Source organism: Xyrauchen texanus, chromosome 20, assembly GCF_025860055.1.
Source record: "Xyrauchen texanus isolate HMW12.3.18 chromosome 20, RBS_HiC_50CHRs, whole genome shotgun sequence".
Classification (NCBI taxonomy): Eukaryota; Metazoa; Chordata; class Actinopteri; order Cypriniformes; family Catostomidae; genus Xyrauchen; species Xyrauchen texanus.
This window is the reverse complement of record NC_068295.1, coordinates 15,919,423-16,207,780: the sequence shown is the minus strand read 5'-3', so window position 1 is coordinate 16,207,780 and position 288,358 is coordinate 15,919,423. Positions and strand designations below refer to the sequence as shown.

The window sequence follows — 288,358 nt, the reverse complement described above, 5'->3', positions numbered from 1 at the left end:
AATATCAGGGGCATTTTTGTCACTTTCTGTTGCATTTTTGCCCCGAGCGCTTGTTAATTTCGGACCATGGTCTGGAGGGTCACAGCCCCACTGTCTTTTTTATAACAGTAGTACTTGAAACGAACCATAATGTTATTTCAACTTTAATGTTGTGATATATTAAGAAATGCAAGCGTTAAAGCAAATGATGCCTGCGCAATCTGATTCCATTGTTTTGTATCCATGTTAGTGGTTTTCCTTAAAGGAATATTCTAGGTTCAATACAAGTTAAGCTCAATCGACAGCATGTGTGGCATAATGTTGATTGCCACAAAAATAATTTCAGCTCGTCCCTCCTTTTATTTGAAAAAAGAAAAAATACAGTGAAGTTACAGTCAGGCACTTACAATTTAATTAAATGAGGCCAATTTTGGATGGTTTAAATGCAGAAATGTGAAATTTTTATTTTTATAAAAGCATTTACATTAATACTTTTGTTTAAACTTGTGTATTATTTGAGCTGTAACGTTTTTTTAAACAGTAATTTTTATGGTAGTTTATGGGTTTAGCGTTTAATATTGAACAACACTTTAATTTCTGATTGGTGAGAAAAGGCGATTTTAGGGGAAAAGACTGCACTCTCTTCTTCTGCATCCACGTCTCATCAGACGACCTGTCAGCACTGTCACCTAAACGCGTGGTGACTGAGAGGCCCTCTAAAGACATGCTCAAAAAGAGCCTGCCGCTTCCTGATTGATGGAAAATTAGATGGATCTGTCATTGGACCCCCCCTCCACCCAAACCCCCATATCCTGTTTTGCACCCTTATAACCCATCCCCCACCCTGCCAATATAGTGGCATTGGAAGGGTCTGTAGGACAGAAATGAGAGAGGAGATGGGCAATACCGCTTTAGTCACTTATTTTCATGGAAAGAGGGGTTGCCTAAATCTAGAAAGCTGAGACTTCTACCAGCAGACCAGTGCTTTGAGTGCCTATGGTAGAACCAAACATGGAAACGTCTGATCATCTGATGTTAGGTTATTTTTGAGAAAGTTTTCAGGGAGGAAATGATTGTGGTACTGTCAGTTTTTATATCTTTAAGCAATTCTTCATGAGCTGTCATCCATCACATGGCAGATGCTTCAGTTCCTTCTCTCTCAGTCAAAACTTTAAAACGTGATGTTAAATATCTATGGTTCTAAAATTCTCATATTACATTTGGATGTCTCCAGTGAGGAGAGAATACATTTAAAGGGATAGTTGAAAATTTTGTAATTTTCTCTTCATTTACTCACTTTCATGCCATCCCAGATGTGTATGACTTTTTTCTTCTGCTGAAAACAAAAGAAGATTTTTAGAAGAGTATTTCTGTTCTGTAGGTCCTATCAATGCGAATAGTGACCAGACCTTTTAATCTGCAAAAATCACATAAAGGCAGCATAAAAGTAATCCATATGACTCCAGTGGTTTAATATATGTCTTCTGAAGTGATGCAATCACTGTGGGTGAGAAACAGATCAATGTTTATCAAATCAAATCACTTTATTGTCACACGACCACATACACAAGAGCAACAGTAGGTGAAATTCTTGTGTGCAGTTCCGAGCAACATAGCAGTCATGACAGTGACGAGACATATACCAATTACAATAAACAACATATTTACACAACACAATAGAATTTACACACAGTATAGAATACACATACAATAAAAATAAAAAATAAAGAGTATATAAAAAATATATATGTAATATTTGTATTGTGGAGAATATAACTTTGACAGTCCAGTGTGAGATATAAGATTAATAAAATGCAGTGCTGATGTATATTGATCGTGAGAGATCAAGTGTTCAAAAGTCTGATTGCTTGGGGGAAGAAGCTAATAAGTTCTTATTTTACTGTAAATCTCCACTTTCACTTTCAGAATGTAAAAGTGGAGAATTACAGTAAAACAAATACTGAAATTTGGTCTATTTCTCTCCCACACCTATTATATTCCTTCTGAATATATAGACTTTAACCACTGTAGTCATATGGATTACTTTTATGCTGCCTTTATGTAATTTTTGGAGCTTGAAAGGTCTGGTTACCATTCACTTGCATTGAAGTCATACACATCTGGGATGACATGAGGATGAGTAAACGATGAAATCATTTTTGTTTTTGGGTGAACTATCCCTTTAAGATCCCTGAGTGGAGGTTGCATTGCGACTTACTGGAAATCTAAGTTTAATAAATTTTTATTTTTTCCAAAGGAATTGTAGGACAAGCAAACAATTGTTGACACACTAAGACTATGTGATTAAAGTAGATGTTTCAGCTCATTGAAATCTCTGACTTTTGATTGCAGGTATATTGGCAAATATTGAGATCTCTTCTGAAACTCTATAGGAGACACATGTTGGTCTACTTTTACAGTTTTTTTGGCCTGTTGTCAGCATTCTAGAATGTAAAAAAATTAATTTAGATATGCATAGTTGTGCTTTGCTTATTTAAATAGGACTTATCAGTCACGTTATTGTGCCTACATTCTTAAAGTCTGCTGGTCTTTGAGGGTCAGAGTTATTTTCCATCCACATTTTACCAAGAAGATGCTGAATTTAGCAAAATTGCTTTTAATAATAATCCCATTACAAGCTTACACATGTCTCTCAAAGGAATGTAATGAATATGCCTTTTTAGTGTTTGTGCTGTTTAGCAGAGTGATATACCTGCTGGTTAGCAAGAATGATGGTTTGACCTACATCACCACCACTGAGTGTGTAAGTACTTCTGTCTTCTTGCCTTTTGGTGTAATACAAGTCAGTAAAACCTTGACGGTGATTCGCCCTCTTTAAATATTTTTCTCAAAGGCTATTCAACTTTGTAATTTGCTATCTACCACTTATTGTTTGCTTTCCCTTCTCTCTTCCCATTTTCTTTGTCTTTTCTGAGGTTTCCTCTAATTTCTTACATCAGAGGAGTCTGGAAATCGTAGAAATTTGTCATTATTTCTTACCCTATGATCCACCAATCAAGGCTGTGTACTTACCGTCTTTTACCTAATGCTATTTTCTTTCATCTGTCAAACACAAAATTAAATGTTAGTCAGAATGTCTCTTTTCCATACAAAGAGAGTTATTGGTGAATTGAGTGCAACAATGTCCGCCCACTTTTTCAGCCTTCTGGGTTCCGGAAGTATTTTCCCCATTAATTTCTTCCATAGAATTTGTATAAAAACCTTCATAAATGAGGTGTAAGCCATGAACCAAACCAACCAGCTCCGAGGAGAATCAGAACATCACAAACTTTGTTTTGAAGCAAAAAATTATTTGAAAATCGGATATAAAGACAAAGGAACAAGGCTGTGTACTTACCGTCTTTCATGAGGGCACGAACTACAATCCCATGAAGCACTGTGAATGTTATTGAATAAAAAACAATGGGAATATATAAAACTATTGATTTAAATTTGTTGATTTTAAGTATAGAAACAGTATATTTTATGTTAATTGCAAAATATTCCGATATGTACAAATATAAAAGTAGTTTAAGGGTGAAGGGACACCGACTCGTTTCCGTCATTCACAGTGCATCATGGGAGCGTGTTGGCTCCGAGGCACGTTTCACAGGATTCGTTGGCCGTGGTTCTCTGATTGGTGGATCTTTCTCTGCTGTACCATGGGTAATGTAGTTGTTTACCTTGATTTCCACTATCAAACACGATTTTTAAACAATGAAGTTGAAATAACACAGATGGATGTCTTCAATGGAAGCATACCGTATACCATCAATGAACAACCTCGTAGCTCAGAGTAGGTCTGTCTGTAAAGGTTTATAAGTTATCGTTGAAAATCAATTAGACTATGGGATAAATTAATGGCTTTTTACTTCCGGAACACTGTTACTTTCTATTATACTATGCAGCTCCAAAAAAATAAAAATGGCACCTGTATTAATGTGTTATATTTTTTATTGCTATACTTTTTCTAATACTGTATTTATACATTTGTGTGAGCTTTCAAATCTAATTCGCACTTGTGTCAAATTAAAAAATGCCACCTTTAGATGCCTCGTGCCAGGGTTGTTGTCACTGATGGCCATTGGTTCTTGTGTGTCACATGACCAATCCCCATGGGGCATATTGGAATATTCTCGACTGCAAATTATGTTTGAGAGCTATGGTGGAGAGTAAGATTACAGTAAACAACAACTACAATTTTTGTCTGAGCCTCATACAAAGCAATTTTATGGTGAACTATACCTTTAATCTTCTGCTCCCAATATGTTCAGTTGTGTTATGAAAATAATACTCGTGAATGTCTATGTGTGTTTCTCTCTGAGTGCTGTTTGATGGAACCATCTTGCTCACCTCATTACTTGTTGTTTTCCTGTTGCTGGGTCTGGTGCTGATGTGGTGGTTCTGGCCTCTGTGATGTACAGTGGTACGTCAGTATCTTTGGTTGAAGCAGTACACCATTATCATTTTGCAGAATGTCTTGTTTATCACAGCTATTGCAGACATAGCAATAATTCTTATTAGATATTGATGTCATATGATCCTTTTATATTGCTATTACTATGGGGGTCTTTGCTTAGATTTGATTCTTTTTCTCATTCAATTATTTCTCTTTCAGGTCATCATGGAACCACTGATATACAGTATGGCCATACATCAACATACACACACTGAGCACTTTATTAGGAACACCAGTACACCTTCTTATTCATGCGATTATTTAATCAGTGAATCATGTGGCAGTAGTGCAATGCATAAAATCAGGCAGATACAGACCAGGAGCTTCAGTTAATGTCCACATCAACCATCAGAAATGGGGGAAAAATCTCAGTGATTTCGACCAGTGCAAGACAGGCTTGTTTGAGTATTTGAGCCTCTAGAGTTTACTCAGAATGAGGCCAAAAGCAAAAAAACATAAAGTTTGCGACAGTTCTGCAGACAGAAATGCCTTGTTGATGAGAAAGGTCAATGGAGAATGGCCAGACTTGTTCGAGCTTACAGAAAGGCTACGGTAACTCAGATAATTACTCTGTACAATTGTAGTGAGCAGAATAGCATCTCAGAATGTACAGCAAGTAGAACCTTGAGGCAGATGGCCTACAACAGCAGAAGACCACATAGGGTTCAACTTCTGTCAGCTTAGAACAGAAAACTGAGGCTGCAGTGGGCACCGGCTCACCAAAACTGGACAGTTGAAGACTGGAAAAATGTAGCCTGGTCTGATGAATCTCAATTTCTGCTGAGGCACAGATGGTAGGATTGGAATTTGGCACCAGCAGCATGTATCCATGGACCCAACATGCCTTGTGTTAACAGTCCATGACAGAGGCGGTTGTGTTATATCAATCATCACTTGAATGAAAAAGCCTATTTAAGGACTGTTGCTGACTATGTGCATCCCTTCATGGCTACAAATATGGGAAGATATGGGGTAACTTCATGGCTAATTCCAGCATGCTAATGCACCATGTCAAAAAGCAAAAGTCATATCAAACTGGATTCATAAATGTGACAATATGTTCACTGTTCTTCAGTGGCTTTCCCAGTCACCGGATCTGAATCCAATAGAAAACCTTTGGGATGTGATAGAACGGGAGATTCACAGCATGAATGTGCAGCTGACAAATCTGCAGAAATTGCATGATGCAATCATGTCAACACGGACCAGAATCTCGAAGGAATGTTTCCAATATCTTGTGGAATCCATGCCCCAAAGAATTGAGGCTTATTTGAGTATATTTGGGCATTTATTGATGGGACAGATATAAATTCAACTATTATTTGGAAAAATTTTACATTTATGAAAACAGACATTTTGGCAGTAGTTTGAAATAAATGTTGCATATAAGTATGTGGCTTTATTTATATCAGAGACAATCACACATGAACAGACATATTACACCTAAATGTGTTTTACATATGTTCCCACATTTCTACATGAACTCATTGTGTATGTATGAGTGTGTGCGTTTAGCCACAACCATACACTCTCATTAGCCTCTCATGAATCAGGCAATTAAAAAACACATTACATGTGATAAAAGCAAATATGCCAGGAATGACATAATTCCTTGCAAACTACATTCCTTAACTCTGCCAATATCAGCTGCTTACTATTAGTGTAACTGCCTTGAAAAACTGTCTGTCACCATTAAAGGGCATTTTTTAACCCAGCTGCACACTGTACTTGTCATGTTCACTCTGAGCAAACTGGCAGACTGTAATTGTGAGGAAAGCCACAGCCGTGTAAATAAAGACAAGTGAGCAGTGTAAGTGGACACAGTGAAGACCACAGGCTAAACTCCAAGACTGAAAAGCAAAATGCATAAAAAGGCTCATAATGATCCTCCTGTGTTTGCTTTGTTCTCTGAGGTTAAAGGCAAGCAGTCAGTGAGGCTGATAGGAAACAAAAGGGCTTTGTGGAAATTACTTTAGAGTGTGCATCTGTGCTTCTTAACACTGAGAGTGCAAACAAGGCACTCTGTCTCTGAGGCTTCAATAGATGGAAGTCGCTCTTTGATTTGGATACACAATGCGGTTGCTACTTTTGCGGTTCACATTATTTGACTGTGTCTTTGTGTTTATTCTATCTGTGTAGACTAATGAGTATGCTAACAGTGAATTTAAAAGATAATCTCACTGAAATTAAAGCACAATGACAACAATGTGAGCGTTGTTTTCAACATGACTTGGAACTTCGATCAAGAAATGGTTCTCAACTGGTCTTGCTTCAGGAACCACATTTTACATTGAACACCAAGTAGCAACCCAAAACAGTAACAAAAGTTTTTATTGTACAAAAGTAAATGTCCTCAAAATCAAACATTGGAATTGGACACACATTTGAATTGGATGCATGGCCTTTGACGTCATCTAAAAAGATAGCCTATGGAAAACGTTGTGTCCCTTTTAAAAGTTATATTGTAAGTCTATTTATTTTGACGCCTTATGCATGAGTAATTGTTTAGGTGAATTTTAAGACCTGCAATCCGTTTTTGGGTTGCAACCCATCAGTTGAGAACCACTCCATATTAAAGTATGGAGTAAATTTGTTGATAATTATTGCTAGTGTAATTTGTTGAAGTATCTAAGTGTGGATGTGTGTGTTTGCTCAACAGGTGCCTGATGATGAAGATGGCATGCCCAAGAAGACGTGACCCACAGTTGATGTATCCTTCTATGGAGGAAGAGAGATTCTAGTGTACACATGGTGCAATTCCGCTTTATATAGGGTGTTGTATGATCATAGGTTAACACAGGCTACGGAGGATTAAAGACTACACATGACGGGTGATGTTATGAACCCTCAAGCTATTACAACACGTCACTGTGACCATAAATGCTCCCTGTCTGTCTAATGCCAAAACTAGATGGTATGACATCAGTAGACACGTTGATGCCTGTAGTTTTAGGCCTGTAATTTTTTGCACTTACAGTGCTCTATTACATGTTAAGTGCACTCAAAGACACTAATGTTTATGTACAGTAACCTTGTGTCAAATAGCTTGTAAGGCAGGGTGTCAATGTGTTTGCATTCAAAGGCAAAAAGCAAATGTATGATCACCAAACTAACTTTCTCGCAATTAGCAACTCTTCCTGAGGCACCACACCCCACTGAGCGGAGACTGCAAATTCACACCTCATTGTCAAAGTATATATCTGATGTATACAAATAATGTAACTAGTGTAACATGTTTGGAATCATTTAAAATGTCTCAGTGCGTCTGGTATAGTGCTCTTATTCCCAGGTTTGTAAACTTATAGCAAAGTTATAAGGTCTTTGCCAAATGCTTTATAATTCTGGAGGTCTGCCTCCATCCCTGCTTGTATGTTAATGAAGTATGTCCCCAGGACTTCCAAACCTAACCACTCCCAAAATCCCCTTTGTCCATGGTTGGGTATTTAAGGAGAGGCGACACATTGCTCAGGGCTCTCTGTAATCAGACGATCCCAAACAGTTTACTGTTTGTAGTTTATTTCAGGTGATTGCAATTCGTATTTCTTATGTTTTGATAAAATGTCTAACTTTGACTTATCAATGTCTAATTGGAATTGATGAATTGATTATGTTACCTGATCAATAAATTGTCAACATTTGATTTTATTCTGACTGACTCTGACATTGTGTTTCCCAAACAGATTAAACGATTCAGTATGTTACCGCAAGTCTAGCGTCAGATTAGTGACGACTAATATTTGGCATCGATTCAAGTGTACTTGGTTTGCAAAGACAAAAAGGGAATTTCCGTTTAGAACAGCGAACGCTGCTTGACCAATCTAAATCTGGGTGTCTTACCTCTGTTTTAATTTGATGTTTCTCCAGATAAGTGTACGTGGGAAACCACGCATGGCCAATCCAAAGCTATTATAAGAGAAGTTATGTTGGTCAACTTACATCTGTAATAGTGGCCGTGACCTCTACTGAAGAAAACGTTAAGTTACATTCAAGTGTATGCAATTCCATGGGGCTATACTGAAGTATCTTTGATTGTGTATACGTGAACGTGACCGATCTCAGGTATATAGCAATTACCTCTGTTTGATGATCCAATACCGGCCGCTTGTGATCGTGAGGCCCGCGGTGTAGAGAAAAACACGAGAGGACCTCAAAGCGACATAGTTTCTTAATCGAAACGGGTAAAGTACAATTAAAGAGTTAAAGGAATAATCAAACATTCGCTCACTTTTAATGATACTCAGATATCATTAAAAACCTTTTTCATGTATGGAGTCAGATGAAATAACGAGATAATACATAAGAGAAAATGTATTTCATTTAATATTGTTGTGTTGCGTACAAGAAAGACTGTAACGCGCAGAGACCTTCACCCGTATTATTGGAGACCGTCATTGGACCGATAAACGGGCTTACAAGCTATAAATTAATGTACACACACAAGACAGACTCTTGATATTGTTTTTTGTGTGGAAACAGGCATTTCCAGTAGTCTGTGTAGGTTAAAGTGTTCCTGTGGTCTGTATATGTGCTGGGGTAATATGGGTTCCACAGATGGAGCCAAACTAGAGAAGTCAAAGAATGCTGTAGTGAAAATGCTTGATCAGGAATATAAGCCCTATGAACACAAACCCAGAAAGCCTGGTGGGCGCAGACCTGTCCACTACAGAAAGTGGTACAGTCCTATTCAGGTACAGGATTTTTTTTCTCCATGTAAAAAATTCACTATTGAATGTCAGTTTGATAAGACACTGGAAGAACTACACCGATGAGCCAAAACATTATGACCACCTAAAGCGATACTTGTCCTCTGTGTGCCGCCAAAACAGCACCGACCCGCCAAAGCATGGACTCTATAAGACCCGTGAGGGTATCCTGTGGTTTTAGTGGTTTTCGCTTTCGATGTTGCGAGTGGTAAGTTGTGCATGGATCGCGGAGGGTAGCATGAACCTCCACATGCTGGGAGTCTCTGCGGTGTCATGCACAACAAGCCACGTGATAAGATGCTTGGATTGACGATCTCAGAAGCGGAGGCAACTGAGACTTGTCCTCCGCCACCCGGATTGAGGGAACCATGCCACCATGAGTACCTACTAAGTAGTGGGAATAGGACATTCCAAATTGGGAGAAAAGGGGATACAAATAAAAAAAATATATATATTAAAAAAAGAATACAGATACGATCACGATCTCTTCTGTTTCTCTCTTGTGACTCCCCCCGGCCAGTATTCCGGTACACCGGATGCCTATTTTCAAAACCATAGTGTGACTTCTCATTGCAGTTGAAATTCAAAAATTGTTCTCTGAAATGCATTTATGTTGAAATGACAACAGAAATTGGGACAGCATTTCTTTTTTCTTAGTTGAAATTTGAATTTAAAATGTTATTATGTTCTTAGTTACGTTTAAATGTGTTTTTGTTCATGTTTTGTGTTCATGTCTTTTATTTTGGAAGTTTAGTTCCTGTTTTCTTGTCATGTAATTTCCTGTTCCCTCATGTGATCTTGTCATGTGTTTCCCCTGTTCGTGCGTCTTGTTTTCATTGGTTCATTGTATGAGTATCTTGTTTATTAGCTGGTTTAAGTTTATTAGTCTTGTTATCTTGTTTACAGTTCTGTCTGTTGATTAGTTGTCATGTTACCAATGTCCATATATTTAGCCCTTATGTTTGCCATTGTCTCTTTTCAAGTATTGTGATAATATAGCATTGATTGGTGGTCAAGTTCATATTTAGGTTTTGTTTTGTTTTTGTTCACGTTTAGATATATCACTCATCTTGTAAATAAACTGCACTTGGTTTCTTCACATCACCATCGTCTTCTGCCTGTCATTGCCAGTGGACGTTACACTTAGGGGAAAAGTGCAGTGGATAATTCATCTTTTGATACTTGTTATAAATGTATAAGTCCAAAAGTATGGGTGAGGAAGAAATACTAGCAAATGTAAAATTTAAAAACTCGTAGAAAGTAGGAATAAGTAAATCAAGACATTAAAAAGGGTTAAATCTATTTCAATCTATTCTTTAAAACAATATTTATTTATTTATTTTTGTATGTTTTTGTCAATAAAATCCTCCTTAAACATAAACATAGAATCACCCACAAATGTTAGTTGGTGATGTTTGACTGTGGATCGTGAGCAAGTAGGACAGACATTGGAGGCACTGCATTAATAATGACGATGAAGATAGCCTGTGATCTACCTATTGCAGTCAGAAGTTAATGAATGATCAGTGCTAATTAGCCTACATGCTAACTACAATACATGGCAGAATTAAACTTGGTTGTGTTTTTGAATCTGAGGTATATCTTGTCAGATTTTGTATAATGTTAACAAAGACATAATTCTGTGTATCGGTTCTAACTGTATTTGCTTGATGTGAAAATAAAACATCACCTGATTTGGTTAAAAATGCAGAGTTTTTCCTACCTTTTAACATATTCTGTTTTCCTATTAAGGAGGCAGTGTCCCTGTTTTTCATGTTTTTTTTCTTATACTGTATATAATAATAGCTTCATCACTCATAACATTATTCAAACACGTTTTGTTTGCATTTAGAATGTATGATTACAAATCTTTGAAAAAATATTGCTTTTCTCTTGACTTCACATATGCGACCTTAAGGTAATCAAAATATATGGTCATTTGTAATCTTGAGGTAATCTAATTACTTTCTAACATTACTTTCTTATTGAGGTAACTGGATTGTTAATAAGTAATCTGTATCTGTAATGGAATACATTTAAAAAGTAACATCCCAACCCTGTTTATTACTCATTGCCTTTCTTTGCCATTTTCAACATGCCATTTAACCATTTATTAAACATAGAAATGCCACAATATGGCAATAAAACATGAGGGGCCTGAGACAGTGTTATGATTAAAAAATTGTATTGACTCATATATTAAACAAAGAAAAGAAAACATACAAACAGAATCAGTACTTAACCCCCTCTATTAATTCTACTCTATTAATTATATTCTACTCTAAACTATATAGAGCAAGATAGAATTCTTTAAAAGCATTATTAATATCAATGGCTGAGGCAAATATTTCACCACCAGCAGCTTTCACTGAGGGAATGTTAGAAAAAGCTTTATATTGGCAGATGACATGACACATGTTTTTTCTGTAATTAAGTCTAAATGTTTACTGAACTGCATTTCTCAACTAAAACACCACATGCCAGTGGGGCATAGAACATCATTTTATTTCAATATTATGATTTTGGGACGTAAAATGTATTTGGTGTTGTTCATATTTCAAGGTGAATAGCAAAATGTCCTGCGGTGTGACTGTAACATTGATTACTCATCAAATGTAAATATTAGTAAAATAAAGCAGATATGTTTGGAGCAGCTAATAAATGCCTTGGCATTATTTTGTATGTATTTACTTAATTAACTTAAGTTTTCAAACTGCTAAAAAGTACTAAAATAATATTTACAGTACATTTAGTTTTGAAACACAAATGCTGTCCTGTAGTGTGACATTGGATATTAGATTTTTGTACTGGCAGTTACATGGACAGCCATAGTGGTCCTTTAGTCAAGCTCCCTACCAGGAATTCCCCCAGATGTTTGTATGTCCTAAGCAGGTTAAAAGGTGAGTGTTAATCTCTTATTAATTTGATAAATTTCATCATTTCTGTCAGACCATGAACGTGTCCATTTTTGATAGTCCTGTGGTGTGACTGATCTAGTTCGAGAAAAAAGAAAAATATTTAAAAAAAAGAATCATATTCAGGTCTAAAACAATGAACTTATTCAGTTACTGTAATGCCCAAGGTCAGTCTTAATTAGCAAAGACTCAAAATGGCGGCAAAGGTGAAAGAGTCCTGTGGTGTGACAGCCCGTCCTGTAGTGTGACGTAATTAAGTCAGATGTCTAGCTAGATTCTCGTCTGTTATGTTTGCAATATTAAACATAAATATAAATATTTATCTGTCTCTCTCTCTCTCTCTCTCTCTCTCTCTCTCTATATATATATATATATATATATATATATATATATATATATATATATTAAACAAATATTGTAAATATTATATATAATACACAATCCTGATGAATAGGTGGGAGCAGTGGGAGCGGGTGAAGGTGACTGTAGGGGAAAAGGTGTTCACGAACTGGGTTAAAAAAGGGGTTGAGGGAACGCTGGGAAAGCTGGCAGAGACCTTCCAGCGTGACCTGGAGTCAATTGCATCCCATCAATTCCCATCAATTCAATTGGATGCACCAATCAGCCAAAATGAGGGAGTTAATGGAGAAATTGCAAGAAAATGATTTGGTGTTGCACGTTGATTTCTCTGAAAATTATGGATGCAAACTGAACACAGAAACACTGAACACAGAAATTCAATCTTTCCACTTTGGTGGAAATAGAAACCAAGTAACCATACATACAGTGGTTGCCTACACCAAAACGGACATTCAGAGCTTTGCAACCATCTCAAAATCTCTGAGGCATGATGAGCGTGCTGTATGGGCTCACTTACAGCCAGTCATTGAAGACCTCCAAATGCAGCATGACACACAGTTTGAGTCACTCCACCTCATCAGTGATGGTCCTGTGACACAGTATCGCAACAAGGCAAATTGTTTCCTAATGAGTACGCTACCATTTACCTGGGGGTTCCAGTGTCTCACATGGAATTACAGTGAACGGGGCCACGGAAAAGGAGCTCCTGATGGGGTTGGAGCTTGTGTGAAGCGTATGGCAGATAAGGCTGTCCAAAGGGGGGCAGATCTGCAAACTGCAGAGGCCCTCTTTGACTTCTTGTCCAGCAAAGAGGAGATGAAAATCCAAATGAAATGGATAGAGGAAAAGGAAATAGAAGAATTTGACAAACTGCTCCCTCCTGTGCTCCCTGCTGTGAAAGGCGTACTAGGTACACACCAGATTTTCTCCACAACACCAGGGGAGGTGTTTCATAGGGCAGTAAGTTGCTTCTGCAGCTACCCAAAAGTGTGTGGCTGCTTCAAGGTTACAAAAGTCACAAAGGCTGGTGACAGTCCAGCTCAAGAGATTAACCCTATCCCTACCCAGTCCTTCTTGGATGAAGATGCTGAAAGTGACCACGACCAAGTGTTTGAAGTGGGAAAGTTCATCATAGTAAAACATGGTGAGAAGCAATATGTGGGCCAAGTGTTGAATATTCAGGGAGAGGAAATACAGGTGAACTGTATGGTTCAACATGGAAACAAGAATGCCTTCCAGTGGCCTGACAAAGAAGATACCATTTACTATTCGCGGAGTGACATAATTGGTAAGATTTCAGAGCCTGAGCCCCATGGTTGAGTTGCGAAGTTAACGAACATGGACTGGCTCATGTTCAACACATAAGTTTGCCATTTCTCCTATGAAATAATTTCTACATCCTTTTTTTTTATATATATTGGCTCTAACAGCTTGTCATGTTTATGATCTGATCTTTTGTTAGTGACAACTCCAGAATGTCAAAATTCTCTTGTTCATTGGAATCTTTGTTCAATGTTATGATTTTAACATGCTTTTAATTATTTTAGCATGATTTTAATGACTTTCTCCTGAGAAACAAGATATTTGTTGAGTCTTTTAAGTTAAAAATAGAAATGAATGGACTTTATGACTGGGTCTGATTTGACACCTTCAAAATGTTAATTATTCTGTATGTCTGTTTTTAGTTCAAATTCATACACTAAGTAATAAGATTGTACTGATGTGTTGCATTTTCATTAATGTTCAAATAGAGATGCAAATGAATTTGTTTGTTACAAAAGTATTTACCACAAATGTTCATACAGTGTCTCATTTCGTCCTGTGGTGTGACGGGATGTCCTGTGGTGTGACATCACTTCAAACACAATTAAACGACTTTTACTATGTTAACTAGCTTAAATAATTATATGCATTTGAAAACATTGCATAATATAACTATATAAAAAAATAATAAACATTTTCAAATATTTTTTCTCATTTTACACAATATTTCCACTGGAGTGAGTGGTAAAAGATGGCACAAGCAACGAATCTAATCGAAAAACAGCTGTGAAAAAAAATATGCGCAGAATTTTAATGATCATTCTTTAAGAATACTTGTTAAACTTAAAACATACCTGATTTGTATTTGAAATTAATAATATTTCAATATTTGAATTTTATAGTAATTTCATGTCACACCGCAGGACATATTTTGCCTGGAGCTGTGAGAAAAGCTTAATAAATTGCATAATGAGTAAAAAAATCTGCTAACCTCTAACAGTTTCAAAAACAACAGTATTTGAACTTTACAAATTCATACAATTCTCAAGCAATTTAGAACTTTGTTTTATAAAATGCTGTTTCACCCTTATTTGTCATCTACCCATATATCAAGCAAAAAGCTTCCCTGCTTTGTCCCCCGACTCAAAGTATGATGGTCTTGCCCTGAATAGCCAAAACTCCACCTTCCGTGACAAAATATTATTATATCTGTATTTCAATCAGGCCAATTCTCTGAGACCATCAGACAACATTCGATGCTTCAGCTCTGCCTCTGCACTTTTAATATTCCCTTCCAACTCCACAAGTTCTTGTGCTTTGGATTTTTTGATGAATGAGGCATATTGTATGATCCGACCCCTAAGAATCACCTAAGTGCCTCCAAAGCTACGGCCACAGAGGATACTGAGGACCAGTTGATCTCCATATAAACATTGATTTCAGTCTTTAACATTTGTTGGAAATCAGGATTTTGCAAAGGGCCAACTATATGATTTATTTTTCTCTGTATGTGGCAACACTTCTAAACTCACCAGGGCGTGATCTGAGACTAAGATGTTTCCAATTGAGCAATAAACAACAGATGAAATGAGGGACTTAGATATAAAATATATATATATATTCTAAAGTCAATTTTATGGACTGATGAAAAAAATGTATAGTCCCTACCATATGGGTTCAAAAGTCTCCAAATATCTGTAAGACCAATATTTTTATACATCCTGTGAAGTATCAATGTTGCTCTAGGGGGCTTGCACACTTTTGCTGCACCATGATTCAATGACTGAGTCCATAAAAAGATTAAAGTCTCCTCCCAATATTATATTATGAGGAGCAGGGTCTTGCAGCATGGTAAATGGTCTGCACTTAGATAGCGCCTTTTTAATCTTAACGGTATTCAAAGCCCTGAACATCCCCTCGAAAAAACAGAAAAAAGACTAACTTTAAAAAAGCATTAACCCTGCACACGACAGTGGCAACTGGTGTCCATCCATCTAAACAGTCAATTTATGCTTACGAGCCCCATGGCCCCATGGCAACTTCGCCGTCGGACTGCTCAAGTCTGGTGCTTCTATACAAATTTTGTGAGACAGAATTACAAAACAGAAAATAATCTATAAAACACACTCCAGCCAATAGGCGGTATAAACACAAAAAACATGTAGATTCCTCCGCATAACTGTCCCGAAGGTGTTTTCCTCCACAAAACAAGCTCCAGCCGCTAGCAGAACCGGCACAACAACAAAAAGGCGTTTAGTGTCCACGGGCAGTCAAACAAATGTTCAGTGAGCCGGCACATTCGACTGCTACATGAGTGCATTAAGTGACCCAATCACTCCAATGTCTTGCAAGAAATATTCCTCAAAACAAACTCCAGCCAATGGGAGGCATAAGCACATAGAATGTGCAGATTCATCCACAAAATATCCCAAAGGAGACACAAAGCAACTCCAGCCACTATGCAGAATCAGCACTAAAAGAAACAAAAAAGGCACAGAGTTTCAGTGTGTCAGGCTCACTTGGCTGCAAAATAAGTACCACAAAATAACTTACTCAGTCCATTGAAATGAACAAATTTTTGTGGCCATCCTTAGCATCTATTCTTAATTTGGCAGGGGAAACAAACGCAAAAGCGACCTTCCGTTGATGTAAGAGTTTCTTGCATTCCTTGAATCGATTTCTCTCTTGTCGAATTCGCAAAGCCTGGGAAAAAGACAATGCTGTGGTTCTTCCAAGAAAGCCTTCCTTTACTACTCGCCTCACGTAACATGAGATCTTTTTTAATGATCTCAGAAATTTGGCCAGAATTGATTGGGGCCTGTCTCCCTCCGTGGATCTCCGAGCCAGAACCCTGTGAGCTCACTCGATTACCATCTTATGGCCTGTTTTGTCGAGCAGACTTAGGAAGAGCTCGTCCAGGAATTTCACCATATCTCGACCTTCTTCGTCCTCAGGAATTCCAACCATTCAGACGTTATTCTGCCGGTTACGGTTCTCCAGATCTTCCAGCTTCTCCCAGACATGCTCCAAATCCACCCTGGTCACTAGCGAATTAGCAGCTAATTCCCTCTCTGATGACTCCAGATAATCTGTCTGTTCCTTGACATCCCCTACTGTTATAGCCATCTCAGGGAATTTCATCTCCATAGCCATGATCGATTGACGTATTACAGCAAGATCTTCCAAGTCAGCAATGACCTTCGTCAGCATCTCCGAGACGTTCATCAATTGTCACCGAATTTCCTTTACTTCACCGGACAAATCGGCTCCCGGGCTTGCGGCCTGCTGCTCGGGGGCTTCAGCTTGAGCGCGTAAGTGTCTTTTAATGTCTCTAGAGTGCGAGGATTTTGAATTTTTAGAACAGTAAATATTCAGGATGTATCAAATCTGGTTTATGACACAAAATGTATTCAAACTTGCGTTCACACGGCCGAACCTTGCATGGCGCCTTAAAAGTGTTAAACATATTTAAATGACGAGTAAAAATTAATCTACAAACTCAAATTAAATTTCATTTTGTAGATAATATCAGTCTTAGGTGTGCTACTGTATATATTTTGGGGTTTTGTTACCTTCCTTTGATGAAATTTAAGACTAAAGTTTGAAAATCTTCCTTAGACTTCGTTCAGCATTCAAAATATAACTGAGGGCAATGTCTTATTTTTGCACACTTTTTGCACAGGCCAACACTTTTGTATTATTAATGTGCAGTTATACATTCTCATTGTTATGAATTACAGCTTATCAAAACTTTTCATCTTTTAGCTATTTTATATTTTGATTGAATGCTTAAAGTAATAGTTCACCTAAAAATGTAAATTCTCCCATCATTTACTCACACTCATGCCATCCCAGATGGGTAAGACTTTCTTTCTTCTAAACACAAAGACATGGATTTAACCACTGAAGTTTTTTTATAAGCAATAGTTTTATGCTGCCTTTATAAGCTTTTTGGACCTTCAGAGTTCTGGTAACCATTCACATGCCCTACAGAGCTGAGGTATTCTTCTAAAAAAAAATGTGCTGTGTTTAAAGAAAGTCATACACATCTGGGATGACATGAGGGTGAGTAAATGATGAGAATTTTCTTTTTGGACTGAACTATCCCTTTAACATTAGGCATGACCTGAGCTAATGTGTAACATAAATGCTTCTGAGGGCTCAGTGCACACATTGTGATGCAGCGGTGACAGGCTTGCTTTATTGCACTTTTAGTTGTTGTGTAAAGAAAGAAGCTCTTGTTGTTGGTCTTTTTGTTTGCCCAGTTTACAAGCTTCACAACACATGGTCAGTATCTGCCCCCTCACGTTGGAGAGCCATCAACATTTGAGACAAAGAAAATCTCTAGAACTCTGTTTTTTTTTTCTTTTCATAATGACCTACAGAAATGTAAAGGTTGTGACAAGAATAACTCTGGTTAACAGAAGGAAGTGGCTTTTTAACATAATTTATGAGTCAGGGTGTATGACATGCTCCTTCTAGTGTTCTCAGGGATTCCCCTCTCATGTGCCTGTCTGCTCTAGTGTTGCCAGGTCATGCTCTGTCAAAACAATCCAAAAACAAGCAACTTGTCTCAATAAAATAAACCTCACCAGAATTACCCTAAATAATTTATGGATCTGTAATGAGGCTCCCATAAGCAAGAATCGAGCCCGGGTCTGCAGTGCTCAAGTGTTATGTGTTTTACCACTGAGCTAACCCCAACATGTTTCTTCCCAAAACGTTTAAAAAAAAAAAAAGGGGGGGAATGAGGGTTATCGAGCAGAGAGTTGAACAGGGTTAGGGGCGTTGGTGCTATCTGCAGGAGTGGAGAGAACAGAGCTCAAGGTATAAGTGCCATCTGCAGGCCTGGAAGGAGCATGGCATGGAAGGTTCAAGGAAAGCACCCACTTGCTGGTCTGGAGGGGAACAGCAACCCAAAGAGGAGATCCTTTACAGGATCAATGAGAATTGCTTGATTACGTTGATGTGATTTATTGAAACCTAACCCTTTAAATCACTCAATGGGCTAGGACCTCAATATATTGCAGATATGCTCATGTAACGAGCATATAATTGAATATTATGATTTAGTGATTCCACTTGTCATGACCATATATAGACTTCCTCTTATTCTGTGGACTCTACGTAAACTAAGGTGAGTCTGCGCACTCTGCTGCTTCCCAGTTTGCGTGAACTCTCATAGAGGTAGGTCGCATGTGAAGGGTGGTCAATTAGTTAATTATATTTTTAATTTAATGAATAACTCTCTGGGTAACTCTTTGTTTAAGACAATGAGTTTATGGTAATGTATTTTGTTATGTTATTATTTTTTGCTTTCAATCAGTTTTTATTTATTTTTTTATGCACATTCTTTTTGTTTCTCACAGAGAGTGATGTAAGTGCTGCAGAGGCGCTCAAAGTTTGTTCATGTGTTTGAACAGGTATTTTATTTTTGTGTTTATTTTGTATGTGCTAAAGCCCAGTTTGCGTGAACTCTCATAGAGGAGTGATGTAAGTGCTGCAGAGGTGCTCAAAGGTTGTTCATGTGTTTGAACAGGCATTAAAAGAAGACAAAAGACAACAATTTGTGCTCCAACAGTAGTCACATTCAAATCCAGACTCAAAACACATCTGTTTAGCTGTGCATTTACTGAATGAGCACTGTGCCACTGTGTGTCCGACTGTTTGTACTGTATTTTATTTTATTTTATATTCTAAACTGTTTCAATTATTCTTATTTTTATTTATTTTTTTATATATATTTATTTCATTCTTATTTTAATATATTCTATGTAAAGCACTTTGAATTACCATTGTGTATGAAATGTGCTATATAAATAAACTTGCCTTGCCTTACCCTTAATATAATTATTTTAATAAGATTAAATACAATTTTAATGTCCATACATTCAAATGTCTTTTCAATAATTAAACAATATCATTTTACAAAAATAATACAAATGTCATATTAAACTGGCCATCTAAATCTTGTACACACACCTCTTGGGAAAGGAAAAATTCCAAATATGCCACTGTATTGTGGAAATATTTCACGCTCACAAAAAAATGCAATGCACAATGACCCATATCTATTAGCCACTTAATGAAAAACAATCCCAAAATTGCTTATAATAAGCAGACATTGCAACACTGATGTCTTCTGCAAGGGTCTGCATTAGAGTCTATCCCTTGTATAAACAATACTTGGTGGTCTGAGTTTTATTGTCTGGTTGATGGGGGATTTGGTGATTGATTCAGGATTGCCTGGCTGGTGGGCAAAGCTATCACTTTGCCAGTCATGTGCAGCGAAAAAGACAATTTGGCAAGCAGCACAGCAACAGGCCTGCACAAGCGTGAGCATATGGCCCGAATGAGAATGGAGACTCATGAATACTATGCATATGTGGGTGGAGGGAGTAAACGGATTACAGCAGAGAAGAAGAGAAATCTGTCCATATGGGGTTTTAACTACTTTGGATGGCCCCCAGCAGGCTACAAGCTTCTACAGGCTTTAGATGGTGGTGACAGAGGCAAAGGATGTCTGTTCACTCTATCCAACCACAGACCTACTGTATACTGTGTCTGATTGAAACATGACGATGCCATTTGTCTCGTAATTTGGATATTCTGACAACAGTTTATTTTGTATTAAATTACATTCATGTTGCTACATGTTTGCAAAATTATATTTTTAAAGGTGCACTCAGTAACTTTTGTCCTTGTGTCATCTTGGATTTACACTGACACCTAGCTGTTTGGATGCAGCATAATTTAAAATCAATAGTTTTCACATTCAGAAATGCAGTATTTACAGTAAGCCATGATTACTTTAATCAATGAGTGAAAGTGGTCGGGTCACTTGTCTCCATGCGAGGTTCGGACATGTGAGCGGCTAGCTCTTCGCACTTTGCTAGTTTTAATACTTTTTACGTCACAATCCGGTGAGATTCGATACACCCTGATGCTTAAATGTTCTAGGAAGACAATATGTCAAAGAATTCAAAGTCCACATGCTCTGGAGACATTACAAGACACTTACGTGCTCAAGCTGATGTCTCCAAGCAGGCCACAAACCCAGGAGCCGATTTGGCCAGAGAAGTGAGGGAAATTCGGCGAGAATTGTTGAACATGTCAGCAATGATGACGAACGTCATTGCTGACTTGTAGGATCTTGCTGTTATATGTCGATCAATCACTGCCATGGAGCAAAAATTCACTGTGGTGGTTACAAGAGTGGCGGATGTCAAGAAACAGATCGATTATCTGGGGAGAGAATTAGTTGCTACTCTGCTAGCGACCAAGGTGGATTTGTACCGCGTGGGAGAAGTTGGAGGATATGGAAACTGTAGTCAGCGGAATAACGTCCATAATGTTGGAATTCCTGAGGCCGAAGAATGTCGAGATATGGTAAATTACTGGACGGGCTCTTACCGAGTCTGCTCTACATAACAGACCATTAGCTGGAAATCGAGTGAGCTCACAGGGTTCTGGCTCGGCGATCGGCTGAGGGAGACAGGCCCCGATCAATTCTGGCCAAATTTCTGAGATCATCCGATAAAGTTACGTGTTACGTGAGGCGAGGAGTAAAGGAAGGCTTTCTTGAAAGAAACACAGCATTTCCTTGTTCCCAGATTTTGCGAATTCGACAAGAGCGAAACAAGAATTGTCTTGACCGTCCGTGGAAACTAAGCACCATTTTCTTTTTCATTTTGTGCTGGTTCTACCTAGCAGCTGAGAGCATGAAAGGAAGCACATCCACACTGTCTCTACACGCTATGCCACTACAGTGACACAGGGGTACACAGTTTGTTTTGTATTTTCTGTGTTTCCACTGGACAATTTAAGTGCAAATATGCACGCTGTGTGGCAGAGCAAACCTAGTGCAAATTGTCAGTCCATTTTTATTTTATTTTACCATAAATCATTATCATCATACGTAATGTACCATATGTACCATATATAGGAACATATTGTAAACACATTTTGAATCTTTTTAACTTTTTGGTCTATGTATAGAAATGATAGGGGGTATGAAAGTCCTCTTGTATGAAAGTTGAAGCATGTTTTTTGAACAACTAGAATTAGAATTTAGAATTGGCATACTATGTGAAGACATTGTGTCCTGTTTTTAAAGGAAAAAGATTTAGAGCTTTGCCTCAATGCAAGCACTTGCATATGAATACGTCACATTTCTTTAGCCCACTGACAAAGGTCGGTGTTGTGGTGGATCCTGTGTCATCCAGATTTTCATTTTTTGCACTTAATGATGCATAAAGTGAGTTTTAAATTGCTTTGGTCAGTCCGTCCCAAAGTTTGAACCCCAGAAACACTCTCTGACAATTCCTCTTAAAGGATCAGTCTTGCTTGCAAAAATATATCACTTCATTTTTAAGAATGTAAGTTTTCTCAGAAACAGGCCTCTGTGATCCAATGCCATTTTCACAAATAGCTATTTTTCCTAAAGACCACTGCTGCAACTCTTCAAATCCACCCCCATGATTTTAGGGACAGAATTGCAGTTGACAGCTGACTTTCTGGCTGTCTGAATTGCTGTGGGTTCATCTTCTAGGCATTTCAACCCAAAGCTAGCAAAGAATCCAGCCTATGATCAGCTGCACCAGTGCTTTAGCCTTTGTTTGTGAATCCCACACATTTCATTGTGAAGCTCTGTAACTTGTCATCTCTGGTATTTATCCCTCATGGAGTCAAAAATACAACATATCAATACTGAGTATGAAATGAGTTTGAGCATGTTTTGTCCCTGGAAGTCATTTTCCAGCTTGACCGAGAGAGGATAGTTATTGATAGCGACATAGTTTCAGGTTAAAGGAATATTTTAATCAAAAATGTGAACTTTGTCATTATTTTTTACTCACGTTTGTGTTATTCCAAACCAGTATAATTTTCTTTTTTCTGCGAAACACAAAAGATGAGTATTTCTGATATATCCTGGACACTCTTTTCTATACATTGAAAATAAATGAGGACTGGGTCTGTCAAGTTGCAAAATGACAAAAAGCACATAAAAATGTCATAGAAGTTGTCCATTATATTACAAGTCTTCTGAAAAAACATGACATCTGCCCTAGCACTTGACATGTTCATGAGAGTTCATGATAAAAGTAGTCATGTCCAATTTGTGAAATAATCAAGCGAGTCATTGCTTGATCTAATTTAACAAAACCAGTTTGAATGATCCATTCATACATTTCTCAAATTCAACTCAATATATCAATGATCTGTTCCAGCAGTTAAAGGTGCTATATGTAATATTTGTACTGTACTAAATCATAAAATGACCATAATGTGTCATTAGAGAATGAGGAACATGCTAAGTTAAAATACTGGCTTCTCCTATAACAATGCTACAGCCAGTATATTCTGCTTTGAAGTTTCCATTCTGGGGTGGAATTTCTGTTTATGTTTTCCTCCCTACTGCCCATTCACCAATAGCATTTCGACACCACCAGGTTGCCAGATTTTAACAAGTTTGCAAGCAAACAACACTGCGTGCTGCAGCCATGGAAGTCAGCAAACAAACTGGATCAGAGATAACAGATTCCACCCGACCTAAAAAGCCTTACCATCTGTCTAACCACTATGACCAGAGGCGTAGTAAAACAAGGATAAATATTGGAGATGCCTTTGGAGGGTGGAGACAGCGTAAAACCCAGAAATACTTTAAAACAGATGCTGAGTTGGCTAATTTGCATGTCAACATTCTGGCAACCCGCATGAGCTTCGAGTGTGGGGCGGGGCAGACAACTCTCCAATATTTTGAATTTGGGCTGCAGTACGCTTGTTGTCAATCTTACATATAGCACCTTTAACAGTGCACTAGAAGATTATCAGTGAATATCAACAACATTTCAGTCTATTCCTCACACAAAGTTATCGTATAACTTCAGAAAACTTAATATATTGTGCACGAGCCATATGGACCAAATCAGATCACTTTCATTATATGGAAAATAGTGGTAATGATATTCTGCAAAAATTCATCTTTTGTTTTTTATGGAAGAAAGTAAGGATTTGAACAGTATAAGGCTGAGTAAATAATTTTGGGGGGTTAAGTATTCCCTTAAACTGACAGTGATCCAGACATCTGTCCTGTTCTTGCTGGGACGATGCATCAATTTTACCCAGGTGAAAGCATAGGAGCTAAGATCACCGCCACGCAACCAGCTTCCAACTCCACCACCCCCTCCAGACCATCAGGCACGAATACGGACGACCTTATCTCCTCCACCCAAAAGATCACTATCCAGGGGACCCTCAAACAGCCACTCACCACCAGGACTTCCTTCACAACCCCCACCCTGCCCTGGAAACAGACATTGAGAACAATGGAGGGCCTTCCAACAACACTAAAATCTCTGCCTTTAATACCAATTTCTGATATTTGGTAAAGCCATTGGTTTCCCAGTTTCAGATTTGTTTAACAGATTTGTTGCTATTTGGACAAATAAGAAAAAGAATCCTGGATGGTATAAATATTCTGCATATGCAAGATATAATTAGGGTGTAATATTTACTCTCTATTGGTTTGTTCAGTTGAAGTGAATGAAATGTTCTGTGATATTTGTGGTATGTATGTATAAACAGAGGTACAGTGATCAAAGAGGGACTGCATTAATGATTGATATAATTGAAATGAATAAATTTGATGTTAAGGCACTAACCCATAGTGAATGTTGACTATGGGTATTTGTACATCAAATTTAGCATGATGTTAACATGTATGTTTCTGAATAGATGAATTGCAATGTTAGTTTAATAATGCTATACATGTCGCAGGGTGGATGGTTTTAGTATGGAATACTTTAAGTATGATATACATTATGGCATTTTTTATTATGGTCACATCTTTAACAGAAAGAAAGGAAGTCTGACATGTTGTGACTGCAGGGCAGCACAAACAACTAATTTATTTAGCCTCTGGTTTCCTGGTAGGCACTTGAATACAAAATGACAGGGTGTCCACCAGTGGTACAGGACACTCAGCATGATATTTTGTATATGTTCTGTTTTTTGCTTTGTGGATCACATGGTAATGAATAGTCCCTGGTATTATACATCAAGAAAATACTTATGTTCATGGGCTTTGAATTTGACATTAACCTTTATATTTGAAATCTTGTTGCCTTCATTCATAAATATGTAAATCATTTTCCCCTTTTGTCTCTATCAACAATTAATTTTTATTTTTTTTGCAATGGTACGAGGAAAAGACAATATGTTATATGTAAATGTAGAAATGCAAAGAACAATAAAGCATATCAAGTCCTAATATTGTTTGAACTTGAGTTGAACAAGCTGTTAAATTAAAGTCAGTCACAGTTGTTGATTGACACCAAAACGTTCAATGCTCCATTTCATGAAGACAATCTATTTTGTATTGATTATATTTATTTATTTTTTTTTCAGAAACAATCCCAATATATGCAACACATTTAACTAGTCCAGTGTGATAACAATGAAAATGCAATGTAAATGTAACAATTTTCAAGCAGATACGAATAATATCCATACTACTATTTTGCTAAGGACTTAAAGGGATAATTTATCCCAAAAATTTTAATTCTGTCATCGTTTACCCTCATTGTCGTACCAAACCGGTATGCCTGTCTTTCTTCTGAGGAGCACAGAAGCAGATTCTGTCACAATATTTTATTTCTTTTTTTATTGTATTGAGAAAAACAAATGAAGATGCAATGAAATCGAATGACTGAGGTTGTCAGTCTCTTACATTCAGCCTAATGTGTTCCACAGACAAAAAGTCATTTGAGTTTGTAACAACATGAGGGTGATTAAATGACTATTTTAAATATTGGGTGAACTATTCCTTTAAAAACCAAATTAGAAGCTGCAAGCCTCCATCATGTCACACAGTTAACCTCATTTTGCACAGTAGATGCTCTATGATGAATTAATACTCAGAGGGAGCCTGAATCACATCATGTAACATGACATGATTCATATGTCTGATGACTGCAGCTCCTTTGGCTGGGTGGACTTAACACTCAGTGAGAAACATTAGTGTGTTGACAGTAGCCACAAAACCTTTGGGGATGTTCCCATTACAGGCATTGACAGCCACACATTATGACTAATGTCCCTCCCTCTGCCTGCAGTTTTAGGTCAGTTTGATTGCTCTTCTATCAAATGAGAATCATTCTATGACCACACCATAACCCACACTTCTGTAATATAGTCTGCATTGCCCACACCAGATCCAAACTGAAAGAGATAGTTCAACTAAAAATGAAAATGCTGTCATAATTTACTCACCCTCATGTTGTTCCACACCTATATGACTTTACAAAAGGATATGCCTCAATCACCATTCACTTTCATGTATGGAAAATTATGCAATAAAAGTGAATGACGAACATCTAATTCCTTTGATTAAATATCCCTTTAAGAAATAATTTTATTAGGTACATGAATGCATTTACAAAGGCATGTGGTTCTGGTTCACTGTAGTGCTCCTGGAATAAATGTCCCATCCTTTTAGATGCCTCACTTCTAAACTTTTTTTGTGAAGTGAAACACTGCTCTCTGCTGGCCAAAATCCACTGCAGTAAATCACACAGGATTGAACGTGTCGGTTAATTAAAATAAATGGAATATATATCAAATGCAACTGAGCTTTGTTTGGTACGGAAATAGGTAGGCCTTCCGTAACTGCCCTCAAGCAATCCCTAATGCTCGAGATTTATGACTTGTTGACGGGAAAGATAAACAGGCTGTGAATAGACGTAATCCTTCATTCTGTTGAAAGTCTTCGTGTTCATAGTTGTAATTACAGACATTCCAAATCACGCCATGCTAAAAAGAAATCAAATTGACAATAAAAAATCAAAACTTATAAATTGGGTAGTCAAGTGAAGAAAAAAACATCAAACAAAGGCAATTATCAAAGTTATATATATTAATACGCTGTTGTCAGCGCTCTTAGAGCGGTTCAAGTTAGAATCTGCTGGGGTCGGGACAGGTGGGGTTCGGATTTGTAATTTATGAACAAAATATAGGCCATCTGAACTTGTTTCGCGCACGCGCTCTCACTCAAAGATACGCGATACGCGCGAATGGATGAGTTAGGGGCTGTTCACACCGAACGTATTTTTGCCTGCGTCTGCCCTGTTTTGCCATTGTTTTCCTGTGTAAACACGCGATGGACGAACGTCCATGCCTTCTGCACCGCGTCTCACGGAGGACTGGACATTTTTAGACAAGTTAATAAGAGCTTCAGGTTTAAAAAATGCACGCCGAGACATCTGCGTTCTGTGTCAGTCGTTGAAATGTGTTTAGATTGTTTTTTAGCGTATGTGTCACAAAGCTTTAATGTTCAGAACAAGTTCAGGTTGGAGGGGACTGTTACAATATTTAACATTATTCCAGATGTTTTTTTCCCTTCTGCTCTAGAGTGCTGAGGGGCTGCCGTTCTTTGTATGTTTATTGTTAGTTACGAATGTTGCCTTCGATGCTCACATAAAATACAGCCTCAGCATTAGAATATAAATTCCAGGTGAAAGTAAATAAGGCAGGAATATATTACTATTGTATACAACAAATCCTCAAATTGTTGGGTTATAAAATTAATAAATAACAACTGAATTCCAAAATGATACTGGGTGAAGTAGTAGGTTTTGCATACCCTGTTTAAAAAAACAATTTTGTATAAATGTAGGTAAATATGGCTTTTTTAAATTACTGTATTGTGGAAAAACTGGAAAACATGAATTATCTTTAACTAGATTTTTATTTCATTACAATTTTGAACGTACTTGGCTACAATGGTTGATAAGATACATTTAAAATTATGATTTAAAATAAATGTACTTTAAGTAAACATTTTCAAAATGGAGCCCCAGCTTGGACAGTTGCTTGGAGCATCAAAAATGGTAAACCTGACTTAAATATCAAAGTCCTTTTTTACCATAAACTCTCTTCCCTGCCCAGTAGGTGGTGATATGCAAATCACAAAAAAAAAACAAGAATGTTAAAGTGGAGACTTATACTAAAATATTTAAAGACTTAAATATTGTTCTTTTTCTCACTCACACTGATCATATCACTTCTGAAGATATGGATTTTACAACTGGTATCGTACAGAAAACTTTTATGATGCCTTTATATGCTTTTTGGTCCTTGAAAAGTTCTGGCCAACATTCATTTTTCAAAGTATAAGAAAAAGATGCAATAAGTGAAGTGATGGTGGCTGTAAGTCCCCTTACATTCTGCCTCACATCCCCTTTTGTGTTCTACAGATGCAAGGTCATGCAGATTTGGAACAACATGAGGATGAGTAAATGCAGACAGAATTTTCATTTTTCCATGACTATTGCTTTAATAATGCAGCATTGTTAAATATTGTAATTGAAAGATGGCTCTCAAAGTCAGCTGTGGTGTCCAAGCTAGTAGACGTCAGCATAAGCGGTGACAGTATAAATGTTCTCTCACTGGGACCATCGGAAAAATCCAGTCGAGCTTAATGGAGTAAGAGGACACATCTGACCTCCAGCAGACCCCAGCCCTCCCTCTCATTCACACACACACACACACACAAACACACACACACACACACAGCTGGGGGATCCACATTAACACCAACAACATCCTCTGCTCAAAATCTGGTGCACAATCAATCAACAATATTTATGAGATTTAAATTACATTTTGTTGAGCACAAGGGGAATTTCATTTATAAAGATATGCGTTAAAGGGAAAGAACACTAGAAAATTTAAATAATCACCATTTACTCGCCTTCATGTTGTCAAAACCATTTCTTTCGTGAAACACAAAAGGAGACCATTCACTTTAACTATATGGGAAAGTATTCAATGAAAACAAATGGCGATTGAGAACAACATACTGCCTAGCTCTTTTTGTGTTACAAAAACCAACAAAAAAATGAAATAAAAAACAGGAAAATGAAACTTCACTCGAAATACATCACACATCGGTTTATTTTCTGTCCATCAATGCAAGTACATAAATACATTTTGCACAAAGCTATTGTCATACTGCCATTTTCTTACTATCCAACCACAGCAAACATTGAAAAGGAACACTTGGAAAAAATCTTTTTGTAGAGACTCTTCCATAGGAAGTTCTTATCAAGCATTAGTACAGGATAATAAAAATATTGTGTTTAGATTTAATTCCATCATGCTATAAGAAATGAGAGCAGATATAAGAAGAATGTAACAAGAACATAATTTCCTGTAGCTGATAAGGTCAATTTTCTTCCAGCGTACAAACATGTCTTAAGCTTTCCTCTTCTTCTGCAGCATTCTCTTGCCTGATAGCGCTCCTTTCTTGGCTCCTCTGACCATGCCTTTGAACTGACCCTGCAGTTTAGCCTTTTTCCTGTTATAGGGAAAGGTTACATTTAATCAGCTGCACCACAGGTTTTTATAGAGGAAGTGCAGAAATACAAACTCTGTCCTATACCTGCGGTTGAGCTGGGCTTTCTTCAGAGGAATGTAAGCATATGGGTCACACTTGCCTTTCTTCTTCACGTCACCTTTTCCTTTCTGCAATAGACACAGATGTTTCACAGAAGTCTTTCAAATGATCATTATGTAATTTCTGTTAAAATAACAGAACCTTCATTTCTTACCTTGGCTTTATACTCCGAACCAAATTCTCCCCTTCCACCCAGAGGCCTGTGGATGCCAATGCCACCAGCTGAGGAGTTCAACAATACAAATGTCACAATATTCAGAAACATATTGTTTTATGTAGTTCTCAGAAAGAAAAAAAAATATTTCTTTAAATATTTGTGACATTACACTGAAAATGTTTTCTAGTAGTGCTCAGAGCAATACAGTAAGAAACATAGTGTTTGAACAAATACTTTAAGTGCTTAAAAACAAATAGTAGCTTAAGTTTTTAAAGGGATAATTCACCCAAAAATTTAAAATTCTCATTTACACACTTTCATGCCATCCCAGATGTGTGACTTACTTTCTTCTGCTGAACACAAATTAAGATTTTAAGATTATCTCAGCTCTGTAGGTCCATACAATGCAAGTGAATGGTGACCAGACATTTCAAGCTCCAAAAATCACAAAGGCAGCATAAAAGTATGTTATGAGCCTTTAATAATAAACAAATCGATTTCTATTCCAATTTTGTGAAAATTAATTAGATGACTGGAATGGAAAAGGAAAGACTAAAATTACTAGTTGGTAGACTAGTCTCTTTAATGAAAATATTTAAAAAAATATATATATCTTTTTTTTAAGAATGTTTTCAAAATTTTCTCTCGGGACACCCCTGAACCCACATTCAGCATCATTCCAAAGTCACAAGGGCTTCTATGTCCCATACTTGGGTATCTGAATCTAAAGAAATATAAAAAATATTTCATTTTAAATGTAAAAATATTCCAACAAATACTGGACTGCTGTCACTATGCTTAAGAACAAACAGATGATCTTTTAACATTCATTTTCAATTGATAAACTACAAAATATTTTTAGATTTTGGTAAAAGATCCCACAGACCCCACTGCTTTGGTCATCCCTGTGCAGTTTTGTAGAGACTATTTTGACTGTTTAGAATTTATTTTTTCTTCTTTTCTTCCGTAACCTTTTAAATAAAAAAAATGCAATATGAAAAAGATTATCGTGATAACAATTTTGGCCATATCGCCCAGCCCTAAATACGCTAAGGTTAAAAAGGTGCTATATAAGTGCAGACCATTTACACAATCACACAAACCACTAATGTACTCGTAGTCTGGCTGCTTTAATAAATATCACACCATGTATACATAGGTTAGGGTTTGCATTGTATGTTTTGTTTAATGTTTGTTACATGCGGTTTATCGCCTTATTTTTGTAAAATGCATTATCACAGCTTTCTGAAGTTCATCATTCTCTCTCTGCTGTTAGAGCTCATCAGGATTACCATAAACACTCATATAAATGGGCCCCATACAATTTACGCAAGTGTATTTTCATTTATTTCTTATTCAAATCTGTATTCATCTGTAATATAGGCACATTTCTGGTTCATGTTACTGCCAAATTTAAAAAGCAGCAAGTCCAAATTCCAGGCTTTTAAATTACACAAATTTTTCAAAGGAGAAGCTTAATGAATTCGCAAGCAGTTCCAGGTTACAAGATTTAAAAAATGTTAACTTTTTTTAAATATCGGTTATCGTTATTGGCCACAATGAGCTGTGAATTTTCAGTTATTGGTATAAGCCCAGAATGTTCGTATCAGTGCATCCCTAGTAATCGGATACCACCACAGTACTTAGTTTTTTACCTTTATATTTCATTACGGGCTCAACGTCCATGTCATCATCCAGATCGTCATGCATTTTCCTTTTTGGATTCTTCTTCTGTTCCAAAATGGAAAATATTTTAATGTCACTTCTTTTCATGTATACGTACGATATATATATATATATATATATATATATATATATTTTATACACACACACACACACACATACAAAAATGTGTAATCATGTAAAGATTTAGCTGTTTCTGAAGTAAATTGGTACTTTAATTCACCAAAGTCGCATTCAACTGATCACAAAGTATAGTCAGGACATTACTGATGTAAAAAAACAACAACATTATTTGAAAAGTTCATTTTTGATCAAATCTAGACAGACCCCATTTCCAGCAATAGACTGAAAGGTCAATTATGGCCAAAAAGGATCATCTTTTCTCATCAGTCAATCATTGTTTTGAGGAATGAAGGCTATACAATGCTTGAAATTGCACAAAAAAAAAAAAACAGAAGATTTCATCCAAAGGTGTACACTACAGAATTTAAAGTCAAAGGATAATTGTCTCTAACAAGGACAAAAAGAGATGTGGAAGGCCAGATGTACACCTAAACAAGAGGATAAGAACATAAGTCTCTAGTTTGAGAAATAGACGCCTCACATGTCCTCAGCTGACAGCTCACTGAATTCTACGTGCTCAACACCAGTTTAATTTACAACAGTAAAGAGAAGACTCGGGGGTGCAGGCGTTATGCGAAGAATTGCAAAGAAATTCACTTTTGAAACAGAAAACAAAAAGAAAAATTTTTTTGGGCAAAGAAACACAGACATTGGACAACAGATAATTGGAAAAGAGTGTTAAGGATCTTAATTAACCCCATTAAGTTTTTGTTGGATCAGCTAGACTGTAAGGTGTGTGAGAAGTGCCCGACAGGAAGCGTGGGTTGAAATGTCACCTTAGTATCTGGACAAAATGACAGCTAGAATGCCAAGGATCTGCAAAGCTGTCATTGCTGCACGTGGAGGATTTTTTGATGAGAACTCTTTGAAGTAGTTTAAAGGAGCAATATGTAATATATTTACTGTACTTAAGCATACAATTATCATATGTTATCAGAGATTTAGGAAACAAGTTGAAATACTGACTTCTCTGAAAACAATGCTACAGACAGTATATTCTACTTTGTATATTCTAAATGTCTGTTACAGCCAGAATTTCTGTTTGTGTTTTGGCCTGTGTGATCCTGTCCACTGCCCATTTCCCAATAGTTTTTCCCCGACACCCCGGTTTGCCAGATTTGAAACAAGTTAGCGGGCAAACAGCGCGCTGTAACCATGGAAGCCAGCAATACATATGACAGAGTTATAAAAAATCCACATGAGCTGGTTTATAATTCGCAAAAAATAAAAGCATTGCAAACGTTTACATTAGCTGATCAACTAACCGTGTAAGACTTGTTGCTTGCCATTGTCGGTTTCTGTCAACCCATGTGAGCGAGTCTGGGGAGGAGGGGGTGGGGGAGGCAACTCTCTCCAATATTTTGAATTTGGACTGCAGTACCCATTTTAAACGCTTGATGTCAATGTTACATATCACTCTTTTAAGAAGTTCTTACATTTTTTTTTTTGATTATACATGAAGTAAATGTGTATACTCACTGTTTTGATTCCAGCCTCTTCGAGTATATCATCCATTTCTGTGTCTAAGAGATATTAAACAAATTTGCATGATCATATGCATAATATATGTAAGCCACTAAGATTTAGCACAGATGATGATGTCCCACCTTTAGTTTTTTCAACCTGCTCATCATCATCATCATCTTCTTTGATGATCAATCGTCCATCTGACGTCACCTTGAACCCATGCTCAACTTTGGGTGCCTTCTTCAAGTCAGGATTGGTGGCTAGATAAATAGATTTGATTTAAAATGAACTAACATACACAAGCAATACAGATGTACATGATCCATCGTAATCAACTAATTAATGAATGAATCAAATTGAAAGAAAAACGACTAAGAAGGTTTCTTACCTAGAACTCGTTGTGCTGCTTTTGGATCAAGGAAGTTGAGAGGATCGTCAGACACACCATCCTTCAACCAGGCCAGACCCTTCTTTTTTACTGGCTTTTTCTGACCCTTCTTGGATTTCTCATCTTCATCAGTGTCATCAGAGTCAGAATCAGCCAGAATGTCCTCAATACTACAAAAAGAACAGTGATAACAGCCAATCAAAGTGAGGCACATCATTCAAAAGCCTCCAGTGTACCAGTCACAGTGTTGATAGTACCATGGGTTAAAGTGAAAAAAAATCCTGAGCCTGAACTTTTTTTTTGGGGGGTACTGCACAGACAGACTTATCTTCAAATATTGACGATAATAACAAAAATACAGTAACATGAGCTTAAAGTGCTTAAAAAAAAACTGTTAAACTGAGACTGAGATGGACAGATTCACTTCTCTTCAATGATTATGCTTTGCACCATTTATTTAAAAGTAATATGTCAAATAAAGTGTTTTCTTCTGAACAATAACAAGTGCTTAAAGTGCTTAAATAACAAGTGCTCAAAGTGTTAAAGAACTGAACAGCTAAACTGAAGATTAGAAGTGAAAATCAAGGCCATTATTACTTATTTTTTCTTTTTTTCCGGGTTGTAAGCAAAGTCCTGCAAACTCGTTCTTTTTAAGACATTTGGACCAGAAGATGGAGTGTTCATGTAACTCGCATGTTGATTTGAAACCGACAGGCTAGTTAACGCTTTTTTGTCTTCTGCTAGTTTTCTACACAGGGTGACCAGTGGCTGCGAAATTCTGAATGACAAATCATGTTCTGCACGTATTTTTAAATCGCAGATACGGTCAGTCATAGACAACGGTGTGTCAGCTGTAACAGTTGCTCCGGCAACGTCGTGGTAAGTTTGAGTGCACAGGCAGCGGCTCTATGACCGGAGTCTAAATCATGACGAGCAAGCACTTTCTTACCGCTGCTGGCATACAGTAGCTTCCTCGAGCAAATCGGGCTCTCTCAGTTTCTGGCACCAACTGCCAAAAGGCTCGCCTTTTAGTTAGACACGTTAGTTAGAGCTGCGTTCCTCTCATATGATTGGTAGGTGAAATAAATTGACTAGAAAATATTAAACCGCATTCGCAGGTTCCCAAATATTATTTTATTTTTTTCCCTCAAGGCTGCACGCCGGAGATCCGGCACGGTGCCTGAATGCTTTAAGCCCTGCAGTACCTCTCTCCTTTCACATTAGACGTCTCGTCCTCAGTGTCTGATCCTCTGTCCTCATCTGTTTTACTCAGGAGCTTGCGTCTCTTACTTCTGGCCTCCACTTTACGGATGTTCACCAGTACCTTGTGGTGCTCAGCAGGCAGCATGCTTTTCACCAGCTCAAACCTGAATACATTTTGCATTCACACATTTTAATCACAGTACAAAAAAAAATAGAAGCCACATTAGAATCAATTGGATATGTCTCTCCCAAACTCACCCAAATTTCCTAATTAATTTGGTGTATATACTCTTAAGTTTCATCCTAAAATGTCTCCGCATGTCATCTTTCATATTACTGATGCCTTCCATCTACAAAAAGAGGGCAGAAATGCACACGCAGTCACTTCTCTTCTGCTGATTACCAAATATAAACTTTTATTGACAGAAAAAATATGACTCTTTTCTTCACTTACAATGACTGTCACATGGCTGGCCAAAACCTTCATATCCAGTGCAAAGAGAAGGACTTTCAGGAACCCCAGAGAGGCTTTGACGATATCTCGTGTTCTGCTGGTGAGCAGCAGGCAGACGTTATGCAAGAGCTGCTCTAGTGAGGAGACATCTATGGAATCTGCGCATAAAACCACAGTAATTCTATAATTATCTATGCTTTTCAATAAAACATACTAGTCACACACATTTAATGACACCTGCTATGATCACAATCACATATAAGGTTGAATTTCTTCTACTCAACAAGCATGTTTTAGCTACCACCACCAACTGCTTTATCATCACATTTATAATATAATCTGTTAAATCACAAATTAATTCTGAACCAACCTATATTATCACACTTTGATTATGCAGTGAAAACATACCTAGATAAAGTTAAATTGTGTATAAGTAGCAGTCATTCTCACCTTTGTAATGATACACCAGTCTTGTTAAGGCCAGCACTGTGCAAGTAATCATGGTCACAGATCCAGTGAGTCCAATGTACACGTGGCTCAAATACTCATATATAGCATCTAAAACATATGATTGACACTTTGTTATTTCAGCTCTTATTTTAGACATATAAATAAACTTGTTGAAGATGAATCTGGTTCTATCTTTATACCTTTCTGGTTCCCACAAAACCTTACAAAAGCATTGCCGATCTCAACCAGGAGCAAGTAGGCATTTTTGCGGGCCCCAATGGACATTTCCTTTGTGCAAACGATGACCTAAACAAAAACATATAATATCAAAATCACTCTGCAAAAACACTCTTTTTAAAGACTCTGTGCGAGACATACCTCAGGAAGCAGAGCCGAAATAAAATCCAGGTGTTCTTCATTTAACTGCTTCACTATGTGCATCAGACACTTCAGTCTGGGCTGAAAATAAATAAAAACAAATAAAGAAATAAATATATATATATATATATATATATATATATATATATATATATATATATATATATACACATACATATATACACACACAGTCAGAGGTTTACATACACCTTAGCAAATATATTTCAACTCAGTTTTTCACAATTATTGACATTTAATTGTAGAAAACATTCCCTGTCTTAGGTCAGTTAGGATCCCGGTTTTGCAGCAGTGGCTTCTTCCTTGCTGAGCAGCCTTTCAGGTTATGTCGATATACGACTCATTTTACTGTGGATATAGATACTTTTCTACCCGTTTCCTCCAGCATCAAGTCCTTTGCTGTTGTTCTGGGATTGATTTGCACTTATCGCACCAAACGAAGTTCATCTCTAGGAGACCGAATGCATCTCCTTCCCGAGTATGACAGCTGCGTGGTCACATGGTGTTTTTACTTCATTACTATTGTTTGTACAGATGAATGTGGTACCTTCAGCCATTTGGAAATTGCTCCAAAGGATGAACCAGACTTGTGGAGGTCCAAATGTTCTTTTTTTTCTGAGGTCTTGGCTGATTTCTATTGATTTTTCCATGATGTCAAGGAAAGAGGCACTGATTTGGAAGGTAGGCCTTAAACAGGTACATCCACAGGTACACCTCCAATTCAGTACACCTCCTATCAGAAGCTAATTGGCTAATTGTCTTAAGCCAATATAGCCAATTAAAAAAGTGAACCAATCTGTCAGTAAAAAAATTACTTGTGTCAAGCACAAAGCAGATGTCCTAAACGACTTGCCAAAACTATAGTTTGCTAATATGAAATCTGTGGAGTGGTTAAATTGTTTTAATGATTTCAAGTGTATGTAAACTTCTGACTTGAACTGTGTGTGTATATATTATACACACACACACACACACAATAATATTGCAGTGTATTTTTATTTATATTGTTATTAAGGCGTTTATTGAGGCCGATTACCCGTTTGGCAGGTGAAGCCGCAGTCTTCAGACTGTCCAGCAGAGTTCCCTTCAGCTGCTTAAAATTACCCAGAACAAAAGTCTTACATGGTTCGCTCTCTCCTCCACACATCTCCTCCAACACTCTGTAGGCCTTCTTCTGGACGCCAGAGTACTTGCTCTACAAACACACACAAACATTAGATAAAGCACATTAATAACAGAAAAACAAGTCAAAATACAGTTGGAGATGGTAAAAACTAATTTCCAACACATTTTGACCACTGAATTTTAATTATATTTAAAGTTGTAAGATTACTGATGGATACAAATCTTTAAAAATCATTTTGGTTTAAACAAATCTACTGATGAATCAGTCAGATTGACTTGACTGATTCATTGACTAGAACTGACTTTAAATATTATACAAAATGTCTATTCACTGCAAAACTTTTCACAACTTTTAAAAGGCCAAGACATTTTTTTTTTTTTTCAATTTGCTGATACGTCTATGTTTTCCATTACTGTGGAAACCCTGTAAAAGGAAGATTCCCACCTCCAGAAAAGGTTTAATCAGTTCAAAGGTTTGGGTCATAGATGCTTCATCCACAAATGGAGCCATTGCAACTATCAGATCCATAACTGCAAGCCTACAAAACAAACAAAACAAAAGCAAGCTTTTTCTTAACACACCAAAATCTATCTATCTATCTAGTGCCATATTGCAATTAGAAATTTTGCAAATTGAGCTTGTTATTTTAAAGATGAAACTCAATTTTCATCTCAAAATCAATTATATAATGAAACCATAAGTGATTACACCTGCCATTCTACTGAAACAACAACCCACTTCTTTAGGCTGATTCTTGGCACGGTGTCCAATAACAAAATACAGTCACAAAATATAAATTTTTTAAGTTTCTATTTGGGTGATTTTTTTTTCTTCTGTTAAACATATATACTGCCCTTTAAGAGAAACAATAAAGGTTTGACATCATATTTACCTTGTAAACTCAGAGCTGTCTGCACTGCTGAGCCTTTCAGATGCTTTCTGCAGGAATGTGCACACCATCTGAAGTGCAGACATTGATGTGTATTATTACCAGAACAAATTATTTCACAAACATCAGTCTTCAATTTCATAAGGGTGCAATTTATTTTTTCAAATAGTAGATTCTGACAGGGAGAACTTGAAAATGACCTTCTGATCTGTGACAGTCAAGTAAACTCTGATTGTGTCCAGGACAGCCATCCTAGCACAGGTCACCTCTCCAGGTGTTGGCTGCTGGCTGTAAATGTTAAACAGGATGGGAAGGAAGTTTTTGGAAAATCGATTCATTTCAGCCTTCTCTTCCTCTGCGAATGACCAAAAAACATCAAATTACCATCACAAATATCTATGAGCTATCATAAACCATAGCAACGAAAATAAAATGACCAAAAAGGAAATCAGATGTGTTTTAATAACCAATTTGTCCATATATTCTTCATAAACAGAGGTAGGCTGACCTGTTTCACAGCTCTTGATGAGAGTGCGTAGGGCCTGACAGATGCAGAGGCGGAGATCAGGACGTTCGCTGAGAGCCATACCCAAAGACCGGGCAATGCCCTTAAAAGATGCCACCAGATCTGTTGGTTTAGTGCAGAAACCAGGTAACATGGTCCAAATCTAAAACAAAACAAAGAGCATGGCCTATGTTGAATAACACTTTTTAAGACCAGAGGAAAAATAAATAAATCAAATGGATGAATCAATGACTTTTCACCAAAGCAAAACAAAATTGCTGTTCAGAATTAAATACTTTGCCACTTATTGTACCTGGAGCTGCAGTGTCTGATACACTTTCACCATAAGTTTTTGCCCTGATTGCTCCAGTTCTTCAGCTGAAATATCATGCCAAAGGATTGAGAAATTAAGCATCATTTGACAGTTAGTTGCAATGTAAACCAATGTGTGTGTGTGTGTTTGATGAGCACCGAAACAAACCTTTCTGTTTAAGTTTGGTTGCCAAGGGGAAAAAGTATGAGGTGAAATAAGCCAGCTGAGTATTTTTTACATGATCTCTAATGACTGGGATCAGCCAGCTGCGCGGGAACTCAAGGTCATCGCTGCAAACAAACAATTAACAATTATTGTTTGTATTTAAAGTAATGACTATGACAGAGTAGTTTCTAGGTTGCAAAGCATCAGATTAGCAGTGAGAGTTTTCACCAAAAATGAAAATTCTCTCATCATTAACTCATGCCATCCCAGATGTGTATGACTTTCTGCTTTTGAACACAAAAACATATTTAAGCACTGTAGACCCATAAAATGCAAGTGAATTGTTGCCAGAAATTTGAATGTAGCATATAAGTAATGCATATGACTACAATGGTTAAATCCATATCTTCTGAAGAGATATGATAGGTGTGGGTGAGAAAAAGATCAATATTTAAGTCCTTTTTTTACTATAAAGCTACATTTTAACTTTTACTTCATCATTCTTCTTTTGTTTTTGGCAATTTGCTTTCTTCATGCATATCAACACCTACTGGGCAGGGAGGAGAATTAGTAGTAAAAAAGGATTTTTAAATGTATCCGTTTCTCACCCACCCCTATCACTTCAGAAGACATGGATTTAACCACTGGAGTCATAGGGATTACTTTTATGCTGCATTTATATGCTTTTTGTACATTCAAAAATCTGGCTACCATTCACTTGCATTATATGGACCTACAGAGCCGAGAAATTTTTCCAAAATCTTGGCACTGAGCAGAAGTCCTACAGTTTTTTTTTTAAGTTGGATGGCATGAGGGTGAGTAAATGATGAGAGAATTTTAATTTTTGTGTGAACTATCCCTTTAACTCACTCTGTTCCAGTAATGAGGAGCGGGATAGCATTCAGGACCACCTCTGGGCCCATGCTCTCCACTGCACCGCCCACAGCCAGATCCAGCTCCCCTGAGAAGGGGAAACGAGGGGTGGTCCGCATGTCACAGAGAGACTGCAGACTCTGAGGATCAAACACACACACACACACACACACACACACACACACAAGTTGGAATAAACCAACAAAATACAGACACATATTTTTAAACTAAACCAAAAATGAATTATGTAAGGTCAGTTGAGAAATATTAAATGTAATTTAAATAGCTATGAAGGAAATTGGTTGCCAGGGACAAGGCTTAAAGTTTAGTGATCATTAAACAAAAATATTTGACCACAGAATGCCGTGACTCAGAATCAGAATGGAGTTTTACAGAGCGCAATGAGCGAAGTAGTTATAACAATTGTGATCTCTCTTTATAAAACGAATATACCTTTGTCATAATAGTATGAGCCTGTTTTCCTGCAGCTCGGTAGAAGCAGCCCAGGATTTGTAGCACAAACGGCCAAGAGGCATGAAACCGATAGGATAATCCTTCCTCCACAGTACTAAAAAGACAATGAAAGGTTTGACTTAAACAAGACCCTAGATCAGGCTTTAGACAACATGACGTAGGGTAGATAGGGTCAAAGGTAGCTCACTGAAACATCTTAAGGATGTAGGCCCCATTTCCAGTGGATGTGTTTGGTAGAACTGTCCTGATCTCAGCCATATGAGCAGCCACACATTCATTTATCAGACTCTGGAGAGAGAAAATCAGCAGCGATCATCAGAATACTTGAAGAAAAGTTTATTTCTGACAAATGTTATGTGACATACCTTCAGCGTCAGCATTGCAGCAGAGACGACTTGTGTGTGCGGGGACAGGAGACACGACATGGTGATGGAGAAGAAGCGAGGAAGATGACCAAGACACAGAGAGCTCTGTAAACTACAGGCCAGCGATGGGATGAGAAATTTTTCTCAAAGATAAAACATAATTAATGACTCGGTGCTGAAAAAAGCCTACCTGGACAAATGAATGTGGGCTTTTTCCATGACAGCTAGCCATGCTAATAAAGGCTGTAGATCATTTTCACTAGGAACATAGTCGTACAAAGCCTGGAATAGAGGTGTTAAAAGATTGATGCATCAATACATTGGAAGGCACAATAAGTGTTTTATTTCAATGCCATTAGTCAGATGGAAAAAAAAAAAGGTTGCAATTTCTTTTTTTAAACAGCCTAATTAGACCAGACATAACATTGTTTAACGTTGAACTGTTTGCCAATCGATGGCATAGTTAGTGCTCGAAACACCCATTTAAAAACAGTAATTTTATTATGTTTTGGTGTAACTAGTGGTGCAGAAATGACACACTTCATCTTATAGTATAATACAAAACTGTGCTGAATTTAAACAATTGTTTTTAAAAAGGCAGGCTATGATCATAAAGGCCAGAACAAGATTAAAACACTTACTGTGATGATCTGGGCATTGAGTTCTGCGGACATACTGGAAGGACTGTGTTTGCCACTGAAGAGTTGGTGGAAAGCCTGCATTGCACCTGCAGTCACCAGCTTCAGAAAACACAGATAGGTGTTAAGCATATCTCTACATCCTAGTGGAGATGACAATATAGTTAAAAGTAATCTCTTACCACATGGCTCAGGGTCATCACACGCAGGAGGGTCTCACAGCAAGACTTGACAGAGCTGAGGGGAAACGCAGATAGAAGGTCCTTCAGTAGACCAAGCATGTGGAGAGTGGTAGTGTCTTCCTTGTTGCCTAGACGCAAAGAGAAATAAAATGTATCTTATATATAGTACTGTGCAAATGTTTCACAAAACATTTGTCTTAAGATGGTTATTTATATCTTCAGCTGTGTCAATAAGAAAAATACATTTTAGACTTCCAAACATTACTTTTGCAAATAGAAAAGATTAGACAGAAAAACAGGGAGCCCTGCAACAGATGGCATTGCCCCAACAGAGCCCCCACTGAACATCGAGTCAGTCTGGGATTATATAAAGAGATAGAAGCAATTGAGACAGCTGAATCTTGGTACATCCTATCTGCCAACAACCAAGAAAAACTGTGTTCAGGTGTATCAAGGAGAATTGGGGCTGTTTTACAGGCAAAGGTGGCCACACCAAAAATGTATTTAGCTTTTTTGTTTACTGGACTTTGTATGATATTAATTGATAAATGAAAACTATTTATTGCATTATTTTTGAAGAAACCCTCACTTAAGCAAATTTTTTCACCAAATTTTGCCTAAAACTTTTGCACAGTACTGTGTGTGTGTGCACATTATATATATAGTCAGATATCATACAAAGGCAAGCAAATTAGCAAAACAAATTGTGACCATTTTTGAAACTGTTACAAGGTATAAAATGTACAAATTGTTCAACTGACCTCCTGATTGCTCCATTTCTTTGCAGCAGAATTTGGCTGTGGTGACTGCTGCTGGGTGGTGGCTCGGGGCGTTATCTGAGAACATGAAGTCACTGCCACGAAGGATGGAGCAAACACCCTGCTGTGCTGCTTTTCGTATCTGCAACACAAACATAATCATCAATTGGACATTTTGCAAATCAGTCACTTACCTGTAATGTGGCAATACAAAAGTATTAGTTTTCCCATCATTTATTAAGGTAGTTGTTCCATCATTTATTATTATAATAAATATGGGAATATTATAAATTGTTAGAACAGTTTTAAAACATGGTAACGGTTTATATCATGTTAGAGTTATTTGTGCTTTAAATTCATCAAAGTAATTGTTTAAAGAAGAAATAAACCTGTTAATACCTATTTGAAAATCCAGCAAAATAAATATTTACAAATGAAAGGTAGTCTCATTTGATTATTTGGTAACATTACAATAAGGTTCCATTGGTTTACAATAGTTCATGCATTAGATATCATGGATTAATAAATGAACAATATAATTTGTACATAATTTATTAATCTTTGCTAATGTTAGTTAATAAAAATACAATTATTCATTGTTAGTTCATAGTGCATTAACTAATGTTAACATACACAACTTTTGATAAATAAAATGTATACACATGAAATCAACATTAACCAAGATTAATAAATACTGTTAAAGTATGGTAACACTTTATTTTACGGTGTTCTTTTTACACATATTACATGTATTGACTATAGTAATAAGTCAATTATGCATAATTAAAAGTAACTAACCCTAAACCAAACCCTTACCCTAAAACTATAGTAAGTATATGCTGTTAATTAGTAATAATCAGTAATTACGTGTAATACTGTAACAAGGACACAGTAAAATAAAAGTTTAACCAAAATAATTGTTCATTGTGAGTTCATGTTAACTAATGTTAATAAATGGAACTTAGTTGTAGTGTTACAGATTATTTCCCTTTATTTGGAACATGATAAATCCAAACCAAAAGAAAAATATTAACAGATAAATGGCATCAGTACAAAAACATTATGCAGCTTTGCAATATGTAACACTTAAGTTAAAAACAAGAAACTCAAAACACTTGATTGAGAAAACTGTTGTTTTTCAGTTTAGAATATCTTTACATTATTGTGTGGAACTAATTGGGTGTGCTCTATAATATGTAAAGAAAAACAAACCTCTAACTACATATTATTTCAATACAAATGTATAGTTTATTAAGAAACACTTTATTATTAACTACTGGATAATGTAGCAGCAATGGTAATTCCAGTATAAGTCATCAGTAGAAAATAAGTTTTTTTTTGGACAAAATGTTTTCAACTTATAACATGTTTTTGACTTTTATCTGGACTTTAAAAGGATTAATCTCTCTTTTTTTGTCAAATTTAGTTTTAAGTAATCAGCTCACTTTTCATTCACACGGTTATTTTGTGGAATCCCTTCAACTTAAATATTATTATCATTTGAAAACAAATAATAATATATTATAATAGTAATATATCTCAATCATGCACCTTTAACTTTTAAACCCTAATGCTTTTATTTTGACATTTTTTGAGCTTGACCGTAATAAACATGACTAACACACAGTATCAGATTTGGATCTGGCTTGTCGGACCGATACCAGATCCGTATAAAAGCTTCAGTATCGGAGCAGATAGCGATCCAGGTATTCTGGATAAATTATATCATATTACTGAATTACAAATGGTGCATTGAAATTTCATTCCGTTTGACATTTTATTTTAAAACACTAGAACTCAAAATGAAAATGCCCTCACGAGGGCACAATTACATTAACCTGTGAATCATTAAAGTTGCAATCACATTTTCTGAAAAAAAAAATAAAATATTAAAAAACATTGTTGAAGGATCATTGGTCAGGCTGTGAATTTGAAGTTAAATGGAAAACTTAAATCAAATACATTTCTAAATTCAAATTCCACTCCAAACGAAACGAAAAAGCAATTAAAATATATTATTTTTGGATCACTTTATACACACGTATATATATATATATATACACACACACACACGTAACCACTTTTTCATTTACTATCGGGCAAGTATCAGTCTAAACATGCAGGCAGAATTTTTTTTTTAAGACATAAAAACCATTATAAATGTAAAAATAATAATTATAATGATGATAATAATCACTGAAATATAAACCGTGGTCTGAGGTCTTTGTATTTTATGTTTTAATCACAGATGTATAGGCTGCAGATTTGTGGTCACAATGAACTGCTCAAAGCACCTCCTAAGCTGAGGTAACTATGGTAATTTGCAGAAGACAGAAACAAAGAAAGAGTGAAAAAGTTTTCAAGCACGTGTTCCTGCATGCCTCCGTTCAAACAGTGTGCCATTCATGCGCATATATTACTTTTATGTCATGTTATTAATAACATAATAAAGTGTGTTTCTTCTAGCACGTGTCTGTGTGCCACAGGGCAAATTATTGTACTATTAATTTGATGATAATAATAATAGCCTTAATGGGCTATTAATGGGAAAATAGGCCAAATATCGTCTTGACATCGTCAAAGGCATCAGCTATTGGCAATCACTCTGATCATCGTCGATCCCCAAGAACATCGTCTATAGGCACAACCCTATAGTGCATTTCTCTATAAAAATTTACAAAATGTTACATTATTTGTGCAATTCCATTTGGTGGTGCTAGTCCTGCAGAAATTACATAAATCAGGTTTAAAAAGGCTCGGGGAATCAACCAGATTTACCTTTGGTTTGGAGTGCACAGTGAAACTAAGGAGGCCGTGGTAGACCTGTAGTGTGGACGGGTAACTCCACACTGAGATATCCTGTTTCCGCAGCAAGGTAGCCAGACAGGATAATATCTGCATGGGAATATAAAAGCTACAAACTCAGAATATGTAAATACAAAGACTATCAGATTCTCTTTTCACTCATTTATGAGAAGACAAGCAGAGTTTACAAACCCATCTCAGATAGGACACAGAGTCAGAACTGGATTGGTTTGACATCACATCCATGAAGGCCTTGGCTGTATCTGAGAACTTGTTCTTAAGCACTGCAGCAGGAACCCTTGAAACAATAAGCAGGCAAACATCATATTTAGATCAAAACCTAGGCTAATCAGAATTGCTAATGCAGAAATCAACATATTCCAATGCTGCATCATCTGGCAGATTCTGATTTGATTTATGACACCACTCACCGCTTCATGACTAGATTGAGGAGATAAGCAACAGCTGCTAGTGATTCGCTGCTGTCTACAGCCTCAAGAGTCGTCATCTGTTGATTTAAAAATGCAAAAGGGATAAAAAGTAATGCTTTTAATTTTTCAATTTGAAAATACTTTCTCTTATCTTAATATGCATGTACAACTTTAAATTATTTGGGGGTTGATTCCCCCACAAGCATGAATCCTTTGACACTAAAATAGTGTTTAAGCATCTCCGTAACAAAATTCTCTTAACCAATGGCATGAGTATGGGGCAGGATTATTTATTTGGGAAACCTCTCTTGTATGAAAACAGTCATCATGGAAAATTACACACTCCAATAATTATGATACTCTTCCTGTTGGCCCTATTCAGAGAATAACATGCTATTCATCAAGTTAAGTGTTCATCTGAGAGGACATGATGCTGATACGGTCAAATGTGCTCCACTCACCAAGGCCGCAAAGTATTCTGTCTCCGTTTCCTTTCCTCCCTGAGAGCGAATCACTTCTGTGACGGCTGCCAATACAGCACAGATCTGCAGAACAAGTACCCACCAATCAAACACCTACCTGCTGCATTCAATACCAAGATACTGTAATAAACCAACATGCACCTATCTGTTCATCACACTGAATACAGACCTCCTTATGTGCCGCAGAGTTTGACTCCCAGTAGCGCTGTACTTTCCTGAAAGTAAGGTTGGAGCAGTCCGACAGTCCACTGAGAAAAGTTCCTGATGTTCTCTCTGTGAACGCCTGCTCCTCCATGGCATCTCCTGCAACATTACTGCTCCTCTCCAGAGACCCAGTCTGAAGCTCATTATGAAGTTTCAGGGCATCTACTGTCAGATCACTCTTCTCTGCAAAAACAAATAAGTTAGTTTAATGAATCCTACACTCAGAGCAGTCAAAGTGCAATGACATTTTATCCAGAAAGCCAATCAAAACAAAGACAGTCCTAATAAAATGTCAGTGTCTAAAAAAGTATTTTTACTGCACATGGACATCGGAGCAGCTGATGTTCATGTCTGCCATCACCCGACACTGCTACAGTATAGAAATCATGCAACAACTAAGCTGCACAATGATCTGCAGACTACGCGGCGTGAGTTTAGAGACTGCTGCATCTTTGTTTTAAGACGTGGCTCAGCAACAGAGTTCTGAACGCCGGCATTCAGCTACACAGGTTCGCCTCGTTTCATGCCGACAGAAATGCAGCTCTGTGCGGTAAGGCTCGCGGTGGTGGCTTGTGTTTACATCAACACGGAAAGGTGCAAGATCTCTGTGCTAGTTTCTAGTTACTGCTCATCGCAGGTGGAGTTTGTGACTGTTAGATGCAGACCATTTTATTTACCACAGGAATTCACAACCGTCCTCATAATCGCTGTACATTCCCCCAGTGCTAATGCTAAGGAGGTGCTCTGTGAACTGTATGGTGCTATTAGTGAACTGCAAAACATTGTTGCGAATGCGGTTCATAGACTTCAGTTCAGCATTCAGCACAATCGTTCCTCAGCACCTGATTGGAAAGCTGCACCTGCTGGGCCTGAACACCTGAGAGACCTCAGTCAGTCTGGATCAGGAGCAGCATCTCCAGCACACTGAGCACTTGGGCCATCCAGGGCTGTGTGCTCAGTCCACTGCCGTTCACTTTGCTGACTCACGACTGTGCAGAAATGCACCACTCGAATCACATCAAGTTCGCCGATGACACGACCGTGGTGGGTCTCATCAGCAAGAATGACGAGTCAGCATACAGAGAGAGAGAGGTGCAGCAGCTAACGGACTGGTCCATAGCAAACAACCTGTCTCTGAACGAGGACAACACAAAAGAGATGGTTGTTGACTTCAGGAGAACACAGAGTGACCACTCTTCACTGAACATCAACGGCTCCTCTGTGGAGATCGTCAAGAGCACCAAATTCCTTGGTGTTCACCTGGAAGAGAACCTCACCTGGTCCCTCAACACCAGCTCCATAACAAGAAAAGCCCAGCAGTGTCTCTACTTCCTGCAAAGGCTGAGAAAAGCCCATCTCCCACTGCCCATCCTCACCACATTCTGCAGAGGGCCTATCGAGAGCATCCTGAGCAGCTGCATCACTGCCTGGTTTGGAAATCGCACCGTTTCGGATAGTGAGAACAGCTGAGAAGATCATTGGGGCTCTCTTCCCTCCATCATGGACATTTACATTTACATTTACGCTGCATCCGCAAAGCCACCAGCATTGTGGATGACCCCACGCACCCCTCACACAAACGCTTCACCCTCCTGCCATCTGACAAAAGGTACCGAAGCAATCGGGCCCTCACGGCCAGACTGTGTAACAGTTTCTTCCCCCAAGCCATCAGAATCCTCAATACTCAAAGACTGGACTGACACACACACACACACCCGAACACCATCTGACCCCATTTGCAATTTTTGCACATTTCTGTATTATCGACCCCAATTGTTTTGCTGCTACTGTATTCATAAAAATACTGTTTTTAATTCTTGTCACTTTCTACCTGGCTGCTACCCCAATAAATGCTATGTCCATATATGGTATAAGCTTAACTGCAGAATACTATGCCATAGTATGTTATGTTTACATTCAAGGTATTTTCAAATATCTGTTTTATATGACACCTTCACACTAGAACAGTGTACTGGTCGGCGCTGCACTGTCTTTTACTGTGCCTGTTGTCTTGTTTTTAGCAATTATTGTATCATCTTGTACTGTTATCTCATCCTGTACACACGTGCTCTTTATGTTGTAATGTGTAGGTCTTATTTAGATCTGTGTAGTCTCACGTTGTTCGGTGTTTGTTTTATGTAGCACCGTGATGCTTGAGGTACGTTATTTCGTTTCACTGATTACTGTACTAGCTGCATATGGTTGAAATGACAATAAAAGCCACTTGACTTAATATGAAATATTAACATTGTGAAAATGAAATCAAAGTCATCCCCCTTTCAAATGTCAAAACATGGATTTTATTTGGTTTACAGAGAGGAAACCATTGAACTATCAACAGACAAATATTTGATCAGCTTCCCACGTGTTGTCACGCAGGGCCATACTAAAGCATACTGCATCGTCTTACCTGTAGGACGGCTAAAAAACCGGCTCCTCGCAGCCTTTCGATAACGGCTCGTCTCTGGATTTGATTCACTACTGTGTCCTTTCTTCCAGCGCTTTAATTTCTGAGCAGCTCCGGATCGAAGTTTTCCGGATTTGACCATTTTGGCACCTGGAATTGCTCAGAGTGCTTCAGTCACGTTGGTCTTCAGTTCCCAGTCTGCGTGGCGCATTGGCCACTACGTCATCATCCTGAGCCAACAACATTTTCTATAGAATCAATTCCATGCCACATATATTTGCAAAAATATAAAGTATTGCAAAATAAAATAAAGTTTTGCAAAACAAAAAAAGTATTGAGCAAACAAAAAAAAAAAATTTTAAACAAAAATTAAGTATCACAAACGTAAAATAAAGTATCGAGAGAAAAAAAGAAAGTTTTGCAAACAAAAATAAAGAATTGCAAAATATAAATAAAATATAGCAAAAATCAAGATGTAATTAATTGCAAAAATCAATGACTGTTGTAAAATAATCTAAAGATCTTTTATCCTTTTTTATCTCTGCAACAGATTTTTAGGCAGCAATGATTTTGCCACACATCTTTTTCTTTGCAACGCTCGTTTTAATCTGCATTTCCATCACGTGTGAGCTCGTGATACCGTTTTGCCTTTGCGCTTCACTTTTCTCTGCGTTTCACTTTATGGCACTGTTTTGACGTGGGGGTGGAGTCAGGGGATTGGGGCGTGTACAACGGGCTCAGAGATGCCTCTCTGGAAGTTACGTCATTAGCTTGAGACACGGATCAAACATCATGGCTGAGCACAGGCATGCAGGTGGATCTCAGGTATATAAAGTTGATTGTTTAAGGAAACTCATTTTAAAATATTCAATGGGGTATACCCGTCAAGTGAATTTTTAAGACAACGGTTTAATTTGGAAGAAAATGCCTGTACTTTTTGTCAAATTGACAGAGACGTTCTGATCATCTTTTTTTCTCGTTTTTCTTCAAATACTTTTTGGGAAAATATGTCTTATTGGTTGGAATCAAAGATTCACTCACTGCCCACTTTTGCTAGGAAACATGTTATGTTTGGAGTGCTGTTGGACGAGAAAAGAAATGAATTTCTTATTAATGTAATGGGCACATTTTTCATTCATAAGTCCAAATGTATGAAGACGAAACCTTATTTTTCTGTATTTAAAAGAGAATTGTAATTTCTTTCCAGCGTTGGAATGTACGTGAAGTAAAAAGGCCCAGAAATTGGCTGGAATAATAAGAGACCTTGAGCTCTTAAAAGAGGAATAAAGAGACCCCTCTGTATTTGTATTTTTTATTTTATACATTTAATTTATTTATTTTAACTGATATGTGCCTTGCTTAATACTCATTTACCTGTACTTACCAATGCCATTGTAGATGTACATTCTGTTTTTGTTCTGTTCTTGGTGTTCAATAAAAAAAAAAAAAAAAAAAGTTTCCTTTTATTTAATTAGCATTAAATGTGCTTTAACAGCGTTTGCTTCAGATAAAGAAGTTAGAGATCAGTTAAAGCGGTGGATTTATTAGCCATACGCGCTAACATAGCCAGCATCTGCAGTTTATTCTCTCTCAATTGATTGGACTGTTGATTGATTCTTATGTTTATTTTATAATTGTCTATACCATAGTATGTTGTCTTCTAAAAAAATGTAAACTCCATATTTAAAAATATATAAATAGATGTTACATTATCACTGTTAAAGGAGACAATAAATAGATTACAAATAAAAAGTTAAACGATCGTAACAAATAAGCATCCCAGGAAACGATCTACAAACAATAAAAGAACATCACGTATAATGTTAATTGTGCAAAAGCAAAACTAATTTAACAGATTGATTCTTAAGAGTAGGTGCTGATAACCTGGTTATATCCTGCTGAGTATACTCAAGGCAGAGAAACAGCAGGAGAAAGCTGTTGTTGTTGCTGCTGACCCGCCTGAATATGACCGAAGCTTTGAGTCAGAACACTAATAAGATTCGTCACGACATCTGGATATTCTCTCTGCTAAATGTGACATGGCAAATCATTACATGAGATGACCTAGATACACGTACATTTACTGTGAGCATTGTAAGAACTTAAGTAGCTTGTGAACAGGTTCGTTGAGCAATGGAGGAGTCAGGAGACAGCGAAGCAGGTTTGAAATCAGCACTTTAATTTCTTTCACGAACATACGACGGTCACCGCCGTAGAAATGTAAACATAAAACAATATCACACTCAGTCTGTGGAGCTTTCTGGATCCTCTCCCTCTCGACACTTGGCGTCCCTTTAAATGTCTCTCTCCGTATCACTACAACAAGACACAGGTGTTAGAGATAATTACAAACCAGGTGACAAGCCTTACCGCTCTCTCTCTCCCGCAGACTGACACACGACCACGCCCCATGCCACATAGCTGTATAACGCAGGGTTAAGAATATAGGGGATGTGAACATTTTATATTTCAAAACTTTATTTTTAAAGACAGAACACATGCACGTTTGTTACGATCGTTTAACTTTTTATTTGTAATCTATTTATTGTCTCCTTTAACAGTGATAATGTTACATCTAAATATGGAGTTTACATTTTTTAGAAGACAACATACTATGGTATAGACAATTATAATCTATAAAATAAACATAAGAATCAATCAATAGTCCAATCAATTGAGAGAGAATAAACTGCAGATGCTGGCTATGTTAGCAGTATGGCTAATAAATCCACCGCTTTAACTGATCTCTAACTTCTTTATCTGAAGCAAACGCTGTTAAAACACATTTAATGCTAATTAAATAAAAGGAAACAATCAACTTTATATACCTGAGATCCACCTGCATGCCTGTGCTCAGCCATGATGTTTGATCCGTGTCTCAAGCTAATGACGTAACTTCCAGAGAGGCATCTCTGAGCCCGTTGTACACGCCCCAATCCCTGACTCCACCCCACGTCAAAACAGTGCCATAAAGTGAAACGCAGAGAAAAGTGAAGCGCAAAGGCAAAACGGTATCACGAGCTCACACGTGATGGAAATGCAGATTAAAACGAGCGTTGCAAAGAAAAAGATGTGTGGCAAAATCATTGCTGCCTAAAAATCTGTTGCAGAGATAAAAAGGATAAAAGATCTTTAGATTATTTTACAACAGTCATTGATTTTTGCAATTAATTACATCTTGATTTTTGCTATATTTTATTTATATTTTGCAATTCTTTATTTTTGTTTGCAAAACTTTCTTTTTTCTCTCGATACTTTATTTTACGTTTGTGATACTTAATTTTTGTTTAAAATTTTTTTTTTTTGTTTGCTCAATACTTTTTTTGTTTTGCAAAACTTTATTTTATTTTGCAATACTTTATATTTTTGCAAATATATGTGGCATGGAATTGATCCCATAATTTTCGGTATCTGTAAACATGTTAAAACCAGTCTGTTTTTACTGTCCAAAGTACATATCATTGATATAAATACACAAGTTTTATGTTTTCCTGCTTGTTTCAAATAACTAAACATGACTTATTTTAAATAATCGCAGGCTAGATAATCTTCACATTAAAGTCGAGATAAAACTCAGATTAATTAAATGAACACCATGAATAGAAAAAAGTTTTTAAAATACGACACACATTTCATACATTTAATATGTAAATCTATTAGCAGAACAGAAAGTTAATTTTCTATTTAATATGTAGGCAGGGGTGGTTGGACTTTTTTCAAGGTCATTAAATCCAAAGGTTTTTGAAAAACTGTCCAATAAGTAAAAGGATTGTATTTGGGGTATATATATATTTAGAGAGAGAGAGAGAGAATAGATTGTTCTGAAAAATGTTCAAAGTGGCCTCACATTGACTCACATTGGAGATTAAATAGTTTGACTTCCATTATTTCTTTTCACACAAATGATGTTGCTCCATCAATATTTAGAAAAAAGAAATAAAGTCTTTATGAACTTCATACATTTTGTGACCAGAAAAAAAGCAAATTTTCCTTAAGGTGTCCCTTTAGTCCTGTTGTACCCTATTCAAATACCCATTATGTTGTTCAATTTTGCATACCTACACTGTAAAAAAAAATCCTGTTGTTTTTCCAAAACAATTTGGCAGCTGTGGTTGCCAGAACAATTCTGTAAAAAATACAGTTAGATGTAAACCACTTTACATAACAACCTGTACATTTTACAGTTTAAAATGGTTGTAATTTACACGCTGGCACTGTAAAAAAAAAATAATAATAATTCTGTTAAATTTACAGTAAAAAATTAATTAAATGAACATGCCTTCTTAATCTGTAAAAATGTGTTGTTTACTATATGAGTTATTTGTTAATCACCATAGTATCTACAGAAGGGCACATGATGACATGAAGTTTATCAGTAAAGCCTCTTCCAGGAGCTGCAACATCACTTCCACAAACACTAAACACCATCATGGTAACACATGTGACATTTAAATAATGCAGTAAACATTAACTAAATTAAATCAAATATAATACAGAACACCCCAGTGTACATAACTGATATTAAATTTTAACAATAATTTACTGTAAAAAAAAGTACATGTACTGTCTTGTTCTTTTTATTAATACAGGAAAATCGTTCTTTTGACATTTAAATTATTTAATTTATACATAATTTTATTGTAAAAACTACTGTATTGACTTTTAAAATATATTAAAACATTTTACTGTATATTTTAGTTAATATTTGTTAGTCAATTAACATTTTATTTCTGTAGCATTTTTACACTATTTTACATTTAAAATTATTGACATTTTTTACAGTGTAGGCCATCAAGACCACGAGAGTAAGAAAAAAACACCCCACCTTACAAAGTTTACCATATGGGATCCACCTACTCACACATCAGGATCAAATCAATGTCAGGAAAATAACCCTGATTCCTTCATTATTCAGAACTGTATCTTTATTGGTTGCTCATTAATAGATGTGTTACAACACTGATATTTGCACTGATACTCAAACTGCTGTGTTTTGCATTATGCTAGTCCATTGCATTTCATCATATCAGATATTTAAAACAAAAAAACAAAGCAATAAAAGTCTCTTTTGATAGATGCTGTTGATAGAGCTTATCTTGTATTGAACCCGGAACATTCCTGTAAGCCAATTAGTGAAGCTATCCAACACTTTGCGTTACAAAAGTAAAAAATTATTTGTTAAACTGACAGAATTTCCCACGGTATAAAATTTAATTTTAAAATTTCCAATATTATTACAATTTAGATCTAGTTGTCTACTTACAACTTTAATAGCAACAATGTTTTGTTTCTGGCGTTTTACTGTATTTCCACACCTTTTGGGCTTCAATTAATTACTGTACAAACCTCTGTACAACCACATAGCTACAAACAATTGGCTGTATGTATACAAATAGTTCTATACAAAGTAGATGAATATGTATAATTATGACAAATGGCAACATCTTGACCCAGTACCAGTTCGTTCAGCACATCAAAGGTTTTTTTGATGTTAAAATCAGATACCAATAACAGAACTATTCAGAGGTCTCAGAGCAGTCAATAACCTTGTGACCTAAATCAATAACCTTTTAAATAGTGTTTTTAAAAATAAAAAAATCCATGCATTTTGTAAATCTGCCCTCTTGAAAAATAATCTATTGCTATTTAAAAATTAAATCAGACTGAATCAAGGATCAAGGCAAATTCTACCATAGAGGGCCATATAAATTACTTTCTACATAACATATGTAGGAATATTTAAACCAAGTAGGCAGGGTTACTTATGTTTTTTAGTATGCTACAATTTGGTATTGTTTAGCATGAAGTAAACAGAAAACAAACCGAAATCCTATGAGTGTACATTTTTTTATTTATTTTATTTTTTTTTATTTCGAATTTATGCAAAAGAACATCTGACAAGAAAATAAAATCAAGCAAACAAATCAAAATGATTCCAATAACACAATAAAACAAATTAATTACAATGGTTACAGTCAAAGACTTTTTTTTTTTTTTTTCTTTTCTTACTCTTGTCAATGTCCATTACATATTCGAAAAGGAGTGGGAAGAAGAAAAAAAACGTATTTAATCCCACCCCCTATCCATAATTCAAAAGCTTACCATGAGTCGACCCACGTTCCATGTATTCATAAATCTACTTTATTATACCCCAAAGCAAAGAAAAATAATTCAAGAAAAAAAAAGAGAGAGAAAAAAATAATAATATTAATTAAATTATCAATTACTTAAACAAGGAAAATAATAATTAAATAAATAATATAGAAGAATAACTTAGAAATATCAGTAGCTCAGAAAATGAAATGACATAATAATAATAACACAAAGAAATGAAAAATAATTACTAGCCCCAAAACACTCATTGATTATTCACCCCATTCTTCATCCCTGTATCTCTTGAAGACAATATCTTTATACCTATTTTTAAACTGATTTATGTTTGGACATTGCTTTAGTTCATCATTGAGACTATTCCATATCTTTACTCCAGAGCTTGAGATACAAAAACCTTTTCTAGTTGTCCGAATTCTGTTAACTTTGAAGTTATGTGTCCCCCTTAAATTATAACCTCCCTCTCTTACCCTGAATAATATTTGAATATTTCTTGGCAATATATTATTTTTAGCTTTAAACATTATTTGGGCTGATTGATACTTCACAAGATCTGTGAATTTTAATAATTTTGACTGTATGAATAATGCATGAGTGTGTTCCCTATACTCAGCATTGTGAATAATTCTTATTGCTCTTTTTGGAGAACAGAAAGTGAATGTAATGAACTTTTGTAGTTGTGTCCCCAAATCTCAACACAGTAAATCAAATATGGTAAAACCAGTGAACAATACAACATGTGGAGTGATCTCCGATCCAGGACCTGCTTTGCCTTATTTATTACTGCAATTGATCTTGATAGTTTAGATTGTACATGATTAATGTGTGATTTCCAACTGATTATGTCATCTATAATTACCCCAAGAAACTTATTTTCATGAACTCTATCAATTATAACCCCGTCTATTTGTATGTTCACCTGAATATTCATATTACAATTCCCAAATAACATTCTTTTAGTTTTATTTAAATTTAATGATAATTTATTACTATCAAACCATATTTTTAATTTATTCATTTCTTTAGTGACATCCTTCACCAGTTGCTGTAAGTTTTCACCTGAACAAAATATATTGGTATCGTCTGCAAATAAAACCATCTTCAACAACTTAGATACAGAACATATGTCATTAATATACAAAATAAATAATTTTGGTCCCAACACTGACCCCTGGGGGATACCACAAGCAATGTCCAAACATACTGACCTGGAGCTTCCCAACTTCACAAACTGCTGTCTCTTACTTAGATAACTCCTCACCCAGTCTAATACTATCCCCCCTGATACCATACCTTTCCAGTTTTTTTATTAGTATGTCATGGTCGATTGTATCAAAAGCTTTTTTTAAGGTCAACAAATACCCCCATTACATAATTTTTATGATCCAGGGCACTTGTGATTTCCTCTATTGATTCTATTATTGCCATTGATGTAGATCTATTTAGTCTGAATCCATACTGACCGTCAGTGAGTAATTGATGTTTATCCAAGAATGTATCTAATCTATTGTTAAAGACTTTTTCAAGAATTTTGGAAAATTGTGGAAGTAAGGAGACAGGTCTGTAGTTTGTGAAGTGGTATTTGCTCCCATTTTTATACAGAGGTATGACTTTGGCTGTTTTCATTTTGATTGGAAATGAACCTGTTTGAAATGATAAGTTACAAATATATGTCAATGGTTTTGAGATCTCCTCAATGACATTTCTCACTATAGTCATGTCAATGTCATTGTAATCAGTAGACTTTTTGTTCTTACAATTGCTCACAATTTCCAATATTTCATTCTCATCCACTGGCCTGAGAAACATTGAGCTTTGATTTCTCTCTATTAATTTATTACAATGACCTTCCGATGACCCAGGATCAGGGATTTTTGTGGCTAGATCAGGTCCCACATTTACAAAGAACTGATTGAAACTGTTGGCCACATTCTCCATATCATAATTTTCCTTATCCTTGTCAATAAAGTACTTAGGATAACCTATCTGTCTAGGACTATTTCTTATAATACTATTCAATGTATCCCATATTCCTTTAATATTGTTTATATTATTATTTATTTTGTTCTTATAATACTCCTTCTTGCAAGCCCTTATAATTTGAGTTAACTTATTTTTATATTTTTTATACTTGTTTTCTGTCTCTATGGTTCCCCGTCTTATGAATTCTCTATACAGTGTATTTTTCTTTTTACATGCGTTCTGTATTCCCTTAGTGATCCATGGGCAATTAGTATACCTTAATTTTCTGCTATATTCTTTTACTGGACAATTGTTGTCATATGCATTCTTAAAAGTTCTAAGAACATGTCATATGCATTGTTAATATCTTTTTCCTGATATATTATATCCCAGTTCTGTGCCAGCAGATCTTTTTTCAGATTGTTAATAGATTCCTCTGACCTCACCCTTCTAAATTCTGTTTGCTTATCGGGCTTTTTAATCCTATATTCGCAATCATATACAGTAAAAACTGGTAGATGGTCACTAATATCAATAATTAATAAACCTACATTCACTTTATACCACTTATTTCTGCATGTATATGTTTTGCCTTTTCAGCTACTCTTGGGTTTTAAAAACAGATGCTTCTAGGAAGAACATTTGTGCTTCATGTTTGGAAAAAGTTTTTAAACTCAGACCTGATAAGTGGGTTTCCAATGAGGAGTTACTTAAGCTGTGAAAAAGGAGGGATTTAAGAAGGTTTAAAAAATGGAAACATATAAATAGCTCAAGTGTCTCCTGGTTTTCATTGTGTACTGGTTCACATTTTTGAGAGCTTATTTGGGAATAATATGCTGACTGACAATGACCTGTATTACAAAGTCCTTTTGGATCTTGGTGTCCTGTAAACGTGTTTTATCTGTGAGTAGTTTGCCGGAGAAAAACCAGCGCTGGCTGGCGGTATCAATGTCTTCCTGAATTTGAAGCTGCTTCTTCAGCTTACGGATGGAGTCAGCCATGCTGGCACTGAGGCGAAGGTCTTTGCCGGTGGAAAGACGCACCTTCAGCTGGAACTCCTTCTCCTTTTCCTGTGGCTCAGGGTGTTCAGACACATTATGATCATTGCATTCAGAGATCAGGTTCACTGGAGGACCCAGGCAGTAAGCAGGGAGCTTATAGTGGTTCCCCAGTTCATCATAGCACTCCATAAGAGACCCTAAAAGAGCAAAAGAGCTGTGGTAACCTCTAATTCAGTAAGTGGAACATCATCTCCAAAAAGTATTATTATGTGTCTTAATAAACAGTGTTTGTAATGTTTTTTTAAATGATTAAATCAGAAAAACATTCACTTTTGGTTTCAGACTTTTGGACCCCCCACTGTATATTAAAATGCTGTTTAATTCTCAATCTTTACCATGAGGCATTGTGATGCTAGCTCCATCTACAATAGCTTGTGCAAGCTTGTGATCATTACACTCAATTGCTACGGCTGCAGCTTTCAACGCATCCCAGATCTCTTTACGGCCGTCAAAGGACGGGGCGGTGTCCCAGAATTCATCTCTTTTACTGCGCAGCTGTCCTTCGGTCATAGGATAGTCACTTTTCCATTTAGGTTTGTCTTTCTTCAGGGGCTCATTGCGTCCTAAAGAAGACAAAGGCACAAAGGTAGAATTGTGACCTACAAAATAAATGGATCGTTCACAAATGCATTATGTGAACAATCTATATCTGGTTGACCCATGTGAAAATCCTGTTTGACAAAAGGGTTTTACATCCAGAAAGCTCAAATGAGATTTAAACTTGTTAAGGAACTAGGACAACAAATAAAGAACGACCAGTTACACAGGTATTAGCTAATTGTATAGGCCCATCAGCCTAAAAAACAATATTACAATCTATTTTTAAGATTTACATATTTCAAATGATACATTTCCATTAAATTGAATTGGGTAATTTATAGTGTACAAATTACAAATTTAAAATAAATTTCTAGTATTTATTAAAATGAAGAGTTTATGCACTTGTTTGTAAACTAAATGCATATGTTTTAGACAATGCAGTTTGGTAAATGGGAAAGCATACATTTGTTTTGGCATCAATTGAACAAAATTAGCTGAACTAGATTTTTCAAAGCAATCGGTTTGCATGCTTTTTCTTAGTAAACGTACTTATTTGGCATATAAGTAAACTGAACATAATTTTTTTAATAACATTAACTAGTTACAAGTAAACTTAACTCATCTGTGATTGAAGTATCATTGTTATTATTTAATTATTGAAATTGTGTTATAACACGTCTTATACGGTATAAGGGAAATTATGACTGGAATCTCAGTTAGCCATTGGGCACATTGGACTATCCATAATTCTTAGACATAAATCAGCACTTTTGTAAAGTACAACCGATTAAAGAAGAATGGCTTAAATTTAACAAGCTCGAAGTTCACCAGAGATAACACTAATCACCCTAATGCAAACTATCAGCCAGCTACAACAAAACATCTACAATACTCATAAGAATTAAAACAACGTCTAAACATTTTTAACTACCAATTATAATTTTTCTACACAGTTTTCCTTTTTGAGCAAACATACATAATTTATTCAAGCTCAAGGGTATATTCCACACAGCCACAATTTTGTATTTGATCATTTTGAGTTGTACTCACAGCCAAGTTTAATGTGACATTTCAAGAACTGTTTAATCAGGACCACTTAAATGTTTTTATTAATGGCAACTTTAGGGTTTAGAGAGTAACGGTAACTTAATTAAAACTAGTAAGAATCGTCAAAACTTAAACTTAAGTTGAGAACCATTTTCTTTTTTTACAAGAACTTAGTATTTACAGTGTGAATAATTAGTATTCAGATGTGTAAACTTTAAGACTATAATGGTTCGTACAGCTTTTTAAGAGTGGAATTCAAGCAATTTTCAAGGTACCTTAATCATCTTTTTCAAGCACCACGAGCTTTAAACATTATCCTTTTTTAAATGACCCTCACAAATATGCAATGATAAAAAGCATCCTCTGTGATTTCAAATATTGCCCAATCTATAAAAATGAAAGTTTCATGAATTCCTTTAAACCCACAGACATCTAAAATTGGAATCCTTAATATGATTACTACCAATGTCTTGCATTAACACACAGATACAGTCGGCAACACCAGTTATCTATAGGATGTGTTACCATGGGAGAAAACAAATGCTGGTTGCTGTAGCTACTTATTCATTGTCATCTGATGTATCAAATACATTTGGCTATTTTTAAAGAAAGTTTGTGTACCGAAGGTGTTTTTTCTTCTTCTCCCACTTCAAATAAAAGCAAAAATTCTACATATGAAATTTGGTCCCATCTATTTGAATAAAAGCTAAACGAAAACTGCTTTGAAAAAAAAAAAAAAAAAGATTTTCAGTGACAAGATATGAGAAGCATGTGGAACCTCACTTCTAAATATGCATATCTGCAGCAGAAATACATTTAGTGTGATGGGATTGATTTCCCACACCAGTATTATCAGACTGGGTTTCATATTTTTTTAGTATTTTATTATGGGTTATCATGCAGTTATTATGCAGACTGATTTGAAGAATAATATTTTATTATTAATATGTTGAGTGATTTCAGCTGTTCTGACAGCTAAATAATGTAAGGGATAAATGTATATATCCAGGCTGGGGCACACATTCAACAAGGCCTTGAACATGTAGCTGCTTATCAAACTGGGTTTCTGCAAGTTTAAAATAATCAAGTTATGTACTCATATATTTGTGTTTATCATATTAAAATGGGTAAAAACCAACATATCAATACATAGCAGATGAATAAACAACAATATTTACCAACAAATTAAACTAAATTATTTATTAATTTTGAAGAGATTTAATAAGCAAACTGTAATAATATCTTGCTGTAATGGAATATTAAAGGATAATTAATATGTTAATTTCTTTGTAGTACAACAGTAATATTTCTGTTGTAATTTCATTACATTCACACAGCATTTGTCTTATTAAACCCTCAAGCCATTTTTAACTGTAAACTGAAGACATTTGTATTTCTTATATATATATATATATATACACACACACACACATATATATATATATACACACATATATATATATATATATATATATATATATATATATATATATATATATATATATATATTTTTAGCATGCTCCTCATTTACAATGTGGTGAAATGCCACATCCTCTTCTGCTCACCAGTGTCACATTATTACAAGAATATTTTGAATTACATGAAAATGAAGTGATTTTACAGCACCTTGCATTCTCAATGCACCACATAAGAAAAACACACTGTGCACTAATAGCAAACCAAACTCAAGTGTCAGAACACTCCCGAGATGGATGTAGTTATTGTGGGTCGTTCACTGTTTGCTTGAGCTGGGAGGGGTTAATAAATCGCACTGGGCCATATTGCGATTTAGATTTTATTTGGATTAATTCAGCCCTCGATTTAACATATTTAATTTATCACATACATTGACTTTCATGCTAAATAACTTATTGTATTGTAGATTGCAAATTATTCTAGAGTAAATTCAAATGTTTGAAAAATAATTGTCTCATCTTATACCTTCAGAATGGATTAGTGCTGATAAGTGGAAACATCCATTGATATCTTTATTTTCTTTGCACATCATTTGCAAAAGGATTCCCTTTTGTTGATAGCTCCTCCACATAGTGATATTTTATGTCTACTCTTCCAGCCAGCTGTCATTCATTGAAACGGCACTTAGGCATGTTGAAGAAAGCAAGAGATGAAAAGTATAATTTTTTTGGTGCCAATTTAGATCTTCCGTGTATACATGAAATCAAAACAATATAATACACTTATTATACAATAGTGTGATATCTATTTCAAATTCGAAATCATTTGAGATCTTTTATAACAGTTAACAACTTAAGGAAAAATCAAGCATTTCAAAAACATATTCAAGGGGTCTGGGTATCTCAGTGAGTACTGACGCTGACTACCACCCCTGGAGTCATGAGTTCGAATCCAGGGTGTACTGATTAACTCCAGCCAGGTCTCATAAGCAACCAATTTGGCCCGGTTGCTAGGGAGGGTAGAGTTGCATGGGGGTAACCTCCTCGTGGTCGAGATTAGTGGTTCTCATTCTCAATCGGACACGTGGTAAGTTGTGTGTGGATTGCGGAGAGTAGCATGAGTCTCCACATGCTGAGTCTCTGCAGTGTCATGCACAATGAGCCAAGTGATCAGATGCATGGACTGACGGTCTCAGAAGCAAAGGCAATTGAGACTTGTCCTCCGCACCCCGATTGAGGTGAGTAGCCGGGCCACCACGAGGACCTACTATGTAGAGGGAATTGGGCATTCCATATTGGGAGAAAAAGGGGATAATAATTAAAAAAAAAAAAAAAAAGAAACATATCCAAAATTCAAGCATATTTCAAACATTGAAGACCTAACTGTGAAAATCAAGCATTTTTACAACTTTCAAAACTCTGTACGAACCCTGCTATAATAATGCATTAGTAGCCTGCATCTAAGTTACAGCCTTCAACCCGTAAACCTAAACAATAAATCATCAATTAATCATTCATGGTTATTTTGAAAGCATAGTAGCCCAGCCCATCTAAGGAGGCTCATGTGGGCCTATTAGTCCCCCCTGATGGAAGAGATACTGTTTGTCCAGACCATAAATGGCTGAATCACAAAATATAATTTTTTATATTTTCAAAAGAGATGTAGAAGTACTTTGAATCTTCATAAAACCATGATAAAAACCTGCTCTTGAGTCAAAGCAGAGCTGGAGAAAAATCAAACAAATTATTTATAGTCACTGAGTTTAAAGCCTTAATCCGGATTTAGTGGGGTCTTTCCCATCATGCATCACTGTTGGCCAGATGACAGTTTGCAAGAGGAAAATGTCACAAAACAAACATTGCAATTCAATTTAACCCTTCTCAAACACACACATTTTTTCCAGTGTACCCCAAAATAAGAAAGCTTTATACTTTTGTTGCATGATGTATTCTGAGAAACCATAAAGTTTGTTGGCTTATACTGGTCAATTTACAAAATCAGCATGAATACCAAACATAGAGGATGCCAGCCACAATCCTACAAATCAATGTGACTCTGTAAGCCAGCAAGCAAAATACTCTACGGCCAGTCCATCTGACATCTTGCCTACTTAAAAATCCATCTAATTACTAAGGAGTTTAAAATGCTCATTCAATTTAGACAACTCCGTCCAGGAGGGAATTCTAGTTGTAACAGAACAGGTATGACATTTTTCAATCTGTTTTAAACAAAAAAATATATATTTGAAAGCATTAAAACTGCCTTTAGTTGCTTTTTTGGCTCTTGAACTACATTATACATAAATATACGCAAATTATATAGAACAGAAGCAGGCTATGTACTGTATGTTAACACATTATGCAGAATTTACAGACGTAAAGTCTAAACAATCAAGAAGGCTATTTCAACACAAAATTGTCCACTTAAAGGTCTTGTCCACACAAAGACAACATTGTGTGCTGTACTTACTTTTTAGCACAACAGTAACTGTCGGATGATAGTCTCTCGAGTTTGGAACTCCCATGGTCTGAACAATCACTTAGTCATTCAATGTGAGAAAAGTTGCTGGACAGCTCTTCCTATGACCTCATGCAGATGTTTGAGAGCCACATCAACGCTTCTTGCCACACTCCTTCCGGTTGCTACAAGATGTCTAGCAAAGCACTGATTTGACACTTGGCTAGTAGCTTATTCAAGTTTTCTAATCCAGCGTAGACACCCATTATCTGTTTCGTAAAAACAGTTTTGTAAAACTAATAATAACAAGCGCAAAAATATAAATCAGAACAGCTCACCAAGTTTGCTTTAAGCAGCAAAAAATAGCCCATGCTTTTAAAAGCTCTCGCTTGGGTTTAGGTGCATGGTTGACTTTTCAAAACAAACTTAATCCCATCAGCTCTGTTTAAGAAAAGGACAGAGAGACAGAAATAAACTGTGACGGTAGGCTAAATCCCAGGATTATCCAGAGCAGGAGTCAAGAAATCCTTCAGCCCTGCACCTAAGGATTTCAAGAAATACGTCTAATCTAAGATGTCCCAATCTTAATTGATTTCTAGGTAAAGGAAGTATGTATGTAATGTGATGTAAATATTAATTTGACCATTTAAACAGACAAGAAATGTAAAATTTTAACAGACGATGTCGTCCAATAGTCAATTTTCTAAGCACTGTGTAATCAAAATAATATTTCCCACATTTTTTCCTTAAAACTAATTTTAAGGCTTATATCAGGTAGAAATAACTCCTTAAGGTAACAGTTGCAGTTTACCATTTGTGTATTTACAGTAATAGCTTAGATGTCTTACCTTTTGTATGTGTTTGCATTTAGGAATTGTCATGTCTATATATATGGTATACTGTGTTGCATTAATTACATTTTTAAAATCAGGTACAGTGACAATCTGACACTTTTATAAACAGGATCAGTAAAAGCAACCAATTTAAAATACCCTGGCATAACAGCATGCACCTTCTCTGAATATTAAAAGATGATTATACAACACAAGCACAGTGATGATGTATCTGGAAAAGTGCTCAAAGTTCTTATATTCACATCAAATGCATTCACGGTTCACATTATAATTTATTTTAGACACGATTCCCCAGATCAAGTCTTACCTCCACGTTTTGTGCTGTATCTGGACGCATGCCTGGAGGACATTTGTGACCTTTGGCCCATCACTCAAACTCGCGCTGTTTACCTGTTAGCCTACACCAGCACCACAACACAGATGCGTCTTTCTAGATTCAGACTTAAATACATTTCTACGCGATCCAAATTATTGTGTTTAGTTTACTGTTATAAATGTTTTCCTGCACACTGTCCGAGGAGAGACACAAACACGTTTTATTCCGCCATGTGAGTCGTCATGTGATATAAGCAGATCAGCAAACCTCCGAAGTAGACAAAGATGTTAAACTAATGCAATGAACTGTTAACAATAACCTAAATGTGTTATCTATTCACGCGCTGGTTTAACATAAACATCCTTGCCGGTGTTTTCCGCACTAAAATCCTTAATGAAGAATAGATGATCAAAGAGCGCCACAGTGTCATACTTAAACAAGTGACCTGTCGAAACAAATGCAGACAATAGAGGGCACTGTTCATTGCATTTTGCAAACGCGCCTGTACATATATTTGTACAATATTGTGTTGCGTCATGTTTCTATTTTTTTTTTTTTTTTTTTTTAACTGTTTCAATTATTGTTTAATAGCCATTAAATACAAGACATTTTAAGTTCAGATTTAAATTGCCATTAAACAGTAGGGTCACTATGGAGTAGTTAAAACAAATAATTAAACTTAAATAATTAAACAATTATTAAATAATAAATAACAACAGATAATTTGCAGAATATGACATTTAGACCAAACGCGCCCACACTGTATGTTGTATGCAGAAGAGGGATATTTAGGCTATTAATGCATTTTAGATGGCCAGATGCTTATTTTCAATATTTTTAGGGATATGAATAAAATTAAGCATACGTTTATTGAAAAAAACATTATTTTATATTGGCAACTGTAGACTATGCTTGCTAAGACTTCTATGCTTATAACAAAAATAACTGCATAAAAAAACATTAATTGCATTACTATCCGTTCTTTTATTTAGATCTAACTGGTTACCAATTGGAAAGAAAGCTGTGGAACCAGAATGAAAAAATACAGTTTCTTCTCAGAAATAAGTGAAATGAAAAACAAGGTAATTTAGTTAGTTAGGAAACTAACTTACAATTTATTCTGGTTTTAAAATAGACACAATAACATTTGTTATTAAGGGTATATATGTGCAAGCCATAAAATTATTTAGATAAATATGCTGTTGACATTAAGTGTGCTGTCAAATACATTTATATCATCTAATCCAGGCTTTGACCAATTGTATTTGGGTGAATGGAAATTCCTAATGTGACAACTGATGAAACATTTCCATTCAAAATGCTAACACAGTAAAGACTACTATATAGCCTGCCATTTTATATATCTCCAATAATTGATATGCACAGTTCTGTGAATAGTGACAAAAACTTGCACATATATGTTCACTGGTGGCCAACATTTTGGAATAATGTACAGATTTTGCTCTTGTGGAAAGAAATTGGTACTTTTATTCACCAAAGAGGCATTCAACTGATCACAATGTAGTCAGGACATTAATAATGTGAAAAATTATTATTACAATTTGAAAAACATATTCAGAACTTGTTAAAATACTTCAGAGTTCTCATAAAAAAAAATCCTCCACATGTAGCAATGATAACTTTGCAGATCCTTGGCATTCTTGCTGTCAGTTTGTCCAGATACTCAGGTGACATTTCACCCCACACTTTCTGTAGCACTTGCCATTGATGTGGCAGTCTTCACTTCTCATGCACAATACAGTCTAGCTGATCTCACAAAAGCTCAATGGGGTTAAGATCCATAACAAGGTTATATAAGGTGTTGGAGTGATGGCTTCTGGAAATGGGGCCTGTCTAGATTTGATCAAAAATGATTTTTTTTTTTTCAAATAGTGATGGGGCTGTTTTTTACATCAGTAATGTCCTGACAATACTTTGTGAACAGTTGAATGCCACTTTGGTGAATTAAAGTATGAATTTCCTTCCGAAACAGCAAAATCTATACATTATTCCAAACTTGTGACCGCCAGTGTATTTAAAGTGTTATGCGGCTCACACGTTGATGTGTTATCAGAGATGAGGCCTTGACATACACTGAAGTGAAAAGAGAAAACAATGTCCTGTATATTGATTGCCTGAAGGTTATTTAGAATGTTGCCAGTTTTTTATTTATTTATTTTATTTAAGATAGATACAATCAGGGGTGAAAATTTCATCACAAAGTTGGGGGGGGGGACAAGAAACATAACAATTCTCAAGAGCAATTTTTGAAGGGGACACCAATAATACAGGCAAAATTGTACTTGCAAGGATACGTGTACATCGAGGAAAGCCTTACTACTATTATTAGCGTAGCATGGAGCTAAAACAGGCAATATGGTGTCTAAAATGTACATCACTTAATATCAACTTCTTGTTTATTAAACTTGTATAAAATCAAAATCACATTTGTTATCATGCTGATATCTGGAGAAAACCTGCACTCTTTGTGTGATATTATATTAGATTAACTATATTAAATGATATAAACCGACTAAATCACAGTGAAAGCGTTAAAATCTAAATGCGCACCCGGACTAGTCTAATCTACAAGACTAACGTTACATCACGTAGTGTATGCGTACACTCTATCGGTGTGTGTGTGAGTGGGGATATACTACTGTATTAAACAAGCTAGGTAAACGCATAGACTGTATTAAACAAGGGTAGCATTAAACGTTATAATCGCTAACACAGCAGACTGCATCAGTGACAAAAGTACATTGGTACACAAGTACACAATCATATATTTGTTTTTTGACATGATTTATTTATGACTCAGCATCATCTATATTAAAGAGAAAATAATCACTTCATCCGATGTTTAAAGTGAATAAAATAACATTGACTTGCTGGAGTTCCACAACTACTCAAAAAACTTTGTTCTTCTCTCCCGCCACCGGAATGTGTGTGTGTCGGTGGTGAGGTAAAAGTGGCTGGGCAGTGGACCAAAGCACTGTGAGGCAAGGGAGGGGTGACAATTTCCACCTATGGAATCTGTACTTTAAATGCAAACTGTAACAGACTTGTGTTTAGACCCTTCTGTCAGAAGGGATTAACTGGAATATCCTCTGGATCTGGGGAGCTGTAATATTAGTAGAAGGAATAAATAAGTGATTATGTTGCCAGTTTTTGGTTCAAGTGCTCTTTACTGCTGTTCAGAATAATGGTTTGAAAACTGTTGATAAGCAAAGTGACAGTTATAAGACATTACAATGTAATCTCAGTCCCACCAGCTTTTCTCAAATTTTGCTATGTAATTTGTGGCATTGTTTGGGTTGTTTTGGAGTGAAAACAAACAAATAATTATTATACACCTCTGAAATGGTGTTAATTACATAGTAAATGCAATTGCATGTAAATATTTTAGTGCACAATACCTGAATATGCAGTTAGAAAGCAAATACAAAAATAAATAAAAAAAATACTATACATTTAGGTGAAACCTGTGTGTATTGGAAGACCCTTAATTATTTTTGTATTAAAATGTTCTGCCCCAGACAATGCAAGAAAACTTGTTTAAGGATAAAATAGATCTGTAAACTAAAAACACAAATTAGGATTCAGTAATTATGGCTGTTGCAATTATTACATTGTTTGATATTGAAATCTGATATAGGGCCGTATATGCACAAATATAATTAGTTCATATATTTGAGCATTTATGTACAAATTTAAATTCCAATAGTGTTTTAAAAAATATATGTTACATATATGAAAATGGCAATTTTTGTCATATTTTGAACTGCAGGCTTATGTTACGCATGCATGTGACCTTTTTATATCTGTAAAAACATTTATAAAAACGTATTCGCAGCATATAAATGCATATTTGACCATTTTTTAGATTCTTAGCTAACTGTATTAAGCACTGTAATTAAACTCCACTGGTGTTCCACAAGGATCTATTTTGGGTCCTTTACTTTTTATGTTGTACATCAATGATCTTCTATCTGTCTGTCCTAATACTAACATTCAAATGTATGCAGATGACACTGTTATTTATATACACGGAAGTAGTGTGTCACAAGTTGCAAATTAACTTACAAAATCTCTGGTTCATGTTGCGGCTTGGCTAGAACAATGCTGCTTACAGTTAAACATCTCTAAAACATTGTGTATGTTTATCACAAAAACTAAGAATTTAAGTATAGTGCCAGATGTATTTGTATCAGGGGAAAGATTACAAGTTGTATCAGAATATAAGTACCTTGGTATTCTGATTGATTCCAAACTTTCATTTAAGGCACAGGTTAAAAAGGTCTGTAACCGGGTCAGATTTAGTTTATCAAATTTTAGATTTATTCGTGATTATATGTCGTCTGAAGCCGCTTTGATGTATATGCATTCCATGATCATTTCTCATATTACCTACTGTTTAACTACTTGGTCGCAAGCTAGAATTAGGCCTACTACTCTGAAACCACTAGAGTCTTTGTATAAACAAGCACTAAAAACTCTTGATAAGAAATCAGTTCGGTTTCATCACTGCTCAATATTAAAAAAAATACAACTTGCTAAGCTGGGATAACTTGATCAAATATGTACATATCTGTTTGCTGTTTAAGCCTATACATAGCCTGTCTTCACCACTAAAACAGTTTGTGAACATTAGAACAACTGCTCACCGATCTACAAGGGGTGGGGAAAGAGGGGACTGTATTATCCCTCTCAAAAGAAGTAACTTTAGCCAGTCTGTATTTTCAGTCAAAGCTGCAAGGGAATGGAACTCCGTCCCATCAACAATTAGACGATTACATGCTTTTGGTTCAGCTGCATCTTAAAAAATGGTTACTGACAATTCAGCACTGTCAACATCAGTATTGTATTCTTGACAATAGACTTCTTTGAACTAATTGTTCTTGGCTATGTTGCTCTCTTCTGTTGCCATCTTTCTCTCTCTCTTTCCTTTCTCTCATGTTTACTTTGTTTTAGATAATTCACGTTTATTTTTTTTAAATGTCATATGATGTGTATATGTGTGATGCTCTGTCTCTGTTTTAAGGGTGACCGTTTAACATTCTGTCAAGGGTCTACAGATGAAAAATAGCCTTTTGGGCTAATTCTGGCACGTTTACATTTATGTTTATTAATGTGCATTGCCCCTGTAAATAAATAAATTAAATTAAATTAAACTTAAAATTCTAATCACATTTTACTACAAAACTAATGGAGATTGTAAGTGAATGTTAGAGATTCTTCGTATCTTTTGGGTCTCATTTGCAGCACTCGGGGTGAAGATTAAACGATAGCTGTGATGTATTGTGTGCTTTCTGTGGTCCCGCAAAAGTTTAGACAAGGATTTTGATAGTGAACGCACAACGTGTACGAGACGAGATGGAGACGCTTACACTGTTATGAAGATAGGCATTTGGATATCTTGCGACAGCTTCAAGCTTTTCAAGTATTTGTTTTGTCCCTGTCAAACATGAAGGAAAGTGATTGGATTCCCTCTGATTTACGTTTTTTTTTTTTTTTTCTTCGGAAATTATTACAAAATTCCAAGCTATCAAAAATAATGCAGGGATTGGTTTATTTCCAAAAATTCTTGAGAACGCAAAATCCTGGAGGGACTGTAATCTACAGCAATGCATTGAAAGTGTTAAGAAATGCTACAAAGCAATTCAATTTTAAAATTATACTGTATTTTTACTGTTTAAAATCTTTCAACAAGAAATCTTGTGGCAAATTATGTAATAAAATCACAGGCAAGGTTTTTGATATGTAGTTGACTTGTAAATAAAGTGTTGGATTTCAGTGCATATGAATCTTAAAGGCGTCATGACATGAGGAATAAACTTATCCTTGATCTTTTGACATATAAGAGGTAATTTTACTATAAAAACATACTGAAAGTTTCAGAACTCAAAACTTTTGTTTCACTTCATAACTGAACATTTGTTGAAACAAAGCTGCCAAAACGACTCACTCTATTTCCTCTGTATTGTGATGTCACACTCTAGATATTTGTATCTGACCACCTCCACAACACCACACCAATGCCTACTTTACTGTATTACTTCCGTAGCCTGCCCAGTATCTGTGAGGAGTGACATGGAAAGGAGAGAGCAGGTCAGTCAGAGCAGAGAGCCAATCATAACAGTGGGCATGTACTGTCATGTCTTAATGGAGAGGCAGCACCAGAGTGTTTCTGACAGAGGATCAGAATGAGGGTGGAAAATGATCATGTATTACAAATATTATTCTTTTCTTTTTAGTTAACTAATATTATAAGTGAACCTCACGGAACATACAAAACTTATATATAAAAAAGGCATGTCATGACCCCTTTAAACAATGACTGTGTGACATAAATCCAGTTAAAAACAAAATTACACAAACAAACATGTGTAAACCAGAGAATAGCCCCAAATGGCAACCAGCATTTTTAACACAGTATATTCCGTAAATAGCAAATGTCATTATGAATTCCTTTACAAAATATCCAAAATTTAAATGTTCTTCCTGGAGGACAGTCTTTACATTTTGCCATAATAAGCAATCGTCATCCCATAAGATCATGGTCTAAATCTGGGCTCTGCAGACTCCCATTATCCCAGGGCTCTGGTTCTGCATTCAGCCATGGCACAGCTGGTGAGATTCACCCTGGTAAGAATGTTGGGCAGGACAGCCAGGTCTTTAACATCTCAGACAGGGAACATGTCTTTTTTAAGAGGGTAGATATCCCATGTCAGTCCATCCCCATATGGGGTGTGTCCCGAGGGTAGGACAACACGTGTCAGCCAATGACTGTGGAGATAACATTTTACTTTAAACCATGGCTAACAGACTATAGAATTCAACAAAGAACATGTCAAATGTAAACGCTACATTTAAGTCAAGAACAGTCTGTCAGTATTTTATGGTTTATAATCTAGTACACTCAGTATAATCTGTTTTTCCTGTCTGCTAATGCACCCTCTGTAGACCTGACTGAATTTAACGATTGTTCGCCCATGAGCTAAAAGGAATATTTCGGGTTCTATACAAGTTAAGCTCAATTGACAGCATTTGAAGAATAATATTGATTACAAAAAAAAAAAAGCAAAAGTCTGGTTTACAGTGAGACATTTGCAATGGAAGTCAATGGGTCAATCCATAAACATTAAAATATGATTTAGAAAGTATAGCCACAAGACAAACAATATGCATGTAAACATGAATATAGTGTGATAAAATCACTTACTAACCTTTTCTGTGTAAAGCTATAGCCATTTTCACAACTTTATTGTCATGACGATGTAATATCAACAAACCCTAAAACTACTGTAAAAATGACAATTTATATTGTTAAACTTTTCAGCTCAAATAATACATGAGTTTTAACAGAAGAATTAATGTAAGTGCTTTATAAAATTATAAGCTTCCAATGTCTGCCTTTACACCCTCCACAAATTGGCCCCATTCACTTCCATTGTAAGTGCCTCACTGTAACCTCGATTTTTGCTTTATTTAAAGAAACGGAGGGATGAGTCAAAATTATTTTTCTGTGGTAATCAACATTATGCCAAAAATGCTGTCGATTAAGCTTAATTAGTTTTGAACCCAGAATATTCCTTTAATCTTTGTATCAAACTTTATCAATAGACAGCTGCTGGTGGGATAGTTTACATTTAAATAATTGTCAAACATTTGTTTAATAATTAAAATTACTAACAAAAACTAGTTCTCACCTTCTCTTCTCCACACCAAAGAACACTTTCCAGTTATTCAGTTTACCATAATTGAAAGGATTCCGATAAACCTTAAAAATATTAAGAAAAATGTTTAAGCTAAACAGAGGTTTAAAACTACAGATCTTAAGCAACAAATTTTTTTTTTAAATGATTTAATAGTTAATTTAATTTAGTTCATATTTATTTGTAATCACTTTTCACTATACATATTGTTCCAAAGTACAGCGTTCACACAGATTTGACCAATGAATTTACATTACTTTTCCAGTTCTAATTAATAAATTAACAGTTTTAAAATACCCGGTTATGTCTACGTTTCCATGATCGTGAGAGAAATGGAACAATAAAAATAAAAGTTAGCAGGGATCTTAAGTAAAAGAAACAACATAAATCCCAATGGACCTGGCCTGTTTATAAAGGAATAATTGTCAAGGTCTTACAATCATTCTCAATGGGCTGAGTAAACACTTACCTTTCCAAGTTTCGCCAAACGTTTGGCCTCTTTATCATTTATATGCCGTTCAATGCTGGTCTCTCCACGGGTGATAAGTACAGCATGCCACAATGTCAGAGCTCCAAGCGCAACTGTGACTGTGCTGATGGAAAAACCAGCAAACATAACAAAAGATGTGCATCTATAGAAATAATAGAACAAGTTTTGGAGCTGCTGTGAAAGAATAGCCTTTTGAAATGATGTACCTTGTGAGGACCCACATGTAGATAACACTCTTGTGAAACATCCTGTCCTTATAGTTATATGAAGGTTGTGAAATTACCTATGTATCCAATGAAGCATAAGAAGAGGAAAATTACATATTATATAAAAGCATAAACTATAATAACATTATAATATTATAATAATAAAAAAATGTCTAATTTGTTATAATTTATTTTATCTAAATACATAATTATATCCCTATATGGTAAATATTAAACAACAGTAAAAAGTGCACTCAGTTAATTTTTTATTATTAAAAAGATTACTACTAGATAATGTATAGTATTTTTCAAATATATGCACAAAATCATTAGCACTCACATGAGATGAAAACTCAGTCATATCAGTAACCTAATAAAAGTTGTCTTATTCTACATGGAGGGCCCCCTCATAGGGGCTCCCATCATATGATCAAATGACCAACTTAATACTACTCCCTTAGTCACAATAAATGCCATGTTACTGGACACTTTCACTCATGGATTAAATGAATCATTGCTAACTGTGAATAAGTTCAACACTGTCATCGGTAACTGAAATGTATTGTGTTTTAATGTTGCTTCATCCATCCCCCTAGGTGTCAGTAAGTCCAAGAAGACACATTTAAAAAAACAAAAAGGAAAAAAGAAATACTCTGTGCACCTTAAAGCTTTAGTAAACCAGAGTTAACGTAAACACAAATGGTTCATGAAGATCACAAAAAACTATACATGAAAGCTGAAATGTGGAGCAAATACCAAATTCACTGCTCCAATTCTAGGACATGTCTATTGCTTCAAATCTAACCAACCAGAGCTTAAACAGTCTAAAGTTCAGCAGTAAATCCTCCCTCATCCAATTGTGAGAAAAGCAGGGTAAGTAGGTAGTACTAATTTTAATGTGAACTGTTAGCATTGAGATAAGGGTATAATTTGTTGTGATTTCATAGCATGTCGTTTGTGTTAAGAGTGTTAATTAGCAAGCAGAAAAAGATCAAATTCCAGCTCCAATTCAAGCTGACATCATGAGCCGTCTATTATACCTTCCCAGCCAAGGCTTCTGACGGTACGATGCCGATAAGCAACCCAATCCCTGTCACCGGGACCCCCTGTTTCTCCGCTTCCATGTGCCTGAATTGCTAGGGATTGGCAGAGAGACAGCTGGCAGTTAAGACATGCCTACTAGCCCAGACTTTGAGAACAGAAACAGAAAAGGAGAGACAGATAACCATTGAGAAAGAAGAGATAAAATGCCACCTTAGAAGGGACACAAAACACCTTCTTCATTTTGCAGAATAAATGCATAAAAAATGATGCCCAATTATTAAAGGGATATTTCACCCAAAAATGAACATTCTCTCATCATTTACTCTTGCTCATGCCATCCCAGTATGACTTTCTTTCTTCTGCTGAACACAAACAAAGATTTTTAGAAAATATATCAGCTCTGTGTGTCCATACAATGCAAGTAAATGGTGGTCAGAACTATGAGGGTCCAAAAAGCACATAAAGGCTGCATAAAAGTAATCAATATGACTCCAGTAATTAGTTTCATCAAACATCAATATTCAAGTCCTTTTTACTATAAATTCGCCTCCCTGCCCAGCAGGTGGTGATATGCACAAAGAATGTGAATTGCCAAAACAAAAGTATAAGAATGTGAAAGTGGACACTGATAGTAAAAATTACTTAAATGTTGATCTGTTTCTCACCCACACTTATCCTATTGCTTCTGAAGACATGGATTAAACCACTGCAGTCATATGAATTACATTTATTCTGCCTTTATGTGCTTCAATATGTTGGTACTGATTCACATGCTATATACATGATATATTCTTCTAAAAATATTTTTTTGTTTTCAGCTGAAGAAAGAAGTCATATACATCTGGGATGGCATGAGGGTGAGTAAATGATGAGAGAATGTTAATTTTTGTCTGAACTATTCCCTTAAATAGGGAATTTTACAGGCTTTGAATAAGTGCGTAAAAGGTCCATACCTGTATGATACAGAGATTATGAATTAAAAAATAAAGAAAACAATGGCATTAAAGGAAATTCAGATTGATTCACTAATGAATCATTCCGACCAATAACAAAAAAGAATTCATTTTGTATCATTTCAAAATAAGGGTCTCTCTGATGTATTTTTGGCATTGTTTATACTTCAAATCTTGTGTTATGCACCACATTTTTTTCTGGCTATTATTGGGATTTTGGTTGAACAAAAAACTGCATCTGGGATTTTATCCATTTTTGACACTTTTTCCCACCATAGTAAAATGATTTTTTAAATATTATTTTTCATTCTATAAATCGAATTAATCGGTTATCTCATTTCCCACCACTTTAGTTATCAGTATCGACAAAATCCACAATCGGTCGACCTCTTAATGACTCATTAATCTTAATGACTTTAAGATTGTAGACGTTTGGAAAATTCTGTAATATTTCCATGTATTTATTGACTGTGGGAACCCTGAAACTAATATTTTAGACTGAGAAGCATAATGCAAAATAATAAATATATAAAAAAAACAAAGCCTTACATCTATGGCATTGTATGCATCAATAAAGAGATTACGACCACTGATGCTACAGTACATGCAGCCCAAAGTCAAATAGACACAAAACGAGAAGAAGTAACGATGATTGTAATGACCAACACAGTTGTTCAGCCAAGCTGAAAATACACAATTAAGGAACAAAGTACACAATTGGAAACAAAAAACATAGTGTGTATTTGAGGTGCTAACCTGAATGTATAAGTGTGTAAAAACCTAGCAAGTGAAAAGGAAGCTAATGTATATATGGTCATACATTCTTTCACAAGGATACGGCAATGATGGTCCATTTTTAGAATACATCTGGAGAGAAAGATAGAGGGATGTCTGAATGCATGTTTCTCACAATAATAATATAACATGTAGCCGTACTTCAGTCACCAATCATCCTGTTTGGAAAATGTCAAGTAGTGTCTTTCTCTTACGTTTTACAGATGCCACAGTGATGACTCCTTGCTGGTTTAGGAATGACACACTTTTTACAGACTGACACAAACGGGATGTCCTTTTTCATCTGAGGGAGAATGAGAAAAAAGAAGAGCTATTAGGTCATGCATGACTCTGATTATATAATGCAGCTCTACTGGAATGTGGTGTGTCTTGAGGTGCTGAACCTGAGGAGGATTTCCAGGGGGGGTCTTTGTGGCCTTGTAGTAATGGAAGGCTATCATGACAATGATCCAATTTCCATAACAAATGTGCCACATTATCCAGCCAGGAGTGTATGTTTGCAGGACCAACGGCAGAAGGCAGTAGTATGCAATGAAGACCACAGAGCTGGTAAGAGCTACTACTAAAAATACAAAGACCTTAAAAGAAAGAGCACCGGATGTAAGAGAAAAGCATGGCCATAATAATTAAAAATATAACAGGAGAATAATGATAAGAAATTATTTACCTTTCCGAACCAGCGTGTGACAACCTCGACCATCCAAAACACTGGCTCAAGGAGGGAGTCCATCACCACTTCCGAATTAGTGAGAGAATTAAAATAAAGGGATTTGAATAGAAGTTTGATGTAGCTCACAGGTTGCCTCAGGTGCCTGGGCAGGCGACAGCGACTGTGCCTGCCACACCCGCGCAGGCATCTCAGCAGCAGGTGCATGATAGTGGAGCAGGGACGCATATTCTGCCCCTGTAATGACAAGATATTCTATTTTACTAACTTATCGGAACTTCCTGAATATCCTCACATGCAAGTTTCTCTATGGCAGCCAGCAATTCACTCATTGACAAAGCCCCCTCTGTTGAACTTTTAAGCCAATTAGATTAACGAAGTATCCACCTAAGCAGTTGGTGTGGACTGATCCAAACCAATAATTCAAGCATGGTTTAGTTTTCTGATACCCCCAGATTATCTGACAGAATACAAAGATACAACAGACCTATTTAGAGTCTCTAAAAGGAGGCATTCTTTACTTCTTGGTGCATACTTCAAATGACTGATAACAGTGATCACAGCACTTAAACAGCCCTGCCCATTTTAGGTTCCCATTCACTTTTCAAAAAAATGCAGACATGGTTAGGCAAGTGACTAATGCTTCTTTCATGGATTTGTTGTTCTAATCTGATTTGTAATCTTACTAGAGGGGTTTCAAAAAGCAACTCCACTGGCTTTGAGATTAAAACCTCACGGTCACACAAAAACATTTACATACACAATCACACATTGCGAATGATAGCACTGCATACCCAGACATTGTAAAATGTACAAATGCCGGATACAGATCTTGACATTCTACATTCCAGGCAAATCATAATGTGGATAGAACAGCGCCACCCATATATTGTAACAATGGCAAGAGCTAAACATCATAAGTCACATCAAGTCAGAAATGCGAGCAGTTTGCTCTCTTACCTGCCTGAAAACTTCTACCAGTGCGATGGACTCAACTCATGATACCGCTGAAAGAGCATTTAATCATGACAGATGGAGGCAAATAAATGGAAAGAGTTTCAACACCGATGATTTCATCTGCTTCGTTGTCTGTCTGTTGCGCAGGACTGTGAGCTGTCACGATGGGACTTCTGGGAATTGCAGTTGTTCTTCATACGAATAAGCAGGACGGTTTGTGTTCGTCTGCGCTCTTTTTCCATTGTTTTTCTATGTAAACGTGCAAAGAGGGACGTCTTTGGCCGTTGCGCCGCGTCCAGTTCGGGTTTTAGAGTAAGAAAAAAAAGAACGTCAGCTTTTAATAGCGGGTCTCGGCTCTCGAGAATTTTAACGCAAGAACGTGTTCGGTTTGAACGGACACTTACTCTGGAACTTTGGGAATTGGAGTTTAGGAAGTGGAGAGTATAATATTCGGTAAAAATATATATGTTCTGAATTTTTATCGTAACATTAGGCGAGATCAAAGGCAGATATTGCGTGATTAACGTCCATGTGCTTTGTTGTTAATAAAGTGGATTCTATTTAAATTGTTGCTTTTAAATGAAAGAAAATATGATGAACAAGACACTCAATATACCTGTTATTTAATTCCCCCTATAAGACGTGTCTTTCCATAAATGTTTAGTTTAATAAAGACACATATTTTGGATATTTTAGAAACATGATACCATTCACATACACTGGCGGCCAAAAGTTTGGATGTAGAGATTTTGCTCTTATTTCTCAAACTAAAGACTCTTGTTTAGTTGTACATCTGGCCTTCCACATCTCTTTCTGTCCTTGTTAGAGCCAGTTGTCCTTTTGCAGTTTGTGTTGCACTGATTTTAATATCGGACAAGGAAAAATAACGTTAAGCACATTAAATCACAATGGCAAATTTGTTATGTATTTAGCCTACCTAAACATCTAAATCTGTACATAATTCCAAACTTGTGGCCGCCAGTGTATGCCATACATGAAATTAGAGATAATAATAATAATTAAAAAAAAACATTTTAAATGAGCACAAAAAAAAAAAAATCACGGTTGTTTAAACCAATGAACATTAAGTTGTGTCGTCAGCCAGTCATTTCCCATCGTGTTTCGGAAAAAGCAACTGCGGCCGCTTCGCTCTCGCGGGATTATGTTGCCCTACATCATCATGACATCACAGTAAGTCAGACAGATATCTTACCGACAAACGGTTTAGCAAAACCTGCTCATCTCAAACCAGCCTGTTTACTTCACATCGTGTCATATCTTATATCGTAATTACAGTTTAGTTCAATTGTTTTTCAACGCGATTACAAACCAACTGCAGCAAAGATTTGTGGGAATTGTAGTTCCACTATTGTAGCTATTCACACGTGTTAACGCTGTGGTTGAATTTGTCCTCGACATGGCGTTCAGTTTCAACTTCGATATTCCTTTGCAAACAGAAGGAACCAATGGTGATGAACATAAAGACGATAAAGCACAATATGCGGATCCTATATGCACGGTAAGGGACGTTAGCATTAGCTTGCTAAGCTATATCCGTGCTATTTAAGTTGCTTTGGAAGGTTTACTTGAGATATAAAACTATACTGATTGGGATTATAAAAGTAATAACGGAAGCAATAGGAACTGACCATGCTTTGTTTATTCATGTAGAAGAATAAAACGGCAATATGGTAGTGTGAGTGAATTTACTCATTATCTCGTGTCAAAATGTTAAAAGATTGAGGGGGACCAAAGGTAAAATTGTATCCATCATTGAAAATCGAAAATTAATCGACCAGTAATCCAATTATTGGGGAAGCTGATACATCCTTCTCAATGGCTATGGTTGGTACAGACCTGTTTATTTTTTTTATATCACAACAGACCATTAAGAGTATACACATGGTTTGTATTTTCACAGGAAACTGTCCCAAAGATGAAGGATGCAATTGAGCATGGACATTCGGCAGATCCTCTCTCACAACTTGACAACTGGGTGCCTGAAACCATCACTATTGGTACTCTGCCTCCTCTCCTCTGTCTCAATGAATCAGTGTTTGAGAAGACCGCCCCTGAACGAGAGGACAGTGAGGAGATACTGGCTAAAACACTCACTCAAAACTCAGACCTAATCTCTGGAATTTACGAGGGTGGACTTAAGATATGGGAATGCACTTATGATCTTCTTGAGTACATTGACGATAAACAAGAAACCTTCTTTGGGAAAAGTGTGTTAGATTTGGGTTGTGGAGCAGGTCTACTTGGTATCCTTGCATTGAAAAGAGGAGCCACCAAAGTTGATTTCCAGGATTATAATAGCACAGTGATAGAGCAACTAACATATCCAAATGCATTTCTCAACTGCGAAGAAGAGAGTGATGATGATGAGACAGGAGGGGAAAATGGCAGCCCACCATCCAAGAGGAAAGCCCTGAATTCACAGAAATTACTATTAGATCATTGTGGCTTCTTCTCAGGGGACTGGAACTCTTTTCTCACACTTGTGCAAAAGAAAAATCCTAAACCAAAATATGATATCATCTTCACATCTGAAACCATATACAACACAGACTACTACCCTTCTCTTCATAATGTGTTTTGCAGCCTGCTTGCTGAAAATGGGATTGTTTATTTGGCAACCAAGTCTCACTATTTTGGAGTAGGGGGTGGGCTTTATCGGTTTCAGAAGTTTGTTGAGCAGAATAATGTGTTCCAAGTCAAATGTTTGAAGGATGTGGATCAAGGCCTGAAGAGACATGTTGTATCATTGTCATTTAAAAAGTGAACCATATGATCTTCTAAAACTGATCTGCACAAAAATCATCAAATAAAAGGACTGAACACATGTTTACATCACACAGACCAACATATGAAATACTCAAGTTTGTTTTCAAACTCAACACTTGTTTAATATTAAAGTAAACATAATACTTACCGTACAACAAAATAGGCTTTAAAGAAATGCAAATTTCCATAAATAATTGTGTCCCTTCTTGATGAATTTGAGAAAGCGTGAGTAAACATTCTTGCCAAAGTGTAGACTAAGTAAATTAACCAAGGGAATGACTTGGATAAGATAAATCCAAACAAAAATTAAGTGCCCTAATAACTGTTTAACCAATAAATACTAGTAACGATTCCAAAAGTATGTATGTTAATATACTGGTTTCATATATATTTTTATATTACACAATGTTATAGAACTATGTCTAATTGATGTTAAATATGGAAGTCTCGTTTAATCAGCAAATCAATGCTGATTTACAATTTATAACGCTTATAAGTTAAATACTCTATTTCTTGGCTTTGCCCTGGGCTGCCACAGCCTCCATAGCCTTGCGAACGGTTTCCTCGTCTCCAAGGAACTGCATTGGCTTGATGGGCTTCAGATTCTTGTCTAGCTCATAAAGTACAGGGATGCCAGTGGGCAGATTCAGCTCCATTATGGCCTCCTCAGACATTCCTGTAAATGTAAATAAACTATGAGACTAAGGGGAAAAAAATGTCAAATGTGTGGTGACCTAATAGCATTTAACCATTTACAACAAATGTCCTTAAGAAATCGATTTCAATTTATTACAAATAAACTGAAATGATACACAAGAAGTGTTGAAACATTAAAATAATCCAGCTGAATATACAAAAGGAATTATATAACATACTGTACTTGCCTTCTAAGTGCTTCACAATGCCTCTCAAACTGTTTCCATGTGCAGCAATCAACACTCTCTTTCCCTCCTTGATTTGATGCACAATCTCCTCATTCCAGAATGGTAAGGCCCGCGCAATTGTGTCCTTCAGACTCTCACAAGAAGGCAGCTGGTCCTCGGTTAAGTCACTATACCGTCTGTCCTATAGAAAGAACAGGCATGCCACAAGACATGAATTTGGTGCATTATAGGGATAGTTCACCCAAAAATAATTAATCATTTACTCACACTCATGCCATCGAAGATGTATATGACTTTCTTCTGCTGAACAAAAACAAAGGTTTTTAGAAGAATATATCAGCACTGTAGGTCCATACAATGCTAACTGAATGGTGATCAGGCATTTGAAGCTCAAAATTGGAGATAAAGTCAGCATAAAAGTAATCCATAAAACTCTAGTGGTTAAATCAATGTCTTCTGAATCGATTCAGTTGGTTTTAGGTGAGAACAGACCAAAATATAATTCCATTTTCACTGTACATCTTGCCATTTCAGTCTCTAGGCAAGATCATCATTTCAAGCTTGATTACAAAATTCTAGAGTGCTTGAAATCATGATCCCCAAGGAGACTGCAGTCAAAATGTACAGTGAAAAAGGAATTATATTTTGGTCTGTTCTCACCATTGATTTAACCACTGGAGTCTTTATGGTTACTTTTATGCAAAAAAAAAAAGCCTGATCACCGTTCACTTGTATTGTATGGACCTATAGAGCTGAGATATTCCTCTTAAAATCTTTGTGTTCAGCAGAAGAAAATCATACACATCTTAGATGGCATGAGAGTGAGTAAATGAGAGAATTGCACACTTATACATTCATTTTTGGGTGAACTAATCCTTTAATTAAACATATATAAGCAACACAGTATGTAATAGTCCTGCTTCTTTAATTTAATAGTAATTCCTGACTTGTTTGGATGTTCTCGGTCCGATAAGAGCCAGTCTTCTCAACAGTTGTGCTTTGTTTTTTTGACCCTTTACATTGATTAACCACATACACAAATGTGTCAACATGTAACAGTGTCAATTTTAGTCTAGTAAGATCAGTTAGCATAATGTCATCATGCTTTTTATGAAGTCTGCACTGTGCTGGGGATAAGAGATTTTTATTAGGCAATATAATCTATTATATTAAACAAGCCCACCCTTTAAGAGTGGCATCTGTCTGACCTGATTTAAACTATTTAAATATACATGCATTTTTGCATAATTTGAGTGAGGAGCTCATGTCATGATACTATTCTGGATTGATTGAATAATAATGAAGACAACTATGTATGATCTAAAAAATAATGTAGATGAAGAAATCAGATTAAGTACTACAATAAATAAAACAGGCCTCACTTTGCTAATGATGCTGTAAAAGTCATGATCTGCATCCATAGGTGGAGGGGGGATGTCATAGGAGCGCCTCCAAATCTTAACCTGGGCTTCACCATGCTTAGCCGCAGTCTCAGACTTGTTCAGCCCAGTGAGACCGCCATAGTGGCGTTCATTCAGCCGCCAGGTCCTGTGCACAGGCAGCCACATCTGATCTATACCGTCCAAAACGATCCATAACGTCCGGATGGCTCTCTTCAGCACCGATGTGTAACAAATATCAAACTCGAACCCCGCATCTGAGGAGACACAAAAAGAATAAACTGCTAGTTACAAAGCATAACTTTAAATGTATGCATTTGTATGTTACAACAGCCTTTACTGAAACATTCAGCACGTGAGTACAATCACGTTCCTAGCTGCACGATCACATCACTGAGAGCTAAGAGAGTACCTACGTCATAATGGAGGCGGGAACTAAACCGTCTGAAAGTCATTTATTTTTTTTTAGGATTTTTCTTCTAAAAATGTGAAATGTCAGTCTATATATATATATATATATATATATATATATATAAATAAAGACAAGCGGCCAAAGCGAAAGTAACCAATTTAGAAATACGAGTATGTTTCTAAAAACGCTGATGTAAAAAAGACGCAGATATACGGCCCTCGTTCACGATGCTTTCAAATAATATACTTTTAACAAACCTTTTAAAGCCTGACCGCCTCTTTTTGCCTCCTGAACCCCTGTCTCGCTCAGGTCTGCGTCGAACCAGCCGCAGAAGCGATTCTCCTGATTCCAGCAGCTCTCGCCATGGCGAATGAGAACCAGCTTGTAAGCAGCCATTTTTATTGTTAGAGCGATAAATATGAAAGGTAACAGTTGAACTAAACAGGATGGCTGAGCCTGGTCGAACAGGTTGTTAAGAGTCCTATTAAAATGACCCTTCTCTCATCCGTGTCTGTAATGAATGACGCTTCCGGCCTTTCCATCTCAAAACTCCACCAATCAAAGCCTCGGAAACAATGCGCAACGACCGCTAACACAAAATGGAAAAATCATTGACATTCCTGTAAATTCCTTTGCTTATTACATATTAAACCTATTCCAGATTGTTTCTGGTATATGCTAACTATAATAAGAAGGTTAATAATAACATTTAATATTTCACAGTTTATCTACCTTACACGATATTCGAAGTCTCAGTGTAAAAGTCCAAGAGAGGAGTGTAACTTCCCGTTCATTGGATGTATGCAAGAGAGGTGGTTTTGAAGAGCCAATGAAAAGTAATTTAGGATAGCGTGGGCGGGGTTTAGTGAGGACGACCATTAACTTAAATGCATTTAATTTCAAAAAGTAGTTCTCTTATGAGAGGTTCTCTTGTATTGCGTAAGCTAGCTTACGCTACGGGAAAGATTAATCTTTTCTGAGATATTGAAGCCAAAAAATTATCCTTAATATTGTATCATTTGTCAACGCAGTGCAGCAACTGCAGACCTTGAGTGGGCTAGCTAGCGAGCTCATTGGTTGCTCTGCGGCAACTGCTGCAGCCTATAGATGAACCTGGGCGAACTCGCGTCCAATGAGAGAGCGTCCGCACGCTTACTGCATCAAAGCCGCCAAAATGGCGTGGCTAGAGTGCATATAAGCGTAGTTCGTGAGGCTGGAACCCTGATTTTCATCTCTTCAGCTGAAGCTCTTCGCATCTCTGAACTGGAAGCCGTGTCGCCGTTCGAGGGGCATCTAGCAAGCTTGGACAGCGCCGAAGAAGCCGGCCGTCTCCGCCACCTTCAGCCATCCTGCGAGCTACGCCATCCGGCGACGTATCCTTTTTAGAGCAAGCTAGTTCTTAACGAACTTCACAAAAGAGTAACGAGCATCTTTTTAAGATGCCTCGCACCACTTGCGCTTCATGCCTCGCCCCTCTCAGCGCGGAGACCGCCACATCATCTGGCGCTCTCTGCCTGGGACTGGAGCATGCAGAGCTCGCCTCGCTGAAGGCGGATGCGACCTCTGCGAGGAGCTTCGATGTCGAACCCTGCGGGCTCGACTCGAAGCGCTCAGAACCGAAGCCGCCGAGCCGCCTTCCGTTCCGCCACGCAGGAAAAAGCGCCGCTCCCAAAGGCTGCCAGAACCGATGATAGAAGCGACTGCCTCGCCGGAGCCTCTCCAACGAGCATCGCTCTCATCTCGCACTGCGGCCATCTCAGAGGACGAGGCGGAGGATAAGGGCTGTTCCATCATGGCTTTGGACAGCGAGGAGTGGTCAGGCTCCCACGCCTCCTCCTCGGCCCAGGAATCCAGCAGGACCCGCGCCGGAGTCGAAGGGGAACTCACGTCTCCACCCCTCTCGCTTCGGTGGACGGCGCCACTGAGAAGGGCTACTCCTCCATCCCCCCGTTCGAGGATTCGGTAGCAGCACACCTTTGCCCGCCCTCCGCGAGATGGCAGTCTAAGCCAGTGCTCCCGTCTAAGGCTTGCAGAGCGACTTCCGCCTATGTTGGCCGCGCCTATTCCGCCGCCGGCCAAGCCGCATCTGCTCTGCACTCCATGGCCGTCTTACAGATCCTCCAAGCGGACCTTCTTCGGGAGTGGGATGAGAAAGGCCCACTATCAGTGATCCTCTATCAGGGAAACGCGTCACTCGGTGCTCCTCATAGCCCCGCGTTGGGAGAATCAGACATGGTTCCCGGAGCTTACGCAGCTGTCACTGACAGCACCGTGGCCCATCCCAGTGAGAGCAGATCTCCTCTCTCAAGCTCGCGGCACGATCTGGCATCCCCACCCAGAGGCTGGGCTGCACGCTGGGTGATCAACGACTACCCGTCGCTCTGCCAGAAGGGGTAATAAACACCATCATACATGCTAGAGCCCCTTCCACGAGAAGACTCTATGCGTCAAAATGGTCTGTGTTTTCAAAATGGTGCACCGACAGAGACCTGGACCCACGGACATGTGGGGTGTCGTCGCTGCTCGTGTTTTTACAAGAGCTGCTGGATAAGGGCAGATCCCCATCCACGCTCAAAGTGTATGTGGCGGCGGTCGTGGCGTTCGCTGAACCCCTGCACGGCCAGTCACTGGGAAAAAACGAGCTGGTCATCCGCTTCCTCAAGGGAGCTAGAAGGATGAACCCCCCGCGTCCCCCATCGGTTCCTATCTGGGATCTTTCTATAGTTCTCCAAACTATGAAAGCCCCCCCTTTCGAACCGCTTCAATCCGTGGATTTGAAATACCTTTCACTCAAAACCGTTTTTCTGACTGCCCTGTCATCAGTCAAACGTGTGGGAGACCTTCACGCGCTGTCTGTCAGCGCTGCGTGTCTTGAGTTCGGACCAAGTGACTCCAAGGTCATTTTAAAGCCTAGACACGGCTATGTTCCCAAGGTGATCAGTACTCCTTTCAGAGCACAGGTCATTTCCCTATCGGCGCTGCCAGCATCCGATAGCGAACGCGACGCCAATCTCCTTTGCCCAGTCAGAGCACTGAGATTGTATACTGCGCGCTCCGCCTCTTTCAGACGCTCTGAGCAGCTTTTCGTTTAGTTCGGCGGGCGCACCAAAGGTCTCGCCGCCTCGAAACAGACACTGTCTAGATGGATAGTGGACGCTATTGCTGCTGCATACGCGTCAAAAGACCTGCCATGCCCGTTGGGCATTAGGGCTCACTCCACTAGAGGCATGGCCTCATCGTGGGCATGGTCCAGCGGGATTTCCATTCACGACATATGTGTGGCAGCGGGCTGGGCTTCCCCTCCACCTTTGTCAGATTTTACAATCTGGAAGTGCCCGCCCTGCAGGCAAAACTACTAGCGGTTTAATACGCTACAGTACGCTGCACTGATGGGACTCATTCCACACAGACCGGCACTGCCGCTCTGTCGTTCCCTTCCCACTATGTGCTTATGTATTACACACACACTGGCCCGCACTCTTGCCGGCCAAATATTATTTCCCCACTCACAAGGGCTCCCCCAGGTCCCCCCACCCCGGGGCTCATGCAGTGGATGCTTGGCGCGCACGGCGTTGACAATGGGTTCCCATAGGGTAAGCTAGCTTACGCAATACGAGAGAACCTCTCGTAAGAGAAGGAATCGGTTACCTAACGTAACCTCGGTTCTCTCTAGATGAGGGAACGAGTATTGCGTAGCCGGCCGTACTCGCGCCACGAGCGACTTTCGCTTCAGTCATGAAAACCAGCCTACGAACTACGCTTATATGCACTCTAGCCACGCCCATTTTGGCGGGCTTTGATGCAGTAAGCGCGCGGACGCCTCTCATTGGACGCAAGTTCGCCCAAGTTCGTCTATAGGCTGCAGCAGTTGCCGCAGAGCAACCAATGAGCTCGCTAGCTAGCCCGCTCAAGGTCTGCAGTTGCTGCACTGCGTTGACAAATTTTACAAAATTAAGGATAATTTTTTGGCTTCAATATCTCAGAAAAGATGAATCTTTCCCGTAGCGTAAGCTAGCTTACGCAATACTCGTTCCCTCATCTAGAGAGAACCGAGGTTATGTAACCGATTCGTTTTTCTGTATTCTCTCTCTCTCTCTCTGTGTGTCTGTGTTGTTTCTTTGCATGTGTTATATGCTGTGATAAATAAAGCATTACAAAATATTTCAAAATTAAATAAAATAAAAAAATATAGGCTATATAAAAAAATAGCGTGAGAGCATGATGAGGTTCGTCCATGAACTAAACACATGTTAATCTGCTGTATTTTATGTTCATTTTCCCCAAAATGTAACCCACATACAGATCTGGCTATCATCTAAAGTTAATTGTTTAATGATCACAATGTGGGCAAGCAGATTACCACAGGTGAAACTTCCGTGTGTGGGGCTATGTAGAATGCAACTTAAGAGATGTTTAGATAGTTAGAAGAGTTAGAAAACTCAGAAAATCTTTTGATAACAAATTGTGCCAGCAAGTGGAGATTCAGCCAAGATGAAACTATTAATGACTCTTTTAAAATCTCATGTTGCATGACATTTGGACATCTGAATGTGACTTCATGAATATTAATATATTATATGAATATTTAGGTGCAACTAGTTTGTGTTGACTCTGTCTTTTTTTCCAAGAAGAAACCTGAGCAGAAAATATACCCTAAAATGTTAAGGAATCATGCAGGAATACCAACCATTGCATACATTTTAGCCTGAAAGCTGGAGAAGTTTGTTATCCATTACTTTAACTCTTGAGTACACTTTGAGTAGTCAGTAGTTTGCTACAAACAAAGTATAGCTTAAAGGTGCACTCAGTAAATTATTCCTCATTGAAAAAGTTTTACTCCTAAATAAATTAATTGTACTTTTTAAACATATATAAAATGATGATAACTCACATGAGATGAAGACTCCAGTTTCAACCTTATAAAAGCAGTTTTATTCTATATGAGAGGGTCCTCTCATGGGAGCTTCCATCTTATTACACGACCAGCCGAATACTACTTGCTTAATCATAGTAACCACCCTGTTATTAGACACTTTAATTCATGGATTAATGCTGCCTTTAAGTGGACCCGGGAAGGTCATACCTCAAAGTTGGGCATTCTTTACAACAGCATATTACACATTCAAGTGGGAAAATAAATACACTATGAATGATGGCAAATCTTTTTCTGTTGTACCAGTGAATAAAAATAAATAAATACACTTGCATCACTTATTCAAAACATATTTGATTTATAAAAGCATGGTATCTAACAGATTATTTATTAATATGCTTAAAACAAACTGCAAAAGGTGAGTCAATAGTTGGCAATCATATATAACAAATTCATATTATTAAAATAACATAGGCCTACAGAGGGGGTCCTGGGAAGCTTAGTGAGTAAAGACGCTGAACACTGAAGTTCGAATCCAGGGCATGCTGAGTGACTCCAGCCAGGTCTCCTAAGCAACCAAATTGTCCCGGCTGCTAGGGAGGGTAGCGTCACGTGGGCTAAACTCATCATGGTATAATGTGGTTCTCGAGCTCTGTGGGGCACTTGTTGAGTTGTGTGTGGATGCCGCGGTGGATGCCGTGAAGCCTCCACACATACTCCACGGTAACGTGCTCAACACGTGATAAGATGCACGGGTTGACGGTCTCAGATGCAAGAGAACTGAGATTCGTCCTCTGCCACACGGATTAAGGCGTCACAAGGACCTAGAGTTAGAGTGCATTGAGAATCGGCCATTCCAAAAAGGGGAGAATTAAAAAAAAAAATAACGTACAGAAGTTTAAATGTTTTTTCACAGTCATTCGTTTACATCATCTTTCCTGTCGACATGCCCCTTCCAACATCCCATCTCGGCAACTCGTGTATCATCTCAAATTGAGAGTTTCCCACTTGTAAGTTTGACTTTGCTTGATCGTTCATGAGCTCGGAACTCATAAAGGTGCACTCAGTAACGTTTTTGTTTGTTTCATTTTGGACTTGATGCAGAGTGGATGCAGCATAATTTAAAATCAATAGTTTTCAGTTACAGATTCCATTGAAGAAATTCCCAATTCTAGTCAGCCATGATTAATTTAATCCATGAAAAAAGTATCCAATAAAAGGTTACTTAGATTAAGTGAGTAGTATTCGGCTGGTCATGTGATTCAAACATGGCAGCCCCCATGTGGGGACCCTCCCTATGTAAAATAAAACAGAGTTTATTAGGTTACTGATATGACTGGAGTCTTCATCTCAAGTTCTCATGATCTTATACATATATTTCAAAATTGTAATACATTTTTTTAGGAGTAAAACTTAAAGTGCACCTTTAAATTAATCATGATAGTTTGTGAATAGTACAATTCTATCATGGCAACGGTAACTAAAAATTATTTAATTTGAAATGTGCTGCAGCCTTTAGGTGTCAATAAGTCAATGTAAGTCCAAGACGAAACTATGGGATCAAAATCCCATCAAAAGTATTGTGGTCACGGATCCAAAAATAATAAGCGTGAATCAAAATAATAAAAAATGCGGATCAAATTGGGTTCTAAACTCACAACTACATTGGTACAGCTAGTAAAAACATGCATCAAACATCCACGTCAACCCAGCCTTGTTATATATACACTCACCTAAAGGATTATTAGGAACATCATACTAATACTGTGTTTGACCCCCTTTCGCCTTCAGAACTGCCTTAATTCTACGTGGCATTGATTCAACAAGGTGCTGAAAGCATTCTTTAGAAATGTTGGCCCATATTGATAGGATAGCTTCTTGCAGTTGATGGAGATTTGTGGGATGCACATCCAGGGCACGAAGCTCCTGTTCCACCACATCCCAAAGATGCTCTATTGGGTTGAGATCTGGTGACTGTGGGGGCCATTTTAGTACAGTAAACTCATTGTCATGTTCAAAAAACCAATTTGAAATGATTCGAGCTTTGTGACATGGTGCATTATCCTGCTGGAAGTAGCCACCAGAGGATGGGTACATGGTGGCCATAAAGGGATGGACATGGTCAGAAACAATGCTCAGGTAGGCCGTGGCATTTAAACGATGCCCAATTGGCACTAAGGGGCCTAAAGTGTGCCAAGAAAACATCCCCCACACCATTACACCACCACCACCAGCCTGCACAGTGGTAACAAGGCATGATGGATCCATGTTCTCATTCTGTTTACGCCAAATTCTGACTCTACCATCTGAATGTCTCAACAGAAATCGAGACTCATCAGACCAGGCAACATTTTTCCAGTCTTCAACTGTCCAATTTTGCTGAGCTCTTGCAAATTGTAGCCTCTTTTTCCTATTTGTAGTGGAGATGAGTGGTACCCGGTGGGGTCTTCTGCTGTTGTAGCCCATCTGCCTCAAGGTTGTGCGTGTTGTGGCTTCACAAATGCTTTGCTGCATACCTCGGTTGTAATGAGTGGTTATTTCAGGCAAAGTTGCTCTTCTATCAGCTTGAATCAGTCGGCCCATTCTCCTCTGACCTCTAGCAACAACAAGGCATTTTCAGCCCACAGGACTGCCGCATACTGGATGTTTTTCCCTTTTCACACCATTCTTTGTAAACCCTAGAAATGGTTGTGCGTGAAAATCCCAGTAACTGAGCAGATTGTGAAATACTCAGACCGGCCCGTCTGGCACCAACAACCATGCCACGCTCAAAATTGCTTAAATCACCTTTCTTTCCCATTCTGACATTCAGTTTGGAGTTCAGGAGATTGTCTTGACCAGGACCACACCCCTAAATGCATTGAAGCAACTGCCATGTGATTGGTTGATTAGATAATTGCATTAATGAGAAATTGAACAGGTGTTCCTAATAATCCTTTAGGTGAGTGTATATATATATATATATATATATATATATATATATATATATATATATATATATATATATATATATATATATATATATTTAGATATGCAGCCAATAACAAACAAGGAAGTCTTAAATAATGCCTAAACTAAAGAATCTGCTATCTAAATTCAGCTGACACGACACATGTGTTAATGGACTATGTTAATGGCCTGCTCGGACAACACATTGTTTAATAGAGCTGGCAGATAATACTCAAACACAAGCAGCGTATCTATCAACCACAAATAATATAATATTATTAAGCAGCAGCCGTCAGAGTTGTATTGGAGTGATGTCACCTCTCTTTGAATGACTGGCTAGAGGAGGAGCTGTCGATCAAGAACTAGTGGACCAACAGGGACGGAAATTGCTCCTGATTTACATGATTTACATGTGAGTTATACTCACAAGTTTTGGAAAACCAAGCGCAGAACTTGGAAACAAAAGCAAAAAAATAAAAAATACAGCGTAAGCATAAATAAATAAATAAAAAATATTAGCAAAATTGTCAGAGCACAAAAAACAGTAATATAACCAAGGAAAACATGATTTTGTTTGCAATTCTGATGACTTTGCTTTAATTTTTCTGTCGTTTATTTTTGCAGCATATTTGAACCCCCACCCCCACCCCACACAAATAAATAATTTTACCCTTCTGTATCTTTGTCCGATTTTTTTTTCATTTAATGTGTATTCATATAATGTGAATATTATCTCTTTGTAAAAATAATAAAATAAAATCTAATAAAACAACCCAGTTATGCGAAAAGTATGCGCACAGATCCAATACTTTTTTTTTTTTTTTAAAAACGATATATTTGTATGGTCTATACTAAAAAGCATTATTTTAATCCTCGACTGAAGCATTTGGCGCGGAAAATGCACACACGTCACATGCTGCGTTCAAATTCTAAAATTTCGGTCACATAATTTCTGATTAATACACCCCTTTCGGATGTATAGGGTCTACAGATGCAGGAATTTAATTTGACATTGATATCTCACCACATCTCCTTGCTCCATCTCCGATTCACATATAACAAGTAGTAAAAATTCGCGTTTATTCGTCGAAAATTGTGAAAAGGTGAGTTTTAACCTTGTACACGCCCCACCTGCTGGAGGAGGAAAAAGATGATAGTAGAGGGAGCGCGAGACTAGCGGACGCACGTTAGCTGAACTCTTGTAGCTTGGCATATCAATATTGTTCGGTTTTGGTTGATTTGACTACATATTTTGTGCAGGATGCGTCAGGCCATCACATCAGCACAGATAGCGCACTGGTTTACTGTCGGGACGCAGTTTGCAAACATCCGAATCACTGATGAAGTAAAAACGCAGTCACAGCCCGACGGTACAGGTTCTGCAGACGGGTAAGAATCATGAAGGCACGAGTTCTGTTTCACGCTTTAACATGCACGAGCCATCATCCATGGTGCTTTCAGATAGTACCGATTAAAAGCTTTGTTCAGTGACTTGGCAGAATGGAATTGAGGCAAAAACTTTTGTAATTTTCATTTAACATTTTCAAAGATTAAAATGTTAATTTCTAAGTTGTTTTTTAGAATAGTCCAACAGGATCTTTGGACCATTGTTGGCGCCAATTACAACAAAAAATACCATGACACATGCTTAAACTTCCTAAATATATATCATATTTTCATATACAAGCTATGTGAACGAATTTTACCACGTGCATATCTATCCTTTTGCTCCGACGCAGCAGCTGTGTGTGGAGTTCTGCCATACTTGAAACTTATTTACTCTTTAACACTAAAGGAAAGGGTCAATACTAGTTACGCTCAATCTACAGCATTTGTAACAGTGTTGATTACCACAAAAAAAGTATTTGGATTAATCCGCCCTATAAAAAAGGCACTTATAATGGAAGTGGATGGGCCTAATTTTTGGAGGAATTGAAGTCAGAAATGTGAAGTTTATACATTATAAAAGCACTTATTCATTCTAACATGACAATAATTCTTCTTTTAAAATTCAAGTATTTAATGTAGTATTTTTACATATTGCATATGGTTTTTATCTTGTGGCTATACTTTTGAAACTGTGAGTATTTTAACATTAATGGATTGGCCCCATTCAATTCCATTGTATGTGCTGGAACATAGATTTGTGCCTTTTTATTTATTTATTGTATTTTTTTTATAAAAACTTTTTTTTAATATGCCACAAATGCTGTCAATTGAGCTTAACTCGTATTGAAAATCATAACATTGCTTTAACATTCTGCTTAGTTTATGTATAAAAGAGTGAAGATTATGTAAAAATGTTTGTTTGTGTGCATTTGCTGAAGGTCTTTAGAGCAATGCTCTGAGCATAGCTTTCCAGAGAAGGATGAATCAGATGGGGGAAACCAGAAAAGCAGGATGCCAGAACTGCTGACCAGTAATCACATACACACACCTCTACATACCTGCTGCTCCTGATGCACATGAACGCTCAGACACTTTTACAAGCACATTCATATTCGAACACACTGAAGTTAGCAGACATATACTGTGATTCAGAAGTGTGCTTATACCACACTACATTCAGAACTCATAAGGGAATGTGAGAGGCCATCTTGACACAGCAGCAGGGCTGGACTGGTAATCTGGCATACTGTGCATTTTCCCGGTGGTCCGATGCACTTTTGGGCCGAGCAGGGCCGGAATGGCCATCGGGAGAACCGAGCAGGTCGGTAAGCAACAATGAGCCGCCGCGTTATGCAGAATGGTCCACAAAATGGTGCCGCGATATGCAGAAAAGGACAGCGAACAGGCCGATTTCTCTTCCCAATCCAGCCCTGCACAGCAGAATGTGTTTTCATAACTAGGTGGTTTGCTATATGATCATTTTAGGTAGATCAGTCACAGTCATTTAATTATATTTGATCATTTCAATTGAAACAGGACCAACTGAGGTCTTGGCATATTTTAATGACCTTTAGATCACATAGGCTGTGTAAATATGACCACAATTGTTGTAACTGTTGGCTAGTATCTTTCAATTTTTTTTGGTTTTGTTTCATTTAAGTAAAAATGTTGCAATAATTTCCCAGGAAGTCTTAGTGGTCCATAGCATAATGTATTTTTAAAAGGATATTTATTTCACTATGACAAAAGTTGTGGATATGACCTTTCGATTAGACCTAAGCTGTCTTTACACTGCAAAGGCTACACAGAAGCTACATCTAAAGCCCACATACAATGAAAAGGCCAGTTTACACAAACTTTGAAGTGCAGCACAAAGGCTGCCAAAATGTACTTGCACTGGAATTACAATCACAGGGAACAATTTATCATGTCTAAAAGTTGATTGACTTTAAAGCGTCACTACGATACAATACGAGATCAGAGCCGAAAAGTTAAGTAACGACACTGCATCTGTACATAGAATTTGCAGGGGGCAACTCGGCATTGTAGAGATTCATTTAGACCAGCGTTCTTAAACTATAGTTAGCAACCCAAATTGGGTTGCATAGCCATACATGTTGGGTTGCACCGTATTTTAATAAATGTGCAATTATTTCATTAGTAAGAGTAACTGATAATTGTTTTAGCAAATGTGCTCTGTCAAAAGCACTTTTCCATGCTGTTGCGCTGGCCCGGGACACTCTTTTGCCTTTTTTTGTTTAGATGACATCAATCCACAATGTAATTTGATAGGAACGCTGTTTTGACATATGACCTTTGAACATCCATAGGTCCAGGGACCTCCCCCCCTCCACTGGCCAGTTATGAGTATCCAATTCTCCCTATTACAAAGAACAGACAAGAGGTACACACAAACAGACACATTTACACCTTAAGTTAACCAACCTTCTCTATCCCTATGGGTGGACAAGAACCACATACAGACATTTACTCATAATCTAAGAAAGTACACGTTTGTATATAATGCTTCCAAAATTAAAAGTACATTAAATATGTATGTTTGTAGATAAAAGCCTAAGGCAGAAATTGTTATTGTTTAGTTCTAGTATGTATCAATTATGTCATGTCAGGTGTGTGCATATAGCAATCTGTGTGTGTGTTTGTGTGCAGTTGGTCACTCTTATTGAGAATAACTCCGTCATCATTATCCGTGGAGCGACAGGCAGTGGGAAAACCACCCAGCTGCCACAGTTCATCCTGGATCACTATACAGAGAGAAACATGCCCTGTAACTTGGTGGTTACACAGCCACGTAAGATTGGTGCCACCAGCATTGCCCGCTGGGTTGCACGTGAACGAAAATGCACCCTGGGCAGCTTGGTGGGGTATCAGGTGTGAGATGCATACAGTAGTAACTTGCAGTATAAAACATTATGCAGATTATTTACTTGTGAGCATTAGCTGTTTGGCTTACTAATATATATATGTACTTTCTGTCTTTCCCTCCTGCTTGCTCCAGGTGGGTTTAGAGAAGATGGCCACAGAACACACTAAACTGATTTATGTGACCACAGGAGTCTTATTGCAGAAATTAGTGGGTTCCAAAACACTCACAGAGTACTCTCACATCTTTATAGATGAGGTATGTACAATATAACCAATTTATAGATTAAACAATTCACAGATGCAATGATCAGACCTTGTTACAGGTTGGATATGTGATGGTTTCTGTATTATTGTGTCTTTTATCAAATTAAAAGATTTAAACCTCTCCTTTTGTGATCTTCATGAGAAAGAACAGTTATAGGCTAATGCCAATATTCCCAAAAGGGCCCAATGCAGTTTATAATATCCTGCCTGGCTAATATACAGCTCTGGAAAAATTTAGGAGACCACTGAAAATGATCAGTTTCTCTGGATTTACTATTCATAGGTACAGCATGTGTTTTAGTAAAATAAATTTTTTTGTTTTATTCTGTATAGTGCTGACAACATTTCTCCCAAATTCAAATATTGTCATTTAGATAATTTTTTTTTGTTGCAGAAAATGACAACTGTTCAAAATAAAAAAAAGATGCAGTGATTTCAGACCTCAAAAAATGCAAAGAAAACAAGTCCAAATTCATTTTTAAACAACAAAATATTAATGTTTTAACTTTAACTGAAGAGTTCAGAAATCAATATTTGTTGGAATATCCCTGATTTTCAATCACAGCTTTCATGTTTCTTGGCATGCTCTCTACCAGTCTTTCACATTGCTGTTGGGTGACTTTATGCCACTCCTGGGGCCGGTTGCATAAACATAGCAATTAACTTAAGACTGCATCTAACAATTAGTTTGACTAGCTAAAGACGCCATAGAAAGCCTGTTGCATAAAACAAGCTCACAGTTGTCTTTAGTAAGACAGTCTAATTTGCATTGCATTGTGGGAAAAATAAGACACTGAACAGCTTAAAACAAAATGGCCGACAGTGGACGCTCAATAAAAAATGTTATTCGTTGAGAATAGTTGCTTATTAGAGAACTACAGTGCTTCAAAATGTATTTTAATGAACACATTTAGTGATTTAACCCAAATAATTAAAAACACAACATTTTGTTACCATTTTTGAAGTCAAAGTCTTCAAGTCTCAACTCAAGCCCCTTACAGCCCCCACTGGCTCAGCTGACAGTTATTTTCAATGGCAAAATAGAATGTAAACAAAAGTTAGCCTGAGGTGTGCTGTCTTACATTTTGGTCTTTAATTAGACTGATCTAAGTTTTTATGCAACTGATTGAAAAACTTAAGACCAACATTTTAGACGACTAACTAGTAAGACTAGTCTAAAACAGTTTTATGCAACCGGCCCCTGGTGCAAATATTCAAGCAGCTCGTCTTTGTTTGATGGCTTGTGGCCATCCATCTTCCTCTTGATCACATTCCAGAGGTTTTCAATGAGGTTCAGGTCTGGAGATTGAGCTGGCCATGACTGGGTCTTGATCTGGTGGCCCTCCATCCACAACATTATTTGACTTCGCTCTGTGGCATGGAGCATTGTCCTGCTGAAAAAAACAATCCTAAGAGTTTTGTCAGCAGAAGGAAGCAAGTTTTTTTCCAGAATAAACTTGTACATGGCTTGATTCATGGGTCCTTCAAAAAGACTAATCTGCCCAATTCCAGCCTGACAGAAGCACCCCCAGATCATCACTGATTCTCAGCCTGTATGTCTAATGGTTAGACGGAGACATGGAGAAGCCTTCAAGTCACAGTGTCTCTCACCCACTGTGAAATTTGGTGGAGGATCGGTGATGATCTGGGGGTGGGGGTGACAAGCCATCAAACAAAGATGAGCTGCTTGAATATTTGCACCAGGAGTGGCATAAAGTCCCCCAACAGCAATGTGAAAGACTGGTGGAGAGCATGCCAAGATGCATGAAAGCTGTCTTTTGAAAATCAAGGATATTCCACCAAATATTGATTTCTGAACTCTTCCTAAGTTAAAACATTAGTCTTGTGTTATTTAAAAATGAATATGAACTTGTTGTCTGCATTATTCGAGGTATGAATACACTGTATATTTTTGTTATTTTGACCAGTTGCATTTTCTGCAAATAAATGTTTTAAATGATAATATTTTAATTTGGGAGAAATGTTGCCAGTATTTTATAGAATAAAACAAACATACTAAAACGCATACCTATAGTATATAAATCCAGTGAAACTGATAATTTTGCAGTAGGCTCTTAATTTTTTTCCAGAACTATATATCAATTTATTACTACAGTTGATTTTTTTTTGTGTGTTTATAACCTTGTTCAGGTCCATGAGAGAACAGAGGAGCTGGACTTCCTGCTGCTGGTGGTCAAAAAACTGCTACGGTCCAATTCCAGATATGTCAAGGTTTGCGCAACACAAATAATTTCACTCATATTCACTCTAGATGTTTTGAGATCTGAAACTTGCAAGATGTTTTTATAGTACAATGACCTCTTATGTCAAAATTGTAAGGAAAATTTGATTCCTCATGACATAACCCCTGTAAAAGCCGGCTTATAAATATTTGTATTTTATTTTACAGTGTATATATATATATATATATATATATATATATATATATATATATATATAATACATACACACACTCACCTAAAGGATTATTAGGAACACCTGTTCAATTTCTCATTAATGCAATTATCTAATCAACCAGTCACATGGCAGTTGCTTCAATGCATTTAGGGGTGTGGTCCTGGTCAAGACAATCTCCTGAACTCCAAACTGAATGTCAGAATGGGAAAGAAAGGTGATTTAAACAATTTTGAGCGTGGCATGGTTGTTGGTGCCAGACGGGCCGGTCTGAGTATTTCACAATCTGCTCAGTTACTGGGATTTTCACGCACAACCATTTCTAGGGTTTACAAAGAATGGTGTGAAATGGGAAAAACATCCAGTATGCGGCAGTCCTGTGGGTGAAAATGCCTTGTTGATGCTAGAGGTCAGAGGAGAATGGGCCGACTGATTCAAGCTGATAGAAGAGCAACTTTGCCTGAAATAAACACTCGTTACAACCGAGGTATGCAGCAAAGCATTTGTGAAGCCACAACACGCACAACCTTGAGGCAGATGGGCTACAACAGCAGAAGACCCCACCGGGTACCACTCATCTCCACTACAAATAGGAAAAAGAGGCTACAATTTGCAAGAGCTCACCAAAATTGGACGGTTGAAGACTGGAAAAATGTTGCCTGGTCTGATGAGTCTCGATTTCTGTTGAGACATTCAGATGGTAGAGTCAGAATTTGGCGTAAACAGAATGAGAACATGGATCCATCATGCCTTGTTACCACTGTGCAGGCTGGTGGTGGTGGTGTAATGGTGTGGGGGATGTTTTCTTGGCACACTTTAGGCCCCTTAGTGCCAATTGGGCATCGTTTAAATGCCACGGCCTACCTGAGCATTTTTTCTGACCATGTCCATCCCTTTATGGCCACCATGTACCCATCCTCTGATGGCTACTTCCAGCAGGATAATGCACCATTTCACAAAGCTCAAATCATTTCAAATTGGTTTCTTGAACATGACAATGAGTTCACTGTACTAAAATGGCCCCCACAGTCACCGGATCTCAACCCAATAGAGCATCTTTGGGATGTGGTGGAACGGGAGCTTCGTGCCCTGGATGTGCATCCCACAAATCTCCATCAACTGCAAGATGCTATCCTATCAATAGGAGCCAACATTTCTAAAGAATGCTTTCAGCACCTTGTTGAATCAATGCCACGTAGAATTAAGGCAGTCCTGAAGGCGAAAGGTGGTCAAACACAGTATTAGTATGGTGTTCCTAATAATCCTTTAAGTGAGTGTATACAGGTATATATAAAAACGTGGCACAGTATTTTCTCCAAGTGTGGAGGGGCTTGTGAGTGTTTTCAGAAGTTTGCAATCATTAGGCCATATCAGAAATTTATGACAAGTGATCACTAATGATCAACTGTTGATGATATAGTTTTGATGAAATTTGACAATGTTTACTTTTAATTGTTTATATTGTAATTCGTTGTACATTTATTGTAGTGTGCACATTTTATTTCCCTTATCTGTTTGAATGAGCAGCTGGAAGCAGTGAAGCACAAACATTTCAAAATAAGAGTCCCCGGTGTATTTCAACCTTTTAAAGTTAAAAGTTTTATTCCTTGTTATTAGTGTTTTGGTTGCACCATAAACTGCATCTGAAATTTAATTAAATATGGATTTTATAGCCTCTGTCTGGACCTCCCCATCACAGGAAGGAAGACTAAGAACATTAAATATAAGCTACCAATTTTAAAAGCTATTGGAAGATTTATTGCCTTTCAACACATTATCATATCAGCAACCATCCAATATAGATATGTTGACATTTATTTGCATTTATTTATTTATATAATCGTACTAGGCCTGTTACAATTATTACGTTATCGACTTACTGTACGATATATGGACATGACCTCGATCATTTTTGCTGACCTTGATATTGCCCATTGGGTTTGTTTATATAAGTATGGACTTTGTTTCAAAGCCATATTCCATAGCTCCGGTGAGAGCTATGGAGAGCGGAGAGCCCATTAACGTGAGCAAGACAGAGGCAATGAAATGTGGCAATACAACTCTGGGCTCGACATTAACACTTGTCCTTAACAAGTGGATTTTTGCAAGGGCAAGTCAAAGTTTCCTGACTGAACCTTAAAAAAAAATAAAAAATACCAGGTTTATTTTTGATTTTGCGTGTGCCTGTATTACTTGTTAAAAAAAAAAAAAAAAAAAATATCCTGCTTTTGAAAATAATCTACAGTGCCTGAAATTCTGCGCATGATTCTGAGTTTTGTCTTTGTATTATTTTAGAATCTGCGTGAATACAGGAAATCCCCTTTTGCACGTCCTCCCTCTCTCATGCAGCAGCGTTTGTTGAATTTGGTGTGAGTGTGCGAAGTGGACGCATTTGTTTCGACATGAAATTCATTGTACTGCGCTATGTATGTACTTTTAACTATGTTAAAAGAGAGATGCGATAAAACCAACGCACCTATTTATAAACAAAAAACTGTTAACGTTGCAAGCGCTTAAAGGCGGGTGCACACTTTATGATTTATAATAGTCCTTTACGATTGTTGCTTGTCATACTGTATGATACGAACGCATTGATGGCACACTGTGCTACAATATGTCAGACTGCACGATATACATCGCAACCGACTGGGGTCCCAATCGTCCAGATCAGTGAACGTGACTCACATTACGGGAGTGTTGCGGAATCGAAACCAAACGGCAAAATTTGCCCACCACAGACATCAGCATTATCATTGCTCTAATACCACTCATCATGAACGTAGGCTAACATTTACAACAAAGATGGAATTTTTCAAATAGGCCCATAAGACAGCCTGATCACAAATACAGAAAATTACAGATATTGAGTATGAACGTGTGTGCGGGAGGTAGCCTACCATAATAATGAGCTACCATGAGTAAATATTCATTGTGGAAATAAAAAGACTTGTGTCCCGAAAAATTGCAAACTTCTCCATTCACATTGGAGAAAACAAAAAAAGGTGGGTTATAGTACGTCCTTCTCCCCATTCCTGAATGCATGTATCGTCTCTCTCTCTGTGAGCAGGTCATTCTGATGTCTGCCACCATAAACTGTGCAGAGTTTGCAGAGTATTTTGGAACTCCAATCCGCAATCAGATGAATCCAGCATATGTGTTTGAGGTGGAAGGAGCACCGTACATTGTTGAAGAGTTCTACCTGGATGAACTCAAAAACATCCTGCCTCTTGGAGTAAATATATGGCTTATTTAGGCTTTATTGAGATTCAGAAATTTTGATTTCTTTTGGCATATCTGACTCAAAACTATTTATTTTGTTTCTAGTTAATGGCAAAATCAAAACTTTACAAATTGGATCCAAAACACATTCATATGTTATTTGAAATCTGATTTAAATCTTTGCATTTGATTCACCAGCAGCCCTGTGTTGCTATAGATGTTTTTATATAAATGTGTGTGCCTTTTGTATGTGTGTCAGGTGGACTTAACCCCCCCAGATGATCCTTGTATCACAGAGGAGATGTATAATGTTGCTGTGTCTCTAATCCAGAGCTTTGATGAGATGGAGGCTAAAAATCAAAGGTCAGAGATCAAAATGATATGTCATAAGTTTAATGTTGTGTGATCAACAATACATTACAACTCATAGTATAATGTTTATATTTATTTAAAATCATTATGATTTTAAACCCGGGGGGCAGATCCACAAAGCAGACTGGATGTTCCACTCACCCAGATAGAGGTAGTGTGCTCGTCTTCCTGCCTGGGCTTGCTGAAATTCAATATATGAAAGAAGCCCTCGCAAAACTTGTGCGCAAGAGGTACGTCTGCTTGTTTTGTGTGTTTGTGTTTGAGCATGCATGTGTATAAATGTGTTAAGGTATTGTGCGTTTGTATACTCGCAGGTTGCAGGTATATCCTCTCCACTCTACTGTAACTTTAGAGGAGCAAAACGGAGTGTTCCTAGTTCCTGTACCTGGATACAGGAAGGTAACATTTATCTAGAAGCAAAAGCCACTTCCTTCCAGTTAGCACTATTTTGGCATTGAGACATTGTTATAATAACCCTGTTTTTTTGTCAGTAAATGATTATTTTGTGATTATTTCTCTGATACTTAATTCACAAATTCCTGTTCTGTTTGTATTTCCAGATAATCCTCTCCACAAACATTGCAGAGAGTTCTGTCACTGTGCCTGATGTGAAATATGGTGGGTGTTTATTTTTTTCCCCCTACTGCTGGTCAGAACCACTTTTGTACACCAGCCCTCTGTAGGTCCTTAAGGTCATCTCATGAAAACCAATGCACAGACGATCTTTTAATAAGACTTATTTTTGTGTGTGTTTATACAGTGATTGATTTCTGCCTTGTGCGTCAGTTAGTGTGTGATAAGGAAACCAATTACAGATCTCTCCGTATCACCTGGGCCTCCAAGACCAGCTGCAACCAGCGACGAGGTACTACATATGTGGACTGATGTGTAACAGCACAAATGAACTATACAAGTGTACTAGTGTCTAACACTCGTTTCGCATCGCAAGCGTGATCGGTGCGTGAGCAGAGCATATTTCTTTTGCCATCCATATTAACAGATTTGAGCATTCACATCGGAAGCGTCAGCAGCACAGTGTGATTGTCATGTGAGCTGCAGTGCAGCTGGGGTTTTCAGCTCCAAGCGGTGCCGCTCGTGCTCAGTTAATGTTACCATGCGCTGTTGATGGATAAAATTTGTGATTTGACACACAAAAAGTACACCATGCACAGAATAAGTATATACACTGCATGCCCAATTATTAGGCAAATTGTATTCCTCAGGATTAATTTTATTGTTGAACAAACACAATGCTCTCAGTAAATCCAAAATGTTATTGAACCTAAAACTTGAATGTTTAAGTTCCGAAATTTTTACCTATTTAAAAAAAAAAAAATGTTGTGTATTATTGTATTAATTTTATACTTTTTCATTAATTTCATGAATTTAATTAATCTGAATTGAAAAACTACAAACCAATAAAATAAATCACACTTTTATTGAAAGTAGCACAACAAAATTGGACAAAAAATATATTAAAACTATATTAAATATTATTCTTCTTTCAGTTCTGTAAAAATCAAATTTTACAGATTTTATTAACAATTATCCAAATAATGTAAAGTTTTAGAAAACTATTATATGCACAACAACAGTCAAGTAATGAACTTAGCTAGCATCTTTCAAAAAGTTTAAATATGCAACAGTAATTTTAATTAAAACAACAGTCAGAACACAGAATGGCAGAGGACCTCTATTCCACTGATCTATATAAAACTATAATATATAATTATATATATATAGATCAGTGCTCTATTCTGTTTATGTAAACGTATGTACACTTTAAGTGAAAATGATTGTGCAAAACAGCAGTAATTGAACTAAATCCAACCTCAACTGTAAACGACAGATGTATCCTCAAGTGAAGAACAAGTGTAATGTAATTGCTATACACATCATATTGGACCGCTTTCTATTTAACTACAAGTGACAGGTTTCTCTTCAAGAACAAAAGTTGCTAAAATTTCTGACAGTCTCTCCTGTCAGAAAGCTCATCAAGAACAGATAAATACCTGTGCGCAATCTGCGCAAGCAAAGGAAAGTGGTGTTTGTTTATGCGCCCGTAGTCAAGGGGATTGTCGCTTCTGGCACTGCGGTCAAGCCAGCCGCCACTTCGAAATGAGCGGTCAAACTAGCCGCACCTATATATCGCGGTGCGCGTATACACTGGTTATTGCGGTATGACCGTCAGAACTAAAACAAGTTAATTCCTGCTAAGACAATTTCACATGCATTCATTTATTCTGTCTGTCTGTCTGTCAGAAAGAAAGGAAGACAGAACGAAAGAAAGAAAGATTTTAGCACACCTCACAACCTGTCACTGCATGATATATTGAAGTCCAAAATAAGAACCCCCCCCCCAAAACTCATATATTACCTTTTTTGTCCATACATTCAGAAAATCATAAAAATAAAAGTCCTAGCTTCCACAGACCAATTTCACCTCAGATGGAGAGGACACCTTCTCAAGGTGTGAACTACAATGTTTCAGGACATTCTGATGTTGTCTTCCAAAATAAGAGCCCCCCCAACTCTCATATATTACCTTTTTTGTCCATACATTCAGGAAATCATAAAAATAAAAGTCCTAGTTTCCACAGACCAATTTCACCTCAGATGAGGAGGACACCTTCTCATGTGAACTACAATGTTTCAGGACATTCTGATGTTGAATTCCAAAATAAGAGCCCCCCAAACTCGAATATTAGATGTTTTGTTTACACATTCAGAAAATCATAAAAATAAAAGTCCTAGTTTCCACAGACCAATTTCACCTCAGGTGGGGAGGACACCTTCTCAAGGTGTGAACTACAATGTTTCAGGACATTCTGATGTTGAATTCCAAAATAAGAGCCCCCCAAACTCGAATATTAGATGTTCCCCTTCTGTCGCTCTCTCCACGTTGTGTCAGAGAAGCGACACTAGGGGTCTCTCTTGAGCGCCGATATCCACCTCTGATCTATGAAAAAAGGCCAATGAGAGTTGGCAGTCAGTATTTGCATGTCCCGCCCCTGGACATATGGGTATTAAATACGGGAGTTCATTCAGGATTTTTCTGAGGAGCCGGAAATGGTCTGGCCACAACAGTGGCTCGGCTCAGTGACGTGGCGGGGGAGACACAACGTCTCGTTCCCTCCATCAGGGAACGGAGGTTACATACATAACCTAGATGTTCCCCTTCTGTCGCACTCTCCACGTTGTGTCAGAGAAGCGACACTAGGGGTCCATTTATAAAGTGCCATGCGCTGAGCCGTGTACGTGAACTGCTGATACAGCAGCGAGCAGGTATTCTTATGTGCAGGACGACCAACTGCATCAGGCTGCACGTACCCTTCCCCAATGCCCCATTCAAGCCATCAGACTCCTTATCCTACCCTTGAGGGGGGAACAAGGTGATGGCCGCCAACCTGGGAACGGGCCAGCCTGGCTGGGCCTCTTTTCTCTCTCTGTTTCTCGCATAGAGCAACTACGGCCGGGGCCCTTACACGCATTGAGGGAAGGGGGTCTTGCCCTTCTTTCAGGGCGGAGAAGACCCTGCGGAGGCCACACCTACCGGGGAGGGGAGGCAAAAAGTGGCAAATACATCAGATGGCCTAACTTAGGACCTATGTGGAAAAGTTGGTGCAGTGGTAGACCCAACCTCGTAGGGGGGGGGTAGCGAACAGCACGGCGACCGAGGCAGCTGTAACTGCCTAAGGGATACACAGGGGTCCGCTCGTGAGGGGACAGTACCATGGCATTACACACAGGGGGAGTCCGAACAGAAGGCCTTACCTGTGGAGCACCTATACCAGTACAGGGTAACTTGAGGTACCCGCAGTGGCTTGGGTCGGCGAGTTCCTCCGCTGAACTGCGGACCCACGAGGGCTAGGGAGGAGTCAACCAGCGACCCGAAGATGGGATCTCCTGGGAACGGAGGCGCACTGTTTACCCTCGGTTGTGGGAAAGGGCGCTAGGCGCAAGCGATTCACCCGGTCAGATCGTCAGCGTGCTACCGAGTTCTACAGGCTCGGACCTGAGAAAACATGGGAGAATACTGACTCAACTCAGAGATTGCAGAATCTCGAAAAAGTTTTAGGTGTTGCCCAGCCCGCTACTCTACAGATGTCTGCTAGGGAGGTGCCCCTGGCCAGTGCCCACGAGGACGCAACACCCCTGGTGGAGTGAGCTTGAACCCGCAAGGGGGGGGGGCACAGCCTGGGTGTGATAAGCCAATGAAATGGCGTCGACAACCCAGTGGGCGAACCTCTGTTTGGAGACAGCGTTCCCTTTCTGCTGTCCCCCGAAGCAGACAAAGAGCTGCTCAGAGCGTCTAGTGCTCTGTATGCAGTCCAGATAGATACACAAAGCACATACTGGACACAGCAACGAAAGGGCAGATCGTCAGCGTGCTACCGAGTTCTACGAGCTCAGACCTGAGAAAACACGGGACGATACTGACTCAACTCGGAGATTGCAGAATCTCGAAAAAGTGTGTAGGGTGTGAACAGGTCAGGTTTGGGGAATGTACAATTAATATTACTGATCGAAATCAATGATTAATCATACAGTGTGACCCGAACACCCATACATGTAAAAACGCCCCAAAAAGGGCTTATATAGTCCAAGAGTCTGCTTCAAATATATATAGATAATTAAACACAACGAATTATGATTAATTAGGAATATACATCATATGCAGACAGGCTATATTAATTTTAATAACACCGCAACCAGTCAGTTCATCCGCCGAACCACTTTATTTGGTACTTTTGATCAATTCTCCAGAGGGGTTATTCCTAGTTATAAGCTCACTCATCAAAAGCACGTTAACTTACTTTGATAATATCAGCTCGTAGCTTAAAATCGCACATTAAAGAGGCTTTGTTTTGTAACCAACACACACAGACAATTACGCGTATAATTGAGTTTAATACAAGGCACTATGATATATCAGTGCAATTGACAAACATACAGTGAGGAAAATAAGTATTTGAACACCCTGCTCTTTTGCAAGTTCTCCCACTTGGAAAACATGGAGGGGTCTGAAATTGTCATCGTAGGTGCATGTCCACTGTGAGAGACATAATCTAAAAAAAAAAATCCAGAAATCACAACGTATGATTTTTTAACTATTTATTTGTATGATACAGCTGCAAATAAGTATTTGAACACCTGAGAAAATCAATGTTAATATTTGGTACAGTAGCCTTTGTTTGCAATTACAGAGGTCAAACGTTTCCTGTAGTTTTTCACCAGGGTTGCACACACTGCAGGAGGGATTTTGGCCCACTCCTCCACACAGATCTTCTCTAGATCAGTCAGGTTTCTGGGCTGTCGCTGACAAACACGGAGTTTGAGCTCCCTCCAAAGATTCTCTATTGGGTTTAGGTCTGGAGACTGGCTAGGCCACGCCAGAACCTTGATATGCTTCTTACAGAGCCACTCCTTGGTTATCCTGGCTGTGTGCTTCGGGTCATTGTCATGTTGGAAGACCCAGACTCGACCCATCTTCAATGCTCTAACTGAGGGAAGGAGGTTGTTCCCCAAAATCTCGCAATACATGGCCCCGGTCATCCTCTCCTTAATACAGTGCAGTCAGCCCTGTCCCATGTGCAGAAAAACACCCCCAAAGCATGATGCTACCACCCCCATGCTTCACAGTAGGGATGGTGTTCTTGGGATGGTACTCATCATTCTTCTTCCTTCAAACACGGTTAGTGGAATTATGACCAAAAAGTTCTATTTTGGTCTCATCTGACCACATGACTTTCTCCCATGGCTCCTCTGGATCATCCAAATGGTCACTGGCAAACTTAAGACGGGCCTTGACATGTGCTGGTTTAAGCAGGGGAACCTTCCGTGCCATGCATGATTTCAAACCATGACGCCTTAGTGTATTACCAACAGTAACCTTGGAAACGGTGGTCCCAGCTCTTTTCAGGTCATTGACCAGCTCCTCCCGTGTAGTTCTGGGCTGATTTCTCACCTTTCTTAGGATCATTGAGACCCCACGAGGTGAGATCTTGCATGGAGCCCCAGTCCGAGGGAGATTGACAGTCATGTTTAGCTTCCATTTTCTAATGATTGCTCCAACAGTGGACCTTTTTTCACCAAGCTGCTTGGCAATTTCCCCGTAGCCCTTTCCAGCCTTGTGGAGGTGTACAATTTTGTCTCTAGTGTCTTTGGACAGCTCTTTGGTCTTGGCCATGTTAGTAGTTGGATTCTTACTGATTGTATGGGGTGGACAGGTGTCTTTATGCAGCTAACGACCTCAAACAGGTGCATCTAATTTAGGATAATAAATGGAGTGGAGGTGGACATTTTAAAGGCAGACTAACAGGTCTTTGAGGGTCAGAATTCTAGCTGATAGACAGGTGTTCAAATACTTATTTGCAGCTGTATCATACAAATAAATAGTTAAAAAATCATACATTGTGATTTCTGGATTTTTTTTTTTAGATTATGTCTCTCACAGTGGACATGCACCTACGATGACAATTTCAGACCCCTCCATGATTTCCAAGTGGGAGAACTTGCAAAATAGCAGGGTGTTCAAATACTTATTTTCCTCACTGTACATATAACACAGAATAAGCATAAAATAAACGAAATAAATGCAGTAAGGGAAAGTGAAGAATTATTGGAGGTATGGCAAACTTATTACAACAATTAACCCTTTAAGAGCCAGCAACTGGAATTACACACTTTAACGCGTTGGAATTTCAGGTGAAATCATACATGCACACTAGACCTTTCGTGTTGCTTGAGCGAGACTGCGCGTCCTCGTGGCGTTCTTGAGACAGAGGACTTCGGTGCGGTGTTTCCAGAGCGTGGAGTTGAAACTCACTTGAAGAGGAATTGAAGGGTTGTTCCGAGAAGTTCGAAGCGTCTTAGGAATACTTGTTGAATAGTTGGTGAGTGTTCCGGAGGGTTGCAGAAGATCGGGTGAAGAAGTGAGAGATGTAAGATGGCTTGAAGAGGTCCGGGAGAAGAGGGTTGAAGCAGCAAAGGAGTTCGAAGATAAGAGAGAGAAGGTCCGTTGTTGATGCAATTTATGCCCTTAGAAAAGGTGTCCCACCTCTCATTGGCTCGACCAATAAGAAGAGTGGAAGTTTCAGGCGGGAATTTGGTTTATTGCCCCTTTGTTCAGTCACAGCTCATTTGCATACTTCATGATTTGGTCAGACCTTTGCTTTGAACAACTCAAAAGCTGGTAAAAACCTAACAGAACACAGTTCTAAGGTTATCTTATATGTATATTCCGTTAGGACACATCGTAAGGTTTAATTTGATACCAAGAAAAATGTGTTTGGTTTCACTTAAAAGGAATATACACCCTTGGGCTATTAAATATGAAACCTCAGGGTTTAAAACTACACACGTTAAACCATTCTACTAGTTTTGATCTAACACCAAAATACACAGCACACAGGGATTAAACATATTTCATTAAAACTAAGCCCTTTTAGGCTTTATAAGAAAGACACACACATTTTTACGTTCAAAGTTTCACATGGTAAAGCACGTGGTGAGCGGCTAGTCACATGGGCAAGGGGGTTTTTGCAGGCACGAGGATTTTCTGTCAATGGCTGGATTGTCTCTCTGACAACAGTTCCTTGTACTAACACAGACCATTTCCGTGATCTTACAGAGGTCCTTTTGTCTCCAAAATAGCTGAGTCCATGATTCTCCATTCATTGATTCCTCCAGATGCTACAAGTGTTAGGTGTTGCCCAGCCCGCTGCTCTACAGATGTCTGCTAGGGAGGTGCCCCTGGCCAGTGCCCACGAGGACGCAACACCCCTGGTGGAGTGAGCTCGAACCCGCAAGGGGGGGGGCACAACCTGGGTGTGATAAGCCAATGAAATGGTGTCGACAACCCAGTGGGCGAACCTCTGTTTGGAGACAGCGTTCCCTTTCCGCTGTCCCCCGAAGCAGACAAAGAGCTGCTCAGAGCGTCTAGTGCTCTGTGTGCAGTCCAGATAGATACGCAAAGCACATACTGGACACAGCAACGAAAGGGATGGGTCTGCCTCCTCCCGGGGCAGCACTTGCAGGTTCACTACCTGATCCCTGAAGGGTGTGGTAGGAACCTTGGGCACATAGCCCGGTCGCGGTCTTAGGATCATGTAAGTGTCTGCCGGATCGAACTCCAGGCAAGTGTCGCTAACAGAGAACGCTTGCAGGTCCCCGACCCTCTTGATGGAGGCGAGCGCGATCAGCAGGGCGGTTCAGAGCCAACTGAATCTAGCGGCTCGAAGGGGGGTCTCTGGAGGCCCGTGAGGACGACCGAGAGATCCCAGGAGGGGAACAGGTTAGGCCGGGAGGGAGTCAGCCTCCGGGCACCTTTGAGGAACCTGACAATTAAATCGTGCTTACCAAGAGACTTGCCGTCTACCGTGTCGTGGTGAGCCGCGATGGCGGCAACGTACACCTTGAGGGTGGAGGGGGACAGCCTCCTCTCCAGCCTCTCCTGTTGAAACACGAGCACTGACCTAACCGCGCACTTCTGTGGGTCTTCGGCTCGGGAAGAACACCAGTATGCGAACAGACGCCACTTTAGGGCGTAAAGATGCCTGGTCGAGGGGGCTCTGGCTTGGTTGATAGTATCTATGACAGTCGTGTAGGCGGCTAGATCTTCCACATCCCGTCCAGGGGCCAGACGTGGAGGTTCCAGAGGTCTGGGTGCGGGTGCCAGAGCGTGCCCCATCCCTGAGAAAGAAGATCCTTCCTCAGGGAAATTCGCCAGGGAGGGGCTGTCGTGAGGAGCGTGAGGTCCGAGAATCAAGTCCGGGTGGGCCAGTAGGGGGCCACCAGAGTGATTTGCTCTTCGTCTTCTCTGACCTTTCATAGCACCTGTGCAAGAAGGCTCACTGGGGGAAATGCGTACTTGCGCAGCCCCGAGGGCCAGCTGTGCGCCAGAGCATCTGCCCCGAGGGGAGCCTCTGTCAGGGCATACCAGAGCGGGCAGTGGGAGGTTTCCTGGGAGGCAAACAGGTCTACCTGGGCCTTGCCAAACCTGTCCCAAATCAGCTGAACCGACTGGGGGTGGAGCTTCCACTCTCCGCCAGGCAAGCTCTGTCTTGACAGCGCGTCCGCTACCGCATTGAGGTTGCCGGGGATGTGAGTTGCGCGCAGTGACTTGAGTCGCTGCTGGCTCCAAAGGAGGAGACGACGGGCGAGCTGTGACACGTGGAGGGAGCGTACTCCGCCTTGGCGGTTTATGTAGGCTACCACCGTGGTGTTGTCTGTCCTGACTAGGACGTGCTTGCCCCGAATTAATGGGAGAAACCTCTTCAGGGCAAGAAAAACAGTCAGCAGCTCTAGGCAGTTGATGTGCCAGCGCAGCGGGCCTCGGTTCCACCGGCCTGCGGCTGCGCGCCCGTTGCGCACGGCGCCCCAACCCAGTTTGGAGGCGTCGGTTGTAACCAGAACACGTCGGGACACCTGCTGCAAGGGTACTCCTGCCCGTACCCTGCGCTGTGACCTTCGTCGCTCTCAGGGCGAGGTCGGTCGCTGAGCGCAGTTCCTGCAGCGCGTCGGGATCAGGGCCACCCCCATGCATGTTTCGCAGTGCCTTGGCTTGGTGGACCTGCAGGAGAGCCATGGAATGCAGGGCTGAAGCGGCACGTCCGGTGGCGCTGTAGGCCTTCGCGGTCAGCGAGGTTGTTGCTCTACAGGGGCGAGGCTGTGAGCGGCGCCCAGCACCCAGGAACCAGTCGTCCAGCCGTGATGGCTGTGGGGAGGATGGAGGGTTCCAATCCATGCCCACGCTGTTGGCTGCCCGGGAAAGCATATTGGACATCTGTGCGTCGGCCTCTTCCTGTGCATGCAGGCCCGAAGGCGGCAGCCCAGAGGAGTCCTCAGCATCAGATACCACGCCCTCCGATTCCACGGCAAACTCGTCTGCTTCCATCGCAAGAGGGTAGGCAGACTGGCTGTGAGGCGAGTCGCCGCCGCCTCGAGCGGGGACGGGAGTCAATGAGCGTGCCGGGGCGCGGGTGGTCCGAGGGGGCGTACCCGGCGAGCTGCACCCGCTACCATCCCCGAATCGCCATCCCCGCATCGTCCTCAATCCCGTGGGAAGGAGCGATGCAGGGGGCGGCTGGAGTGGCTTGCTTACGGTTGTAAGCAAACTGCGACCGCAACGTTGTCACGGTCATGTTTTCGCAGTGAGAACATGAACCATCCACAAACGCAGCCTCGGTATGATCGCTACCCAGACACACGAGACAACGCCTGTGGCCGTCGGAAGCGGAGAGTACTCTACCGCATCCAGGAACAACACATCCTTAAAAGGACGTTCAACGCCACTGTGTATTGCTCTTTTAGAGGAAATTACTCTTTTAAATAAAATCAATCTTTTATGAAAGAAAAGGACTCATGAGAGTTCTTTATAATCTGCACTGTCGAAGCGCTCAGGGGCAGGAAATGCACAGCTGTGCAAACAGGAGAAAGCCACTGTTGTGCGCCGTAGAATCGGCTCCGAAGAAATTTTCTGAATGAACTCCCGTATTTGCGCTGCTTAAATACCCGTATGTCCGGGGGCGGGACATGCAAATACTGGCTGCCAACTCTCATTGGCCTTTTTTCATAGATCAGAGGTGGATATCGGCGCTCAAGAGAGACCCCTAGACCGCGAGAGAGAGACAGAAGGGGAACATCTAATATTCAAGATTTGGGGGGCTCTTATTTTGTAATACAACATCAGAATGTCCTGAAACATTGTAGTTCACACCTTGAGAAGGTGTCCTCTCCATCTGAGGTGAAATTGGTCTGTGGAAGCTAGGACTTTTATTTTTATGATTTTCTGAATGTGTAAACAAAACATCTAATATTTGAGTTTGGGGGGCTCTTATTTTGGAATTCAACATCAGAATGTCCTGAAACATTGTAGTTCACACCTTGAGAAGGTGTCCTCCCCACCTGAGGTGCAATTGGTCTGTGGAAACAAGGACTTTTATTTTTATGATTTTCTGAATGTATGGACAAAAAAAGGTAATATATGAGTTTTGGGGGGGCTCTTATTTTGGAAGACAACATCAGAATGTCCTGAAACATTGTAGTTCACACCTTGAGAAGGTGTCCTCTCCATCTGAGGTGAAATTGGTCTGTGGAAGCTAGGACTTTTATTTTTATGATTTTCTGAATGTGTAAACAAAACATCTAATATTTGAGTTTGGGGGCTCTTATTTTGGAATTCAACATCAGAATGTCCTGAAACATTGTAGTTCACACCTTGAGAAGGTGTCCTCCCCACCTGAGGTGAAATTGGTCTGTGGAAACAAGGACTTTTATTTTTATGATTTTCTGAATGTATGGACAAAAAAGGTAATATATGAGTTTTGGGGGGGCTCTTATTTTGGAATTCAACATCAGAATGTCCTGAAACATTGTAGTTCACACCTTGAGAAGATGTCCTCCCCACCTGAGGTGAAATTGGTCTGTGGAAACAAGGACTTTTATTTTTATGATTTTCTGAATGTATGGACAAAAAAGGTAATATATGAGTTTTGGGGTGGGTCTTATTTTGGACTTCAGTATATCATGCAGTGACAGGTTGTGAGGTGTGCTAAAATCTTTCTTTCCTTCGTTCTGTCTTCCTTTCTTTCTGACAGACAGACAGACAGAATAAATGAATGCATGTGAAATTGCCTTAGCAGGAATTAACTTGTTTTAGTTCTGACGGTCATACCGCAATAACCAGTGTATACGCGCACCACGAAATATAGGTGCGGCTAGTTTGACCGCTCATTTCGAAGTGGCGGCTGGCTTGACCGCAGTCTTCTGGCGTAGTTCAGATAAATACGTCTCAAGTTGTGGTGTAGCTGCGCTAGTTGTGACATTTTCCTGTAGAATCTCTTGCTGTATTCTGTATATATATATATCTTGAAAGTTCTGCTGAATAAACACTGCAGATCGCAAATTTGATGTCCTTATCAGAAACTTTGAAGATTTTCCACACCGCTGACATGATCGGCCTTTGTTTGGTAGTGCTGTTGTGGAATTATCTAACAGCTGTGATAAGGGCTACATCGATCCAGATTGAAATCTGAGCACTGAGGGGCGGGGCGAGGAGGTATATATTTTCGGCTCATATTTTCGGCCTTTTTTCTCTTTTCGGCCGAAAATTTTCGGCGGCCGAAATTTCGGTGCATCCCTAATAATTTTGGATTTAATTAAGAATTTTAGTTGTTGGTAGTGGAGGAACTGGTCTTTCCCTACCCCATACCTCTGGATTAGTGCATTAAATGATATGAGTTGGTTGTTTTCGAATAGGTGATGGCGCCATTGTGTGTGGCTTGCCGTCTGTCACTGTCATTGCTGTGTGTGTTTTTGCTGTTTGTCTTGCTTTTTGCTCGGGATGTCGATTCCCTGCTGGTGTATGATCGCCAAACACTACTGGATTTGCGATTTTCTGCTGAAAATGTAGTAAAATTGGATGATGGTGGACGTGAAACCTTGCACCCGCTCCTGGCGAGGTTCCCGGCTCACCTTTGGCACGCCCCGGCTCCACCTTCTCGGCGTGAGCGCCGAAGAAAGCGCACCCGCCGCCGGGGAAATCGTAGTGGCCGGCTGGTGAGGTTGAAGGCCCGTCTTGCATGGTGTTCTAGGCCTTTTGGACTGAGTTTGGAGTCGTGACTAGCCTCGTTATTCCTCGACGCTCGCTGGACCCTGTCGGCGCCTGGCTGATACCTGTCGTCGGCCCGGAAGAGGTGTTCCAGCCCCGCGGCCCCTGCTCTCCTCGTCCCCGCTGGCGCGGAGTCAATCACAGCAACTTGCGGTCTCTGTGTCGGGTTTCACGAACATCCAGCGCCGCGGATCCGCCGGTTCCTGCTAGGTTTGGGCTGGTAAATGCTAGATCTCTAGCAAATAAGACTTTTGTCTTAAAGGATTTTTTCACGTCCCGAGGACTGGATCTCCTCTGTGTTACTGAGACATGGCTGAGTGATGGTGAGTCCAGCGCTTTCACAGAATTTTTACACCATGTTTGCTGCTACCTTAATTCCCCGCGAAAATCTGGCCGAGGAGGAGGAATAGCGACTATATATAAGAGTCAGTATAAATGTAAGCAGATATTGCTGTCATCCGCTTTCAGCAGCTTTGAGCTGAGTTTATTTGAGATTGGTCGCTCTCACACAGTGTTGTGTGTTGTGGTCTATCGGCCCCCCAAGTACAATAAGGACTTTTTAAATGATTTTTCTGATTTTCTGGCTGAAATCATGCCTAAATATGATCGTGTTCTTATTGTTGGGGATTTTAAAGTTCATGTGTGTTGTCCTGATAAGCCAATGACAAAGGGTTTTCTAAACCTCATTGATTCATTTAATCTTGTGCAATCTGTGTCTGGACCCACACAAGAACATGGACACACACTTGATCTTGTTTTATCATATGGTTTGCCTGTTCTTAATCTAGAGATATGTGACGCAGTGTTTTCTGATCATATGCCGGTATTATTTGAGACTGCCTGTCATACATTTAAACCTCGCGCTGCTGCAAGGCGCTGTCGCATGATTAACCCTTCCACTGCTGCTCAGTTCTCGGCTGCTTTCAGTCAGAACACCATCACCCCTGAGTCTGTATTGCACACAGAAGAGCTTAGCTCATGGTTTCACTCCACCTGCCAAACTGTTTTAGACACTGTGGCTCCATTAAAATCCAGGCAGCAAAAAACTAAATCTGAGCCCTGGTTAAATGACATAACTCATGCTGCCAGACGTGAGAGCCGTAGAGCTGAGCGCAAGTGGAAGAAGGACAAACTGCAGGTGTCTCTTCAAATGTTAAGGGATTGCTGGCGTCATTTCCAGGAAACTGTGAAAGATGCCAAAAAAAAACATTTCACAGATATTATTCTGGCAAATAGTCGCAAGCCTCGTGTTTTGTTTAACACCATTGACTCACTTTTAAATGCACCACAGAATGCTTGTATGGAGGCATCCCCTGCTATGTGTGAAAATTTCCTTTGCTTTTTTATTGATAAGGTCACTTCTATTAGGTCTCAAATTGCGCCTTCAGCTTCAGACCCTTCAATCTCTGTCCCTTGCTCAGTTGTTTTTGATCATTTTGAGCCGGTGACTTTTTCTTTTTTAGAGGAGGTAGTTGGTCACTTGAAGCCCTCGGGTTCTCCAAATGATGCTGTTCCCCCTCGACTATTTAAGGAGGTTTTCCCCACTGTAGGACCATCTGTGGCTGCATTTACTACACAGTCATCTAAACAGTAGTCTGACCTCGGGTGTGGTCCCTGAAATTTTGAAACATGCAGTGGTTCAACCTCTGATTAAGAAACCTGCTCAGGATCCGTCAGTTCTTGCTAATTTCAGGCCTATTTCCAAACTGCCCTTCCTTTCAAAAATCCTGGAGAAGATTGTGCACAGTCAATTATTGGTCTTTTTGGAAGAACATAATATACTAGAGGTTTTCCAGTCTGGCTTTAAAACCTTGCACAGCACCGAAACCGCTCTTTTAAGAGTTTTTAATGATATCTTTTTAATGACTGACTCTGGCGACTGTGTTATCCTTGTGCTTTTGGATCTAACTGCTGCATTTGACACAGTGGATCATGAGATATTGATTTCACGTTTAAGGCAGTGGGTGGGCATCAGTGGCATGGCACTGGAGTGGTTTAGGTCATATTTAGCGGATCAAACTTTTTGTGTCAGCATAGGTGAATTTGTATCCTCCACTGCTCCTCTCTTGTGTGGGGTCCCACAGGGCTCAGTCCTCGGCCCTCTACTTTTCTCTTTGTATTTGCTTCCACTTGGTTCCATACTTAGAAAGTACGGCATTTCATTCCACTGTTATGCAGATGACAGTCAGATTTATGTACCCCTTAAAAAGAAAAATGATAACTCTGTTGGACAACTACTCAATTGTCTCGACGACATAAAGGCCTGGATGGCTCTGAACTTTTTAAATTTTAATGATAAAAAAAACAGAAGTGATGGTTTTTGGAGGCACCACTGGGACCCTGCCTGTAGATCTGGGCTCCTTGGCACCCTATATTAAACCTAGCATTACAAATCTAGGAGTTAAAGTGGACCCTGAGCTTAAATTTGACAGTCACATCAAAGCTGTTGTCAAATCAAGCTTCTTTCATTTGAGGCAGCTGGCCAAAATAAAGCCAATTCTGTCAAGACAACGTTTTGAAACTGCAATCCACGCCTTTGTAACTACACGGCTGGACTATTGTAATTCCCTATATGTGGGGGTTAGTGGGTCCTCCATCACCCGTCTCCAGATGGTACAAAATGCAGCAGCACGTCTTTTAACAGGCACACGTAAACATGAGCACATTTCCCCTATTTTAGCTTCATTACATTGGTTGCCTGTTCAATTTAGGATCCATTTTAAAATTCTGTTATTTGCTTTTAAATCTTTAAATGGTCTTGCCCCGCCATACCTCTCTGAGCTTCTACACTCTTATAAACCCGTCCGCGCTCTCAGGTCAGATGATCAGCTGCTCCTGACTGTGCCTAAAATTAAGCGTAAGCTCAGAGGGGACCATGCCTTTGCTGTGTCTGCCCCTAGACTATGGAATGATCTGCCTTTGCATGTAAAGCAGGCCTCTTCTTTATCTGTTTTTAAAACCCTTCTTAAAACCCATCTTTTCTCTGTGGTTTTTAACACCTAGTAAGAGGTCGATTTTATTTACTCGATTTTATTTACTTGATTGTATTTGTTACTTTGTTTTTATTGTATGGTTATTAATTGTACATATGTTTATGTATATTTTTCTATATTTTTATGTACAGCACTTTGGTCAACTTTGGTTATTGTAAAGTGCTTAACAAATAAAGTTGGTATGGTATGGTAGGTGGTGGAGGTGGGTGATGCCACAGTGCTGCCATGCTGGGAAATAGACAGGGGCGTTATGCAGTTTGAAATCCTGATTGTGCCAGATTGGGGTGTATTTACATGGTGCTAGTGATGACTTGGTGATTTTATTAACTTTCCACCAGGCTGTGAGAGTTGAGGAGATTGTAGTATTCTTACAGTAATTCAATTTCTTGATGCTGGTAAGAAGGGAAGATCTGCAAGTGATGTGGGTGTACATTGATTTTGTTTTAGTTCTAGCCATGGGTTATTGAAGTTGTGCTTTCGGGTCCATTTGAATAAATATTGTAATTGATTTGCCAAGTAGTAGTAGTAGTAGTAGTAGTAGTAAAGAAAATTTGGTGGTGCTAAGCCTCCTTGTGATTTCCTATTTTGGAATGTAGAGAGTGAAATTCTAGGTTTTTTTGTTTTCCCAGTAATATTGAGTGGTTAGTGAATCTAATGTTTGGAACCATTTGTCAGTAAGAGTGATGGGAAGCATTGAGAACCGGTAATAAATCTGAGGTAATATTTTCATTTTAACTGAGGTGATTCGTCCAATGAGAGTGAGTGGTAGTTTTGTCCATCGTTTAAAGTCATCTTCTATTTTTTTTTTAACAGAGGGGTGTAGTTGAGGTGGAAGAGATCTGACATCTTATGTGAAATGTTAATGCCTTAATATTTTATGTTACCAGTGTGAAGAGGGAAAGAGTCGTCGTGGGCTGCAGAATCCCAAGCATCTACAGATAGTGGTAGTATAGTTGACGTGTTCCAATTTATTGAGTAGTGTGAAAGATAATTTATTAATGATGTTGAATGTTTCCTGTAGTGACACATGTGGGTTTTGTAAGTATAATAATAAATAATAATAAATCATCTGCATAAAAACTAATTTTATGTTGTGAATTGGTATCCTGGATTCCCTTAATTTTGTTTTGTCGTATTGCCGTTGCGAGTGGTTTGATGAAAATCGCAAATAATGATGGTGAGAGTGGGCATCCTTGTCTAGTTCCTTGATGAAGTGTTAAGCTAGGTGAAGTGACCTGGTTTGTGATTACTGTGGCTCTAGGTTAGGTGTGTACAGTGTTTTAATCCAATGGATAAACGACTCTCCAAAACCAAATTTGCACAGGGTGCTAAATAGAAAAGTCCAGTTGACTTTGTCAAATGCTTTTTCGGCATCTAATGATACAATTAGGTTATCTGAAGCATTTCTATTTTTGATGAAGCCTGTCTGATCTGAGTGGATTATCATTGTGGTGACCGTCTCGATTCTGGTTGCTAGGGCTTTAGTAATAATTTATAAGTCTGTATTAATAAGAGAGAGGGCGGTAACTGTAGGGGTGTGTTGGGTCTTTATTAGGTTTTAATAAAAGTGTAATGACAGCAGTATTCATGTGTATGGGTATGGTCGAGGTATCTTTGATTTCGGTTTTTACTCTGTTAAATAGTGATGATAGAATATCCCAGAAGTGTTTATAGAATTCAGCCGGAAGTCCATCTGGTCCAGGTGATTTATTGTTTGCCATTTTATTTAGAGCTTTATAGAGTTCTTCAGAAGTGAGTGATGTGTCTAAAATGTTGGCTTGTTCTCTAGGTAGTGTGGGTAAGTCTAATTTATCTAAAAAAAATTATATTTCTAGTTGGCTGGGTTCGTGATTTGAGGAATACAGATTTCTGTAGAAGTTGTGAAAAGATTTTATTTATGTCCTGTGGATTATTGGTTATAGTACCTGTAGCATTGAGTATGGATGGGATAATTGCTTTCTCTTTTTTTGCATTGTAATTGATTTGCCAGATATTTATTTGGTTTATTGCTATATTGAAAGATTTCATGTTTGAGTTGTTGGATAAGAAACTGTGTTTTTGTTTTTGTGTATGATACTTTCAAGTTGGTTTTTAAGTTGGCTCAATTCGTTTTGTATTTCTTCGCTGGGGGTATTGGTATATTGGTTTGTTAGCTGTTTGATTTTGGACTCTAATGTATTTTCCAATTTTTGTTGTTGTTATCTCTTGTATGATGAATATGATATGATTTTACCTCTTAATACCACTTTGCGTGTTTCCCATAGGAGTGATGGTGAAATTTCTGGAGAGTCGTTCATCTCCAGGAAGGATGCCCACTCTCTTCTGATTAGTGAGCTGAAGTCCGGATCTTCTAAAAGTGATGTGTTTAGACGCCATCTTGTGGGAGGCTTAAATTGGGCTTGGGTATTTATTGTTAAAGAAACAGGAGCGTGATCGCTAATCATAATTGGATGAATTATATTTTCTTGGATGTGTTACTTATGAGAAAGAGGTCAATTCTAGAGGAGGATTGGTGGAGAGAGGAAAAATATGAGTATTCTCTTAGTGACTGGTTTCTCATTCTCCAACTGTCGCCAAGACCATAGTTATGTATATATTGTTTTATGTCAGTGGAGTGCCAGATTCTTAAGCTACCAGAGGTACTTGAATGGTCTAATGTAGGATTGATGACATTGTTCAGCTATTAGTCTCCAGCTATTATAATATTTGTTGAGTCACAGAGTAAGAAAAGAGATTGTGGAAAAATTATGGGACATCATTATTGGGTCCGTATATGTTGGCATTATGTTGGCAAGTGTAAAATTTGTGTGGTTAATCAACGTATTGATGATTATGAATCTACCGTCTGGATCATTGGTAGAACGAGTAAAATAAATATTTGTATTTATTAAAATTTAAACGCCTCTGTTTACTGTTGTATGTAGATGAGAATATTTGGTCATATTGTTTAAATTGGAGCTATTGTAATTCTGAATCTATCAAGTGTGTTTCTTGTAGAAAACATATATCAGCCTTTAATTTACTGAGATGATTGATAATTTTAATTATTTTATATTGTGTGCGGAAGCCACACACATTCCATGTTACAATGTTGAGCGTTTGCATGATTGTATGTTAAGCATGTCTTGCTTGGGCTAATATAGGAGGGAGAGTAAAATAGAAAGGAAGAAAGAGGGGAGGAAATAAGATATTAAATCACTGAGTAGGAGAGGGAGAGAGGAGTTTGTATGTTTGGAGCCATCAACAATATAAAAAAATGATAGACCTATAACATAAACTAGAAGGTGTACATATGGGACTGGACAAAAAAAGATGTGGTGAAACATAAAACATAAGATAAACACAAACTGAGCAAACACATAGAGGGGCATTGATCAGTACTTTAGAAGAGGTTTTGAAAGTGAGCGGTACCGGGTAGGAGGTTTATGAGAATCTAATTAAGATGGTTATATTGATAGTTGTGTGTATCTATTCATTTCAGTCTGTTTAGAAGGGCCATGGAGTAATTTTCGAGTTCTGAAATAATTGTTCGTCGATAGACAACCAGTAAAGCACGTTTGTTGTTCTTTCTGCTTTCCTTTAATATCGGATACAGTATTTTCCTGCATTCGTTTATTTCCTGTGGGTGTTGGTCGTTCATTCTAAATGCTGTGCCTTTTGAGTTCCTTTCCTTGGCATTTAACCTGTTCTTTTTGCTGAAAGTTTTCGAATTTTGTAATTATGGGTTGTGGTCCTTTTTTAGTCTGATTTATTTATTTTTTTCCCCAGGCGGTAAATTATATGGAACGTGATGCGTTTAACGTATCGGGTGGTAGTTTCAACTGATTTACCATGAAGCTTTGGAGTAACGATTCTGGATTGTCGGGTGAGTTTTCCGGAATACCCGAGATGATGTTGTCGTCATGCATAGAGCGAGTTTGTATGTCCAGAATCGTCTCTTTCATTCGTTTGTTGAGCTTTACAAAGACGAAAGAACATTATTGAAACTCATTATTATTATTTGTCTATTATTGTGGTCTTTTCTGATAAAGGCCATATTTGGCAGTTTAAATAGGCTACTGATCTGCTTTGTGTTTATAATTGTTATACTGAAGTCAGAAGATTTGTAGACATGCAAGTTTTAATAAAGGAGAAGGTAAGGATGTTATTGAAACTCACTTATTATTTTTGTCTTTTTGGATGAAAATTAATGCTTGGACTGAAGGAAGACTGCTTTTTTTTCTTTTAATTCTTAAACACTAAATTCTCTTGGTAGATTTCAGTCATGAATGACTTGTTGACTCACTCGTAAGACGCTCATTTGTCACACCTAGTGACATTTCCAGAAGGGGTCACTGAATTAATCATTTAATAAAATTGAACAAAATTGTGAAACAGAAGCAAGCCTCACCAAAATACTCAGCTAATCCTGCACAATTGTAAACTTTTTAATAAACTTGAATCACTAAAATAGCTGGAATTGTTGCTTTTAGCTTATTCTTTAAAAAAATCTATTTTTAAATATCAGAAAATCCTTAAAACAAGATACATTTACCTGAGAAGCAACATATAATATATTTAGACTTGCTTTTAGAGCAAATATCTTGAATATGAGTATATTTTTTCTTTACTGCACTGGCAGAAGTATGAACAAGTGAAATATTACACTTATCAAAATACACTTATATTTAAGATACATTCTCTTAAAGCAAGTTAAATATTACTTATGTATAGTGCAAGTCATGGTTTAAAGTTATTAAACTAATTAAGTGTTAAGCGACATTGTTTAAACAAAGATTGTGTTTGAACTGTAAGTTTAATGATTAATGTCTTTGAAGTCCTTCCTGGATTCATTGAAGAAGTTCACATAGATGCAATTGTCCTTGTTAGTTGGCTGATGAAGGCTTTTGTTGGCAGTTGATAGCCTATGTATTCCATTTCAAGAGTGTAGTCCATCAATAGAACGAGGTGATGCATCAGTGAGGTGCATCACTGTTCAACCTGGCCGGTAATTTCGGTGAGGTTCGGTGTGGTCCATGCTAAATCCAAGGTTCAGGCAATGGCATATGAAGTATCCCATGTCTTATGGTTGGAGTTGGCATCATTCAGTTCATCCTCTGAATCCATTGTAATAAACTGAAGTGAGGTTTGGCTGGCACCGTCTGCACTTAGTCATTACACAGTGACACGTAGTAGTAGAGTCTATCACGAAGAAGGAATGGAGCTGGATCCAGCCGGTTCTGATGACCTCCGGATAGGAGTCCCGATGTTGAGACGGAAACAAATAAAATAATATTAGCATAGATTCCATTCAATTTAATGCAGTTATAGATCATGATCAATGTTTCTGGTATCTTATATGTTCTCAAGTAAATGTATCTTGTTTTAAGGATTTTTAGACAATGTTAAATGGAAAAAAAGACAAAAATACTTAAACTATTGGATATTTTGCAGTGAAATGTTTTTATTTTTAAAAAGTTTTTCCCATTTAATTCAATGAATGTCATTTAGAGGTTTTTAAAAAGATGATTTTGTCCTATTTATTGTTAGTCAGCATGTTTAATTAAACCTTTTAAGGTGGCGCACAAGCTGAGTAATTGGTTAACTTAATTATTAATCATTGTAATAATCGCCTGAATAATCGTTAGATTAGTTGATTATAAAAATAATCGTTAGTTGCAGCCCTGTGTGCCATAGAATTTTCTAGTTGTAAAAAGTGCCGTGGCAGAAAAAAGATTGGGAAATGCAGAGCTAGACTAACGTTACTGGTGATGGTGAGCAGTTAAAGGTCTGGGTAATTATGCTCTGTTGTAGGGTGTTACAACAACTACAGGTGGCTTAAAAACTACTGGAAAATGAATGTCACAATGATAAGCCCCCCAAAAGCTACCAATGCTCGAACCAGATGTTGTAATCAGAGGTTGCATTAAACTAATTCTCCGTCACTTATCTTTTTGACAGATAATTCCAAATACTGTCCATCGTTTTGGAAGATAAAAAAGATGAAAAACATTTAACCAAGCCTTTGTTTTATTAATCATCTTTACAAGGTTCATATCTCCATGTTGTGCTTTTGTGTATGTGAATGAGGGAGAAGGCAACACTTGTTAATGAAGAAATAGTGCAAAGGTACGTGCCTCAAATCTGAAGATTTTTAAATGGAATCTATTATGACCATATATCCTGACCTTTTTTTTTCTCAAAAAGCGAACAGTCGGGATCTCTAGATTTCCTATATGTCTGCGGTTTTCATATTAAACTGCTCAAAAAGAATTTCATTAAATCTCACACATCATATATGTGAATTCTCTCTATCTATCTCTCTCTGCATGCTGTATGTCTGGGTCTCTTTCTCTCTCTTTCACACACACACACACACACACACACACACACACACACACACACATACAGGGCGTGTGCATAGAGCACTAGAGCCCAGTAACTTTACCATGTAAATGTGTGTGATTGCGTACTTATCTATTCAGAGATTGCAGTCAAAACCGAATGTCTACATGAGACCTTTAGTGAGAAAGGGATTTACGTTAAGTAAACACAGACTGTTCACTTGTTTTTTACTGTTGTTAGTGATATTTCAGTGCTTGGTAATAGGAATAAGCTGCGAAGCGGAAGTCTGTAGCATCCGCATTGGAAGAGTGCGCTAAGCGAAATGGGTAATTTCGCTGCCTGTGAAAAAGGTGGATAGGCTTCAGCAATACCCAATCACAGCCGACTTTGCTTTCGCTTGTAAACACATGCATGTGACCGACCGTGACGTCTGTAAATTCAGAACTTGCCTCATTTGTGTTCAACAATGTATGACACAAGACTGATTGTGGAGGTGGAGAAGCACAAAGTGCTCTATTGTTTACTATTAGATGCAAATGTGGTGGTCCCCATTTAAATAAGATTTCACTATGATCAAATTTGTAATATTGTAAAATTATCAATGACCCACTCCTGATAACTATTTTATAAGTTATGGTCTTTATTAAAATAAATACTCTCAGTAACACAGAAATCACAATATTTTTCTGTATAGCCCTGTCAAGTCTGCAGCTGCACTGTAGTTAAGCTGATGCTATGCTCATGTCTCGATCAAGTTTGTGATGTGAAACTTCCGTAAGGTTCTACTGGTAAGATTTCTGAATGGCAGTTTACTTATACACATTTGTGTCTCTTTCTGTGTTTCCTCCCAGGTCGTGCTGGGCGGGTGTCTAAAGGGTTCTGTTACCGGTTAGTGACCAGACATTTCTGGGAGCATGACATTCCAGATTTCACAATCCCTGAGATGCTGGTAAGTAATTAACTGTACTCCTGCCAATTACAGCAGTATTTCTGAGAAATGTCTGAATAAATTGAGATTCTTTTTTGAGTTGATAATGTCTGAGATATGAAGATGTGCGTTTTAAATGGCAGAGGTCACCACTGGCCAGTTCCCTGTTGAAGGTAAAGCTGCTGGATATGGGCGATCCCCGCTCTGTCCTCTCCACGGCCCTCACGCCACCCAACCTCAATGACATCGAGAGGACTGTCCTCCAACTCAAACAGGTTAAACTCGGATTTAATTAAGATTTATAATAGCCTTGAAACAGATCAACAACAGACATAAATCGATCAACAACAATCTTAATATCAGTCATAGTCTAAATTTACATCCCCTATAGACCTATTTCATAAAAATAAAATTCTAATAGTTTTTATTTGAATTGATCTCAAATGATTGTAATGTAAAAATGAATTTTTCTGTTTGTTTATGTATTGTGTTTGTGGTCAACTGTGTGTGTAGATCGGAGCTCTCTCTGTGCAGAGCAGCAGTCAGAGGCAATTTGATGGCGAGTTGACGTTTCTTGGTCGTGTGTTGGCGCACCTGCCTGTGGACCTGAACTTGGGGAAGCTGATTGTTCTTGGACATGTGTTTGGCTGTCTAGAGGAGTGTCTTATCATTGGTATAACATCTTCTGTATTTGTTTGTGTGAAAATATCTGTACATAATCTTACTAATTAGGTTATTAGCAATACTTTATTTCCATAAAATTAGATTCATGAAATTATATAATGTGTTTTTCTCCCAGCTGCATCACTCTCTCTGAAGAGCTTCTTTGCAATGCCATCACTGCAGCATCTGGCTGGGTATAGGTAGGTTGACATTTGACCCTGCATGTAGGTCTTGTCAAGATTCTGAGCTTGATATTCTCGGTGTGTTCTTCTGTAATTTTGTCTCTGTTTGACATTACAGGAGTAAGCTGACTTTCGCACAAAATGTTTCCAGTGATTTCATTGCTTTTGTTAATGCTTTTAAGGTACAAAATGCCATTTCTGAGCATGCTCAGTTAGATGCATATTGACACTAATTTATGTTCCATGCAGTGTCGTATACGGTTTAAAAAGTTAAATATTTGGGATGCACAATATATTTTTATTTTTATTTTTTTATTATCGTCATTGGTCTGGTTTTGTCTCTGACTGATTTTTAGGCCTGGTACTCGTCTAGAGCTAAAGGAGAACTCAGACACCCAAAGGTAAGAGTGTGTGAGTTGAAAATGTTTGAAGAAGGGAAATCGAAGTGAACAGGAAGCATTAAGTGTACACATCTGATTTATACGACCCTACGGCCTCTTTTTTTCAGGATGAACTGGAATGGGGCAAAGAGAACTGCATTCAGATCAAACGAATCCGTGAGGTAAACACACGCATAGTCACAGAGTTATGTAAACACTATAAAGAATCTGTGCACATTCCCCATTGTGTGGTGTTCTAGGTAGCAGAGCTCTTTGAGGATCTGAAGAAGAGAGTGTCCAAATTCAACATGCTCATCAGCAGCTCATCAAACCCCACAGATTACACTAACCTGCACAAACAGAAATTTATCCTGCAGGTATTACACCGAATTACACAGGCAGTTATTTTTTAACTCTCTTGTGCAGCCAAGTGAATGATCCCCACCCAAATTGTACCTTAATATCCCCATATGTTATTATGTACTATGCTACTAAATATGTGTATATCTTTCTCACTTCCTCTCTGTTTCTGGTTTAGTTGGTGATTGCAGGTGCATTCTTCCCAAACTATTTTGCTCAGGGAGAGATCGAGGAGCAGATGGCATCTAAGGAACTTTCCGGAAATGACCCAAAGACCACCGTTCTGGTACTGCTGTTTCCTCTAAATCAGTCCCTCCTTACACCTTCCCTTTTACAAAATCTCTCTAACAAACTCAGGCTCAAAACATAAGTGTACACAGACACTTCTAGCTACCACAAAGGGCACTATACACTCAATAAAATAGCTCTTTGGCTAAACTTGATTCAATCATGGACAGTGGTTCCATGTTTAAAATGAGCTTTCTTAACTTAAAATTACTAACTTAGTAATTTCAATAGTTAACTTAGATTACTATTGTAATCTCAATACAAACACTTTGTGTAGAAAAAACCTAGCTGAATTGGGTAAACCCAACCAAATTAGACTTGTTAATGTAACACAAATAAATATAATTTATTTCTTTGTTCTAATTATTGAGAGTTATCATGCTAAATACTTGCTGGTTGGAAGCACTACAAAGTGTAGTTTAGTAACTATATGCCATGGTTTAGCACAGCATTTGCTCAACAAAATGAGCAATCAATTTAATGTGCAACATTACACATAAAAGAGAACAAAAAAAGACATAAAATAAAACCTAATTTTAACATCCCATTAACATTTCCCTATCGAGTCCCATGCAAAGCCTGCTGGGAAATGGAAATCCCCTGCCCAGTTTCATAAATGCTACATTAACACCACAAAAAGTATTCATGTGGAAGTAAAGTTCCATTTTACAAATTTAAATGGATATAATGCAATGAATTGTGTTGCTTTAAGCCGTTTTAATTAAAGCTGCAAAAATCCTTTTTTTTTTTTTTTTCAGTTTAGTTTTTGCAGAGGAGTGGGCATTAGCATAAACGTTCTACTTCTATGGTCAGTTTTCTCTTTCAGATCAACTAATGTCCTAAAGGAGATTGAAGTTAGTTAAAGTCAACATGTTTTAGCAAGCTACCTGAATGGTAACACGTGCAGTTTAATGGCACAGACATTTGAAGGTAACTCTATCACCCCCTTCATTATGGAGGTTTGTTACCACCACAGTAATGCAAGAACGCACATTAAATATCTACATGACTGGACACATGTAATGCATTGGTCAAGCATTCGCGTCTGTGTACTTGTGTAGAGAAGGTTTCTGGAATAACCATTTCTCCCTATTTTTCCCTGCCTCTTCGCTCTCTCACTCAGCTTAGGAATTTGCCTCCATATGCGTTCCTGTGCTATAAGCAGATACAGTCTCTTTTCCGTCAGTGTGGACAGGTCAAATCAATTGCATTCGACGGATCCAGGTAACAAGGCACTGTTTGTATTTTGTGTGCAATTGCTGTATTCCTGATTTTCTGTATTGCTGCTTTTAAATGATATGTACCATTTAAAAAGCACTATACAAATAAAATTGACTTGATTCTGCATTTTTTATTAACTGTGTTGGATGTATATATGCTCTCTAAATTCTCTGTTCAGAGCATATGTGGAGTTCTACCGCTCATGTGTGAGGGAGACAGGTGTGTTACCTGAAGTGTTGTTGGCATTGCTGCGAGCGCGACACACTCCAGCTCTCCAACTTCAAGTGCACCACGCAGATGAGGTGGAGGTCCACGCTAAAGGAAAGCCCATAACACACCTGCGTTATGCAAGGTACTGTAGCCATGAGCGTATATGCACACACATAAAATGTCCCTATTATCTCACAGATATTACTGAAATAGATGTCCTAAGAAATCACATCTGTCTGTTTGATAGCCATAGGCTCTTATTTTTATTTAATTTTTGTATTAAATTAGATACGCTCCCTGCTTGTCAATCCTTTTGCGTGATCAGGGTGTCTTTTTTACATGTCTTTAGAGGGGAGGGCATGTGGCTGAAATGTTGGAGGTGGTCTTCACTGGTAAAGTCTTGCAGAAGTCAGCCAAATGGCTAAAATCATTTAATGAAGATATTGTTAGTTTATGTGTTAATTTCTTTTTTGGCCCATTTATGAAGGATGAATGGAATTCTCAAAAATGTTCTGTTCTCAGTGAAACAAGTACATACAGTACACACTAGGGTTGCAACGGTATGGAATTTTCACAGTATGATAACAGTCTCAGAAAATATCACTGTTTCACGGTGTAAGGTATTACACTATTACTATTATCAGTGAAAACAGAAGGGTTATTTTATAAATTTTTAGCAAACACTTTATTAGAATTGAAACTTTAAACCATTTATTTTATTGAAGTATGTGTAAAAAAAAAAAAAAAGAGTCATATAAATCAATATAGTCAATAAAATAAATAGAAAAATAAGAAAGCTAATAGAATTATAATAATAAATCGAATTATAAACATTATTAAAAAAATAGCATGTAACTATAACATGTTACATAACTAAAGCATGTTAGTTTATATGATAAATGAACTACTAAATGAAAAATAACATCAGCTGTGTGAGAAAAATGTGCTTGTGTGCATGGTTGCCAGATTGCACAAAATAAGTATTACATTAGGCGGATTATTTCCAATTACCGCAAGTATAAATCTCAAACTGGAGGTGTTGCGTATCTTATCTGGCAACCATGAGCATGATAAACGCTTGTGGAGACGCGTTATGACCCAATGCAAGTTAACGGAAATATCCAATTAATAAAAACGCTTTTACGATAAATGAGCCGCAGGCCACATTAAACCATGTGGAGGGCCTGATTCAATTGCCCATGTCTGCTTTAGCTGTTTGCGAGATTATCATTAAATCTGCCTCGGCAGTCCTAAATTGGGCGGCCACCAAAATATCTTCAATGGGAGAACCATGGCATTGCTCTTTCCCTGCTGTCCGCGACCCAGTCCGAATAAACCAGTTGAGAAACACTGCTTTAACTGACACGCACACTCATGTCAGACCCCCTCGCCTTGCTTCTCTCTGACATTTTCTCCGCTGCATTTGTGTGAGTGTGTGTGAGATGCAAGTTGACTAGTCTGACAGCCAGACAATGAGGAAAGGAGATGCGCATGTGAGATTCTCTGTCCGGTTGCATTTTTTTCTCAATACCGTAGATAAGCAAATGTACATGGTATGATAACCGTAAATTTTCAAACCGTGGAATACCGTGAAACCGGTATACCGCTGCAACCCTATTACACACAGACATTTACAGAGTTATGCTCTTTTAATATGCAGTTTTTTTTACCAAAATCTCTCTTTCAGGGTTAATGTGGATGTTCAGAGCCATGCTGTGTGTCCTGTTGGAGTTCTGAGCAGCACCGTAGATCCACACAAACTTCCATCCAGCAGAGATTTCATCATTAACATCACAGAGGTAAAGACTAACACCTCTCTCAGAGTATCAGGTATGATGCTGTTTCAACCTTCTAAATGTTTTTTATTACTAGGGCTGGGTATTGATACAGATTTCTCAATTTGATTCCGACTCACAAGTTTTCGATAAGATATCTATTCATAAGGGTATAGTTAAGTTATAATGTCCCTTTTGCTTACATATGAAATAAATTCTCCTTCAGCTAATGCTGTTAATTATACAGGGGAACTTCTATGATATTTTATTAGTTTTTCATCATTTTGGTAAAATTTTGGATTTTTAACCCTAAAACAGGCAATGTGCACAACAAATACATACTCTTTAGTTTCTTATGGGGTATGAGAAGGAGTTTCTCACTCAATCTTGTATCATTTATCATAGTTTTGAGAAACTTAAGTCATATGATGTTCATGCTGTTATTTAGCACATTTTGAAGTGTGTATCTCCTGAGATTCGTTGCCAGATTAAGGGAAGAAAAAGGGTTCATCCACAATATTATACATACACATTTATTTCGCTTACATATGTCATACATGCAACCTTAAATCTAAACTTTTCTCAGTTTTGTTACACACACACGCACACACTCTCTCCCTCTCTCTCTCTCTCTCTCTCTCACAAAACTTTTTTGTAGGTTAATAGGGCAACGTATCCTGGGAGATATAACTCATAAAATCCAAAATGAATCAAATATATCAAAAATTCCTTGGGATATGTTTTACTTGAGTCCAAATTATATAAAAAGTGACATGAAATAATTTTTTTGCTGATCAATTTCCATTCTTGCCTGTTTAAGGGTTAAAATTGAACAAATCCATGTGTTCATTAAATAAAATAATATATTTCATATTGTTTTTTGTTACATGTTTATTATTTAATTGCATCATTTACATTAAGCATTTACATTGATTTGTTGAACACGTGCTAAAATCAGTTTTGTCTCTTTAAAAAAACTGGCATTTCTGTAAAGAGCGTCTGTAGATGTGCGCATGTTAACAAAAGAGAACTCTGATGGCTTTATCTCATCTGTGCCATGCATGATTAGAATTAAATGTTTATTTTTGTTGTTTTTGATCAACAACTGACTTTAAAGAACAGAAAGGGCATTAAAAGACATTATTCAATGACAAATGTGTCCTTCGGATCTTGTCTTTGGACATGCATTACACGGATCAACTTTTACTCTCAACACTCATTGAAAGGATCTCACTGTTGAATACTCCTAAATACTATACTAAACAATTACTGATGAGTGAAATTGCCATTTGCCAAATGCTGTATATACATTTTAGTTGCATAGCATGAAATGTGGTTGCAAATACAAGTGATTTTCTCTCATTGTAGAAGGGGGTTGTACATAGTGAAAGATTGATCCTGGGATTTAAGAATCAATATCTAGATCATTCAAATGAAGATCGCAATGCATCGTGAGGAAAAAAAAACTCCCCCCTAATTATTACTATTTAATGGAATAGTTCACCCAAAAAGGAAAATTCTGTAATCTTTTAAACAGCCTCATGTTGGTCCAAACCTGTATGACTTCTTCAGTGGAACACACAAGATGTCGTCACCATTCACATTCATTGCATTTTATTCCATACCATCAAAGTGAATGGAGGTTAACAAACTGCCTAACATTTCCTTGGGCATTCCACTGAAGAAGTCATCAAGAAGACTTCAAGCCGTGAGACCAAAATCGATCAGCATTCCCACCATCGGTCCACCCTGGTGCCAAAATCACACACCCCACTTAGCTGCCGTTTGATTGCTTATTTTGGTCTTTGCTTGGTGGAAAGAGCGAGACCTGACTCAATGAAACTCCTTTAAAATTGACCCCAATGCCAAGTGTGCCACCTTTGGCCTAAGGGCTATTAGCAGGCGCTAGACCGTTCGCTACGATGATGCTCAGGAAGTGACCATGGGATCGCAACTGGCCCTGGCATGCACTAGCACACCCCCATTTGGCCCAATAGTGTAAATACTGCTATTGATTATTCTTTAATAAGGTGAACTATGCCAAATTATGGCCTAATTATGATCCATTCTTTGTTAGTTTTCTTCAGCAGTGTCGGTGTGTGAAGCTTATTTATATGTATGTTGGTTGATAGGTGATCGATGTTGGCCATTTCTGGGGCTTCCAGACAGATGAGAACAGTGTAGCAAAACAGTGTCAGTTAACCGCAGCATTGAACATGAGAGATCTGAGACCCGTGTCTGTCTCTCTCTACCCAAACCTGCTGTGTGTGGCACCCTTCACAGACTCTCAGCACCCAGCAAAATACTACAGAGCCAAAATACTGCACATTCTGTGCAGCAACATAGAGGTACACACTCAGATTGCGCACTGTCATATCCCAATAACTAGCTTTAGGAACCATATGATTTTCAAGACATTCTGTTCCTTTAATGATACAGAACATGTGGATTTTTTCCATTGATGTGAAAGGAATATCAAACTAAAATACCTTGACAGTGTTTACTGTGCTAATCGTCTGTGTATCACCAGCGCAAACAAAATTATATCACATGACAATATGAAGTTAAAGATACACATTTGAAACATAATTTTGATGTAAAAATGATACTATAAAAAATATGATATCTTGTTTACTTAAGTATTTTTATTTTGTATATAGTGTGGTCCAATTATTTGGGATTGCTTTCTCAAAAAGTGCTAAGAATTGTTAAGGAACCGGAATCTTATTACTGCTCTGTGTGTTCATGTGTGTGCATGTAGGTGTTCTTTGTTGATTTTGGCAACACATCTAAAGTCCCATGCAGCAGTCTGAGAGAACTCCCATCTGACCTTGTGACTCAGCCATTTCAAGTACCGCTTACTACTATTCCTCACAAAATTTGAGTTCTCTGGATAACAGCTGGATTATAGATGAATTTAAGCGATCCATAGGCTGTATCTGCATGTTTCTTTGCAGGCACAGGAGTTCTGCATCGCAGGGATGGGTCCGTCTGCACAGTCACTGATTCTTGGCGATCGCTGGAGCAGTCGGGCACGGAACCGCTTTAAGATGCTCACGAGCGGCTGCTCTGCCATCGTGTCGCTGTACTCCATTCTTCATGGTGTCATGCGCGTAGACCTGCGCATCTCCATGGAGACAGGTGATGTCAGCGTGGCTGACCTGCTGGTGCAGGAGGGACATGCCTGCCATGCCCCTGAAAGCTTTGAGAGTCAGGTAACCATGGCAACACCACTGCCAACAGCATCCCTTGTTTTCCTGCCCACCTGACAAGAACATTTCAATGTTTTGTTTTTTGTTCTTGTAATTTTTTTGTCTGTCGTTGTTAAATTCCTCTGCAGGGACAGTTTTTGATATTTATTGTCTGTTGTTGCTTAGAAATAAAGAATGACTTCTGCCATATACACTAAAATTACTTGTACTACCTGTAACCAGACCTGCCAACCTGTACTCATTTTGCGTAGCAAGTACGCATTTTGACATCAAAGTACGCTGGTACGATCTGTCACACTAAACTACGCAAAAAGCTGGTGACGCCTTTTTGTTCAATTGTGCATGTCCAGAACTCAAGTCTAACAGCAAGGGGCAGCTGCATCTAGCCTGCTGAAAAGCAAAAGAAGAAGAGTTCGACCAATAATAGTGCTGGGTTCATTCCGCCAACTATCAAGCGGGGATGATTGAAAATGCATAATGTCTATCATTTCAAGAGATTGCAAATCGATAGCAACACAAAATAGGTTTTATCCTTCTCGTTCTTCCTCAGTCTGGCTGGTTCCTCAAGTGAGGACTGTGCTTTTAACTCCTTTGCAAAGGTAAACGGGCTGGGGTGGATGTGGAAAGTTGAAATTGTGAACCGAGTTAACTTGACGCAGACCTGCCAAACTTGGGAAAATATTTAATGTTAATAACGTTAGCCTAATGTTACGTAATTTGCAAGCTAGCTTGCTTGTTCACCAGGCATTTAAGCTGGCAATGTAACGTTGTTATATGGTCCATGTGTCACAGATTGTTAAACCTGATTTTCCATAGTACCGTATTCATAATTATAATAGGAGCCAAACCCGACACCGTAATGAGTATATGTCAGGATGAAAAAAGCGAGTGCATGTGCCGCATAAATAACGTTACCTAGAAAGTTACCGGGAGGTGTGTGTGTGCCTTGCAGTTAAAATAGTTATGACGTCAGATGAGGAGACTGACAGGGAGAGAGAGAGGGCAACAGACCTAAAAAGAAGCAAAAGTTCCTCACAAAGTATCAGGAGCAATTGCCGTGCCTACGCCCCTCAAAATTGCCAAATCATGCATTTTGCACATTGTGCAATTACGATTTTGACGTCCAAGTCCTACATTCCTAGATATTTTTTTAATTAAATAGGCTTCCATTAGGCCTATAATATGTGTGCCTATATAAGCTGATTCAATTATTTAATTATTAAATATAATGTAAATCCTGAGCAGGAACCTGTGTGTGTGTGTGTGTGTGTGTGTGTGTGTGTGTGTGTGTGTGTATATATATATATATATATACAGTGAGGAAAATAAGTATTTGAACACCCTGCTATTTTGCAAGTTCTCCCACTTAGAAATCATGGAGGGGTCTGAAATTGTCATCGTAGGTGCATGTCCACTGTGAGAGACATAATCTAAAAAAAAATCCAGAAATCACAATGTATGATTCTTTAACTATTTATTTGTATGATAACAGCTGCAAATAAGTATTTGAACACCTGTCTATCAGCTAGAATTCTGACCCTCAAAGACCTGTTAGTCTGCCTTTAAAATGTCCACCTCCACTCCATTTATTATCCTAAATTAGATGCACCTGTTTGAGGTCGTTAGCTGCATAAAGACACCTGTCCACCCCATACAATCAGTAAGAATCCAACTACTAACATGGCCAAGACCAAAGAGCTGTCCAAAGACACTAGAGACAAAATTGCACACCTCCACAAGGCTGGAAAGGGCTACAGGGAAATTGCCAAGCAGCTTGGTGAAAAAAGGTCCACTGTTGGAGCAATCATTAGAAAATGGAAGAAGCTAAACATGACTGTCAATCTCCCTCGGACTGGGGCTCCATGCAAGATCTCACCTCGTGGGGTCTCAATGATCCTAAGAAAGGTGAGAAATCAGCCCAGAACTACACGGGAGGAGCTGGTCAATGACCTGAAAAGAGCTGGGACCACCGTTTCCAAGGTTACTGTTGGTAATACACTAAGACGTCACGGTTTGAAATCATGCATGGCACGGAAGGTTCCCCTGCTTAAACCAGCACATGTCAAGGCCCGTCTTAAGTTTGCCAATGACCATTTGGATGATCCAGAGGAGTCATGGGAGAAAGTCATGTGGTCAGATGAGACCTTTTGGTCATAATTCCACTAACCGTGTTTGGAGGAAGAAGAATGATGAGTACCATCCCAAGAACACCATCCCTACTGTGAAGCATGGGGGTGGTAGCATCATGCTTTGGGGGTGTTTTTCTGCACATGGGACAGGGCTGACTGCACTGTATTAAGGAGAGGATGACCGGGGCCATGTATTGCGAGATTTTGGGGAACAACCTCCTTCCCTCAGTTAGAGCATTGAAGATGGGTCGAGGCTGGGGCTTCCAACATGACAATGACCCGAAGCACACAGCCAGGATAACCAAGGAGTGGCTCTGTAAGAAGCATATCAAGGTTCTGACGTGGCCTAGCCAGTCTCCAGACCTAAACCCAATAGAGAATCTTTGGAGGGAGCTCAAACTCCGTGTTTCTCAGCGACAGCCCAGAAACCTAACTGATCTAGAGAAGATCTGTGTGGAGGAGTGGGCCAAAATCCCTCCTGCAGTGTGTGCAAACCTGGTGAAAAACTACAGGAAACGTTTGACCTCTGTAATTGCAATATTAACATTGATTTTCTCAGGTGTTCAAATACTTATTTGCAGCTGTATCATACCAATAAATATTTAAAAAATCATACATTGTGATTTCTGGATTTTCTTTTTAGATTATGTCTCTCACAGTGGACATGCACCTACGATGACAATTTCAGACCCCTCCATGATTTCTAAGTGGGAGAACTTGCAAAATAGCAGGGTGTTCAAATACTTATTTTCCTCACTGTATATATATATATATATATATTACAACACATGTTTCTGTAAATACTTTAAAATGAAAACATGTATTACAATATAAAAAATACATTATGTCCATTTGTATTAATTGAATGCAATAAATTATGGTTATCAGTTTGTATAAGCACACATATCATACAATAATTTTTTAATCATGAAAAAAATGGTTTAAGCAGGTGTACTGAAACTTTTGACTTTCACTGTATATTATAATATAGCCCAGTGCAAGTATGTAAAATATTAAGAGTTCATCTCAAGAATATATTTCTTCATAGCCGATTTATATGTTGAATAACTTGATGATATGGTGGGGAGTAGGGAAATGACTGTAAAGCGTAGTGGTGCAAAAGCATGTGAACCAACTATTGTGGTACTCAAAATATTTTCCCATGTTTGGCAGGTCTGTGTAACTTTTTGCAGAAATAATAACATTTATATCCATCCACATTAATCAAACATACAGGTAATTCTGTACGACTAAACTAAAGTTTATGCTTTGAAAGTGTCACAGTGTTTAAAGTTCTGGGGCAGATTACTTGTAGTTGTACTTTCTCTTGTTCAAGCTTAATAAGCATTTATCAGCATTAACTACCAGTCACTTGTGATCTCTCTTTTTTTGTGTATCTGCAGCAATCCCATGAGATTCTGATGTCTCTGTATCAGGATATGGCCTCTGGCAGATTCACCCCCAGTTCTACTTGTGGTTCCTTGAACAGCAGGATGGAGGAAGACAAACAGCTTATCAACCAGCTCCTTCAGCACTTTTCCACACCTAGTAGCAGCGCCCCCAAGTGCAAGGTGATGGAATAGCAGCAGTTACATTTCTAAAGGACTATTTATACTTCTGCATCAAACCTACCATAGCATCTATGCCAGGGGTAGACAACTTTGAAAAGCCAGGGGGCCAGAAAGGGCTGCACTTCTTTTTTAAATTTAATTGTTTATTTTTATTCAAACATGTGTTAATTACTTTTTTATATTAATGAGGTGAGCAGACTCTGGACACATGTAATTACACAAGTAAAATAAAACATTGCATGTAGATATACAGCAAAATTCTTGTAAAAGTGTGGTTCTTTAAAAAAAATAAAAGCTGTGATATACCATTATTATAATGATAATATATAGGCCAATATGGTTTTTTGTTTGTTTTAAAAGATCCACACTTTTACAAGTAGACCACATACTGCAGCAGAATACACAAAAAAATTACAATGTATAATATTTTATAAATATATATAATTTTTTTTTTTTTTGGGCATGTATAGAAAGATTATGATCTGTTCTGTTGTCACGGTCAAAGATTGTCATGACACACTGGCCACCTAGTGAACACACGCACATACCAGAGATATAGTGCCCTCCAAACAAGACATTTATATTCAATACTTAAAACGTCAACTCCGTTATTGCAGGAATACCCTTTTTTTTCTGATATTACCGTTCGTGATGAGCATATATCTCGTAGTTTGTCACCAGACTCTTGGTTGATTTGTGCTATAGCAGTAATGAGCAGGTATGGAAGAGAGACTCGGCTTGTGGATGTTTTTAAAGAGAAATTCCCAATTTGGAATGCCCGATTCCCACTACTTAGTAGGTCCTCGCGGTGGCTCGGTTACTCACCTCAATCTGAGTGGCGGAAGAAATGTCTCAGTTGCCTCCGCTTCTGAGACGTCAATCCACGGATCTGATCATATGGCTCGTTGTGCATGACACCGCGGAGACTCTGCATGTGGAGGCTCATGCTACTCTCAGCGATCCACGCACAACTTACCACGAGCCCCATTGAGAGCGAGAATTAATCATGACCACGAGGAGTTTACCCCATGTGACTCTACCCTCCTTAGCAACCGGACCAATTTGGTTGTTTAGGAGACCTGGCTGGAGTCACTCAACACACCCTGGATTCGAACTCGCAACTCCAGGGGGTGGTAGTCCTCGTCAATACTTGCTGAGCTACCCAGGCAACCAGCGTGTGCATGTTTAAATTGACAGAGTGTGCACAATCTGTGAATGCATGCGTTCAGACTGACTCTGCCCTCATGTTGTATAAAGTGGCTCATAATCAGATTTTTATATGCGGATTTGTTGTCATTGTTTATCCGTTTGCCGTTTATTTTCCTCTATAACGTTTCAACAGTTTAAACCTCAAAACACCTGAATTCATACACATTCAATAATATTATGTGATGACAACATCACGCAGGCTACAAAAAGATGGTTTGCGGGCCGGATGTGTCCCATGGGAAGCCTGTTGAGTACCATGGCTCTACGCCATGGGTGGGCAACTGTTTTGGTAAAGGGGCCACATCAGGCTTTAATTATCACATGGGTGGCCACATTGTATTCCTTTTGAGATACAATGTTCTGCATTGATTTGGTTTTTGTAACTTAAGCCCAGAAATAGTTGGGTACTCACATTTTTCTGAAGTGTATCTGTGACAAATGGGACTATTCTGCAATTGCCTAAAGTATTGTATGGTTCTATAAAGGTAGATACTTTTCTATCAGTAGATACTGTCTACATCAGGGGTCTGTTTTAATAAAAAAAAAAAGAAGAAATTTATAGAACTTTTAATGTTTGGGCAAAGCGGGCGAGTTTACTTATTCTTTTTCTAAAACATTACCCATTTACATGCTAAAAGGGTCATGATGCGGATCTCCTCGATGGTTTGACTTTTAGCACACAAATGAATAACACAGGCTGCATGACTGATTACTGCAAGAGTTAGATTAACATACAGGTGCGAAGGGACTTTGCACAAATAAAATATACATACATATTCGTCTCTGGCTTGCTTTTGCATGCATGTCAATGATGCCGAGATCTACTTTTATATTTAATTTAATCACTGAGAAGGTTTACCTGCAAAGTAGTACCAAACATCACAAGCAGCCTCAATGTATACAGAGTAGCCGTATAACACTTTTCCTTGAACAGAATATCGCACTACAGATCGCTACATTTGTACAAAGGTGAAAGCGAGACAGAAAATCTGCACTTGCATGTATAGTTGCCAGATTGCACAAAAAATAAGTATAACATTAGGCAGAATATTTACAATTTGCGCAAGCATAAATCTCAAACTGGGGGTGCTGCGTCTCTTATCTGGCCACCCTGAGCATGTTAAAAACTTGTGGAGGCGTGTGATGTCCCAATGCAAGTTAACTGAAATATCCAATGAAAAATAAAAGCACTTTTATGATAAATGAGCCGCGGGCCACATTAAACCATGTGGAAGGCCTGATCCGGCCCACGGACCATATGTTGCCCATGTCTGCTCAACGCGGTGGCCTACACAGTGGTTTGCATTTGTATTTCTACATTGGTGTATTTGCGTCGAACATATTTTGTATATAAACAAAAGCAATGTCATTTTTGGTGTTAGGGGTATAACAGTTATGGCCCGGACCAGATATGGAGAAAGAAAACCAGGAGTTGAGAAATTCAATTAAAGAATCAAAATTTACTGAAGAATAGTTTGCAGTGAAATTGGTAGAGCCAGCGACAAAGTCTCACGAGGAGCTCGAAAGCTAACTCGTACCTTACACAAAATCTTACATCAATTATACCATTTGCAAGGACGTACATTCCATTATTTTACTCCTGATTGGCTAAAAGAACATAAAGTCACAACATATAGATAGTTAAATGGCCTATCAACATTAATCTGCGCACTTGTCATCCGCGCCCGAGATTTACGTCTAAAGTGACCTCGCAGATGGTCGCGGGGCGTCTTCGATTCGGCCTGGTGTGCACCCCGGGTTCAAAACCTAGGTAGAAGGTCAAACGCACACACAAAACACTGACGAACGACAGTCGTTCTCTGGGCACAAGACAGCTAGAGCACACATTATCAGGCCATTTGAACCAAAACAGAGAGATAAAATATTCACTCCTCGGGCAGAGGAGAGGGTTGAAATAACATACATTTCTTCCCTAAAGAAATAATAAAAGAAAATCACACTTCTACTATTCAGGTATTATTACATAGGACTTTAAACCATATAATTAGTCATGGAAAGGTAACAATCAAACACCGAATACATCTGGAACACATGTTTAACGCATTCCCCCTGACCCCCTCCCCTGAGAGGCTGGAGAGCGTCACAAATAAGCTTATCCCCCAAAAGACCTTCAGCCAACGTGCAGGACAGAGAGACTCTAGAATGTTCCTAAAAGAGACTAATTAACATTCAACACACATATGATTCAAAGTATATTTCAATTATGCATAAGAAAATAGAATTGATTATGTGATCATGCATATAGTTAATTCATCACTTTATTAAAGAAGTTAAGCAACAGAATACAGATAGATATTGATATAAAAGGATATATATATGTATTGATATATCTGAAGAGCCAAGGGATTTTGACCCTCACCCTTCATTGGATTCAAAATTATTTTAATAATTATAGCATTAAAAACAAGGTCATCAACTTATGTGAACATATTGAAATTTAGGTACATATTTATTATACATGTTGGCTGCCATGCAGAAAGTAAATAATTGACTCTTAAATAATACTAAATTAATATTTTGGCATAATTTGATTCTCTGTAAATAAAAACAATCTTCAGAATAAATCTGCCTTTACACAGCAGGACCATTGTTTGGTTGAAGAACCGGCAACTTTGTCCCTGTGACAGAGGGGCCCATTAAAGGATTAGTTCGCCCAAAAATTAAGTCTCATCATTTACTCACCCTTATGCCATCCCAGGTGTGTATGACTGACTTCGTAAAATATCGTAGTTAATGTCTTCTACAGCGAAACAATCACTTGTTGCAAAAAACGGTCTATATTTAAGTACTTTTTAAACTTTAAATAATCGCTTCCGGTCAGCTGCTCTATGTGCATTCACAAGATGGTGGAGTTCACGTGGTCTTGTGTGATGTATGGCTGTAATCTCACATTTTTCTCTCGGTTCAGACATTAGCAGGATAAGCACACAAATGCCCCATTGTGAGTAAACAAACACATACAGATCTAAACCAAAACCAAGGAAGCTTCTGTACAGCATTCCTCCTACTCAGTTGTAAACAGCGCTCCTTTTGCGGGTGTGTCGCACACGTATCTGTACTCGTGTGAACATGCTAACAGGATTACATCAAGCACATACTGCAAAATGTACTTCAATATGAATCTTTTTTTATTTGTAAAGTAATTTTTCTGCTTTAGAAGACATTAATGGAGAGGAGTCATATGGATGACGTTTAAGCTGACTGTTCTTTTTGGAGCTTCAAAGGTTGTAGGACATAAGGACATATTGAGCCAAGATATTTAAAAAAAATGTCTTCAATGTTCTGATGATTTCTGGGTGAATTAACCCTTTAAGGTCCTCTATGGTTTTGCCTACTCACTGTTTCTGGCAAAAGACCATTTGAGTGAGTTGTGTTTTTTTTAATAATTTTTTTGCTGTTGTTGTTGTTGGATCACAGAGGACTTTTCTCTCTCTGCAGGCTTTGGTTCATGGTCCCAGCAGTCCTCATAAGGTCAGCTTCCACAGCATGAGCAGGGTCAGCCAGTTCAGGTAAGATGCACCTGTCCATCTCTCAGACTTAGTTTCATCCCAGGAATTAATTTGTTGACGTTAGTGGTGTGGGTTTGATATGTTTGCAGAACTGTTAGCATAGAAAGGGACAGTATTAACTCCGTAATGGTGAATGAAAATCCCCAAGATTGGCATGAGAGGATGTTGGTGGCTGCAGCCGTGTCTCTCTCTGCCTCAGGTATGCACACATGATGATGATTCATTGAATTTTGTTGGTTTGTATGAACCATAGTTTCTGTCTAAAATACCATAGTTAGAACAATCACTGTTACTACCATTTAAAATAAGATTAACTTCAAACAGAAATATGATTTATTTGCCTATATTTTTTCTTTATTTGTTCCTTTGTTTTTGTAACAGTTGTGGCTAATACCATACTTTTAGTGTGGTAACATTAGCTGTAGTAACAATGGTATTCTTGTGGAAAATATGGTTTCCATGGTAAATAGTTTTTAGGAAAATTCTTATTGTTTTGTGTGCTTATGTACAGGTTCTCATATCCTGTTGAAGGAAACATCTCTGATGCCTCCCATCCCAGGCCTTCCCTCCCTTGTTAATATGCTCTTCACCCCTGTCATGGAACTACGGTAACAATCACAATGGAAACCCCCACTCACATACATGCAAAGTCCCGCTTTATTCTGGAGCAAAAAGTCAGTTGGTGTTGAAGAGGAAATTATGCAATTAATCCCACCAATCACAAAACTCAAGGCTTGTTGTGCACACTTTTAATCCTTTTAAAATCCATTTTAATCCTTACATTTTCACACTTTTAGCAACAAGTGTGAAAATATACAATGACATTTGCAACGAAGTGAACATTTTGTAGGTTGATATTTTCCTTTTTTTCTTTTTCTTCATCTGTTTTTTCAGGCAAAAAAAAACTAACAACAAACTTCCCAACCAATACAGGCATATGCAAAAGTTTAGAAATTGTCCATGGAAATTGTCAGGGGTGCCTAAATTTTGCATATGCCTGTAAGTTTAAGCATCTGGACTCAAGATGGCGCCAAGTATGGCTGCTGTGTTGCGAGCTCCGTTACAACACTGCGGTTTATTGTTTGTTTTGTTTACAGTTCTTTGTTTTTTTGTCTTGGATGTTGTCTGCCTTATTGTTTATGACAGACAAACGATTTTGGACATTGGTTCTACAATTACACATCGAAAACCGGACTTCAAATTCCTCAATGCCGACCCGCTGTTTACAAACACGCCAGCGGAGCCCATTGTCTGGGCTGCTCGGCTGCAGAAACGCAGAAGGAAAAGAGGAAAACGAGCCAGCCTTCTCATCAGAACAAGCTCTGCGAGCTGAGAGCGTGGATCTCTTTCCAACGGGAGACGAGAGATTGCTGTGTTATCTGCCTAACAGAAACCTGGATGTCTGCGGAGATTCCAGACTCGGCCATCGAAATCATGGGCTTTTCCGTGCACCAAGCGGACAGAGCGAAAGACCTCTCAGGTAAAAGCAGAGGTGGTGGTGTATGTTTTATGATCAACAAATCATGGTGTGATCAGAGGAATGTACATTTCATCAAGTCTTTCTGCTCTCCTGATCTGGAATATCTCATGCTTCTGTGTCGACCATTCTGGCTACCGAGGGAATTCACAGCGGTCACCATCACAGCTGTGTACATCCCCCACAAGCCGACACAGACCGGGCACTCAAGGAACTGTATGGGAGCATAAGTGAGCAGGAAACCGTGCACCCTGAGGCTGCGTTCATTGTTACCGGGGACTTTAACAAAGCCAATTTTAAAACAATCGCTCAAATACCACCAACACAAACTTCAACACACGAGGGGACCGGGTTTTGGATCATTGTTACTTTCCTTTCCGAGATGGCTACAAATCCCTCCCCCGCCCCCCCCCATTTGGCAAATCGGACCACTCTTCCGTTCTGCTTCTGCCCGCTTACAGGCAGAAACTGAAACGGGACGCACCCACCCTAAGAACGATCCAGTGCTGGTTGGACCAATCAGACTCTGCGCTACAAGACTGTTTTGATCACGCGGACTGGGAGATGTTCCGGTCCGCCTCTGATGACGACATCGAGGTTTACGCTGATAGCGTAACATGTTTCATCAGGAAGTGCGTAGAGGACATTGTTCTGACCAAAACAATACGGATATACCCCAGCCAGAAACCATGGGTTAACGGCAATGTTCACGCGGCACTCAATGCACGGACCTCCGCTTTTCTTCTAACACGGAGGAGCGTAAACAAGCCAGTTATGCCCTCCGTAACACTATCAGTGCAGCCAAACGTCAGTACAGGCACAAACTTGAAGGTCAGTTCAACATCACTGACTCTAGAAGTATGTGGCAGGGAATTAACACCATCACGGACTACAAACGGAATAAAGACTCCGCCATGAACACCGCTGCATCTCTCCCGGACAAACTTAATACATTTTATGATCGTTTCGAGGACAATAACACCGCCCTCGCGGAGAGCGCACTCGCGGCTGACGCTACAGAGGTCAGTTCACTCTCCGTCTCTGTTGTGGATGTAACCCGATCCTTCGGACGGGTGAACATCCGTAAAGCCGTGGTTCCAGACGGCTCAACTGGCTGGTGCTTTTATGGACATTTTCAATCTGTCCCTCTCCCTGTCTGTAGTCCCCACATGCTTCAAAACATCAACCATTGTGCCTGTACCGAAGCAAGCCACAATCACTTGCTTAAATGACTGGTTCTGGTCCTGTTGCTCTGACCCCCATCATCAGCAAATGCTTTGAGAGGTTAATCAGAGATCACATCTGCTCCGTTGTGCCCACCTTTTTGGACCCATTGCAGTTTGCCTACCGCAACAACCGCTCCACTGATGATGCCATTGCATCTACACTACACACTGCTCTCTCCCATCTGGAAAAAAGGAACACATATGTGAGAATGCTGTTTGTAGATTACAGCTCAGCATTCAACACCATAGTGCCCTCCAAGCTTGATGAGAAACTCCGGGCTCTGGGCTTAAACAGCTCGCTGTGCAGCTGGATCCTGGATCCTGATTTCCTGTCAGGCAGACGTCAGGTGGTTAGAATGGGCACCCTCAATACTGGAGCCCCGCAGGGCTGTGTTCTCAGCCCACTCCTGTATTCACTGTACACACATGACTGTGTGGCAACACATAGCTCCAATACCATCATTAAGTTTGCTGACGATACGACGGTGGTAGGTCTGATCAATGATGAAAGAGATTACAGAGAGGAGGTGCACACACTGACACGCTGGTGTCAGGAGCACAACCTCTCCCTCAACGTCAGTAAAACCAAGGAGCTTGTAGTGGACTTCAGGAACAAAGACGGAGAACACAGCCCCATCACCATTAATGGAGCACCGGTAGAGAGAGTCAGCAGTTTCAAGTTCCTCGGTGTCCACATTACGGAGGAACTCGCATGGTCCGTCCACACTGAGGCCGTCGTGAAGAAGGCTCACCAGCGCCTCCTCTTCCTGAGACTGCTGAGGAAGTTTGGAATGAACCACCACATCCTCACACGGTTCTACACTAGTACTGTAGAGAGCATCCTGACTGGCTGCATCACCGCCTGGTACGGCAATAGCACCGCCCACAACTGCAAAGCCCTGCAAAGGGTGGTGCGAACTGCCAGAAACATCATCGGAGGTGAGCTTCCCTCCCTCCAGGACATATACACCAGGCGGTGTGTGAAAAAAGCTTGGAGGATCATCAGAGACTCCAGCCACCCGAGTCATGGTCTGTTCTCACTGCTACCATCAGGTCTGTTCTCACTGCTGCCATTTCATATACACTTCACTTATTGTATTGTATATTGTGTATTCTATATTGTGTGTATTGTCTACTGTACATTATAATTATTGTGTTGTGTAAGTATGTGAACATTTGATATGTAAATTGTGTTGTGCAAGTATGTTGTTTACTGTAATTGGTATATGTCTCATCACTGTCATGACTGCTATGTTGCTCGGAACTGCACATAAGAATTTCACCTACTGTTGCACTTGTGTACATGGTAGTGTGACAAAGTGATTTGATTTGATCTAGGTCCAGTGTCTGGAATCGCCATTTCAGATAGACTTAGAGGTTGTTGATATTGTTGGTCTTGGAGTTCAAGCTTGTTGCTTGAGTGTCAACAAGCAAGCAAAGCACAATAATATGGCAAGCAATTGCATACAAAATGGGAATGTTTAAGGCCAAGTCCACATTAATTGGGATACTTTTAAAAATGGCGTTTCCATTTTTTTGAAACGCTCTGTCCACACTGCCACACTACAATGCAAAGATGCTTTTTTCAATTGAATCCACTGCGGAGTGCATTTTATAAAAGCTCAGTTTTCACTGACAAAACACTGTCTGAGTGTGTACAGAAAGCCAAAATGTAGCAAAATGAATGCGTTTTCAAACAAAAACATAAGTGTGTGGATGTGGCCAAAGATTCATTTTACTTTGCAGGAAGTTTTTGGAATTCTTCAATGGCAATTCATGTTGTTTTATCTTATTTTTGTGTGATTTGGTCTTTGTAAGACAACTTGTGGTTGCCGTATCTCCTCCAGTACCCATTCTTTAATATATTGTTTTTGTCTAGATCTGGCCTAGGTCCTGTATGAAGCACGTTCACAGTAAACCTCAAATCACAAGTTTACCCTTGTAATGATTATTTTTATGCATTAATAGAACATTGGAACGGAGTCATTGAACAATGTCATCTGAGTTTAATGCACATATACAGAGATGTACTTTCTCTACAGTACTAATGAGGACAGGACCTGTTTTACTGGTGCTCTTTGCGGACTGGGCTGGAACTCCATTTCTCAAGATGCATTACTTCCTGAACATGACATTGAGCTTGCCTTTGATGTCACGTTTGATATTGAAGACATCACAGAGGTATGGATATATTCAGAATAGCATACTACCTTAATAGTCTTATTGTTTTTGCAGTGAAAATAGTATGTACACTGGCAGTCAATAGTTTGGAATAATGTACATATTTTGCTGTTTCGGAAGGATATTGGTACTTTTAATTCACCAAAGTCGCATTCAACTGATCACAAAAAATGGTCTCAGGACAATACTTATGTTAAAAAAAACAGCACCATCACTATTTGAAAAAAATTTAATAAATAAAGCTTTTTTTTATTTTATTTTTTTATCAAATCTAGATCACTCCAACACCTTATCCTTGAGTAATCATGCTAAATTTCTAATTTGGTACTAGAAAATCACTTGCCATTATATCAAACACTGCTGAAAGCTATTTGGTTCATTAAATGAAGCTTAACATTGTCTTTGTTTGTTTGAGATGCCACATTATGCAATAGACTGGCATGTCTTAAGGTCAATATTAGGTCAAAAATGACAAAAAAAGAAACTCATTAGTCAATCATTGTTTTGAGAAATGAAGGCTATACAATGCTTGAAATTGCTGAAAAACTGATTTCATACAAAGTGTGTACACTACAGGACAACTGGCTCTAGCAAGGACAGAAAGAGATGTGGAAGGCCAGATGTATAACTAAACAAGAGGATAAGTACATCAGAGTCTCTAGTTTGAGAAATTGATGCCTCACATGTCCTCAACTGACTGCTTCATTGAATTATTCCTGCTCAACATCAGTTTAATTTACAACAATAAAGAGAAGACTCTGGGGTGTAGGACTTCTGGGAAGAATTCCTCTTCTTATCATCGACTGTCAAACGACACAGAAGTGAACGCTGGCGTGTCTGTCTGTCGCTACTCTGCGCGTTTTGTTTTTATTCGACTGTTGCCGCTACTTCGCTTGGATTCAATTCGTATCTCATGGATCTGTGATTGCCTTGGGATTTTTATGAATGGATTGTTGTTGGTTATTGCACTACTCATCTGTTGGTTAATTTTATGTGGCGGAAGCGTTGAATTGACACGGGGCCACCTTCAGATCTGTGGACTCTGCTGTCTAATATTTTTTTACTGAAGGAAAAGACTCTTTGCCGTTGGCCTTGGATTATTCTGTGCTTTTCATTTGTTGACGTCTCTCTGGCTGCAACTTCGCTGCAAACTGGCTCACAAACCTTTTCTGCTTGCGTGCAGGCTTTGCTGTGTCTTAACCAGGTGGATAGATTAGTTCTGGCTTTTTGGTTTTATTGCAGTTTTAGTGGACTGGCATTTCATAGGGCAGAACTCTCACTACCCGTCTGCTCTGCTGTGCATCGGCTCAAACAGGATGTATTTCTACACTACTTTGGATCTTCTGCATCTAAACTCATTTTCTCATCTGCCTGCGGAAACCTATAAAGTCTGTGCTAATCCGGGGATTGTACATCCCCATCGTTATATTAATCGGGGGTCTCGTCGCACTTATGAGAAATCTTATACCTGCCTTGCCTCTAACAGCTGTATTCTAACATATATGGAGAGGTGGTGGCCTAGTGGGCTAAAGCACATAACTGTTAATCATAAAGTTGCTGGTTCGATCCCCACAGCCACCACCATTGTGTCCTTGAGCAAAGCACTTAACTCCAGGTTGTTCCGGGGGGATTGTCCCTGTAATAAGTGCACTAAGTCACTTTGGATAAACGCATCTGCCAAATGCATAAATGTAAATGTATTCCTTCATTATGGTCAACTACCCGTCGTCTCGCTAATAGACAGGTTGCTGCGAGTGATGGTATCAACTTCGATTCATATTTGCGTATTGGAATACTCTCCTGTGAAAACTGTCAACCACAATGGAACCTTCAACTACAGCCTCCTCTCCTGTTAAAATGGCATTAATTAATGCCAGGTCTCTTTCTAACAAATCCTTTGTTTTGAATGACTTTTTTAGTTCTAAGGATTTGGATTTTGGGTGACCTGACTCCTGCAAACTGTACCCATTATAATTCTCCAAGGTCTGTTGGCTGCTGTGGTGGTCTAGCTACTGTGTTCAGCAATCATCATCACTGCAGACTTTTGCCGGTAAATGGATTTTCAAAGTGCAGCTAATGAAAATTTATCTAATATGTCCTGTTCTCTCTGCTTTAGTGTCTAGACCTCCTAAATATAATAAGGATTTTATTTGTGAATTCTCAGAACTCTTATCATCTCTGGTACCTCGTTTTGACAAGCTGTTAATTCTGAGTGATTTTAATATTCACGTGTGCTGCGAAACGCAACCTCTAGTCAGGGATTTTTTTTATGTATGGTGAATTCTTTTAATCTCACACAGTTAGTTTCAGGACCTACTCATGTAAAGGGTCATACTCTTGATCTGGTATTAACATCTGGTCTTCATGTGACCAATCTTGAAGTAGTAGATTCTGGAATATCTGACCTTTTTATTTGAGTCTGTGCTGCCACATTCTGTACCTCTACCCCCTGTGTGCCGGCACCTCACTCATGCTATTCATTCTTCCACAGTTATGCAGTTTTCAGAGGTCTATGCTTCTGCTTATCTGTCTCATATCACTGATGTCATTACTTGTATTTCAGACACCTCACAGTTGTTTGAAGACTTTAACACAACTTGCACTGCCATTTTAGATCAGGTTGCTCCTTTAAAGTCACTGTGATGTAAAAATAGGTCAGGCATCCAGCATTGGCTCAATGAGCATACTCGCTCTGTTACGTAGGAAGGCAGAACGTAAGTGTAAGGAGGATAAACTTCATTTGAAATGTTTTGTGATTCCTTAAAGCAGTATCAAGTCTCTGTCAAGACTGCAAAATCGAACTACTACTCAGAAATATTTGCTCAATGTCCATAGGCACAAGATCATTTTTAATACAATTGATTCCGTTTTTAACCCTGCCCCTGTGGGCTATCCAGATGCAACCCCTGAGACGTGAAAAGTTTCTTGAATTTTTATTGACAAAATTCAGGACATTAGAACACATGTCATGGGCCCAGTTGTGATACACTCTGAACCCACGCTGCCTTCCAGTTCTTTGTCACTTTGACCCGGTCTCATTTGCCCAACTGTCGGATATAATTTCATTAATGAAACCTACTAATTCTCCCATTTGATGTCGTACCATCACGGCTTCTCAACTGTTTTTGTTTCTGTTGCCCCATTATGCTGGCCATAATCAACAGTTCTTTGAGAAATGGAGCAGTCCCTGCCAGTTTTAAACATGCTGTGGTTCAGCCTCTGCTAAAAAAAAAAAAAAAAAGAAAAAACTTAACCTTGACCCTAGTTTAAGAATTATAGGCCTATTTCAAAATTGCCTTTTCTGTCCAAAATCTTAGAAAAGGTGGTTTATTCGCCGCTCTATTCTTATCTAACCACCTTCAACATATTTTTAAAATTTCAATCAGGCTTTAGGTCACTGCATAGTGCTGTGACTGCACTATTAAAGGTGACCAATGACATTTTGGTCTGCCTGGATTCTGGCAACGGGGCCATTTTACTCCTCCTAGACCTCAGTGCAGCATTTGACATGATCGATCACTCCATTCTTTACATCGTCTTGAGAAGGTGTTGGCATCCAGGGAGTTGCATTAAACTGGTTTTCCTCATATCTTAAGGAAAGAACTTTCTATCAGTATTGATAATCACTTCTCCCCAACACTGCTCACATGTGGCATTCCACAAGGCTCCATGTTGGGTCCTCTGCTTTTTTTCTTTATATGCTTCCTTAAGGCTCTATCTTTCAGAAGTACAGTGTAGCCTATCATTGTTATGCTGATGACACACAATTTTACCTTCCTGTCACGATTGTTGTTCCATCAGTAATCTCATCTTTTGACTTGAAGTTAAATTATGGATATCTGAAAACTTCCTCATGCTTAATGTGGATAAAACAGAGTTCATTGCTTTTGGCTCTTCGTTATGTATCGCTGACATTTGAAAATCATTTGGGTACTTTGTCTTTAACCATGCACAATAGAGTTAAGAACTTGGGTGTCATCTTGGATTCTGACTTATTTGAAAAGCAGGTAAATGCTGTTGTTAAAGGAAGCTTTTTTCATCTAAGGTCTATTGCTAAATTAAAACAGTTTCTCTCACAGAAGGACTTGGAAATAGTTATTCATGCTCTTATTACATCCCGGCTGGACTACTGCAACACCTTATATGTGGGTTTGTCTCAATCTTCTTTTTCACGTCTACAAGTAGTCCAAAATGCAGCAGCTAGACTTCTAACGGGTACAAAGAAAGCATATTACCCCTGCTCTCTTAAACTTAACCTTGACCCTAGTTTAAGAATTATAGGCCTATTTCAAAATTGCCTTTTCTGTCCAAAATCTTAGAAAAGGTGGTTTATTCGCCGCTCTATTCTTATCTAACCATCTTCAACATATTTTTAAAATTTCAATCAGGCTTTAGGTCACTGCATAGTGCTGTGACTGCACTATTAAAGGTGACCTGTTCTTGCTTCCCTACATTAGCTTCCAGTTAGCTACAGAGTTAAATTCAAAGTTCTGCTGTATGTTTATAAGGCCTTGCATGGTTTAGCCCCTCAGTACATTGCTGATTTATTTAAATACCATTCTGCACCTAGGTCTCTTTGATCATCAAATTATTCTTTAACCATGCACAATAGTTCCTCATTCCTTGAAAACCAAAGGTGATCGGGCGTTTGTGGTTGCGGCCCCCAGGTTGTGGAATGCACTCCCATTTGTTGTTAGGTCTGCTGTGTCTAGATTGAAGACACATTTTTCTTTAGCCTATAATGTTGTTTGAGAATTATGAGTTTTGTGTACGTTTTACAATGTTTTATTAATTTGTTCTTTTGAACATTGGAGAAGTTCTATTAAATTCTGTTATTAATGTTTGTAAAAAATTGTACAGCACTTTGGTTAAAAAATTTGTTGTTTTTAAGTGTGTTTTATAAGTAAACTTGAAAGAATTGCAAAGAAAAAGAAAAACAAAGAAAAGGTTAGAGTGTGCAAAGAGACATTGGACAACAGATAATTGGAAAAGAGGGTTATGGATCTTAACCCCATTGAGCTTTTGTGGGATCAGAGAGAGAGAGAGCGATGCCCGACAAGACAGCCACATCTACAGGAAGTGTGGGGTGAAATGTCACCTGAGTATCTGGACAAATTGACAGCTGGAATGCCAAGGATCTGCATGTGGAGGATTTTGTGATGAACACTTTTGAAGTAGTTTAACAAGTTTTGAAAATGTTTTTCAAATTGTAATAGTAATTTTTCACATTATGAATGTCCTGACTATACATTGTGATCAGTTGAATGCCACTTCGGTGAATAAAAGTACCAATTTCTTTCCATTGGAGCAAAATCTGTACATTATTCCAAACTTTTGGCCTCCAGTGTCTATTGTATAGAATATGCAAATTTTCTGTCTGGAATACCCTGTTGACATACTATATTTGCCTAAATATGTATTATACAACAAAGTACAGATTTTTAAAGATATGAAAAACATGACAAAAACCAACTTGTAGTCTTGAAATGGTCCTTGAATCGGCCAAATAATTTTTTGCTTTAAATCTACTGATATTAACAGGTTTCTGTGAGGATTAGGGGTAGGGTTAGAGTATAGGTATAAATATCATTGCTTCCATATAAAAACCATTGCATCTATGAGATGGTCCACACTAATTTCGTGTAACACGTGTGGGTATGTGTAGATAAATGCATTGCGAGGCACAGTGAACAGGTTGGTGTGTGAGGGAACAAACGGCCTGTTAAATTTGAGCACTGAAAAGATCAGCAGTCTGCAGGAGGACGCACGAGAACGACTCATCAGGTACTCATTCACACTCTCTGATCTGATTGATATTTAAAATAATTTGAGTCATCCCTATAGCATCCAGAGAGTTTAAAGGAAGTTGTGTTAAACTCATATTTCTGTTAAAGCACTTTCACATTAATTCTTACGTAAAAAAAAATGAAATTGTTATTTAAAGGTATAGTTCACCCAAAACATGAGACTTTTTTTTTTAATTTTTTATCCTTTACTCACCCTCATGCCATCCCTGATGAGTATGACTTTTTCTTCTGCAGAATACAAATACAGATTTTTAGAAGAACATTTCAGCTTTGTAGGCTCATACAATGCAAGTGAATGGTGACCAGAACTTTGAAGCTCCAAAAGTTGGTAAAGGCAGCATAAAAGTAATCCATATGACTCCAGTGGTTAAATCTATATCTTCAGAAGTTGCTATATGATAGCTGTGGGTGAGAAACGGATAGAAATGTAAGCCCTTTTTTCCTTTAAATTCTCCTCACTGCCCAGAAGGTGGCGATATGCATGTAGCATGTGAATTGAATGGAAAATAAGTAAGCTTAAGTGAAAGTCAAGATTTAGAGTAAAAACTTATATATTGACCTGTCTATCATATTACTTCTAAAGATATAGATTTAACCACTGGAGTCATATGGATTACTTTTTTGCTGCATTTATATGCTTTTTGGACTGTCAAGATTTGGTAGCATTCACTTGCGTTGTGTGGACCTACAGAGCTGAAATATTTTTCTAAAAATCTTTGTGATTGGCAGCAGAAGAAAGTCATACATATCTAGGATGGCATTTTTGGGTGAACTATACCTTTTAAGTCTTGTGGCAATAAATGGTGTGCATTTTAATATTTATTGCTGGACCCATTTATTTGTATTGCTTTAATGTAACTTTGTTTTTGAAATTAAGAGTCAAATATTTTCTGTGGTAACGAACATGCCACAGATACTATCGATAAAGCTTAATTTGTAATAAATCCAGAACATGTTGCCTTACATCTAGTGGACACACACTTGTGACTGTTTATCTGATTGCTTTATCTTCAGACTCTTTATTAAAAACCCTCCTAGACTGTCGTGTAAGCATTTGTACTACGACAAACCGAAGAAATGGAACTTGGTAAGATCTGTTTTGAGGTGCGGGGTGAAGGTTTACTTCTATCAGCCTCTACGTAGGAACATTTCACTGTGATCTTGTGTGTGTCATCAGGTGGATCGTTCACAGCAGATGGAGCTGCAGGAGAAGAATGATGGAAAATCCAAAGGTGCTCTGTTTCAGCTGCATCCCATCACCTTACTGAACATGTGAAGGGCATCACACAGCTCGGGGGAGTTGTTACAGGTGATAGGACATGTGACTGCTTGTATAATTGAACTGTATTCAGACATATGAGGCTTGCGTCCCCCCGCATTGCAGAGAGGTAATTTTGTTGGGTTTTCATTGTACTGTCAGAAGAGAAACTTGATGTGTATGCTTGAATGTTAATTCTGTTAAATGTGCATTGGTTTATTTTGTCAAGTCATTTTTTTATGTTGGTCAAAATGGAAATTCAGCTGCAAGAGGATGCAGGTTTCATCCATCGGTTTTGAGAGGAAAAAAAAATATATATATATATATTATTAAAATATATATATTCGACTGCATTTTATTTCAATGTTATAATGTTTTAAGGCAAAGCCTGTTTGCAGTTTGTTGACTCCAAGTGGAAACTGTTGAGTTTACAATGTTTTCTCTGTTCTTGCTGTAGATGGATGTTTCCAGTAAATAACTTGTTTGAATTATTGAGCTTCTCTTCTTAAAGTGGCAATTAACAGAATGCTAAAGGATTTGAATTGTTTCAACCTTACAATATTGAAAGCTCAATTATCTTTGTAAAAGGCATTGTATAAGCACTTAATTTTAAACATGGTGGTCTTATAATAACTAATCTTATATTCATTATTTCAACATTGTTCAAGATTTGCGATTTTTCACTTTGTCCACCAAACCACAAACTCAAAATCTCCAGTTGCATTTACTGTGGACATCAAGAGCCTTAGAATAGTTTTGGAATTGGGAATTATTGATTCCTGACACATTCACTGATATTCTGTATAAGTATTTGGAGTCACTTTTCAATGATAATTTCACGACCCATTAAAATAATATTTGTTCATGACCCTCTTGCAACCAAGCACGTCCCCCATTTTGAGCAACTCTCTTAAGTTAAATTTTCCCTTTTTTGGAATGACACAACACCAACCCTCCTACATTGAGGAACATTTATTTTTCTCTTTCGTCAATTAAATACAGAGTGCAAATAGTTAGACTTTAAAATAACCGAACACTGAACATTGTACAAAGTCGGACATAGTTTAGTACAGCTGAAGTTGCTCTGTGGTCTGACCGTCAGGGGCCCTACAGAAGCACCACAAAGCTTTTCTTTAAACACGTACATGTGTCCCTACTGATTTGGAAAAAAATACAGTTACCACATTTAGTCATAACATCTTCAAATTATCGTTGTGCTCAGATACACGGAAAAGAACAAAAAGTAACCAATCCACAGTTCGACTTATAAGTATGTCTGTACATAGCCAGTGACATTGAATTTAAGCAATTATTCGACATGGCAGCAGATTATATGACAGGCATGAGCTTCATTTTTGTGTCACATTTTACAGCAGGAAATATGAACTGCAAAATAAAGCAGAGAGAGAAAAAGAACACCGTAGAGATAGCAAATATTTACTCAAGACTGGACTTCATGCACTTGAATCAGATGCAATGGAAGAGAGATGCACTTTGTGTCCCTCTGGTATATCTATAGCTCTACGATCGCCCACAAGGTGTTATGATTGTGAATCAGTGTTAGCTATTAGTGCAGAGCTTCACCAGTAACTGGCAACAGTGTGTTTTTTTTTGTTTTTGTTTTTTTTTAGGTACCATTATACTAACGTGACGAACTTTTTTTGCTATTGATGTTTTTTTTGTTTTTTGAGGTGGTATATTGGCCTCCTGTGTAGATGGGGTCCTTTTAGTGCTGGCTATAGTGTTTACTTGTACAGAAGCGGAGAGTTTATTCCTTCTTTTTGGCCCCTGGAACCTTTTCTCTAATTCTGCAAATCAAACAGAAAAAAAATGATTGGTCTGCCTTGTCTTTAACAATAAAACTTGGTTTGGGGATGTATACAGGGTTTGCATGGCCATGGAAATAACAGAGAATTAAAAAAAAAAAAAAGGTGTTTTCCAGGCCTGGAAAAAAATTATGGAAATCAATAAAATCCTATAAGTCATGGAAATTTCAATAATGAATGCAATCTTTCGCTAATTCTTTTCAATAAATAGTTATTAATAATTTAGACAGATTTGATTAGCAAATCAGTCTGAATCAGAATTATTTAAAAAATAAAAATATCTGTATCCATTAATCTCAAATGACTGGAAAGGTCATTAAACAAATCATGAAAATTCATTGGACGAAAAGTGTGGGAACCCTATTTATAGTTAATTGTGCACTCACTTTCCCATCATTAAGTTAACGTTGGAGCGCACCAGGCCCAAGTATTGATCAATCTGTGTCTGAAAGAGAGAGAAAAGGTGTGAGAATTCACCATACACAGCATAGACCATAGAAGTATGCAATGTTTTTCTGATGATCATTGTGTCTGATAACATTTACCTGGTACTTCTCGTAAACGATTGGCACGGTGAACATGGACACCACCGCTAAAGAGAAGAGAGAAATAGGAGGGGTCAGTACACAGACACTGACTGAGCTGCTCTTTCAGAATGCTGCATGATGTCATTTTGATTACAATTATTTAAGGTTATAACACCCTGACCTGGAACAGTGTGTATAAGATCACCAGTTCTCCTAATGTGGAATTGTTGAGTGTGTACTTGAGATATGCAAACACATGCCACTACAGAAACTGCTGAATGCTTCTTAGAACATCAGAGTTTTGTTGTAAATTTTTAGTTGGTACAGGGTTCGTACAGACCCTTGAAATTTTGGAAAATGCTTTATTTTCATGGTCAGGTTTTTGAGGTTTGAAATATGCTTGAATTTTGAATATGTTCCTTGAAAATGCTAAATTTTCTTCATTGGGTTGTTGACCGTTATAAATGAGCTAAAATTATTTTGAATTTTAAATATATGTTATACAGTCTTTATGTTTGTGGTGTCTCGTCAGCGCAGGAACTTCGCATCTTGCTTTGACGTCGCCCACACTGTAATAATGCACATCTCCACTATGGTAAATTGGCACCAACGTTCCATCAACATGCCAGAGTGCTGTTTCAGTAACCGCTGGCTGGAAGAGAAATAACATGTCGCTATGCGGAGGAGCGATCAACAAAAAGGAAATCATGCATCTAAAAAATGTCAATGGATGTTTGCACTTATCAGCACCACGCCAAATATTTAATTAAAACTTCAATTTTTTACAATCATTATGTAGTATCACATTTATTAAACCCCCAAAAGGCTGCAATTTCATTAAATAAATGTACTTATAGTCTGGATTAAATTAGTCCAAGCACAGACTCGGAGAAGTGCACGGAGAACGCAAATCATTTCACGTAATTCAAAATATTCTTGTAATAATGTGACACTGGTGAGCAGAAGAGGAGGATGTGGCATTTCACCACATTGTAAATGAGGAGCATGTTTAAAAAAACTATACAAGAAATACAAATGCCTACAGTTTACAGTTAAAAATGGCTTGAGGGTTTAATAGGACAAATGCTGTGTGAATGTAATGGAATTACAACAGAAATATTACTGTTGTACTACAATTAAATTAACATATTAAATAATTATCCTTTAGTAGTACATCAATATATTACAGTTTGCTTATTAAATCTCTTCAAAATTAATAAATAATTTTGTTTAATTTGTTGGTAAATATTGTTGTTTATTCATCTGCTATGTATTGATATGTTGGTTTTTACCCATTTTAATATGATAAACACAAATATACGAGTACATAACTTGATTATTTTAAACTTGCAGAAACCCAGTTTGATAAGCAGCTACATGTTCAAGGCCTTGTTGAATGTGTGCCCCAGCCTGGATATATACATTTATCCCTTACATTATTTAGCTGTCAGAACAGCTGAAATCACTCAACATTAATAATAAAATATTATTCTTCAAATCAGTCTGATAATTGCAGTCACATCTTATACTGGTGTGGGGAAATCAATCCCATCACACTAAATGCATTTCTGCTGCAGATGTGAGGTTCCACATGCTTCTCTTATCTTGTCACTGAATAGCTTGATTTAAAAAAATATATATATATATATATATATTTTTTCAAAGCATTTTCTTTTAGCTTTTATTCAAATAGATTCGGACCAAATTTCATTTGTAGAATTTTTGCATTTTGGAGTGAAAATGCAAAAACACACCAAACACACTTTCTCTAAAAAATAGCAAAATCTATTTGATGTTTAATATGACAATGAATAAGTAGCTACTGAAACCAGGATTTGTTTTCCCCCATGGTAACACATCCTATTAGATAACCAGTGTTTCCGACTGTATCTTTGTGTTAATGCAAGACATTGGTAGTAATCATATTAAGGATTCCAATTTTAGATGTCTGTGGGTTTAAAGGAATTCATGAAACTTTCATTTTTATAGATTGGGCAATATTTGAAATCATAGAAGATACTTTTTTATCATTGCATTTTTGTAAATTAACATTTAGAATCGAATAATACTGTAGTTAAAGCTTCAAAGTGCTTGAAAAAGATTATTAAGTTACCTTGAAGATGTTTAAAGTGATTTAATTTCACTCTTAAGAAGCGTTACAAACCCTGCTATTAGCTATGAAGCCTTTTGTATGCTTGTGCACTCCCAAAAGTTCACAAAATTAACCTTTAGTAGATACACTTTCCAAATTGACACTCTTTTACTTCTGGGAAAACAAAACAAAAAAATGTATGACACAACTTGCACTAAACAGGTAGTCCAATCAAATGCTCTATAGAATGTGATCATCACTCCACCTAATACCATCTGTGAAGAACTAGCAAGTAGCAAAACATGCTTCACAGCTGATATCAAACTAAACATTAAAAAAAGTACTAGCTCTTCAATATGTCCCACGTTCACATACTGTTTTACTAGGAAATAGTTCAACTAAGGAAAGAAACTGCACTTGGAAAATGATTTCATGGTATCTCTTCATGGGGTAATTTAATACTACAAAACATGAACCAGCTACCTTTACCTTCTGGAGTAGAGCAGTTAGTGTGGAAAGTGTATTGTGTACTATCTGTGTTTGTATGTATTCTTACCAAGAATCAGCAGGGTCAGGCCATTAAAAAGAGCGCCCACATAGGTCAACAACCACATCAACACTGCAAACTGAACACACAAACAGTTTTTTTTTTTTTTTTTTTTTAAATAGTTTAGTGCATGTTATTACTATCAGATTATCTTGACACCAATTTGAAACCTTTAAAAGGTGCACTAGTATGTTTTCTAATTAATTTTCTAACAAAATGAATGGTACTTAAAAATAATGAGATGCATACCAACTACAACATTTGTAGTCTCTATTTATCAGATGCTTCTGGTTGCAGAATAAATTAATCGTGATAAATATGCTTGCAAATAGGGTTTTCCTATAATGACATTTGGGGCTCTATTATCATGAGTGCGCAAAGCGCAGCGCTAGGCGCAATGACAGTGCACTATGTCTTATCCAATTTTCGTTAGAGCGCTAAAGAATAGTGTCAGAGTGTTTGCACTATCAGTGGGTGTATGCGTGCACACGGTGGTGTATTGTATATTAATGAATTTGTGAGAAATAGGTCATTGCGCTAAGACATTTAAAACGCATGTCTGTTTTCAGCGCAAAGTCCAAACTCAGTTCCTGCATTTGTGGTTTGGCGATTCCACTGGGAGGTGATAAAGTGGGAAAATACAGAACATCAAATATTCTCTCAGATTTTTTTGATCCCTTCTTTATTTTTAGTTTAGTTTGAAGTGTAATTTAAATTTAGAAATATTTTTGGTTTAATTTTGGCTTCAGTAAATTAAATTTTTCAAAATAATGAAATGAAGTGTGTTCGATTACAATACTTGTTAATACTAGCCATGATTTGTGTCAACAGAGCATACATCCAAATCCTGACGCGAACCATATTTTCCATGCATATAAATGGAGCATGTCACTGTCATAGCAATATGCCTGACATTCAACAAAGTTAATGCACTAAAGAACTTAAGTCCATATTTTTGTTCTATTCATTGCATACAGTCAATTTCTTAAGAATGTGCTGTCTTTGTTTATATCACTGGTGCTTGACAGGGAATAGACTATATAATAGGATGCAGAAAAGTACCTCCAAATTAAATTGCACTTGACCCAGCAAATTAGCACTTCGCTTGTGCTATTTCGCCAAACCCACTTGCGCCTAGATTTAGTGCTTGCTTGCACGAAAATACCAAAAACTTAATGTACATGCCAATTGACTTTGCATTTATGACTTCTCAGCCTCACACGAAAGGCCTACAGTCCGTTCTCTAACCGGCTGATGCTCATAGCACACAAAACTGGAAAACTCGGTGTAAATCTGATCGGCCATTCAACAGCACTTATGCAAGTAGATGCACACAGGACATTTATCAGTCCGCCTGGAAGCCAAGTTGTGTTCACAAGATTCCACGTTAATAAATCGATTTTGATGAAATAATCATAGAATTTGCCCAAGTTTGCCAGGTTTGTGAAATCTAATCATATTCAGTTTCTTTTAGAGGCATTTTGCAGAAAATGAAGCAGATATCTGTGAGCAGAGCTGGATTTGCTGCTTTGTTTACTTGGTTATATCTGTGAAATTTTCTATAATGAGGTTTTCTGTGCTGTACTTATATTCCCTACACATTTCAGCTATTCTCCCATGTGTTTTATGTGCAGAGACTTGCATGCCATTTATATAAATTATTTTTCCCCCAATGTCATTCTTTTATTATGGTATGATTCATCGCCGATAACCTCGCAAAACTGAATGTGATCGGTTGCCTAACATGGGGCTAAACAATGATGAAAAGAAAAGATGGCTTTTCTTGTCTAAATGGGCAGTTCTTGGCCAATTGAAGCTGCTATAGAGCCTAGACCTATGCTGAAGACATAGGTCTGGCTACACAAGACAACTTATGACTTATGAATGGATAGCACTGCACTTAGCACTAGTGCTTTTAAAATAGAGCCCTTTGTAGCTGAAAAATAGCTGTAAGTATTAAGTCCAATAACAGAAAAAAGTGCACCCTTAAATCTCAAGATTATCTGAGAACTGTTTTCTGCTCAAATTGTAATGGCAATAATATGATTAAAAATGTAGGAATATAATTTTTGGAAATCCAATGTTATGGGGTTAATGCTCTTCAAACACATCAGCTAAAATTGCTGGCCTTGGTTTTTACCTTTATGGAGTCCACTAGATCCTGAACCAGGAACAGCCTGCGAAGCTCCTTCATGGTAGTGTTGACATACAGCTGAGTTTTATCCACATACTTACTGATCTGATCTGCTGACAGAGTGATCTCTACCTCCAGATATGCCCTGAAAGATAGAAAAGTTATCTGTTAATATAAAATGAATCCTTATTACTCAGACACTGTTTGTCTTATTAAACCACATTTTTCAGAAACCTGAGAGCTTTTCCACTAACAAGCTACATTTCCCCACCTAGTAGCAGTGTAGCATGACAAAATGCATCAATGTTCATCGATATATTTAATGTAATTTAGCTACTTTTTGTTTGTAGCGTTTCTTTTTTTTTTCTTTTTTTTTTCTGACTGTAGTCCTTTAAATAACAATTAGCTACAGGAAACTACAGTTTCAAAAGTGCCTTCCCAACACTGTTTACATCTCAAATGTAGAATACATTTTCATACAAATGGAAGGTTTGACTAAACTTGAAAGGATGTCCCTCGTCGGTTTTCTGCACTGCCTGCAGGACTGATTTGTAGACTCGGAAGCTGATGGTGGCAGAGAGGACAGCCAGAGCGAGATACGCTACCACGCTCACCACACTGAACTGGGTTAAAGAGAACAGCAGCAGCAACATGCTGCCGAACACCAGTCCAGACTGCTTCAGATCCCGCCAGTGTAACAGATCTACCACTGAAGAGAAAAGAGTGAAAGAATGTATAAAAAAGGTTAAACAATTCCACTGTTACACTAACATTTCAGCACGTGCCTGGTTCGTCAACATCCACACAACCAGTCACATTTACAGTATCATGTCCACACAAACACACATGCTAACATTTTGTAAGCCTCTCTTCACTTGGTTTATTTTAACTCAGGAATGCTGCTTTGTAAAACAATGGGAACAAACCACTTACATAGACATCTCAAATTATAGGCACCATTAAGCATACTACTGTTTAGTGATCTTGTCATGCAGATAGCTATCTAGTTACATAATAATGTATAGTATAATCATCCATTATTTGTAGTATCATTGCTTCTAATGGCTATTAATATTACATTAAGAATTCCCATGTGCATGTAAAACCTATTTCCAGAAGGAACAGTCTAACCTTGGGACTATCTACACACCTGTCTATCTCTCAGCACCTGCCGTCAAATTATATAAACCTAACCATCTGTGGGTGTGCACACTGTACGTACTGGGTCATTTATTGGTGTTGGGAAAAAAGACAAAACTAACAGCCTCTTGATCAGAAGTGTTGTCACATAATGGCTGGTGCATACAAACATTCACTGAGCCATGAGCCCTCGGTATACCAAATGCATTAAAACATTTAATTTTGCTGTGAGTAGGTTTTAGCCCATTGTAATGGAAGGACCTTCTCATTCTTAGACTGCAGATTTAGTTTAACATACAGTGGAATGTTTCCTGATATTCTGGCATTGGTAAGGACTCAGGGGTGACACCGCCTATGTTCATCTGGTTGTGACAGTGATGTAAGGTAAGACCAAATAGAATTAAATTAAATCTTTATTTATTCGTCACAGGACTTGGGTAATGGAATTTATTTCCATGACTTTCACATGACATCGCCATAGAATTTCACCATCTTAAGTGTCTTGCTCAAAAAGAAAGGCAGAAAGGTGTCAACTCAAGGACTGCACGTTGCTGGGTTAAAACCTTCAACCTTTATGGTTACGAGCCCAGATCAAGGCTCAATCCCACCAGACGTACATCTTACAAACCTCAAGATAACCCAAAGCAAGGCCCTGGTCTCTCACTCAACAAACAGTTGATAAATAAATCAAAATGTTCCACAAAGAGAAACTTCTTATATCTAACCTAAAACTGAAACTCTCCAAAGATCCCAGAAACGAAATTAAACATTATGGCTTCCTTACACTTCCACAGCAGAATCAAAAGCTGTATGGATTCACCAACACCACCATCCTTCCAAGAAAATCTAACACATTTACTATCCCTCAATTCTATAAGAATGCATACTTTTGTAACAAATCACTGAGTGTGTTTACAAGCAATATGCAGATAACTACAAAAAGTCAAATATATATATAAAATCAGACAATTAAATAATTATTTATTTTTAAATGAGACATACATTCATCTTATAATTTGCTTTTGACACCAAAAACATAGACACAATATGGTCGGTAAAGGTGTTTACATACACAAAGTGAAATCAAAGTAACAGAAAAAAATATATGTGTGCCGATCAGTGTATGCTAAAACAATTTACGACCATACCCTGATAAAGGAAAACTGTGTAAAGCATTTACATGATCTTAAACATTGCTGGCTTTTTAAACATAGCTGATCATGCAGGCATGCTCATTGCCTAGAATAAAAGGTCCTTTTCAATTACAATATTTTTATACCAAACATTTTATTTGACTTATTTACTTTATTGGTAGAATTATAGACTTACTAAAATTATAGGTAGAAGAGTTTAACCCCATGAGCACCACGGATCCATATGTCTGAGCATGTGTGCAAAACACTAGGTCACAGCTCTAACAATACCAAATAGGTTTAATGCAAGTGTGAGATGGTGGACAGGTTTCATGCAGGTATTTAAGACAGTACAGCTGTGCAAGATAGTAGCAGTCTTGCTGCTCTGTCTGTTGGAGAGAAAACATGTACACTAACTTTGGCCAATTAACACATACTGGAGATGACACAAGTAGAATTGTTCACTTGTTGCCATGAGAACCAATAGATTCCGAAATCTGAATCTTCTTTTTAGTCTCTGCAGCAACCAAGAGCTTATTGTAGCTGTTGTATTTTTATTTTGCACCTGAATCTTAACACCTTCAGTTGTTGCTTTGGAAAAACTGTACACACACACTTCACACACACTCTCGCTAAAGCTGGTCTGTCACACTCTGGTGTGTGCATGACATCTGTAGTCCCCTGTGTGATTCTCCCATTGGTCCTATGGTGCTAAATTTAGCCTGGCAGAGCTTAGAGGAGGGCAGAAATATCTGCCATTTTTATCTGGGATTTTTGCTTGTAACCAAATCCAGGATGAAGACAGCAGCAAGTACAGACTGATCAGCTCTTTCAAAATGACATACACAATCAATTATTCATAATTCTGATGGAGTCAATAATAAACCCACAAAAAAGCAGCAAAAACGTAAAAGAAACCCTTCTGTGGTGATAAACTCACCTGATCTGAGAAATCATACAGTCTGAACTCATAAGGGTCCCTTTAAACACAAGACTAAAAAAAACAGCAGCATTCACACACCTTCTCACATACAACTGTGAAATCGCTTCATTAATTTAATAAGTCTGAAGTATAGACATTAGACTGTAGTACGGAATTACTGTTTCAGGTTGATCAATCACAAATAGACTCTAAAGAGCACAGAACTGATCAGAAACAGTTACATCTGAAATGAACTCCAACATTACAAGAGATCTCTGATTTTTTTTATGCTAAAACAGAGAGAGAGAGATACTGACCTGAACCACCCATGACTGCAAACAGCAAGAAAAAGAAAGAGAGAGAGAGAGAGAGACAGTGAGTGGGAATGCACACAAAAGGAGAGAGAGTGAAAGGGATAGAGAGAATAAGAGGGAGGGGGACAGACTCATACTACCATTGGCAAATATGGGACACACACACACAAAGGCTTAAGCATACCAGGTGAAAAATGGCCTAGACCGAGGCAAATACATGCAAAAACACAATCCTTTCATATGTCCTATGTGATGAGTGTGTGTGTGTCTGAGAGGAGAAAGAAAGGGGCAGCAGCAGTTGCTATAGATACAGAGTTCCAGTTTCCCTTACACACATTGCTTAGGGGGCCAACTTAAAATAAGAATGTCGGAGGGTAATTATAGCATCAGAGATCCACATTCAGCATGGTAGCCATGCCAACATTATACCCAGCCTTTCACTTCCTTAGGTAATGGCTATGGGGAAGGCCCAAGCCAAGGGGTCAAGGTTTGTCTAGTTAGCATGGTCATAGTCTAGCCCCTGATGGTAGATGCCATAACTTCACCATCTGGGACCAAAAATAATCTTTCTCCACTGACGGCCATTCAAATATAGCCATGTATTCTAACTAAATATTTCATAAAATTGTAGTGATGTTTTGCCAGTGCACATTTTTGGAGCATTCTTTTTTCCCCTGTCACAGATCAGGAAAGACGCTAGTGAAGGGCTTAGGACTGGCCGCGTTATTGTGACAAGCAACTGCCATTGAGATGAATGGGAATACTAACGGATAGCTTTTTCCAAGTATTATTTATCTTCTTTATTGGGACAGTAAGCCGATATCAGTCAAAAGGGTTTACAAAATATGTTGTATTAAAGATTACATACAAGTTATGTTAAAACAATAGTATTTGAGAAACTGATGGCAAGTTAGCAATGGCTCAGTCATCACTCTAAATGTAGCCACATCATTGTTGCTGCATGCTGTCACATTATTGTGCCAGTTTAGGTGTTAATTAGGGTTGGTGATGGCTTATTGGTTTATGATCTGGGCTGCTGACATAAAAATAAAAAAAAATAGGTGACCCAGGCAGTGACTGGAGAGTTAATGAGATTACAATCCTGGTGCTCTATTATTTTGCTTTTTAAGACTACAGATTGCTCCAGTGACAGCTGGCCCTGCAATTACAATGCTGTAAATCACTTTTAAATGGAAGAATGATTATATATATATATATATATATATATATACACACACACACACACACACACACACACACACACACACACACACACACACACACACACACACAGTTCATTCAGAAAGTATTCAGACCCCTTAATTTTTTCACATTTTGATATGTAGCAGCCTTATGCTTATGTTTTAAATTATAAAAAACATATTCACATAAATCTACACTCCATACTCCATAATGACAAAGAAAAAACTAATTTTTGATAACTTTGAAATAAAAAAATATATACAGGTGAAACTCGAAAAATTAGAATATCGTGCAAAAGTTCATTAATTTCAGTAATTCAACTTAAAAGGTGAAACTAATATATTATATAGACTCATTACAAGCAAAGTAAGATATTTCAAGCCTTTATTTGATATAATTTTGATGATTATGGCTTACAGCTTATGAAAACCCCAAATTCAGAATCTCAGAAAATTAGAATATTACATGAAATCAATAAAAAAAAAAAGGATTTTAAATACAGAAATGTCGGCCCTCTGAAAAGTATAATCATGCATATGTACTCAGTACTTGGTTTGGGCCCCTTTTGCATTAATTACTGCCTCAATGCGGCGTGGCATGGATGCTATCAGCCTGTGGCACTGCTGAGGTGTTATGGAAGACCAAGATGCTTCAATAGCAGCCTTCAGCTCTTCTGCATTGTTTGGTCTCATGTCTCTCATCTTTCTCTTGGCAATGCCCCATAGATTCTCTATGGGGTTCAAGTCAGGCGAGTTTGCTGGCCAATCAAGCACAGTAATACCATGGTCATTGAACCAGGTTTTGGTACTTTTGGCAGTGTGGGCAGGTGCCAAGTCCTGCTGGAAAATGAAGTCAGCATCTCCATAAAGCTTGTCTGCTGAAGGAAGCATGAAGTGCTCTAAAATGTCCCGGTAGACGGCTGCGTTGACTCTGGACTTAATAAAGCACAGTGGACCAACACCAGCCGATGACATGGCTCCCCAAACCAACACAGACTGTGGAAACTTCACACTGGACTTCAAGCATCTTGGATTGTGTGCCTCTCCATTCTTCCTCCAGACTCTGGGACCTTGGTTTCCAAATGAGATGCAAAATTTGCTCTCATCAGAAAAGAGGACTTTGGACCATTGAGCAACAGACCAGTTCTTATTTTCTTTAGCCCAGGTAAGACGTTTGACATTTGAAGCCCATGTCCAGGACCCGTCTGTGTGTGGTGGCTCTTGATGCAGTAACTCCAGCCTCAGTCCAGTCCTTGTGAAGCTCCCCCACACATTTGAATGGCCTTTTCCTGACAATCCTCTCCAGGCTACGGTCATCCCTGCTGCTTGTGCACCTTTTTCTTCCACACTTTTCCCTTCCACTTAACTTTCTATTAATGTGCTTTGATGCAGCACTTTGAGAACATCCAACTTCTTTTGCAATTACCTTTTGAGGCTTTCCCTCCTTGTGGAGGGTGTCAATGATGGTTTTCTGCACAACTGTCAGGTCAGCAGTCTTCCCCATGATTGTGAATTCAACTGAACCAGACTGAGAGACCATTTAAAGGCTCAGGAACCCTGAGATAGCTTAGCTGATTAGAGTGTGACACTTTGAGCCTACAATACTGAACCTTTTCACAATATTCTAATTTTCTGAGATTCTGAATTTGGGGTTTTCATAAGCTGTAAGCCATAATCATCAAAATTATATCAAATAAAGGCTTGAAATATCTTACTTTGCTTGTAATGAGTCTACATAATATATTAGTTTCACCTTTTAAGTTGAATTACTGAAATTAATGAACTTTTGCACGATATTCTAATTTTTCAGTTTCACCTGTATATCACATTGACATAAGTATTCAGACCCTTTGCTATGACACTTGACATTTAGCTCAGGTGCATCCCATTTCTCTGGATCATCTTTGAGATGTTTCTACACTTTGAATGAAGTCCACCACAAATTCAATTGATTGTACATGATTTGGATAAGCACACAGACCTGTCTATATAAGGTCTCACAGCTGAAAATGCGTATCAGAGCAAAAACCAAGCCATGGGGTCAAAGGAACAGCCTGCAGAGCTCAGAGACAAGATTGTGTCGAGGCACAGATCTGGGGAAGGCTACACAACTTTTTGAGCAGCACTTAAATTTCCCAAGACCACAATGGCCTCCATAATTCTTAAATGGAAGAAGTTTGGAACAACTCTTACTAGAGCTGGCTGCCTGGCCAAACTAAGCAATCGGTGGAGAACGGCTTTGGTAAGAGAGGTGACCAAGAACCCGATGGTCACTCTGATTGAGCTCCAGAGATCATGTGTGGAGATGGGAGAAACTTGCAGAAGGACAACCATCACTGCAACACTCCACCTATCTGGACTTTATCTATCTGGCACAGTGGCCAGACGGAAGCCTCCCCTGGGGACTGGTCTGGGTTGAAGGAAAGCTGAATGCAGCAAAACACAGAAATATCCTTAATGAAAACATGGTCCAGAGCGCTCAGGACCTCAGACTGGGCCAAATGTTCACCTTCCAACAGGACAATGACCCCAAGCACAAAGCCAAGACAACACAAGAGTGACACGTGAATGTCCTTGAGTGGCCCAGCCAGAGCCCGGACTTGAACCCAATCGAATGTCTCTGGAGGGACCTGAAAATGGCTGTCAACCAATGGTCACCATCCAACCTGACAGAGCTTGAGAGGATCTGCAGAAAAGAATGGCAGAAAATCTCCAAATCCAAGTGTGCAAAGCTTGTCGCATCATAGCCAAAAAGACTTGAGGCTGTAATCGCTGCCAAAGGTGCTTCAACAACTGAGTTAAGGGTCTGAATACTTATGTCAATCTGATATTTCAGTTTTTTCTTTTGAGAAAAAAAAACAAAAACATTTTAGCACAATGTGAAAAAAATGAAGGACTTTCTGAATGCACTATTATATATCAAATTGACATTTAAATGAAACATAAATGAAAATGTTTACATGGACACCAGAAAGTGGTGTTCCCATTTACATGCAATGTATAAGAGGGTTTTCCCTCTTACTTAAAACTTCGGAATTCCCCCATGTATGAGCGCATTTACGTGAATGTGAGGGACAGCCGATATTCCATTAATTGGCTGAATCAGTCTACTCTCTCCTCGCCACCAACAGTTGATGTGTGGTGAGCTTACTGGCGCACTATGGCTGCCGTCGGATTCTCCAGGTGGATGCTACACTTGGAGGAGAGTCCCCTGTTCACTGTGTAAAGCACTTTGAGTGTAGTATCAGAAAAGCACTATATAAAATGCAACATTCATTCATTCATATTTTACCTTGTTGTGTACATTGTTTTTACGAACTCCTCCCAGACTGTATGTCCGATTTGCTTAAAATTTTGCATGTCAGATCTCGAGACACTTATGAGATTTATTATGATAGACAAAAACATTCTTGAGATTTATTATGATAGACCAAACCATTCTACATGCCAAAACGGACGCGAGGCTTTATCTTCGCTAAGTGTTTGTGTATTGTCACGAAACATGGTATATGTCATCACATATTTTGGTGTGGGCTTGGTTGTCTTGTGCTAGTAGCCAATCACCCAGATCACCTTAGCAGCAACACTCTAGAAACCATTTATAACACCTCTTGTCACACAATTATTGTGGAGTTTTGCATTGGCAATATCAGTAAATCTAGTTACAGACAACAGTTTCAGATGTAAAAACAACCATACACATGAATACTGTTGTTTTACAATTTCAAAATTCAAACACTTAGACAACGCAGTTCCTATAGATAGACAGTACTGCATTTCTGCACTCTCTCCCAACCCTCTTATTTGGGTGGACATTTCAAATGTGCCTGTAATTCATTTGAAAGGAACAGCCTAGTAAACTAATCCTCTCTGTTCCTCATCCCTTTATTGAAAATATCCTTTTTGTCCTTCTGTCTCTCCTCCTCTTTGTTCCTCTCACACTCTCCTAAGTATCATGGGTGCCTGTTTAAGAGAATGATGTAATCAGGATGGGTGTGACCTTGTTGCTATAGTGACAGCCTCATGCAGTGCTGCTGCATCGGGAATTCAACATAAAAACAGCCTGAACTCTGTGCCATGACAACCAGAACCTATGTACCGAAACAGCAGGCTTTCCATATCAGTATTACTCCGAAACAGACAGACCACCTGCCAATCCCCCATCCCAATACAGCTCCCTCCCTTCTCTCTTTGTCCCACCAGGGCAGAGACAGAGGGGATGACGCTATTCATGCAATTCTTCATGCAATTCGCAAAACCAGCACCTGATAACAGGCCTGTAACAACCACAGACATAAGAGGGGCACGTCCCCCACAAAATTCAGATTAGTGCGCGATCAAATAGGAATTTGAATGTTGAATATATGGTTACATCCTTGCTTGATAATAACACAAATAGTAATCTAATATTTACACACAATCACACATACACAGCAAGAAAATCTACAATACAGCATCAAATAATGTATAGGGATAAAGGGATAGTTCACCCAAAAATAGAAATACTCACAAAACCTGTATGACTATGTCATGGCAAAATTTTAGCTTTAGTAAACATTCATTTTCATTTCAGCTTTTTTTTTTTTACATACAATAAAAGTAAACAGTGACTGTGGTTGTTTGCCAAACATATCCTTTTGTGTTTCCATGGAAGAAAGAAAGTCATACAGGTTTGGAACAACATGAGTATGAAAGTATTAAATGTCAACATTTTTCTTTTCGGGTGAATTATCGCTTTAACATCCACTATCACACACACACACACACACACACACACACACACACACACCCACACACAGTCTGTACCCAGCCCCCTCCAGCAGCTCCAGGTACATTCTTTCTTCCCTTTATCCATGTTTCCCCTCTGTTGTTTCTCTCTCTGCTTTCACGCTTCCCTTTTCCTTTTGCTGATTTTATGTCTTCCCGAGACCCTCTACCTGACACGTCCGAACGGCATGAATGGCCAGAAGAAAGAGACAGAGCGGAGGAGAGACTACTAATGCTTCTAAATCACACAGACAGAGGGACAGAACGAGAGAAAGAAGAGGTACTGATGGATAACACAGTAAACACTGCAGCCTCCACCGCAGAGAGTGGATTGTACCATATGCGATGCCTGGGGCATGATGGGGGGAATCAGATCAAAAAGGCCCCACCCTGTTCTCCCTCCCCCCACAAACCTTATACATAAACATATGCACTTGTCATGTGACATCAGTGCCATTAAGAATAGCGTTATTATTGTCTCAATAAAAGGGTGGAGTCTATTACAGTATGTCAGCATAATTATTTTTGGATACTTCACAACTTCTGTGTGGGCAATGTAGTTCTGTAATGTAATTCAGAATTTTGGAACAATGGTTCTGATGCAAACTAGAACAACAAATAAATGCACTGTCTGTTATTTCAGTGGCAAGAAATGAAGCAGTGAATGCATAAATGTTTCAGCGTATATACTGTTTATCTGTACATGTGAGTCAATTTGGTAGTCATTGATTTTATTCTTTGCTTATTCATTTTCATCATCATCCTTTTGTGTTTCCTGTAGCATCTTCCCTCAAAGGGCTCGCCATGGTAGCAGCTTAAACTCCCTGCCTCCCGCGTTACTATGGCTACAGGCTGATCTGTGCTGTGATCCAGATTTATAATGAACTGGCAAAATTGCAATCGGTGAAAAGCTTTAACATTACAACATTAAAAAAACAAATCTACACCCTTTTACATAAAGATCTGGGGTCTTTATCATTGGAGAGATTGTGAGGATATGTTCTAATTTAATCTAAAAGCTTTGTTACATAAACATGCAGTCTTTATCACCCTCTGCAGGCTATCTAAAGAAGAGCTGCTAAAAATGCGTTGACCTCTTTTTCCAGCATTCCAGAACCTTCAGTTCCACTCACCAGACAATGCATGGTATATATACTGTATATGTGTATAAATGCAATGCACAACATCAAATATACATAAATCTGCAATACAATATCTATACCTTCTGTTAATTTATCTGTAGTTGCCTGGATGCAAAAATGTAGGGTACATACAAACAATTTCATTAATAGATAATCGCAACTGCTTTTTCTTCAAACAAATTGTACATACAGAAACACTTCACGATGCCTGTAGCATCATATTTGCATGCATAACCCCCCTTTAACAAGTGGATTATATAAAAATACTGTTTACAACAACCTAAAAAGTCTACACAAGCTTTTGAAAACCACTTCATCCAAAATACAGTTCATTTCTTTCTGGTCTAACACACCACTTATGTTTATTCCTCCCACCTCAGTCCATTGTCACGATTTCAACAGTGCTTTCAGGTTTACATAAACACTGTGTGCTTAAAAGGTGGACTCTGTAATTAACAGGTTAGAAAACTATCTCACGTTTGCAATCAGTGTTCAAATAAAAAATACCCTTTAAATGTGAAACTTTAACTTAACTCAGAAAAGTTTTAAAAAGTAATGGACTAAGAACTTTTAGATGAATGTACACCATTAATTGTGTACATTTTTCTGGTAGCTTTTTGTTATTTTGAAGTTATGCAATAAATACATGACAGGTTTGTTCACCACTAGAGGGACATTATCCCTTTAAATATTCTGGGTTAAGCACAAGTTAAGCTCAATTGACAGCATTTGTGTCATAATATTAATTACCACACAAAAGTATTTTGACTTGCCCCTCCTTTTCTTTAAAAGCAAAAATCTGGTTTACAGTGTGGCATTTACAATGGAAGTGAATGGTGGCCAATCCATAAACATTAAAATACTCACTATTTATAAATATAACCACAAGATGTAAACAGTATGCATGTTAACATGATTTTAGTTTGATAAAATTGCATACTAACCTTTTCTGTGTAAAATTATAGCCATTTTTACAACTTTCTTGCCATGCTGATGTAATGTCAACAAACCCTAAAATGACTGTAAAAATTACAAATTAAACAAAACCTAAAGCTTAAATAATACACAAATTAAAACAGAATAAATAATGTAAGTGCTTTTATAAAATTATAAGCTTCACATTTCTGCCTTTAAACCCTTTTGCCCCATTTACTTCCATTGTAAGTGCCTCACTGTAACCTCAATTATTGCTTTTTTTTTTTGCTTTTGTTTTTTTTCCAAAAGGAGGGACGAGTCAAAATAATTTTTTGTGGTAATCAACATTATGACACAAATGCAGTCGATTGAGCTTAATTTAGCCTCAATCAACCTTGGTACCGGAGAAGATCTTTCATTGGGTACGTCTCAATCCGCTCCCTAGTTCAGTAGTCAGGGCACTTATCTGTGAGGTGCCATTACTAGGGCTGTCTCAATCGCAAAATCATTCCAGTGCACTAAACTTTCGATCCCTAAAAATTCCCAGAATGCACCGTAAAATCCAGAGCATTGTTGCTCACTATGTCCCCTTACCGGAAACGTCGTCATGTCTTCTGAATCTTTCAGGTCATTAGAAGATGAGCACAAGTGTAAAACTATGAATTCAAAGCCTTATTTTGTCTTAAAAAGAGATACGTTTTTTATTTTATCATATTTGTTTGTCCATAATGACCATGAAAAGGGAAACAATCTTTAGTTCCTTTAGTAATATTTTTCAACGTGGGTCTCCCACTTCAGGTCCTGTGAGATGGTAGTGGCCAGGAACCTGAATGAGGCAATTTGGGGTGGGGGGTCAGGAGGTGTTGGTATTTGTGTTAAGTGAAGGTCAAGGTGGGTGTGGGACGTGAGACTGGACTTTTCAAATCTACAGTATAACACATTCAAGTCATCAGCCAGTTGTTGGTTCCCTACAGTGTTGGGGGATGGTGTCGTGAAGTTAGTAATGTCTTTCAGGCCTCTCCACACTGAAGCAGGGTTGTTTGCTGAAAACTTGTTATTCAGCTTCTCAAGAGTAGCTTCTTTTTGCCACATTATTTTCCTTAGTCAGTGTGATTTGGCCTGATTATACCAGATTATCATTCCCAACTTCTGTAAGCATCTTATTTGGCATGACGAAGCTGTCTGAGCTTTCCTGTAAACCACTGTTTGTCATTGTTGACTGTTAAATAAGTCCTAGTATGAATGCACATATCCTCACAGAAATTGATATATGATGTCACAGTATCTGTGAGTTCATCTAGATTGGTGGCTGCAGCTTCACTCCAATCAGTGCAGTCAAAAGCAGGCTTGTAGTTCCAGCTCTGCTTCATTGGTCTTTATTACAGGTTTAGCTGATTTAAGTTTCTGCCTGTAGGTCAGAAGAAGATGAACAAACAGTGATAAGAGAGGCCTAAAGCTGCTCTAGGGACAAAGTGATATGCATCCTTTAATGTTGTGTAGCAGTGGTCCAGTATATTTCTGTCCCTGGTGGGGCATGTAATGTGCTGTCTGTATTTTGGCAGTTCACGGGTGAGATTGGTTCTGTTAAAATTGCACAGAATAATAATAAGGGTATTGTTGAAGAATCTGGGTATTGTTCTGTGTCTGTGATCTGATCAGCCAGCTGTTGAGCACTGCATTCACGCACACGTGTGGAGGAATACAAACATTCACCAGAATAAATGAGGAAAACTCCTGCGGCGAGTAAAAAGGCACATCTTCTTTAACATTTTTACATCTGTAAAAACACGTTCCACCGCCTCTCGGTTTTCCAGTTAACAATGCGATCGACTCTGAATAGCTGAAAGCCCAGCAGATGTAATGCGCTGTCCGGAATGGCTTCACTCAGCCAGGTTTCTGTGAAGCACAAGGCAGCAGAGTTTGAAATGTCCTTGTTTGTATGGGTGAGGAGATCGTAGTTCGTCCGTTTTGTTAGGAAGAGAGCAGAGATTCACCAGATGAATACTCGGCAGCGCTGTTCGAAGCCACGATGACGGTGCTTGACCAGCGCGCCGCTCGCTTCCCTTGCCTGCGTCTCATAGCACGTTTAAACAACACAGCTGCGCCTCAGACAATAATGTCCAGAAAACTTCTGAATAGTCAAAAACTGGGAAAAGATTGTCTGGCATGTGTTGCCGAATGTTCAGCAGTTCGTCCCAGGCAAAACTGATTGGAAAACAAATTACTAAATATTTTAGTACAAACGAACAGGACAAACAAACAAAAATAACAAAGGAATTGGAGAGCTCCACACCGAGGTAGCCATCTGCGGCACCATCTTCACTAGGTTGTACTTCCTTCACCAGTTGAGGAAGTTCAACCTGCCACAAGCGCTGCTAATACAGTTCTAATCAGCAGTCATTGAGTCTGCCCTCTGCACTTTAATAACTGTCTGGTTTGGTTCAGCTAGGAAATCGGACATCAGAACACTACAAAGGACAGTTCGGACTGCTGAGTGGATTATTGGTTGCCCCTTGCCCTCCCTTCAAGAACTGTAACTTCCAGAGTGAGGAAAAGGGCTGGTAAAAATCTCTCTGGACCCCACTCACCCTGCACACTACCTTTTTGAACTGTTGCTTTCTGGCCGACACTACAGAGCACTGAGCACCAGAACCATCTGGCACAAGAACATTTTTTTCTATGCTATCCAGCTCATGAAAGGTTAAAACTATACTATAATTATGTGCAATACACTGCCTAGTCAATTATATTATTTACTGTATCCTACCTCTTCTGCATTACATTCCCTTGCACTGTATATAACAGATTTGTATTTCTACATACTATATGTATATTTTTGTCTAATTGTGTATTTCTATATATACTTCTATTTCTATTCATTCTTTATTTTTATTCTATTGTTTTATTATCTCTGTCTTGTTGTTGTATTGGTTGTGCACTGGAAGCTTCTGTCACCAATACAAATTCCTTGTATGTGGAAGTATACTTGGCAATAAAGCTCATTCTGATTCTGATTTAGTGTTGTTACAATAATGTAAAAAATACACTCCTTTATACTTTTATTTCTTTATGTAATTTAGCTTTTATAATAACATTGTGCGTTTGAATATCTACACGACAGTGTCATTTATATCCATGTTGTTGTAAAATACCAGCTGTGGTATTTTAATGCGCAAGCTCATATAGTGTCGCAGGTGATTAAGTCATAAGTGTCCCAATGTTCAGTGTATGATCACCCTTGCCAGTGCCCGAATTCATGTTCCCGATGTACTGTTTCATGACATAGGGAGCTAGGGAGCAGATTGAGATGCACCCATTGTCTTTTAAACTAGATGATCTTTAAGTTGTTTTAGAGCTGATACTGTGATATACTGGGCCATAGGTTTTATTAAACAGTTTTTTTATTGAATGTGTTCACAGATGGCATTTGGTGACTGCTCAACAGACAACAGCTGGTACTCCTACAACATCACTTCACACTCACCTCCTCTCATCACACAGCTGTCAGACACCAGAGGAATTGAAGTTCTATCCCTGTCCTAGCAAGGTTACAACAATTAAGTTTATAATTTGAACTTTCTAAATCACAGATAATCTGTGATAGAATTGCTTGGAAGAACAGTACCTCTAGAGCCTCTTACCTTTCTGTCTGTTGATGCTCTGGAAGAAGGGTAGAGCTGCCTCTTTCTCTGTGGAAGTACTTTCAGTACTGCTTTTGCTTTTGATCTCCTTGTCCTGACTTGGCTCCAGAGTTGCTGTAGATGTTCCCATTACTGCAGGCCTAGATTTGGTGGACCAGCTGTCCTCTGGTTGCAGCTTGGGCTTCTCAACAGGGGCTGCTTTCTCCTTTTCCTTCTCTTTCTCTTTCAAGGTACTGGTTGGGGGTTCGGGGAAGGGAGAGGCTGAGGCACAGGAAGATGTGATGGGTTTAGAGGGAGTAAGGTCTGAAGTCAGAGAAGATGTTTCAGGATGTTTTGGAGCAGAGTATTCCTGTTCCCGCTTGGGACTCTCCTCAGAAGCGGATTCGATTAGCAGGTCACTGTCGAGCTCTGCCTCCCTCTCCTCTCTTAGCAGACTGTAGAGCGGTGGGTTGCTGGATTGACCAAAACCACCCTTCGTACCTCCAGACAGCTCAAATGGGTTACTAGCACTCACCTTGGTTTGAGGCTTGTCAAATGGGTTGCTAGCTTTATCAGTGATAGATGTGTAGCTGGTCTGCTCAAATGGGTTGCTTGGTTGGCTGAATCCACCTTTTGCTGGTAGAGTCTTGGATGTCAAGTCATGTATTGGTGAATCAGATTCTTCAGCCACTTGCTCAATCTCTGAATCTCCAGACTCATCTCCACTGCATTCAAGTTCTTGCACCAATGGGGAGGAAGGTTTAGTGGTGCCCTTCATGTTCTGGTCTCCTGGAAGATTGGAATGATAAGTGGTGATGTTAGAATCTTGGGTGGATCTCACAGACTTCATTCCTGCAGGCTGGAATAGAACGTCTGATGGAGATTCTCGGCCTGAAATAAAATTGAATGAAGAAATTAATGCAGTGTAACCAAAATGGAGGAATTGAAGAAATACTAAAATGAAACTGAAAAAGGATAACAACAAATAAATGAAATACTGAAATAAACTGCAATATTAGTGTGACAGGGCCACTGAAGACACTGAAGTGGACAATGTAAAATTGTTAATTATTAGGGTTGCAAACTAAGAACCAGTTCTTGTTAAGAGATGTTTCCATTTTGTAAGAAATAGTGGAACCTTATTATTTTCATGACTTCCAGTTCTATTAACGATTCCAGAACGTGCAATTTTCTGATGGAAACGGAATGCCACGTGTTAGCTCTTGCAGCACTATTCAGTGGTGGCACAACCCTGCTACTGAATCTACAGCGATTCTCGAACAAATTACTCTTTTGTGCCAATTCCTGAAAAACACTCATAAGACCCAGTTCTTTTTACAGAGAGACCAGTTTAGTGTGGTTCCTGAACAAATTACTTTTATGAGCCGATTCATTTTAGTGAGTCAAATTCACTTATACATCAATTGAAGAGGTTACTGAATTTATCCTGCTGACATGCAAGATATAACTTTCAGTATGCAAACAGAAATAAGAACTGTTACTGTGTCATGTAATGTTTTACTTAAAGTTGAAGTGTGTAACTGTTTCCAATGTTAAAATCAGTTCTCCTATACCAGCTTAATATGTATAGAAAACTATAAGTAAGCCATTTGAAGGTAAATGTTCTTGACAACTGTAAACACTATGTCTCTGTGGCACAACAAAATTTGCTCTGTTTGTTTTGAGAGGCCCGTCCAGCCCGACAACAACAATGACTCAAACAATGGTGTGAGTTTGGGGTGGGACTGTTTGAAAGCAAATGTTTATTTTTACAAATCCGTTCGGTGGTTCTAGTGATGCAGAAATTGCACACTTGTGAGATTTAATTAGGCAGTGGATTTTCTGACTGGTTGTTCATATGACAATTACTTTTGTTGTAATCAGTGGAATTTTATAATAGAATAAATGCATGAAATACATTTTTTTGTTTGTTTAGAAATTAAATAAAATACATAGTTAATAATAATTTTTTGATTGCATTTTTTTGATTCTGTGTATGAACAGAGAACATAAAACATAAAGAATTGTATTAAATGCATTTCAGATTTTTTACTGTAAAAAGATTTTCTGCTCTGTTGAAATCTGAAATGATCTCATCATTTGGCAAAAGTCTTCTGAGGGCAGTAATACAATAAGAGTTACACCTATTTATTCCAAATAATTCTTCAAAATTCCTCAAAAGTATACTCAATAATGGAAACGTTAAGGAACTTGTTAAGAGAAATCTAGCCCTAAATCCTTACAATTCCCATTCCTATTAATTATTCAGAATAACCTAATATTCAGAGTAGTGGCCGAATAATATGGATTCTTCAATTCTTAAGTGTACAATTTCTGCTTCACCCAATGAAAAAATAATGACTGTTTTCAAACAGGTTTCATAAATACTACCCCCCACCTGCCATTGGTCAAACAAAAAGATAGTCCTGCCCCAAAATAACAACATTGGTTGATTCATTGTTGCTATATTGGCCAGGTCAGGGTACTCAAACTGTGCAAACTGAGTTTTGATAGGGCTACGAACCACAGTGCTTACACTTTATGGGTAAATCGGCCAACAAATTGCTTATTTATAGTTATCTCTTAATATTATGCTGGTATGGGATTAAGTATTTTAATACATTTGGCCCCACCCAATCCTGAATCCTAAATATGGTGCATTACGTTGATCTGCTGTTCAGCCCACTACCTATGGAGGGATAAATTACTCAAAATTAAATCATTAAAAAATATTTAAATGAATCATTAAATACATAATGAAATCATTAAACCACTATAAAATCATTAAATTAATCATTAAAATACAGATAATGCTCCAATTAAAATAGATACAAACAAGTGCTAAAATTATTTACAAAAGGATATTTATTGATTTATTTAGTGGTTTAATTATTCATTTTAAATATTTAAATAATGATTATATTTTGAGTAATTTGCCCTCCATAGCTATTATCATACATTATTAAATTTTGTAAAAGTAATAACACTGAAACAGGTGAGTCACAGGTGGGAGGGATCTACCTGTAGGGGAGTGGTTAGGGGAGTGGTTAGCTGAGGAGGCCGCACTGTCATCCTCTGGTTCTGATAGTGTAACCGTGGGAAGACCCTGCTGACCAAGACTGAGCACACTCTCTCTCTCGGACACACTCCCTTGTGGAGACATTCTCATTGGCTGGGTTGTAGCAGTGTGGGACTCTGTAGTCACAGTTATCTTCACAGGGCTGGCACTCTGTGGCGTTTCCATCCTGCTATACGATCGTAAATCTGCCATCTCTTCGTCCGAAGGATCCTCCACATACGGAAATGTGTGTTGCCCGCCCGCCGATCCCTTAACATCCTTCACCTCCACATTTTCAGATCCAAGAGGGCTCTTCTCCAAATAGCGACCCAGATCGAAGGGGTCATGGCTGGATTCTTTACTTTCCTTTTCTTGGTTCTTCGGCTTGAAATTTTGAATATAATCTTCATCTTCGTTTTCATCATCATCGTCGTCATCATCTCCATAGACACACATGGGAGGCTGCTGCTTATTCTTGGCACTTCCAAAATCAGACCGATCATCACCCATGTCCATGTAGCTGTAGTGGTCAGGCTTGTGAGAGCCCTGTAGGGTCGTATGATGGTCAGAGGGGTCTCCCGGTGTCATGCCGATGCCAGAGTCGGTTCCAGTGGGAGCAGGAGGAGAACGGTTGCCCTCGGAGGAGAATAGAGAAGTGCCATCACTGAAAGGATTGGAGGAGGACTTAGAGGAAAGGAGAGAGGTGTATAGATCCCCCTCTCCTGGGGATGACTTCAAAAACATGTCAGACAGAGATTCACCTAGAGAGAGAGAGAGAGAGAATGAAAAGAGAGAGAAAAGGTTAGGGCACAAGGAGAGACGTCGTTCACTATTGCAGTTGGGAATCGAGAACAGGTTCTTATTATGGGTGAATTTTTTTTTTGAATGACTTTCATATATTTGTATATTCGTGTATCAATGGCTCATGAATCTTTGCATTCTTCCACCGAAGCTAAGATACTCTGACAGTGATTCATAAGACTTAAATCAATGTAATTATAAGCCACTATGCAGAAAAATCCTTAGTAAAAACATATCTGCATTTGAAGATTAGTTGTAAATTGTTTTCTTTTATTTTGTTCTTCATTACTGAGCAGTTGTCCATTCATATAAATATTCAGAACAGAGTTTTGTTGTAATAAATGGTAGGCCCTACTTCAGTTTAAAATGCACTACAGTATGTTTCCAAAAATAATATTGTTTTTGTTTTGTATCTTTGTTAAGCATATATAGTTGGGGGTTAAAAAGTACTAAAATTAACTGGAATCTGAATTGGAAGAATAACCAGGATTGTTAAATTCGAATGATTCCCATTCTAATCCATTATTGATTTATTTCTTTAAAGTTTAATATAATTTCAATTAAATATACACATACTGAGCACCCCATTTTGGAACACTTTGGCTTTTGTAGCCCATCCACCACAAGGTTCAACATGTTGTGCATTCTGAGATGCTATTCTGTTCTATAATGGTACAGAGTGGTTATCAGAGTTAACGTAGCCTTTGTCAGCTCGAACCAGTCTGGCCATTCTCCGTTGACCTCTTTCATCAACAAGGCATTTCCAGCTGCAGAACTGCTGCTCACTGTATTTATTTTATTTATTTATTTTTACACCATTCTGAGACTGTTGTGCTTGAAAATACCAGGAGATCAGCAGTTACAGAAATAATCAAGCCCGAAATTACTGAGATCACATTTGTATTCATTGAACTGCTGCCACACGTTTGGTTGATTAAATAATCGCATGAATAAGTAGGTGGACAAGTGTTCCTAATAAAGTGCTCAGCAAGTGTATTTGTTTGGTTTAAAGTTTAATTGCATTAAACTCCGTAGCTTTCACCTATGACTTCAGTATATTGTAAACTCAGCAAAAAAAGAAACGTCCTCTCACAATCAACTGCTTTTATTTTCAGCAAACTTAACATGTGTAAATATTTGTATGAACATAAAAAGATTCAACAACTAAGACATGTGACTAACATAAATGGATTAATGTTTCCCTGAACAAAGGAGGGGTCAAAATCAAAAGTAACAGTCTGTATCTGGTGTGGTCACCAGCTGCATTAAGTACTGTAGTGCATCTCCTCCTCATGGACTGCACCAGACTTGCCAATTCTTTCTGTGAGATGTTACCTCACACTTCCACCAAGGCACTTGCAAGTTCCTGGACATTTCTGGCGGGAATAGCCCTAGCCCTCACCCTCCAATCCAACAGATCCCAGATGATCCGGGCCTTTTGCTGGACATGGCAAAACACTGACATGACTGTCTTGCAGGAAATCACGCACAGAATGAGCAGTATGGCTGGTGGCATTGTCATGCTGGAGGGTCATGTCAGGATGAGCTTGCAGGAAGGGTACCACATGAGGGAGGAGGATGTCTTCCCTGTAACGCAGAGCGTTGAGATTGCCTGCAGTGACAACAAGCTCAGTCCGATGACACACCACCCCCGAGACCATGACGGACCCTCCACCTTCAAATCGATCCCGCTCCAGAGTACAGGCCTTGGTGTAACGCTCGTTCCTCACGATAAATGCGAGTCGACCATCACCCACCCATCAAGGCACGTTCACATAGATGAGCTGTGACCTTAAGGTCGCAGCTCATCTGTCTGTAAGCTGTAAGTGTCTTAAAGACTGTTCCACAGGTGTGTGTTCATTAATTGTTTATGGTTCACTGAACAAGCATGGAAAACATTGTTTAAACCATTTACAATAAAGATCTGTTAAGCTATTTTGATTTTTTTACAAAATTATCTTTACAATACAGTGTTCTGAAAAAGGGATGTTTCTTTTATTGCTGAGTTTATACATTTGTTAGGGGAGCATTTCACAGTTCCAGCACATAGACACGTACAAACCCTCTCAATTTCACCTATAAAGACACTGATATCCCTGCAGTTACTTGATTTACATGATATCAGTTACAGATGAAGTGAAGATGAAAATAATACACAGAGACACATAAGTACAGAGTGTAAGAGTGAGAGAGAGACCAGTGAATAAGAAGAAGAATCTATGTAGATAATGAATGTTGTCCAGAAGTGCACTGAACCCCACTGATTCCCACTGAAATGTGATGAAGAACAGATAGGAGCTGTGATCATGTAGTGACATTCAGACTCTTGTGTAGTCTCTCTGTGCACTGGCCGACCACTGTTAACACTGCACAGCCCTCTGAGACACAGCTGTAAGTATTTGCTCTGTCTCTGTGAAATCAGTCAAGTCTTAAGAGGATTATTCAAAGTTGGAAAATGAACCCTCTGATTGTAAAATCTCCAATAACAAGTGCACACTTTTATATGTGCTCATCAGCCTTTGTAGAAATTGCAGTGGAAAAGGCATAGTAATGGACCAATAGGATGTGGTTTAGGGATGGGACTGATGTGATTGGTTGAAAAGCACTACAGACACATGGAACAGCCAAAGACTCACCAGACCAGCACATGCACACAGCAAATGTAACTACCTTATGTCTCATACACACACACACACACACACACACACATTGACGTATCATTATCGCACAGAAGAGCAGATAAACGCTAAAGCACATCACGTCACAAAGCACGAGTGTTTCTGTTTAAATGCAAAATGTGTGAATGAATTGACAAGGTGTGAAATTAAGGGAATACACTTTCTCTCTCTCTCACTCTCTCTTATTAGAGGGCAACAATGACAACCCACTGACCTTGGTTTCCAAAAGTATTATACTCAAGTTTAGACAACATGAACACACCAGCGTGCAGATAATAGTGAGCTGGTTCAAATTTACCTACATCTGTACGATTGTTCATGTAGAGACATTTTCCAAGACCATGTCATGGGATATTTTGTTTTTGTTTAATTAGTCAACAAAAGTAATCAAATCTACTCAACTATTGTCTTAAGTGCCCATTCACTCTAATACACTGCTTCACTCATGTGCCTTCTGCAGTGAAAGCCATTCACACATCTGCCCAAAATAAGACATGCCAATCATCATTCCTTTGTCTGTATTCTTCCCATCAACACTCTTTTATACACCAGTCTTTGCAGTTGTATTAGTGTTATCATAAATTACAATAACAGAGTGTTATCTGTGCATAATATGGCCGTGTATAGCGTGTTAGTGCATTTGGGTCATGAAATGGCAAATTGCGTATTTTCTACTGCACATGTTCCTTTAAATCATCACCGAGTGGTTATAACAGCATCTTTTGCTGATCTAGTGTGAATTCAACTCATAGACTGAGGCATAAAATCATTGATAACACATTTTAAAGTCACATTGGTTAAGGTTTAACTGATCATCCTCATATTTAAATTTGTACTTCTAAATGCTTTCCACAATTGGTGTCTGAATGTTCGCAAACAGTATACCACTGCTCGGCTGTTTTGAACTTCTTTTTACCCTTGAACGAAGAACTTCTCCAGAAGTATATCGGGCCTTGAGGCTGTCATGTTGCCTAACATGTCCTTTCGCTTTCCACAGAAGAAAATAAGTAATTCTGGGTTTGAATAACATGGGGGTGAGTGACAGAATTGTCATTAATGGGTGAACTATCACTTTAACAACTTTGGAAATCATGACAGGTAGTGTATGTCTTGAAAGGTATTTACATTATAACTAAAAATGTATTTATCTATGGAAGAAAAAAAAATGTTTACTTCCTGAACTTTACTGTTGCGCTAGAGTAGTCCTTGTATGTTCTATGCCTTTGCCTGAAAGTTAAAGGAGGAATGTTCTTTTCACATTCACACTCTAATGTTCATTGATGTCTCTCTGTACCTCTCTCATGCCTGAGTGAATTTTTGAACGAGGACAGACAGTACACACCACAATTCTTCCTTTATATGCCTTTCACCTCAGTGTATAAGACAGGCAGACTGAGAGCGAGAGAGAGAGAGAGCCAGGAGGAGAGAGACAGTTATAGAAAGAATGGTGAGTGGATTACAGTGGACATATTGACATGTGTGAGTGATGTTATTGATGGAGCGATCAGAGATATAGCATTTTTGTTGGGTAGAGCCATTCAGTGTGTGGACAGATCTTATTTCAAGCCCATCCATGTCATTTAAAATCAATGAAAATCAAAACAGACCCCATTTACTTTCTTAATGCACCTTCCTGATATTATTGTGAAGGATACATTGGTACCAATTGTCCCTTTGTTAAGCTCCACCCTCACCCTGACAAGCTTTGCAGAACTTCCCATAGGAATAAATGGGAGATTGCCGTGAAAGGTGCAGGTTTTTGCAAAATATTATTATTCATGTAAATGATAATATTCTTATATGGGCTGGAAAGAAGAGTGACATTGTAAAGCCAATTATCTGAATTTTTCTTGTAATATGTAATTTGATTAAAAACTGTGGAGACTGTGAATCAGAATAAAGGCAAATGATTATCTCAGTCACTTGAATTGAGAAAAGTGTAATTTAATAGTGATTAAAAACCTGATGTAAGTGAACAGAACTGCTCAACGTCTCACTAAGAATGCTATGCTTAGTGAAGGGTCAGTTGCCAAAAATCTATTTAGGCATTGTTTTAGCAAACTTACATTCAGGTCTGGCTCCATTCTGATTTATAATACCCACTTTTCATGATCCTGTTAATTCCAGATAGATAAAATAGAGTCCTGCCCAACATTTTACCTGCTGAATATCCTGTTTCACTCTAAATACGTCACATTATGGAAGTCAAATAGGTTGCGAACAGCAATTCATGTTGACTTTAAAGAGCAGTGATCTCCCTCTCTTGGCTACTGTAGAAAGACTGTGTGATCTCTCTCTCACTCACTCACTCACTCACTCACTCACTCACTCACTCACTCACTCACTCACTCACTCACTCACTCACTCACTCAGCCTATAAATAGTCGTCCCTCTGTTTATTTAAAAAGGAGAATGCTAAAGACTGAACCAACTACAGGCCAAACAACATGGTATGAAAGACAGGAAAAGAGAGAGAGAGAGAGAGAGAACCAAGAACCTCAAAATAGTGAAAGTGTGTGTGAGAGAACAAGAGAGAGAAAGAGTCTTTGTGAAAGTGCATTTGCATCCGTTTAAAAGAATATGTGTATCTGGGCTTGCCTCCATGAGAAGAGGACAGACTTGGTGTTTGTGTGATTGTGTTTGCTGCAGCTAACAAGCACACAGGGGAGCTGAGGGATTTCAGGCTCATGAATATTTGAGCATGTGAGAGAGACTGTCCATGGGCACAGCGTATATATACAGCGTATATATATACTGTATGTGTGCATGCGTAGTTTCCCCCCTAGCTAATAATAGCGCTTTGAGCCGTAATGGCTACTCAGCCAGATCCTTAATGCAACAAGGAGCTCTTGCAAAACCAGAAACTGAGAATTAGCACCAGAAAAATACACCATAAAAGTCTCACAAACTGTGAATTTTATCACATGAGGTTTAAAAGGAATAGTTTGCGGATAAATTTGTAATTCTGTCATCATTTACTCACCCACATGTCAGCTTTCAAATGAAGTCAGTGAATGATGTCAGTTTTTGATGTCATAACATTATAAATGACGTTTGATGTTATCGATACCCAACATGCAGCATAGTCAACATACTTGATTTAAGAGCTGTAGCACATGAAATATATTATTAGTGAATAATGACGTACATTTTGGTCTGTTCAACACACAAAGTTAGCGTATGGCTTCAGAACATTTGGAATATATCGCCTAAGTCATGTGGACTACTTTATAATGCTTTTATTTAATAATTTTTTGGTACCAAAGAAAGGAACATTCCAGGTTAAATTAAAGTGAACCTCAACTGACAGCATTTGTGGCATAATATTACCCACAGCAAACAATTTCAACTTGACTTCTTAAAAAAAGCAAAAATCGAGGTTACAGTGAGGCACTTACAATGGAAGTGAATGGGGCCAATTTTTAAATGCAGAAATGTGACGCTTATAATTTTATAAAACCACAAACATTAATTCTTCTGATAAAAGTAATGTTATTTTAGCTGTATTTGTTTAAATCGTTGTTTTAGGTTGTCATGGCAACAAACTATTCAGAAATTGTTCAGAAAATACATTTTGGGGTGAACTATACCTTTAAATCTGTGATGGTAATTGTAAGAATTTGAAGTACCATAGTATGCAGGTGAAATAATATAGTACGTCCATCTATGCCTGAAAGTTTGAATGCAAGTGAGTGTCTTTTACCTCATGTATTTTACATGCTTGGTGTGCAATGTAGGCTTTGTTGCATGTCTGTGCTCTCTGACTAACAGCATTTCTATAGATACATCACTACTTTATCTGTCAAATTGATCCACAGACACACTAAGAGCACATTTAACATTGCAGCGAGGTGCACAACTAAAGAATAATAAGTACCTAGATCTTATAGTCTGAACATCCAACACAATATATAATGCATATATAAAGTAGGCCAACACTTCTTTCTAGATCAGTGTGCAACCTCTGTTTTATTGTCAAACAGTGTTAAATCGTAATAATTGTCAGTGGTTTAGGAATCAGACTAAGACTCCAAGACCATCCTTTCAATCTAAAAAAAACTCACTACTATTAAATTATTTGTTATGGTGAGGATTTAGTTTAAGCGGCTCAGAAAGACTCTCCTCAAAGAGTTCACTGAAAAAAAAAAAGAAAAAAATCCAGGCTGATAATTTCCAGGTCAGTTGTAGTTCATAGCGTTGAAACAGTTGTTTCATCTCTGCTTCAATGGTTAAAGACAATAAAACAAGTACATTTTGAGCCAGATCCACTAAATGTGATAAGTAGAGTTGTAAAACAGGAAAAGGCGAAGGGCACACTCACAAACCTATCGGTTCGGAGTGGAACCCTTTGATAGAATAGATTGCCCTTCAAAGGTCTCTGCATTGTTCTGTCTTTTCTGAGTGCTGAACCAAAACAGTTATTCACTCCAATTTAAATTTACCTCTAATTTAGATTAAAGCTCTAATTACTTTCTGATCACTCTTTTAATATAATCTTTTAAGTTATTGATTACTCTGAATCATCCTAACTTTCATTATCTTTTCATTCGGGTCCCTATTTTCACTTAGAGTCATATGCTGGCCGATTAATTACATAGCTCACGGACACAAAATCGCCAGTCTGTTCATAGTCAGTGGTTGTAGGGTTTACTAATATCATCTGATTCGGCTGCCTACTGCTTGCTCATAACCAGATGATAGTCACGTTTCATACAACTTGCTAAGACAGAGATAAGCACTGACTGGTAGCCTTACGTGGTTTTCTCCTATTCATAAACTCCAGTAATGTCATTATGCTGGACATACGTTTGTGGTAATAAAAGGCGTTCCTCTAATCTACCGGTGATAAATTATTTCGGAGGAACACAGAATAAATCAAAAAGTAACAATTTATTTGCTGGGTAAGATTTAAAATGTAAATTACAAAATGCAATTTTACATATGATCAGAATAAACAAACATTCCTAAAAATAAAAGACAAATCAAAGAAAACCATACCTGAACATGGAAAAAACAACATGCAATTGCAAAGCATGGGAGATCTAAATGCAGATTGCTAATATTAAAATTACACATATCAATGTGTGGGATCGTCTGACTACAGAGAACCCTGATTCCTTTGTCATCTCTCCTTAAATACAAAGTGATTCTATTGTTATTTCAGATGTGTATGTTTGATATTATCCAGGTTTTGGTTTACAATTTAGGGGTTTGAAACTTGTGATTAAGTATTTTGATGTTAACAAAGAATGCATCTAATCTGCATACAGAGATGCACTCTCTGTGAGAGACCTGCGAGGGGTTATGCCTCTGATAGAATACAGTATTTTATTAAGTTCTTAAATCTTACTTGTGATTTGACTTTGCTGAAAGGCAATGAGACAGTCGCACTGTTACCTCTTGAGTGATACCAAACATGTATGATCAAAAAACACTTTTACATTACAGAACAGTGTAAGTCATTCATTAATTTTAGGTGACTCTAAAATTACTTGAAGTAAGGTATGTAAGAGAGGGGTGCAGATGTGGGTGAGAACTGAATTTTATGGTCCTTGCTCAGTACGGTGTTGTGGCAGGGCGGAGGGTGGGGCCGGGTCGTGATCCTACACACCTGGTCCCGTATTAGGCTAATCAAGCCTTCGAGAGGGATAAAGGTCCCTGCAGAGGATCGTGCGGGAGAGAGAGATCGTTTACGGACACGTCCGTCATGTGTGTGTTTATGTTGTCTTTTAAGTTTATAATTAAAACTATTATTTATATTGTCAAGCCGGTTCTCGCCTCCTCCTTTCCATTGACCCCTTTACAGGTGTGTTTTGTCATGTGGAGAGGTTCTTCTGTGTGAGAGTTTATATGACTTGGTTCTCGCAGAGTTGCATAGTCATCTTAGTGCTAGCAGCCTTAAAGTGTAATTACTGTATATACTTTTCATACACTCTTTGCATTAATCATCTCATCTCTTCATATTCAAGAAAACATTTATATCTCAAAGGCGTCTTTACAGCCAAGTTAAGCCATCTCCGTGCCTGCTCACAATTCTGTGTAAAGATGCAATGGTGCATAAAAGCCAGACTAAATTATGCCTGCTCTGACCCACCTCAGCCCCAAGTAACAGTTCTTCTGATGCTGCTTTGGTTCTGTGTAAATGAAATGCAGTATCAGAGAAGCCTTAAACAGCCTTAAACATCTACTCCAGGTTACCTAAAATCTTTCCAGCAGAGCTACGTTCCCACCAGAAGCCTGTTTTCTGCAAACGAGCAGCACCTTGTCGTACTAAACACAAGAGGCACCAAATCATTTCCCCGGACTTTCGGCTTCAATTTACCTCTTTGGTGGAACAGCCTTCCCAACTCCATCAGTGCAGCAGACTCCCTCTCTGTCTTTAAAAAATGGTTTAAGACAAATCTTTCCATGAGCACTTGACCACATATATACAGTGCATCCGGAAATTATTCACGGCGCTTCACATTTTCCACATTTTGTTATGTTACAGCCTTATTACAAAATGGATTAAATTCATTATTTTCCTCAATTCTACAAACAATACCCCATAATAACAACGTGAAAGAAGTTTGTTTGAAGTCTTTCAAATTTATACAAAAAAAAAAAAAACATATGTACATAAATATTCACAGCCTTTGCTCAATACTTTGTTGAAACACCTTTGGCACCAATTACAGCCTCAAATCTTTTTTTGTATGATGCTACAAGCTTGGCACACCTATTTTTGGGCAGTTTCTCCCATTCCTCTTTGCTGGACCTCTCAAGTGTCAGTGCACAGCCATTTTCAGATCTCTCCAGAGATGTTCAATCGGGTTCAAGTCTGTGCTCTGGCTGGGCCACCCAAGGACATTCACGGAGTTGCCCCGTAGCCACTCCTTTGTTGTCTTGGCTGTGTGCTTAGGGTCGTTGTCCTGTTGGAAGAACCTTCACCCCACTCTGAGGTCCAGAGCTCTCTGGAACAGGTTTTCATCAAGGATGTCTCTGTACATTGCTGCATTCATCTTTCTCTTGATCCTGACTAGTCTCCCAGTTCCTGCCACTGAACAACATCCCCACAGCATGATGTTGCCACCACCATGCTTCACCTTAGGGATGGTATTGCCCAGGTGATGAGCGGTGCCTGGTTTCCTCAAGACATGACGCTTGCCATTCAGGCCAAAGAGTTCAATTTTTGTTTCATCAGACCAGAATATTTTATTTCTCATGGTCTGAGAGTCCTTCAGGTGCCTTTTGCAAACTCCAGGAAAGCTGTCATGTGCCTTTTACTGAGGAGTGGCTTCCATCTGGCCACTCTATCATACAGGACTGATTGGTGGAGTGCTGCAGAGATGGTTGTTCTTGTGGAAGTTTCTCTTCTCTCCACAGAGAAACGTGAAGCTCTGTCAGAGTGACCATCGGGTTCTTGGTCACCTCCCTAACTAAGGCCCTTCTCCCCTGATCGCTCAGTTTGGCCGGTCGGCCAGCTCTAGGAAGAGTCCTGGTGGTTCCAAACTTCTTCCATTTACGGATGATGGAGGCCAATGTTCTCGTTGGGACCTTCAATGCTGCAGAAATTTACATTTACATTTACGCATTTGGCAGACGCTTTTATCCAAAGCATTGCTCATACAGTGCACTTATTACAGGGACAATCCCCCCGGAGCAACCTGGAGTTAAGTGCCTTGCTCAAGGGCCCAACAGTGGCATCTTGGTGGTGCTGGGGCTTGAACCCCCAACCTTCTGGTCAGTAACCCTGAGCCTCAACCACTGAGCCACCACTACAAAAGAAATGTTTCTGTACCCTTCCCCAGATCTGTGCCTCGATACAATCCTGTCTCGGCGGTCTACAGACAATTCCTTGGACTTTGGTTTGTGCTCTGACATGCACTGTTAACTGTGGGACCTTATATAGACAGGTGTGTGCCTTTCCAAATCATGTCCAATCAACTGAATTTACCACAGGTGGAATCCAATCAAGTTTTAGAAACAACTCAAGGATGATCCGTGGAAACAGGATGCACCTGAGCTCAATTTTGAGTGTCATGGCAAAGGCTGTGAATTTATGTACATGTGATTTGTTTCATTTTTTATTTTTAATAAATTTGCAAAGATTTCACACAAACTTCTTTCACATTGTCATTATGGGGTATTGTTTGTAGAATTTTGAGGAAAATAATGAATTTAATCAATTTTGGAATAAGGCTGTAACATAACAAAATGTGGAAAAAGTGAAGCGCTGTGAATACTTTCTGGATGAACTGTATTTATATTATTCTAGTTGCAATATGTTTCGGATAGTATTTTTCTGATGCAACTGAAACTTTGTAATGCAGCAGTTTTCGTACTACTGTCTCCTTTGGATGAATCGTTTATGTTGTATATTTCCTCGCTTTGGATAAAACTTGGATATAAACTTTGTTGTCATGATAGAGCATATATTTCTATATATATTCTTATTTAAGTTTCATACAAAAATAACTTTTTTTATTGATTCCTACATTAAATAAATAAGAGCAAAACATATATACATGGAATAAACATTTAAACCCCACAACCACCCCTCCCCCTCCCAATCCCCAACCCCGCCCTGACCCCCAACAAACATCCCTGTGGTCACATATGAGTATATACACATGAATATAGACACACACGGAAACCTCTGAAAAACAAGAAATAACTTCATATATTTATTTGTTTCATATTTTTATATTAATGATTTTATATTTAAAACATTAATATCATGACATTGTTTATGCAAATGTAATTGTTATGTAAATGTTATGCCACCTCTGAGCAGCATTAAACAGTCTGTGTAAATACACCTAAATCCCTGTTCAGATGCAGCTTATGTGCCACCCTTGGAATGTAAATATGGCTTTATATAAATACAGCACATCTATAAAATGGCTAAAGGCCAAACTCAACAAACCTGAGACATAACTGACCAGATTACATTTAGTTACATTAATTAGCCTAAATTGAATTATATATATTATATTGACCTTTAAAATTTGTAATAGTGGTTGGAATATGAGTTTGTCCTTTTTTATGTAAATACTTTTAATTTAGGTTTGATAGAAGTCTGAACTGTCATACTGAGGTGAAGTTTCAATAGTCCCACTGTCCTACATGAGGAGTTTATTAGAGAGGTGAACAATGCCTAAATATTGAGCCATACTCTGTGACTTAGAACAGTGAGACATGCCAATGAGGAAGACAAAAACAAGGGAAAGTGAAACATGCAGACAGAGAAAAAGATTACGATAATTATGGTTTTATGAACATCATTCTAATATTTTAAAAGATTTAGTAGGCCAAGAAGTGATACTTTATTATAATTGCTTAATTGTAAAAAACATATATATATTTGTTTGTTTTATTGTGTGTGTTGCGTGTTTGTTTGATCGCTGCGCGTTTGTGTATGCAGAGACATCCAGGCGCTGTCACACCCATGGCCTGCTGTCTCTTCACCTCCAATTCATCATCATCATCTTTTATCCCCGGCGGTGATTACAGACGGACCTTGCCACTAAAATACACTATAAGAAATGTTAAAAGTCCGAATTTACCTGTCGATGCAGTTTCCATGGCAACGTCGCTTCCTTCAAAGGGATGGAATTGTTGCTTGGGCGAGTTCGTCGTCTCCCAGCTCTTCGCGTCCAGATCGTCCCGCATCCCGTCGAAACGGGGCCCTCTGTTCCCAAACATCCCGTTCTTCTCCTCCTCCTCCTCTCCGAACCATTTCTCATCCAAACCCGGCCCCTCGCTCGAATTAGCGGACATGATTACAATAATTGCACACAGAGATCACGGCGCAGTAGGTTTGCTCCGCGGCGAGACTGCTTCTTTGAAATTGAAGGAGGAATTCAAAGATGTGACGCTTAATATGGCCGATCCTAACCAATGCTTCCCGTCTCGCGGCAGCGCATCCAGTGGGGCTTGATGTGTTTGGTTCAGTGTCTCGGAGCTGACGTCACTGTATCTGTGCGGCTCGCGTTTGGCACGGATTTAGGACGGAGAGAGAGCGACATTCCTGTTAGAGAACGGTCCGAGTGCGCGCGCCGCCACACAACGGGCGTGGTCCATACTATATCAGTTTAATACACACGCGACATTTAAACTTTTTCAGTAACTCAAGCACTAACGCATTCATACGAGGAAAATTCCACAAGAAACATCCGATTTAAATATCATTAAGAAAAAAATTAATGTGTGGGTAATAATGCGACTTTAAGCATTTGATGTTGTTTACGGCTCCGGATGTTGTAAAACATAGGAGCCGGTTGCACCGTGTTGAATGCCCATATGAATGAATTGGTGACGGTGTTTTAGCTCCATCTGCTGGAGGGAAAAGTCACATTCCAAAAGCCTTCCTTAGCAACGACGACACACGCTTCCTTGGCAACGGACTGGTGTAAACATTACAGTGAGCAAATTGAAAAGGATAATCACTACAAATGCAGCTCGATCCTGGAGGGTTGATATGTTTTATTGTAGAAGGTATGTTAAACACTTAACAGGCATCATTCATCTGTTGAACTGTATGGAACAAAGGGTTTATTCATCTGTTGGATTTGTTGTGCTAATTGATGGTGTGTGAAGGAATTTGACTTGGGCAGTTCACATGCTGGGCTATAGCCATATGTATACAAAGAGGTGAGTTTTTGATGATAATAATACACATTTAGAAAATGAATATGCAGAAATATGCATTTTTGTGTGGGATATTTAGTTTGAACAAAATTGAGCATTGTTTTTGTAGGTGTTATTTTTATTCTTATTATTATTTAGTATGAACTTCATATACTACTGACAGATGTGTGAAGTTTCCATATTTATGATAGCTTTTATAGCCTAATAATGTTAACTACTACAGTTGAATCTAAAGTTTACATACACCATAGCCAATACATTTAAACTCAGTTTTTCACAATTTCTGACATTTAATTGTAGAAAACATTCCCTGTCTTTGGTCAGTTAGGATAACTGATTAATTTTACTAATGTGAAAAGTCAGAATAATAGTAGAGAGAATTATTTATTTCAGCTTTTATTTCTTACATCACATTTTCCAGTGGGTCAGAAGTTTACATACACTTTGTTAGTATTTGGTAGCATTGCCTTTAAATTGTTTAATTTGGGTAAAAATTATTGCGTAGCCTTCCACAAGCTTAATAAGTCTAGACAGAACTGGTGTAACTGAGTCAGGTTTGTAGGCCTTCTTGATCGCACATGATTTTTCAGTTCTGCCCACAAATTTTTGGATTTGGACTGAGATCAGGGCTTTGTGATGGCCACTCCAATACCTTGACTTTGTTGTCCTTAAGCCATTTTGCCACAACTTTGGAGGTATGATTGTGGTCATTGTCCATTTGGAAGACCCATTTGTGACAGAGCTTTAACTTCATGGCTGATATCTTGAGATGTTGCTTCAATATATCCACATGAATGTCCTTCATCATGATGCCATATATTTTGTGAAGTGCACCAGTCCCTCCTGCAGCAAAGCACTCCCACAACATGATGCTGTCACTCCCATGCTTCACGGTTGGGATGGTGCTCTTCGGCTTGCAAGCCTCACCCTTTTTCCTCCAAACATAACAATGGTCATTATGGCCAAAATGTAAAATTTTTGTTTCATTAGACCAGAGAACATTTCTCCAAAAAGATCTTTGTCTCCATGTGCATTTTTTGCACTAAACTACGATCATCTCTTGGAGACAGAATGCATCTCATTGCTGAGCGATATGATGCTACGTGGTCCCATGATGTTTATACTTGCATACTATTGTTTGTACAGATGAACGTGGTACCTTCAGGCATTAGAAATTGCTCCCAAGGCTGAACCAGACTTGTGGAGATCAACATTTTTTTTTTCTGAGGTCTTGGCTTATTTCTTTTGATTTTCACATGATGTCAAGCAAAGAGGCACTGAGTTTGAAGGTAGGCATTAAAATACATCCACAGGTACACTTCAAATTCAGTTCACCTCCTATCAGAAGCTAATTGCTAATTGTCTAAAGGCTTGACATACTGTTCTGTAATTTTCCAAGATTCTTAAAGGCACAGTTAATTTAGTGTATGTAAACTTCTGGCTACTGGAATTGTGATATAGTCAATTAAAAGTGAAACAATCTGTCTGTAAACAATTGCTGGAAAAATGACTTGTATCATGCACAAAGTATATGTCCTAAACGACTTGACAAAACTATAGTTTTCTAATATTAAATCTGTGGAGTGTTTTAAAAATATTTGTTTTAATGACTTCAGCCTAAGTGTATGTAAACCTCTGACGTCAACTGTATATAGTAGCTAATTCATTTGACTACTTTTACAAATATCTAAATGTATTGAATTTACTTTTTAATAATTTAACTTCTGTATTAGATTATGTTATTTAATTTTGCATTCAGAATAATATTTATTTGGCACAAAACATTAAAGCGAGACATTAAACAATTAAGGTGACAACATTATACAAATACATTTATACATTTCTAAATATAATTGAACATTGGGAAATAAATTGATACTAAATACAACTAATAAAAATAAGAAAATGCTATTTTTTATACTTGAGTTGAAAAGTTTTTTTCTTTCTGTAAAAAAGAGTGACTGAAATAGTGAACTGTTTATTTGAACTGACGAAAGAACCGATTCACTTAATTGGAGTGCCCAACGCTATATAAAAGTGAATCAGTGGATTTATTAACTGATTAATTTACATGAATGAAGAAAGTGATTCTCTTAAAAGGTTTGGACTGCCCAACATGAGAGAGATGACTGTTTATTTAGGTGAGCACATTTGAGTTCGACCAAGGCTCACTCGGCAATTGTTGTAGCGTTTTGTCGCGCTACACAGCTACTTGTGGGAAAAAGTAGCATTACTGGAAATTACTGGATTACTTTTGAAAATAGCTGAACTATTGTCATGCTGCTGAAAACATTTCTGAAACGCCTCCCGTCTACCGTTGGTCAAACAAAGAGATAGTCCCACCCCGACTCACACCAATGGTTAAGTAATGTTGTTGGGGCAGGTCTAAGCATGTATTTCAAAACAAACAGCAATATTCAAAGCGCAATAGAAACAGTATTTACAGTTTTCCAGAAAATGTACCTCTGAATGGCTTACTTATAGTTGTCTCTGCATATTAACAGGAGAAAGTATTTTAACACAGAACAAGATACATACTTGTTCGCACCACTCATCTTTAATATAGTAACGTCGCTACTTGTTAGTTCCTTCCCAACGCTTGTAGTTTCACTTATAGTAAGAATTAGTGACATTTTGAATAGTGTACATTGGTTCATATGAATGTCCATTAAGTCTTTTTATCAATACTGTTTTTAAGGAGATCATGACTCAGAGTGAAAAGCAGAGACTAAATGGAGATGAAGAAATTATAAAAGAGCTGGTAAGATTATAATTGTTTTTTTTTACTGTGATACTTAACGCTTCTTACGACATTATCTTGTGGACTGGTTTTCTAACCCAGGCACCTCCACATGCGCTGGTCAGACAGTCCACCACTTCTGAGGTGTCTCAGATTTGTCCTCTGATTATCTCCTCAGTGTGTGTCTAATGGAGTCTCCTATGAGAAGGTGTCTCAGGAGGCACGTGGTGTAGAGGTTGTGGAGATGTTTTTCTCTGGGTTTCCACGCATGGTGGGTCTTTCTCTCTTCCCCAGACTGTCGAGCCTCACCATCGTAGGCCAGAGCATTAGCTCAATTCAGGGCCTGGACTGCTGTCCACTCATCAGTGAATTATGGATAGTGGAGTGCAAGCTGAATGTAAGTTACAGCACTGACATAAGCATAATACTAATAAGATTTAGATATTCTTATAAATGTGCCGCATCGTATTGAAATACCTCTTCTAATAACAATACTGCTTTTTATGATGTCCTAATTTTAACAAGGACTACCGTGTGATCATTGAGTACATTTGTATTTTTTCTGCAGTCTTGTCCACAATTCTTTGACATTCATTCTGATTGCTATGAACACGTTTTAATCCAGTGGCAGCTGACATGAACAAATACATCAAGTTTATTCAGACATGTCTGATATTGTCTGTTGCAGGAGATTTCAGGCCTACAGAACTGTTTGCAACTACAGAGGCTATTTCTGTATGACAACAACATCCAACAGATCACAAATCTAGAGCTGTTGGGCGAACTTAATGTTTTGTGGCTTAATAAAAACCAGATCTCTGACATACAGGTAGCCTTTGTTTATGACTGGAAATCCTGTGAATTTATTTTCAAATATTTGTGTGTACACCTCAGTGCTTTTGTTTTACAGGGCCTGAGTTCACTTACAAACCTTAAGGAGTTGAATCTTGCCGATAATGTTATTGAAACAATTGGTAGGTTCATTGTAAAACACCACTGTTACTTTATTTTATCTTTAAATATTAAAGGTGCACTCAGTAATTTTTAATATACGTCTTCTTGAACTTACACTAACACCTTGCAGCGTGGATGCAGCATAATTTAAACTCAGAAGTTGCCAGTTCCCAGTTCTGCTGTAGAAATTCAATATCTACTGTCAGCCATGATTAATTTAAAGTCTCCAATAACAGGGTGGTTACTGGGATTAAGTGAGTATTATCAGAGACTATTTAGCAGAGATGAGCCACTTCTCTTAAAATGAATGGGAGAAATTGTAATACCAGTCCCACTTTACAGGTTAAAAAAGCTATTTTAGATACAGAATGCGTATCTGTATTAGCTAATAAATTGTGTTTTCACCCTAATCTGTGGTAAATAAGCACATTTTTTATAATACAAATGTTGTCAGATTTCACTGCTGATTTGAAATTTGTTCTTTGATTGTAATCTTGACCAACCGCTTTGGAGATTTCGGTCTTTCCAAAGTCAAGTAGATAGAAGCTGCACTTTCATGAAGAGAAATAGCTTCCCGGAAGCATTCCAAAGATGGCTACCAATGGACTGACTTGCTAGATAGAATGGTAATATTCAACTGGTCATGTTATCATAACACGGCAGCCCCCATTTGGGGACCCTCTCCATGTAAATTTAAACAGCTTTTATGAAGTTATTGATATGATTTCATTTCATGAAAGTGGTCATTGTTTTATACTTATGTTATAATTACAATGCATTTCTGAAGAAAATATAACTGAGTGCACCTTTAAATATTAATTACATAAAGACATTATAAATGTGTTGCTTTACATTCTAAACTTTAACATGTTTATCTCTGAGGTCATAGTCTGGATCCCAATATCAATTTGCAAAATCTAAATCTCTCTGGGAATAAAATCAGTTCCTTCAAGGTAAGAGAAATATGCCATTATTTGACTAACTTTAATTTACTTTATAATAACATAGTAATGTAATTTTATAAAAAAAGGCATGAAACATTTCAGCAAGGCATTTTCATATGAAGTTATTATTGGTATTTGCTAAGGCAAGTTGCTCATAGAGTTAGACATTTTTCAAAACCCCTAACCCTTTATGTTGATTGCCGTTTGCATAGTGCCCATTTTGTCATTGGACAAGATTACGGAGTAGTAATGTCTATCTGGCCTTCACATTGTTTTCACCGCAAGCTTGTATCTACAGGCTATTACTGCATCTCTCTCTCCTGCTCACTATAGATCTGATTATTGTTATTTCTGTGTGTTCTAAACAGACCATGTACTTACTAAACTACCTTGGAGGAGATAATTTCAGGAACGGCTCAGTTCACAATTCACAGCATTACCATAATGTGCCATATTTGTTTACGAGAGGAATTACAGTGGCACTTTTTTAAAATAAGACAGAGATTTTCATTTTCATGAAAGTGGTGTGGGGTCTGATTGCAGCATGTGTCTCTGAATGGGAGTCTTTGTTATTTTGTGAGAGTCGAGTGATTGATAGCTCCTCTGTCTCGGCTCTGCACTCTTTGTGTCTGCTGGTTCTTCGCTGCTCTTTCACACAGATACAGAATCATGACACAATCAGACAGTTGTTTGTGTGGAGCTTTTCTTTTGTCTATGGGCTCATTGTTCGTGTGAATTGTCGTGAGCTTCATATTGTGGAGGTTCTTTTCTCTAATGGGAAACTAAATGGACTTCCTTTTAATGTTGAACATAAAAGTGATAAAAGCAATGCTTCATTCACGTGGACAGATATAGTACTTTATCTTGATATTTCATGAATAACAAAGGATATCAAAATAGCAATAACAAACATGATTTTTGTATTTTCTGAAAAAATATACGTGGTGTCTCTCTGTGCAAAAGTCACTGGCTTCATTCTTTGTTGTTGTGGGTCGTTGACAGGGCATTTGTATGTGGTTGCTAAGGTGTCCTTAGTGTTTCTTAGTGCATTGCTATGCTGCGATGGGTGTTCTGGGTGGTTGCTAGATGATGGCTGAGGAGTTTGTTCAAATCCCTAACCCTAAGCATGAGCAATAGTATACTAATGCCTTAGCAAGAACCACTAAATATAAATTTCCTGTCCACTCTCTCTACTATTCATGTTCTTGTCCCGATCCCTGCCAGAAAATATGAATCCAAGATTCAAACAAGCCTTATGTTCTTGTAGGAGCTGACCCATCTTATCCGACTTCCCCGACTGAGGCACCTGAGTCTGAAGGACCCTCAGTCCAGTCCAAACCCACTGTGTCTGTTCTATAATTACTACACACACATCCTGTATCACATGCCACATCTGCAGCGCCTGGACTCGTACGATGTTTCCAACAAGCAGCTCAAAGATGTAGCTGAGGTGAGAGAGTGTGTGTTTTATGAACCTGATATGCATCTGCAAATCTTATTTGTTTTAGTTATTGAAAATGAAGAGAATGATGGGAATATGTGATTGTGTATCAGTCTACAGTGATGAAGAAGATGATGTATTACACCATGCGGGTACGTTGTGCTCAAAGACAGTTTGATGAACTCAAAGCCAAACTCAGGCATGAGAGGAGAGACCAGATACAACTATCAGAGGATAGAATACGAGTACTGGCATACTCACTCAGAAATGTGAGTATATATACATAAAGGCTGCAAAATAAACTTTTAACCTCATCTGCTAATGGAGGCTGAATTAAGAAAATGTACTGTCCATAAATAATCCTTTTATATATAAATATACTGTATATATATATATAAATAGAAAAAAGATTTGAATTATGCACATCACTAAATGTACATCAGTGAGAGCCAGTGTATTATCCTTATTAATAATTGACAAATGATGTGACAAGAGTTAATTTTGGACCCTTTATGCATTCTAACACACACATTACTTTGCTATCTAAATTACGACATACTTTGGATTTCTACAGTTTTTTTTATAATGCTAATTATAAAAACTGCCGTTTAACCCTGCCAACTAATTTATTTATTTATTATAATTTTTATTGTTTGTTTTGTTGCATTAAAACAATTTAAAACATTATTTTATTTATTAATGGATATTTTTTTTTATTATAAATGAGAACAACTCTAAATGTCCCCAAAAGGAGCTTTTGTCAGATTTGGCTCACTTCTGGGGACAATTTGTTCTCAGACTATAGCTTAGGACTATACACCTACACATACTTTATCTGAGCAGTTGGAGTGTGAGCTGTCCAATGTACAGTGTGTTCGTAAGAAGTCGGAAGATCCAGAAGACTTTACCTTTGACCTTTGCAATGACCGTGAGCAGAAAATGCAGAACAAACTGGATGCCATCAGAGACCGACTGAAATTCTGGAAATGGCATTTGGAAGAGTGAGTGTGTTTGTGTCTATTTATAAACACACTGAGCACTTTATTGGAAACACCTGTACACCTGCTTATTCATGCAATTATCTAATTAGCCAATCATATGGCAGCAGTGTGATGCATAAAATCTTGCAGATACAGGTCAGTAGATTCAGTTAATTTTCACATCAACCATCAAAATGGGGGAAAAAATGTGATCTCAGTGTTTTCGACCATGACATGATTGTTGGTGCCAGATGGGCTGGTTTGAGTATTTCTGAAACTGCTGATCTCCTGGGATTTTCACTCACAACAGTCTCTAGAGTTTACTCAGAATGGTGCCAAAACAAAAAACATTCAGTAAGCGTCAGTTCTGTAGACGAAATGCCTTGTTGCTGATAGACGTCAATGGAGAATGGCCAGACTGGTTCGAGCTGAAAGAAAGGCTACGGTAACTCAGGTAACCACTCTGTTCAAACTGTAGTGAGCAGAATAGCATCTCAGAATGCACAACACGTCGAACCTTGAGGGGAATGGTCTACAACAGCAGGATACCACTTCAGGCACATTATTAGAACCATAGTGTTCCTAATATAGTGCTCAGTGAGTGTAGGTATACCTGTGTGTATTATTTGTGATGATTATTGTCAGGTTATGCATGTGGTTGTCTTTGTGTCTCAGGATAGAGGCATGTCACCAGTGTGATGTGGCTTTGGCCTCAGACAGGAAGAAGATGATGGTGGACTTCCTGCTGTTGGAGCTGGAAACTGTTGGGAACATTCGCTTTGAGGAGGGAAACACCAGCGAACCTTGGTACCACACATTCACACTCTGTTGAATAGAACATCTAAGACCAGCATAAATTAACATGCAGGTCCAGGCTGGTTTATGCTGGTTAGTGCAGGTCTAGCTGGCGAATCAGCATAGCCATGCTGTTTACCTGGCAAAAATCTGGTTGATCAAGTATGATGGGGAAACCAGGACACTAGCATCCTTTACTGGGGACCAGCATCTAAAATACAACATATGGTGGTGACCAGCACTGCTGGTCTTTTAAACATGGGAAAACAACCAGAATGTGTTTTACAAATACACAGCATGCAGAATTAATTATGTTCTTTCTTGCCTATCTTAGGTTTACCTCCTGTTATGATCTCTTGCTGTCTCGTTTCTGTGCATGGGATTATAAACCTCACAACATCACTGGCATTAAAATCAATCAAATCATCCGTATCCATAACCGAGCCCTGCGGCTGTGCTTCCAGGACAAAGTGCACTCTCTGCTCTTCAGAAACGAGTTTTCACCCTTTTCACAGTGAGTCAGACAGACCAAAGTCTTGCAAAGCCTGACTTTTGACTATTAATATAAAGTCTGATCCACTTTGGAGCTTATTCTGGTCAAGAACTGCCCACTTGGAAAGTAAAAGGGTGTCTGAGACACCCATTTTGGGTCAAGTAAACCTGAAATAAATGAGCAGCAGATGATATCAAAGAGTTATCAATCACTTTTAATACTAGCCATGATTGGTGTGTCTGCAGATCAATATGTTTATACTTACATTCTTTATCATTTAATCCCACTAATGTCTAGACTAGGCTAGATTTTGTGCATATTTGCACGCAAATATTAAAACTTCATGGCCAAGTCCATTGACTTTGCGCATGTGATGTATCACATAGCACTGCGCATAGTGGTCTTAAAGTAGTCTTGTTTTGAAAGAAATTTTACCAAATTTTGTGGGGTTTATTCTTAAAACAAGAAAAATGATTTCCAACGGGGTTAGAAAAATAAACTTAATTTCCCTTTGGATAAAATTTTAGTTTTCTTCCCCATTTAAATTTTTTGTTGTTATAAGCATAAGCATTTCTAAATTTTATACGATTTCTCAGAAAACAAGACAAAATATAGCTGCAAGCAGTGATGACAGGGCCCAATCACAACTGGTCCATTTCCATACGGTGACTTTTGGAAAACAATGCAAGGTGGACACATGCATTTGACATTTGATGTTATTCTAAACAATTTTGAAGCAATTTGGGTAAAAATAAGAGGACTATTTTAAAGTCTGTTGTAAGAGCCACACTTCCTGCTGCCAGGTGATGGCACTATGACCGTGACCCAAAATAGTCAAATCCATGTGATTAGCTCCCAAGACTAAACATACATCTCAATTTTTATCTAAATCACACATTCCACACAGAAGACACTTCTGGTTTTCCATTTTTCACCATTAATTTAATGCCTCGCCATGGCACCACAGTTCAATATATCAAAATCTGTTCGCAATTTAGCATGACTTGGCATAATATTGTCTAAATGTGGTGACAGTCTTATGACTCGGACAACACATCATTTCCTAAAGCTTGCAGTAAAAAACGTATTTACTTCTGCATCTATCAACCACAAATAATATAATATCGAGCAGCAGCCGTCAGAGTTGCATTGAAGTGACGTCACCTCCACTCTTCCATTTATTGGCAAGAGGAGGAGCTATCTAACTTGTGGACCAATACGGATGCAAAATGCCCCCTGATTTACATGAAACTCTACTGACAAGTTTTGGAAAACCAAGCACAGAACTTGGAAACAAAAGCAAAGAAAAATACAGCTTAAGCCTACAAAAAATGAAAATATGAGCCATATTGTCAGAGAGCACAAAAAAAACAGTAATATAACAAAGGAAAACGTGATTTTCTTTGCAATTCTGATGACTTTAATTTTTCTGTTGTTGTTTTTTGCAGCATATTTAAAATATTTATTTATTTTTGATTCATGCTTGTTATTTTTTAATCTGCGCTAATTATTTTGATCTGCGCTTTTTATTTATTTTTGTGCTTATTTATTTATCTGTGCTTATTTTTGATTCACGCTTATTATTAGAATTCACGCTTATTATTTTTGGATCACATAAATTTAGCATATACAATGTCTTGGGCATAATGTTGCACAAATTTGGTGCCAGTCACATGAATCCCCTAGAAGGAGTATTTAGAATTTCAGCGCTTGCGATTTTCAGAAAATCCAAAATGGCCAACTTGCTATTGGGTGGAGCTAATAACTGTGAGTATGAAAGTTGTTCGGCTTGATGAAAACTATATATTGTGGTGACTGTAGGTGAAAATGGGGCTGCTACAGAGCACCCTTGCATGCCCATTTTCAAGCGGGCACTACAGAGCCCCCGGCATGCCCTGCATCTTTGCCCAGCCCTAATGGCCAACTACTTTTTTGACGCATGTTAAGTACCACAAAAGTACCGAAAATCTTGAAAGAATAATAATAATAAATATAGCTGCCAGCAGCAATTATCGGGACCAAGCACATGAATGGAAAGCAATTGTGAAAATAGCATTTTTGTGAAGATTTTTGGCAAACTGCTTAAAAAGTCATAAATAGAATCACTTGTAATGTAATATACATAGTTCTTGGCATCAGCCAAGGAGTCTATTAATGTCAATAGAATACAATTATCAAAAGTTATTCACATTTTTAGAAACTGATTGATTACATACTTTCCTTGTTGCCGCATGATAGAGTCGCAAGTTCGAATCCAGGGTGTGTTGAGTGACTCCAGTCAAGTCTTCTAAGCAACCAAATTGGCCCAGTTGCTAGGGAGGGTAGATTCACATGGGGTAACCTCCTCGTGGTTGCGATTATTGGCTCTCACTCTCAATTGGGCACGTGGTAAGTTGTGTGTGGATCGTGGAGAATTACATGTGCCTCCATGTGCAGAGTCTCAGCGGTGTCATGCACAGCAAGCCACGTGATAAGATGTGTGGATTGACTGTCTCGGAAGCGGAGGCAACTGAGACTTGTCTTCCACCACCCGGATTGAGGTGAATAACTGCGCCACCACAAGGACCTACTAAGTAGTGGGAATTGGGCATTCCAAATTGGGGAGAAAATGGGAAAAAAAATATATAAGTTAGTATAATTTTTATATATTTTATTTAATTTTTTGACCACAAGCTAGCACTGTCCTTAAACTTGTTGAGCACTTTCAGGGCATTGGAACCATTCAACATGGTATGCCCCACAGAATCTAAAGAGTCCAGTTTCGTAATTTTAGGACAAGCCATTTAAAATGTATAAATAAAAATAGCAATTTCTTTTGGTATCTCGTAACCAGTAGGTGGTGTGTAACCACTGCTCAAGTACCCTCAGGTCATGGTTGTCATAACACAAACCAAGTTTGGTCTGAATACACTAAAGCCTAAATATATAGGCTAACAATTGATTTGGGGTGCTCATCTTTAAATTGCTTTGTGAGTTATTTGAGAACGATTTGATCTTTCAAAAATCTGTGAACAGCCTTTCGTCGGCATGGTCTAAAGATTATCTGAGCCAAATTTGGTGAAAATTGGACCAACCGTCCAGCAGGAGTTAGAAAAAGGCTAAAATTACCAAAAGTTATTAGCATTTTTATATATTTTATTATATTTTTTGACCACAAACTAGCGCTGTCCAGAAACCTGTTGGGCACTTTCAGGGCATTGTGCTGATGACACATACCAAGTTTCAAAATGATATGCCAATGCGTTTGTAATATACAGCATTTTACAACAAAATTCAAAATGGCCGACACCCAAAATGGCAGACCTTGGCAAAATTGGTATAATTCATCACGGTATGCCCCACAGAATCTAGAGCCCAATTTGGTGATTTTAGGACAAACCTTTCAGAAGTTATAAGCAAAAATCTAATTTTTATTTTGACCAGTAGGGGGCACTGTGCAGAAAAGCTGCATGTCACCTCAGGGTATTATGGCCATGACACATACCTACTTTCATCAAAATCCCTCAAAGCATTGCAGACATACAGCCTCAAGTCCAATTTTGCTGGGGGTTTTTTCATCAAATTCATTGAAGCGCCATTTGAAAACGGATTGGTCTATTAACTTGAATTCAATACATTTTTGTAAGCACTGTCTGTTGAGCATCTGTGCAAAATTGAGTGAGAATTGGATGAACGGCCTAGGAGGAGTTCGATAAAGTAGGTTTTTCTGAAAATTAAAAATGGTGGAAAATCTAGTCGAGCGGAAGTCAAAAACATGGTATGCCTTCGACTCGACCTGAGCTGAGGATTCAGGCAAAAAAAATAGTCTCTATATGACTTACGGTTCAAAATGTATTTTTGTATGTGTAAAAATTAGTGAAACTTTGACCTGTTGGTGGCGTTAAAGGGTTTGAGCTAGAAACTCAATATTTGCTGTGTTATCAGTTTAGATTGTCCTCTATCAATGTGAACAATTTCATAACTTTCCTGCGAATGGTTCTATGGGCTGCCATAGACTTTCATGGCAGAAGTAGAACAATAATAAGAACACTAACAAACACAATAATTCTTAGAAGAACAGCACTTTCAGTGCTTAGGCCCTAAATATCTTATGTTATTTGGCCTCTCAAGTACATTTATCTTGTTTTAAGTATGTTTATACATTTTTACTGGAAAACAAGACAAAAATGCTCAGAAGGATCTCTTTGTGGATAACTTTCTACTAAGTGTCAAAAAAAAAAGAAAATGAAAATAAAAAATTGTATCTTTCAAAGATTTGCGTTCTTTGTAAAAATTGCTTATTGTAGCATCCTGGTACCTTGTAAAGATGACTTTGAACGGATGTCCAATTTTTACAATGATATAATGATTTATATCATTACAATGATATAATAATTTTAAGATCATGAGAGATGAATACAAATGTATAAATGTGTAGATATATACAATTTTATATTCACTGTATAGACAGAATATGCAATATATTTTCTAATGAATATTACTTATTTACTTCTTATTTCTTTACTTTTAGAGTATTTAAGGATTTTTCCTTTATTATATACATATCCATATTTCCTTGTTGCCTTTATCACAAATAATAGCCTATTCTGGTATATTTATAACAAAAAGCACCATGGTATTATGTTTTTTTTAGATATGGCCCGTGATAATGCCATGTTTTTGACATGTGCCATAGTAAAACCTTGGAGTACCATGACAATATCTTGAAATATGAATATAGTAATTATTCAGTACCATGGAATTATCCTAGTAATGTCAGTGTGTGTGGGCGGGTTTGGGTGGTTTACGAGGAATCCTTTTTGGTTTAAACTGGTAATTACAAGGGTATTATGCTATAAATGTGGTTTATGAGGACATATCTAGTGTCCCCATAATTTAAATCGCTTAAAAAAACATACTGAACGAAGTTTTTATGAAAATTTAAGAATGCAGAACGTTTTTGTGAGGGTTAGGTTTAGGGGGTAGGTTTAGGGGATAGAATCTATAGTTTGTACAGTATAAAAATTATTATGTCTATGGAGAGTCCTCATAATGATAGCTGCACCAACGTGTGTGTGTGTGTGTGTGAGTGACAGGAACTATAAAAGCAGTATGGAGTATCTATTCTATGTGCCTGATCCTGAACATTCCTGCAAGAATAACGATATTCTACACATCCCAGAAAATGGTTTTAAAACGGCTGATGAATATAAGGTACCAAACTCCTTAAAGCCCAGCAGAGAATTACTATGAGTATTTTTTTTAATCTTTTTGTTATGTTCTCATCACCGAACATGGATGTGTGTGTGTGTGTCTTGTGTTCAGGCATTAGGCAGAGAGAGAGCCGTCCCTCTTTCAAACAGTGTGAGTTTGTGTGACAGACTGCGGATGACATTCATGCTGCAGAAGAGCTGCTCGACATCAGGAAGTAACCATGCAGAACCCCTTCCCTTCAGACACGGTCTGGATCCACTCAGTATCTGTTTAGATTGAATACGTTTGGAACTGCAGTGTGTAATTTCTGCACCACTAGTGGCACCAACCAGAATTGCAAAAACACTTCCTTTGTCTTCCTTTGTGCATCAAACAGGTAGCCCTATCCAAAATCCCATTGGTTAGGCCAATATTGCTGTGTGTGGCCCAGTTTTTCCGCTCTAACAAACAGATTACTACTCCACTACTGGCTCAGAATTTACACACTATGCTTATCCATATTTTACCTGAATGCTGAAGTGTTCCATGATTCAGAACAGACACCTGTTTTCATTTTCCGGTTTCCAGTGTTTTCACTTTCTTCGTCATATGTTCTTTGTGAATAATGTGATGTTTAGCATATTAAATGTGTAAAAATTTATGAAAAAAAGTTAGGAACTGAGGTGAGTTACTGTATGTTAATATCTTTATGTATGTAACTACATCATGTTACCTGAGAACCTGAACTAATTTTTACTCCAACACTTAAAATGGTTCTGGAATGCTCAATTATGGAGACCGGAATTAGAGTCTGCAGCTATTAGAAACATCAAGGTGCCGCACAGTGGTTTGTCATGAAAACGGTTGATCCATTAAACTGAAAATATACAAATTTATTGTTTTGATAACAAACAATACATATATCATAAACAGCTCAATAATGTCACAGATCACTGAATGTGTTTTCTTTTGTGCTTTGTGTGTGTGTGTGATTGTAGGTCAGTTGATCATCTCTAAAGTGTTCTTGGGTCGCAGTGCTTCAGTGAAAGAGGGTGTTCCAATAGACTGTGATCATTACCACAAGGCAAACTCTCTCTACCACTGTATCAGCTCAAAACAGCACACACCCACAACACAAACAGATCCTGGTAAGTTTAATTGTGTACACATCAGAGAACAATGTCTTCGGGGCAGCAGTGACCAATTTAGCAATGTGTATGTGTGTGTGTGTGTGTGTGTGTGTGTGTGTGCGTGCGTTTGCGTGTGTGTGCGTGCATGCATGCATGTGTCTGTGTGTGTCTGTGTTTGTTTCACAGACGTGCTGTCTTGCTCAAGCCCCCCGGGCTCCTGTGACTGTAGACAGAGGCAGAGTCTGTGGTATGTGTTTGACCATGAACTGGTGCTTCCAGAATACCTTGTGGACTTTGAATACATCACTCAGGTAATATACTGTATATGCACATAGGACTGAGTGATGTACTGTAGAGTTTTGATATTTTGAAATAGGAGATTTGTTTTTCAATCACAGCAATCATCATTTCGACCAAACAACTACTGTAACCAAGTAGGTTTCAAAAGTAAAATATGGTAAATAAATAAAACTTTGTGAATGTCAAGTTTATTCATATAGTACAATTAATACAACAGTAATTGACCACTGTGCTGTACAACATCAGGGATGGTGGAAAAAAAGATAATAATAAAACTTTCTAAAAATAAATTTTTTAAGTTACATTTTAAATTAACACAATATTTATTGATCTTCATCTATTTGTAACACTATTACAATACATTAATGAACAGCATTATTTACCTACATTATTTTTGTGGTGTTCTTGACTAAACCATTTCAATACATATAAAATTCCATTTGGAGACTCATATAAACATGTTTTCCTATTTCTATGATGAAGACACTAAACTGATTGATATTAAATTAATGATTCATAGAAATTATAACTGATTCATAGACCGAAATTAAACATTGAAACTCTTAATGTTATTTTTGCAAATGAGATTTAAATCAGAAAATTTTCACATAGTAACACTCTCATATTTGCAAGAACAGATTATTAAATTATTTCCATGACACAGACTTTAGTAAACTTAATGGCCAAAAACAATGCTTTAAAGTCATCCCAATATTCACAATGTAGCACAACTGTATATTGCCATTAAAGGTTTACTCAGTAATTTTTTTCCTCATGTTATAAATTTTACTTCTTAATAAACGAATAGTAATTTTGAAACATATGTATAAAATCATGACCGCTCATGTGAGATGAAGAGTTCAGTCATATCAGTTACCATATAAAAGATATTTTATTCTACATGCAGCAGGGACACCTCATGGGGGCAGCCATGTTAACATCACATGACCAGCTGAATACTGAATACTTGCTTAATCTCAGTAACTGCCCTGTTTACTGTGCATTATGAATTTCTACAATGGCATTGGTAACTGAAAACTACTGCTTTTGTATGATACCGCATCCAGGCCACTAGGTGTCAGGGTAAGCCATTGCAAGCAATTTTGACATACTTAAAACAAATTACTGAGTGCAACTTTAACAGCATCGCAAATATATTGTGATAGCTATTCAATATATCAACTAGGCCTATATACAGTACAACTAACACGTTGACTTAAATTACTGGGTTACACTGTTGGTATTAAGAGGATACTGTTCTATAGGAATTACTATTTGTATTTCTGAAGTGGAATCTGATTTCACTTTGTTCAATTTTGCTCAATGTCACCATCCTGTCAATCTCATATCAGAATGTGTTCATCAGTAATCAAACCACCTTCTCTCAAGGCCTAGTTTTTATTAAAGGGCCCATCTCTCTCTCTCTCTCTCTCTCTTGCTCTAGGAAACATCCCTGCCTATCTCCTCTCCAGACTCCCCCTCCATTACTCATACCCCTGCTGATGCCCCATCTGTGTCCCGTGCTGATCTGGACCTGGATGAGGAGGCATTAAACATGGAGCCCATCCTGAAGCCCCACCCTAAGTTGCTAAGCCTGGATGAGAAATCCATACTGGCAGTGGCCAGAGCAAATGTCCTCAGTCAGATCACAGTGAGGGCTACATTTCATTAAACTCACAATAACTAACCCACAACTATATCAGTGTATCTTTGGAATAGAGTCCATTTATTTGGTCTCTTGGTCTACCTTATATTGTATCTTTGCTGCTGCTCTGAAGATATTAATAATGATTGCTCTGGCCCAAACCCAACTACTGCTTTATTTGATCAAATTGGTGTATACATTTTAAGAGTACTGTCACAACTATCAGTTCATCAATAGTGTTAATCCATCCTCATTCGGTGTATCTATTTATGACTCTGATTTCCTGTCATAAAGGTGCTGAATCTACATGGCAACAGTCTGAATAAACTGTGTGAGATTTCTCGACTCACGGCTCTACGTAATCTCACCCTCAGCTTTAATGAGTTGACTCATCTCGAGGATATTTCACACATGGTGATGAGATTATCCTATTCATTCGTAAACATGGAAATATTTCATTAAACATTTCATAATAGGTTGTGAATGCTGTTTCATGTTGACTTTAATCATTACCGAATCTTTAAACATTGTCTTGTTTGTTAAGCAAATTGGCAAATTAGAAGAGAAGACTTTATGTGCATCTTGGTTTGCAGTGAAAACACACCTGTGTCCAATTTGACAACCAACTTTATAAAGCACATATCAGTGCACTATGCTGATTTAGATGAAGACTTTGTCTCCATTCGTCTATTACTCTCTCTCTCTCTCTCGCGCTCTCTCTCTCTCTTTAGCCAAATCTTGAGTACCTGGATGTTAGTTTTAACTGCATTTCAACTCTGGAGGGTCTGCGTGGACTTGGCCGGCTGACAGTACTGGATCTTCGCTGGAATCAGTTGACCCGGGTCAGGGATGACATGAATGTGTTGCATAAACACACCCCCACTCTACTTCGTCTGGACACTCGGCACAATCCTTGGCGCAGGGTACAAGCCACCTTACATTGAATTTCAGAACAGTGGTCAGAGGGGGCCTGGGTAGCTCAGTGTTAAAGATGCTGGTGCCCCTGGAGTTCGCTAGTTTGAATCCCAGGGTGTGCTGAGTGACTCCAGCAGGGTCTCCCAAGCAACCAAATTGGCCCGGTTGCTAGGGAGGGTAGAGTCGCATGGGGTAACCTCTTTGTGATCGCTATAATGTGGTCACTCTCAGTGGGGTGTGTGATGAGTTGTGCATGGATGCAGCAGTGGATGGTGTGAAGCCTCCACACATGCTATGTCGCCATGGTAAAATGCACATGTTGACAGTAGAAAAAGTATTATGACCAAATGAGAATTGAATCAAGCAATTCATAAATGTACCCCCAGTGTACGTTGTATACTGTGTGTCTTATAATGTTGTTGAGAATATTTAACTTTGTTTGTATCATTTAAATGGTAACATAAGCATATTTTACTTGTGTGTTTTTGTGTGTGTTGCAGTATGAGTGTGTTCGTACGTTGATTCTTGGTCGGTTGAAGACTCTCACTCATCTGGATGATGTTTTAGTGACCGAGGAGGAGGCGGCTGCTGCTGTTCAAATGGCTGTACGATCCAGAATCAACCAGGTGTGTGTGTGTGTGTGTGTGTGTGTGTGTGTTCTGGACGTGACACTTAATGTCAATATGATCATATTTTAATGTTTTAATTTATGTTTTTATGTCTCTGCGTTTGTGTTGTCATGTATGTGTATGGCAATGTGTGTGTGCAGGCATCTCTGATGACTTACTCTCGGACTGACAGTGAACGTCCCCGCAGTCTAAGTATGCTCTCTTCTGCTCACCTGCTCACCCAGATCAGTCCGTCTCCATGGAAACACCCACATGAACTTGTACCAGGCTGGACTGCCAAAGTATGTCATATAATCTCACATTCTCTCATTCTTTCCCTCTCACACACACTTCTATTGTTTTTTTTTATATACAGCTTATTATATTTACTAAAGACTAACCTTAACTCTAACCATACCTCTAAAAACGTTTAGCATTTTTAGAATTTAAATATATATATGTATAAAGTATTGTGCAAACGTCTTAGGCACATAAAAACATTTGAATTAAGATGGTTATTTATATCTTCAGCTTGTTAAACTCCAAAACATTTCTTATTCAAATAAGATAGAATATAACAGGGAGCCCTGCAACAGATTGCATGGCCCCCGCAGAGCCATGGGGATTCAGTCTGGGATTACATGAAGAGACAGAAGCAATTGAGACAGCCTAAATAAATAGAAGAACTGTGGCAAATTCTCCAAGATGCTTGGAACATCCTATCTGCCAAGAAAAACGATTTCCAGGTGTACCTAGGAGAATTGGTGTTGTTTTTAGATTTTTTTCTCCCCAATTTGGAATGCCCAATTCCTAATGCGCTCTAAGTCCTCCTGGTGGCATAGTGACTTGCCTCAATCTGGGTGGCGGAGAATTATCTCAGTTGCCTCCATGTCTGAGATGTTGATCCGTGCATCTTATCATGTGGCTTGTTGAGCGCATTACCACGGAGACATGGAGGCCCACACTATTCTCTGCGGTATCCACGCAAAACTCACCATTTGCCCCACCGAGAGCGAGAACCACACATTATAGTGACCAAAAGGAGGTTACCCCATGTGACTCTACCCTCCCTGGGCTAAAATCTGCCAAACTGGGCCAATTTGGTTGCTTAGGAGACTGTTTTGAAGGCAAAGGTGGTCACACTAAATGTTCATTTAGATTTATTTTTTTTATTGGACTTTTTATGATGTTTAATTATAAATGAAATCTATTTATGGAATTATTTTTGTATATATATATATATATATATATATATATATATATATATATATATATATATATATATATATATTATAAATCCTCAAATTTTTCACTTGTGCCTAAAACTTTTGCTCAGTACTATGTGTATTTATACTGTATACAGGGTGGCCCCCAAAAACAGGGCCACTATGTTTGATTGCTCAGTATCTTAAAGGTGCTGTAAACCAGGGGTTTTCAAAGTCAAAATCTACACAATGATTCTTGATAAATATATATATATATTGTTTGCCTATTATTTTCAGAACAGTTTAAATAATGTTTAAAATAAGTTAAACTCAATATATATATATATATATATATATATATATATATATATATATATATATATATATATATATATATATATACATATTAATTATAATTAGCACCCCCTGGGGAGGCGTGCCCCACACTTTGAAAACCACTGCTGTAAACGATTTCAGCCATTCTACTCCCACGAGACTGAGCCATTGAATTAACCATCCCCCCTGTTTACAAAGCCCTGCACTCCAAAGACGACAAATGAGCTTTACTGAGACTAACATTGTGCAGAAACTGTTGTTTAAAACATCAGCATCTAAATAGCACCCTCAACAGACAACTGTTATGAACAGCACAGCTTAAACATGGCAGCAAGCCTCAATAATTTGCTGCAACTACAATACAAAGAGAATGAGCAAAATGATTGACAGGTGAAAAGCATCAGTGTCAGCGGTCCGGGGCCACATGGTGAAAGAGAAGCAACTAAGTTTGCTACCACAAGTACGGTAGTCAGCGTCTTCACTTGCTGAGCTACCCAGGTCCCCATCGTAAGCAATTTTGAAGATATGAGCAATCAAACATAGTAGTCCTGTTTTTTTGTTGGGCCACCCTAGAATTTATATTTTTTTATGAATAATAATTTTAAAAAAAGACACCCCCAGATGTTTTTTCAGATTTGGCAAACTTCTAGGGGCAAATGTGTCACCAAAATATACACCTCCCAAACACACATTAGCTGATATATTGTGCCCTGTGGATCAGATCACAGTGCTGAATCTGGATGGTCAACGGTTGACCCGACTCAGTACTCTAGATCGGCTTGTGAATCTACGCTGGGCTTCATTTGACAATAATGAATTATTGCGTATTGAGGGCCTGGATCATTGCCCCCAACTGGAGGAACTTTCACTGAACTGCAACAATATCAGCAGACTGGAAGGTACTGCATTATTTCCCTCTGTTCTTTTCTCTTCTTTGCTTTCTTGCTCTAGCTATTCTCCTTTTCTTGTTTCTGCTTCTGTATTCTACCCTACAAAGCCAAAACTGAGTTACTACACCAACAATAACATTTAGAATTTGGCTTTAAAATGTTGGATTGTCCTGCCAAAAAAGTCTCACTTCGTTTTCTCTTAATCTGAGCATAGTTGGGCCAAACACATCTATCACAAAACAGAGACCTGTTTTTGGTCATAACTCCAGAAAATGTGTAGTAACTGCATGTCTTTTGGTGCATCTTTAGTTATAATATAGAAAATAAAGAAATCTATCAAACACAATCTAATACAAGTCTAACATAAGAGTTCATAGCTATTTTTGTTTGGTGTGTGGCAGGTTTGAGTATGGTGAATCGTCTGACACGTCTGAGCATTAACAGCAACCAACTACAGTGTTTAGATGGGGGTGTGTTAGACCAGCTACTTAATCTTCACTTCCTGTCTGTGGAGAACAACATCATCTCCTCTCTGCATGGGCTTCAAAGGTCACGCTCCTTAATCGAGCTGTATGTCGGGAACAATGACATCAGCACCACCCGTGACATCTACCACTTAAAGGTCAGGAGATAATAAAGCTCTGATCATTATATCTTTGAAAGCATTTTTATAATGAATCAATATCTATCACAAAGACATTCATGATGAGGAGCCATGGTAGAACCAAGCAGTTATATTTGTGTAGTTCTGATGTAGTCTGTCTCTCTCAGGCACTGTCCAGTTTAATTATTTTGGATCTGGATGGGAACCCCCTGGTGAAAAAACTGGAGAACTACAGGCTCTACATGGTTTTTCACCTGCCAGCTCTCAAAGCACTGGATGGAGTAGCAGTGGTAAAAATGTCTGATGCTTCTATATGTGTTGCATTTGTTTTCATAAATATGTACACTTAGAAATTCTTTAAATGTATAGGTCACCAAAAAAAAAAAAAGAAAATGTTTTGTCATAGTTTACACACCTTCATGTCATTACAAAATCATATGATTTTCTTTCTTCTGTGGACCACATAAGAAGAACTATTGAAGAATTTGCTGACCACTCTTTTCCATACAGTGAAAGTGAATAGGGATTTTATATCTTCAGAAGACTTGGAATATAATACAAACGTCATATTTTATTTTTATTTATTTATTTAATTTTTGGAGCTCAATAGCCCTGTGACAATGAACTTTCATTATATAGTAGAGAGCAGCCATTAAATTCTGCAAAATAACTCGCATGGGTTTGAAATAAATGGGTAAATGATGACAGAATTCATATACTTGGGGAAATAATTTATTAAACTTTTATGCAAATAAAAAGAATGTTCTATTTTGTTTTTGTAATTTGAATATAAAGCAATGTACTCATTGCTTCTGTTCTCTATGGTCATTTTTGCTAGTAAATAGTTACATTTGTTATAAATTGAGGTGTGTATGTGTGCTGTGTAGGAGATGTGTGAGTCAGAAACTGCTAAAGACTTATTTGGAGGGCGACTTACTGGAGATATGGTAGCCGAGAAACTGGGGCACTCCAACTACAGAGAGCTATCAGAGCTCAATCTGCAGTCCAGCTCAATCAGGTTCGCTTAATGCTATCTGTGACGATACAGTAAAAATGGCAAAGCACAATAGAACTGAAAGTGCTCTCTCTCTCTCTCTCTCTCTCTCTCTCTCTCTCTCTCTCTCTCTCAGCCTCTTGTCATCTTTTCTGTTTGTCTGTTTGTTTTAGGATGGTGGATCTAGCTCCTGCTGATTTGTTTATTAGTTTGCGCAGTGTTAATCTAGAACACAATAACCTCACCTCATTCAGCGGTCTTATCTTCCTACCGAACATCAAGGTGTGTATATGTTAAGAAAGTTATTAGTAATTAATGAATACAAGATTACAAAGTGTGAACTCTGGACAAAGCTTAAATATCTGTATCAGCTGTTTCTCCTAAAATCCCTTATGAAAACAATTATATGAAAAATGTATACAATTTATCAATGTGAAAATCGTAGCTCAAATAATTTGGATTTTTAGAAATATTTGAGTTCAGATTAAAATCTCAGACATTTGTTTGCAGATTTTGGTATTTTGGAAAATCTGAGCTCAGTTTGATATATTACTAAAATCTTTTCTATAGCTCTAGAGAAAATGTGAGATACTCGGGTAATTTTTACAGGAGGAAAATATGATTAGCAGGAGACTTTTGCAAAAGTCTCTATTTGATCTCAATTTAATCAGATTATTTTGTTGAAGAAATGACTGAGTTATAAAGAGATGTCATTTGTAAACTCTAATAAGTATGTGTTTGTGTCTGTATGTTGTCTCTGCAGGTTTTGTCTCTGAACTATAATCACATCGAGTCAATTCTGCCGCGTCAAAAAGTTCAGAGTCACATGAGCAGCAAACAGATTCTCTATCATAAAGTCAGTTCCAGTGGCTATGGGCAGCAGAACAACAGGCCCAGCAGGTACCACACAACACATCACTCAGCCACGATCCATTGGAGTGATATAGTTCCTTGTCCAACCACTAGGGAGCATCACGATTACATATAATAAGAAATGATCTTTCAGACAGACAGAATGTCTGTATGAGCTCTGAGAAAGACTAGCAGTCTTATAGACAACATACACACTGTAGAGTTTTGGGAGTGTCAGAGGCAATTGTTTGTGGGAGTGAATCCCCCAAATTAGGGAATACAGAAATCATTCCTACTACCCCAAACTTGTGATGCTTGACAATAATAACCATAGCAGCATTTTGGCATTATATTCTATAAGGCAGGAGGTTGAATGGGAGGGGTTGATAAATAATAGGGCTTGGTGAAGTCACGAAAAGGAAAGTCATTTCAGAAGTGGAGGAAGTTATAACATTTTGATGAAGATTACAATATTTTTTTTCTTTGCAATAATATGCACCAATGAATATGGTCACCAGGAATGTGAAAGTAAAAAGGGGCAAATTTGATTTCATGTTGACTTTAATGTAAATGCAGTTGTCACTAACTGAATTTATTTGTAGTGAATTTGGTTGTAGAATTCAGTTGTCACACCTTTAAATATCTGAACTCTGTTCTCTAATTTGCTTTCTATCTCACTCCCTTTCAAAATCTTCTTCTGCTCCCTTTGTTTGTAGGGAGGGAGTATCTAATGATAATCTGGAGCCTCTGATGTCCAGTTTGGATGTTCTGTATCTAGGCCATAATGGCATCTCCAACCTGATAAATTTACAGATCAGCCGACTGACTAACCTCAAAGCACTGTTCCTACAAGGTAGCATATGGACACACATACTGTACACACACAAACATACTATACTTTCTTCACTCACAGTTTCTCCCTCTCTCTCTAGGGAATGATATCAGTCAGGTGGAAGGATTGGAGGGTTTGCAGAAACTACGTGAATTGGTTCTAGATCGAAATCGAATTAAATCTTTGAACGAGAACTCATTCTATGGTCAGTTAGTTCTGTTGGATTTGCACCTGGCAGAGAATCGCATCCGTGAATTGAATCACCTGCAGTCTCTCACAGGTCTCCGGAGACTGTTCTTAGACATGAACAAAATACAGGTACAAAACAAACACCTACACAAAGTACAGGTAAATAATAAACATCTGAACAAGCACACACTGGGCTAGTATTTTCTTTGGGCTAGTGCTTCTTTGTGAAATAAAGTCCAATATACCACAGTTAGTTCCGGTCCTCGAATCTGATTGGACGAGAGATGTTCCATGAGCACTGATGGTGTGACAGCATCAGCACTCGGACACTTCACTGTGTGTGTGTAATGTGTATCACTCCGCAAGAGCAATAGCAGTGCAGATGTGTTAGGATGTTACCGTCTTTAGTTTTGAAATTACATATTTTAGCCAGAAGGTGGTGGCAAAAGATAATTTTTTGTGTAATATGAGCCTGTTCGTGACGTGAAGTGAATCCGTTAGTCATTGTTTACATAGAACAGCGCTCCGTGATCGCTCATATTACTAATACATTACCAAAGCTAGGAAATAGTTTTAAACGGACACACAGACTGATTTATTACAAAACTCAAGTGCTTACCTTTTATCGGAGTTTCCACATTGGATACATACTGTTTAAAATGGCGAAGGATATTGCTGTTTCTATAGTGAATGACTCTTGCGCACCGGCTACAGCGAAATAGAGAGAAATTACCCCCGCTTGGACGTCTATTTTCTACTGAGAATGTTGACAGCATCTCTGAATGGGTGTGGCAACAGGTGACCGCACTCTCTCTCTCTCTCTCTCTCTCTCTCTCTCTCTCTCTCTCTCTCTCTCTCTCTCTCTCTCTCTCTCACACACACACACACATCCAGCCATCTATCCTGGTTTATCCATGACTTGTTAGAAACAGCACAAGCCATGATAGTATTTCTGAAGTGAAATGTTTGAATTAATAACAGAGGCTTTTTCATTGAACTGTTGTATATAAGCAATATCACACTCGCAATCGTACGATATGGCCCTACATCAGCACTGCTGTAATTACCTATGGCACTTGTAGGGGCATATCGCACTCTTGCTTGTGTGATATTGCTTAAATAAAACATAAACAGCCTGGTAGCCTCGTTTTCAATCTTTCAATCTTAAACATTACGCTTTTTCAGCTCAAACTTCATGGTGTCAAAATCAGACCAATATAAGTAAAGGCAAATTCACCCAGAAATTGACATTCTGTCATCAACTACTCACCCTTGTGTCCCTCCAGTTTTTTATTTTCTTCTTCCATTGAACATTGCTCTGGAACAGGAACCCTGAACCCATACAAAACTTTTGTGTGAGCAAGAGACTGTAAGGTCATTATTAAAATCATTATTCACTGAAATCCATGAAAACTGTCTCATATATCCATAATACAAAACCTCTCTAAAAACAAAAACATTTGGCATGAGAGACATGGGATATTTCTTGATTAAATATAGGCAAGCATTTGTTTTTTTTCTGTAATTAAATTTTTTTTTAAACTCCACAACCTTGTTATATATATATATATATATATATAATCATACTCACTTAAAACTATACTACACTACTCTCTCCACGCCCCACCCGAGAGCCCTCCAAAATCTCCATATACCTGCCCCATTTCCGGACAAACAAATCCAATTCACCCCGTCTTCCTAATGACGACACCTCATAAGCCACCACCCTCCCTATCTCTGTGCACTACTCAGAATATAGGAGCGTACCAGCTGACCTCCAACGCCTCAGAATAACCTGCCTGGCGATCATCACACAGGTCAGAACCCAGTTCTCTATTTGACTATCTCCCACATCGATGACTGCACCATCACCCAAAATACAAAGTCTGGGGCAAAACTAAACCAGAGTGCATACCAGCAGTAATCACCTCTCCTAGAGTATCTGCCGCTTTAGGGGTGTGTGTGCTACTCCCAAAAACAGTACAAAGCAGTTGGTGCAGTTGTAAATACCTATAAAACTGAGATCTGGGGATCCCAAAATGTTGAACCGAATTTTCAAACGATCTCAACACTCCACTCTCATATAGGTCACTGAGTGTAGCAACAACCCCCCTTACAATCCACTCTGACCAGCAGAAAGGGTACTTACCAATATACAATCTTGGGTTCTGCCATATGCTCGAAGCAACATTTAAATAAATGTCCAGTTTAAACAATCTGGACACTTTTGTCTATACTGAGTGTAAATGCTAAATAATAGGGTGTAACTTAACTTCTCAGATTAGTTTGATAGAGAGGTTTTGCAATGGTGAGATACAGGGAGGGGCTCTCTCAGGTGGGAGTGACCAATGAGCCAAATGTCTGAGACTGAACGCATATTAATAAAACAAAATCTTGGGTAGGCCTAGCCCATCTTTGTCAATCAGCCTATGTAACTTATTGAAATGCAATCTGGGATGCTTACCATTCCAAATGAAGGACTTTGCTATGCTATCAAATTGCTTGAAATAAGAGAGGGGGACATCTAAAGGGAGAGATTGTTGCAGGTAGTTTTTATAATTTTAATAACATTAACCTTCCAATCATCAATAAATGTAATGACGCCCACCAGCCCACATTGCTCGAAAACCTTTTTATTAAAGGGTCCAAATTTACACTAACTAAATCAGCCAGATCTGCTGGGAATAAAATCCCCAAATACTTAATGCCCTGTTTGGGCCACTGGAAGGTGCTCGGCTGGAAAGCCGTTACTGGACAGTACACTCTCAGAGCCAAAGCTTCAGATTTAGACCAATTGACTTTAAGGAATTAATCATTCTGTGGAGGTAGTAGATCTAGTAGGTTAAGAGACAAATAATAAAAAATAATCTGTGTAAAGCAGAAGCTTATGCGCCATACCTCCCACCATCACCCCTGGAAAATCATCCTCCATTCTTATTGCGGCTGCTAATGGTTCCAGGGCAAGACAGAGCAATAATGGGGAAAGAGTGCAACCCTGCTGAGTGCCCCTATTCAAGATTAAAATAAATTAATCCATTTGTTTGTACCGCTGATACAGGGTTTCTATAAAGTAACATAATCCAACTAATTATTGTACTCCCGGTCCCATACATTTCCAAAATCTTAAAAAGATAATACCATTCTACCATATCAAATGCCTTTTTGGCATCAAATGAGATGGCAGTGACCGGAGACTGATCATTTGCCACTGACCACATGATATTGATGAAAAGCCTAATGTTATCAGAAGAAGAATGCTACGGCCCTGAATAAACCCCACCTGACCTATATGTATAAGAGATGTCATAACTTTACTTAATCGGTTAGCCAAAATATTTGACAACATTTTTACATCTAGCTGGATCAGTGAAATTGGATGGTAACTTTTACACTCGCTTGGATCTTTGTCCATTTTAAGAATCAGACTGATCCAGGCTTGCATCATGGCTTTCCATTCTTTAATGATTCCCTATAAACTTCTAACAAAAGTGGAGCCAATTCTGTAGCATAAGATATAAAAAATTCAGCGGCAAAACCATCTGGCCCCGGAGCCTTGCCTGTCGGTAAGGACTTAATTACCTTATCAAGCTCCTCCAAGGTTATCTCAGAATCAAGATATTGCTCAGTCATCAGTTTAAGGAGTTCTAATGGTTCCACAAAGTTTCTAATATCTTCATCAGTAGACAAAGACTTGGAACTATAAAGATCAAGATATTATTCTTTAAAAGCATTAAGAATATCAATGGCTGGGAGGTAAAAATGTCACCACCAGCAGATTTCACTGAGGGAATGGTAGAAAAATACTCTCTCTGCTTTATATATCTAGCCAAATGTTTCCCCATTTTGTCCCCTGACCCAAAGTCTTGCCCTGATAAACCAAAACTCCACTTTCTGCGACAAAATAGTATTATATCTGTATTTCAATTGGGTCAATTCTCTGAGACCATCAGATGACATTCGGCACTTCAGCCCTGCCTCTGCACTTTTAATATTCCCTTCCATTTCCACAAGTTCTTGTGCCTTGGATCTCTTGAAGAATTAGGCATACTGTATGATCCGGCCCCTAAGAACCGCCTTAAGTGCCTCCCAAGCCACACCCACAGAAGATACCAAAGACCAGTTGGTCTCCATATAAACATTGTTTCAATCTTTAACATTTGTTGGAAATCAAGATTTGACAAAAGGGATACAGTAAAGCACCAACTGTATGATTTATTTTTCTCTGTTTGTGGCAACACTTCTAAACTCACCAGGGCGTGATCTGAAACTAAGACGTTTCCAATTGAACAATCAACAACAGATGAAATGAGGGACTTAGATATATAAAAAAAAAAATCTATTCGGCAAGCATTTGGTTTACAATTATCAGTGAGCCAGTAAGGGGTAGTTTATTGTATTATCAGGACATATTAAAGTGTTATACGTAAGGGTTACACATGATTTAATTAGCAGCATATATCTACCAAAAAAAACTCAAGAAGGCCATTGTCATTCTCAAAGCCATGTATGGTGTTGTGCGTGTGTGTGACCATTTGAGGCTTGCTTTTATTATTCACCTCTCCATTCCCATCTATCTGTATGTGTGTGCATGCAGTTTTACTGTAATTACTAAATTACGGTAATTTAGCCACTAAGTGTGTTTGTATTAGTGTTGTTATGCCCTGTGAGAGCACTGCCTTTTGCCTGGCCCTGAATATGGAGTAATTACAGACAGCCATTACTGCAGCACCAGAAAACCAGCCCAAGGGGACAATTAACCAGTATTTACATTGATTGAAGTTCAGAGGTGTGTGTATGCTTGTGTCTATGTGCTTTCATGAGACACGTCTTTTTTATTCACCTCTCCATTCCTTTATTTCTGTGTCTCACTCTCTCTCTCTCCTCTCTCTCTCTCTCTCTCTCTCTCTCTCTCTCTCTTTTGAGTGAGTTTGTTGTAAATAAAGGAAGCACACAGAACAGTTGTGTTGAATCTAGTATTAGATTTTTTGTTGTGTAAAATTCTGAATTTAAATGGATGGCTCACCAAAAAATGAACATTCTTTCACCATTTACTCACTTTTATGCCATCCCAGATATGTATGACTTTCTTTCTTCTGCTAAACACAAACAAAGGTTTTTAGAAGGATAATTCAGCTCTTTAATTCCATACAATGCAAGTGAATGGTGATGAGACCTTTAAATCTCCAAAAATCACATACAGGCAGCATAAAAGTAATCCATAAAACTTAAGTAGTTTAATATACACTCACCTAAAGGATTATTAGGAACACCATACTAATACTGTGTTTGACCCACTTTCGCCTTCAGAACTGCCTTAATTCTATGTGGCATTGATTCAACAAGGTGCTGAAAGCATTCTTTAGAAACGTTGGCCCATATTGATAGGATAGCATCTTGCAGTTGATGGAGATTTGTGGGATGCACATCCAGGGCACGAAGCTCCCGTACCACCACATCCCAAAGATGCTCTATTGGGTTGAGATCTGGTGTCTGTGGGGGCCATTTTAGTACAGTGAACTCATTGTCATGTTCAAGAAACCAATTTGAAATGATTCGAGCTTTGTGACATGGTTCATTATCCTGCTGGAAGTAGCCATCAGAGGATGGGTACATGGTGGCCATAAAGGGATGGACATGGTCAGAAACAATGCTCAGGTAGGCCGTGGCATTTAAACGATGCCCAATTGGCACTAAGGGGCCTAAAGTGTGCCAAGAAAACATCCCCCACACATTACACCACCACCACCAGCCTGCACAGTGGTAACAAGGCATGATGGATCCTTGTTCTCATTCTGTTTACGCCAAATTCTGACTCTACCATCTGAATGTCTCAACAGAAATCGAGACTCATCAGACCAGGCAACATTTTTCCAGTCTTCAACTGTCCAATTTTGCTGAGCTCTTGCAAATTGTAGCCTCTTTTTCCTATTTGTAGTGGAGATGAGTGGTACCCGGTGGGGTCTTCTGCTGTTGTAGCCCATCCGCCTCAAGGTTGTGCGTGTTGTGGCTTCACAAATGCTTTGCTGCATACCTCGGTTTTAACGAGTGGTTATTTCAGGCAAAGTTGCTCTTCTATCAACTTGAATCAGTCGGCCCATTCTCCTCTGACCTCTAGCATCAACAAGGCATTTTCACCCACAGGACTGCCGCATACTGGATGTTTTTCCCTTTTCACACCATTCTTTGTAAACCCTAGAAATGGTTGTGCGTGAAAATCCCAGTAACTGAGCAGATTGTGAAATACTCAGACCGGCCCGTCTGGCACCAACAACCATGCCACGCTCAAAATTGCTTAAATCACCTTTCTTTCCCATTCTGACATTCAGTTTGGAGTTCAGGAGATTGTCTTGACCAGGACCACACCCCTAAATGCATTGAAGCAACTGTCATGTGATTGGTTGATTAGATAATTGCATTAATGAGAAATTGAACAGGTGTTCCTAATAATCCTTTAGGTGAGTGTATGTCTTCTGAAGTGATGCATCACTTTGGGTCAGAAACAAATAAATATTTAAGTTATTTTTGTTTATATTGATTTGTTTCTCACCCTCACCTATCATATCGCTTCTGAAGACATGACTTAAACCACTGGAGTCTTATGGTTTACTTTTATGCTGCCTTTATGTGATTTTGGAGCTTGAAAGTTCTAGTCACCATTCACTTGCATTGTATGGACCTACAGAGCTGTGATATTCTTCTAATCATCTTTGTGTTTTGCAGAAGAAAGAAAGTCAAACACATCTGGATTGGCATGAGGGTGAGGTGATGAGAGAATTTTCATTTTTGGGTGAACTATCCCTTTAAGAATTTGCTCATTTGGTTTCTCAAAACACAAATATTCAAATTTTGGAGTTGATTAACAATGATGGATCCACACTTTATTTCCCAGAATGCTCTAATTTTACTGATGGAAATCTTAAAAAGAATACCTACGTTTTTTGTTCTTGCCCATTATATTTATTGTTTTGACAGTACTGAAATTATAAATGTCTTTTCAGTTGAGAAAAAGGTTTTCAACATACCAAAGAATATATTTGCCATAATTAGTCAACATTTATAGACCATTTCCATATGTTGTGTTGCAGGATATTTCAGAGTTGGAGAAACTGGATGCACTCCATTCCCTCATTGAACTGTCAGTAGTCGGCAACCCAGTGAGTCTGACAAAGACACACATACACAAATAGCACACATTTCATGGATTTGCTGGCTTGGTGCAAATATGTTTTCCCCTCTATATGATAGAACTGAAATTTTAATTAGGGATACTTCACACACTACTACATATCAGAGCTTTGCCGAAATCGCCCTCACCCACTATAAAATGAAAGTGAAGGAGTGAGTGAATTTGGACTCAGGATGTGTGTGTGTTTGTTTTGCAGGTGGCACGGCGGTCCCTCTACAGGCCATCAGCGGTTCTGCATCTGTCTAGGCTGCAGGTTCTGGATAGAATCACAGTCACACTGGAGGAAAGAACCAGAGCAGAGCTCTTATGTAATGAAGCACAGGTAGCTCACACACAGCCAGATGATAAATGGATGAATCCTGAATTTCAAACAGACATAATAAGCTTATGTGTTCATGTATAGGGTTCTGCACCTAGTTCAGGTGCTGACCTGACGTTACCTGGTTTGGTACCATTAATGACCCGACCAGCTCCTCTGAAAGGTCCCAGCCTGACGATGGGAATACATTCACTCATACCAGATCAGCAAGAAGACACACATGATACATGCAGATGTATGTGTACATATATATGAAAAAACATGCACACAGCAATAGATGTACATTTAGTTTATTTATGGCCTGATTATATGTGCTTTTAGATAAAAAGCAGAGAGCAGGTGTCTCTCTCTTGCGTGGCGTTCAGAGTGACATCAATTTCAGGCAGATCAGAGGATCTTTTAGCCACTACGCGACAGCGCTGCAGCAGACTGGGCACAAAGTTCTCTCAACCTACCCTAACTCTGATCCTGAGACCAGGTGTATATACACACTTATACACATACACTACATGGCCAAAAGTGCGTGGACACACCCTTCTAATTAACAGATTTTAAAATTTCATTAATTTTAGCGAAGATCATTCTTAAAGGGATAATTCACCCAAAAATGTAAATACTTTCTTTCATCTGCTTCACAAAAATGAAGATATTTCAGCTCTTTATGTCCCCACAATGCAAGTACACGGGTGCCAAAGTGTTGAAGCTCCAAAAAGCACATAAAAGCAGCATAAAATAATCCATACAACTCCAGTGGTTAAATCTATATCTTCTGAAGTGATATGATCGGTGTGAGTGAGAAACAGATATTTAAGTCCTTTTGTACCATACATTCTCCTCCCTGCCCAGTAGGTGACGATATGCATGAATGAATGCGAATCACCAAAAACTAAAGAAGAAGAATGTGAAAGTTGAGACTGATAGGAGATTGATTGTTTTTACTGATAATCTCCACAGGTACCGATGTCACAGTGGACCTAGACCTCCTCCTCCTCTGTAACTGGAGAACTACAGAGACACACTTTGTGTTGGTCATGTGTGTTCTTGTTATCTGAGGCTCACTTACATTTTCATCAATCTATGGATCTTAAATGAGACTCATTTTCACTATATATTTTGTTATTTATGAAGAATGATGTCAATATCATAAAAATATTAAATGCATATTTTCTCCTAGTCTGTTGGGTTTTTTTTTTTCTTTAAGCTAAGTGAGATTTGGACAACGTCTTTGTAACAGTTGTAATAATTAATCCAAACTAAATACATCGCTCCCTAGTTTATACTGTAGCTCTCTCTTTATGGGGTTTTGTTTTATTTACATTTATTTGATATAAAGTCTCTTCTGTTTTAAAAATTCAAACATGTTACTGTAAATAATTTAACTGTAAAGGAAATGGTTTGGCTTAGTCAAAAACACTTTCTTTAAAAACTTCCTTGAATAGGTTGTGGCCAAGAAGTCCCATTAGGCCTAGTTGTTGTGAGTTTCACTGATTCTCAAATGCAGCGGATTAGTCTGTCTATAGAGCTATAATAGCAATAATTATCAAGTCAAAGATTATTTATCATATACACAATAATCCAGCATGCAGCAGTAATTGCAGGCAATGAAATGTTTTTGCAAGGTCTATAGAATGAAATAAAGAAAATTTTAACTATAATTGCTAAAACTAAAGGTTTAAAAATTAAGGTAAAGGCAGATAAAGAGAAAATGCAATTATACAGTATATCTAAATATGGATATAAAAGTCAAGAAACTTGAAAATAGTACAAAATATCAAAACTGCTAAATGGATTTGTAGTATTGAGTAATACCAACATGATGTGTGTACTGCCAGAATTATTATTTGTAGTTGTAGTAGTGTTGTTTAATAAACCTTGTGTACAATTGTACATGACAACTGATGAAGACCAATGCCTGCTCATTTGTAAGATACACCATCAGCTATCTACTCTTGAACATTTGTGTCTATTTTTCCTTTTAAGACAAACACATCTTAAACACACAGTTCAGAGTTTTGCAATCAGCCTCACTCTAGGAAATAAAAGGCCATTCTTACACACTCTGAATTTTTGAGGTGCAATAGTTCTCGTTTCAGCTATGGCAAACAATGATTTGTGTCAGACTGTGACACTGAAAAGAGAACAGAGGTTTTACCCTGATGTTTATTTGCAGTGGGCTGTATTATGAGGGCAGTTTAAAAGCACAGCTGAAAATTCACTGTTTGGAGAAATTCAAAGGCAATCACACACATAATGTGTTCAGTAAAAACTGTCATCAGAGCTCGGGTAATTCTCTTCCTGTTTTCCTCTGGAGTATAATGGGGGTTGGTGAGGTGGAGAGACAGAGGGAGAGAACCAAAACTGACAGAATGAAAAGAAGATATATATTAAAATGTGAAGAAAATGAGAAAGGAATGAATGCTTTTGAATTGAATGCTGGACCTGCAGTGGAAATAAAACAGAGCACAAAGTGTGGTCCGAGCTCTGCTTAACAGAAGATGGAGATATAGTATCTGTCTTGCAACATTCCCTCTTTACTGGTTGCTTTCTTTTCGGCTGTTGCTGTTGACTGACAAGAAAGCTTGCCAAGAGTCTGTAAATATAATGAAATGTCAATTGAAAACTGTTATTACTTTAGTCTGAATTAAAAATTTGTCATTTATTTTGGCATAAACTTATGCCTGTGGTTCATTTGCTTAAAAGATTCTGATGATATGATTTTATTCTGTCCATAATTATACATACTGTTGGCAATTGTGCCAGGATATCAATATATACCATGATACAAAATCATAATAATTTAAGCAGATGTTAGCAGATATATCAGCAGTTGCTTGAAATCTTTAGTGACAGACTTATCATTAACCAAGGGTTTTACTTATAATTATGTATTTTATATAATTAATTGATATAAATAGTGCATATGGTTAGAGACATAGTATATGATTTTTCTATCTATCTATCTATCTATCTATCTATCTATCTATCTATCTATCTATCTATCAATCTATCTATCTATCTATCTATCATCGTCTGTCTGTCTGTCTGTCTGTCTATCTATCTATCTATCTGTCTGTCTGACTGTCTGTCTGTCTGTCTGTCTGTCTATCTATCTATCATCATCTGTCTGTCTGTCTATCTACACGGTAAAAAAAAATTCTGTAATGTTAATGTTAAAAGAATGTAAAAATTCTACAGTAAAAAAAGAGAAAAAGTTAATTGGTTAAAGGGATAGTTCAAACAAAAATAAAAAACTATCTTGTATTTTTCTCATCCTCATGCCGTCCCAGATGACTTTCTTTTTCTGCTGAATACAAACAAAGGTTTTTAGAAGAATATCTCAGCGGTGTAGGTCCATACAATGCAAATAAATGGTGGCCAGATGTTTGACGCTCCAAACATCACATAAAGGCAGCATAGAAGCAATCAATACAACTCCAGTGGTAAACAATATATCATCTGAAGCGATGCAATTGCTTTGGAAGAGAAACAAATCAATATTTTAATCCTTCTTCACAATAGATCTCCACTTTTACTATCACTTTCGGAAAGTGAATGCGAAAGTGGAGATTTATAATAAAAAAGGACTTGAATATTGATCTGTTTCTCACCCACAGCTATTATATTGTTTCTGAAGACATGGATTGAATCACTGGATTCGTATTGATAACATTTATGCTGCCTTTATTTGATTTTTGGAGCTCCAAAGGTCTGGTCACCATTCACTTGCATTGACAGGATCTATCTATCTATCTATCTATCTATCTATCTATCTATCTATCTATCTATCTATCTATCTATCTATCTATCTATCTATCTATCTATCTGTGTCATCTGGTGCCGCCCTACTGGCCGCATTGCGCAACTGCAGCATCAGCAGAAGCGATGATGGAGCTCGGATCCACTTTAACCCCAAACAAACCCATCTACCTCACCTTCAGCGCTTCACCGGCGTGACCACTATAGGTAGGTGATGTTAAACACTGAAACGGTTTTGTATTCAATATTTTAACAATGTAAAAAATAATCCGCCTTTGTTGAACCCAAACACGAGCTGCTAACGCTAGCCGAGCTAACCCGTTTCCTCACCTCTCCTCTTTATCTGCTATGTTTGGGGGAAACCAGGACAATATTATCATGTAATATGATATCAGATCTGTGTGTTTGAACATTGTAATTGTCTTTAAACTCGTTGTTAGGTTCATGTTTGTTGCTGGTTGTCATAGCTGCAGTGTTAGCATGTGAACAGATAACAAGATACTCATCCACAACATTACTGCATAAGAATCATTACACCATAGGATCAGTTGGTGAAATAGATTGTTTTATGTTGATTTGCCTCTATAGATCACCTTCTAGACATTCTGTTTATTTTGGATGTGATCATCTGTCTGCATGCTATTTTGCTCATGATGACTTCAACAGACAGGTAAAGTGTGAATCAAATGTTTGAATACACAAATGCTTCGATTTCATTGTGAATTTACATATTTAAGCAAACAAGAGTGTTTATTATTGAAAGTGCTTTTGTTTAAATGGTAAACTGTTTAAATGGTTTAAATGTCTATCCATGCCAGATGTAATTACACTTATTTAATGTGTTTGTGCATGTTTTCAGTGACTCATTTTCAGCGGGATGGGGTATGTCTGTGTGTTTTGAAGCATCTGAGGGGAGATGACTGACTCAGTCCCCACCGTGCTGTGTTCATCACCATGGGGCCTGATGTGCCCCTGCTCAACGACTACAAGCAGGAGTTCTTCTGGAAACGCTTCCCGCAGACTGTCTTGGGGGGGCTGAGGCTGAAACTTGGCTACTGTGCTCCACCGTATGTGTATGTGCACCAGCTGGTGTTATTCCTGACCCCATGGCTGTTGGGAGGAATCGGGACCCTCCTGTACCAGCTGAGGGTGCTGGATGACGCTCAAGCAGGTGTTGTTTCCGGTATGCTCATGTTGGGTTTTGCTGCCACCATTCAGGGACTGGCAAGGTGTATGGCACGTAGGACAGGGATGGTGCAAAGGCTGCCAGCTGCCAATAACATCCTTGCAGATGAGGAAGAGGTGGAGTTTACACACTGCGTGGCCCCTGAGACAGTACAGTTTGTGGTGCCAGGAAAGAGGTTTATGGGAAATGTAGTGCTGCATACATTGCTTGCCGGAGCACTGTGTGGATTGTCCACCTGGTATCTGCTGCCAGACAGACTAAGCAGCCTGTATGGGCACACAGGAGCGGGACGTGGTGCGGTTGTGCCTTTGTTTGCCCTGAGCTGGGTGACTGTCTGTATTGGGGAGTACTCGCTCATTGTCAACACTGCTGCCGAAACAGCCACTTTTCAACCGCAGGACACTTATGAAATAACACCGCTCACCAGACCGCTCTACATACTCGCATTTATCGCTGTGGACCTGGCTTTGAGGTAAAAAGACTACAAATCTCTTAATTTACCACTAATCTCTGACCTTGTATGCAAGAAACTATCTAGTAAATGAGAGAGTTTTGTGAGATCGATTGGTGTGTCTGGTCTGGATAAGAGCAGATCTCCCTTTTGAACAGTTTTATCTCTATCTCTATTTGTTACAAACCTGTATGACTTACATTTGTCTGTGAAACACAAAAGGAGATGTAAGGCAGAATGTTAGCCTCAGTGTATCGCTTAACTCTAGTGCAAACTACACGACTCAAGCTCGTCGTCTTTGATGTTTGACACACCCCGACTAGTCGCAGACGCAATGACAGATTTCACACCAGCTTAACATCAAGACATCTTATCGTCAGGTGTGTGCACTGTACCAACGAACGAGAGATGGCAATGAGCCAAAGCCATGAAATATATAGAGATTGCAAGAGGAGAGCAAGGTATTGGAAAACAGGAGACATACAGTGTCCCTATGCTAAGCAGCAAACACTAAACACTAAAATAACTCAGAATTCTGCTCTAAACATCATGTTGGTGTAAAATTTTTAGAAACTGTGCACTGTTTTTTAGCATTTTCTTTTCTTCTTTACATTTTTACTTTTTTGCTCTTTATTATCATTCAGTAATACACCGATGTAATGATTGCTGAATGTTATGAAATTATATAATATCTCCTTGAAATCCGAACACAAGTGATCAAAAGAGACAACTAGGTGTAACAGTAATGTTTCTCGCTTGTACACTTGTGATCGATCTCCCAAAATGCATCTTAGTACCAGGTGTACACATGGCCTTAGACGGGGATGAATGGTCTTGTGTTTAATACACCAGTCTGCGATCAGTCGCAGGGTGCCGACTACAAGTTGTATAGTGTGTGCTTGGCTTTACAGCATCTTTAATGTTTGTGTATGAATGCCAGGATTCAGCATTCAGCTGAAATGCAGATACAGCTCATCTCCCAGCTCTCAGTGTATCTCTCCTCTTCAGGCTTTCAGGATTTGGTGTGGTGGAATTGCAGGTAGCAGCCCAGGTGCTTCATGTGTTGTTTGTGGCCCTCCCAGTGTTTTGGGCTTTGGGAATGCTATCACCGCTGGATGCACTTCTGCTGTGGTCAATGGAACAGACCTTGGTGCATGGCTTGGGAGGGTCAGCCATGTCAACCAACATCAGGTAAGCACGTACCCATCACTCACTGGCCCCAAACTCACACCATTGGTGGAGGCTGGTCGGCATGTTTAAACAAATACAGCGATATTTTGATAGCACCACAGAGCCACTTATAACTTAAGGCTATTTATAGGGATGCATGATATATTGGTGACTGATGTATTATTGGCTGATAACTGGGAAAATCTAAATATTATTGCACTGATTATGAAATTACTGCAGATATTTTCGCAGATAATTTGTTACAGTTTATTTGCTTGCGGCTGAGAATCTCTGACTGCCTGCGGCTTCCTTTCAGGCAGGGACTCGGGCAGCCGCAAGTGACCGTGTTTGTGCACACATTGTGTCTGTGTGAATGAGTGCGAAGCTTATGTTGCTCTGTGAGGATTATTTCAACATCTCTGCACCTTGTTACGTTGATTTGTGGCTGGTTTTAGTAATCTGCTGTAAGTTACAACAAGCCATTCCCATATTCTGTTTGTTTCATGAAGCAATAAACAAAAAAACATGTATGTTACGTAACTTGGGGCAATCATTTTTGCCTATTACTTCATGAAACATAAACAGAATGTGGAAACTGGCACTTAGTTAGTTACAGCATTGCAATTAAAACAAGCCCAAATACAACCCAACACAGTGTATAGATCTTGAAATAATTCTTTCAGAGTGACTTGAGATGGCTAAAACACCTTGTTTGTGAGTGAAATGAATGAGCTTGTTGTAGTTTGAGTTGAGACTTTTATAACATTGTCTAATCAATCTGAATGATGTTACCTATTCCTTTTATGATTGTTGTGTTCACATTTCGTAAGTTATACAGTGAAACTGTCACAGATGAGTGAAGCGCTGTAACAAGCGTCTGTGAATAAGATGACCATAAGCACAATGAGTGCACAAACATAACAAACACAAACCACCACTGCACTTGCTGTCTGGCTGCTATCATATATCTTACCCCATGTATACCTTGATTAGGTTTTGTATTGTGTGTTTTGTTTTTGAATGTTCGGTACATGCAGTTTATAGCCTCATTTTGGTTTAATGCATTATTACAGCTGTTTTGAAGTTAATTATTCTCACTCTGTCAGCAAGTCATCAGGATTACCGTAAACACTCATGTAAATGGGCTCCATACAACTTACTCAAGTGTATTTTAATTTATTTCTTATTCAAATCTGCCTTCGTCTGTAATATAGCCACATTTCTGGTTCATGTTACATCTGCCAAACCTTAAAAAGCAGCAAGTCCAAATTTCAAGCTTTTAAATTGAATTTTTTTATGTATTAGCTAGCAGTTTCAGATTAAAGGATTGAATAAAATTAAATACTATGGTATTGGCATTGAATTATCGATATCGGCCCAGAAATTCCATATTGGTGCATCACTGCTTATTTATAATTGCATATTAAATTGCATTTTAAAACTAAACAAATTACCCATATCACCTTTAAATATTGTTGTACTTGTTGATAGATGAGTCTCACTGTATTGACCATATATTACTATCTCTTGATTCTCTTTTCTCCATCAGGCTGTTGGTGATGTTTTTTTCATCTGCGTCTGTTGCCATATGTACCTTCTTCATTCCCTCCTCCCTGGGCGTGGTCCTCTTCACTGTTGCCATGGGTTACCTCCTCAGCCAGGACCTGACCCAGCTGCTGGTGCTGGTGAAGGGGGGCTCTCCAACTTTGGGTCTGGGCTGGTGCGGTCTTCCTCTTTCCCTGCTGCTCATAATAGGGGCCTTGACTGAGGCAGGACTCCTTCATCAGCTATACCCCAACTCAGGAAACCTGACAGTAGGTGTGAACTCTATACAGCAGTGGGCATCTACTGGGGTACCTCTATGCCCACAGGAGGTTATAGGCTGGCTCCTTATTGCTCTGTTTCTGATCACTCGTCTGATGAGAGAGCTCCAAGGAGCATGTGTGCTGGGAGGCACTATGCTTAACCCACTTTACCCCAAACGAGTCACTACAGCACAGGCTTTCAGAAGGAAGACACGTGGCCTACGTGTTGCAGGAATCATCTGTAGAATCCTGCTGAAAATGGGTGAGGAGGCGTTTGCACTGTATCTTCCAATAACTATGTCCACTTGACCAATATAAAGAAATGTCAGCTATCCCTTGTGTTAGTAAAATACACAAAATATTATTTGTTAAAAAGTCTACCAACAGGCTTGTCTATGAATGATACAAATTTTCTGTTAAAATTTTTTTGTGTGAATTTTGAGTATAAATAAGTCTCTTTTGCTGCCATTAAATGTATTTATTATTATCATTGTTAGCCAACCTGTTCTCTAGGTATCAGCCATAAAACTCCATATCGATCCACCAATATCTTGATGTGTGTAATTTTAAGTGTGTGTCTATGTCTGGCTTTGCAGTGAGTCCGTTTGCGATGATTGCATTCTTGTCTGTGGATGAGTCTCTTGAGAAGCTGCACACGGCCTCTCTCGCTATTGGCTTCACACGAGCATTCAGAGTGGTATGACAGTTTTCCAGTAAACCAGCTTAAAGCATTGAGAACATAAACATCACTATTTTACCAAAAGCCCTTGACCCCTGACCTCTGGTTTTTGTATGATAGGTGTGGCAAAGCTCTGAGGCTGCTCTGCTTCAGATGGTTGTGGTGGTGATCATCAGATTTGCCGGGGGACACAGGGTAACACGCTGGCATGAGCTGGGCACTGAAGTGCAGCTGATTTTGGTGAGTCGTAGTGCTGCATTAGGGCTCTGTTCAGAAAAGCTAAGTGTCACAAGTACCGGGGGGGATCACCCAATTTGGATTGCCAAATGAGGCCTGGGATTCAAACTAGCGAACTCCAGGGATGGTAGCCAGTGCAACTAAGCCAAGTACTGGTATTTTACATTGATAAGGCATTGGAATGGACTCAGTGGAAAGTTTCATCTAATATAAGTAACGTAGATAAGAGAAATGTTGATTACAAATAAACATATTTCATTAAATTCTGAAAGGTATCAGAAAATTTTTTTAATCTAATATCCTTCAGTATGTGTGTGTGCTATGTATTTTGCATGCTTAATAGAGTATTGCATCATTAGCTTAGTAACATGTGCAAATGCTAAATTTGATTGGAATTAACGTGCTCACTCCAAACTTTATTGGAATCAACTGTGAGCGTTAGTCATGTCTCTCAATAAGGAGTCCTATTTGTGTGGTGTGGGTGGATGGCTAATAATGGAGCAGAGCATTTCAAATCAGTTACTACAGTTTCTGAGGTTCCATGATAGTAAAGAGGCAGGTTTTGTTAGAGGCTAGGTCTTCAATATGAAAAATACAATATTTGTGAAACTATAAAAACACCACTTAATGCATTGCTGTTACAAGTAACATACCTACATTGAGCTGCACTTTTTTCTTTTCCATCCTTTGCCAGGTCTCTCTGATTGTGAATCGTGTGTCTCAGTTCGTGTATAAGATGAGTTTCGCTCTTACGGTGTTGATCACTTCCTGGACGGAGAGTAAACAGCGTCGTCAGTCAGCAGGCACTCTGCTGGCACTCAACGTGGCTCTGTGTCCTCTGCTACTGGCCGTGGTGGCTCTCTCTGCCCTTCTCTCTGCCCCTCTCCTTCCTCTCTTCACACTACCTGTGTTCCTGGTTGGCTTTCCAAGGCCACTGCGCTCGTGGCCGGGCACCCCGGGCACTTCCTGCCCTTGCCCAGACTCTGTATATTATCAGCAGCTCTGCAAAAGACTGGCATTGGCTATCAGACCAGCTCTCGCTAATGGTGCATTTGGTGAGTAAGATCAGCTTACTTTTGCTGTTGTTTTAATTAAATGTACTTTATATTTATGCAGCACTCTGAACTGAAGTATTAACTAAAGATATTAACTGTTTGATGTGTTTATGACTGGCTGTAGGTTCTTGTTGTCCTGGGTCTCATTATCTTGGCCGCTTCCAGGGTCGTCTTCTGTGGATTTCCATTCTTGAGAGAGGCTATGGCTACTGCACTGTCAATATAAAGGTACACCTGCTTTCTTGCCTTTGGACTGAAATAAGCAAATACATTGCTATATACACACTTACTGAGCACTTTATTAGGAACACCTGTATGCCTACTTATTCATGCGATTGTCTAATCAGCCAATAGTGTGGTAATCATGCATATACAGGTCAGGAGCATTTCTGTTATTGTTCACATCAACAATCAGAATGGGGGGAAAAAATGTGATCTCAGTGATTTCGACCGTGGCATGATTGTTCAGTGCCAGACGGGCTGGTTTGAGTATTTCTGTAACTGCTGATCTCTTGGGATTTTCACGCACAACAGAGTTTGCTGAGTTTACTCAGAATGGTGCCAAAAACAATAAACATCCAGTGAGCTGCAGTTCTGTGGATGGAAACGCTTTGTTTATGAGAGAGGTCAGTGGAGAATGGCAAGACTGGTTCGAGTTGACAAAGGCTACGGTGACTCAGGTCACCCCTTAAGGCTAGCAGAATAGCATCACAGAATGCACAACACGTGGAACCTTGAGACGGATGGGCTACAGAAGACCATGTTGGGTTCCACTTCTGTCAGCCAAGAACAGAAAGCTGACAGTTGAAGGCTGGAAAACTGTAGCCTGGTCTGATGAATCTCGATTTCTGCTGAGGCACATATATGGTATTGTCAGAATTTGCCGCCAACAGCATGAATCAATGGAACCAACCAGCCTTGTGTCGACAGTCCAGACTGGTGGTGGGGGTTTAATGGTGTGGGAAAGTTTTCTAGGGATACTTCGGGCCTGTTAAAAGCAATCAATCATTGTTGAATACCACAACATATTTGAGGATTGTTGCTGATCATGTGCATCCTTTCATGACCACAATTTACCCATCTTCTAATGGCTACATTCAGCATGATTATGCACCATGTCACAAAGCAAAATCATCTCAGACTGATTTCATGAACATGACAATGAGTTCAGTTTTCTTCAGTGGCCTTCTCAGTCACTGTATGTGAATCCAATAAAAACTTTTTGGATGTGGTAGAACGGGAGATTCGCCGCATTAATGTGCAGCTGACAAATCTGCAGAAATTACGTGATGCAATCATGTCAAAACGGGCCAGAATCTCAAAGGAATGTTTCCAAAATCGAGTTGAGACTGTTTTTAGAGCAAAGGGAGGCCATACCCAGTATTAGTATAGTGTTAATAATAAAGTGCTCAGTGAGTGTAGTACATATATTACATTTGGGCATGTACATGCTACCAGGTTGTGATTTTTGTTTTTCTCTTTGTTATTTTGAATGGATGAATCTTGTCACGGCAGGGTTTGGAACTACAGGAAACATCGTGCCACACAGTGGAGGCTCGGCGAGTGGATGAAGTTTTTGAAGGAGCATTCGATCACGTGGAACGTCCTGGCCAGTGTTTCCAACTATTGAACCCTAACTGGGGTAATGTCCTAACCCCCTGTTCAGTGTTACCCGTCAGGGTTTACTCTGATGCCCAAAATGTTCTAACAGGCATCATTGACTCGCCTGACCACCTACGTCAGCTAAACTCTGACTTTCTTAAAACACTTGTCTGGATTTTGTTGCGCTACTGTGTACAGGAAGTAACTTGCGGTGCTTACCAAATTAAAAGTCAGTCTCTACAGACCTCTGGACGTAAGTCGCAAAGCTCCCAGCATCCCGTTCCCACAGAGCCAGGTCCGTCTGTGGTTAAAGTTGGCATGGACTCTCAAGTGCGTCCTGAATCCTCCTCTTCCTCTCATTTGAGGGTGCAGGACAGTTCCAGCCTCTCATCCTTTGCTGACTGGTCAGATGAGGACGATCTTTTTGGCCCAGTGCCTGTGCAGCGGCCGATGAGAATGATGATGCGGACAGATGAAGGGCATACAGAGTTGGGGTTGGGAGTGTCTCTGCCAGGTTCTGTAGAAATCCACAGCCTGTATGAGAGCATGGCCCTGTCCTCTCTCCCCACCCTCAGGCCTTTGGGTCTGGGTTTGGGGCTTGGCCTGCCAATCGTGGATAAAGGGAAAGATAACTTCCCTGCTCTCACTTCGACCACCATCCCGTGCAATTCCCATCCTCTCCACTTCACAAGCCCTCACTCAGATCACTTTTCTCTGCCCATGGACTGGCGGACCACCCCCTTATCTTCCTCCAGGCTCCAGGTTCTGCGACCCTGCTTCCCCGAGGCCTGGTTCTGCTTCTGTTTGTCCCAGCTGGTGGTGGAGGGATTTGGGGAAAAAGACTTTGAGCAGGTGACACAGGGTTTGCAGGAGGACCATGCCCTGAAGGAACTATATACCCAGGTGGTGCTGTCATGTTGTGTGGCGCTGGGGGCAGATGCTCAGGTGTTCAGCCCCAATCTGCTGTTCAGGCTGTACTGTGGGGACGGCCCCTGGACCGAGGGTCTTGAGTGGCTCCGAGCCAATAAAGAGCTGCATCAGCTCACACTCAGGGCTTTCAGGTAACGGTAGGGATTGCACACAAGAAAGGTTCAGAACACATTTCCATATATGAAGTATTGTAGAGGGGCTCAATGAGATATCAGCTAGTTTCCCTTCCTTACACAACAAATTGTGAAGACTTAAAAATGTTTATAGTTTTATGTAAAATTGCTCTTTGTTTGTAGGTACAGTGTAAAACTGTTGGTAGACCAGGCATCTCTTGGTCCAGTAGAGAGTCTGGATGAACTCTACACAACTTTACAGGATTACCATGACAACTGGTTTATTGGCCTGGTAACTGACCACAGCTGGCAAGACAATGTTATACAGGAGAAGCCCTTCCTATTCTCTCTCGGACATGACCTCACCATGGTAACAACTTCCATATCCCTTGTGATATAGCCACGGCTACCAAAAAATTAACTGTGACACCATGTCCTAACCAAACACGACTGTTTATCTGTTCAATATAAAGTTCAATGTTTTGTCCTAACCAAACTGTCAGGTTGTTAACATTTATGTACTGTTATGCTGGGTAGCCTTGCCCACACTGAAATCTCATTGGTCTGTAATCTCACTCCACACAATGGTATATTAAACATCAAATCCACTATGATTGTGACATCATGCATTTTCACTTTCAGTGATGACAAATTGTGGTTGGAAACATTGGTTATAGATGTCTTCATTTGTTGTCTTTTTCCTTGAGAGTAAAAATGTAATTTATATATTTTTATAATTTTTTTCTCCCCATTATGGAATTCCCAATGCGCTCTAAATCCTCATGGTGGCATAGTGACTTTCCTCAATCCAGGTGGCGGAGTTAAAATCTCAGTTGCCTCCAAACCGCACATCTTATCACGTGGCTCATTGTGGTAACTCGGAGACTTAGCATAACTCACCACATGCTCCACAGAGAGCGTACCACATTACAGCAACCACAAGGTTGTTACCCCAAATGGCTCTCCCCTCCATGGCAAACGGGCCAATTTGATTTCTTAGGAGACCTGGCTGGAGTCACTCAGCATGCCCTGGATTCGAACTTGTGACTCCAGGTTTGGTAGTCAGCGTCTTTACTCACCGAGCTACCCAGGCCCCCAAAAATTTTATTTATTACATTTAATTTACACACTGGATTCGAACTCGCAACTCCAGGGTTGGTAGTCAGTGTCTTTACTCGCTGAGGTATCCAGGCCCCCCAAAATTTTATTAATTAATATATTACTCTTGTCATATTATAATTTTCAAAAAAACACTTTACATTTTTCTCTCTTTTTTCATAGGGGACATATACGAGCCGTGTGTTGTCTCTGCAGGAGAATCTTGTTCAGGTGGGAGTTCTGAATGAAGAGGGTGTGAGGGGCCAGTGGGCCAACCTGTCCTGGGAGTTGCTTTATGCCACTAATGACGATGAGGAGCGGTACAGCATTCAGGCCCACCCTGTGATGCTGAGAAACCTGACTATTCAAGCAGCTGATCCACCACTGGGATACCCCATCTACTCATCGCTGCCCATACACTTAGGCTGTTTATGATCTTCACTTTTGGTCTAATTTGTTCAACCACACCTCTCCTGAGTTTAGCACAAAAATAGGTGCTAATTAGCACAGGAATTCTACACCTCAAGTCATTACTTCAGTTGGAATAGGTCAGATGTTTCATCTTTTTTGTACAGTGAATTACTTTATTGCAAGTAATGAAATGACTTATTTGAACACACCTGAAATCTAACAGATCTATTTGATGATCAGCGAAAGACTCTCCACACATTCATACCGTAGACTCATTTAGAAACCGAACTCAGATTTATTATTTTCTTTGGAAATTGTACCCTATTTCCTCAACAATGGACCAACAAATCGAGGAACCATTGGATGTCTTTGACTGACTCTCTCCTCACAATGAGCTTCCATTTCATATTGTTATTTTGTTTGCACTCTCTTATGTTAAGCATCTGTGTGCTCTGTCAAGAGACCTCAAAAAGGAGAGCAAGAAAACCCTTGCCCTTTTTATGAAACAGTCTGTCTAATCTGAAGGACGTGCCTTGGTTACAATTTTGAATGGTAATGAATAATTTTTGTTTTACTTTTTATATATAAATGTGACCACTTTGTGTAAAAGATCTTAAGGTAAGTTGCCTCTTGTAACTTTGTTCATCCTACTTGGGCTTGGCCTTTGTATGGCTGTGTAATTGTATGTATGTATGTTTGTGTAGGAGAAATACAGATATTTTGCATAAATCCTAAACGGTCTCCTTTTGTTCACATAAAATGCAAGGTTATGAATTTCTATTTATAAGTGATGGACAACATTTTATATACTGAAAACATACAGAATACATCAACAGCAAAAAAAATAAAAAATGTTACAATTATCTTTATCATTATTACAGCAAGCATAATGTGTGTTTTCATATTTATTTAATTATGTTGAAATATTCTGATGCTCATTTTTGAAAGTAAAATCTTTCTGCAAATTAATGTTCAGGTATTCACAAATCAGTGCTTCTTTAGAATAAGATGAAGATAAATGTTCAGTTAATCTTGACCTTTGGCTTGGTGAAGTATGCAGAGTCAGCATCCTGTATAGAAAATGAATGAAAACACAAATGCCATTGAAACGAGTTTGGGGTTAATGTTTCTGTGACCAGTATAATCTGCTTGTCTGGATGTTAGTTTACATTTTATCATTTCTTTATTCTGATAACATACTTTAAAACTTCAACCCCTAAGAAATAGAGGTAGTGGCTAAAGACTGGAGGACCTGTTTTTTCTTTCATTACCCAAGGGGCTCCTCATATGGCAAAGACATGTTCTTTTTTCATTCTGTACACCATGCTGCAAGTACTCACCAGTCCTGCTTTGAAGTTCTGCACACGTTTTCTGCCAAGAATGTTTGTGATGTACCAGGCCAGAGTGGGAGTGTACTGCCACATATAGCAGAACAGTAGAAAGGGCTGTTGAGCAATCCACATCTCTTTCACATGATTGGCCAGACCTACCAAAATGAGGTGGGCACAGCGCTCTGTTGACATCTTATGTGTTTGATCACCAGCTGAAGACACAGGCTAATGAGAAACAAGTAGAAAGTGTCAGAACCAGAGGCAAATGAAAATGCAAGACCTGAATGAAATACAGTGTTCTTATTCAATGATCATTTGAGCTGATGTTAAGGTACCTTGCTCAGCTCCTCAGTGAATGCATTCTGAACAATGCTTGATATTACAGGTCCAGGGCAGACAGTACTGATTGTGATGTTTGGATAATCAGTGAGTTCTGTTCTCAAACTGTTAAAGAAACCCTGCAGAAACATTCATAATCAGTCCATACATGTGATTTGTTTTAAGTCTGTATGACAGTAATTAGCATTTTACAGACAATCCTGCTTCATATACTTAAAGGGTAGGTAGATTGTCTGAGAATCTACTTTGTGCCATTTGATCTGACCTGCACTGCATGCTTGCTTGCTGAATACCCAGTTGCCAGCGGTGCACCTACAAAGCCTACAACGCTACTGACGGTTGCTATGATACCAGTACCACGACGAGCCATGTGAGGAAGCACCTGCTTAGTGACAGATATGGTGCCCAGGTAATTGAGCTCCATAAGTGCCTGATACACATCCACTTCAGTGTCCATACACAGCGAACGCTGGCTCCGACCACCGTTATTTATCAGTACATCTATCTGAAAATGCAGATATAGACATAAATAGTTGATTAAAACCAGTGCACAATTTAAAACAAATGTTAACAAATAAATCCAAATTGAATACTTGCTTAAAACGATCTGGCCTAATAATACAAGGGTTTAAGGTGCACTCAATCAGTTTTACTATACAGAAATTAAGTAATTTTGAAACAAATGTATACAATCATGACCACTCATGTGAGATTGAGTGTTTATTCATATAAAATATCAACTTTATAAAAGCTGTTTTATTCTACTTGCAGAGGTTCCCCTCATGGGGGCAGCCATGTTAGCATCACATGACCAGCTGAATTCCACTTGCTTAATCTCAGTAACCACCTTATTATTGGACACTTTGACTCATTAATTAAATAGATCATTACTGACTGTCAAAAGTGAATTGCATTGGTAACTGAAAGCTATTGTGTTTGAATAATGTTGCAGTGATATTTCAAGATTACATACACCGGAAGCCAAAAGTTTGAAATAATGTACAAATCTTGCTCTTATGGAAAGAAATTGCTACTTTTATTCACCAAAGTGGCATTCAACTGATCACAATATATAGTCAGGACATGAATAATGTGAAAAATAACTATTACATTTGAAAACAATGTTCAGAACGTCTTAAACTACTTCAAAGAGTTCAAAAAATAAAATACAAATAAAAAATACTTCACGTGCAGCAATGACAGATTTGCAGATCCTTGGCATTCTAGCAGTCAGTTTGTCCAGATACTAAGGTGACATTTCACCCTACGCTTCCTGTAGCACTTGCCATAGATAAGGCTGTCTTGTCGGGCACTTCTCACGCACCTTACAGTCTAGCTGATCCCACAAAAGCTCAATGGGTTTAAGATCCATAACACTCTTTTCCAATTGTCTGTTGTCCAATGTCTGCGTTTCTTTGCCAACTCTAACATTTTCTTTTTGTTTTTCTGTTTCAAAAGTGACTTTTTCTTTTAAATTCTTCCCATAAGGCCTGCACCCCTGAGTCTTCTCTTTACTGTTGTACATGAAACTGGTGCTGAGTGGGTAGAATTCAGAATGTGAGGCGTCTATTTCTCAAACTAGGGACTCTAGTCTGGCCTTCCACATCTCTTTCTGTCCTTGTTAGAGCCAGTTGTCCTTTGTCTTTGAAGACTGTAGTGTAAACTTTGTATGAAATATTCAGTTTTTTGGCAATTTCAAGCAATGTATAGCCTTCATTCCTCAGAACAAAGATTGACTGATGAGTTTCTAGAGAAAGCGGTTTCTTTTTTTTTTTGCTATTTTCAACCTAATAGACATGCTAGTCTATTGTATACTATGCCAACACAAAAACAAACACAAAGACAATGTTAAGCTTCATTTAACAAACCAAATAGCTGTCAACTGTATTTGATATAATGGCAAGTGATTTTGTAGTACAAAATTAGCTAATTAGCATAATTACTCAAGGATAAGGTGTTGGGGGGCCTGGGTAGCTCAGCAAGTAAAGACGCTGACTACTACACCTGGAGTCTTGAGTTCAAATCCAGGGAGTGCTGAGTGACTCCAGTCAGGCTTCCTAAGCCACCAATTGGCCCGGTTGCAAGGGTGGGTAGAGTCACGTTGGGTTAACCTCCTTGTGGTTGCTGTAATGTGGTCCTCGCTCTCGGTGGGGTGCGTGGTGAGTTGTGCATGGATGCCGCAGAGAATAGAGTGAAGTCTCCACACGCTCTGGGTCTACGTGGTAATGCACTCAACAAGCCATGTGATAAGATACACGGATTGACATTCTCAGACACAGAGGAAAATGAGATTCGTCCACTGCCATCCAGATTGAGGCAAGTCACTATCCCACCATGAGTACAAAGAGCGCATTGGGAATTGGGCATACAAAATTGGGGAGAAAATCCAAAAAACAAAAAAATTAAAGGATTAGGTGTTGATTTAATGGCTGTTGGAAATGGGGCCTGTCAAGATTTTATCAAAAATGACTTTTTTTCAAATAGTGATGGTGCTATTTTTACATCAGTAATGTCCTGACTATACTTTGTGATCAGTTGAATGCCACTTTGGTGAATTAAAGTACCAATTTCCTTCCGAAACAGCAAAATCTGTACATTATTCAAAACTTTTGGCCACCAGTGTTTCTACAAAAATTACTGTGTTCACCTTTATGGGGTTGTTTGTGTGTTTATCTGTGCCATACTTCATACTTTCCATGTCAACTTTTAAAAACATGTCTTGAGACACCTGCATTAAGTTATATGTGTTGTGCTGCATCTAGTATTTTATTTTAATCATAAGAATGTGTCTGTTCTGAACAGCCCCTTAAAGAAATGGTTCACCCAAAAGTGAAAATTCTCTCATCATTTATCCACGCTCATGCTATCCTACATTTGCATGACTTTCTTTATTCTGCTGAACACAAACAAAGATTTTTAGAAGAATATTTCAGCTCTGTAATTCCATACGATGCGAATGAATGGTGAACAAAATTTAGAAACACCAAAAACCACATAAAGGAAGCAAACAAGTAATCCATATTCTCCAGTGGTTTAATCAATGTCTTCTGAAGCTATTCAATCGGTTTGGGGTGAGAATAGACCAAAATGTACCTCCTGTTGCACTATAAATCTTGTTATTAATACAATTATCATTTAATTATTTTTAAACACTATTAAAAATCGTATTTTATCTAAATTACACAATGATGATTAATCGACTTTATAGACATTACAGTTTTATCGTCTGTTAATGCTGATATTCTGTAAAGCTGCTTTGAAACGATGTGTGTTGTGAAAGGCGCTATACAAATAAAATTGACTTGACTTGACATCACCAGTCTCCTTGCTTGGTGATCATGATTTCAAGTTCGATTACACTTCCAAGCACACTGTGCATGCCAAGCACTAGGAAGAGTAATCGAGCTTGAAATCCTGATCGTGCCTAGAGACTGCAATGGCAAGATGTACAGTGAAAAAGGAGGTATAATTTGGTCTGTTCTCATCCAAAATGTATTAGATTGCTTCAAAAGACATTAAGAGGATTAAATCACTGGAGTTCTGTAGCCACTTTTCCTCTAATCCATTTTCACAGTACTTTTACTGATTATTAATCGATCAGAAAAACTCATGTTGAAGCTCATGAGAGAAACAGGAGAGAAATACTATGACGGTCTGCTATGAAATACAGATCGCATTTACATCACCAAAGTGCTCCAGAACTGTAGCAGTTTTTTCTTGATGTGATGTACGGTCCATCAAATCGAGTGGAAGTACAAGAATATCTTCATCCTTTAGAGAGTGCTCTAATGAGAGAGAGAGAGAGAATGCTTTTTTTTTTTTTTTTTTAGCTCGGAGGGTCACAATAAGTATCATGCTATCAGGGTCAAAATATGACAATATGAGGGATGGTACATGAAATTAAGGTACCCTAAGCGTTTTAGTGTTTACTCCAGTTTCAAAAGCCTTCTTCAGAATAGATCATACCTAAGCATGAGCGCTTTACCCTCTCCAGCTCATTCTCCCTGCGGGAAGACAGCACTAGCCGAGCACCAAGAGCTGCGAGCTGATAGGCCAACTCTTCCCCGATGCCACTGGAGGCTCCGGTAATCCAAACCACTTTCCCTCGCAACTTTGACTCTGTAAAATCCAGTGAATTGAAGTACAGCAATGGCAGGATTGTGATATTAGTGATAGTATGGCATCACCACCACTTGGGATTGAACCGTCTGCCTTAGTGTTAAAGGAACAGTTCACTCAAATATATATATTTTTTTTTATAATTTACACACCCTCATGTTGTTCCAAACTGACAGCCTCAGGCACTATTCACTTTCAATACATCTTTTTTCATTCTGCCTAATATATCCATTTGTTTGCCTGGGAAGAAAGGAAGTCATTTTGATGGTTTGTAACAACATGTGCAAGTAAATGATAAGATTTGATTTTATATTTTTATAACTATATTATTAGAACATATCACTTTTGCAAGATGCCCAAGGACATTTCACAATGCAGGAAACAACTAAACAGTCTAACTGAACAGTTAAAGCTACGCTATGTAACTTTTTTGTTTTGTTTTTTAAAAAAGATGTTACTATTGAGAGAGTGCAAAAAAAAAGAAAATCTTCCAAACCACATCTTTTTCCAAATACACTTTGATAAACCTAGAATAACGATTTATAGTTTAGAGCTGTTGGGATGGATTTAATGGGAAATTGCATTCATACGTCATTTGCCCATGCATGTCACGTCATATCCGTACACAGAGAAAATAAGATCTGGCTACTGTAGCACCGTATGCCGAGTACCGTGAACCTGAAAGTTTGTTGTCACAATGAATGAGAAAAATTTACCATGGATCATTGAAAATGGCAAACCTCAAGAGAATCACTTTGTAAAAACAAATAAACCCCAAACAGAGTAGAGTCTACAAGCAAAAAGTAAAGCGACAGAGTCTGTACTAAAACCCGAATCAACATCGGCTTGGCTTTTCAGAGGTGGCGACAACTCAGAGCTCTGAAAGCATTAGATGGCTTTTTTCTTACGCGACAGGAAAGATATTTTATTGGCATGGTTTATGTATAATTGTGTAAATCACACACACACTGTGTGTGAATGTAGTTAAATACAATAATTATTCTGTAATCTGTGAAGAACTTTTCACTTGCTAGCACACGTGTGTATTTTCTTTATAACGGCAATAATTTATATAAATAAATCCTTTAGTCCTAGGCTTGCCAAGGACATGTGAGTCTTGAAAAGATGTTGACCACTGGTTGTAACAATGACAATCTAGAAATGCAGGATATAAAGAATATCCTGCAGTTATAAAAACGTTTCAACGTTTGACCTTATCAGACTAGCAATCAATGTGTCTAATGTTAATGAATGATGCCTAACTTTTGTAATGTCATTTATTTCAAAACATCAATGTTTCCAATAAGTCAAAACAACAGCATAAGATATAGCACTTATCTGCTCAGATATCTGTCTTTTCCTTTCTTTTGTTATTTATTTGTCTTAATAAATAAGATATCCTGTATTCATGTGTACACCAGTGCCTTAAACCACATTCATCTGTGCAGAGCCTAACCACAACCAAAACAATGTTCTTCTGCAAGACACACACCACTGAAACTGAATTGTTTTATATTAACCAGTCAACCAGACAAAAGTAACAATCTTGCAGGATTGTGTCACACTGGGCTTTATTGCAGCCCAGATAGCTGGGAAGGAGAACATTACATCTCATAAATAGATCAGTACACTTCTTCACTCAAAGCAAACCGAAATGCACATTCATTTCTAAAGGATTCGTCTTACCTGGTGTGTTGCCGACTTTGGCCGCCCATAATAAAGTCAGATCAGCGTCAGCGAAGATGAAGCGAATGAGTTGCGTTAGTAAATAAACTCCGATCCCGGTGAGAATCAGACATGACCACCAACACAAATCCATTATTTTTGCAATAAGCAAATACCATAGAAACTTGCGAAACTAAGTCAGGCAGCAGTGTTTGTACTGAAATTGGTGCTCCTCGCGCAGGCTAAGGACTTGACAGAGGCAGAGCTGTGTTTTTACAACACAGCCCTTCTACTAAGGGATCCTACAAGCTTAGCAAACATTAGCATAACGCGACTGTCAAATAGACAATCTGGCGAGGAGACAAGAGGCCGTTTTTTAATGGATGACTATGGAGGAGATGCTTCCCTGTCCTTAATAAACTGGTTTTGTCTGGAAACAGCTAATCACTTAATAAATTGGTCGTTTTTCCGCTAATCTTCCATATGATTTACATTAAAAAAAAAATCAATTTTGGCATGAACTATTTGTGGAGTTTACTACAATAAAATTGCTGTTTTATAAAATAAGCAACGGACAATTTTGCGACAGGTAGGTGTTAGTTTACGGCTCTCCCCATCCATTTGTTTTATATCCGCAAACGGTAAGTTACTGTCGGACGCTAGTTGTTGACCGTTAGCAGAGAATATTTAGCAGAGATGGGCCACTTCTATTAAAATGAATGGGAGAAATTGGAACGGTCAACGGATGTAGAAAAGAAGTACCGCCTTACATTTAAAAGAGCCATTCACCTATTAGATTCAGACATTACCTGTCAATCAACTCAAAAACTCGCATGCGCATTAGCTATACAAGCCGGGGCTTACAAGGCGTGGTTTAGCGAAATATGAGGTCAAGAAGCACAATTTATGATTCCAATATTATCAGATTTTATTGATGATTTGAAATATGTTATTTGATCGTAAACTTGACTAACCATTTTTGAGATGTTGGTGTCCCTCAAACCAAATAGATTGGAGCTACAATTTTATGACTGGAAATAGTCTCCCGGTAGCGTTCCAAAGATGACCGACAGTGGATTGACTTACTTGAAATACTTTGACCAAGATTAACGAGCGACCCGGCAGAAAACGCTTTACGATCACTGATCTATATATATACGATATGTTTACGATTCATTTTATTTTATAAAAACAAAATACAGAATTTTCTCTATTCCCAGATTTTTACTATTATTTATTATTAAATAAAATATATTGATTATTGAAGTGATTATTTTGTTTCCTTATATCTTATTTTATGTGTTCATGCAAATGTGAAATTAACGTAATTGTGTTTTTTTATACTATGTATTTTTTTTTCTAAATTATGATAAAAATAACTACATTAAGCTGTATTCATTGTGAACTGAAGACCTGAACAGCATGAACATTTAAATTTGACACATTCTCTGTTCAGTTTACTCCTTTATTTATTTTAACATTGATTTGCTTGTCAGATAGCCTACTTTCATTGACATGATTTAAGAGATGAGACTTAAGGAATGTAAATGGTGAGTTGATCTCTGAGGTATCTGCCAAGCAAGTGACAACAGCCCTTATACAAATATACCATTGTTACGTTCAGTTATTTGTGCTATGTAAACCCATAAAACATTTACATGGGATCACCTTCAGCTTTCAGTATCTTTATGTTATTTTGTTTAATTTCTGTGTTTTGTTTAATTGCTGTAATTACATTTAATATATATATATATATTTATTTATTTATTTATTTAATATTTATTATTTAATATATTTATTATTTGATTTTCTTTTCTCTGTGATTTTTAAATGAAAGCCACATTATGTTGTAGCCTATTACAAATGTTTAATTGTACTATTATTGTAAATGTTCTATACATAAATGTTTTATTATTATTTAAATATTTTAATTATATTATTTTTGAATAATTTATCTAATCATGATACAAATAATCGTGTTAAGCTCTGTTTATTCAGGACTAACGTTTTGAACACCATAAACACTTTAGTTTGACACAGTTCAGTTTACTGCTCACCAGTTGTCATTTTATTATATCCTAACATATTCAAGCTATTCAAATGGCTCAAGTGTCCGCGCGCGCGCGCGCGCGCGTGTGTGTGTTCAAAGGGAGCTCTGGAGGTTTGTTCATTAGGTCTCACGCATTTTAGGGATAAAAATGGACAGTGGTGGTCTGGTGGAGAGATAACATATGAAGGATTGGTGTTGCAGGGAATGTGATGCAATGGTGATGTACAGAGGGATGTTGAATGAAGGATTTATAATGGAGGGGTGAAGCAAGGACGTGATGGTGATGACAGAATGATGTACAGACAGCGGGATGATGATGATGATGGTGGTGGTGATGATGTCATTCTTTTAAGTGCGCAGCCCTGCTGAATCCACATCCGGGTCCTGCGCTGCTGCTGGTGTGCAGAGATTCGGTCCGGAGAACAGCAGACCAAAACAGCGGTCAAACCTGACACTTTTCATTTGACACCTATATTCAAGACGCAGAATAAATGGGAATAATGCATCCCTGGTTCAAACAGATAAGAGATGTCCGCTCTTTTACAGACTGAATGCAAAGCAAAACAATTCGCCACAGCCAGCCTGTCTCTCTGTCCAGCGCCGTGCTCGGTTTTTCTTTCTTTCTTTCTTTCTTTCTTTCTACTATTTTTAACTCTTCCGCTACAGATCCCTCCACGACCAAATTTTAAAGGGTAAGTGTCTGTTTTTTTGTGATAAACTCTTGCGAATAATGTTAGCATACATGCTAAGGGTGTAGTTTGAGCTTAGCGTGCTGATCTGTCGTCTGTGCCCGGCGCATAGTGCTCAGAGGGTGGCTGGCCGGACACTCTGGGCCCGAGGCTTCACATGGGCTTTTTCCAGATTTAGCCTATGTTAGCTTACTTTACTGCAGACCCCCAGCAATAAACATTTGACAGACCCTTAACGCCCTCTCTTCCTCGATTACACCCATTAACCGATTTTACTTAGTGTAAATTATTCGACTTAAGTGAGATATTCGAATAGAGACGCGCGCGAACGTCAGTGTTAGCATGAAGCTAACGCGCTAGCAGGCTCGCGACACTACGACGTAATGCGAAATAGGGGCGCGTGAACATGCGGCAGGTCTGCACTCGCAGACTTTGAGCACGCTTCAGGTCAAATGTCACTTATGTAGCACCAGCAAGGGCAAAGAGCATTGTTTGGTCATTTATCACTGTAAATGTCAATGCACTCCAGCAATCAGTCCTATCTGCTGCTAGATCAGGTTAATGCATGGATAATATCTGTCATGTACAGGCTCAAAGGCTGGGATTTTATAAAATACACTTGATTTTTTTGTATTGTTTTTTTTGCTTCGAATAAGCTGTATTTGAATGGTGACTGATGTGGGTGGTGGATACCGAATAGTGGTCAGAATGTATCTGAACTTGTCTATTTTTAGTAAGCGAGTGTGCAGCATGCATAGCCATTTATTGAAGAGATTAGCTGACAGCCATACATGGTTGGGAACCGTGTGTGTGTGCGAGCGCGCGCTCCTGCCTTTGTGATGGTGCGTGTTTACGCTTGTATTTATTTAGTGCCTTGTCGGATGCTTCAGTTAATTTCTAAAGTGGCCAGTGGCATGACAAGACTTTTAACTTTCAGTCATGAATTGCTAAAATAGACTTTGTGCTATGTGCTAACCTTCCTGTTAAAGGTTTTACAAGTTCATGTAACCTAAATCCTTAATGTCACCATAATTGAATAATCAGTCATAATATGTAATTTATTTATGGTAACAATTATTGATTTGCCTTAAAAGGTATATTCCGGCTTCAAAACTAGTTAACCCTTTAAGCTCAGATGGGCCCTCCACGAGAAAACAAATAATAATCAAAATGTTAACAACTACAATCTTGACCAACACAAAATAGGTATTGATTAAAAGTTTAGAAGCTCTACTTTCCAGTGTTTGCAGGCATTATGACCAAAACTGAACAAGTGCTTTTAAATTTGCAGACAAAACAGAAGAGTTCTATTTTGATAATTTATATAAAAAAAAAAAATTGCACTGTGCATATTATGGCAATCAGTATAAGCATCAACCTGATCAAATAGCCAATTGTCATATGTTGTTGGAAATCTTGCAAAAAGTAGAATACAACCAGCCTATTTGTTTAACTTGCTGACAAAAAATGTAGCAAGTAATAGCTAAGTATATTTCTTTGACAAATATGTTGGTTTTGCTTATATGCTGTGTTTTAACTTGTAACCTAAAGAAAAATAAATGGAACACAATATCACATACCCTTATTTACAGGAGGTGATTATATTTCAAATGAGCCCACACACAAGGTAATCTGATGCAAAGATCATTAGATAATCTACATGAAGCACAATGTTACATATGGCCACCAGGAGATTGCACCATTTAAATTACACAGTCTCAGTGATGTAGACTCGTCAAAAGACACTCATTATGTGAAATCTCATTACTAAATTAATGTCAATAATAAATATACCTTTTAATCATTGTTGTGTTTGCATGCGTGTTTAGTTTTTTGTGTAAAATTATTATTTTTTATTTGTTTGGAGAGGCTTTTGGACACATGGAGACGTTTTTGGACACTATGATAAATAATCTTTGTAATGCTGTAACTTGATTGCTTTGTTGTATCAACACAAAAGTGTTATCAGATACAGTTGACATTATTGGGAACAAAACAAAAGCATTTTTTTCACCTTATTTAGACCCAGAGATATATAATGTCAAATCAGAAAAATACGGAAAAAGGTCCATTTGGTGATTTTTCTGCTGTTTCTTTGGCTTATAGGCTCAGAATGTATAATAATGTTTCATACATTTAAAAAAAAAAAGTTTTATTTACAATGATACCAAACACATGACGCCTTTTATTTTTAGTCGAGTTATAAGCCTTTAATTTTGGGTAAGACACTGAAAAAGGAAGCCTTTGAAAACACCTTCAAAGCTTAAATGGTTGCATATGTGGCTTATTGTTGATTACCAATTTTGTTAAAATAATAATAATTTTGACTCGTCCATCCTTTTCTGTAAAAAAATAAAAAATCAAGTGATACACTTGCAATGAAACTGAATGGGGCCAATGTTTTGGGGGTTAAATAGCAGAAATGTGAAACTTATAATTGTATAAAAGCACTTACATTAACTCTTCTGTTAAAACTAGTTTATTATTTGATCTATAAAGTTTTTTAATCTTAATTTTTACAGTCATTTTAAGGTTTGTTAACATTTCATTCATTTGGCAGACACTTTTATCCAAAGTTTTTTCTGTATTACAAAGTTTCTCTAGCATCAGAATAGTAGTATTAAAGTGCAACAATAATATTGTAATTTTTTATTTAGTGACTGGTTTAAGCGCTCATGGAAATAATTTTTTTGAAGACAGAAAGTGAGTCAACTTCACAGATGGAGTTGAGAAGGTCATTCCACCAACGTGGTATGATGAAACTGAAAGTCCAGGAAGTGTTTTGGTGCCTTTTTGTGTTGGTACAACAAGGTGCTGTTCCTTAGCCAAGTGCAGGCTTATGGTGTAAACGTAGCACTTGCAGAAAGGATTTTACGATTTTAGGTATGCTGGAGCAGACCCAGTGTTTGTTCTGTATGCCAGCATCAGAGCCTTAAATTTTATATGTGCATCAACCAGGAGCCAGTGTAGAGTAACAAGGAGTGGAGTAACATGCGCTCACTTTGGTTCATTAAAGACCAGGCGTGCTGCTGCTTTCTAGATCATTTGCAGGAGCCTAATTACACATGCAGGGAGGCCTGCAATGCGAGCGTTACAGTAGTCCAGTCTAGTTATGACAAGTGACTCAACAAGAAGTTGTGTGGCATGTTCAGAGAGGGAGTGTCTTATCTTCATGATATTGTTGAATGTAAATCTACATGATCGTGATGTCTTTGAGATGTGGTTTGTGAAATTTAGTTAGTTATTGATGGTTACCCCTAGATTTCGGACAATTTTTTAAGGCATTACTGTAGTTGAACCCAGCTGCACGGTGATGTTGTGTTCAATAGCAGAGTTGGCTGGAAATAGTGCAATCTTGTTGTAGTTAAGTTGCAGGTGCTGAGATTCAAGCAGTCACCGTGGTGTCGTTGGGCTGGAAAGACAAGTAGAGCTGTATGTCATCGGCATAGCAGCAAGCGAAACTATGTGCCTGAATGATGGGGCCCAGTGATGTTGTGTAAATATAGAAGAGAAGTGGCCCAAGCACTGAGCCCTGAGGTACTCAGTACCCTGTAAGTAGCTGATGTAACTTGGACACCTCACCTCTCCAGGCTACCTTGAAGGACATACCTGAGAGAAAGGACTTAAACCAGTCAAGCACAGTTCCTGTGAGGCCCAGAGTAGAGAGGATGGAGAGTAGGATCTGATGGTTGACTGTGTCAAAGGCTGCAGAAAGGTCCACTAGAATCAGGACAGATGATCTGGATCCAGCTTTCGCCTGTCTCACCGACTCACATACAGCAGGGCAGTCTCGGTGGAGTGTCCACTTTTGAAGCCTGACTGATTGTCATCCAGCAGCTTGTTCTGTGAGAGATAGCAGAGATCTGATTGAAAACTGCCTTTTCAAGCTCGAAAGTGCCTTTTCGAGCCTGCTTAAATGTAGTGGAAAAATGCCTGTAAGTAGAGATTTGTTAATTATGTGTGTGAGTGCAGGTAGGATGGACAGAGAGAAGTGCTGGAGAAGGTGGGAATATATGTTTAGAGACCTCACTGTCAGTCAGAGGAGAGAACATAGAGACAGAATATCTGCATACAGTAGGTGGGTGTTTGACAGGGTGTGGTGCTTAGAATGTATTACTGATGGCTGTAACCTTATTAGTAAAAAATGTGGCGAAGATATCTGCTGTCAGTGATGTGTCAGGTGGTGGAGAGGGAGGACAGAGAACTGTGTTGAATGTTCTAAACAAGCTGCAAGTGTCTGTGGTGGTGTTGATATTATTCTGGTAATAGTGGAAAGGCGTGAGGTTGAAAGAGAAGGAAGGTTACCATGAAAGGAAACCATAAGCGGAGTCTGTTTTAATATAGATGGGAGAGTCGTGTTGAATTGAACAAAGTAGTGATCAGAGAAATGTTAAGGAGAAAAAAGAATATTTGAGTTGGTACAGCTACGTGTAAAAATGAGATCCAGCTGGTTGCCCGATCTATGAGTTGATGTAGTGCTTAGTCTTTTCAAGTCAAACGAGACCAGAAGAGCATGAAGTTCAGTGGCCTGGGGCTTTTTTCTTGGTGTATGTTGAAATCTCCAAGAACCACAAATGGTCTACCATCTTCCGGGAAGTAGGACAGCAGGACATCCAACTCCTCGAGAAAGTTTGCCAGCTGACCTGGAAAGGCGATAGATGACGACGACAACAGCAGGCTCTGAAGTGCAAAGTGGTCATAGGTTGTGTAGGTTGCGTTGTGTCTTGCGTCTTTTATCATGTAAACTGTTTGTAACAGATAACAGGGATGTGTTGAGGGCATATGTTATTCGTGAATTAGACATATTAGATTGTAGAAGGAAAATATAGGAGAAAAAATACAATCAAAAGATCCTAGTGCTATGGTGTGTGGCACCATGTCAGTGTCCTTGCTCAGTGGACTTGCACAGGTAGACTCACTGGTCTTTACACAAGTAAGTCTTCACACATTGATGGTGTTACACGAGGTCTACCACTACCACGTCAGCATTCACTTCAAATATATACACTCTGCAAATGAGCCGTTAAGTGAAAAAAAGCTGGACATGCCTTAATGCTGCTTAGCAAAACAAAGCTAGTCACAAAGTTGTAAAATTGGCTAAAACTTACATAGAAAAGGTTAGTGAGTGATTTTATCACACTAATATCTAATCTAACTAATAAATGTTAACACGCATTTTGTTTAGGTCTCGTGGCTATATATTTTAAATGGTGAGTATTTTTTACGTTTACGGATTGACCCCATTCACTTCCATTATAAATGCCTCACTGTATCCCAGATTTTTGCTTTTTCTAAAGAATAGGAGGGGGAAGTCAAATTTCATTTTTGTTGTAATCAATATTATTCCACAAATGCTGTCTATTGAGATTAACTTGTATTGAACCCAGAGTATTCCTTTTAATGTTTACAAATGAGACTTGCACTAGAGAAGTTGCAAGGTTCTGTTATGTGCCTGATGAGTTTCTCATGACTGTAAACTGAAGTAGTTTATATGTCACTCAAATAAACTAAAGGTGATATGAAATTAAACTTACTTGTAATTATATGCAATATGTGATGAAAATATCTTGTTCTTGATTGAACACCAGAAATAACAGGTAAAGATTTCAGTGTTCATTTATCTTTTGATAGGGCTGCAAATCTTAATAAATATTTTTTTGTTTACTTTAATAGCACAGTTTTCTGTAATTAATTGTGATTAATCATGGTACACTAAAACAAACATAAAAATAAAATCATATTGAATATGTACTTGGTCTCAAAGAACTTTTACAAAGAACTTGCAAGAAATGGGTATTCATAATTTATTTTAATTATTTAAATATAAACATGTTCAAATGTTCAGTTTTCTTGCAGTATAAATCCTTGATACAAGTATATGTATACATGCCATAAAATCAGTTGATATGCTGTAATCAAAAGTTGCAAAGTTGCAGACAAAATCTTCTGGCATTTTTCAGTGCACTTTTTTCATAATGGGATCAAACGGGCAGATTCACTTTATATCATGTTTTATTGGCAAGATAATAAAACATTGCCAATTAGGGCTGAAACGAGTAGTCAATGTTTTCTTGTCGACAAAAATATTCGTTGTTAAATAGTTGTTTGATGTCATTTAATGTAACATGAGATCATACGAAAATGTAATGATGATGATGATGACTCGCGCAGCACTGCAGCTCATGCCTGACTGAGGAGAGGAAGAAAACACAGTTCACAGTCCACATGCACTCTAAACATTTACAGCTTCAGATTATGTAGATCGCGAAGTATGAGGAATTATACAAAATTACCAAATTAGTAAATACAGAAGCACTCTCATTGTGAAATATGCAGAGCTGGAGCTCTTTAAAGGAAACACCCCAGCGTTACATCTTTAGTGCAGTTATATTTAATGCATTATAGCTTTATTAAAGTTTAAATAATAATGAAGTAGATCATGTAAATGAAAATGTAATTTCTCTGTGCAGTCAGCGCCTCTTCTATGAGTTGCATGAATGTCCCGATCTAAGGGGGAGAGACTGAAACTACATCCAGCTGTTGTGCTCTTTCACAAGGACACTTGTCCCTCTTTCTTTTATTTGCACTTGTCCCACTTTGTTTTATATGCAGCTAGATTATAACGTGATGGCTCGCGACTTATTGTATCATAATACAGTGTCACTGTAAAACATAATATATTTGTCACTGCATTTCTTATCTTGAAGAAAATTGGCATTATGCAGCTTTATTATAAGAGAGTTTTTGTTTTTTTGAGAAAAAGATTGATTGAAGTGAACAAAAAGGTGAGAGAGGGTAGTCTTTGCCCCATTATACACTGTATCAAAATACGCTTATTTATTTGTTTTGTTTTGGCTTGTTTTCCAATATAAATATCTAAAACTCCTTTAAAACAATGTACAGTTATATACTGCAGCTATACTGCAGAAGAAACAATTGTTATCTGAGAATGTTGAACATAATATTTAAAATACAAATTTTAAAATAACTAAAGATCATTTAAAAAGTTGCATTCAGCTGAAAAGCAGCACATAAGATATTTAGACTTGCTTCTAGGGAGTAGATCTTGAATACAAGTATTTTTGTCTTTACTGCACTTGCAGAAGTATAACCAAGTGAAAAATACATTTATATACAAAATACACTTAAAGCAAGTCTAAATATCTTATCTGCTTCTCAAGTAAATTTATTTTTAGACTATTTTAAATGGAAAACAAGACAAAAACACTTGATGATAATAGGATTTTTTGCAGTGATTTTTTTACTGAATTAAACTTTTAAAGTTTTTGTATTACGTGTGTCGGTGGACTGAACAGCTTAAAATTACCTTGAATTATTATAGATGGTAGGGCTGGGTGATGTGTGTGTGTGTGTGTGTGTGTGTGTATATATATATATATATATATATATATATATATATATATATATATATATATATATATATATATATATATATATATATATATATATATATACACACACATACATATATATCACACATACATATATATATGTATGTATGTATATGTGGCAACTATTAAAAAGTGTCAGTCGATAGAGTTTTTGCCAACCAATTGGCCCGGTGGGTAGAGTCACGTTGGGTTAACCTCCTTGTGGTCCCTATAATGTGGTTCTCGGTGGGGCACGTGGTTAGTTGTGCATGGATGCCGCGGTAATGCGCTCAACAAGCCACGTGATGAGATGCGTGGATTGATGGTCCGCCACCAGGATTGAGGCAAGTCAGTACGCCACCACGAGGACTTGGCGTACATTGGGAATTGGGCATTCCATATTGGGGAGAAAAGGGGAGAAGCTCCCCCCACACTCTTTGCTCCAGGCCAAATCATGCTTCTCTGTTCGCGTACTCTGGCAGTCTTGCATGTCAAACTAGAGCTCATTGGCTTCGAAAGGGAGTGACGACGATGTTTGAAGGTGAACGATTCATCCACTAGATGAACAAAACATCACTACTGTGTGCAGTGTAGAAAGCATGCAGCTGACTGGGGCAAGCAAGCGTTATGTTGCAACAAGAATATTAATGAACCGTGTGAAATTTCAGCAGTGACGCATATAAGGGATATGCATATAGGGAAATACTGCGGCAGCTTGTCTCTCTCCCACACCTGGCTCACCACTTGTGGGTGAAGTCTCCATATCACTATGCATTAAAAAGTCAACTATTCATTGGAAAAATTACCGCATTAAATTTCCCAGCTACTTTTGTATGTTACTCATTCTTGAACTGTTTCTATTCTAGATTCTTAAGCCACAGAGATGGGTGCATTTCTTGATAAGCCAAAGATGGAGAAGCACAATGCTCACGGGTATGGAAATGACCTGCGCTTTGGTCTGAGCAGCATGCAGGGCTGGCGCGTGGAGATGGAGGATGCGCACACTGCTGTCATCGGTCTGCCCAATGACCTCGACCCCTGGTCTTTTTTTGCAGTTTATGATGGGCACGCGGGATCGCAGGTGGCACGTTACTGCTGCGAGCACCTCCTGGATCACATCATCTGCAACCCTGACTTCCTGGGAGGAGACCGCTTTGGGAATCTGAAAGTGGAGCCCAACGTAGACAGCGTGAAATCCGGAATCCGCACAGGTTTCCTCCAGATTGACGCTCACATGCGGCTGATCTCAGAGAATAAGCACAGTGGTGCTGACCGCAGTGGATCGACAGCCATCTGTGTGATGATCTCGCCCAGCCACATCTACTTTATCAACTGTGGAGACTCGCGGGGGCTGCTGAGCCGTGGAGGGGCTGTGCACTTCTTCACACAGGACCACAAACCCAGCAACCCACTAGAGAAGGAGCGAATCCAGAACGCTGGAGGATCCGTGATGATCCAGCGTGTGAATGGATCCCTGGCGGTTTCCAGGGCTCTGGGGGACTTTGATTATAAATGTGTGCACGGTAAGGGTCCCACTGAGCAGCTGGTGTCGCCGGAGCCTGAGGTTTATGCTATCGAGCGTTCTGAAGCAGAGGACGAGTTTATTGTTCTTGCTTGCGATGGGATCTGGGATGTGATGGCTAATGAGGAGCTCTGCGATTTTGTTCGTTCACGGCTTGAGGTTACCGATGATCTGGAGAGGGTCTGCAATGAAATTGTAGATACCTGTTTGTACAAGGTTAGTGTATATGCAGTTCTTTACCTGCCTGTTAGAAAATGTTATATGTAGATCTTTAAATTAATTTAAAAAGCATGTGTACTCGAGCTAAACATGACATCGGATTACACTAATATTTAACATTCTGGACTCTTGATAGTATTCTGAATTTGATTGTTGTGCAGCCGTGGAATTATTACACTTAGCAATAGATGCATGCACAGCAAAACATTTTACATTTTTTTTGCAATCAGTTTTCAAGCATTTCTCCCCTACAATTTATATTTTGTTTTTATATTGAGCATATAGATGAGCAAAATTCAGGATGTTTAGGGTGATGCAAACAAATGATTTAAGGGAATATTCAGGTTTCAATACAAGTTAAGCTCAATGGACAGCATTTGTGGCATAATGTTGATTACCACAGAAAATTTATTTTGACTCGTCCCTCCTTTTCTTTAAAAAAAAGGGTAAAAATCAAAGTTATAATGTGGCTCTTGAAATTAAAGTGAATGGGGCCAGTCCATAAACGTTAAAATACTCCCAGTTTCATGGCAATATACTAATTTTGTTGCCATGATGAGACAATGTAACTATGATTTAAACAACTTTACAGCTCAAATAGTTATAAGTAAAATAAAAAGAATGTATGTAAGTTCTTTTATAAAATGATAAGCTTCACATTTCTGCCTTCAAACCCTCAGAAAATGGGCCTTATTCACTACCAATGTGTAGTGTATCCCTCACTGGAACCAAAGAAAAGGAGGGATGTCAATCATTTTTTGTGGTAATCTTGAGCTTAATTTCAGTGTTTCACACAGGATTTTGTGAGACTAGTGGGTGGACCTCGGACCCTCTAGGTGGGTCCGGGGGCATGGTCCCCCTAAGAAAACATTGTTCATTTTAAAGTTAAATGCATCAATCTGGTGCACTTTGAGAGCAAAATTAAGAAGCTAGATCTATGAAGAACTTTGTGCTTTTGTAAACAATTTTGCGCTCTAGTAGTAATTTAATCATTAACACATTGTTTGTATAGATATAAATAGTGATGACACGGCAAAAAGGTCACACCCACAAAGCATTGTAAACGAGACAGAGTTTAACGCAGTTCACAATGGTCAAAACACAAAATCGACTGAATGCATACATTTGAGCCATGAAAGAAATTAAGCAAAAGTTGGTTACCTGTGTTGAACTGGTTTATTTTTTCAAAAATAAAAAATATACTGAATGAGGAGGGCACATCATTATTTCCCTGTTCAACTTTGTAGTAGAAAAATGTTAGCGAGGAGACAGACAGCGTCGTTAGCAAACCTTAATGTTACTTGGTTAATTTTAGATTAAGGTTAATTATTAATGATTAGTTTTGCAGTAACAGTATCTGTTTGCTGTCGTACATTGATAATGATAAAATTGTGTTTGGACTAGTGGATATTGTAACGTTAGTTACCATTACTTAACCCAAACAATGTTGTGGGGGGGTTGACTAACTGAGAGTGAGAGATGCTTTGCCATAGCAACAGAACAAAACAAAACATTTCATATCTTTTATATTATTATGAGACATGTTAAAATATTTTCAGTTCATTATGAAACTGTGGTGGGACAAATTAGCCACCACAGTCTATGTAATTAATGGGAAACATTGTTAACTTCTATTGAACCTGGAATATTCCTTTAGGTCATGATAGACTAAGATTTTTAGACATTCCATTCTGGCCAACAAAGATTTATCTGCTTTATTCACTTGTTTACAGTGAATTTATGTGATTTCCAGAGTCCTTTATATTAACCACAAATCAAACATATTCATGGTAAGCAAGCATTTTTAACCCAAACTGTAACCCTTCATCGTCCACCATGTTTCTTCAGTTGTATATTTTAAACCCTCTCTTCTATGATTGAACAGGGAAGCCGTGACAACATGAGTGTTGTGTTGGTGTGTTTTGTTGGTGCTCCGAAGGTCTCCTCCGAAGCTGTAAAAAGGGAGTTTGAGCTTGATAAGTACCTGGAGAGCCGAGTAGAAGGTAGGAACTAACTGACACAAACTCCTTGTTGTTAAAGGCAGTATTAAGCCCAACTGGACCAGGTGTGTACGTGGGCTTGATTTGTTTACATTTTCATTCAAATCAATCAACAGAGATTCTGAAGAGGCAGGGGAACGAGGGTGTGCCAGACTTGGTACATGTGATGCGCACATTAGCATCTGAGAGCATCCCTAACCTTCCACCTGGAGGAGAGCTGGCCAGCAAGTGAGTAACACACTCTCTCCCTCACTTTCTTCTTCTTCCCCTCTCAGTATCTCTAGTCTCAAAACCTTGTGACCTGCCTAGCCAGGCAAATTTTTTCTGCAACATAGGCTGATGAATATGACTAAAGAAAATGTCTGTCATATTTTCAGGGTTTCCACGGGGCATTAAAAAGCATTAAATGTTATTCCTACAGGCATTACAATTTTTAGATCGTTTTGAAAAAATTATATTACCAATTTATTTTGAATATATCCTTCACAATTAATAACTTTGATTTGCTGTCGCAAAATATGTACATTGGTGTGATAAACACGCGGATCCAGTTTGGTAATTGCCTCCGGCGGGCTGAGACCTGGAGGAGTTAGAACAGAGAACGTAAATTTAGTAAAGTTGCAAAGAAACGGGACAGTGCAAATTCCAGCAAAAGTGGCTAGAAGACTAAGAATTTAGGACATGGTTGCTTACGAGGTTGGTTGTCAACATGGAGCCGTTAAATCTCATATGCAGTCCGATTGCCACAAATCAGCTGTAAAAGGCAGACAGCAATTAACTATCTCAAGTTACTTCGCGTTCTAACGTTTAGAGTAACAGAAGTGCTCTGAGTTCGGTTCCGTTAACTTGCATGCCATAAACGCTTTATTTACACTAAACTGGCGTGTACTGCGTGAAGCGGTTTTTATTATTATCTGCAGTAGCAGCATCTCAGTCTCCGCAAGGCACAGGTATCATAATAATAACGCAGATTACAAGATGGGGTATAATTCAAACATCTTTATTAAATGATTGTTGAACAAACAGCATTAACAGAAACACCTGAAGAGTCCAGAAACCTCTCTTCATTCTCCTGTCATTTGTTTACCTCACAAGAGATTGTCTTATTACACTCCCCACGGAAACAAGTGAAAACGGAACTAATATTACCAACATCCAACACAATGAAAAGGAAGGAACATACATATAATAAATCTATATCAAATATTTAGTTACTATAATATAATGCATTGCTAAATTTAGTATAATAAAATAATAATAATTACATGAAATAGTGACAAACTATCCAAACTTTTCACTTTAAATTGAATTACACCAATGTGTTATCAGTTCAACTTTGACATTAAGCCTCATTCTTTAGGACTATCTTATATACAATAAAGAATAGTTTGCATAAGCCTACTAGTTTTTAAGCCCTAGAATAAGGAATACAATTTATATTTTAAAATATGTTGTGTAGACTGAATTATTTAATCAACCAACATTATTTTTGACAGCAAAAACTAGGCAACAACTATGGATTTACTAACATGGAAATGTAGTTAACAGTGACATTGAGCAGAAAGCTTACATATAACCAGTTTTGACAGCTGCTGATAAAAAGTTAAATGATCAGCTTCGATTGATGAGATGTAAAGAAAACTGGAGATCGGTATCGGATGTTAAATTCCTGATTGGAGCATCCCTAATATTCAAGTTGACTGTGTTTCAAAAACTAATGATGATGATGATTAGTGGGCTAAGATCCTGTCACAAAATGGACAAAAACGGGTACATGGTGGATGGTAACATTTGTATATGAAGAAGACTTTGTTTCACTGTTTATATATTTATTTGTTTGTGGTTGAACTGAAAAAAGGTCTCAGTTTGGTTCTTTTTAAGAGGGCTCAAGTGTGAAAATCCCATTAGACTTTTTGCAGTTGAACGTGTGGAAAACATAACCATCATAATCGCAGTTCAAATCGCAATTGCAATATTTTTCAAAATAATCGCAATATGACTTTTTGTCCAAATCTTGCAGCCCTAGTATGTGTGTGTGTGTGTGTGTGTGTGTGTGTGTGTGTGTGTGTGTGTGTGTGTGTGTGTGTGTGTGTGTGATATATATATATATATATATATATATATATATATATATATATATATATATATATATATATATATATATATATATATATATACACGCTCAAACACACATACGTATATGTATATGTGGTTAGTCATGGGTCATGTATGGCATTAAAAATTAAAAAAAAGGCATTAAAAACCATTAAATTAGATTTGATGATACCTGCAGAAACCCTGTATTTTACCCCAAAATCAACAAAGAAATAGGAAACTATATTTTGTTGAAGAAAATGAAGCCTATTTGTAGACATTAAAGCACATACTTGTGTCTGTGTTATAGGCGGAGTGTAATTGAAGCAGTATACAACAAACTTAACCCATACAGGAACGAGGATACAGTGAGTACATCGGCCTGACCACATCCGCCTGACCTTGTGTGTTAATTCTGGGATGTGTTTGCTTCCTTTTTTGTCCACTACATGTAGTGGAGAACTCTAACTTTCAGTAGCACTAGTAGTATGACTGATGTTTGACATCTTCGAAAGTGTTCTTGTCATTTGTTTCATTTGTGCATGTTTCCATCCTGCTCCTTATTATCTGCTCTATTCTGTAAGTGCTGGATAGGCTGAGCTGTGCTTTGGTTTAGTTGAGTGCATGGTCAAATTTAGTCAATTAAAATTTGAATCATCAAAACACCTAAATTAAAGTGAGAGGGTTCATTTTTTATGTTGAATGAACAATTGTCAGTATTGATTTGGTGATTTATATCTCTCTTAATTAAATTCTTAAAATGAAGTAGATTTGAAAAGAAAGATGACTTGATGGTAACATGTATTGTGATTTTAAAAACATGTGTCCATATGTATCTTATTGAGAAAAGACTTAAGCAGTGTATGAGAACTAAATTAGATTAATTGGATTCCTCTGATGCACTTTACCTCAGCACTCAGTGCATTGTTTATGACTACAAGCCTTGACCTGCCACACCTCAGGCTGCTCTTCCATTTTGTGTAACTTGTGATTTCAGAACCAGTTTAGGCCTTAAGCCATGTGGGCAATCCCAAAAACAACAGAACAATTAATATCAGTTCTGTCATGGTGCTTTCCTTTCAATTCATTAATTCTCATTTATATTCATGGCATCTCATTCGTATTAATAAGGGGCAGTTCAGCCTGCTAAGTGTGAATTCTGGTGGGTTGGTGAGAGTTTTGTTGGGATAAAGCTGTATGATACTTTGGTGACGTGTTTCTTCTTTTTGGGTGGTGCTTTGCTCTGGATGCAACCCCATGGATTGGTAGGGATGGGTACTACCTTCCAGCAACCATTTGGGGCCATTCAGACTGATCACGCTATGGCTTAAAAAAAAAAAAAGCTAGTCACTGTGCAACGAATGAATCAGAATGCAGGTGTTTTAAAGGAATATTCCAGGTTTAATACAAGTTGAGCTCAATCGAAAACATTTGTGGCATAATGCTTATTAGCACAAAAAAAATAATTGACTTAAAAAAAAAAGAAAGAAAATATCTAGGTTACAGTGAAGCTCTTACAATGGAATTAAATGAGGTAATTTTTAAGAGGATTAAAGGCAGACATGTAATATTTATTTTTGGAAACCAACATTATGCCACAAATGCTGTTGACTGAGCTTAACTTGTATTGAAACCGGAATATTCCTTTGTCAAGTTTTTAAAAAGTTGAAGAAGTTCTTTTAACTTGACACGACATCTTAAAAACATGATGCTCCTGTTCCTGGGACACTAGAAAAAACAGTGAGATGTTGCACAATTGTCAAATACATCTAAACAATTTGAAAAACAGGAACGAAAAACATGTTCTGTGTGAACAGCCCCTTAGGCTCTTATTATAGCATTCCTGCTGCTACAACATGAAAACACCAAAATAATGAACAGGGTTCCTGTCAACTGTTGTAAAATAAGCCTGGAAAGGCTGTTTTGACTCTAATGTTGTATTTAACTGGTTTCCCGCATGCAGATTTAGTTCAGTCTTTGACTTTCAGTGGTGAAACTACCACAATGGAGCCACAATAAAAACATTCCCTTTTGGATCTCTCTGGATCCAAATTTGTATGTAAGATATTAAATAACTTGCAAAACATTTGACAGCACAGAGATTCTTGCTTTGATAAATCATTATTTTGCATGCTGGTCCATAGTGAGTCTCACTCTGACTTGGCCAATATATCCAACATTTGTATCCTTCAGTTGTCTTATCAGATCTGACCATTCAATTAATGAATTGATGCTTCCTAAAAGTGGAGCTTTTTGCACAAGATCTCCCAAAAGCTTGTTAGTACTCAAACAACATCTAGTGCTGTCATATCTGTCACTTTCAATCAGAAATCTGTTTGGCCATTTCAGCCCAAGATAATGATTTGGGTCCTTCCATCGTTTCCATCAGCATTTCATTAAATTATTTGTTTCTTCATGTTCCTCGCACATCTGATTCGTTCATCTTCATCTGTGTTTCATACTGTTATGCACACATGCACATACCTTTTCCTGAGTGGTTGGCAGTTGGAGCATGGTGGCATCTCACAAGCTGCTCTCCTCCTTTCTCCATTCAAGGACTCTGCATCCACAGATGACATGTGGTAGCCCTGCCTCTTTTAACACTGCACAGAGTTTACAACCCTCCAGAACCCCGCACAAGAATCCTTCCACAGGTCCCGGCACCAGAACCCTGCACAAGAACCCTCAACCAGACAACAACAATAACCGCACAAGAACCCTACCACAACCCAGCTCAGCTGCTCTGGACTGTTCAGAGGAAGAGAATGAGAAGTAGAAAGATGATGGAGAGGAGGGCTCCCTCCCTTCTTCACACAGTGTTCCTTCTCAGAGCAAGGCAATGGTACCTTTTGGAAATTTCGGCATATTCCTTTGTCCCAAATTACTCCCCTTCCTCCCAAAACCTATTATCATTAACATCAACCTCTTAAAACAAATCCAACACTTACTTTTCATTAGTTTTTTTTGGTGTAATTATTAATTTGATTCACATTTTCTTGTGTTTGTATATTTCAGCTTTTATTTTTGTGAAGTGCAATTGTCTTGTACAAAGAAAAGCCTGTATCAAATGCAGTTTGAGTTTTAAGTTTATAAAAAAAGAAAAAAAAATGCACATCTTTATGCCCTGCCTGCTTTTCTGTTTCCTGTCCAACCGCTGAAGCCCAGGAAAACGTCTGCCTCTCATCTGCCTCCTTAGTTTCCTTTTTTACTTCTTTTCTTCTTTTTTTTTTTAAACAAAATAACTTTTTGTATTGTTACTTTTTAAGTGAAACGGGTAAATGATATGGGCTCACAGTGCAGTAAGCTTTTTGTAAATCCCAAGGCACAGATGACCATAATTATGTTCTCCTCTCAGTACTACTGTTTTTCTTCTGGTTAGTTGGGTCTTTTTCCCCTCTTCCTCTGAGGAAACTGCTTTAACTCTGGCTTAATGTTCTGAGTTCAATACAAGTTAAGCTTAATTGACAACATTTGTGTCATATTGTTGATTACCAAAAAAAAGAAAAGAAAATAATGTAGACCCATCCTTCATTTATTAAAATAAAGAAGCAAAAATCGCTGTTGAAATAAGGCACTTACAGTGGTAGTAAATTGATCCACTACATAAATATATAATACACACTGTTTCAAAAGTATAGCTGCAAGACGTAAACATTATCCATTTTGAAATGTCTTTAGTGTGATAAAATTGCTTACTGATCTTATCTGTGTTAAGTTAAATTCAGTACAACTTTCTTGTCATGACTACGTAAAAACAGTAATCCCTGTAATCTGGTAAATGCCGTAATGCAGGTAAATCCCTGATTTTAACACACAAATCATGTTAACGTATAATGTTTTCGTCTCTGCTTTTGCAACGGTGTGTATTTTAACGTTAATGGTCTACACTTCCATTGTACGTGCTTTAGTGTAACCTTCATTTTTTCTTTTTTTTTAATTAATGGGGACAGTTCGTAATTATTGAAATTAATCATCATTATGCCACAAATGATTTAATTTAGCTAAACTAGTATCAAACCTAGAAGATTCTTTTAATTATGCTGAACTTGAGTTTATGTGCGTGAGATGGTGTAAGGAAGATCTAAATAGTGTGTATATGTGTGGTGCATTTAAGAGGGTGCATGCTTGAACCACCAAATTATTCCCATAGGAAAGCTTGCTTTTTGTGTGTGTCTGTTACCAGATGGACCTAAAAAGTGAGGGGGATGGGCCACCCCTCACTTTTTAAAACCGTCAACACTAGGACTCTACAGTGTTCTGCACTACTGCAGCTCTTGATTTTACTGTTTAAAATGGCATAGGAGCATCTTAGAGGAGCTCCTGTACTTGCTGGCAAAAAGGACATGCTAGAATTGTTAAGAAGCTTGCACTCAGAACTGAGACAGTCCCTTGCATATTGTGTGAATGGATGTGTGTGTGTGTGAGATCGCATGTTTTATTGTGCTTAAAATGATGTGGGGTTAATGGGGATATTTAGGGCTTTGACACAAATATATAAGGCTTATATCTATAGTGCTCGCTCACCCATCTGCATTGCTGAGAAAGAGAGTGTGCGCAAATGTTCTGAGCTACTTTAATACTCGGATGTCTGCACTCTTCAATCTCTCAGGCATTTCTCCTACTTAAACCATTTGCTACATTGATTATATTTTATTTGAGCGTTTTTTTTTTTGTTTTTGTTAGGTCTTGCAGTTTTCAATTAGATTTTTTTTTTGTTTTTCAAAGAACAAATAATGTAATGCAGTGAGCTGGCCAGGTTTAGGGCGGAGCCTGCATGTGTTCCTCTGACCAACAGAGAGCACAAAAGAGTACTGTTGGCTGCTAAAGTGTGTGTTTGATTCATTTATTGATTTGTATGCTCTTAGTTTATTTTCTCCTGCACTTTTTCCCTTGTTGCCCAAAGCTGTATGTAACATGTAGATTGGAATTATTTTCATTTTTGAGTGAGGTTAAAAAGATTTTCTCTTACAAAATGTTCACTTGTCCTATGATTGTCTGAAATGTTAGATACAATTAATTCTCTATGTCCTTACCTCCCCAAACTAAATCATATGTGTGGAATAGATTATATAGACAGGAGTTCCCTTGAGTCTAATAAATATAAATTTGCTTTTTTATCTAATCCCATATGTTTGCCTGCTGAAAAGGGTAGGTCAAATTATCACTTATTTTAGTCTTTTTATAAACCTCACAGGGTGATTTATTAAACTTTAAAACTAATATTGTAATAAAATGACAATCTAACAGTGTATATCTAATGTAATCCAAACGAATCTCCCTGTGTCTTCTATGTTTTTGGCTTTTGTTATAACATGGGCTTTAAGATGAATAGTGTTTGTGTGTGGAATGGTGAGCTGTATGCTTTCCCCAGTGGATGTTGGAATGTTTGTGTAATAGGATGATTTGCAAAATGAATCTAAAATTAACAGGATGTTTTAGGATGGGTTTAGAAACCTGGATATGTTCATGTGTTTTTAGCTTTTTGCATCTGCAAAGCTGTGTGGAATCTGTTGTCACTTTAGAAATGTAGACTCAAGGAACAAGGACTCTTAACAGAATGCTGTTGGTTTAACAAAGGACTTTCCCCTCACTCATATGTGAATATTGATATAACTGAGAGATGTTCTTACAATGCATTTTATTGCATGTATGCAGTTTGGAGATCCTTGGATTGCTGTTATGTTTGATCTGCTCATCATTTGTAAAATGTCCACATAGATCTGGATGGTTTTTAGATCATAACGTCGAAAGTGTTGAATTTTTAGGTTAAAAATGGCCATGAGGACAGGACCATTGAGCGAGGTTACGTAATGGCATTCATTGAAAACATCCCCAGTTATAGATGGTAGAAGTGTTTATCAATGTGTTATTGCTATGTTATATCTTGTCACTCAAGCTGACAAGGGCATTTCACAAGGAATTCATATCACGCATGAACTGGTGCTTTTTTTGATTGCGCATAAGCTTCTTGGTTTGCTGCTTTTTCGAAAATGCTCAAAACGTGTCCCAAACACGTCAGCCATCAGTTACCTACGTAAGATGCCAGTATTTTAATTTAATGCTCTGAAATCTTGTTTCTGTGGTCGCTAGCTCTGTAGTGTTAGCTTGGTAGCTCACTTGAGTTGATTATCTGGACCCGCCTTCTGATGTATAAACCAAGTGATTAATGCAGCCTTAACGCCTTCTGCAGAACTCCACCCCCCAAACCCTTGAACCAGTCACAGTGTGTTCAGAGGGTACTGTAGACTTTACTCATTTTGCAGCACCCTGTACACACACCAGAATTTTGTGTAAAAGGGAACTAAATTTTATAGCACAGTGTGTAATCCAGTGGCCAGCCTCTTGGACACATTCTCATAGACAAACATAAGGTATTTTACGCTTGTGTGGAATCCCACCTCCTACCCCAACAGGATTATTTTTGCTGATTCCAGTCATCTGCTGTCCTCATAAGCTACGCTATTTTTGTTAAATAATTGATATGTATATTTGTATTCATTTATAAATATGTACACAAAATGAAGTGAGTAATCAAGGATAATTTCTCCTCCCTGTGACCCACTGGTCATCCTCTAACTGATCCACTGTCCATTTTTGTTGTTTTAATCTTTTCAGACTGGAAATAAACCTATTTTATTTGAAAAAAAAAGCAATGGTGGTGTTTTGTTTTTTTTCCTCATTGATTCTAAGAAGAGCCTTTGTTTCATGCAGGTTTGATGAAATTTGTACACATAAAAGCAATCAAATGTTAGGTTAATTACTAGGGCTGGGCAAAATATATTTTCTGATTAATCGCAATCTTTATTTGACCGATCCCAATATTGATTTAGATAAGTCTCAAGATCTATATTTTTCTTTAAAGTTTACTTCAGTTTTCTTTGTGTTGATTATTATAAATCTGTTAAATCACAATTGAACTGCACTGTTTGGGCTCTATTGAAAAAAAAAATATTAATTAATATTTTACTAATATACCAAGGTTCAAAGTTTCCCTGTGTAATTTACAGCTTTACCTGAGAATTTCTTTCATATGTGAAAAAACTTGACATTATAGTTGAAATATATCAAATGAATCTGATTCGAATCACATTGTATCAAAATCATTATCGAATTAAGAGCTTTTGAATTGGAATTAAATCAACTTGAGAAATCTGTATTAAAACCCAGCCCTACACTTGAAAAAGGGATTTTTGCTGCTTGTTCAATTTATTTCTAAATAAACTAAAGCAACACAATTCTAGAACATTTTGTCACAACTGATTTTGTTGCATTCTATCCAGTTAAATATGTAAAATTAAAGTTTAATTAATTTGCGTTGGGACTACATTAATACTTTTGTGATGTTAATGTAGAATGATGCAACTGGGTAGGGCCATTTCCCAGCATGTATTTCATGGAACTGAATATGGAGAACAAATTTTGAAATCAAGTATTTGATGCATTTTTGAGCAAGATGAGAATAGTAGGAGATTTTTTTTAATGTTCAATGATCTGTTATGTTGCAATTTTAAGAGTGTTTGGTAGGCTGGTGTTTTGGGGGTTACCATTGTGGTGAAGAAAGGTGATTGTGTTTAGGTTGAGGATAGACTTTCACTTTGAAGTGATGTTTGTTTTGAGTGCTGCTTAGCTCTATAAGTGGTTGCTATTAATTGGCCAGTGCAGCAGTTTCACTGTCCTCCTCACACTTGTTCACCTGGCACCTACTAATGATCAATTAAATAAATTAAGTTGGCCCAACATAAAAAATAATTGAATAATTAATTATTTTTTACTTAAATAATTAGTAAATTGAGTTAAACTACGATTACATTAATTTGACCTAAACCAACTAAATTATGTTGGCTCAATGAAACTGAATAAATCTGAATGAAAGACGTTAAATTACTAGTAAAAACTTTCTACATTTTGATTAAGGGTAATTTCTTTTTTGATGAATAACAGCTCAGAATCGCACAGCAAGAAACTACTTTTCTCTGTTACACCACTTTACAAAAACAAGTGCCATTTGAGCTGATCTGTAGAATTAAACCGTGTTCCCACGTGTCCTGGAAAATAATCATTTGTCCTGGAAAACATTTTAGTATAATAGAACTGTTTCACTGTTGCTAAAAAACAGTGGCACAAAAAACATGGTAACAATCGGGACTCTGAATAGTAGTCATATACACAAATTTGTATAGTTTTGTTACTGCCAGTGGCTGCACATTGTGAAACAAAGTCAACGAGTATTGATATAGTACAAAATATGATTTGTTTGTTCCAGCATTTCTTTATTAATTCACACTCGTTGAGTAGGTAGCGTGATGATTTGGCCTTTACACCTTGGGATGTGAATTCGTTTTCATTAATTCAATGATCTGAGTCCGCTTATACTGTGGTTACCACATGTAGTATGTGGAAAACACAGACGGAATCACTGAATCTAGTCAAAAATGTCAGTAGCTATTATAATGCAGAATGTCATTGAAAATGACATATTTGAACAAAAATGTATACTTGAATGCACAATCAAATTAAAATTGCAATTATGTCCTAGTATGATAATTAAACTACAAAAGTCTGTGATTTATTTGAATAAATATATAATCTGCAAGTGATGCAAAGTGAATGTGTGAATCCGTCTGCTCTCAGACTGAAAACACCTTATGTTGATCACGCATGCTCTTTGTGTTTGTGAGATGACAGAGATCAGATCACTCTGAAGTGCACAGCACATACAGACTATGCATTTCTTTAATTAAATTACAGCTTTATGGGGATTAATAAGCACACTTGCTATGTGTGAACTGCTTGTCTGGAGGTGAGAAACAACTGTTCAAAACACACCGAAACGGCAAAGTAAAAGCTCGATTTAAATGGACATATGTATTTTTGCTTAAATAGACTTGTTGGGCTCATAAAATGTCCTGGAAAATTGTGCCTTGAAGATTGTGTCCACAAGATTGGATGTTTAGGAATTAGTTTGTTTGAAGGATTAACAGTGTACAAAATGTTTTAGTTGCAAAACATCACAGAGTGCATGTAAATAGTATGTTTATTGCAGATTTTCCTAAATTATTTTTTTCTCTCACTTCTGAATTGGCTTCTGGTTTAATGCAATTAAATGTTCATAAAAAGTGTATTTGTTAATGTACTGTAACTTTCAGTATACCACTAATACTGTTTTACCCTGAAAGGTGTTCTACCATCCAGCAAGTATTTACTGACAACAAACGTGACCGAAGAAGATCTGCAGTAGGTAAAGTTGATCTTGACATCTATTATTGGTACTCTAGTATTTTTGAGATCCATGGTGTTGCATTAAGCAAGTGATATGGGCCATTATGTGTCATGCTCTGTGCTTTTAGGTTTGTGGTGGGTGAGAAGGATCTAAAGGTGTGCTTTCTGTTGACTCAAATTTATTTAAGAAATACTGATTATTTACATTACAAAACAACATATGGTGTTTAGTAATTCTACGGAGATACTTAAGACGTAGTTCCTGAGTCAGATAATGCTTGTACATTTTCACTGATGTGACGATGTGTTCTCTACGTGGAAACTGAGGCAACATTGTTGAAGTGGATTTAACATGGTATCTGTAATGGCCTGTAAGTGTCCTTGAAAAATAAAAAAATATTTTAGAACTGAATGGCTCGTCTGTGTATGAGACATTTTCTTTCACTAACCTTTCATGCGTTGATGAATTTGTTATATGAAAATTTATGTTTCAAATGCATTGCAAATATTATATTACTGAAGTGTCACACTTCAGTCACACAGTGGCTCTGTCCATGCAAAGAATATACTATTAAATAGATTTTAATTTTTAATAATGAGAGGGAGAGAGAGAGACTAGGGGTTAAGTGTATGTGTATGCATGTGTTGAAAATGTGTCTCACACAAACTATATTTTGGTATATCTGTATCCTTTAGTACATGTGGAGTACCTAATGTTTTAATCTACTGTATTCTATCGATCAGAATTTTTTTTTGATGGGATGTTTTACAAATGTGTCTGTTTTTGCTGTTGACAATCTGCCAGGTGGTGGCAGTGTTTGTTGAACCTATAAAAAGCCAGTAAAGTAAACCCACTGTAAAGAGGATTGTAGTCTGTTTAGAATAGACTACCCTTATAATTCAAAACACCTAAAGCAAAATAAAAATGGAATATAATCCAGTCTGTTCTTTTGCATGGAAATATAAGTATAACTTTATAGTTTTTAATTTTTAAATAAAAACTTGTTTTATTAAAGTTTTAGTTTGATGTCCCTGCATTTCAAATGGGGGGCACTTTAAAGGAAAAAAATAATCATAGTAGTCATCATTTAAGATTGTTTTTAAAAGAATTTCCTATAAAAAATTATTTAAAAAGTGAGTTCCGAATGAGGATCAATTATTTTTGATCTCCTCACCAAGTCTTAAAAAGGAATAGGGCATAGGGATGATCATTTCTGAATGGAACATGTCAGAACTTTTTCATGTTCTTGATGCAACTTTGTTAGGTCTTGTTCAGGGACTTCAGGTTTTTCACAGCAAATACAAATATAATGGGAAAGTTAAACAAGAAACTTTAATGTCGGCCATGACAAAATGTTTAAAATAGTTTTAAGTTCAATAAGTTATGCAGGCATGACAGACCCACTGATTGATCATGAACATTCTGAGCCAGACACTACCATCAATATGTGTGTTTTTTTTGTCTGTACAATTGGAAAGCCTAAAGCCTACTAATTCCTAACAGAAGAACTGTGACGATTATGGTGGATTTAGCTTAAAAGCAGTAGGAGGAATTACAGTCTGAAATTTTAGTTTAAATCTATAGGATTTTGGGCATTTTTGATCATTAAGAATGAGAAAAAACATTAATCCAATTAGTTGGGAAATTAATCAATCCAGGTTTTAATCAATCCAGGTTTAAACAAGCTTTGAAGACCACATGAAAATGGTACATTGCTGAAAATAAATCAGAAATGTCACACTGTACAGACAAAAAGAGTTTTTATTTATTTATTACTACTTGGAGGTCTTACAAACAGAAATTCAAGTCTCTTGGTCTATCTATTCCTATTGTATGTGCATTTGAAAGAGAGAGTTCAAACCCTCATCACACTGTCACATAAACAGCTCAGCAAGCCAAAAGCAGGCAGATAATATTGACTGTACTATTACACTTATGTCCTTTTTGTTTTTCTTCTTTCTATTTCTCTCATATCTCTTTATTTCACTTATCTCAACATTTACACAACCTTTATCAACTGCATGCAGACCCAAACCCTTTCTCTTTCTTTTTCTCAATCACTGAAGAGCACTGCTGTGTTAAACAATGTTGCTAAATGAGCTATTTTCCTTGTTAAGAGCTCTTGGGCATGTTTGTTAACCTAACCAGGTTTGTTTCTTGCCTCTGTTGAAGACAGCGGCTTTGAGTTATGTAGACAATTCTCTTTCCAACAGTCTTTTTTTTTCTTTTGGATGTGTTTGCTGTGATTGATCCTTGTTTGTGAGTGTGTATTTTATCACTTTGCGTTTTCAATTTTCGAAATGTCCTGTGCATTTCTCACTTTCTACTGTTACTTCTTATTCCTCTCCTTCAGGATCCAGATATCCTTTTCTTCCGAGGTTTCATCTAGACACTACGCCTCTCCTATCCTCTCCTCTAGTTTGTGACCACTTACTGTAAATTTTTGCATCCCATACTTAATCTCATTGGATATATCATACATATGATACAAACATTTGGCCTAAACATGACAGTTTTTGTTCTCAGTAAAATACATAGAATTATTTTTTTTGTATCTCGTATGTATTGTGGCACTTTCCAGGTGTATTGTACACTAGAGGCGCTACAACAACAGTTATATATTTTCCCTTTAATGCAAGTATGTAAAATGGCAGATTATTAGTTTATAAACACATACTTTTTGCTCTGTTCCTCACACAATGCTATTTTATAACATCTAAACAGTTTTATTAATGCATGAGTGGTCAGGTGATAGATTTTAACACTTTCGCTGCAAAGGTTACGAGTCCAGAAAAGCACACGACACATGAGCCAAAAGGGTCTACACTACGAAATGATTTAGTTGCTTCCGCAATTGCATTTTTTGTGTCCCATATTACGCTATCAGTTATTCAGGAGTAGTCATGTTTTTTATACATTTTTATTTGTCGAGTGCTTTTCACAACACACACAATTTCAAAGCAAAGAAAATTATGCTGTTACAGAAAACAATGCTTTAATGTATGTAATGTCTTAAAGTCCTCGTTGGGCAGTTAAATGAAAAACTTGATTTAAAGCTTTCAAAATTATTTGTCTTTAGGCTTCCAGTGAGCAAGCAAAGACCAAGGCAACTGTGGCAAGGAACCCAAAAGTCCATAAGATGGTAAAAAAAATAAAAACCTTGGGAGAAACCAGGCTCAGCTGGGGAAGCCAGTTCCCTCTTGGCTATACAGCATGAATATATTGCCAATATCAGTTACCTATGTGCAATATAATCATGTATTAATTGAGTGAACTGGGTAGATGTTGGTGGGCAATGTTTAAAACTAAAGGATATTGACTGAACTGTAAGATTAATGATTAAGTGTCTTTGAAATCCATCCCGAATTGAATGTGGACGATGAAGGCAGGTAGGTGGCATTCATTTATTGTCTAAATATTCCGTTTCAAGAAAGTGAAGTGCATTCTTTGTCTGGCTGGAAACTTGTGGATAGATTGCTATTAAACATAACACCCAAGTTCTTAACGGTAGAAGACGATATAACAGTACATCCATCAAGAAAGAAAAAATATATTGTAGCTTCTTATTTTTAGAGGTTTTTGGTTCAAATCAGATTGTCAGAATTGAGTAGAAGGAAATCCAATTTTGATATAATTTATACACACTGCTAACTTGGAGATCTGGGAAATTTCACTAGGTCTTGAAGATATATAAAACTGAGTATCATCAGCAAATCAGTGAAAACTAATTCCATGTTTTCTGATGATGTCTCCCAAGGGAAGCATGTACTAGGAGAAAAACATAGGACCTAATACTGAGTCCTGTGGCACTCAATACTACTTCTTGATCTGAAAATTAAACACAAACAAAGTGGTAGCAGTCAGATAAATAGGACCTAAACCATGCTAATGCTTCTCAAGCCTTTCCCAGAGAATGTTGTGATCTATAGTGTCGAAGGCAGCACTAAGATCTAAAAGCACTAGTAGATGATGCAGCCACAGACAGATGATGAGATCAAGTCATTTGTAACTCTGCTAAATGCATTCTCTGTGCTATAATGGGCCTAAATTCGACTGAAAATTAAAAAAATACTATAGTTAGGACGACACTACCTTTTCTAGTATTTTAGACATAAATAAGAGATTTGAGATCTGTCTTTATTTAGCAAACTTTCCAGGATTATGCTGTGGTGGAAGCTTGGACGTTCTGGGGACATGTCCTAAATATAGTGAGGAGTTAATAATATTGAGAAGAGGTTCTGAGATTACAGGAAACACCTCTTTCAGTAGCTTAGTGGGGTATAGGCTCTAGCATACATGTTGTTACTATTGACCTAACTGCGAATGATTGAAGTTACTCGAAGGGAATACTATGAGAATAATTCTGAAGTGCTGTGAAGGTTGCATAATTCTTTTCTTTTTGATGGTCTCTAGTTTATTAGTAAATAGATTAATAAATACTTTATTACAGTGCTATGACACTCTAATTTTGTACTGTTCCGCTTGCGTTTCAGTTTCTGAGCTGCTGTCTTAAGAAAATGAGCATGATCATTGTACCAGGGCAGTACAAACAATGGGGGGAGTTTAGGGTAGGAAGGGTAGGTTTTGTTGATTTATAACTTGATAAAACATGAATCTTAAACTTAACTGCTTTTCATCTTAAATTTGCTTTTTATGACACTATCAGTCAGGTTTAGGTTTAAAAGTTTATTTAGAGTTGGGGGGTTGGTTGGTTTTATTGATTTAAACCAAGCATCTTAAAAACCTCATCTATTTTGGAGAATATTTAACACACTTTTAGCACCACACAATTGACATTTCACCTTAGAAATGCCACAATACATGCAATGAATGTAATTTTGCAAAAATGTTGCCACAGTCGCACAATTTTCATGAATTGTCACGTTGACAACAAGAGAATACTGGGTTTTCATTTCAAGCAAATATGGAAATCTTTCCTTTTTAGCTTTCTAAATTCAAAAGGCATTATTCTTTATAATGAACTTCCCCCCACTATGAAGTGTGGAACAGCCCTTTAAATGCATATTATTATACAATAATTGACCATAAATCAGGGAACAACGATGCATAGCCCATCAAACGAGACATGAAACAAGGTCCACAAGCAGAGGGTTGCTGTACCTGACACAACATCTGAAGCAGAGTTTGATAGGTGTTAGATGTGATGCCATTTTGTGGTATGTTGTAATGAGGGCTCAGTTCATAACCATCAGAGCAGATGTGGGGCTTGTGAAGGGACCAGTCCACAGTGAAACTCTCTTCATGCAGCAAGAGTCTTTTCATTGGTGCTGATGGTGATGATTATCTATTCAGGATTCAGTTATTTTAGAACAAACCAGATCGGCTACAAATAGATCCATCTGTTTGATGTTATAACTCAGCTTAAACAGTAAATGTTGATTCCGGTTTTTGTCCTCTAATTCAAGTGCAGGTGGCAACTATTCCAGTTCCAAATAAGTAATATTCTGTTACACAAGGCAATGCTATCTTCTGTTTAGACATAAGATTGTCGGAACAGTACCGACAGTCTCCCTTTCTGTGTATGGTGCTGAATATTTAAGATAACTGAATAAAGATTCCCTCTCTCACTCACTGTTTTGTCAGTTAACCTAAAAAATGTACTTCATGTGGTACCATTTGGATACACCAACATGAGTCATGTCAGGTAAAAAGAGCACTTTATGGTAACAATTGCGATTTTACAGTGCACACACACGCACACGCGTGTACTGTCTGGCTGAATACTGTTCTCCATAAAGGTCACTATGCTGTGTTATTGACACCCTTAGGTGTGAAGTTCCCTCATCGTGGCATTTCATGTCAGACACACACACATTCACCATATATCAGCTCTCAGTTGCAGATCAGACCGACGTCGGTTGCTTGATAGCTGTAGGAAAGTGTCCCTTACAAGAGGAGAGGCAAAATATTAGATGCAAATCCTGTCAGACTGTGTTATTATATTAACTGTCATAAATTTTGATGTGAATCATAAAGCCCCTTGATTCATGCATATTTCAGGATTTTGTGCGAGACTGCCTCAGTGTCTCCTTGCCTCCCTCTTTCTGTCTCTCTCTCTCACTCTTTTTTTTTTTTTTTTTTTTGAACAGGTGCCACTTTGACCAACAACAATGGTGCTTTAAGTTTGTCTTTCAATTGCCCTGTGGGAAGTCTTCTGCTTCCGTTTGCCATTTGGAAGAAGGGATGGGGCAGTGGGAAGGAAAAAGAGAGATTATTTGTCACACTTGCTGATTTGGTGTTTTTTTAAAAAAAAAAGAGTAAGAGCAGGGCTGGAAATGGAGGGGAGGGGGTATAGGGAACGTGTGGGTGGACTGCATCTGGGGAGGGAATTTCGAGGGGGGACGCCATTCTAGTTACAACTGATTACATTTTAAGTGAACAAAGAGGATGTTTATTTTTTATATTTTATCCACTGAATAGCCTACAAAAGCTATGCGAGTCATGCACATAAATGTAGTGGGATCTATTGCGTCTGTGGTTGCGTAACTTGCGTTGTGTTTACTTTCGTGAATGGATAGATTGCGACTCTGCTTCCTCACATCACCTCAGGCTCAGACTGAGAATTTACTTCAGGTAAAATGACTGAGTCTAGGGATGCACTGAACGATAATCTGAACAGAATTCGCTACTTTAACAGATCTGATAACAGATACTATTCAGAAAAAATTACATTACATCGATAAAGCTACATGATCATATGTGAAATGATCCAGGTGTCTTACCGAAGAGCTCGCGTTTACAGTTGATGAGACACGTATTGAGTGAGAACATAACTTTATAAACTACTATATATGTGCTCAACAGGTTTGTAATTAGCATGGGGATCCACAAGCACGTGACAGATTTACAAATACATACATACATTTTTCCTCAATCAGTTTTTCCAAACAGTTTCTTTTTGTGGTCAAGTGTTTGTTCTAATGCTCTCCATAGCCATAAAGAAAATGCATGGTTGCTTCATTTTCATCTTCTGTAGTTTGCAATCTCTAGTGCTCCTTGCTATACACTGATGATTATATTTTCATATGATTTATGCCACTATCAGTTCGAAAAGACTCCTTTCTCTTTCTTTAGTCAGTGTCAACTGCATCCTCCCTCTTCCCTACAATTTACATGCGTATAACAATGCACTAAACTGAGAAATCTAAAACATTCTGCTGTTTTCTTTAACCTTTCTTTAACCTTTAACACATGTATTTAAAATGTTTGTGTGACTGCACATTGTATCTTTAATTTGGATGGAATTGCACAGGTAATTCTGTCCAAGCACAAATTCTGTTGAATGAAGGGTGTTTTATGCACATATAATTCATGAATGTTGTTCAGTGACCTTTCACCCCCTCATCCCATTAGGGTCCCTCAGTGAATCTTGGCTATTTCCACCATTGAGTAAGAGGCTGAGTGTTTTTAAATATGTTAATGGTGCATTGTGGGCATCCTCTCGGTCACGATGTGCTGAGTCAGTGGAGACACAAAGACGTTATTCGGAACATTTCTGTGTAAAGCAAATAAAATATAAGAGATGGAAACATTTAGTGCTTAGAGATATTAGTTGAAGGAGCTGTTCTTGCTGCAGACAGAGAGGGGAGAATTTTTCCTCTGAATGACATCAGCCATAGCAAAAATAAAAAATCTTAATTTGCATTATACCAATACAAGAGCAAGCCACTGGTAGGCCTTCCCATGTGTTAAGTGAGTGCTGCCTAAATTTAAATTCTCTCATCATTTACTGACCATCATGCCATCTCAGCTGTGTATGAATTTCTTCTCCAGAACATAAAGATTTGTAGAAGAATATCTGAACTCTGTAGGTCCATACAATGCAATTGAAGGGTGACCAAACATTTGAAGCTCAAAGAAAGCACATAAAGGCAGCATGAAAGTAGTCCATAAGACTCCAGTGGTTTAAACCATGTCTTCTCAAGCAATCTAAGAACAGACAGAAATGTTTTAAAAAATGTGGTCACCCTTCACTTGCATTGTATGGACCTACAGAGCTGAAATATTCTCCTAAAAATCTTTTTTTTTTTTTTGTGTGTTCTGCAAAAGAAAGAAAGTCATACACATCTGGGATGGCATGAGGGTGAGTAAATGATGAGAGAATTAAACATTTTGGGTGAACTATCCCTTTACTTTTCACTGAAAAATACTAATTATTAATCAGTCCATTAACTGATGCTTTTTCCAAAGTGACTTGGTGAGACACAAAAGCAAAGGTTTTTCTGCTATTTCTTAGACATAAAATTCAATTCTAGGCTGTGATATGAAAACTCCCCTTATTTTTATAATTTGAAATATAGGTTTAGGACTACCTCTGTATCTCTCATGAGTGCTTAAATATAAATGTAATCACTGAAAAATAAAAACTCTTAGATGTTAATTAAAGCTTGAGCATCCCAAGTTAATGTAATTCTAAACCAGAGCTGTTAATGCCATAGCTGAATGCAATTCAGCTTGCACTGCAGGTCATAGCAAGCAGTTTTGATTGGAGCTGTCTGTAACATGGAGAAGTGCAAGCCGCAAAGCTTATAAACGGGAAAGCACAGTCTTTTTTCTTACTTTTCCGCTCTGTTTCTAGTGGAGGTGAAGGACATGCCTTTATTAAAGCCACCTGGCACACAGTTTGTGTGCCCTATAAATGTAATTTTATTGTTAATATAGATTCCTTATTAAATATACTTTTTAGCCCCATAATATGCTGGAAGTGTCTTTTGAATCTGTTTCTCAAACCTCTTTTGTTTTGATTTATTCAGCAGGCAAATACTATGAATTTTAATTTCCATAGAACGGGGCAGCAATTATTACAGGTCATGGCTTTGATGGTTCCACGCACAAAATAAAGCCATAATAAGAGGGATGTACACTTTCACCTTCATTTCAGTATCTTGTGATCAAAATGAAAAAATAAGTGTTCTCATATTCAAAGGTTATTTAATTGCGCTGCTTGGGATAGTAAGCAGTGACTCTGCTTTTGACTTTGGAATGTTTGGTGTGGAATGATTATTATTATTCTATTTTTTTTTTTTTTTTTACGTTATAAATTCAATACAATAAAACAACATTTTACACAGATGTATTTCAAATTAAAAAACATGACCAATGCTTTTATTCCTATATACCAGGTTTTGTGTAGTCACTTGTAGACAAATTAGAAAGTTTCATCTTTTCTAGTAGCTGCTAATTGGAATAATTTACCACTGGTATTCAGAATATAAAAACAACACAATTATATGCTTTGCATATCATGTGTATTTTCCTTTCAGTACGGTCTAAATAACTAGAATTACCATAATACAATTTAAAAACCTAAATTTCAAGTCTGTATTGAGACTTAAAAATCACTGCTGCTTACAACACGTTATAAATGGACAGAATTTTAACAAATGACAAAGACTTAAGATATGTTTTTGAAAAACATTGTGGCATTCTCCTGTCCTATTTTCAGCGGAACACTGTTTCTTGGGCACTATTCTGGAGATTCCGTGCGTGGCCGGTTCGAGTGGCCCGCTATTGTCCCACAGTGGGCCGCAGGGAGGAAGCGCTGCGTTGGGTGGTCCGAAAGGCCCCCGCGGTGTTCAATTGCGGGGTGCCCAATTATGATGAGGACGTTTTTCTACTTGAAGGTTGTTGATTTACGGCTCGCAGTTCAACCACCTCCAATTACCATTCTGAGTGCATCCAAGGTGAAGGGCGCAGCGGCAGCCATGCACGCGCAAAGCACTTTCTAAATGAACGAAGAGTGAAAGTCCAATTTGTTGTTAAGGTAAGAAATAATGTATAAACATATATATTTTTTTATATGTGTCCTTTAACTAAAAATTAATTAGCTCAATTAAAAAAAAAAGGTCTTTGTATGCCTCGAATAGTTTACTAGTCTTTAGTAGACCCCTATCTGTGATGAAGAAAAAAGGTGGTTTCTAATACGAATATGCTTTTATGCTGGAGATGTTGTTGGATTGAAGCAGGTCTGTCATTCATGGCTTTAAAGTTACGGGTTGATGGGGATTGGCTTTAACGTAAAATAATTATCCTAAGAGAGGTTCCTGTCAAAATGATGGGCAGAAGAACATTTTTGATGCTGTCCACTCCCATCAATTGTAGCCGCTGTTTTCTCAGATCAGTTTGTTAAGATTGGATCAGTCAAATGATAGCTTTTTTTATGACAATATTAATTATTAAATCCTAATGATTTAACTTTTATTATTGCTGGTTAATTAAAAAAAATAAGTAGCAATAATTTGAAAGTACTTTTTTTTTTTATACATAAAGTGTGTGTGTATATATACATATATATATATATAATGTATTAGCCTACTAATAGGTTGCTCTTTCGCTCCTCCGAAACGACTGCTTGCTAGGCCTACTTTTTTTGTAATTTTTTTTTTTAAATTATTATTATTTCTCGGTTTGTTCGCAACAAATATTCTATTTTTTTTTCCCTCTGTCTTAAATATTTAATACAGTTTATTTGTAGTGAACAAATTAATAAAGTGTGTCTTAAGTTAAATATTTGAGGTTTCTTCATCATTGTTTCGGCAATATTTTAAAGCGATTTTTATACCGATAAAATTTAAAGAAAACCACCAATCTAAAATGTGTTGGCTATAAAAATGGCTGTATTACTTCTCACTTTAATGTAGAGTAGCCTATACTCTTTTTCTGAATTAAAATAATCCCTGTTATCCTTAATAACATTAACGATTATTATTTTATACGCATGGCAAACCTACAAATTTGACCAAATTATTTTAAGGCAATTCAGCAGTGTTTACAGGCATATTATATTTCTTTCAAATATTTAAATGGTGAAAAACTGATAGTCTGAGGAAATCTAAATAAAGTCGTCCCAGGCTGTCTATACGTGTACTTTGAGATCATATTGTGAAACCCTGAAAAACAGTTGTCAAAATTGTATCCCGGAGTTTAGGGTACACTCTGTGTCCTGGGGTGGGATCAGACCCTACTGTGCCCCTGTCAGGTGCTGTTGGCACTGAAGGTCGAAGGTTCACATCCAGTCTCTCTAATTAGCATCTGATAAGCCGTCTTGGTTGAAAAGCCAGTGAGCTCTGAAATAACGTAAACATGACGGGAATGTTGAACTCATGCAGGGGTGTAAATAGATCTCTGAAAACTGATGGAAATGACAAAGATCTCCTTGCCTTTCTATTTATTTACTGAGTTTCCTTTGCTAATATGCACCTCAACTCCCTTTAAGACCAAAACTCCAGCCTTTTCAGGGCATTTCAGATGCTGTTGCATTGAAATCTGTTGACTGACATAACATTCTGATTTTAGACAGAAATGTTTTAAATATCTATACCAAATATTTGTTATAGATCCACAAAGAAAGATGGAATTTTTATGTAATGGATAAAAAATTGTCAGAGAAACAGCCATTCTCGGTAAAAATGTCTTTACAGCCTTTGTTAAAAGCTCATAACTGACCACGCTGTCACTTATAGCTTTGCTTCTACATTGGGTGTCCTTCACCTCTGGAACATTCCTTTCACTGCTGTGTATGAGTTCTGTGTTATGTAGTTCCTGGTATGTAGCTGTGTAGGTCACTGGTCAAAATTGACAGCAAATCTAAAATGAAACCTTATTCTGGTGCAGACAGTCAAGGTTATTATCCACAGTGAAAAGCTGTGAATACTTAAGTCAGAAAGGTTAGAAGAAATGTAAAGTCTGCTGCTCTTTGTGGAGGTTTACTTGTCAGTGAGAGTCCAGATTGACTTGTTTGAGAAATATGGTTCTGCTTCAATGAAGCATTAAAAGCTACTTACATTCCAATGCGACCATGACCCTGTAATCTGTAAAGGGAGGATGTAAATGATCTCTCTACACTAGTCAGTCCTTTCAACAGACCTGAAGGAGATGCTTTGAGTGGAGATCATAAATTACAAATACACTTTTTGTTTTTTGTTTTTGTACCTGAAAATTGTATTTAACTCATGTACTCACTCTCATGTTGTTCTAAACCCGTATGACTTTTTTTCTTCCATGGTACACAAAAGTACATGTTTGGCAGAACGTTAACCTTAGTCATCATTTCATTGTAAGAAAAAAGATGCAACAAATGTGAATGATTACTGAGGCTGTCATTTTACTTTGCATCTTTTTTGTCTACCACAGAAAACATAAGGTCATACGGGTTTGAAAACAACATGTGGGTGAGTAAATTATGACAAAAATGTAATTCTTGGGTGAAATATCCCTTTAAAGCATTGACAATTCTCTTAAACTGGATGTGCTTTTCATTTCGGTTATCTGTCTGGTGATTTCAGAACTATCAAACACACTCCGCTAAGTGTACGATGTTGTATGCAGCCCTTTCTGGCACACAAGACATATTGATTTACCATTTCTGGCATTTGATCGGAGAGTGTGCATATTTTCTTTTTTTTTTCTCAGTGTTGTTCAACACTCAGCTAAAAGCCAAAGAAGCATCACACACCCACCAACACACACAAGGAAGCTTCCTCATCTGTTCCACTGTATTTGCCTTCACCTCTGTGTGTGGAGGGCAGGTGGGGGGGATTTGAGTATGCAAGGAAAGTGAAAGAGTCTGTGAGCCCTTAACAAGCTCCAAATAAAAAAAGAACATCATTTTCATTAGGCTGCCAGACAAAGGCAGAGGCCCATGTGTTTTTGGGGATGTCTGCTCTGTTTGTGTGTTTCCTTGGGACATGCCTTGTATGTGTGTATGATTGTGAGAGACTCAGTGTGCGAGTGTTTTTCAGGGACTGTCCTCTTTCCTGGCTGCTTTGTCTCAATTGGTATTGTGTATTTCTCACAAAAAGGACTTCCTGGTCAATAGGGAGTAGAGTACCATGAACTCGGCAGCCCCCCTAAACATTCCACACACACACACACACACACACACACACACACACACACACACACACAGATACACACTCAGACCCCTCTCGGCAGGCCAGGGAGCTGAGAGAGAGAGAGAGAGAGAGACTGCGGGATGGTGCATTTGTGGGGAAGACTTGTTGCTAGGTGACTGACAGACAAGTGCTCCAGTCAGGGTCCATTTTTAAAGCTAAAATTGTAGTCTTTTTCTAAAGCATTTGATTGAGAGAGGACAGAGCATGTTTTTGGCTGAATAGATTCCCATAAAAATCCAAATATACTGGTCCAATAGATCCTGAATAATCATGCAGGTCAGACAATGGACTTATGGAAATAATTTAGCATCATTGTCTCTGAATACTATATTGTTTTTTTTTTTATTCCACGGCTCTCTGGAATACTTGATTCTGATTCAGTTGCAGGATTCTGCTGTCAAATGTTTGTAAAATAATGACCACTAAGCTGTAAAATTGTCCATTGTCCCATGCCAACCGATTTTCTTAGCTACACTCACTGAGCACTTTATTAGGAACACTATGTTCCTAAGTGGCCGACGTGGTCTTCTGCTGTTGTAGCCCATCCACCTCAAGGTTCGAGGTGTTGTTTATTCTGAGATGCTATTCTGCTCACTGCAGAGTGGTTATCTGAGTTACCGTAGCCTTTCTGTCAGCTTGAACCAGTCTGGCCATTCTCTGTTGACCTCTCTCATTAACAAGGAATTTCCATCTACAGAACTGCTGCTCACTGGATGTTTTTTGTTTTGGCACCATTCTGAGTAAACTCTAGAGACTGTTGTGTGTGAAAATCCCAGGAGATCAGCAGTTTCAGAAATACTCATACCAGCCCGCCTGGCACCAACAATCATGCCACGGTCGAAAATCACTGAGATCACATTTTTTCTTAATTCTGATGGTTGATGTGAACATTAACTAAAGCTCCTGACCAGATCTGCATTATTTTATGCATTGCACTGCTACAACACGATTGGCTAATTAGATAATAGCATGAATAAGTAGCTGTTCAGGTGTTCCTAATAAAGTACTAAATGAGTGTAGCTGTTCTAATTTCTTACATGAATCAATATTAATGTCTATTTATATTCATATTTTATATATTATATTTGTACTTAAAAATATATTGTATATTTTGTATTTGTATATACACTACCGTTCAAAAGTTTAGGGTCACTTGCTCATTCTTTATTTTTTTCTTCTTCACATTTTAGGATAATAGTAAAGTCATCACAACTATGGAATAATAGAAATTAAATATGTGAATTATGTTGTGACTAAATAAAATCCCAAATAAATCAAAACTATGGCCATAGTTTTTTTAGCATCTTCAAAGTGGCCACACTTTGCCTAGATTTAGTAGAAATGTACTCTTGACATTTTCTCAATCAACTTCTTGAGGGATGCGTTTTAAACAGTATTGAAGGAGTTCCCATCTATGTTGGGCACTTACTGGCTGCTTTTCTTAATTATTTGGTTCAAGTCATCCATTTCTAAAACTTTATTTTTTAAAACTAATATTTTGTTTTGTAATGAAATAAATTAATATGTTGGCACAATTATATTTTTGTCTACAAACTAATTTCAAACATTTAAGCATACGCCTTCAGATCAAAAGGTTTTTAAGATCATGAGAAACATTTCAGTCAAGTGGCCTCAAACTTTTGAACGGTAGTGTCTATATTATATTCTATATTTATTTTTAAGTAGCTGTGAAATATGCAAGAGTGATCATTCATGGTTATACAAGACTTCTATATTTTATGTCAGGGTCCTGATAAAACATTTTTTTTTATTAATTAACAATATTTATTTTATTTGACAAGTCACATTCTTGTGCCATTACAGTGATGATCTTTGGGTAGCAAATGGATCAAATCTGGATTCTTGGTGTATTTTGTTGCTGTTTTTTTTTTAAAAAAGCTTCCCCATGACTAGCAAAGAATGACAAAAGAGCTTAGCAGTGACCGCCCCCTCCTATGACACACTGTGAATAACGCAATCCATTCGCTGCCCTTGCACACTCAAACTACTTACAGTATATATTTGCAAACATCTGAATTTTAACAATCAAATTAAAATATATTGTTTCTATACTTGTAATCAACCAATTTAAATGAATAGCTTTTTTTAAATCTTTCCATTGTTTTTAATTTGTTTACATCATTCGCAATGCTTTATGGGACTGTAGTTCATGCCCTCATGAAAGACATAAAGTACACAGTCTGTCCGATTCCTGTACCTGTCCAATTTTTAAACACTTTCTTGCTTCAAATCAAAGTTTGTCACGTAGAGACTCACCTCAGAGTTGGTTGATTTGGTTCATGCCTTAGAACTATTTTATGAAGTACATTATGAAATACCTTTGGTCAGTAATATTGATGTAAAAATATTCCAGTAATAAGGTGGCTGGAACAGTAGTCATGCACTGTTATGCCCTATTGAGAGTCCCTATATTTGACTCTGATGGCTTTAAAAATGTTCCTCTCAAAAATGAAACATTAATCTAGTACATCCTTAAAAATGTATTTCCTTACTTCCTTGTTATTATGTGTGACTGAAAAGGACTTTCTCTGTGTATAACGGCAGGGTTAAGTGATTGCTGAACTTTAAAATAACCCCATAACAGATGGTTTTGTCTGTTAGCGGATTGGCTAAAAGGATTAGACTGTATTTCTTTACAAAGATAACTGTCTTGGACAAACTCACTCAATTAAAAACCACCTCTGTCTCTCACTCTATCTCTCTCTTTATGTACAGGAGAGATACTGTGAGTGTACAGAGAAGCAGAAAAAAAGCTAAATCCAGAACACTCCTTTCTAGTTAGAGGGCTTAAGACTTGATCTCAGATTTATGAGTCACTCACTGCAAGAGTATCACAGCACAGCACCATCCTTTGACAACTCTCAAAGGACACAGAGCATACAATCGGAGAACCCAGTAGAGCCACATGGCACATTTGATCTCAACAGTGTGAGCGAGTGCCTTGTGGGAGTTAAAGTGAGATGAGTCTTTGCTGTCACTAGTTGTCAGAATCACTATATCAGAGAGCGAAACGGGTCATTTTTTGAGCGATGACCTGTTTCTCTCTGTCCCTTCCCCTTTAGCTCAGTAACATACACACACAACCTGGACACACCTGTCACCAATGACCAGTGAATGAACTTCCTTGAGACAACTAAGCATGGGATGCCCCTCCAATATACACAAACACACAGTTTCCAGATCTTTCTCACGATAATGAAACTTGTCAGATTGGCATTTGACATACGCCCTGAGTACAAAGATCACGACTAGCCATAAACATCCTGCTAACACACAGAAATGACCTTGTTATTAGCACGCATACACACACGTTTTCTTTCTGTAAGCCTTGTAGCTTAACTCATTCAGCAACATAGAAGTCTGTTTATCCTTTAGCAGATGGCATTTAGCATGTATAGCATCAATGGCGGAGATGATTTATTTATTTGAAAACTGCAGCTTCAACAGGCATCCATAGACTAGCTGTTATGTGACAAAATAACATTCTGCTGACAGTCTGCCTAACCTCTCCTTTTGTGTTCCAGAGAAGATTAAAAGACATACAGGGAGTAAATAATGACGGAATATTAATTACTGGGTGAACTATCCCTTTAAATCTGTACAAATCAGCACTGAAGTAACTCCTGGTGGAGATTACATTTTTTGCTAACTTTGGAGAATTCAGGAACACCCTCTTTTCCCCTTCTCGATGGTTCTTTTGTACTTTTCAATCCCAAAAGTGACTTTTTATCAAGTTCTTGATAACAGACTGGCTTCAGTTAATACTAACTAGAATTAAGTTTAGTTGAGCCTCTGTGATCTGTTAATGAAAGCTTTTTGCTGGACCTTGTTGTATGAGGTTTGTTATGAAATAGTTATTTGTGTGTGTGCGCGTGCGTGCGCATGTAAATGCTTTTATAATTTTGCCATTTGGTTTTTGTAAGGCTCTTCATCTTAAGGCCATATAAAGATAAAATTAAAATCATAGCTTCCCTCCCCTGTCAAAACAGGTTTCATAAAATCCCATCATTGGTCTGTGAAAAATCAGTGATCCTGCTGCAAGACAAAAGCAAAGTCAGTAAGATGTAAGGAATGCATAAGTCACCATGACAAATCAAACAAATGTTTTGACTGAGCTGTGATGTTCAGATCAGGGGTAGGTAGAGCTTCTACAGTCCTGGTGTGTCTCGTTGCTAGGTAACAGTTTATGAAGACCAAAAATGGCCGTCTCATTTGTGTTTTTGATAGTCTAGATATTTTTCATTGTAGAGTTTAAAAGCCAAGGATTCTGTTGTTGTTTAATTTTTGTATGCAACTGAATATGTTAATTGCAGAATTTGTAACACACTCTCATTATATGTCATTATAATTACTTTTTGCCTGCACCACCTAACGTTACCAACAATCCATTGCTTGCACTCCCAAAAGTGATGTCAAATTAAATTGGTTGTCGTGGGTATTTGTGAGAAAAGCATCTCAGAATGCACAATACAACATCCCTTTAGACGCATGGGCTACAACAGCAGAAGATCATGTCGGGAGCTTTATTAGGACCATAGTGTTCCTATTAAAGTGCTCATTGAGTGTAATTTCATTGAGTCTGACAGTAACCTCCAAACTGAGGTGAGAATGGAATGACAAGGATGATTTCATGATGCAGGCAAACATGTTCAACAATTGATAATATACAGCAAAAAAGTTAGTAGATTTCAAACTTAAAGATGTTGAAAAATAAAGAAATAAACCGGATGACTGAGAGAGCCTTTGTTGTTGGGGAATGGATGTCACTAATCTCTGATTTGCTGCTGCATAACAGAGAGAGAAACAGAGCAGGATGAGCCAGAATGTTCATAGGATAAGAGGTCTTCTCTGTTACCAGAAATCCCAGATTACATCCAAATGGGACAATGCCTTGGCTGAATAACAATCTGTCATAAGGACCCCCCCCACACACACACACACAGAGGTTGTTAACTCATCTGCTCTGTCCATGTACTAAAGCAAATTAAGACATTATTTAATCGAAACCCTTATTCGTTTGCTATTATCTGGGACAGTGGAGTATTAGTAAGCCACTCCAACTTTGCCAAACATGATATCTTAATTACAATGTAAATCCCTGGCCTATAGAAGACCTCCAGCATCCAGCATCAACCAGTTGAAAGTAAAGTAAAGCCACAATAGCTTTGCAGAGAAATGTATGTCTCTGGGTGAACTTTGCCAAAAGGAAACCGCTGTCAGATTCTGATGTGTAGATTTGCCACCATTCTGCGCTCTGACATG

General features: G+C 38.1%; 11 protein-coding genes across 21 annotated transcripts; 5 read left to right on the top strand and 6 right to left on the bottom strand.

Moving 5' to 3' along the window:
• Positions 1–27,456: 27,456 nt before the first annotated feature.
• Positions 27,457–48,263, bottom strand: rrp12 (ribosomal RNA processing 12 homolog). The gene is made up of 34 exons (XM_052151642.1): positions 48,078–48,263; positions 45,633–45,850; positions 45,443–45,526; positions 44,982–45,058; positions 44,743–44,848; positions 44,524–44,640; positions 41,749–41,887; positions 40,988–41,115; positions 40,809–40,907; positions 40,358–40,449; positions 40,168–40,279; positions 39,990–40,090; positions 39,782–39,896; positions 39,326–39,468; positions 38,459–38,580; positions 38,291–38,355; positions 37,981–38,140; positions 37,673–37,827; positions 37,476–37,543; positions 37,028–37,121; positions 36,494–36,652; positions 35,440–35,520; positions 35,262–35,367; positions 35,062–35,169; positions 34,612–34,769; positions 34,416–34,507; positions 34,160–34,321; positions 32,955–33,124; positions 32,707–32,826; positions 32,579–32,622; positions 30,949–31,024; positions 29,291–29,358; positions 29,122–29,204; positions 27,457–29,037 (listed from the first exon to the last, which is right to left on the bottom strand). Exons 1-34 carry the CDS (start codon positions 48,214–48,216, stop codon positions 28,935–28,937), a joined length of 3,864 nt encoding a protein of 1,287 aa, XP_052007602.1. The 5' UTR covers positions 48,217–48,263; the 3' UTR covers positions 27,457–28,934.
• An 8,361-nt stretch (positions 48,264–56,624) lies between these two features.
• Positions 56,625–64,002, bottom strand: ubtd1a (ubiquitin domain containing 1a). Of its 2 annotated transcripts, none has more exons than XM_052151639.1 (3): positions 63,830–64,002; positions 57,544–57,771; positions 56,625–57,345 (listed from the first exon to the last, which is right to left on the bottom strand). In XM_052151639.1, the coding sequence occupies exons 1-3, from the start codon at positions 63,888–63,890 to the stop codon at positions 56,966–56,968; spliced, it is 669 nt and encodes a 222-aa protein (XP_052007599.1). In that variant the 5' UTR covers positions 63,891–64,002; the 3' UTR covers positions 56,625–56,965. The 2 variants fall into 2 exon arrangements, with proteins under 2 accessions (XP_052007599.1, XP_052007600.1); XM_052151640.1 differs by lacking the exon at positions 63,830–64,002 and adding an exon at positions 62,681–63,042.
• A 5,400-nt stretch (positions 64,003–69,402) lies between these two features.
• LOC127660762 (palmitoyltransferase ZDHHC16A-like) lies at positions 69,403–76,811 on the bottom strand. Of its 3 annotated transcripts, none has more exons than XM_052151169.1 (11): positions 76,672–76,811; positions 75,712–75,948; positions 75,428–75,622; positions 75,239–75,327; positions 75,088–75,116; positions 74,799–74,932; positions 73,293–73,388; positions 72,253–72,329; positions 72,026–72,149; positions 71,551–71,621; positions 69,403–70,627 (listed from the first exon to the last, which is right to left on the bottom strand). In XM_052151169.1, the coding sequence occupies exons 2-11, from the start codon at positions 75,937–75,939 to the stop codon at positions 70,525–70,527; spliced, it is 1,146 nt and encodes a 381-aa protein (XP_052007129.1). In that variant the 5' UTR covers positions 75,940–75,948; positions 76,672–76,811; the 3' UTR covers positions 69,403–70,524. The 3 variants fall into 3 exon arrangements, with proteins under 3 accessions (XP_052007129.1, XP_052007131.1, XP_052007132.1); XM_052151171.1 differs by having other exon boundaries at positions 76,676–76,807; XM_052151172.1 differs by lacking the exon at positions 73,293–73,388.
• On the top strand, positions 76,754–79,457 carry mettl18 (methyltransferase like 18). Of its 2 annotated transcripts, none has more exons than XM_052151174.1 (2): positions 76,754–76,881; positions 78,590–79,457. In XM_052151174.1, the coding sequence occupies exon 2, from the start codon at positions 78,605–78,607 to the stop codon at positions 79,451–79,453; it is 849 nt and encodes a 282-aa protein (XP_052007134.1). In that variant the 5' UTR covers positions 76,754–76,881; positions 78,590–78,604; the 3' UTR covers positions 79,454–79,457. The 2 variants fall into 2 exon arrangements, with proteins under 2 accessions (XP_052007134.1, XP_052007133.1); XM_052151173.1 differs by lacking the exon at positions 76,754–76,881 and adding an exon at positions 77,876–78,187.
• A 171-nt stretch (positions 79,458–79,628) lies between these two features.
• pgam1a (phosphoglycerate mutase 1a) lies at positions 79,629–82,855 on the bottom strand. Its single transcript, XM_052151176.1, has 4 exons — positions 82,409–82,855; positions 81,722–81,996; positions 80,340–80,520; positions 79,629–80,131 (listed from the first exon to the last, which is right to left on the bottom strand). Exons 1-4 carry the CDS (start codon positions 82,545–82,547, stop codon positions 79,962–79,964), a joined length of 765 nt encoding a protein of 254 aa, XP_052007136.1. The 5' UTR covers positions 82,548–82,855; the 3' UTR covers positions 79,629–79,961.
• An 8,379-nt stretch (positions 82,856–91,234) lies between these two features.
• Positions 91,235–152,349, top strand: tdrd9 (tudor domain containing 9). Its single transcript, XM_052151499.1, has 35 exons — positions 91,235–91,343; positions 92,309–92,392; positions 93,693–93,766; positions 94,033–94,254; positions 94,382–94,504; positions 96,664–96,744; positions 99,995–100,166; positions 100,407–100,509; positions 100,629–100,748; positions 100,833–100,917; positions 101,079–101,136; positions 101,279–101,383; positions 123,300–123,397; positions 123,520–123,651; positions 123,890–124,049; positions 124,176–124,239; positions 124,340–124,403; positions 124,578–124,622; positions 124,730–124,783; positions 124,862–124,978; positions 125,140–125,247; positions 126,373–126,473; positions 126,649–126,822; positions 128,368–128,479; positions 130,588–130,803; positions 131,217–131,306; positions 131,413–131,670; positions 135,200–135,367; positions 140,036–140,106; positions 140,196–140,305; positions 140,618–140,714; positions 144,852–144,990; positions 150,656–150,774; positions 151,812–151,884; positions 151,975–152,349. The coding sequence occupies exons 1-35, from the start codon at positions 91,235–91,237 to the stop codon at positions 152,071–152,073; spliced, it is 4,005 nt and encodes a 1,334-aa protein (XP_052007459.1). The 3' UTR covers positions 152,074–152,349.
• Positions 152,350–153,012: 663 nt separating this feature from the next.
• rtn1a (reticulon 1a) lies at positions 153,013–191,084 on the bottom strand. 3 transcript variants are annotated; one of them, XM_052151059.1, is made up of 9 exons: positions 190,422–191,084; positions 177,358–178,155; positions 174,358–175,227; positions 159,683–159,890; positions 159,188–159,326; positions 157,057–157,126; positions 154,427–154,473; positions 154,268–154,326; positions 153,013–153,863 (listed from the first exon to the last, which is right to left on the bottom strand). In XM_052151059.1, exons 1-9 carry the CDS (start codon positions 190,633–190,635, stop codon positions 153,824–153,826), a joined length of 2,445 nt encoding a protein of 814 aa, XP_052007019.1. In that variant the 5' UTR covers positions 190,636–191,084; the 3' UTR covers positions 153,013–153,823. The 3 variants fall into 3 exon arrangements, with proteins under 3 accessions (XP_052007019.1, XP_052007020.1, XP_052007021.1); XM_052151060.1 differs by lacking the exons at positions 174,358–175,227; positions 177,358–178,155; positions 190,422–191,084 and adding an exon at positions 168,699–168,987; XM_052151061.1 differs by lacking the exons at positions 174,358–175,227; positions 177,358–178,155; positions 190,422–191,084 and adding an exon at positions 162,694–162,842.
• A 188-nt stretch (positions 191,085–191,272) lies between these two features.
• Positions 191,273–224,854, top strand: lrrc9 (leucine rich repeat containing 9). Of its 2 annotated transcripts, none has more exons than XM_052151094.1 (33): positions 191,273–191,352; positions 194,207–194,266; positions 194,424–194,642; positions 194,934–195,074; positions 195,156–195,219; positions 196,082–196,152; positions 197,411–197,593; positions 197,698–197,853; positions 198,428–198,585; positions 199,240–199,371; positions 199,694–199,873; positions 204,928–205,045; positions 205,157–205,292; positions 206,023–206,172; positions 206,341–206,465; positions 207,899–208,105; positions 208,394–208,513; positions 208,831–209,022; positions 209,515–209,640; positions 209,784–209,924; positions 211,885–212,062; positions 212,455–212,675; positions 212,825–212,947; positions 213,545–213,675; positions 213,825–213,933; positions 214,415–214,551; positions 215,220–215,356; positions 215,436–215,653; positions 222,610–222,678; positions 222,907–223,032; positions 223,114–223,264; positions 223,351–223,507; positions 223,984–224,854. In XM_052151094.1, the coding sequence occupies exons 2-33, from the start codon at positions 194,210–194,212 to the stop codon at positions 224,024–224,026; spliced, it is 4,476 nt and encodes a 1,491-aa protein (XP_052007054.1). In that variant the 5' UTR covers positions 191,273–191,352; positions 194,207–194,209; the 3' UTR covers positions 224,027–224,854. The 2 variants fall into 2 exon arrangements, with proteins under 2 accessions (XP_052007054.1, XP_052007051.1); XM_052151091.1 differs by having other exon boundaries at positions 191,282–191,352; positions 194,204–194,266.
• Positions 224,855–226,884: 2,030 nt separating this feature from the next.
• pcnx4 (pecanex 4) lies at positions 226,885–237,567 on the top strand. Its single transcript, XM_052151095.1, has 12 exons — positions 226,885–226,992; positions 227,374–227,455; positions 227,645–228,443; positions 229,431–229,613; positions 231,142–231,659; positions 231,994–232,094; positions 232,197–232,316; positions 233,008–233,368; positions 233,493–233,596; positions 234,884–236,031; positions 236,197–236,383; positions 237,295–237,567. Exons 3-12 carry the CDS (start codon positions 227,740–227,742, stop codon positions 237,544–237,546), a joined length of 3,678 nt encoding a protein of 1,225 aa, XP_052007055.1. The 5' UTR covers positions 226,885–226,992; positions 227,374–227,455; positions 227,645–227,739; the 3' UTR covers positions 237,547–237,567.
• An 883-nt stretch (positions 237,568–238,450) lies between these two features.
• On the bottom strand, positions 238,451–245,636 carry LOC127660725 (dehydrogenase/reductase SDR family member 7-like). The gene is made up of 7 exons (XM_052151109.1): positions 244,998–245,636; positions 243,159–243,311; positions 242,874–242,977; positions 239,458–239,697; positions 239,189–239,311; positions 238,863–239,078; positions 238,451–238,592 (listed from the first exon to the last, which is right to left on the bottom strand). The coding sequence occupies exons 1-7, from the start codon at positions 245,128–245,130 to the stop codon at positions 238,545–238,547; spliced, it is 1,017 nt and encodes a 338-aa protein (XP_052007069.1). The 5' UTR covers positions 245,131–245,636; the 3' UTR covers positions 238,451–238,544.
• A 1,772-nt stretch (positions 245,637–247,408) lies between these two features.
• ppm1aa (protein phosphatase, Mg2+/Mn2+ dependent, 1Aa) lies at positions 247,409–275,846 on the top strand. Of its 4 annotated transcripts, XM_052151108.1 has the most exons (7): positions 247,409–247,718; positions 255,973–256,844; positions 258,733–258,850; positions 258,964–259,075; positions 261,252–261,309; positions 270,118–270,179; positions 270,289–270,575. In XM_052151108.1, the coding sequence occupies exons 2-6, from the start codon at positions 255,990–255,992 to the stop codon at positions 270,145–270,147; spliced, it is 1,173 nt and encodes a 390-aa protein (XP_052007068.1). In that variant the 5' UTR covers positions 247,409–247,718; positions 255,973–255,989; the 3' UTR covers positions 270,148–270,179; positions 270,289–270,575. The 4 variants fall into 4 exon arrangements, with proteins under 4 accessions (XP_052007068.1, XP_052007064.1, XP_052007067.1 ...); XM_052151104.1 differs by lacking the exons at positions 270,118–270,179; positions 270,289–270,575 and adding an exon at positions 272,515–275,846; XM_052151107.1 differs by having other exon boundaries at positions 270,118–270,576.
• The last annotated feature ends 12,512 nt before the right edge of the window (positions 275,847–288,358 follow it).

Coding starts and splice junctions, on each gene's coding strand:
- LOC127660725 (XM_052151109.1), bottom strand. CDS start 245,130: ATGGATTTGTGTTGGTGGTCATGTCTGATTCTCACCGGGATCGGAGTT. Junction 239,079..239,188: donor TCACTGAGGAGCTGAGCAAG/GTACCTTAACAT, acceptor GTTTCTCATTAG/CCTGTGTCTTCAGCTGGTGA. Junction 238,593..238,862: donor AGAACTTCAAAGCAGGACTG/GTGAGTACTTGC, acceptor TTTTCTATACAG/GATGCTGACTCTGCATACTT.
- tdrd9 (XM_052151499.1), top strand. CDS start 91,235: ATGCGTCAGGCCATCACATCAGCACAGATAGCGCACTGGTTTACTGTC. Junction 101,137..101,278: donor TGTGCCTGATGTGAAATATG/GTGGGTGTTTAT, acceptor GTGTTTATACAG/TGATTGATTTCTGCCTTGTG. Junction 140,715..144,851: donor ACCCCTGTCATGGAACTACG/GTAACAATCACA, acceptor CTTTCTCTACAG/TACTAATGAGGACAGGACCT.
- ubtd1a (XM_052151639.1), bottom strand. CDS start 63,890: ATGGGCCAAAGGTCACAAATGTCCTCCAGGCATGCGTCCAGATACAGC. Junction 57,772..63,829: donor ATACAGCACAAAACGTGGAG/GTAAGACTTGAT, acceptor TGTCTTCTTTAG/GACGCAATGAGCCCCTGAAG. Junction 57,346..57,543: donor TAGCATCACAATGCCTCATG/GTAAAGATTGAG, acceptor TTGCTCTTTTAG/GGTCTCTTATGGAGTGCTAT.
- lrrc9 (XM_052151094.1), top strand. CDS start 194,210: ATGACTCAGAGTGAAAAGCAGAGACTAAATGGAGATGAAGAAATTATA. Junction 195,220..196,081: donor TAATGTTATTGAAACAATTG/GTAGGTTCATTG, acceptor TTTATCTCTGAG/GTCATAGTCTGGATCCCAAT. Junction 212,063..212,454: donor CAATATCAGCAGACTGGAAG/GTACTGCATTAT, acceptor GGTGTGTGGCAG/GTTTGAGTATGGTGAATCGT.
- pcnx4 (XM_052151095.1), top strand. CDS start 227,740: ATGGGGCCTGATGTGCCCCTGCTCAACGACTACAAGCAGGAGTTCTTC. Junction 232,317..233,007: donor CTGAAGTGCAGCTGATTTTG/GTGAGTCGTAGT, acceptor ATCCTTTGCCAG/GTCTCTCTGATTGTGAATCG. Junction 236,384..237,294: donor TCGGACATGACCTCACCATG/GTAACAACTTCC, acceptor CTTTTTTCATAG/GGGACATATACGAGCCGTGT.
- rtn1a (XM_052151059.1), bottom strand. CDS start 190,635: ATGTCCGCTAATTCGAGCGAGGGGCCGGGTTTGGATGAGAAATGGTTC. Junction 175,228..177,357: donor CCCTAACCACTCCCCTACAG/GTAGATCCCTCC, acceptor ATTTTATTTCAG/GCCGAGAATCTCCATCAGAC. Junction 153,864..154,267: donor GTTAACTTAATGATGGGAAA/GTGAGTGCACAA, acceptor TTTGATTTGCAG/AATTAGAGAAAAGGTTCCAG.
- LOC127660762 (XM_052151169.1), bottom strand. CDS start 75,939: ATGCGTCCCTGCTCCACTATCATGCACCTGCTGCTGAGATGCCTGCGC. Junction 74,933..75,087: donor AAAAATGGACCATCATTGCC/GTATCCTTGTGA, acceptor GTGTATTTTCAG/CTTGGCTGAACAACTGTGTT. Junction 72,330..73,292: donor CAGAAGCCTTGGCTGGGAAG/GTATAATAGACG, acceptor TTGGATACATAG/GTAATTTCACAACCTTCATA.
- mettl18 (XM_052151173.1), top strand. CDS start 78,086: ATGGCGTTCAGTTTCAACTTCGATATTCCTTTGCAAACAGAAGGAACC. Junction 78,188..78,589: donor ATGCGGATCCTATATGCACG/GTAAGGGACGTT, acceptor GTATTTTCACAG/GAAACTGTCCCAAAGATGAA.
- pgam1a (XM_052151176.1), bottom strand. CDS start 82,547: ATGGCTGCTTACAAGCTGGTTCTCATTCGCCATGGCGAGAGCTGCTGG. Junction 81,997..82,408: donor AGGCGGTCAGGCTTTAAAAG/GTTTGTTAAAAG, acceptor GTGTCTCCTCAG/ATGCGGGGTTCGAGTTTGAT. Junction 80,132..80,339: donor CATTGTGAAGCACTTAGAAG/GCAAGTACAGTA, acceptor TTACATTTACAG/GAATGTCTGAGGAGGCCATA.
- ppm1aa (XM_052151104.1), top strand. CDS start 255,990: ATGGGTGCATTTCTTGATAAGCCAAAGATGGAGAAGCACAATGCTCAC. Junction 258,851..258,963: donor CCTGGAGAGCCGAGTAGAAG/GTAGGAACTAAC, acceptor ATCAATCAACAG/AGATTCTGAAGAGGCAGGGG. Junction 259,076..261,251: donor GGAGGAGAGCTGGCCAGCAA/GTGAGTAACACA, acceptor TCTGTGTTATAG/GCGGAGTGTAATTGAAGCAG.
- rrp12 (XM_052151642.1), bottom strand. CDS start 48,216: ATGGTCAAATCCGGAAAACTTCGATCCGGAGCTGCTCAGAAATTAAAG. Junction 32,827..32,954: donor AGCAGCACAACGAGTTCTAG/GTAAGAAACCTT, acceptor CTATTTATCTAG/CCACCAATCCTGACTTGAAG. Junction 32,623..32,706: donor GCAGGTTGAAAAAACTAAAG/GTGGGACATCAT, acceptor AATATCTCTTAG/ACACAGAAATGGATGATATA.